At 37.4% G+C, this 288358-nt stretch overlaps 16 protein-coding genes, 2 long non-coding RNA genes and 1 pseudogene across 31 annotated transcripts in view; 13 read left to right on the top strand and 6 right to left on the bottom strand.

The window, feature by feature from the left end:
* LOC127969921 (methylcytosine dioxygenase tet3-A) overlaps positions 1-9494 on the top strand; it is a 48588-nt gene extending 39094 nt beyond the window's left edge. For all 3 annotated transcript variants that reach the window (XM_052572084.1, XM_052572083.1, XM_052572085.1), the window contains 7 exons: positions 530-623; positions 718-926; positions 2404-2554; positions 3182-3271; positions 3445-3582; positions 3684-3996; positions 5081-9494. In XM_052572084.1, coding sequence (XP_052428044.1) covers positions 530-623; positions 718-926; positions 2404-2554; positions 3182-3271; positions 3445-3582; positions 3684-3996; positions 5081-6045 — 1960 coding nt within the window. In that variant the 3' untranslated portion in view covers positions 6046-9494. The remainder of the gene's footprint in view (positions 1-529; positions 624-717; positions 927-2403; positions 2555-3181; positions 3272-3444; positions 3583-3683; positions 3997-5080) is intronic.
* A 2776-nt stretch (positions 9495-12270) lies between these two features.
* Positions 12271-18708, top strand: LOC127969923 (eukaryotic translation initiation factor 4E). 2 transcript variants are annotated; one of them, XM_052572088.1, is made up of 7 exons: positions 12271-12374; positions 13689-13780; positions 15720-15815; positions 15949-16012; positions 16228-16341; positions 16431-16570; positions 17591-18708. In XM_052572088.1, the coding sequence occupies exons 1-7, from the start codon at positions 12357-12359 to the stop codon at positions 17703-17705; spliced, it is 639 nt and encodes a 212-aa protein (XP_052428048.1). In that variant the 5' UTR covers positions 12271-12356; the 3' UTR covers positions 17706-18708. The 2 variants fall into 2 exon arrangements, with proteins under 2 accessions (XP_052428048.1, XP_052428047.1); XM_052572087.1 differs by having other exon boundaries at positions 12342-12425.
* Positions 18709-20768: 2060 nt separating this feature from the next.
* On the bottom strand, positions 20769-26123 carry LOC127969922 (transmembrane protein 150A-like). Its single transcript, XM_052572086.1, has 7 exons — positions 25814-26123; positions 24495-24542; positions 24337-24408; positions 24176-24243; positions 23903-24033; positions 22298-22475; positions 20769-21494 (listed from the first exon to the last, which is right to left on the bottom strand). The coding sequence occupies exons 1-7, from the start codon at positions 25876-25878 to the stop codon at positions 21307-21309; spliced, it is 750 nt and encodes a 249-aa protein (XP_052428046.1). The 5' UTR covers positions 25879-26123; the 3' UTR covers positions 20769-21306.
* An 870-nt stretch (positions 26124-26993) lies between these two features.
* LOC127969766 (NFU1 iron-sulfur cluster scaffold homolog, mitochondrial) lies at positions 26994-30434 on the top strand. Its single transcript, XM_052571858.1, has 8 exons — positions 26994-27217; positions 27583-27671; positions 27829-27964; positions 28050-28116; positions 28210-28321; positions 28426-28489; positions 29476-29650; positions 29761-30434. The coding sequence occupies exons 1-8, from the start codon at positions 27090-27092 to the stop codon at positions 29830-29832; spliced, it is 843 nt and encodes a 280-aa protein (XP_052427818.1). The 5' UTR covers positions 26994-27089; the 3' UTR covers positions 29833-30434.
* Positions 30435-31112: 678 nt separating this feature from the next.
* On the top strand, positions 31113-53809 carry LOC127970261 (cell division cycle and apoptosis regulator protein 1). 4 transcript variants are annotated; one of them, XM_052572667.1, is made up of 26 exons: positions 31113-31248; positions 32199-32356; positions 32605-32768; positions 34010-34132; positions 34854-34886; positions 35175-35371; positions 35448-35574; positions 35691-35804; positions 37334-37526; positions 37612-37753; positions 37844-38005; positions 38285-38510; positions 38623-38736; positions 40530-40696; positions 41330-41540; positions 43604-43687; positions 45730-45918; positions 45992-46183; positions 48407-48625; positions 49763-49898; positions 49992-50080; positions 50170-50316; positions 51282-51405; positions 51510-51695; positions 51812-52017; positions 52468-53809. In XM_052572667.1, exons 2-26 carry the CDS (start codon positions 32245-32247, stop codon positions 52525-52527), a joined length of 3717 nt encoding a protein of 1238 aa, XP_052428627.1. In that variant the 5' UTR covers positions 31113-31248; positions 32199-32244; the 3' UTR covers positions 52528-53809. The 4 variants fall into 4 exon arrangements, with proteins under 4 accessions (XP_052428627.1, XP_052428628.1, XP_052428629.1 ...); XM_052572668.1 differs by lacking the exon at positions 31113-31248 and adding an exon at positions 31367-31387; XM_052572669.1 differs by lacking the exon at positions 31113-31248 and having other exon boundaries at positions 49992-50077; positions 50173-50316.
* Positions 53810-62046: 8237 nt separating this feature from the next.
* LOC127969854 (storkhead-box protein 1) lies at positions 62047-78041 on the top strand. The gene is made up of 4 exons (XM_052571977.1): positions 62047-62541; positions 73412-73564; positions 73689-75978; positions 77703-78041. Exons 1-4 carry the CDS (start codon positions 62229-62231, stop codon positions 77848-77850), a joined length of 2904 nt encoding a protein of 967 aa, XP_052427937.1. The 5' UTR covers positions 62047-62228; the 3' UTR covers positions 77851-78041.
* Positions 78042-79143: 1102 nt separating this feature from the next.
* LOC127969861 (uncharacterized) lies at positions 79144-82717 on the bottom strand. The gene is made up of 3 exons (XR_008156379.1): positions 82580-82717; positions 80761-81708; positions 79144-79842 (listed from the first exon to the last, which is right to left on the bottom strand). It is a non-coding gene; the product is annotated as an uncharacterized LOC127969861 (long non-coding RNA).
* si:ch211-198a12.6 (uncharacterized protein LOC563253 homolog) lies at positions 81698-87130 on the top strand. 4 transcript variants are annotated; one of them, XM_052571979.1, is made up of 2 exons: positions 81698-81859; positions 83654-87130. In XM_052571979.1, the coding sequence occupies exon 2, from the start codon at positions 83798-83800 to the stop codon at positions 85370-85372; it is 1575 nt and encodes a 524-aa protein (XP_052427939.1). In that variant the 5' UTR covers positions 81698-81859; positions 83654-83797; the 3' UTR covers positions 85373-87130. The 4 variants fall into 4 exon arrangements, with proteins under 4 accessions (XP_052427939.1, XP_052427942.1, XP_052427940.1 ...); XM_052571982.1 differs by having other exon boundaries at positions 81700-81859; positions 83658-87130; XM_052571980.1 differs by lacking the exon at positions 81698-81859 and adding an exon at positions 81956-82726.
* A 9212-nt stretch (positions 87131-96342) lies between these two features.
* On the top strand, positions 96343-98785 carry LOC127969860 (toll-like receptor 4). The gene is made up of 2 exons (XM_052571986.1): positions 96343-96503; positions 96574-98785. Exons 1-2 carry the CDS (start codon positions 96364-96366, stop codon positions 98783-98785), a joined length of 2352 nt encoding a protein of 783 aa, XP_052427946.1. The 5' UTR covers positions 96343-96363.
* A 756-nt stretch (positions 98786-99541) lies between these two features.
* On the top strand, positions 99542-102085 carry LOC127969856 (toll-like receptor 4). The gene is made up of 2 exons (XM_052571978.1): positions 99542-99793; positions 99864-102085. Exons 1-2 carry the CDS (start codon positions 99654-99656, stop codon positions 102079-102081), a joined length of 2358 nt encoding a protein of 785 aa, XP_052427938.1. The 5' UTR covers positions 99542-99653; the 3' UTR covers positions 102082-102085.
* A 19160-nt stretch (positions 102086-121245) lies between these two features.
* On the top strand, positions 121246-124852 carry LOC127969859 (toll-like receptor 4). Its single transcript, XM_052571985.1, has 3 exons — positions 121246-121470; positions 121998-122164; positions 122258-124852. The coding sequence occupies exons 1-3, from the start codon at positions 121384-121386 to the stop codon at positions 124443-124445; spliced, it is 2442 nt and encodes an 813-aa protein (XP_052427945.1). The 5' UTR covers positions 121246-121383; the 3' UTR covers positions 124446-124852.
* Positions 124797-128473, top strand: LOC127969858 (tripartite motif-containing protein 16-like). Its single transcript, XM_052571984.1, has 6 exons — positions 124797-125271; positions 125434-125529; positions 126456-126689; positions 126784-126943; positions 127147-127206; positions 127300-128473. The coding sequence occupies exons 1-6, from the start codon at positions 124873-124875 to the stop codon at positions 127818-127820; spliced, it is 1470 nt and encodes a 489-aa protein (XP_052427944.1). The 5' UTR covers positions 124797-124872; the 3' UTR covers positions 127821-128473.
* Positions 128474-130639: 2166 nt separating this feature from the next.
* LOC127970227 (transmembrane protein 150A) lies at positions 130640-160409 on the top strand. Its single transcript, XM_052572605.1, has 8 exons — positions 130640-130871; positions 131296-131496; positions 136636-136683; positions 138096-138182; positions 140383-140450; positions 146102-146229; positions 156337-156514; positions 157927-160409. The coding sequence occupies exons 2-8, from the start codon at positions 131432-131434 to the stop codon at positions 158169-158171; spliced, it is 819 nt and encodes a 272-aa protein (XP_052428565.1). The 5' UTR covers positions 130640-130871; positions 131296-131431; the 3' UTR covers positions 158172-160409.
* Positions 160410-160661: 252 nt separating this feature from the next.
* Positions 160662-168312, bottom strand: LOC127970226 (S-adenosylmethionine synthase). Of its 2 annotated transcripts, XM_052572603.1 has the most exons (10): positions 167968-168309; positions 166642-166719; positions 166252-166374; positions 166033-166145; positions 165803-165946; positions 165181-165399; positions 164415-164597; positions 164150-164283; positions 160931-162656; positions 160662-160900 (listed from the first exon to the last, which is right to left on the bottom strand). In XM_052572603.1, the coding sequence occupies exons 1-9, from the start codon at positions 168041-168043 to the stop codon at positions 162554-162556; spliced, it is 1173 nt and encodes a 390-aa protein (XP_052428563.1). In that variant the 5' UTR covers positions 168044-168309; the 3' UTR covers positions 160662-160900; positions 160931-162553. The 2 variants fall into 2 exon arrangements, with proteins under 2 accessions (XP_052428563.1, XP_052428564.1); XM_052572604.1 differs by lacking the exons at positions 160662-160900; positions 160931-162656 and having other exon boundaries at positions 164146-164283; positions 167968-168312.
* A 7504-nt stretch (positions 168313-175816) lies between these two features.
* LOC127970259 (peroxiredoxin-like 2A) lies at positions 175817-180458 on the top strand (annotated as a pseudogene).
* A 988-nt stretch (positions 180459-181446) lies between these two features.
* LOC127970260 (sideroflexin-1) lies at positions 181447-190426 on the bottom strand. Its single transcript, XM_052572666.1, has 11 exons — positions 190271-190426; positions 189230-189404; positions 187959-188129; positions 187278-187376; positions 186617-186692; positions 186047-186132; positions 184425-184552; positions 184199-184248; positions 184063-184112; positions 183918-183965; positions 181447-183839 (listed from the first exon to the last, which is right to left on the bottom strand). Exons 2-11 carry the CDS (start codon positions 189391-189393, stop codon positions 183743-183745), a joined length of 969 nt encoding a protein of 322 aa, XP_052428626.1. The 5' UTR covers positions 189394-189404; positions 190271-190426; the 3' UTR covers positions 181447-183742.
* A 2908-nt stretch (positions 190427-193334) lies between these two features.
* pdzd7a (PDZ domain containing 7a) lies at positions 193335-212742 on the top strand. The gene is made up of 15 exons (XM_052571970.1): positions 193335-193988; positions 194749-194886; positions 195021-195195; positions 196762-196938; positions 197069-197216; positions 198219-198279; positions 199708-200169; positions 201531-201737; positions 202484-202659; positions 203255-203346; positions 203463-203554; positions 203845-203916; positions 205540-206124; positions 207293-207393; positions 210908-212742. The coding sequence occupies exons 1-15, from the start codon at positions 193805-193807 to the stop codon at positions 211055-211057; spliced, it is 2820 nt and encodes a 939-aa protein (XP_052427930.1). The 5' UTR covers positions 193335-193804; the 3' UTR covers positions 211058-212742.
* Positions 212743-213657: 915 nt separating this feature from the next.
* On the bottom strand, positions 213658-278049 carry LOC127970434 (leucine zipper putative tumor suppressor 2 homolog). 4 transcript variants are annotated; one of them, XM_052573026.1, is made up of 7 exons: positions 277709-278049; positions 261105-261211; positions 249931-250045; positions 219113-219646; positions 217505-218077; positions 217136-217405; positions 213658-217058 (listed from the first exon to the last, which is right to left on the bottom strand). In XM_052573026.1, exons 4-7 carry the CDS (start codon positions 219617-219619, stop codon positions 216279-216281), a joined length of 2130 nt encoding a protein of 709 aa, XP_052428986.1. In that variant the 5' UTR covers positions 219620-219646; positions 249931-250045; positions 261105-261211; positions 277709-278049; the 3' UTR covers positions 213658-216278. The 4 variants fall into 4 exon arrangements, with proteins under 4 accessions (XP_052428986.1, XP_052428988.1, XP_052428985.1 ...); XM_052573028.1 differs by lacking the exon at positions 261105-261211 and having other exon boundaries at positions 249920-250045; XM_052573025.1 differs by lacking the exon at positions 261105-261211.
* Positions 278050-283700: 5651 nt separating this feature from the next.
* Positions 283701-286118, bottom strand: LOC127970487 (uncharacterized). The gene is made up of 3 exons (XR_008156622.1): positions 285903-286118; positions 284764-285151; positions 283701-284470 (listed from the first exon to the last, which is right to left on the bottom strand). It is a non-coding gene; the product is annotated as an uncharacterized LOC127970487 (long non-coding RNA).
* Between the last annotated feature and the right edge of the window lie 2240 nt (positions 286119-288358).

The raw sequence follows: 288358 nt of genomic DNA, 5'->3' as shown, positions 1-288358 counted from the left end.
TAATTTCAGTCTGTTTTTTTAATTGCAAGATTAAAGTTAGAAAATCCTATTAGGGTTGCATTGTTGAAATGCCCACCATTCAAAATGCACCTGATGATGATGATGATGTTGTCATGATATTTACATACTAAATTCTGATTGCCGTTGATTTTTGCATATATTTGCATATTGAATCATGATGGATCTGTTCTTCATTACATTTATACTTAACAGTAAGAAACACAAATCTTAATATAGTTAGAAAAAAAGGGGGGGTCTATTCAGATTTATACATCTGAAATTTGTGTAAAAGTGGGTGGGAATAATGGCTCATTTGGCTTCAATACAGTGACAGTTTAAAAGCCAGTTATTTTAGAAACAGTATACCTATGTAATATAACATAAAAACTTCTTACACAGTTTAATTGTGTCTTTTTATATAAACATATATGTACCTTTATATTTTATGAACGGAGGTCTGTTGCAAAGGGATCGTCATATTTGTGGGTCCTTGGTATAAAAAAAAAATATTGAACTTTTTTCATCACAGATATGGCGAGAAAGGCAACGCAGTCCGTGTGGAGGTTGTGGTGTATACAGGCAAAGAAGGGCGGAGCTCACAAGGTTGCCCAATCGCCAAGTGGGTGAGTGATCTAAGGAAAAAAAATAGCAGTCTGCTAAGAGCTTCAGAACATCTGCTCCTTCATATACTCTGTGCACATGTGTTCAATCCTGCAGATCATACGGCGAAGAAGTGAGGAAGAGAAGTTGTTGTGCCTTGTGCGGCCGCGTGCTGGTCACTGCTGTCAGAACGCAGTGGTAGTCATTCTCATCCTGGCCTGGGAGGGGATCCCACGCAGTATGGCTGACAGGCTGTACCAGGAGCTCACACAGACTCTCTGCAAATATGGCTCGCCCACTAGCCGCCGCTGTGCCCTCAATGAGGAGTGAGTCACAAGTGACATACGGACAGAGTGTGTGGGAATGATTCACGTACTAACTCCCTCACACAAATACAAAAGAACATTTGGAGGTTGTTCTTGATGAAGTGTTTGTGAAGCATGAGTACTTTTCTTGAAACTCCTTCACACCATCATTTTGTAAGTGTACGTTCACTGCTGAAAAGACCAGGCTGGATTAGTCAAAAGCAGGGTCGGAAATTATCTTGGGGCCAAAATGTCACCAAAATGAACACCAAAATTCGAGACACGAGGACACAAAAACTGAACTAAAATAATTTAACTAAACTGCATGATTTAACTAATACAATGTGAAATGTGAACACGAGTATTGACTACTATCAACAATGTGTGTTGAGCATTATAAATAAAACCCCACATGTCTATTGAGCATGTGCATGTGATGGCCAATCAAAGACATTTAGATTATTTTTTTAATTATTATTTAATTTCTCTCACCATAAACTAAGTGAAATCATGATTTTCTAAAACATTAAATAGTAATAAACTAATTTATTATTGATGTTGATTTTTGGCAACAGATTCTGATTGATTTAATTAAATCATTAAATTTACATATTTAAAATAAAAAGACAACAAATATATTTAAATAAGTTTATTATTACAAAATTAGCCTTACAAAGGTAAGATTATGCCCCAGGAAATCACTTCCAGGATCAAATACCGCTCCTTAATGGAAAACTTTATTTCTGTTATGAATGTTCATTAATTTGTGGAAAAACAATTAGTCCACCCAAATGATCATTTAAACTCATTATTGCATTAGATGATAAAAAACATAAACATTAAAAAACGTAGCTCTAGAAAGATTCAGCACTGCAGAAATAATGTTAGTAAATTTGTAAAAATGAGCTTTAAAAATGCGGTTTATTAAGTAACAGAAGACCACTCTGTTGCTCGGAGATGCACAAATGTTCTGCTGCGGTTTAGTTTGAACTATTTTCATTTGCAAATTGATAATACTGAACAATACTGAAATAATAGACAATACTGTATCTAAACTTTAAGGGTTTTGACTTATTGTTTATTGAACTACTGTATAAAATCAGTTTCACATTTTCAATCATAAACATATTTGGCAAGCAAAAAAACTTGCTCATGTGATTTTGCTAAACTATATCATATAATATAAATATAAGACAAAAACCTATACAGGCATTTTTTGCCCTCATATCCTTGAATTTTAGGGGGCATATAACTAGATGGGCTTGATCACACAGTGAGTCATTGCCCTGCATCATCTCTGTCATGCAATACAATTCAAGATGCAATACAGTTGTCGGCCCCTTTTGGGTGCGTTAAATGCATTAATAATTTTAATGCATAATATATAATCCATATTTTCCACACATGTTAAAGCACCAGCACCAAGTTTTATATTATATTATATTATATTATATTAAAGCACTGTAACTTACCTTACCTTCTTCTTCTCTCTTGTTAGTCGCACTTGTGCATGTCAGGGTTTGGATCCAGAGACCTGCGGTGCCTCTTTCTCCTTTGGTTGCTCCTGGAGTATGTACTTCAATGGCTGCAAGTTTGCCCGCAGCAAAACACCCCGAAAGTTCAGACTGCAGGGAGACTGTCCCGAGGAGGTGAGCACTAGATGGGCTCATAGGAAATACATTCTCAGTCCACTAGAAATGTGTGAAGAAATGCTCTGTTATGAAAGAATTACATGCTGGTTTTCAAAATCCTGCCAACAAGCCATAGTGGCTTTAAATGAGATGTGCAACTCTGATAAGAGTATCCTGTGTGAACTAACCTGAATTACCTTGTTTACCTCGTGTACCTGAGCCAGTTTAACCTGTAGCCCTCTAGCACTGTACCATTGAGTACTGAGTCATTATCATTCATTGCAATGCAAACACATTGTAAATTGTCCTCATTATTATACACTTTCAGCCAATTCAAGTGTGATTTACAGTGGTGGAACAATGCTGTGTAAAGTACGGTAGATTGTATACTCTGCTGCCTATTCTTCATACAAGCTAATTAAATTATGTAATAACATTTCACTCCATTACTGTTTTTACTGTATTTTTGAAATCAAGTAAATCCTTGCAGCATCCATGCTAAGCGTAAATTGTTATTCAAAACCATAAAAAAAAAAGATGTAATCATACCAACCCCATTTTTTTTTTGAAAGGTAGAGTATTTATGCTTTATGGTCATTATTTTTTCATCTTCCAAACAACAATGATGTTTGATTTTGTGGTTAGGAAGAGAAGTTGGAGAAAAACTTGCAGAATCTGGCATCAGAGTTGGCCCCCGTGTACGAGAAACTTGCTCCTGTGTCCTTTCAGAACCAGGTAGGAATGACACAATCAAAATGTCACAATGTTAAACCTGCTCTTAAGCAGAGCCCAACAGTAAAAATGTTTGACAAGTTAGTTGATTTCATGGTTTTATTGATATTTCTATAGCAAACTAAGCTCTGTGTACATTTGTAAAGAAAGTATAGTAACGATCTGTAACATGTCAGGTGGAGCAGGAGCAGCAGGGGCAGGCCTGTCGGCTTGGCAGGGCCGAAGGTCGGCCGTTCTCTGGTGTGACTGCATGTGTGGACTTCTGCGCTCATGCCCACAAAGACACACATAACATGACCAATGGAAGCACTGTGGTGAGTCTCAAGTCCACTGTCAATGTCCTTCTAATGCGTTCTTTTTTCCTTTCTGACATCTGAGATGAATGAGATGTGCACTTGCCTCATGTGAACTGCAGGTATGCACTTTAACCAGGGAGGATAACCGTGCAGTGCGGAACATTCCAGAGGACGAGCAGCTGCACGTCCTGCCGCTCTACAAGATCTCTGACACGGATGAGTTTGGCCATGCTGAGGGCCAGTGGGCCAAAATAAAATCTGGGGCACTGCAAGTCCTCTCGGCTTTCCCAAGAGAAGTGAGGATGTTGGCCGAGCCCGTCAAATCAGCACGCAAGAGGAGGATGGAGGCTAAAAGATCCCATGCTGAGAAACTAAGCGGCCTGCGCAGTAAGCAGGGCACTCCTGTGAAAGTGAAGAACGCGCATCTTAAAGGTATATCCAGTTCAGCCTTCCTTCTTAAGAGGCATGCCATTTTCTTGATGTGTACAAGTTGTGTTCAGGCAGGGTTTTTGGTGTGGAGGTGGAGGAACACTGAAAATGTTTAGTGTTGTTGAGGCTCCAGAAACAGTTTTAAAACCCCTGGTTTAGGGGGCATATACACTTCACCATTTTCAACTAAAACAGAACATTTCTAATGGATTTTGGCCATCTGTTTACACAATAAACCTGAAAATGCAAACTTTTGATAAAGGGTATCAAGGTGCAAGTTTTTAAAAACAATACAGTTCCTTCTCTGTGTAAACAGCAAAAATTAATTTGAGAAAACGGCGATGTGCATCCTCGATAGGAATGCGGATGTGTGCAGGCATGTATTGTTTCTTAGCAAAGTGACCTACTACTGGCCGCAAAACTTTTATAAAATGCAAAGAAAAAACTTTTCAGTTTTCCATACATTGTTGTCATGGAAACATACCCTTATGGTGACCTCTGAAGCAGGTTGTCTCAAAGTGTGAGCCAGGAAGCTCCAGTAACAACAGTAACAATCACCTTTCTGTTATCTGCAATATTTCAGTATTATATCTAATTCTAACACTCACTTTAAGATTATATATTTTATAAAGAGTTGAATAGCACAGTTAAATGTTATCTTTAAATTTCAAAATGAATATCCATTGTTTATGCTGTGATGCCTAAATTCACATGTAGCATTTAAAATTAATTTTACCATTTAGATAGTTTGTTTTTCACACTATTCAGTCATAGCATGAAAATATTTATCAGTTTATTTGTATCGGTTTCACTATTTCCAGAAACCAGATATATATTTCAAAACTAAATTACAAGAATAGCTTTCTTTTAGTAGGCAAAAATAACCACTGACATTATAAAATATGGGCATATAATGGATATGTAATAAGAATGATTTAAATTCATATTGTACATTAAATATACATTTCTCTTGAGAATAGATCATTAAATGGGGCAGTTGTGCCACTGATTTATTCCAGGAAATTTTGGGGGACTTCTCTAATCAACATTATTATTATTATTATTATTATTATTATTTTGTCCACAGGTTTCAAACAAACCTCTGTTGAACATTCACCATGTTTGGAAAAGGATACTCGTAATTTAAGTTCCAGCATGCGATCATCTGGTGTTCCAGGCATTGGAGACCAATTCTCAAACTTCCGCTCTACTGTCCCGTACAACCAGAGTAACACCAGCCGCACTCCTCCTGTGGCCTCCAGCTTTGGCATGTCCACACACCCAGAGTCCCCTCGACCGCATGATCCCCCAAGAGGAACGGGCCACACCAATGGCTCTCCTTCTCTTAGACACGGGTTCGAGCCCATCAGGCACATGTCTGAACCGTTCAGACACTCGTATCCGAATGATTCTCTGAGAACCAATTTGAAATACTCTCCCTCGTTCAAATCCGAGCCTGAGGAGATGCGGTGCTTCCAGGGCGGCGCAGCTCCCACCCCGCTCTCCCCGCCCACGGCCGAGGGTCTCCACAGTCGTTTGAACCTGGAGGACCACCGCAACCCTCCAGTTATGGCACGACCCCTGACCCCAGTGGAGGAAGTGTGGTCGGACAGCGAGCACAATTTCCTCGACAGGGACATCGGCGGGGTCGCGGTGGCTCCTTCCCACGGCTCCATCCTGATCGAATGCGCTCGACGGGAACTGCACGCCACCACTCCCATCCTGCGGCCCAACCGCACGCATCCCACCCGCATCTCCCTGGTCTTCTACCAGCACAAGAGCCTGAACGCTCCTGGCCACGGCCTGCAACAGTATGAGGCTAAAATGGCAGAGAAGGCCAGGGAGAAAGAGGAAGCCGAGCGTCTGGGACTCAACAACAGGTCAAAGGAAATGGATTGGGATACGGAGAGCGAAAACGAGACTTATCCAGAAGAGAGACAAAAGCTTCAGGTTCCTACCCGTCAATCGCTAACAGTTCCGCGTGAGGGCGTCGTCATGTCAGCGCCGTACTCCCTTACACACGTCACTGGGCCTTACAACCGCTGGACGTGAAATTCTCCGTGCTTAGCTAATGCCTTACCTCAGCTAGTTCTCATCCTTTCATGCGCGTGCTCTTCATCTCAGCTTTTACGAAGAAATAGACTACCGTTTGTGGGTTTTTAACTGTGAGTTTTGATGTTTATGTCTGTGTTTTTTTTATTGTAAAGAGATGGTGCTCAGAACAGATGTTATAAGACTGGTTTTATACATATAGATGAAATTAGTACATAGAAGATTTGATTATTTATTCTGATCATTTTCAAGACTATTTTGTAATTTAATTTCTGGTCCAAGCCTGTTTACTGCAATAGGAGTATGTCATCCTTAAAATGACGTGTGTAGTAAACACTCCGAATTGACATTGTCAAATGTGAATTCTATATTCTCGTCTTAGCCTTGGGTGCTGTCTTGTCCGACCCTCTGTAGTTGCTATTTTATGATGCCAATGTAGCAGTAAGGTTAATTGACCTATGTGAACCATACATGGGTCATAACAGGAACTATACATCAGTTTTTTGTATTGGTATGAAGGTACATTGTTCCGGCATAAGACATTGTTGGGGGATATGCATCGCAAGTAACACAAGTAACATAATCATGATTCATTTTTTCATGTAACTAGTAAAGTAACAAAATATGTCAGTTACTTTTTTTATATAAATAAACTGACACTTCTCCCGTCCACATGTTGAGATAAACTGGGAGTTCCAGAGGCTTATTAATTTCACTTTGGGTGTGAAATGGCCTTTACAGTTGCCAAAATTTTTAATTTTGAAGTTTTTGTTTTAAAAAACAAATAAGCAAGTCTAGCACAAGAGACATAAAGTAATGCAAAAGTATTGTAATGCATTACTTTCCATAAAAAGTAACGAATGTAAAAGTTATTTAGTTTTTTATGCAGTAATGCAATATTTTGGTTGCACTTTATTTTACAGTACATGTACTAACATGTACTTATAGTGTACTTACAGTGTATTTATCTAAGAAGGTTCTGGTAATAAAGGGTAACTACATGGGGTAGGGTTAGGTTTAGGGGTAGGTTCGGGGTTAGTACCTAGTTATTACATAGTTATTGTAATTACTATAATAAGTACATAGTATGTACATGAGGAACAGGACTGTAAAATAAAGTGCTACCAATATTTTAATGCATTACTTTTAAATGTAACTTCCCCCAACACTGTTGTGAGACATAGACATGGCATCCTTTCAAAAAGCACTTTGTATCTTCAGACCAACTTGACCTTTGCAGTTTCCAATATACACGTTTGGTTGATCATCGAGTAATAGTCATGTTTTTGTTATCATGATTATGAAACTTTGCATATTTAAGCAATAATCATTGAAGGGTTAATGCTGCATTTTGACGACGTGTCCAAACTGGTTAATTTCTGGCACTTATGTAAAATTCTATAATATCTGGTCCCAAATTTTGAGTCTCTCTTTTTTTTTTTACTCCCAAAGAGGTTGAAACATGACTTGAAATAGCTTAAGCCTTTTATACAATTCAAGCGTGTTAAGATATGTTTGAACGAATTTACTGTATGTTTTTCACTGGTGCTTCTAAAGAGATCCCATGACACCTCCTGAGATGTTTTTATTTGAAATCAACATTTTTTGGTGCGAGGGCTGGGGTGGATCAGTGTCTGTGCATTTTTATACACAAGTATGTTTGGTTTTATTTAGGTGCATTGAATGAAAAGATACATTTTATGACTATGTAATTGCATATGTATCCAGAGGCCTAGTCAAGATATTGGCTCAAGCGAAAGGTTTACATTACTCTTACATGAAGTTTAAAGTGAACATACGGCTAAGAAATGTCTTGTTAATTTCATCTTTATGGTGCTAAAGAGTGTACGTCAGTGTTCAGAACCATTGTACACCCAAAATGCTGTGCTTCAGCACTTGAAACAACATCTTGTGAAGTAGGTTGTGAGAAACATTACACATTGTCTCTGAAAATGTGTTTCAACTAGTACTCTAGCTGCGACAAAGATAGAAAAGCTCAACTGTAACCCAATGTGAACCTATGTTTTGGGGAACTTGAAGTCACAGAGTGGCATGGGTATGTTCACGCTACTGTCTCTTCAATTAAATCTATTTTTGCTGAACAATGATACTGTTGTTTTTGGGTAAAACCATCATGTGTAACAAAAAGAAGACGATATTGTAACCCTGAGTTGAGTTTGTATATAGCTCAGGGAAAGTGCTCATCATTGGTGCTTATTCATAGTACCAGAGTCCCCTAGCATTGACGAATCACATGTAGGTGACTCACTAGTTCTGGATCTTTCTTTTTGGCCGGTGCTGAATGTTTTACTCAGCTTGAATATCATTAGATCATGCTATATTATTGAGTGTTTTTCCTCTTGACCTTATGTGGCACAAATAATGCTATGACCTCACAGTCCCCTGATGCTAATTGACTGACATTGAAATGCCAGTACTATGAACATCATATAGCCTAAGGGAATTACCAATGCAATTTGATTCAATGCTCACTGATTTTATGCATTTTTCTAAGCTATTGTTTTCCAAGCTCTTGTTTTGTCAATTATGGGTTGGTTTTTGTGTCGCTGGTTAAAAAATTACATATCTGTGTAAATTACGGTAGATTTATAATACCATTAACTCATTTTGTTAGATTTGGCTCATGTGATCTTATTTGAGTTCAGATGATCTAACATGGCTCTCATTGCAACAGTCTGGTAAAAAAAAATTATGTTGCTAAAGAAAAAAACGTGTTACATTCCTTTTTAAGTTAATATATTCACATTAGGGGTCTCTTGCATGTTTTTCTTCTTTTTTTGTTATATTTTCCCTCTTTTCTCAGGTCTCACATGTAACTTTGGACACAAGCTTCTACAATTTTTGCATTGTCTTCCGATTAAATTCTCCAGAATTTTAATTTACGTTTCCCTTACAACATCTTCATGTATATTATCAGTTTGACAGTTCTCGTTTGTATATGTTGAATGAAAGCTGAAGTGTGTAATTTCTGCTCCACTAGCATCATCAGACAAAATCGCATTAACAGTAATGATTTTTTTCTGGCAGTTTTCTCAGATAGTCAGGTAAATCGATTGATTTTTCAAATGCAATCATTTCAAGTAATGATTTGATTGCAGTTCAGACATGCAGATGTTACATCTTTGGTAATTTAAACCAACCATTGGCTTATTAACTTTATTTTTTTTAATTTTTTTTTTTATCTGAATGTTGAACCAGAGTTATTTTTAACATTGAACAAAAATGACACACTTCGGCTTTAAGTTTGAATGTAAGCCATTATGGGCACTGTTATAATGTGGATTTTTTTTAACCTCCTCTTACCTACAAAACAAAAAAAGAGCATATGATGACTTGAAGACTTGTTCATTTTGTGACTTGAAATGATCTGTCAAGGAAAGAAACACCAGCTTTTGAGAAAATAAAATGCACAGTAGATGTACAGTACATGTGAAGTGTGAGGCTTTTCCATTTGCACATTTTCTGAATGATTTTTGTATATATGCACCCAAATAGCAGTTTTTCACAGCCCAAACACATCACTGTCTAATACGCTCTACACAGGACATAGTAACATAAGAGAAGTCATGTAGTATTATTATTACTCTGCATTTCAACAGTATTTCCATCCAACCTATATTTTATATTGTGTATTTTCAAAAACATCTGATATTGTGAATAGATTTTTGAGTTAGTCAGTTTGGACCATGCTCAAATATGTATTTGGGTCATATCTGCCAATTGTGCTCAGGAATATCAATTCCCAAACTATGGTGTCATAAAGAGTGATTTTCCTGGCAGAAAAATCAAATGACCTGGAATTTGGGAGAACTCATTCTCAGCTATAAAAGATTTTAAACCACCCATACAGTTGCACTTATACAATATTGATTGAAAGATAAATTTATGGCCTGATTGCCTTATATCTATAAGACAGTTCATCATGACATGACAGCAGATTTAGAGCTTTGGCTCTTCAGTTTGGAGTATGTTCTCCAAGAGTGAGCCGTAACTCCAAAAAGAATAGTGCATTTCAAAATCAACAAACAGTTTCTAGTGCCCTCTATGGACAGATTTTGATAAACTGTGGTGTGTATCCTCAGATGACCTCAACGCCCATGTTTTAAGTTTATATGAAATGTAGAATTGAATTTCTATGAATAACTTCTCAGGATTGTCTCCACGTAATATTCACTAAATATAGTGAATGTTGTATGATAACCTTGCAAAAAAGTAGCTTATTCCAGCCCTATTAGTATAGACCACCTTCTTTTAAACAAAAATATTATATACATACTTTCAATCCAACTTGAATGTATTGATTAGAGATAATAAATTTATACTTAGGCTTAGAGTATACTGACATTTACAGAAAAGTCTGAAATTTGCTTGTATACTGTATTTTATTTTTCCAAATATGTGGTAAGTATACTTATTTTAATGCACTACTGTTAATGACACTGTACAAATTGTGAGTAAAAAATGAATGTAATAATTTACAAATCTCATAAAGTTATATTTAATACACAATAGAATATAGATAACATATCAAATGTTGAAAGTGAGACATTTTGAAATGCCATGCCAAATATTGTCTGGTTTTTGGATTTTATGAGATCTACACATTCCAAAAAAGATGGGACAGGTAGCAATAGGAGGCCGAAAAGTTTAATGTACATATAAGGAACAGCTGGAGGACCAATTTGTAACTTATTAGGTCAATTGGCAACATGATTGGGTATAAAAAGAGCCTCTCAGAGTGGCAGTGTCTCTCAGAAGTCAAGATGGGCAGAGGATCACCAATTCCCCCAATGCTGCGGGGAAAAATAGTGGAGCAATATCAGAAAGGAGTTTCTCAGAGAAAAATTGCAAAGAGTTTGAAGTTATCATCATCTACAGTGCATAATATCATCCAAAGATTCAGAGAATCAGGAACAATCTCTGTGTAAGGGTCAAGGCCCTTAGACGGCACTGCATCACATACATGTAATGGAATGGAAATCACAACATGGGCTCAGGAATACTTCCAGAAGACATTCGCTGCTGCCGGCTAAAACTCTTTAGGTCAAAAAAGAAGCCATATCTAAACATGATCCAGAAGCGCAGGCATTTTCTCTGGGCCAAGGCTCATTTAAAATGGACTGTGGCAAAGTGGAAAACTGTTCTGTGGTCAGACGAATCAAAATTTGAGGTTCTTTTTGGAAAACTGGGAAGCCATGTCATCCGGACTAAGGAGAACAAGGACAACCCAAGTCGTTATCAGCGCTCAGTTCAGAAGCCTGCATCTCTGATGGTATGGGGTTACATGAGTGTGTGTGGCATGGGCAGCTTACACATCTGGAAAGGCATCATCAATGCTGAAAGGTATATCCAAGTTCTAGAACAACATATGCTCCCATCCAGACGTCGACTCTTTCAGGGAAGACCTTGCATTTTCCAACATGACAATGGACCACATACTGCATCAATTACAACATCATGGCTGCGTAGAAGAAGGATCCGGGTACTGATATATATATATATATATATATATATATATATATATATATATATATATATATATATATATATATATATATATATATATATATACAATTTCAATACTTCTCTGGAGAAAGATATACTAATTAGTTTATAAAAGTTTACTTTCTATTGTAACAATAGCAAACTTTAAATAAAAAAATAAAAAACTATCATTTATCTTCGTCGTATAATATAGCAGCTACACTGTAAATCAGCTTAAAGATATTGTTAGTTAACAATTTATACTTCAATCCATTTTTTAAGTTCTATGAACTTGAAGTATACTGAAGTGTATATCTTCCCTGACACATTGCCGATCTCTTTTCATCAAGTCATCAGATAATCCACTAATTAAAGCACCAACTACTCAAAATTTAAGTATATAGGCTAGTGGACATCTCTTTCACGATTGGCATTAGTGGTGTTTTTCATTGCTGTAGTACAATGAAAAATTAAAGAAAGTATTTTTTACCATTCAAATATTAGCATTTGTCAGCATCACAATGATATTATTTTGACCTTATTTTTGGTATTTAGTTGAATTTTATTTAGTAATAAATAAATAAAGTCTTTGTTTGTTTTTTTGTTGTCGCATTAACCATCATTACACTCGTTTCCTTACAATTACACAATACGATATTAGGCTTCTCTTGATTTTATATGTATTTTCAAATTAGCGTTTTTGTCTCCCGCGTCCAGCGCGCGGGAGCCCAGCCAGCTTCCGTAGATTCTGAGCGCGTGCGTGACGCAGTAGCGTCCAACGGTCAGAAAAAAATTTCACAGGCAAGATGGCGACTTCGGAGCCGGTAAGAGGGAGAGGGTTTCTTTCATTTAGGGCTTCCCGGCAACCAGAAATGGTAAAGCGGAGTCTGTTGTGTTGTCTGCGAGACATGTTTAAACAGTGAGCAGCGCTGTTAAAAGCTAGGGGTGTCCTTTGTGCATTGAGTGGGATTTCGGGGCGCCACTGCTGCTGGTGACTTTAGAGACAGGGAGGGTCCGAACAACGACATTCATCAACCCTCACAGACGTCAACGGGTCACTTCGGAACGGCGGAACGACACCCAAACGATTTTATGGTGGATAGTGTCGAGTTTTCTCTAGTCTCGACGTGATGAGATCAGATCTCAAGAGATCTGGACACGTGTGTTCACGGCTAACAGTGATCGGCTAGCGCGCGTTGTCGTGGCTACTGCTTAATACGCTTTATATTGAATTATTTCAATGAAATGTGACGTTCCAGTGTGCACGATTGTATTAGCGTGTAGTTTGACTCCGTAAATATCTCGAATGTCATTGATCGTTGAAATAGGTGAGCATGTGTTTAGAGAAGCGTATACCGGGCCGACAGTAGAGGGTGTATGACTCCAAACTGAACTGAAATATTAGACTTAAAGCAACGTTACTAACTCTATAGTGTGTGATCAGACTTACACTGAATGAAGAACACGCTGTGATCGAGTTAGTTGTCTGAAGGTCCAGTCAAGTCTGTCTGATGTCCAGGGCTTTAGGAGCCAATAGTTTAATATTGCGGCAGCTGTTTCCTTTTAGTATCTTTAACTTGCTTCTCCAGAGATCTCAGATGATCCTAGAGCACCTTTAGCATTGAAACCAGGTTGACCGGTGTACAAAATGTGTTTTAGGGCAGTTTAAAGGGTTAGTTCACTCTAAAAGGAAAATTATGTCATTATTGACCCTCATGTCGTTCCAAACCTGTAAGACCTCCACATGGACTACTTTGATGATGTTTTTATTACCTTTCTGGCCATGGACAGTATACCGTACACACGTTTTCAATGGAGGGTCTGCAAGCTCTCGAACTTAATCTAAAATATCTTAAACTATGCTCCGAAGATGAACGGAGGTCTTACGGGTTTGGAACGACATGAGGGTGAGTCATTTATAAGATACATTTTTTTGGGTGCACTAACCCTTTAAGGTGTCTGGGAGGATCAGGTGATTGTTGGAATGACCCTGAACTTCCCTCTGTCATGGAAAAGTTTGGGGTTATCTAGGAATTGTAAAATAGTTGTGGAAATTTCTCTGCTCTGTCGCTTTTTGTGAAGTAAAACTTGCTGAAGTTACTGGAAATGAATTTTTTCTCTGTTTTGCGTTCATGCAGCGAGGAACTGAAAATGAAGAAGGCCGTGCTGACAGTCCTACGGCCGTGGTGACAAGTTCTGAACAGTACATCAAACACCCTTTGCAAAACAGGTACATGAAGTTCTCTTCTTTGTGTAGTTTTATTTGATGTTTCCAGTGCTACACATCTATAACCCGTGCTGTACTGATCACAGATAACTGAATTCAGTCCTAGTGCATTAGGGGTCTATGAGGTCCAGTCGTCCTGGAGCCATGGAGACATCTTTACCAAAATCTAGAAAGCAGCATTGTGGCCAGTATGATGCTGTTTATTAAATGATGGTGAATATGAGGAGCATAAAAAAAAAAATTACCAATTGACTTGGCAATATTTATTAAAAATCACTAAAACGAGAGGGCACATTTTGGCCTATGCCCATCACAGTTTCCACAAAAATTGTATTAAAATTAGCTTAATAGAATGATTTCGGAAAGATCATGTTGCGCTGAAGGATTGGCTGGTGAAAATTCAAAAGATAAGTTAATTTAAAATATGAATAATAATTTACAGTATTATTGTTTTTTTTAATAAAATAAGTGTAGCCTTGGTCAGAATAAGAAACAAATCTGAGGACCTCAAACTTTTAAATAGTAGTGTATATTTCAGTCTGGTTTATCTGTACTTACACTTGCAAGTCACTGTGATTTGTATTTGGTTTAATTTCTTACTTGGGATATATTAAAAAGATGTGACGTTTACCAATCTAGTCTTGTGTGACATGATGCGTAGAGAGTTACATTTTCGGTGGCAGTAGTATTTAGTGTCATTCTGAGCTCAGAAGTCATATGAGCGATGCGGTGGCCGTGCGCCAGCATGCTGCAGGAAGTGCTGAGCTCACATGTTGAGCTGTCTCATTCCAGCCCTTTCTGCCCTTTCACTGCCTGTGGCTTATTCCTGATATTTAGATCTGTGAGGACCTTCGTTCATTATGAAAGCTGTCTCTCAGTGTACTGAAAGAGTATCATTCACATTTCAGCTTGTATGGCAGTCATTTTTTACATTTTCATTCTGCTTCATTTTATAATTTTTTTTTTTCTAGTTTGTAGGCCGATAACCAAAAGTTCCCCACTGGTCAGTACAGTTAACCCTGCTGTATCAGTGACAGATGCCCAGCTCTCTCGGCTGGTTTCATCAGACAGAAAAACAATAGCAGTTTTTGTTTAGTGGAGCTGCATTGTTTCTTTGCCCTTTTTCTTTTATACTTCTGGATACAACGAGACGTTGTTGAAGGTGAAAATCCACTTTTGTTCTTTTATGCACTAGATTTTTTTTGAAAGAAGTTTCTTATGCTCAACAAGCCTGCAATTTAGTTGATCAAAATTAAGTTAAATAAAATTTTATTTTTATGTATTTTTTAATGTGATGTGTTCCTGTGACACAGCTGAATTTTCAGCATCATTACTCCAGTCTTCAGTGTCACATGATCCTTCAGAAATCATCCTTGTATGGTGATTTACTGCTCAAGAAACATTTCTTATTATCATCCATGTTGAAAACAGCTGTGCTGCTTAATATATATAAATGAATAGAAAGCTTAAAAGAACAGCATCTATTTGAAATGGGAATCTTTTGTAACAAATGTAACATCTATTTGCTATTTTTTTAATTTTCTATTACAAATTGTTTTATCAGTAGTTATACCTAGAACAATTAGTTTGAAAAGTTGAATTGAAAAACAAGCATGTATTTGGGAATGACTTGGTATTCGCTTTAGTGACAACTCCATGAGTTTTTGTGAAAACTAATGACCATGTTCATGAACGTGATTCAAGATAAACTAAAGAACTGGAGTTTCGGCATCATCATTTCAGCCGCTTACCATCAGTTCAGAGAATCACATGATCAGTGTGTATACTGCTCTATATAATAATTAATACTCTAACGTGTAATATTTCTAATTCTAGAGCAGCTATGTTAACAGGAGAGTATGAATCATCTTTTTGAGAGCTTCTGCATGAATATGATATGAATGACCTAAAGTGCTCACTGTGCTTCTTTGCGTCCCTGCAGATGGGCTCTCTGGTATTTCAAAAATGACAAGAGCAAAAGCTGGACAGAAAATCTGCGTCTCATCTCCAAATTTGACACAGTGGAAGATTTCTGGGCGTAAGTGTTTTTCCCTTGTCATATATTGAAGTCACATTATCATCCCTTTTTTTAAATCTCTTAACAAAGCTTGAAAATTTGAATGGCAAATTATGATGGATTTGACTTTTGACCATTCCCTTTGACTCCTCAGATTATACAATCACATACAGCAGCCCAGTAAACTTGGATTTGGCTGTGACTACAGTTTATTTAAGGTACGATCAGGAAGTGTGTATATGGCCAAACTGAAATCTGTGGTTGATTATTAACAAAACATTTTATTGGCAAAGCAGGTGCATTTTTTGAGTTTCTGTGTGGAGCATTCTAGTTACGCTTGATTTTAATTATCTGCATGCTGATAAAAAGATGAATGTTAGCAATTTGCAAAAATGACAAAACGCTGATATCCAGATTATTTTGTATGTCTCAGGATGGTATTAAACCCATGTGGGAGGATGACAGGAATAAACTCGGTGGAAGGTGGTTAATGACCCTCAACAAACAGCAACGACACAATGACCTTGACCGCTACTGGATGGAGACCGTAAGACTTTTTTGATCCTGTTTTGACATTGATTAGTGGACCGCTTGGTGTGCGGTCAACTTCATATTGACTGCCTGTGTCATTTGCAGCTGTTGTGTTTAATCGGAGAGTCCTTTGATGAAGCCAGTGAAGACGTGTGTGGGGCTGTGGTCAACGTCAGGCCAAAGGGGGATAAAATATCCATCTGGACCGGCAACTGCCAAAACAGAGACGCTATTATGACGATAGGGTATGTTGCTTACTTTGTACAGTCCACACATTAAGGAATTTAAAGTACAGATAAGAATAGATTGAATGTTTCAACTTGGTGTTTTTGTATAGGATGATTATTTTTATTTTACCTTAATTATATTGACTGAATTTGATTTAAAAATCACCTGCTGTAGCACACTGAAAAAAAGGGTTTCATCCAATTAAAAAAAATGTAGGGTAATGATTCACTTTTTTTTTTTTTTAACTTGAGACAATTGTTATTTATTTTTCATTGGCTCAAGAAAAAAAATATAGATGTGAATCATTACCTTAATTTTTTTTTTTTTTATTATTGGATGAATGTAACACTTTGCATCTTCGTTTTATTCGCACCAACATTATTTTATTTTAAGATTTTGGAATAATGTATTTATATAGCATACTTTTATTTAGTCTCACTGGTAAAGACCTTTGTTTTTTTGTTTTTTTTTACCAAATTTAAAAACTAAAATGCTGATGCTGAATGTGTGTTGTTTTCAATAGCCAAAAGCCAGTTTGGCCTTTTAAATAACAAATAAACATCTTATGCACACTTTCCTTATTATTTGCTTGTTTAAAGAAAAGAAAAAACGGTATCAGAATCGGCCATGAAAAATCATGATCGTGCATCCCTAATATTTTGATGCTTTTGAAAGATAATTCTGTATTTATTTGTAGAAATATTATTTTAATAATTTTAAAATGTAATTTATTCCTGTGATGCAAAGCTGAATGGTCTTCGGTGTCACATGGTCATTTACAAATAATTGCTCCTCAAGAAACATTTCTCAGCAAAGTTTTGTTATTCTTTGATTAATAGAAATTTAGAAAGTTCTTTACTGTCAAGTTAAATGCAATAAAATGCGTCCTTTATTTATTTCTTTCGAAAAAGTGTACTGACTACAAAGTTATTAATTCCAACCTGAAATGCCTGTTTGATGTGAATATGCTGATATCTAGCTGTTTCTGAACTGAAGCCTTCATTGTGACCTTGAAATCTGTTGTTCCTCCCCTGTAGGCAACAATACAAAGAGCGTTTGAGTCTCCCAATCAAAATGCTCATCGGATACCAGTCACATGACGACACTTCTAGCAAAAGTGGCTCTACAACAAAGAACATGTATTCAGTTTGAAGAAAACTCATTTCAACTTCATTGTAGGTTTATAAAATTTCAAATTCGCATCACATTAATACTTTTGAGTTGTCAACTACTGTAGTGTCCTTCCTTTTTAAGAAATGAAAAAAAAAGTCAAATATGTAAATGTAGTGCTCTCCAGCCTGAAATGATCCAGCACTGTTATCGTGTGGATCCGGGTACGTCTGCTTTAGACCTGGGAGAGGACCGCATCCGCTACAGCTATACGAGTTGAGCTAGATGTTACTGTTGTTATCATTTAAAGGACTAATCGAGACTTACCTAGCTGAAGAGGTTCTAAGGCTTAGATAAGAGACATAACATTCTTTGCTTTAACCTTTCTTTCCCCTCACACGTCACACCATGAAGTGTTTCTCACCGTCAGACGAACAAATAAAGCCACCACTAAATCCACACGGACATTTTAAGGGTCCAAACTGTTTTAACATGCTTTCGGTTGGAGGTGTTTGGCATGAGAAGTGATTGCAGAGGCACCTGCAGACTGACTATCTTAAAGGTTTGTAAAGGATTACTTTTGCTCGCGCTCCAAATTTGTAATTTGGAGGAGTGGTCATTTATTGTTTCAGCTATGCTGGAATTGTGGCATCTTGCTTGTAGGCCTGTCTAACAGTTGTGTTTCTCCCCTTCATCTATTTATGATATATGCATTGCAGTTGAACTATGTAGTGAGTGGAATACCATGAATATCAATCTCATGTTTTCTTTCGGTTACTTTTTGAGGTTCTTAGCAATGAGGACTACTGCTTGCTTTTCTTTTTCGTTTTTACAGTGTATTCAGTGAATGCCTGGACATACATGCTTTTTAGGTTTGCTACCACTTTTCCCCTCATTGATACTGTAGACATTTTTGGATCAGTGAAAGAAGAGAAGATATTCATTGTGAATTTATTTTGCTCATAATGTATCTTTATTATCTGTAACTCCAGGATGTATATTACCTTCTTTCAAAGTAAAGGTTATGTGCTTTGCATTAACATTTGATTTTTTTTTTCTCTGTTTCTTTATTCTCTTGTTCAAACCTGAAAGTTAAACAAATGTCATGTGTTGCCATCAGCACGAAAACATTTCCCTGTGTATTTTTGAGCGGGCACTAGAAGCTGCCCCACTTAAAGCAGCACTATGTAAATTCTGGCGCTCTAGCGGTTAATAAACAAAACTGCAAGCGTCCCGCGGAAGAACATTCTAACCGGAGCTACCTTCTTCAAGCTTATGTCAATGGCGATTCACGCAGGTATGTGTTACTCCAACCCGGTCTACAATAGCCCAAAAATAATCCCTTATTATAAATGTGACGTAGTGATTTGGGAAAAGGCAAAAAGTCGGTTTGGTAGATGAATGATGTTCTCTCTCATTATATACATTTTGAAAACAGAAAAATTACAGTGTTGCTTTAAGATAAACTAATAAAGAGTAATCCAAGTATCAGTAGTTTTTTTTTGTAGGCCAAACAAGAGTGTTATACTCGTAAAAGTAATGGTTCTTCACGATGTCTTTGTGGTGAAAGGAGGTTTTTCAGATTATAAAAAGTTAAGCAAGAGCTTGTTCTTTTAAGAAACTTTGACTGAATATTTCTTTGTGGAGCCAAAAGTGGTTATGACATCACTGTGAAGAACCTTTTAAGCACCTTTATTTTTAAGAGTGTGGCATCACCCTTGTTTTCCATTGGCTTTTAGACCGTTACAGAAAATAAGCTCTGATACCAATAAAACATTTCCCTTATCAAGATAAACTTCATAAATGAGCACAGCTTTTATAAATTTAATAGTCTCCAGGAGTAAAGCGCAAAAACATAATGCGTTGCAAAGCTTCAACCTCTCCATCACTAAGCTTAAAACAACTCTTTCAATCTAGATTGCTAGAGCACCATTATAAACACGACTGTAAAAACGGACTAGTGAGTAGATAAGTTTTAATTTTTGGGGTGAAGATGTTCAATGTCCCTGAAAACCCCTTTTGTCCCATTTATCTTCTTGTTAGCAACTGCCTTCAAGATGCTTAAAAATCATTAGTTGTGTTTTGCTGATGAATTTTATGTCATAGAATAAATATCTTGAGCTTGTGTTTGCCACACACCTTACATTTTGGGGGTAGCAGAACCTTGAGTCAAAAATACTAACTAGTTTCCAGGTTTTAGGACTCCTTTCTACACTATAGTATTCTTTAGCACAGGTCCAAGTCCTCCGCTACATCAGTGTCTTTGTCTTATAGCAGTAGAATACATAACCTTTCCAAACAAAGTCACTCCTCTACTGACTTTGAAAGTTTGAGTGGAGTTTAAACAAACTGTATTGTATCTCCCTTCCCTGTTACGGTAATGTCTAAATCATGCAGTAGGCCTATTTGACATTGTATTAGCACACTGTATGACTATTTGTGAAAACAGTTTTGAGTCTTCATGCCCAATATATAGATGACTACATTGCTTAATAATAATAAAAATGTCAGTAAGAAAACTTTAGATGATTTCTCCTGAAAGTGTCAACAAATTGCAAATTAAAAAAAAGTGAATTACTGAATGCAAGAATGATTTTCTTAGTTTAACAAATTGGGTGTGTCAGAATTACACGGAACAGGTGTTTCAAGAGCTTGTGCTCCCTTTGAATTATTGTAAAGCTCTCTTTATATGCCTGTGTGTGTGTGTGTGTGTGTGGTAACATCCTGCAGGCCATTACATTGTGAAACCATTCGCATTCCAGGGAACTTTTCTATAAGGCATTTGGCAAGAGGGGGTGCATGTCTACATTAATTTAAGTAGCATTAAAAAAATACACGATACATTCAAACTAATGCTGTAAAGTCTGTCATAGTAATGCCAACAATTAAGCTGACTCGACTTGTACCTGTACAACTAAACATCAGCAAACTATTATACAGAGGGATTATACAGTTGCTTGCTTTGACACAGCAAATGTTTTTGCATTGTAATTCTCTGTCCTTTCTAACATAGAGGGTCATTTCAGGTAAATTGGACCACTTATCCATAGCATTTCATCTAAATTCACCTCATATCTAGAGTGTTGACGTACAGACACAATAAGAGATAATGGAAATAATTTAATTTGAGATAAACCTGTGACTATGAATGGATTATTCTTATCTTTTTATACATAAACCTTATGACACTTTCATTTCAGACAATTACACATTTCCTGCAAGCAGTTGATTTCCACATTATCAAGGGATTGAGTGATTAGATTAAAAGTGTGAGGTAAACACTGAACAATGATGCACCGGACAAGTTACTGGTGCCAACAGGAAATCTGGGTACGAGTTCAAATATTGCATTTGTAAGGTATTTCCCTACAGTATTCCTAAAGATGGTTAGAAAGAAACCTGTCAAAGTGCCTGTTGCTCCACTCAAAAAAATCAGATGATCCTGCTCTAATATAAATCCAGTGTTTGCTATCTCAAAAGAGTATGTACATTATATTACAACTTCAAAAGTATGTACAAACCCTTTACAAGTCTTCGAACGTCCCCTGAGTAGAGCTGCTGCTTGAATGAGGCTATATTTAAAATTGTTTATAAGATCCATAACAGAAAAAAATTAATGAGTTCTGAAGGATTTAATTTAACATTAAGACAAAATGAGAGGTTTCTCTTCTTCTTTCTTGGCTAAAAGCACTGAAAGCATTGACGAGGAGAAAAAGTAGAACTCCACAGAGTAGCTGAGTTCATAGAGCTCCAGATTGACACACAGAAACCATTCAAAGACAGCGGAGATGTGCTTGAAGAAGTAATCCTCCTGGATGAAGAAGATGCCGTCTGATGAAAGGAGAGTTATGGAGGAAACATAACTGTGATTACTAGCTATAAAGGGATTGTTCTTCAGTGACTCACCCTCACGTAGCTCCACACCTGCCTGTGGATCACAAAAGAACATATTTTGAAGAATGTTGGTAACAATAGCAGGCAGGGACCAGAAAATACAATGGGAGCCCAAACTGCTTATCAACGTTCTCCAAAATATCAAACTTCGTGTGTCATAGAAGAAAGAAATACATGAGGGTGAGTAATATAAATGATAAATAATTTAAAATAATAAATAATTTTGTTTTAATTTATGATTTTGTTATTTATTTTTGAGCAGCAAATCAGCATATTAGACTGATTTCTGAAGGATCATGTGACACTGAAACAATGAAGCATCATGGGAATAAATTCAATTATATTAATGTATGAAATATATTAAAACAGAAGACTTATTTTAAATTGTAATGTTTTTTAACTAATAGTTTTAACTGTATTTTTAAGACTTAGGGTTAGGGTTAGGGTTTACTTTGGCATTACAACTTCCTATTAAAACATCAATCCCACATACCTGAATACTTATTTTTACTTAATGTTTTCCTAAATGAGTCTCTGCTTTATTTCTATGAAATAATATTACTTTATTTCTATAAAATTGTTAGGGCCCGTGTATATCTAAAAAGAGCCCTGCAACTACAACCGCCCTTCCTTCTCACCTGAATGTCATTCTTGATGACCTTAGGATTTTTGGAAGCATAGACATACTGAATCATAATTAATAAAAAAAAATGCTAAATATTTTGAGCGTAAAAGGATACAGAGGATGGTGGCAGTGATCTGGATAAATGAGGAGATGATGCGTAGAGGGTAGAGAACCCGTTCACATCCAGTCAGCATACATTTACTAGTGAGGGAGGTCAGGATGGTCATGTACAGACACACAAACACAAAGCTCACAGCAGCACCCAGGTAATGGAGCAACTCCAGCTCTGCTGGCTGCAAGAAAACGCAACAAACAATGTCAGTTTCACCACACACTCTGGAAATGCTTCACACTGATGCCATTTAAGAACCATTGTGGATTTCTCTAAGTACCTGTAAGTAAACGGTTCTTAAAAGAACCATTTTTGTTGTAATAAATGTGAAAAATATTTGAAAAATGTAACAAACTGTAAAGAACCTTTTGTGTTTTGGAAAGTTTCCAAGAATGTTAAAGGTACGTCAAATACAACAAGGAGAGAGAATGTTTCAGTTCTCTTTTTAACAAGGATACATAATACAGAATTACAAGTGTGTGGTGTGGTTGTATTGTTAAAATGTAATTAAATATATTGTAAAAAAACAAAAACAAAAAACAGGTTCAATTTGTTATTTAAGTGAAAGATCATGCATGTGTAATGTATTAGGCTTGTTTTGTGACTCCACCTATGATTGACTTCACATGAATGTTGTCATACAACTTGTTATCTTATATGCATGGTTAAGGACCTTTATTTTTGAGTGAGGCCACTGAAAGTAAGGAAAGAGTTAGACACTTTTGTTAAGTTCATGTCACCTGAGAGTTGTTTTTTATAAATGAATGGTTTACCCAAATTTGAAAATGTGCTAAAAAAAAAAAATGCTTACCCTTAGGCCACTTAAGATATAGATCTGTTTAATTTCAAGAAAATTAATACCACTTGTTCAGCTTTGGATCCTCTACAGTGAATGGGTGCCGTCAGAATGAGATTCCAAGCAGCTGATGAAAACACCTCAATAATCCAGTCAATTAACATTCTGTGAATTGAAATGTGTGTTTGTAATAAACAAATCCTTTATTAAGGTGTTTTAACTTTAAACTGTGACTTCTGGCCAAAATAAGCGTCCATAATCCATAATAATGCTAATTCTAGTGAAGAGGTTAATTCCCTGTTGTCTTCTCACATCCCAAATCCACAAAAAGAATTGTTTACAACTGTTTTGGATTGTTTTCACTTTGTAAACGGTGCTTGATCTGTGCATATTCCTCTCCAGATTCACGAGACAACTTTTCACCGGAGAAAGCAATATTATGGATAAAGGATTCTAGTATTTTAGAAACACTGTTTTGAAGTTGGATGGATTTATTTCTTACAAACATGCAGCTTTTTGCTTCACAAGATGTTAATTGATGGACTGGAGTCATGGAGATTACTGTGATGTTTTTATCAGCTGTTTGGACTCTCATTCTGACGGCACCCATTCACTGCACTGATCCAATGGTGAGCAAGTGATGCACTAAAATTCTCCAAATCTGATGAAGAAATTCAATGGTCTGGGGGTGTCAAATTTCAGCAAATTTTCATTTTCGAGTGAACTATACCTTTAAGAATTTTTTTAGTGATTTGTCAGCATCTATCCCATAAAAGCAGTAAGATTACTCAAGGGTTTACTACTGTACTTACATTGCAGTTCCCTGCCATGAAAGCACCCACAGACACCACACAGCCTAAAATCACTGCAATCTTACTGAGGAGAGAATGAACACTGTTCCTGTCCAGGATGTGTGCATGATGGAAAATGCAGAAAATCATAACTGTGCAGAAAAAGAGAAGATGTATTACACAGATTGTCTCTTTTTTAACCACAATACAATTCATGAGTGATAAAAATGCTATTTATCTGAATGCGTTTGTTAAGACATAATCACAGACATGAAACATAATCCGAAAACCCACACAAAAATGAACCAGCATTGATTGTCGCTGTGAAAAGTGAGTTTTCTGGAAAGTTTGTTCCACTTGTGCTGCAAAATAAGCAGAACATGTCATTATTTGGGATTATTTATTAAAAAAAAAAAAAAAAACAGGTGTTTTAGAGGTTAATGTGTTTTACAGACCTTATGGTGGGAACATTATCCAGGGTGCAGCAAACACCTGTTTCATTTGGTTGACATGAATTTCTGTATTCCCTGTTACATTAACAAAAAATGTTAGAGTGAAACATGCATAACAGAATGATAACATGAAATACTGCTGGTTGAACTCATCACTTTACCAGTTATTAAGTGAGCAGACATGGTTGAAACTTAATGCAAGGCCGTATCTGTAAAGACAAGAGAACTCTTTACAACACAAGTCCTTTTGAGTCACTCTGATTTGCATATATTACACTGTTCTGCATCATATTTGCTAAATGAAATCCAATACTGGTTTCTTATATGTAATTTTGTTGTTCTTATTCCAAATGCCTGTTTTTGCTGAATCTGTTTGATTCAGATCATTGTGCTTTTGACAACCATTGGTAAGATTGTATTAACCCTAGATCACCAGAAAAACTGCGACAAAGTCATGAATCCTGTCTTTATTTTAGCCAGCTTACTAACTATTTGTCCCAATAACAGCCTATTTATGTACTGTATAAATGATTCTGGAGAATCAAGCATTATTTTAAGCCACTCCTTGCAGACAGTAAGTTAAATGATACTTTGATATTTTGAATGCTTGTTTTTGTAATTAAAACTTTTGAACATTTTGTAATTAAAACATTTGATTGCTTTTGTTATTTATATACTGTATTATGTAATGTTTTATTGATATATTTATTTCGGCACAATCAAATTAAAGGCCTTTTTATTTGCAAATCATTTTTTTTAAGTTGCAGGGCTATGTTATATATATAAATACTGTGAGAATTTTTTTTTTTTAACTAAAATTAGACCCAAAATACTGTGCTTTACTAATTCTATTCCGTGTTCCTGTTCTAGTAGAGATTCGTAAGTATTGTTTAATAAGTAACCCGGAACGTGTTTATACAGCATGACTCAGAAATTGACGAGTGTTTAACAATGTATGTAATAATTTGTCTAAGATCAGACTCCCCTTCCAGAGAGCAGAAAAGACCAGTCTTGACTTGTCATTGAGTTTTTCTGATCCTGACTTCAGTTGTGAGATTAAAATATAATGTGCCTTGACGATTATGACATCAGCACTAAAAACAATTGACTCTTGTTATTGCTTTTGTTGTTTAGCTTGTTATGCAACATTCATTTACACGTCAGCACCAATGTCATAATGTAGATATTAATGAATTATGACTGAAACGTAAATTACAATTAAAACTATGCCTATCTATCTATCTATTTATCTGTCTATCTATCTATCTATCTATCTATCTATCTATCTATCTATCTATCTATCTATATAGTATTCTCATCAACAGTGAAGAGATATAAGAAATAATAATAATAGTAATGCAAAAGTTTTATCAGTAATAAAAGACAGTAAGAAAAATCTCCATCTGAGTTTTAATTGACAATACATTTGTCGATATGTAATTTAAATGGAGAGAAATGGCAAAAAATCTTGTGAACTCACACTGTCCAACACCCGATGAATGAGACGGCACACAGAACAATTGGTAAGATAACCCAAACAGCCATGTTTCTTGGAGAAAGCTGGTTCAAGAATAAAATAAAGTGCCGATATCTCAGAAGTGATTCTTCCACGGAGGTCTTGAAAAGCTGACTGACATATTAGCCCCTCAAAAACACGTTAACACGTCCTTAATCATCTTTCACTTTTCTGCTGGCCTTACCGGTTTACTGTCTACCAGATGAGTTACATTCTTACATAAATAGGCAAAGGAAGCTTTGAGACATGCACCACGTCCAGCCACTCCTCTATATGGTAACCACCTTCTTTAAGAGAAGAGAATATAACAGCCACAAGGCAACTGTAGCTGAGTCAACTCAGCCTTGTCCCAGTGTTTACTTATGATCTTAGTTGTCCTGAGAGCATGTTATTTAAGAGCAGTGGTTCCCAAACTCTTCAGGTCACCTTCCACCTTCAGTGGACATCAGAACATCTGAGCGTCACCTAGTCACAACAAGGGTCCCTTGAAATGTTTAAGCATTAGGCAAATTGAATCTCTTTGAATGCAGATGGACTGAAAAACAGACACATATTACAATATTTTGATTGATATCAGTAAATAAATCATATGCCTGTTGCCATAAAAGCCTATTCAGTCCTTTTTAGTGTGGAAGAGCCCATGAGTAACATCATACCTACTTTAAAATAACATTTAGAATGGCTAGCAATACAATTTAAAAGGTTAATATGCATCATGAATTATATAATTAGGGCCTACATTATATAAATACAGTCTTTCAGTTCAGTGTTTTATCGCTGAATTTTTGAATCTTAATTTGATTGCATATCAGTCAAAATAAAGACATAAGGTCAACAACCCACATCCTGCATACATTATTAGTCAAGAAATAAAAATAAAATGTATGAACACAGCGTGAAATGTAAGGCAGCATGTGAGAAACTGACATCACATAGTTTTTCCCCATATATCATCCGTGTTATGCAAAAGAGAAGGTAGACGTTGTTATAATTAGCCATTGGTGTGAGTAAATTTTCATTTTGGGCTAATTATCATTTTATCATTTTCATTTTGAGGTAACATTTCTGAAAATATCCCTTTAAGAAGAGAAGTGATAGAGTCCACGTGCGCCTCTTTTCATATTGGCATGTCAGGTGCAATGCAGTTGTTTTGTCGCCATTCACTCTTATTTCATGTGCAGTTCTCCACATGGTTTCATAAGCACTATATGTATTTTTAATAACACACTATTAAGTTAACATGCACAAAGTCGTATTTTTCAGCAGGAGAGTTATTGGTCGCTTTGGGGTCCTAAATTTCAAAACAATCGAAATGGCGGCGTCTGTAAGATGGAGTCTACTGCGCTTCATACGGTTACATCAGATGAGGTTGGAAATTAAATACTGCATCTTTTACAGTATTCAAATCGAATATGTGTATTGTTGCATAATATTATGTCAACTGGTAAATGTGCTGGGTTTTCCACAGAAACCGTAGTTTCCAAAATACTGTAGTAACACGATTACTTTGGCATCAACTGTATTTGTAATTAAAGTGCATATATATATATGTATATTTGTTTTTTTTCCATGTCTTTATAGTGAGTGTAGAGACTGCTAACTGAGACTTGTTTTAGGACTTATTATATCATTGCTCTTTTGTTGATTTCGATTGCTTCCATTGTCCTCATTTGTAAGTCGCTTTGGATAAAAGCGTCTGCTAAATGACTAAATGTAAATGTAATTCTCTTTAGATTGCCTGTAACTGACAGAAATGAGTGTTATTCAGTGTTGGCTGCCCATAGAATACAGTCTCAACAGTATGAATGCAAACCATTCTCAGGTGAGGCGTGTTATTATTATTATTTTTAATTTTTTTTACCTGATAACCTCTTTATTACATGACAGATCACTTAGTTTTGATGAATTAAAGCATGTTATGCTGTTGAATTTAATATTGCAATCTTGTAATCTCACTGAGGACTTTTTTTTTATTGCAGTTCGAATGATTTCAATTTTAACTCAAGACACACCAAACCCCCGAAGTCTAAAGTTTCTTCCCGGTAAGCCTGTGCTGGGGACGGGAACTCGAGATTTCCCAACATCAAATTCGGCAGAGAGTTCCCCTTTAGCCAGGTAAGCTTCATTGTCAGAGTCTTTTTGCACATTAATGGCAAAGTCTTGCTGTGTGTTAAATACATTTGTTATAATCATCCAACAGGGATCTTTTCCAAATTGAGGGCATAAAAAGTGTCTTTTATGGCCCAGATTTTATCACATTGACCAAGGTAGTGTTCAGCAAAAAGACAGTCTGTTTGGTTGCTAGCCTTTTTGAATATTGCATTTAACTCAATATGTGAATTTGTTGTTACTAATTAAAGACAGACAATGATGTTGAATGGACAGAGATTAAGCGGCATGCTATTGAGGTCATTACTAAGTTCTTTGAGAGTGGCCAGGCCATCACAACGGGAGCCACACACACTGAGAACAGTGAGCGAAACATGCATATAGGCTAAATACAAGTACAAATTGACTAAAACAGTTTGATACATTGTATTTAAAATGGTTGTATCTTTATTTATTTTGTTCTTTAGGTATTACAGAAGATGATGATGAAATTGTCTTAATGATTAAGGAGCTTTTAGACACACGGATCAGGTATGTTTATATTGTTTTGATTCAACATAGACTATAGTTTTAAAGCCTTTTTAAAAAATATATAAAATTAGTACTTTTTTGAGCAAGGATTCATTAAGCTGATTCAAAGTGATATTAAAGACATTTATAATGTTACAAAAGACTTTTATTTTAAATAAATGCTGTTAACACTTTCATCAAAGAATCCTAAAAAAATTCTTAATTTCCACAAAAATATTAAGCAACGCTACTGGTTTCAACATCGATAATAAGAAGAAATGTTCTTAAACATATTCATTTCTGAAGGATCATGTGACACTGAAGACTGGAGTAATGATGCTGAAAATTCAGTTTTGCATTTCAGGAATAAATTAAATACAGAATATATTAAAATAGAATTTGTTTTTAATATTTTAAATTGTAATACTTTTAAATTGCATCCTCATCACAAATTAAATTTTCATTCCGAAAAATGTTGAAAACATGTTTGATCTTTATTATTTCATGTTGCTGCATTTTATAATTATTCATTAAGAATTTGTTTTGAATGTCAATACTAGTCATAAGCATGAAATGCTTTAAGCACACCACAGTAAAATTACTGTATATATGGACAGGACATGTAAATTAGAAGCTAGTTATGTATTGAAAGACCAGCAGAGTTCGGTGCTTTTAATTGTTTTTCTTCCCATGCTCCAGCATATTATGGTGTACCTCAGGGCTCCATTCTGGGTCCTCTTCTGTTGGCATTATATATATACTTCCACTTTGTCATATAATTCAGAGACACAATTTATCATACCACTTTTATGCCAATGACACTCAGCTCTACTTTCCTATCAAAAATAATAATGGTTCTGTGTCTGGCCCGTTTGACTCCCTTGTGTGACATAAAATGTTGGATGAACATGAACTTCTTACAGCTTAAAGAAACAAAATTATGTTCGCCCCACCAGATATGACATAGTTAATCAGTTTGGTTTTCTGTCTTCAAATGTTATTTTAAGACCCACGGTTCAGGAGGATGGTGGTGATGTCATATTCAAAGGCTTTGAGGATGGCACAGTGAAGCTGAAGCTGGTTGGGTCCTGTACAGGCTGTCCCAGCTCAACAGTTACCCTAAAAAATGGTATCCAGAACATGTTGCAGTTTTATATACCTGAGGTGGACAATGTAGAACAGGTGAGAGATATAAATCCATCAGTTATTCTTGAGAACATTGTTTGCATATTTAACTACAGTGATCATGACTTTCATTATTCATTTTTGCATGGTTTTTCACCATTTTTAAGGTTGAGGATGAAGTGGATGAGATCAACATGAAGGTGTTTGCAGAAGTGGAGAAGAAATTGCAAGACTCTTAGCAAAAGACCCAGCTCTGCTGTCCACATATTTCAATTGGGTATTGTTGTGTCATAAATATAGTGGGATTCCAACACTCCGTAAGGATACTGTATATTTAAGGTGCCGAATATAGTGTTATATTTAACCAAGCTCAAAGTTTTAAGTTGTTAGATTTCTAATATAATAGTGCAATATTGTGATTGAAAGTACAAAACAACTGCACTTTTCCACACCTTTACGTATTCTGTCTGGCACTCATCTGCACTCACTGAGTTACAAGGTTTCTTAATAGGTTTGTTGACTGTTTAACCTGAGAGAAAAGGTTAAATTGAAGACGGTTATGCTTTTAATTACTATGTTTACTGAACATTGCAATTTCACCTGGATATCTGGTGAGTGCAGTAATTAAGTGGGAGTTCTTTTATAGCAGAAATACAAAGCTGTGTTCCTGATACATTCTCAAACCTGAAATGACCACTTGAAGTAATGCAGATCCTTCCACAGCTCTAAGGGTCTTTGAGAATGAGGACAGTTGTGAAAGTCTGTATTCATGATCATCTGCAGCTGTCATCCGGCAGTTCTGGCAGACCTATAATGAAATAAAACAGTTGTGTATAAATTAGTGTTGATCTAGATGTAGTTATTTGTACTGCTGTGTACCTCTTTTTCCCCCGTTGGTTAAAAAAGTTTTGAAACACATTGTTGACCATGTTTTTTGCCGCAATTTGTTCTTTTTAATCTTTTTTTTTCTCAAATTTTTCATTTTAGTGTAAAAATGTCAACATATTTATGAATTAACGTGTTTCACAAATTGCTCCAGAATGATACATTTGAATATCTAATATAAAAATGTCCAGAAGCACTTAACAGCATTAACCAGCTTTCTAGGAAATAAACATTACACATGTATATGGTGGAATTTTGGAACTAAATCTTAAAATGCACTGTTTTTTTTTAAATCATTCATACATTCATTCAGTTAGTGAGTGTGTTTTACTTTACAAAAACACTTGGACTATTGTCCTGTTTCATAATAGAAATTATTTTAGAAACTTAAAACCTGAAAATCAAACTTACAGTGGATATTTAAACAGTCTTGCCTGTTTACTATTACGTCATTGGAAAATCCTAATTATTACTATTTTATTCAACTTTGCAAGCAACACAGCATAATGAGAAATAGTAAAAAAGTGTGTTAATTTCTGAAATCAATGTGCCTAAACAGTCTACAGTTCCAGCTTGTCTAAAAACATTGTTATATTTATGTACTACATATAACATATACATAACATATTGTGTAGGATTGTTTGGATTTGCTTCAGTATGCGCACTGTCAAGTTTTCCCCGATCCTGGAACGGTGTTGCACTGAAGCGAACTGCGCATGCGCTTCATCTCGAGTTCAGTGCGTCTACCGGTGAATGAGAGACGACGGAGGGTAAGCAGAGATAATAACAGTTAGCTTGCATGCTTATATGCTGACTGAAGTGTTGTTATTTTATTCATGCTTTTTCATGCACGCGACTGCGTGTTATTCTGCGCACACCGTACACTCTTGTGAGGTGTAAAGGAGACTAGTAAGTGCGTGGACAGATCACTAGACAGTGTGCTCATGCGAGGGCCCGGATCAGACAGCACTGCTGAAAGACAAAACACTGCAGTCAGCACAGCTGTGCTTTACATACTACCACTGAAACTGCTCTTTAGTTTAAGTTAATACGCTTCGTAGTGGTTGAGAGACATAAAAACAAGGTTTTAAATGGTTTGGTCAGTGTTGCTGCTGCGTTAGCTGCTTAACGCTAGCTTGCTGCATTGAGAATGCGTTAGTGTGCTAAGCTAGACTATAGATAAAAGAATTGTGTGATGAAATTGATTATTTGGGTCTTCCAACAAAAGGTCATAAACAATTTAATGTTTCTTATTCGTTGTTTATCTGGAGTTTTACAGCAGGGAGAGGTTGTAAACAGTCTGCTGGTGTTCTAGAGCTGACAGATGGCATTGGCTGTGTTTCAAAAACTAGTACGCTCCCTAAATAGACAGCATGTATGTTTTTTTTTTTTTACATTAAGTTAACAATCTTGCTCTTAATTAGTCTTTAATGATAACCTTAATGTGTTAACTATATAAAAAAAGTTTGAGTATTTTAATCTATTAACAGCTCAATATTCAGCAGTTGTAGTAATAATATATCATGTAGTTTATATATGGGCCCCTTTTTGTTGTTGTGTATGACAAAGGGGCGTTAAACTTAAAAAGATGAAAACCTCTGACTTTGTATGTCTTGTGATTATCAGTAATGTTTTCTTGGCGAGCATCCACTATATTTCAGTACCTGTTTAAACAGTTTTATGCGAGTAGTTATAGTAAGTTTAATTCCCGACCCCACAGGAAATAATCTTCCACCTGGTCCAGCAGTAAACGTGAACAGGTTTCCATGGCCCAGTTCGGGGGTCAGAAGAACCCTCCGTGGGCGGCCCAGTATGCGGCGACAGCGGTTTCACAGCATGGCCACTCAGGACAGTCACTGGACATGAACAGTTTGCACTGTAAGTCATCATAATTCAACAATATATGTATTATCATTGCCACTGCATTATTTTCACTTTCAGTTACAAATAACTAAATGTTACTATACACATGCATTCATAATTTCGAGCTTTATTGTATTGTGAAGGTCAAAGCTCAAGATGTTTTTGTTTGGGTTTCATTGACTGGTCAAAGTTTGCTAGTGCTTGTTTCAAAGTTGTTGACAGCAGTTGCCATGTCCTTACAATCTCACACATGTCTCCCATAGCGTTAGGAGTACAGCAGCCATCCCTTTTGGGAGCGTCTCCGATGTACACTCAGCAGTCGGCTTTAGCCTCCCTCAACTCTCAGTCTGCTGCCAACTACCAGCTCTCGCAGCAGACCGCAGCGCTCCAGCAGCAGGCCGCCGCAGCCGCCGCTGCGTTACAGCAGGTGAGATCCTGGCTGTGATCCATCACCGTAATACAGCTGGAGTAAATCCACTATAAAGCCTTTGGCTATTTTTGGAACAGCATATTAACATGCTAGATTAGTATATTGTAGGTACACTGTGAATAGTATGCAGTTATCCCAGATTCATACCGAATAACAATCATGTTCGTTTTCAGTGTGATAAATGAATTGAAAGCACTTACAGTGCCTTTCATTATTATTCCCATTTTTATATATATATATATATATATATATATATATATATATATATATATATATATATATATATATATATATATAATTATTTTTTTTTTTTTTTCCTGAAGAAAAAAAATTGTGATTGCAATTTAAAATGAGATTAAAAAAAATTAAAAAGTTTTCTGTGCTTGTTTGTGGGACTACACAATTTGGACATAATAATAACAATAATAAAAACTATATAAATTATTAATATTATGTGTATTATTATGATTATTATTATTATTGTTATTATTATTATTATGAGTGTTATGAGCATTAGTTTTATTATTATTCAATAAAAATATAAACATTACTAAATATAAAACACAATACATTACTGTTGTAATGTTTCACTGTTAAACAACAATAAAAAAAGAGTATTTAGGAAAATAATCCAGTCATACATTTGTTTTTTTAATATTACAACCTTAAAAGTACAATAATATTTTAATTTCTTCATTTTCAAACGGTAAACCATTACACTTCTATTTTGATGGAAAAATACCTTAATGATTCTCTTAGATGAAGCACTTCTCATCACAAACATGGGACGATTATTGCCAAATGTTGAATTCCCAAATGCACGTTAAACCCAAACTCAGACTAGATGCAGAGATGGAATTTGTGCAGCAGCATTGTGAACCAAGCCTCTCACAATATCACGCCTCACTCTGAAACATGCAGAACGTATATTTTTGTAATTAAATCAAAGCCCTTGATATTTGATAAAAGCTATAACGTAATTTTGGTTTTATCTCAGTTAATCATGCATCCCTAGTATAGTACCTATTATCTTCCAAAAATAGCAGTAGTTATGCAAAGCATACTCTGCACCTAGCCCAATCTCATTCTGTTCACTCCAATGCATGAAGTGCTCCCTCCATCATTCTGAATTGTACTCATCTGCATTTCCAGCATGTTCAGTGTTGGAGTGCTGTAACCTGAGCCCTTCCCCCAGCCTGCAGTGAGCAGTCTTGAGACACTAGTGTGTTTTATTTTAGTCGCAGATCAATTCAGCCCTGCAGCAGTATCAGCATCAGCAACAGCAGCAGCAACAACAACAGCAACAGCAGCCACCTCAAGCTCCTCCACCTCAGCAAACTCTTTACAACGTCCCACATCAGGTACATACACTCACTCTCATCCTGCCTCTTAGCTTTTCCAAAGTCCTAGTTTTTTATCATGAAAGATGTCTTTATGTTTCATTGTGACTTCTCGTGCATACCACAAGGTCATGGGTTTGATTCCAAGATAATGTTTGCGCCCTGCAAGTCTCTTTGGATAAAAGAACCTGTTGGGTTTATAAATGAATACATCATGACAGATGAACTAAAAGGGCTGCAGTCAGCACAGAGGTTACTCTAAAGAGGGCAAGTGCTGCAGTGCATGAGTGCCTTTCTGCATTATTTAACTAGCAGGACTGTCTTCCAGTCTTAGTAGATGTGGCTGGTTCTGAAATAGAATTTTTAGAAATGTATTCAAAATTGACTGATCAAACATCAGCATTTTAGAATGATTTCTGAAGGATCATGGCTTCAGAGGAATCAATTACAATTTAAAATATTGTAATAATATTGTTTAAAAACTATAAATACATTGAAATAGAAAACAATATATTATTTTATGAATTTATTATTTTTTATATAAATGCAGCCTTGGTGAGCAAGACATTTAAAAAAATCTATATTGACCCAGCATTTTTGAATGGTGTAATGTGGTATATGGAGCTTATGTTTAAAAAGTTAAAGATTTTGGATTTTAAATAAATGAAATATATTCATGTTAAAGCTTTATGCCTTGTTGTAGTTAGTGTATAATCTTTTGTGTTTTCTTGATTATTAACAGCTTCCACAGCCCCAACAAGCCCTGCTATCACAGGTACACTGTGTTTCCAAAATCTGCATATGCATCATTTTTCACATATTTTTTCTTGCAAAGCACATCTTACTATTTTTAAATGTGTAAAATGATGCAAGAGATCCCTATTAAACCTGTATCAGTGTTTGAATGTTTTTTTTTTCCATGTGATTACGCTTTTTAATTGTGAGTGAACCTGCTGGAACGCGAGACAAATTTCAGACTTTGTTGTATTGTATCATATCATATCTTAAGATTGCCGGCTATGAGCAGTTTATGTTCTAACCCTTGTGCTGTGTGTTTTCGCAGCCCCCTGTTGCCTTGCCCACCAGCCTGAGCCTGTCCAACCCGCAGCAGACGGCACAGATAACCGTATCCTACCCGACCCCGCGCTCCAGCCACCAGCAGCAGACCCAACCCCAAAAGCAGCGTGTTTTCACAGGAGTCGTCAGCAAGCTACATGATACTTTCGGCTTTGTCGATGAAGATGTCTTCTTCCAGCTCAGGTGCATTATATTGTAAATGTACAGTTGTAGTTGAGAGCTACAGGTCAGGTGTGTAACTTCTGTTTGTTTTGTGTAGTGCGGTTAAGGGGAAAACACCCCAAGTCGGCGATCGTGTTCTGGTGGAAGCTGTCTACAATCCCAACATGCCTTTCAAGTGGAATGCCCAGCGCATCCAGACGTTACCTCAGCTGCCCAACCAAACGGTAAGCAAACCCGTGTGGTCTGAGAGGATTCCTGGCAGATACAATCTGATATGGTTCTGCCTCCACAGTGTTTCATGATACTGCTGTTGATTTGTGTGTTCTTAATCTCCATGTAGCACCAGCCGCCTCAGCCCTTACCTCAGGTTTCCCCACAGCTGTCCAGCTTTTACTCTGAAGCAGGAATGCAGCGATACTCTGACATACACTCTGCGGTGGATTCAAGACAGAATGTAACCCATACCACTTGACCCCTGCGCCCCAGATCCCTATTCTCTTCTGCTCCTCCCCTTTGTCTTCTGCTTGACCTGCTCCTCCACTCTCTTTAGTCACATGTCCTTGGGTTTCTTACCTTCCACCCAAGACAAGTATCTCTGTTGATGCCCTTTCACCCAGTATTACAGCTCACAGCTTGCGTGTTATATTTGTAATTAAACATTTTTCTCGCAATCCATAGATTTCATCTTTAGCTAATCAGCACCTGCTGCGTTATTAATGCACTATTTAATTGTATTTCTTTAGAGTTTCATAAAAAAATTTCAGTAGTCCAAAGACCAGAAATTCTTACTTTTATGATGATTCTTAATACTAATAAGAAATAAACTAATTACAAATAAATTAACTTAATTACAGAATTTAAGGTCAAATATTAATGTATATAATTAAACAAATTAAAATAAATATTTTAATCAAGATTTTATAAAGTAAAGAACAATGAAAGTCTGGTCTTGTTACTATTGCTGTTTTTGTGTGTATTATTTTTTTTAAACCTCATAGTGTGAATTACCTGCACTTTTGACATCTGTACACCTGGACACAGATGTCACACTGAGCAGGCGCATGATGATAAACCAAATGCAGACTGCTGTCTGTTTTATTATCATTTTTTTTCTTCTTAAAAGAAAGTGCAATTTGTGAGGGTTGTTTTTTTTTTTTTAAAGCAAGACTTGAAAAATCTATTCTGTCTCTTAACAGGAGCCAAAACCAGCACGTGTTAATAGCAGTGCTTCTGCTTCCTCTGTTTCCAGCTATTTCTAACCATTTACTTTCTTTTCACTGGGTTTAGAGCTCCTTGATTACTCATTTAGGCACATTTTCCACCCATCCTATCAAACAGGTTATCTCAACAATATGTATTGGATTAATGTTATATATTTGAAGTCTTGTTTTTTATAGCCCCTAGCTGAAAGCTGTTGTAATCGTTTTGATGAAATGAATCAATGTGCAGTAATGTGTTTGTGTTTAGACAATAGATCTTGGCTTGGTGTCTGCAGAGCTAGGTGATGTTAATTGAATTTGTCATTTTTATATTGCATTTAGTAAATTTTCATTTTTAAATATATATACGCTACTGTTCAAAGGTTTGTAGTCGGTACAGTTTATAAATGACTTTACAAAGCTGCATTTATTTGAGTAAAATTACAGAAAAGGCAGTAATACAGTTTTGTATTTTAATATATTTTAAATTATAATTTATTTCAGTGATGGAAAAGATGAATTTGTCATATTTGATGAATAGAAAGTTCAAATTAATTCTTTGAAAAGAGCAGAATTTGTGGAACATTATAAATGTCATTTTTGATAAATTGAATGCCTGCTGAAAATAATATTTAATTATTTAAAAAATAGTAGTATAAATTATATATAAAAAAAACAACAACAACAGTGTTAACTATCTTTATTTAACTCTTATCTTTTGGGACTTTTTAGCTTGAACAAATGAATTATGAGATCTTTTGTTCCATCTCTTTTGTTTTTTCAGAGCCAGCCGCCAGGCCCAAACATGATGAAACAAGGTCCCACCATGCTGCAGTCTCTCCCCCCGCCCACCACCTTCAGCATCCCGGCCCAGGGACCTCCTCCTTCTCTTCTGCAGGCCCAGCTCTCCGCTGCCTCTCTGGCCCCACTGCTGCAGAACCCCCCACAGCCCCTGCTACCCCAGCCTCCCCCTAAAGGTTCATCAGACCCCTCCACCTTTCACAGAGTCGCTCCTTTATAGAATCAGATCTGATCTCCCATCTCTCTCTCTGCCATGTGTAGATTCTGTGTTCTCAGGGGGTTTGCTGCAGCCCCCGGTGCGGATGATGCCTCAGCCGCAGCAAGTGAGGCGCGTGGACCCTTCACCCCGCTTCCCCAGCCGCAGTGACCGACCAGAACTCATCCTGAGGAAGGATGACCGCAAGTACAATTGCTTCAGCAGTTTAGTCTGAAAATATTGTCAGTCTTTATTTGCTTTACAAGCTCATGCTTTACTTTGCCTGTTTTTGTGTAGTCGGGAAAGAGAGCGAGAGCGAGAGCGAAGGAGATCAAGAGAACGTTCACCCCCAAGGAAGCGTTCTAGAGACCGATCGCCTCGTAGAGAACGCTCTCCAAGACGGCCACGCAAAGTCGTCCCGAGATATACTGTGCAGTTCTCCAAATTCTCTCTCGATGGGTAAGTTAATTGTTATAAAGGAAGAATCTTGATGTTTGGTTGCAAATTAGTAGACAGACTATTTTTTTTTTTTTTGTATACTTTTATTTTCATTCATCCTAGACGTGGAAGAATCTGAAAAGTAATTAAATCTGACCTTCACGGACACTAGACTTGCATTTAGAGCACCACAGAATCAAAAGACACACAGAGATCTTGGAATCTGCATTTATAATTATTATGATGCACACTTTAGTGTTGTTTAGATGTTTGGTATATGACTGTCTCTATTCTCATCAGTTGCAACTGTGACATGATGGAGTTGCGGCGGAGGTATCAGAGCCTCTACATCCCCAGTGACTTTTTTGACGCTGTATTTACCTGGGTAGATGCCTTCCCCTTAACTCGACCTTTCACCTTTGGAAACTACTGTAACTTCCACATCATGCATAAAGAGGTGGACTCTCTGGTGAAGAACACGGCTGTGCTGGACCCACCTGATGCCAATCACACCTACAGTGCAAAGGTAATGGTCATCTTTTTTGAGTAATTTATTGTCAAATTCATTTCAGAATAATGCTTCTTACCAGATTTGATTAAGTGGTTTTTGGCAGTCATAATTAATATGATTGTTATAGGTAATGCTGCTGGCCAACCCTAGTCTAGATGAGCTGTATCATAAGTCCTGTGCTCTGGCAGAAGATCCATCAGAGCTGAGAGACTCCTTCCAGCACCCTGCCCGCCTCATCAAGGTACAGCTCTCTGAATTACACTACTAACAGCAGCAAACGGACTGGGTTTGTGTAATCAGCTTATGTACTAATTACTAACTTACATGCTATTTAACAAAAATTGTCTTGCACTTAATGCTGTAGTATTTCACAGGGATGGACAACATTAATGTGTCGGGGACTGTAGTTGTTATTAAATATCTTTAAAGTCATTCTTGCTGTATAAAAGTATTAATAAAAAAAAAAAATCTGACTGACCCCATATTTTTTACAAAGGTAATGTTTACCGTAATTTACCCACTATTAAAATTTCAAACGTTGAATGGGATTTAACTTAAAGGTGCCATAGAATGCATTGATAAAATGTTTTAAATTGTTCTCTGATGTCTGATTCTCTGAGTGTGTATATGAAGTTTTATCTCAAAATACCCCACAGTTAATTTTTTTATAGCTTGTTGAAATTGCCATTTTTAGGGCATGAGCCAAAATGCGCTGTTGTTTGTGTTTGTTTCCTTTAAATGAAAATGAGCAGGAGCTCCCGAGTCCAATTCTGCGGTTTTCCCGTGTGTTTAAGCGACCCCAATAACGTGATATTTAGCCCCTAAAATCTGAATTTTACCAGGGGAATCCTACCAAAAACCAAGTATTTTACCCCACCAGAATACAGTTTTTACTGGGGCATCCCCCTCAAAACGTGCAATTGGGTGGGTTTTGTTGTGAAAACCTGGCAACCCTGGGGAGCTTCAAGAGTTCATTCTTGCGGGCATACCACCGGTGAAATGGTTTAACTGGTGATGACCCTGTTACTGACCTCACATTTCTTCCAAATGCAATTTTTAACTACCACATTCCTAATCACGATCTTTCTGGTAGCACATAGACAGCATTAGTGAAAACAGGCAGAGGCAATGAAAGCTTTAGCAACATTAGCCTTACAGAGAGCCAAGAATCTCTTTTGGAAAACAAAATATGATGCCTGATGCTTACTTTGTTTGGAGTCTGGACATTTGCACATAGCATTGGTATTGATCTCTCTTTCAGAAGCAATCATTGCACAACTCCAGGGCTGATCTGTCCCTCATTTGTGAGGCAGTCCTGTGTAAAATATTAGCACAAATGAATAGGACTTTTCCTTTTTTTCCAGGACATTTCCTTCGAAAATAAAAGTTAACCACATGTCCTCAGCGGTCTATGGAGACTCCTATGTTTGTTGGTGCATCCCAACACACAACACTTTTAATCGTTCTTTGGTGCTGACATTGTACCTACAGTAACAGCAAAAGAACAGTAATGGCGGGCCGCTGATTCTCACTCAGGGCTGTGTATATGCTAATAGAGCAGAGAGCGTCACAAATGGGTGGGACTTTCCCCGACTACGTCGTCATAGTAGTGAGAAACCTTGAACTGCTCATGTGGAGAGAATTATTGGGATTATAAAACAATGAGTGGGTGGGTTTTTACCATTATTGGTTTGTTGTTTTCACACACTGCGGCCACACAACTGTGTTCAAACACCTTATAAAAGTGATTTTTGCATTCTATGGCACCTTTAATATAATGTACACTGAAACTAGTTTCCTTATTCCCCTGAACACTGATGTTTGTCCACTCCTGTGTTTGATGTTGGAGAGTTTCTGTTGGTGTTGGGGAGCTGACTGTGATGTGTATCTGTCCTATTCCATTGCTGAACGCTTTGCTGTGTGGAATAAGCGCGTCTGATGTTGTCTCTCCCTGTGTCCGCCACATACGCCTCCTTCAGAGCGCTCAGTGGCTTCCCAGCATCTCGTAACCCATTTGAACTCCTCTGTTTTCAGTTCCTGGTGGGGATGCGGGGCAAGGACGAGGCCATGGCCATCGGGGGTCACTGGTCTCCCTCTTTGGATGGGGCCGACCCGGAAAACGATGCCTCTGTCCTTATAAAGACAGCCATACGTTGTTGTAAGGCTCTGACAGGCATTGATCTGAGTTTATGCACGCAGTGGTAAGTACATCTCCTTTCTTGGTCTGTGCCGATGCATTTCCTTGTAATCTCCATGTGTGCATCTTTTACAATTAAAAAAATGGAAATAAAAGGCAGACAACATCTTAAAGTCTGTGACCCACCGCATGGTTTTGACACAGCAGTGTATCTCCTGACATGTTCGATGCTTTTGTGTTCATAATTTTGTTTTGCAATGTTTACGCTAATGTGTGTGGCAGTCCTGCCTTTATATCTATGTGGTGAATGCATTGATTCTTTTGCTCCGAGAGCAGAGCCAGAGGAGTTGCCGCCATCGTTACTTTCTGTTCTCTCTGACCTTTGCCTTGTGTTAAATATCTTACATATTTAACTTGCTTTCACTGTGTCTGAATCTGTCCCGGTTCAGATTGACGGGTGCAGGGGGCGGGGTCTTCGTCGTTTTTGATATTGTGTGTCGACCTCCCTGATGCGTGGCTGCCGTTCATCCTGAGAAACCCCTCGTGGAGTTCCGCAGACTGTATTTTCTCATACGTGTCTCGTTCGGGGGGTCGAGGGGATCTGAGCTTTGTGTTTGTGTGTGTATGTGTGTGTTGGGGGAAATGGGTGATGTCTCACAGAATGTTTCTTTCCAACGCGCTTCTTCCTTTGCGACAGGTATCGTTTTGCAGAGATACGCTATCACCGCCCTGAGGAGACTCACAAAGGGCGGACAGTCCCCGCACATGTGGAGACAGTGGTTTTATTTCTCCCGGATGTTTGGCATTGTCTTCCTACCCGCTCAGAGTGGGAGGGCCTGTCCCGTGGACTCAAGGAGCAGCTGGCAGAGAAACTCTTGGCTGAACGGAAGGAGGCTGATGGAGAACAGGCACTGAACGCTAATCCCTCTCTTCTCATTTCCGCTTCTCACAGGCACAGGAATAGACAAACAAAACACTCAGAAAACACTGAAAGAAACAGACAAGTATCACAGGCATCATACAGAACCCACTTTTACCATTTCTTCCTCTCATCCCTGTCTCATCCCTGACCCTCCACCCCATTTCCTGCTGCTCTCCCTCTGTCACGCAGTCTCACACACAGCCGGAAGAAATTAGGTCCTACTTTATGACACCTGTCAACTGGTAAAACAGCTTCCAGCTCAGTCAAATGCACGATTGCCAGCCGTGATTGAGATAACTCTAAACTTTCTGTTTAATTTCAACACATCCTAACTTTAAAGGGGGGGTGAAATGCTATTTCATGCATACTGAGTTAAAAAAAAACTGAGTTCATACACTGTTAAAGAGTTGGATTCCCATGCTAAACATGGACAAAGTTTCAAAAATTAAGTTGTACGTTTGAAGGAGTATTTTTTTTCCCAAAATACTCCTTCCGGTTTGTCACAAGTTTCAGAGAGTTTTTTTCGAGTATGGGTCTGTGTGACGTTAGATGGAGCGAAATTCCTTATATGGGTCCTAGGGCACTTCTGCCGGAAGAGCGCGCGCTCCCTTATAGCGAGGCTGAGCACAACAGATCACTGATCAGAGCGAGAGCGTCGCGAAAAGTCACAAAAGAAGTGTGTTTTTGGTTGCCAGGGCAAGACAACCCTGCACAGATTACCAAAAAAAAAACAGCATTAAGGGACCAGTGGATGGAGTTTAATTTTACAGAGCATCAACGGAGTTGTGCAAGTGTTTTTGTTTGTTCCCTGCATTTCGAAGATGCTTGTTTTACAAACAAGGCCCAGTTTGACGACGGATTTGCGCATCGTTTATTTCTTAAGGATAATGCAGTCCCAATGAAAAAGGGTCACGATCGTGTGTTGGAACTGCAGGCGGTGAGTAAAACTGCTTCAAATATCTCTGCCTCCTTGTTAGTGCGCCCCCTCCCATGCCGGAGACCCGGGTTCGAGCCCCGCTCGGAGCGAGTCGTTGCTGCTGCTGCTCTCGTTCAGTTTCAGCCTCGGGATCTGATTCTGGATCATAAATAAACGGCTGAATCTGACTGTAAGCCATGGTTTGTTTTGGTTGGTTTTTTCCTCACGGTAATGTCACAGCTTCCAAACGCTCTCAACGCAAAAGCCTACTGGCGCTCGTGATTCTTTAGCTCCGCCCACATGCCACGCCTCCAGCCGCTCGTGTTTTTCCGGGAAAAATCGGTACAGACTATCTTTCTCTTATGAATATAATAAAACTACAGACTTTTTGGAGTTATGAAGGATTCAGTACTACTCTATAGGTACTCAAGATTAACAGGATATTGAGTGAAAACCAGCATTTCACCCCCCCCCTTTAAAATCTGACACATGGACCAATGAGACCAATTTAGAAAATGACTGCTGGAATCTGAAGAGCCAGTTGTGTTTATGATGTTTGTGTGTGTTTTGTTTTCCTGTTCAGTATCTGCCGAACTCTCTCCGAGTTCTGTCTCTTGTATGTCTCTTTTTTTTTATTTTATTTTTCTATTTATTTTTTACGCTGTTTTCTGATTGGACTGTGCCTAGACCCTTTGTGGATGTGATTTTTCCAGGGAGGACAGTTCTGGCTAGGTTTTAAAGAAAACGAGCTAAAAAGAGTATACGTGGGCCCAAAAAAGGCAGCAGTAAACATAGATGTAGGGTTTGGGGACCTTCTCAGAGTGCATCTGTCCCATGTCCATCTTTTGAACCATTGATTATCTTTTTGTATTCCACAGAACTGTTGATTGGCTGATGAGTGGGATATGGATCTGTTTCTGAAAGCTAGAGAGCTTCCGTGTATCCTAGCAGTGGATTTTTTTTTTTTTTACCCAGTCAGGAGCTCAGTAGGAGGAGACAATGAGAGACAGTTGTGACCTTGCTTCTTGCACGGATCAACTTTTGTTTCAGAAAACATCTTTCTGTCTGAGAGTGGTGTGTTAACATGTCGTTTTCTTTTTTCTCTTCCTCTCTCTTTCAAATAATGTGCATAGGAGGAGGAGGATAAGGACGAAGATGATTCAAAGGAAGTCACGACACCGACTCACTGGTCTAAGCTTGATCCGAAATCCATGAAGGTGAGATTCCCACAAGCAAACTGAACTGTTTTGATGGGGTCTTTACATTCTTTATGAACCTATTATATGGTTAGGCATATAATAACCAATAGTTTTTTAGTTTAGTCACAATCTCTCAAAACTTTATTTTGGACAATTGTTTTTATAGACACTTCATGGTTAAACTAATTTTTTGGACATAAATATATACCACCTTAAAATACATCACCATCCAGTAGTCATATTTGGAATTCAAATATTATTTATTACCAATCAAGAATACATTAACTTTATCAAATGGGACTTTTACATTATTACAACTAAGTAAACTAAATGCTGCTTCTTTTAAACTCAGCAAAGAATCCTAAAAAAAAGAATCACAGTTAAAGGTGCCATCTGTCATGTCTGGCAAAAAAATCAAGTCATACTCCACATTCCATACCAGATGGGGGCAGTATGAATTGGTCTACTTTAGAGTAACAAACGAGAAACGGCATAGTCTCTATGCTCCGCCCCTACCTTCACAACAACCCTACAGCCATAGCCGAAGCCTAAGAGGACGTTTTGCCTCCAGAGGAATGTTGGGTGATGTCAAGTGATTCTGAAACATGACATCTTCAAGCTACTCCCCTTCACCTTTACCAGTGAATATGTTCCTATTCGTTTTGTTCATATTACATTTTGAGTTGTATATACACATTATTTGAATTAAATTAATTTGACAGACAGCATTCTGTCAACATCATTGGTCAACATCAGACAGCTGATGTTGACCAAGCTAGCGCCAACCAACGTAACCAGAGCTGCCAACTCTCAAGCATTCACCGTGAGACACACGCAATTGACTCTTTTCACACACTTTCACGCCACACATCAATTTTCTCACGCACAGAAAAACCACGAAGCAAAGAGGACACGGAGACTAACAGACTAGACAGAGCAGGTTAGTTATGATATGAAAAAATGGGTAAGTTATAGCTAGCTAATTATCAAACGCAGCTACGGTTAGCCATCGCTAACATTAGCAGGTTTATCGAACAGCCTTCTATACATTTCTATGTTATAACTTCACGAAAACAAATACACAAAAATATAAAACAAACTTCTAGCGAAATATTAACAGCATCTAACTTACCAATCCAAAAGAAATGTTGCAAGTTCGGAGACAAACCTCATTTCTTTCAGGTCCATCAGTTGTCTCCAGTGATTGAAAGCAGTGCTGATGTTTACTCTGGTTCGGCTCCTTTTCTTATCGGATTTTATTTGTGATTCCGAGCGCGGTGGTGGTCTCTTGCCAAGGGCTTGAGCCATCCTTTCTTTCTCTTCCCTGAACTGAAATGATGTAGTGGGCTGTACTTTCCACATGATTGACATCAGGTTCAGGTACACCCACAAGCCGTGCGAGTTATTCGTGTATTGCAGGTTGGCTGGTGGTCATGTTGCCCGCATACCGCCTCCCATGGCCGAAACTGGTATTACGACACCTGTCGGGCCGGGGCTAGTAATGCTAATGCTAATTAAGGTTGATATCTCTGCAGCACTATAACTTGAAATTTTTTTAATGACATCATCGCCCTTATTTCTACTCATTCTTTTGATGCGTGTAGGTAATTTTTTGGATATTTTTACCTCAATTTTTGCATATGGCACCTTTAACACAAAAGTGTTAAGAAGCACAACTGTTTTTGACATTGATGATAGGCAATATTGTGTGCATTAAATCATCATTTTGGAATGATTTCTGAAATATCATGTGACACTAAAAACAATTGTTTAATTGTGATTAATATTTCACAGTTTTTAGTTCATTAAACATTGCAAATTTGTAAAAGTTTTCTCCTCTTTTAATTGCTTGCAGAACAGTGTTTACATCATCAATCTGTCCATTAATAGTTGTTTAGGACATTTGTGCACTGTTACGTTTAATCATAGTTTCAAAGAGTTGAGTACATAGCATATCTGTATAAAATTGTTTTAAAAAAAACACTGGAGTAGTCATAGAAATGCACTGGAGAACAAAGCATGGAGCGATCAAAGGGCTGATGAAATGAATTTGCACACAGGTCAATGACTTGCGTAAGGAGTTGGAGAGCCGTTCACTTAGCTCTAAAGGGCTGAAGTCTCAGCTGATTGCTCGCCTCACCAAACAGCTGAAGGTGGAGGAGCAGGTGGAGGAGTCAAAGGAGCCGGAGAAGCCTGAACCTCCGAGTGTGGAGGAGGATGAGTGCTGCAGACCGGAGGATGACCGAGAGGTGAGGAAAGATCAGAGGATCCTGATCTGTCTGATAAATTGCATACTAACATGGAAAAAAATCTTCCCTTAAGGAAGAGGAACGAAAGCGGCACGAGGAGCAGGAACGCCAGCGCAGGGAGAGACGTTATGTTCTGCCAGATGAGCCCACCATTATTGTCCATCCCAACTGGGCTGCCAAGAACGGCAAATTCGACTGCAGCATCATGTCCTTGAGTGTGCTGCTGGACTACAGACTGGAGGATAATAAAGAGCACTCCTTTGAGGTGAGCATTACTGCAGAGAGGTAATTAAAATTAATAATTCACCTATAATTTACAAAGTTTTGGGACACTTTGCTTGACTTCACCTGATATAATTACAATATTCTGGTGTCAGATACTCTTTTGTAAATGGTTTCCTATTGGAATGAAAGGAGGGACTTGACATTCAAATAATATTAATTGTTCAAAAAATATTCAAATAATATTCATTCACAAAACATTAAATACTTTAAAAAATATATTAAAGAAAAACAGTTGCTATGTCAGTATTTCTCGTTTTCATTTAGTTTAACTATACAGGTGCTGGTCATACAATTAGAATATCATCAAAAAGTTGATTTCACTAATTCCATTCAAAAAATTAAACTTGTATATTATATTCATTCATCACACACAGACTGATATATTTCAAATGTTTATTTCTTTTAATTTTTATGATTTTAACTGACAACTAAGGAAAATCCAAAGTTCAGTATCTCAGAAAATTAGAATATAACTTAAGACCAATACAAAGAAAGGATTTTTAGAAATCTTGGCCTACTAAAAAAGTATGAACATGAAAAGTATGAGCATGTACATCACTCAATGCTTAGTTGGTACTCCTTTTGGCTGAATTACTGCAGCAAATTTACGGTCAGGCAAGTTTGCTGGCCAGTTAAGAACAGGGATACCATGGACCTTAAACCAGGTACTGGAAGCTTTGGCACTGTGTGCAGGGGACAAGTCCTGTTGGAAAATTAAATCTGCATCTCCATAATGTTGGTCAGCAGCAGGAAGCATGAAGTGCTCTAAAACTTCCTGGTATACGGCTGAGTTGACCTTTGACCTCAGAAAACACAGTGGACCAACATCAGCAGATGACATTGCACCCCAAACCATCACTGACTGTGGAAACTTTACACTGGACCTCAAGCAACGTGGATTGTGTGAGTCCCCTCTCCTCCTCCAGACTCTAGGACCCTGATTTCCAAAGGAAATGCAAAATGTACTTTCATCAGAGAACATAACTTTGGACCACTCAGCAGCAGTCCAGTCCTTTTTGAAGCGAGACGCTTCTGACGCTGTCTGTTGTTCAAGAGTGGCTTGACACAAGGAATGCGACAGCTGAAACCCATGTCTTGCATACGTCTGTGCACAATGGTTTATGAAGCACTGACTCCAGCTGCAGTCCACTCTGGAGTCTCCCCCACATTTTTTTATGGGTTTTGTTTCACAGTCCTCTCCGGGGTGTGGTTATCCCTATTGCTTATACACTTTTTTTCGACCACATCTTTTCCTTCCCTTCGCTTCTCTATTAATGTGCTTGGACACAGAGCTCTGTGAACAGCCGGCCACTTTTGCAATGACCTTTTGTGTCTTATCCTTCTTGTGCAAGGTGTCAATGGGCGTCTTTTGGACAACTGTCAAGTCAGCAGTCTTCCCCATGATTGATTAGCTGCAGAACAAGACTGAGAGTCCATTTAAAGGCATTTGCAGGTGCTTTGAGTTAATTAATGAGTGTGGCAACAGGTGTCTTCAATATTATTGAATCTTTTCACAATATTCTAATTTTCTGAGATACTGAATTTCGGATTTTCCTTAGTTTTCAGTTATAAACATCAAAATTAAAAGAAATAAACATTTGAAATATATCAGTCTGTGTGTAATGAATGAACATAATATATACGTTTCATGTTTTGAATGGAATTAGTGAAATAAATAAACTTTTTGATTATATTCTAATTATATGACCAGCACCTGTATGTAGTAAAATAACTAATAAAGAAAACTGAAATAAAAATGGGTAAAAAAAAAAAAAACACACCCACAAAATTACTAAACCTTTAACTTGAAGATTAAAATAAACAAATATTAAACCTGTAGTCCGTAACTTTTGGTGCTCTAGCAGTTAATAAACAGAACTGCGTGTGTCTTGTGGAAGAGCATTGCAGCTACTTCTCTCTGTTTATGTAAATAATGAATCACAGAAGTGCTGAAATAGTCTGAATATAGACGCTTCTTATTGGTGTACCGTAGTGATTCAGGACAAGCTAAAAACACGGTTTGGAAAATGAATTCATGATGTACTTGCTTATTCTATTAATTTTGGAAATTTTGAGCCCTGAAAAAGTTACGGAGTGTAGCTTTAAGTACAAAAACAAAATTCAATACTAAATCAGAAATTCAATAAATATTAATAAAACCTATAGCATTTTTCCAGTGATGATAAATTGGTGTCTGTTTCAGGTGTCTTTGTTTGCTGAATTATTCAATGAGATGCTTCAACGAGACTTCGGCTACAGGATCTACAAAGCACTGGCTTCTCTTCCCAGCAAGGATGAGAGGAAAGATAAGAGAGAGAAAGCTAAAAAAGAGGCAGAAAGGAGGGACGTAAAGAAGGAGAAAGAAGGAGAAAATGGAGAGCCAGCCATAAAGAGAATGAGAGAGGAGGATGAGAAGAGGAAGGTGGGGGAAATACTTCAAAAGAGTTTCACTCAATATGGTGCTGTCAGTCGAATAAATAAGTCACTAATTGATAGCATATTTTTTCTTAAATGAATCGCGATGAATTCCACCTAACGTCCAGAATTTTATAATTGTTTTAATTGCAATAATTTCACATTCAGTCCTCAATGTAGAAACAGTGTAAAGATAGTATATTTTTAATATTTGTTTAATCATTTGTGCATCATTTTTATGACTGAAGGTTCGTATCACGGATACCAATACTACTGATGTCTCTAGGAAATCGTTTTTTCTCCTGATATTTACACATCGACTATAGCCATTTAACATTACAGTTTAATTGACAGTTATCAAAGTTATCAAATACAACATTTTGAATTAAATATACTGTAGATGAAATCTTAAAGCTAAAAAAAGTGATTGATCTCCTCTTTTCTTTTTTTCCGTTGATTAACGGACATCACAGCAGCTTGGTTATTAGGTTTTTTATTACTCTTAAGAGCTGCCACTGCTGAACGTGATGCAGATCTGACACGCATCTTATTTTCTCATTAACTTTTTACATTTTCTGACCCACTCAGGTCTGAAAATCTCAGTTATGAGTTGAACTGGGTGTGTTTGATGAGGGAGACTGGGGCTGCCCCAAGACAGTTTGGAAAACTACTGCATTTCAAAGACATGTTCTTAAATGACTTAAACACACATTTTTGTCAGGAAAACTGAGACCGAATCAGCAGTTGTGAGTGGGGTTGTCATCCCTAGTCCTGTCCCTGTGTTAACGGTGTAAAATATTTTTAACACATTAAATATAAATGGCCAAAAATGTATTGCCTGCATCAACACACTAATTATGTGCCCTGGAAGAGTAATGGAAATTATTAAAAGCTTAAAAAGTTATGGACATTTCCATAGCAAATATTGATCTTTTTTTTCGTTTTTTCATTAAAACATTTATTTGGCATCATGAAAACCTGGAAAAGAATCTCACTGATTGGTCAGAAAGTGTGGGCACCATGTTTGGATTGATTCTTTGATTTATGTCTGGTTAAATGCATTAAAAGCATTGTGATTTGTTCAAATGTATGCATTTTTAAAGCTTTTTTTAAATATGGATATTTCATATATTCCTGGGTAAAGGATGAGGAGAAGGAGAGGGGTATTAAGAGAGAAGAATCCAAAGATGATGATGATAATGAAGACGGCAGCAGCTACAACAATGCAGATGAATATGACCCACTGGAGGCAGAAGACGCAGACGACTATGAAGATGATGGTAGGGGTCACACTGTTTGCACCTGGATCCTCCAGCTCACCTCTGATCAGTTTTGATTCTTTGGTCCAGAAACTGATCCTTTGTGCTCCTCAGATAAAGATGATGAAGACTCAAATGGCAGAGACAGAAGAGACGACCGACGAGATGAACGCAAGTCCAAAGAGAGGTCATCTAAAGATAAAGTGAGTCAACAACAGATCTCCTTTGACAACACAAAAGGATTCTGATAGTGAGAGGAATGACATGCTTTATTTTTTCCATCTGTCTGTAGGATGAGAAGAAAAAGCAGATGGTGACGTTTAACAAGGATCTGCTGATGGCCTTTGTGTACTTCGACCAGAGTCACTGTAGCTACCTGCTGGAGAAGGACTTGGAGGAGATCATGTACACGCTGGGCTTGCATCTCTCCAGAGCTCAGGTGCTGCTTCTGTGCAGTGCTGTGTGTTTAGTTCTTTCTTGGGAAGGTTTAAGTACCATGGATTCACATTTAGGCATTTAGCAGACACTTTTATCCAAAGCAACTTACAAATGAGGACAATGGAAGCAATCAAAATCAACAAAAGAGCAATGATACACAAGTGCTATAACAAGTCTCAGTTAAAAACGCAGTATATGTAGCAAGGTTTTTTATTATTATTGTATAATAAAAATAAAATAAATAGAATTCAAAAAGAATAGAGAAGCTAGTGTTAGTGTTTTTTTGTTGTTGTTGAATGCTTTATTTTCTCTTTGTTATAAAAAAAAATATATTTAACTATTATATACTACAATGATAATATAAATGTGTTATAGTAATTATAATAATTATTATAATTATTTTTTACATTTATTATCTGATTTAATTTTAATATTAGTTAATAATGCATTTAAAGTTGTACGAATTTGATAAAATACCAGTTATGTAAATAATAAAATTAATAATAATAAATATTAATGTTTATTATCACCATACTAATATTAATAATGATGATTATTATATAAATGTTCAAAGTTGACTAAAGTACTACTACTACTAATTATTATTTTGAACGTAACTATTTAATAATTGTATTTGTTAAAAATAAAATAAATATGAATGTTTTTGTGATGATGATGATGAGATTTATTTGCTATTATTGTTTAAATATTTAAGTCTGTAATTATATGTATTATTGTTAATATATATATATATATATATTAATATTTAATTTATTACATTTAAAGATATATACTTAATTGGTCAATAATAGTTATAAATAATGAGAAAATATAAGCAATGATATTTGTTGCTTGACCTTTTAGTTGCATCTTGCTCGATCGGGACACAATGTGTTAACTGTAATTTCTTAGTTGCAAGCTGTATAGCATATTTCTAACAGACTGACATATCTTGTTTGTTTTCAGGTGAAGAAATTGTTAAACAAACCATTGATTAGAGAGTCCTTCCATTATCGAAAGCTAACGGACAGACCCAAGGACGAGCCTAGCCCCACGCTGCCCTCTGATGCTCTGATAGACAACCTTTTAGGTGTGCAAAGAGAGTGATGGCTGGATCTGAGAGGCTTGTTCATAACACTAGAGTACAGTCTGTGACGTTACAGTGGACTGAATCACTCTGTGTGTACCCTACAGGTAACCAAAGCCTGCTTCCCAGTCTGAAGATCAAGCGGGAATCAGAGGACAGCGGAGAGTCGTCTAGCCTGATCGTCTACAGGGGAGCCATGGTGGATGTGGAAAGCATGATGCAGAAGCTGGAGAAGAGCGGGAAAACCCGAGAGGAAATTGAGCAGAAGCTCATGCAGCAGGACATTAAAATGGGTAACAACCTCGTTTGTCTCTCAGTGATTTTTGTTTTTGAAAGTCACAATTCATCAGCATACATTTTTCTACCCTCAATAAAATTCAATCGCTAATCAAAACTATCTGTTTTGTAGAGGAGGACTCAAAGCATATAGTCGAGCTAGAAGCAACAAACCACAGTCTTCAGAGAGAGCTGGAGGAGGTGAAGAACAATCTCAGAGAGACGGAGAACAACCTGAGAGCTTCAGCCCAGCAGAAAGGCTGCTACGAACAACAGCTCCACAGCACAGTGTCCAGCCTGGACACCCTCATGAAGGAGCTGCAAGGAGTTTTATCACACGTATGAGACTTTATTTGTTTTATCACTGTGTGACCAGGGCTCAAGAAGCTGTTAGAATATGGTTTACCGTATTTTTCTGGACTATAAGTCGCACCTAGGTATAAGTCGCATCAGTCCAAAAATACGTCATGATGAGGAAAAAAACATATATAAGTCGCGCTGGACTATAAGTTGAATTTATTTAGAACCAAGAGAAAACATTACCGTCTCCAGCTGCGAGGGGGAGCTCTGTGCTGCTCAGTGTAGACTACAGGAGAACTGAGCAGCATAGAGCGCCCTCTGGTGGCTGTAGACGGTAATGTTTTCTTTTGGTTCATGTCAAATTAATTTTGATAAGTCGTACCTTACTATAAGTCGCAGGACCAGCCAAACTATGAAAAAAAAGTGTGACTTATAGTCAGGAAATTATGGTAAATAAAGTGTATAACAAGTGTATTGTTTTTAATGCAGGGTGATCCTTCAGATGACGTCAGTGAGCAAAAACCTCAAGCTAATGGCTCAGATGAGTGAACATCCCTCTCCTGCTTATCCACGTCAAATATCTCTTCAAATGTGTAAATAAACTTAAAACTAACACAATTCTAAGACTAATTTAATTTTGATCTTTTGGGGTTTCTGTGTACAGTTTTAATGACCGTGGAGGTAAACTTACTTTTCCTCATAATTCTATATTTGAAACTAATTCTTTGATTTTGAAAAATAAGTCTTCAGAATCAAATTAATACACTTAACAAGTTCAAGTTTAAATGTTTTGTTTGATTTTTGTAAACGTTTTGGTTAATAATCCATTTAAGCTTTTTTATTTTCAGAAGTTGCTAGTAATTTTAACGTGTGTTGCTATATCAGCATATTTCATTGTTGAAATAATACATGACTTGTGCCAGTGCGTGACTTATTAGCAGAGTTTATTTAGCAATAAAAGTGTTATTTATGTTAAATCAAATGTTAGAAACAGCTATTAGGATTTTATTAGGACCTATGTGAAGCTGCTTTCTGATATCTTTCATTGTTCCATGACAAACAGTGATCAAAAACCATGTTTTGTTCTATTCTTTTGTTTGTTTTGGTCACATCTGAGCATGCATCTAAATTAGCGCATGCATATCAGCTTGATTCCTGAATGATATTCTTGCAGACTTATTTTTTGTATTTGATGTTTTGTTCTGTGATTTCTGTATACTCCTACCAGGGTAGCTTTGTGTGGCTGGGGCCGTGTTCTTTGTCATTTCAAACAAAACCAAGGCAGTGGCCCTGTTAAAGATGCACAGGCGTGATCTGACTGAGGTCATGTCTATTCAGAGTCCTGGGTACTTCATATCAGACTGATTGTAATGTGTGAGTCGAATACTGTGTGTTTCAGTAGTTTGTTTTGCTTGAAGTTAGCTGGAATTGTTTGGAAGGGAGTGAATTCCTTTTTTTTATTATGTTTTTCCTGTTGTTGGCCCACTAAAGATGAGAATGATTACAGTGGGTGGTTTCTTCTGAGTGGAAAAGAGCCAAACCTGATAAAAATGAGGCCAAGGAAGGCAGCCAAGTGCATATTATTTTTCTATTCTGGATGTACTGTGGTTGTCCTGGTAAAAGTAAATAAATAAAAGTGCATCATTTTAATCATTTCATTTAGTTAAATTTAGAATTGTCCCAATTGTTTTGAATTGACAGGGGTTTTGGGAACTTTGCAATGCCATGTTTTCCCAGAAGATGGCAATATTAGTTTGATCCGGAGGGATTGTGCATGCACTTTTTATGGAGAAAAACAAGCAATGGATTTAATAAACAAATTTTCCTCTTGTCACCGACTTTCTTGAATTTCTTGTAACAGTGTAAACTGTTTCAATGATTTTAGTCTGAATGCAGGATGATTTTCTCTGAATAGGGTGAATTTATGTATTTCTGTATCAGCACTGTAGTAGCAGCGGGTGAAGACATGAAATGGATCAGCGTTATGCTGATTTACAAGACTGACAATCTGTATTTCTTAAAGGACAGATGTTAAAAGATCTATTTTAGTGTAAAAATGTTTGTAAAAGGCTGTTTCTTCTTGTTGCTGCATTGCTCATCCTAAAAATGTAAAAGGTGATGAATGTATAGTAAGCAAATATAAAAAGTCTGAAAGAGGTCACAGGAGATGAGTTTTGACATTGTAGGTAACATAACAATGAATGCTTTATATTCAGATTAAATACTACCTACATGCATACTTTTATAGAACAAACTTTTGTCAAACAGTTGCAAAATAATTACTTATTCAAAAGACTTATTTGGAGTATGTGATTTCAGAAGCAACCTTAGTTTATTATGTTTTATATCTATTTAGACATAAAACACTTTTCACACAGAATGTATTTTTTTTGCATTTAAAAATGAATAGGAGTGTCATGAAAAAAAAAAGTAGACTCGTTTTGGTCAAGACCTAAGCGCAAACCTAAACAGTGGACTACAACCGAACAGTCTAAGGGGCAGGAGTCGGTGCTCTATAAAAAACTCTGTATAGAACTTGATGACCACAATGAGCTATTGAATGGGAATGATAAGATCCAGCAAATCAAAACATGTCCATTTAGGTCAACAGTGTAAAGGGTGGTCACATTAGCAACATTTTGGAGAAAATTTGTTGGCAAAAAGGTCCATTGTCTATTGTCAGTCATGTAGAAATATTTGAAACACTGCCCACGCAGAAGTCACTTTCAAACCAAGTAGTTTCTGTTGGTCATTGTTGGAAATTTGTGTGACCAACTTGGTCGTTTTGCAAAATCTGCTGGGGAAATTCTTTGCCCCTTGCATAAAGTTCCAGATTGCAAAGATTCTGATTAAAATGACTGTATTTTGCCCATGAAAATTCACAGAACAACAGTAAATGTAACTGTACATTAATTCGATAGTTCATGGGGAAAATAAATGAAAAATTTTTGAATATAGCATTACATCACTTGTTCGCCAACTGATTCTCTGCAGTGAATGGGTGCCGTCAGAATATGAGTCCAAACTAACACTTACTTCTGTGAAGTCCCTGTTGTGCTCTCACATCAAAATCCTCCAACATATTTGTTTAGAACAGTTTTGGTCTGTTTTTGCTTGTTAATGATGCTTGGTCTGTGCATATTTCTCTCAGGTTTCAGACGAGATTTGTCACCAGAGAAAGCAATATTATTGAAACCGGAAGCGATGGTTTGAGGTTAAAAACATCTAAACAGACCATCTGTTTAGACCCTCATTCTGACGGCACCCATTCACTGCAGAAGATCCGTTGGGTGAGCAAGTGATGTAATGCTAAATTTCTCCAAATCTGTTCAAGTGGAGAAACAAACTCATCTTGAGGATGAGTGAATTTTCAGCCCATTTTTGGGGGGTGAATTTTATTTGACAAAATACCATTTTTGTGAATAACTCTACAGAGGGCCTCTCTACCAACACTTTAACAACAAACATGATCTAAAACCTCACACTGCATGACATGCGATTTCAAAAACCATTAGAACATGAGGACTAGTCACACAGGTTAATAGTCCATCTCTTATGAGCTCCACACTGCACTGCAACACTGAAAAGATGGTGTATCTGACCCGATGTCACTCGGCAGGCCAGCTGTGGTGTTGTGAAGTCAAGAGCCGGTGCAGGTAAACCCACTCCTTCCCTGAGACAGAGGGCCTTTGTGCCCCTACCTTCCCCCTGCAGTAACACTCACACACTAGAGAGTCCTGGGACAATCAGCTTCTCTTTCCTTCAGAAGGCTGGCCAACTCTCTCACACCAGACCCACGAACAATCAGCTTATTTGAATTCAAGCTGCAGTGCTTTTTCTTTTCTGGGTGGAGAGTTTGGTTGCATCTGCTATAGCAGAATTTGAGGAGAGATTGTGTTACGACTCTCCCCTCATCTAACAACCGCCTCTTAACAGAGAGGTCTTCTGATTTTCCTCTTTTCAGGACATAACAGCGACTTTCTTAACAAATGTTGTCCTGTGTATTTAAATGATCAGGGAAGGTGTTGATCGTCCGATGTTTCACTATTTCTCCTTTTGTTTCTGGAAGGTTCCTGTTGTCTGCAGTCCCTGGGTGGCATATAGAGGCTAACGGTTCGCCTTTGTCTGGGGTCAGACCCATTATCCCCTCATCTCTGTCTGAGCTGTGTGGGTCTGTGCTGACATTCGCCTTCCCCTCCCCCTGTTTTCACACATAGCTTTGTTTCAGAAGACCCCACACTTTGTACGAGCCCCTCTGCTCCTCCTCCTCCTCACACTCTTTTCATTGCTCCTGCTGCTCAGAGTCTCACCACCTTCAACAAGTCACTTGTGCTAAGGTGTAATTATCAATGGAATGTGGTCTCTGGAGACTTGTGATAGCTTTTCATAACATGTCGTGCTTCTCTGTTTTTGTTATTATTTGCTTGCCTTAAAATAGAATTGACTTTGTGGCCTTAGAAATTCCAAAGGAGGAAGTCTACGAATAGCATTTGCTGACATGTACAATACTTTTCAGGAAATAAATGAGTACTTTTATTCAGCACAGAGGCATTTACTTGATCAAAGTGACACTAACGACTTAAATAATTTCTATTTCAAATAAATGTTGCTCTTCTGAACTGTCTATTTTTCCAGGAATCATGAAGAATATTGTATCATGGTTTCCATGAACAATATTAAGCTGCACAACATTTTTTTTTACATTGATAATAATAAGAAATGTTTTTTGAACAGCTAAGCAGCATATTAAAATGATTTCTGAAGGATCATGTGACACTGAAGACTGGAGTAATGCATCACATGAATAAATCAATGCATAAAATAAATTTAAAAATACAAAATGGTTATTTTTAATTGTAGTAATATTTGACAATATTATTATTATTATTATTATTTTTTTTTTTTTACTGTATTTGCTTTGTAACAAATGCAGTCTTGGTGAACATAAAATAATTTTTGGAAAACATTTTTTAAGTTTTGCTAGCCCCAATTTTTTAAACAGTGTTTATTCTGTAGCTTAAATATCCTTTTAAACCTAAAATGAGCAAAGTGACTAATATAGTCTAATAGTTCTGTCTACATCTTTATCTTTCAAAATTAAAAACAAGATTTTTTTTTTTATTACGTTTTCTGTCATCATAATTTTACATTCGGTATGCCTGCTTATCAATATCATTGCATGTTTATTCATAAGGGTAAAAAAAAATACACGAAAGACCATGCAGTCTAATGGCTATATTGAAATAATAATTCAGAGATATAATTTTTGGATTCAGTAGCCAACTCTGTGAATTCCTTCAGTGATATATTTGTTCGCACCTTTTTGAATGATTCACTTAAAAATGACTTGTGAAGCCATTAATTCATAAATGGACATGACCATTAAAAAGGACAAAAGTGCTGCAGGGAATGCTGATGCAATTTATGAATACAACGGACTTGTGCTGCGTCACGTGAGAGATATGTAAATACAAGTTATAATACTGTTTCTTAATATTTCTGTCGTGGTGAATACAATATTATCATACCTTGTGCAACCCACCTTTGACTACCGCTGATAGGAATCGTCTTCTCCTCAATTCCTTCACATGACCTTCCACATAACTGTAAAAGAAACATGAAACCTGCTCTCTTCCATGATGCTTTAACTCTTTTGACCATTGAAGGCATCTATGCCCGTGGCATTATATCAGTTGCCAGGCTCTCCAGTGTTTGTGCGCAGTTCTTGGTCAGCTGGTCTACCCCTGGGACAAGCAAAGTGGAGCAGTTGTTGAGGAAATTATCCTTTTTCCTGGCTCTAAGACAAGGGAATACTGGGTTACAGTACGAGAAGCCTGTGCGTTTGTGTTTGACGGGCTCTTTGGCATCTCCCAGAGGGAACACCACACCTCTGTGTTGTCTACATGGCTGACATGGACTTTAAGGTACCTTGATTTCTTGTCCTTGTAACAGTATTTCATTTCATTATTTTAAGTACTATGTTTTATATGAAACATTATGGTCTGATGCCTTAATATGGTGAGGAGTTACAGTATATTGGATAAAACATACTTTGTGGAACCAACTGCCATGTTATTTACAATAACTTTTCCACCATGTATGTTTCAGTTTATACACCAGGCAATAATGGAAACAAACACAGGAACACAACATAAACACAAATCCTTTCCTGCTATAGTCGCTAGGCCAGTTTTGAGCGTCACTGACCATTTGTCCGTCTAAACAGTCCAAAGGAAGCCATTTTGTACAATAAAAACCCAATATCAACAATGAAGATTCACCCTCAGATATACATTACCAAAAGTCTCTTGTGATCACCAAGGCTGCAGTTGTTTTCAAAATACACTAAAAACAATAATACTGTGAAATATTATAACAATTTAGAATAAACTTTTCTATTTGAATATATTTTAAAATGCAATTTATTCATTACTCCAGCATTCAGTGTCACATGATCCTTCAAAAAAAAAATATTCTAATATGCTGATTTGATGCTCAAGAAACACTTTTATTATCAATGTTGAAAAAAGCTGGTTAATACTTTTGGGCAGACTCTGCTGCATTGTTTTCCAGATTATTAGTTAAAAAGAAATAGATAACTTATTTTTAAACATTATAAATGTCTTAGTTTGCTGGGTTCACATTGAATAGACATATTACTTTTAATAAAAATGTCTGATTTGAAACTTTTAAATGTATTACTGTATGATTTGTCAGCTATCAATGTTGTCATCAATGTTATCAATGTTGAAAAAAGCTGGTTAATACTTTTGGGCAGACTCTGCTGCATTGTTTTCCAGATTATTAGTTAAAAAGAAATAGATAACTTATTTTTAAACATTATAAATGTCTTAGTTTGCTGGGTTCACATTGAATAGACATATTACTTTTAATAAAAATGTCTGATTTGAAACTTTTAAATGTATTACTGTATGATTTGTCAGCTATCAATGTTGTCATCAATGTTATCAATGTTGAAAAAAGCTGGTTAATACTTTTGGGCAGACTCTGCTGCATTGTTTTCCAGATTATTAGTTAAAAAGAAATAGATAACTTATTTTTAAACATTATAAATGTCTTAGTTTGCTGTGTTCACATTGAATAGACATATTACTTTTAATAAAAATGTCTGATTTGAAACTTTTAAATGTATTACTGTATGATTTGTCAGCTTAAAATGCAGTGAAGATTTGAAACAAAGCCCTGTATATATTTTTATATACCTCATCTAACAGAATTAAAACATGTCTGCAGTCTCTCATAATGTTTACATAAGACGTCTGTGCATTTTAGTGTAATCCTACACTGCACTGACCCGGATATCTCCCTCATCAATGTGTAAAGCACTATCACAGAACAGGAAGTCCAAGGGAGGCAGTTCCTGCATGGATGGAGTCACCCTGGTTCAGGGTCAATGGAAGCAGCAGGAATCCTTTAACATCCCTGCAATCACCTAAGAAACCTCTAATGCATGCTACCTTTGAAGTTGGATTTTACAAGGCATTTGGAAGGCTGAAGTTCCTTGCAGCAGTTATATTTTAAAACAATTCTTCATTAAAGCAAATGGAAGTCAATGACCGGACGCTAGTTATGAGGTGACAGATGACACGGCACAGAAATCTGAGGCTTACATGATACGAGATATACCTTTTTCATCATCGCAAACATTCAATACATTGTGTACGCCCCTAATAACAGATATTATTAGATCCACCTGCAGTGGAGCCTGTGTGTGTTCCTGTCTTGTTGTACACTCTACAATTACTCTAGCGCTTGGCTTCAAACTCTCACTGTACTGTGAACTTCACCATGTTCGGGAATATGTTTGGATAACCCACAGCCCCAAGAGTTGGGAAGAGTTTTGTGCAGCACTTTACTACGGTCTGTATCAGAAAAACACATACATCTGTGGAGTCTCTGAGCTGAATAAATTTTGCATAATTACATGCTGGTAACCCTAAGACAAACCCTAATCCTAACTCTAACCATATATAGTAAGTAGATGCAGTTAACTAATATTACTCGGTACTTAAGTGTATAATAAAACTGTGAAACATTAAAAATAAAGTGTTACCATATAATGTAATAAAATCACAATAGAATTGGCATATTGATTTATATTGTATAATTTGTCAGTGTCTTACGTGTCACATAAAATGTCTTTTTTATTACTAAAATAACTGACCTACAGCGATAATAAGATGTACTTTGAAAATGCTTATTCAGCCCCAGATCCTGTAGACTAGGCTGTTTACTGTCAATTACAAACAACAGAGTAAACATAACATCAGCGGGGTTTTTTTTCATAACAGAAAATCACACACACACGTGCAAAATACAATTTGCTCAGTTAAAACCTATAATTTTAATGAAACACTCTACATTGATTTTTCTCTGACGTCTAATGGAATTCTTGACTGCCTTTTATACATCGGCTTGCACCATAAAGTTTTAACAGGGAGCAGTGAAGAGTGTCTTTGATCCGGTTTACTGCAGGAGGGTATATGTGCTCTCATAATGAAAGAGTAATGAAGGACTCATATTTCAGTCTGAAAAAGGAAAATCCCTGTCAAAGCCAAATAAATGGACAAAATATGGCTCTAAGAACTTTTTTTGCCATTTGTAAATTTTATAACATTGCACTAAAGGCTATACTAAGAGTTTCAAGTGTGTGTGTGTTTTAAATAATAGACCAACAATACTAAACATACCATTAGCTCCAGTGGTGGCAGTTTACTCCATTTCACCCCACTGTGGACATCTAAACTTAACTAAAACCTAAAATCCTTCTGAAAAGATAATGAGAAAATCTGTGAAGACAGAATTTGAAAACTTCTGGTGTTTGGAATATACGAAGAGTTAATTTGCAAAAACAGATTGCTCTGTTTTTAACTATTTTATCTGTTTATCTGTAAAACCCTTTATATGTTGAATACACATATATACACACTCAAATCCCAACTGCATTATAAAATATATGCTTTCTCTAAAAACAGTATGTTGATTATGGTTCTGCTTTGTCGGAGCATAAACGCTTTGCATCAAACTGACCTTGGAGAAACTGGATATATACAAAGAGAATGAGCAATCCTGATGTGGTTGTGGTCAGAACAGATGCTTTGACTCATGTTAAAACACAGATGCATGAAGACACAAAGTCTTATTCATTGAACATGAGGACTGGCAGGGGTCTTTAAATCAGTTGTATGGCAAACTTCCAAAGAGTGTGCGGTCATGTACGTCTACCTATAACATGATTTATGGTGGGAAGAGGGGATGTATTCTTTACATACACCAAGGAAACACTATATCCAGTTCCACTGGTAGACCTTCACTCTTCATACATACATTTCAGCCACCTTTGATCCGTCTGTCAAATGTTAGTCCTTCAGGTTTGATTTCAACCATGTAATATGAAATTCACATGTGGAAATTATTTATTGAATTTGTACAGGTTTCAAAATAACAGTCTGTTTATAGGAAATTGTTACATAATTCATTATATTTCAGTCTTAGTATTCAGAATTCATGGTTACAAATGACTATCTATGTTGATAAGATCAATGCATCGGGTTGATATTCTATGTCATCTTTTACATTTTTGCTATTTCATGAATTATTTAGTTGTTTTGTGTTTATATTTTAATCACTAATCTATAATTGTGTGTTTAATGGCAGGTTTCGCCATAACTTTCTCCATATAAGCCTACTCTGCCATTTTTGGCCAATAATTGTGGAAATATTTAAGTCTTTTGTGTAAATATATAGCTGTAAAATATATCCAATATAAAATGTAAGGAAGGTGAATAGAATAATATATTGCTCGTTTGTAGCTGAAACTGAAGCAAAAATTGTTTGATCTTCCCACTTAGGCTACTTGATGCTGTGGTGTAAACTGTCTATGGGTGTAAAGACAAAAAATCTCTGCATAAAGCGCAACATTAACCACCTAGTTTCCCTGCACTGTTTGTTTACTGTAGACTCTTTTCAATGGCAGTCCAGACGCGAACACGCCCATATGATTAAAGAAGCGTTTTGATTGGTGCGCTTCTGCGCGCCTCCCCTGCGTCAGTTCGTCAGCAGCGGCGGTTGCCTTGGGAGCGTAGACACCAAAGTACACACATGTAACTTAGTCGAGGTGTCCTGCTCTCCAGGAATGTGACACGCTACAGTCGTTGGATTAAGCAGATAGGACAATGAGACCATATTTCTGAGACTACAAGTATAATTAGATTAATTTAAAGGCAGAAATGTCTGTGCAGCACCGCGTGGTCCAGCTGTCAGGCGCGTCGCTCGCTGTTGTTCTCTGTTGGGACGAGGACCGCAAACACGGCGCGAGCAGCAGCAGCGGACAGGATGTGTTTGCGGACTTTAAATCGCAAAATTCGCGAAGCTTCTGGAATAAAAGACTCGTGAAAGCAGTGTCGGAAGTTTCCTTCCAGGGATGGCTGGAGAACTCCGTGCTTCTCGTCCAGGGCAATGCTAATAACCTGGAGGTGTTGAGGGAAGCGTGGATGCGCAGGGCGCTGAGGTCGCCCCGAGGATTCAGCATCAGATCAGTCGGTGAGTGATCAACATCTGGCTGTTTACAGGGTCGGTATGAGATGGGGATCCTCTAGGCTCTGTCTACAGCCCATGCTCACTCTGTAGATTTAACTAAACTTGATCAGAACCACTGCATTACAGAAGTGAGTCCCACGAGAGCGAAATCTAAGGAAGGATTGGGGTTTTACATTTGTAGACGAGTGACATGGTAAAATTGGTAAAGAACACTTTGGACCATGCTGGATAAGGAGACATGCACGGTTGACACTTTTTTTTCTGATCCTGACAATTATTGTGACACTTTTTTTTTTCTTGTGTCCGGATCTACTACGTTGTTATCTTTTAAGGCATGATCTTTAGTTATAAAAAAAATATAACTAAAATATGAACATTTGTATTTGTATGAATACATATATTCATTAAAAAAAACTACATAAATAAAAATATTTAAATAGATAGACAGACAGGACCCCATAGACCCTTATTACTCTGTATCAAGGTCATGTGTAAAAAACAAACAAAAAAATAATAATAATAATAATTCCCCTATTTTGTGAAAAGGCACATTTTGTTCAAGTAAAATGGAGTAACCCTAAAGTTTATTCATATGGCTTCATCAAAAAAAAATGTATCTGTTTGAAAACCTTTTTTGAAGTTAATGATTAATTTGCATTCAAAAATACAGAAAATATGTGAGTACATTTTACATGAAGGTTACACCATATGACAGTTTTTGAGTCAAAGTACAAAATGACATAAATGTTGTCAGAAATGAAACCAACATCCATTTCTTAGAACTTAGCATGTGTTTTAAACTAGATCTGTAAATGATTTCTCATTTTTTATCATCTCATAGATCCTTACTAATGTTGACAGATTTCAAAAATCAAATCAAAATATAACCTTCAGTGGTGTACTTCATGGACATTTCCCCAGCGGATCTCTATAGGAGATCCACATACTTCACTGTCCTTATGAATGCCTCTTCCTCATCTGTCTTTCTAAAAAGGTCCCCAGATTGTTTTTCCCAAGCTACAATAGAAAACCCACATAATTTCCGTTCACTCTAGAAGGTAGCCTCTTAACCTAACCTGACCAACAATTCCCTTTGAGACCTCAACATGCTTTAGGCGTAACTGTGTGCATGCAACATAAGTGCATTATTTCCAGATGACAGGAAATATGATTTCTGTGGAGCTGTGTAACCCCACTCTCTCCCTCTGACTCAATTCTCACTGCTCAGTTTCAGCCGAAGTGGTTAACTACCAATAAAATGGGGCATCTTGATTTGGTGTGGCATGTTGGTTATTATTGTGTTTTGATTGGGGATGAAATTGTTTTCGTTGGTCACGTGTTGGGGTGACAGACCTTTTGTGACAGTGTGGACTTGTGTTGCCTCAGGTGTTGCTACTTCTTGGAGGCATCTGGTTTGCCTACTGCAAACACGAAGCAGATCGTAAGAACCGCCATTTGCTCTTGCTGTCACAAGCGATGAAGGTGCATGTTAACACATTGGGTATAGTTTAACTAGGGCATTTTTGAGCTAGGACCACACAGTTGTGGGACTGGGAGAAGAGGGAGCTAAAGCCCACAGTTTTTTTTTTTCATTTGTTTCATTTTCAGTCGGAAATTGGAAGTACACTCTCACACATATATATATATAAAAAAAAAAAAATGTTAAGACCTCAGGTCAGGTTGGCCGGTGTGGTGACGTGAGCCAAGATGCAGTGTCTTTTGCAATTTATTATCCATTCACTGATGCCCATGGTGCTGAGTTATGTCCTGTCCAGTTTGTCCACCAGCCGGGTTAATAGCTTGGCCACTGGAGCCGATGTCCCTTGTTTCATTGTCAGGGTGGTACCATAGAGTTGTTTTATTGTTGTCTGGAGACGGCGCCTGGTTTTTCTGTTGGCAATGATTTAGGTATGGTTTGATAAAAGTATTGGAAAGATATATAACTGTAAATAAGTTCATAAGGTCATTGGTACTTAGCACCTCCAAGAGCTTTTTTTTAAACATCACTCTATATGTACTTTCAGTACTTTGAATCCTTTCAGTGTTTTTCTAGGCCTGTGTTTAGTCAGCAGGAACGGGTTAGTGGCTGTGATTAGCCATCAGCAGATGGGATGATGAATGAGCCTGCCTCCCTCTCTGTCCTCCTGATTATCAGTATACATTAAGTGAAAAGACGGATTGTTCATGGGTCTGCTGTGCTTTTTTAACCTCTTGCTCATGATACTCATTGACCTTTTCATCTTAGGCTTGTGTCTTTTGTGTGCTCTTTATAATATAATAAATACATTTATATCGATTTAGACCACTATTTTCATGACTTATTCATTAAAAAAAAAGATAAATCTGTCGTCATTTGCCCACCTGAAGTCTTTCCAAACCCACATGCCCTTATTGTATAATTTTAAATGCAGCAAAAATATTCACCTCCAAAGTTTTTATGTAGCCTGCATCTGTGTCTAGATCCAAAAATGGCATGTTGTTTAAGCCAAAACGGCAATAGAAAGTAAAAAGTTTCTGGATGCAGATATGTTTAATTTGTTATGTCATAGCTATTTTATAACTAAAACATTTTTGGAGTATAGTGTACAGGTCAAATGAACGTCTATTATGATGTTTTAATTAATACTTTTATGAATTAGCATTTTATTTTTGATGTTTGTGTCTTTTTTGACATTCTCTGATTACTATGAACTGACTTTTTTTGGGAAGAAGAGCGTAAAGATGGCATGTTCCATGGAATTATTAACAAAATGTGGTTCGGTTGGGAATGGCAAAAGGATGAGGATACAGAGAATTCTTCATGCATCATTGATCAGTGAAGCTAATTAGAATTGGAGGTGCAGAAATAATATGCACTGAACTACAGAAATTTAGGATGATGACTGTAAAAATCATTTGCAGAAACAAGAAATGCAAGGCTGCTTTACCCTTGTCTGCTGAAATCTGAGTTGCTCACAATGGCTGACTGAAGTCTCTGCATTATTGAGGAGCTGTGGATCATGCCGTCATACTCAGACGTGTATAACATCTAAGTTCTAATGAGGTGTTCAGTGATGTTGAGCACAATTAACCTCACTTATTTTTACAAAAACTTACCATGCCATCTGGTTTAACTTAAGTTTTTATCAGCTGGACCATGTTTGTTGGTGCATATTTATGCTATCTTCATACCTAACTGTGAAAATATACATGTGCCTCTACCGAAGTCGCCTGATTTGTTGGAGATTTATGCAATGTCTACTACATCTCTCAGATCTCTGTTCATTAGCCGTGACATGGCGTCGTGCTGGACTCTTTTATCCTGAGGTCAACACCCCGTGGTTCTCATGCATTGAAAGCTGCCCTCTTGGTTAACAAGACACCAGAGGTCATTGCTCCCTAGCGCTTTTCTCAAAGATGTCATTGCTGACCACAGCACTTCCAGGTGCGCAACGTAAACAGAGGCGGCACAGTTCAGTTCACATTCATGAGTTTGTAAAAGAACAAAAGCTTTCTTATTCACATGAAAGCAAATCTTTCTTCAAATTAAAGAAAAACCTAATAAAAGGGAGAAAGAAATTTGCTTACACAAATATATTGTAAGATTTGCATATGATATCATCACATGCAGATACTCAAGGATAAATGATGAGTAATAGGATAATCCATGTGTATTCACACAGAAAACTATTATAATGTAATAAATGATATTAAAAAACGGCATGCAGTATCATCACAAGCAGAGAATACAAGATAAACGTGTTTTTTTTTTAATAGACAAAGAGCAACTGTAATTTTGAACTTTAATTCATCATGGCCAGAGATTCCAGGATAAACATGTCAGGTATATTTATTTATTTAAAAGCTTTTTTAAAGCGATTTATCTAATCCTATTTGCCAGAATAAATGAGAGACATATGCTGTGTACATATCCGGTTCTGGAAGATAAAGGTGGAGCTGGATCAGGTTTCTAAGAAAGCAACCAATGGAATGTTTTCCAAGATAAACCAAACACCCAAACCAAAGTCTGTCATGAGCAGCCATGTGTATTTCTTTCAGATTTCTCCATTTTTCACCCGTTGAAATTGTGTATCTTTTATCCATCAGTGTAGTTAAACAGCCCTGACATGACATTCTTGTCTTAAAACATTCTCTCATAAAGCTCTTCTCTGTCCTTCTGTCTGCTTAAGCTAATTTCACTTTGAAAAAATGCATCTCTTCCTTTGACTCCAATTATCTCAACATCCAAAAATTCAAGCTGTCCAATGTCCATCCAAATGCTCTCTAAACACCACACAAGACTTTTCAGCTTGAGAACTCACTGTTTGTTTTGGGCACATGTGAGTGTGTGTCGGCATGTATATGTAACTGTCTGTGGGTTTTTTCTATGAGTGGTCTGGAGATATTTCATCATGTCACCTTGAACATATCTGGGCTGGATGACATATTTATGTAGTTCACAGCCAGGTGGTGATCTAGGCCAGTATAAACAAATGAAAAGGTTATCCTTCTCTCCTATCATTAAGCATTGCAGCTAATGTGTTGGCAGTTAGAGGACAGGTCTTCCCTCCTTTGTCCATTCAATGCATTTCCTTTCCAAAAACGATGTAAATGGTGTATTCTAGAGTAGACCTGACCTGACTAATCCATTTCCATGCTCCTACTTAATTGAAATCAAGATATTGTAACAAAGCTTTTGGCAATAAAGTTGCTGCAGCTAAGATTACGTTTCACTATATGCAGGGCCTACAAATGTAAGGTTAACAAAACCAAAATCTGATGAATCTTAGCCATGGTCAGAGGAAATAGTTCTCATCTGGTGTAAATTACAAGCGTGGAGCTTGATTAGCGGTGTACAAATGCACTAAATTGTGGCTCCTTTAACTTCTAGTAGGACTAGACTAGTATTAAACACCCTATCTCTTTAATGTAATAATGAAACTGAATCCTGGACAATCCTTGAGGAATAACAAATAGTTTGGCATTAGATTTAGCATTTAATTTTACTTGATTATGTATAATATATTATTATGTGTAATTATACTTATGTATTTTAATTAATCACACATTTGCATGCTTTCGAGGGAATATACACTTATGTTTAAAAGTTTGAGGTCAGATAGGTTTTTGAAACCTTTTAAGCTCACCAAGGCTGCTTTTATTTAATCAAAATACAGTAATACTGAGTAATATTATTACAATTTAAAATTAATGTTTTCTATTTTTATGTATTTTAAATTTAATTTATTCCTGTAATGGAAAGCTGAATGTTTTATTTTTTATTCTAATATCATGATTTGACAAAATTATTTATTATTAACAGTAGAGTTTTTGTGGAAACCGTAATACAGTTTTTCTGGATTCTCTGAAGAATAGAAAGTTCAAAAGAACAAGCTTTATTTCAAATATAAATCTTTTGTTTTGTAATATTCAAACACTTTTGTAACACAAACTTTACTGCCACTTTTGTTTGGCTAATCCTTGCTCAGTAAAAATATTGTTCAAAAACAAAATCATACTGACCTTCAAACTTTTGATTGGTAGTGTAGACATTGTTATTCTGAACACATCACGTTTCATGCAATATGATTTGTTAATCTTGCTCTATAGACCAAAGGTCTAAGAGCATTTGCTTGTCCTGTGGAAGGTAACATGGCCTATTTTTGTATGAACTTCAAAAGGATCCCTAGTCTTTTGGCTTGAAACCTGATGCTGGCAATTGAGAATGAGCTCCTTTCAGGAGACCTGATACAACATGCTATGTACAAAACATTATTCTCTTCAATACAGGACAGCAAGCTGGTGGGGCTTTTTAGAACATATTTATCTGAGGGACTTTTTAACTTCTCACAAAGTCAAAATAGTGGTTTAATCACTCAATTTCGTTGTACATTGTGAGTTTGTCAGTGTCCATCACTGAAACAGCTGTAAGATGATAAAGTACCTACTAATCACATACCATTTGTTCAAAATGACAGCATAGTCACAGAGACATATTTTGTCAGCATCGTATCAGCGTGAAGCAGTTTCTTCTGCTTCTGTAAAGGAGTACACAAGTCCACAGAGTATCATGAAGAATGTAAACATTGTAAATGGATTTTTAATCAGTCTAACAAACCAGCAACCATCCATCATGCCTGTGTGGGAGGATTAGGAGAACTTCATTTTCCCCTTGGAACATTTGACATGGTTAACATTTAAGCCAAGTGTTTCATTTCAAAACTACACCAGACACATTCTGTGAGAGGTGTGTTAACTATCAAGAATGTTTGTGAGTGGCTGAAAGGGATAAATATCAATGGCCTTTTTGGATTTATGGGCCTTTTTAACTTTTGACATGGCAGACAAAGCATTGTAAAACCTTCATAGTAAAAGGTGTGACCAGGAACCCTACAGCTACTAATGAAAGCACAAAAACATTTTCATTAATCCACCAACAACAACATGCAAAACTGAAAAAGCAAAAGCTGAAATTTAAGTGTGCAACAAATGACTCCGCTTACTTCATTGTGTTCTGTTTTAATAGAGCATCTCAGCATTAGGGAAAGTGATTTGCATGATCTGAAGGCATGAACGCTTATTGGTATTAATGTTTCAGTTCCCAGTGGAAGAACTCAACCATCTCCACAGAAGCTTTAACTGTTATGTATTTAAGGCATAGATGCATCGTCTTGTTTTTGACCTCTGTGTGAAAATGTAATCATGCATGCATAATTTTTTGGCGGTAAAAGAGCTGTGATGTCCTGATAGTGTATCATGTTTCAGGCCCGTTTTAAGAGGGCATTTTAGGAGGTTGGGGCTTGGTCTTTTAAAGTACCTCATAACTTTCAGGTGGCTGTGGTGCATGTCTGGAGATCTGAAGGACAGCGTGGGGGACGGATGCACATTTTTCTCTTTGCAAAATGCTTTTAAGATTCAAAGTTTTAATGTGAAGAACTTGTATATTTTTTTGTATATCAGACATTTCTTTTTCAGGTTAACCATAGATAACCCATTTATCATGCAGGACTTTCTTTATTCTTGAGATGGCTTTGTAAAAGGTATGTTTTATAGTAAACTAGTTAAAAAAATCGAATCAGAATCAGTTAAATCTTTCAGTTGAATTTGTCAGTAAGTCATGTGGGGTCAAAATGTTTAAAACCTAATCAAATCTTCAGTGTACTTTTAATGTATGACACCTAGAAAAGCATATGATTTCAGCCACCCATGAAGCACAGAATTCCTCAGAGGCAGGAAGTTGCCTATAGGGGGTGAAACAACATGTGTGGCATTATCAAGTTACCTTTAATTCTTTTTCTTTTTCCCGCCTTCTTTCATTTCAGTCCACTGTGTATTTTTGTTGTTTCAGTCACTTAAGGTGGTTCAGATAGGATAATGTAAGCAGTGGTTAGAGCTGTGACAAGGAATGAACCTTACCACTTTCAAATCTTGTATTTATTAGTACAAGCACATGGGCACTGAACAGCACCTTACATGTGGTGTATATGTGTGTTTCTTGAATCAACAGAGCACTTACATGTTAATTACCTCTGTGGTTTCGTTCTGTGAAGTTTGACACCCATAGCTGATCATATTCTTTTAACATAATCTCAAACAATATTTAAGTTGTTTTGGTTAACCTTTCTGTTTCTTGACATGAAAAGGCTCACTTTTATTTATTTCCTTTTTTTTGTATGTAAAATTTGTAAATACAAACCAGTTATCAAAACTGAAATAAAAATATAAAAATGCACTTATTGTTATTTTACTAAGAGTTTATAAACTGACCAACTTTGATAATCAGCATTTAAATTGATTATTAAATATCTGTGTGGATAGATTACGGTATATAGATTTTCACATTAAACAACAATACAATATTATAAAATATAGCAATAAAGGATGAAGATATTGCAGTATTTTGTATATGTTGTAGATCACATGACTGTAGAAATTGTAATGTCTAAAGATATTTAATGATATATTTTTATTTGAAATATGTTTTGTTTTCCATATCTTATGTTTAATTTATGATTGTCTTTATTTACTATTTATTTTTTGTGTGGTCAAGTGATCTGATGGCCTTATTTGTCATTTCAGTATCATGAAAGTGGCCTGCTATGACCTGTGTGAGAAGCGGCAAGAGCTGTAGTGTAATGTGATAAAGACAAAATGGGTATTTGAGCAGCCATGCACAAGACATTCACATGTGATTTTCAAATCTGGTTTTCTCTAATTAATTTATGCTTAAATGTCAACCACTGGTTATTTTTTTTATATTCATTTGTAATTTGTAAATTAAGAAACTTGTCCCACTCCCTTTCTACATCTTCCTTTCCGCTGTCTGCAGTGTGACATGGCTGCCATGGTACCTGGTGAGGTATTCCTGTGAAAAAAGTCTTAATGTTTTCAGAACAGCTTCATGATACAATGAGCCCGGAGTGTTTACTAGGAGAGAGGAATTAAGGGTACATGTGTCCTTAGTAACAACATCATGCCAGCTCAATTGATTCTCTCTCAGTTGTTGTGCAAAACGTTTCCCGCTTTCTGTCTGAAAAGAATATTGGAACCCACTTACTCCTAAAAAGTTGTTTTTGTAAAATTCAAGACGTTTTCTAGAATTGTTTCTCCAGTTAAAGCATCTGAACAATTATATACATCCAAAGGACAACCTAAGGATGTTCACTTCCCTGAAAATTAAGGAAGACAAGGATTGATTTATTAAGTGCATGCATCAATCTTTCCTCTTTTTACATGTCTCAAACTACATGTGGTCAGAGACCTTAGGATGTTTCCTGTTTAGCCCCTTTCACACTGCCATTCCGGCAAATACGGGGTAAAGTGTTCCTGTAATTGTTCCCTGGTCGCTAGATTTGGCACTTTCACACTGCCAGTGATGACCCGGTATATGTGCGTGCTTTCACACACAACCCTTGTAGATCCCGTAAGGACACGTGACATCAGCGCGTGACGTGTAATGTACGAGTCGACAACGCTTGGCACATTATACTTTAACTGAAGCAAGCAAACAATCTCTGCGTCAGCGCGGAAAGTGAGGAACTAACTGATCTCTGCTTCATTACAGTTTGCACATATGTTTTCGTTGCGAATGTTGATCTTCCTTCAAAACAGCCGGTAAAAAAGTCGCGCGATAACGCGCGTCATCACTTCGATACGGAATTAGATCTGGCTTTTGTTCACACAGCGCTCGTTCCGGATCGATTACCGCAATGTTACTATGTCCCCGACCCGGGTTCGATTCGGTAATCAATTCCGGGACGTGGTTGCTTTCACACAGAAGGCGACCAGGCAATGTTACGGGAATATTGCGGGTCCGACGTGCAGTGTGAAAGGGGCTTTTGAGACCTTGGACAGGATGTTTTTCCCATGGAAAACAGTGTCAAAAGTGGAAGGCGTTGTTTCAGCTTACTATTATGACTGGGCTTCCTTACAACAAAGGAAAATGGATTAGTTGATAAGCACGCAGAAAGTCAGAAATTGAATGTGAACTAGCAGATGAATGAAGCTAAAAGTGCAGATCAGTAATAGGAGTGGCTACTTGTAAAACTGACAATGCCTTTCCCATTTACTTTTGCATAAATAAAACTAGTAATGCAGTAACAAATATAAATATATATATATATATTTTTTTTTTTTTTTTTTTTTTATTGTGTAAATAGGAATCATATAGCCAATAGACACTAGCAATAACAAGTTATACAGGTATGTGAGGGTCACAATTGTTTACAATAGTTCCTAGTGCCTGTAGAAAATTAAAAAAAGGCACACAAAAAAGGCCACTGGAAGTAGATATATGGCAAAAGATAATAATATTAATAATATGAACATGAACTCACCATATGTGTTTTTTCACCTATATGTTATATATGTTTTGACAAAATAAGATAAGCTGCATTGGAATCAACCAATAAAATGTCCAGGTTTGAGTGAGTTTGGCCCTTTAGTTACTGATGAACTCTATGGTGGTAGTATGTTGTACCTGAGCTTTGGTTGATTAATCAACAACAGAATGGAAAGTCAGTGCTGGGCAAGTGTTCCGCATTTAATGTAGTCATCCCTAGTTAATAATCCATACTTTGGCTCTATCTGTGTTCACAAAAAAATGAAGAATTTACTTCTGATCAGTGGTCAAAACAGAAAAGTTTGAAAATGCATTAGATGTTGACAGTGACAGCTTTCACATACATACTTGACCACTTATATGTTGTTTGTTCCAAAATATTTCCACAATCAGTATTAATGTCTAATCAGTACTTGCCTAATTGGGGAAATACCATGAAGCAAGAAACCTATGCTTTACGACACACAAGCGTGAGTTCTTAATTTCTTTTATATCTCACACTTTATTTGATTGTAAATGTAAAAAAAAATCAGGCTTTGGGAGAATCAAGTAAAACTATTTACAGGTAATTTAGTTTTTTAAGGATTAGTTTAGTGATTTATTCATTGTGTGTTGGTCTAAATACTCCACCTGTAATTATTCCATTTCATTTGTGATTAAACTTAAGTCCTTTGTGGATTTTAGGATTTGTTGTTTTCTATCAATCAATCTCATGGTGTATTTAAGAGCCGCTTTATCAATCAAAGAATATTTGGTAGCACTTTATTTTACAGTATTATTCCTCATGTACTTACTATGTACTTATTATTGTAATTACAATAACTATGTAATAACTAGGTACTAACCCTGAACCTAACCCTACCCCATGTAGTTACCTTGTATTACCAGAACTTTCTTAGATAAATACACTGTAAGTAAGTACATGTTAGTACACGTACTGTAAAATAAAGTGCAACCGACTATTTTATAATCTATTATGTGTAAAAATTTATTTAAAATACATCTTTTAAATTGACTTCAACTGACTATGTTCTATTTTTCATTTTTTCACAGGTGATCTGTCCCCTGTGCAGATGTCACCAATTTCCCAGTCTCAGTATATTCCACTGTCTGAAATACTGTGCTCTGTCATATCGGACATGAATGCCGCCAATGTGGTTGTTAATCAGGAAGCATTGATCAATCACATGATGAAAGCACACCCAGGTAACACAATATTACGCTGTGTTTCAATTTGCTGTGCTTCCTTGTACACTACCTTCTTACATTTTTATTTTAATTCATATACATTATGAAAGCTCTATATTCACACAAATAAAATCTGTTTAAGGAATGACCATTCCCACTCAAGATATCCTGTACAGTGCTCTGGGAGCTCTTATCAAAGAGAGGAAGATCTATCACACTGGTGAGGGCTACTTTGTAGTCACCCCTCAAACATACTTCATTACCAACAACATGGTGAAAGAGAGGAATTGGTGGAGTGCTGGCGACAATGACCTGCCATCACCTCCTCCCATCACGTACCTGGTGAGTAATGAGAGCTGCATGGACACCTCTACTGAGGTTCCTGTCATGGCCCACTGTAAGTCCTGTAGCTGCTTCACCTCTCCGTCCATTGTACTGCCGTCTGTCCAAGATCACCAATCCATCAACATCAGTGAGTGTGCTGGTAAAAGCCTCAAGTGGCCCAAAGAACAAAAACCTTCGATTCAGCACCAGTCCACGTCTACTGCAGATTACCAGCCCAGTGAGATTAGTAAATCCACCAACACAAGCCGCAAGGACAAGGAGAAAGCTGGACGCAAATTTGGACTTAACCTCTTCCGGCGAAACACGGGGAAAAAGGAGAACAAGTCGAAGAAAGAATATGCCACATTCTCTGGACAATTCCCACCGGAGGAATGGCCTGTCAGGGATGAGGATGACTTAAACAACCTCCCCAGAGATCTAGAACATGCCATCATCAAACGGATCAACCCAGATCTGACAGTAGACAATCTAGTGAAACATACGGTTCTTATGAAGAAGCTTGAGGAGAAACCTGAGAGAGCAATGGAGAAAGCTGTGGACAAGGGCATTTCCACCGAAGCTCTTCTGTCTATCCAGAGGCATCATACCTCAAAGCCTGTGGGGAAGAAATCAGCCCCTAGAGCTACTCGCAGCAGGAGAAGAGTACCTACATCCAAAGAGAAACAAAGGGCAAAGTGTAGAACCTTGCAATGTGCTGAAGATTTAGAGGCAGATGATCAAATTCTATCTCACCACAGACCAGAGTTGGCTTTGGATGAACCTGACAATCAGGAAGAAAGTACCAATCTGAATCCCAAATGTGTTTACAAGAAACGGATAGATAACCCGTTTCTGGGATTGCCAGGAAGAGATGTGGAAACAAACATCAGCCATAAAGAACAAAAGAGGAGGGAAGCCAAGATTCCAACCTCCGGACGAAGGGAAAGACCAGGTCACAGGTCAAAGTCCTGGGATCCTCACCGGCCCAAAGCAATGGCTGACAGTGTGGAGAAATCTCACACACTGAAGGACGCAGTCTGTGAACAGCTCCATGAACGTGCACCGACTGTAGACTCCACGCTGGATGTTCAACAAGTTCAAGAGCTTTGTGAGGATTACAGCTTGGCGTACCCTGAGAGCAGCACTTTGAGGATAGAGGACAAAATTAGGTTGAGAGAGAATAAAGTCCGAAGCAGGGAGTTCAGACATGGCAAAGTAAAAGAAATTAAACATCAGGGTGGAGACTTGAGAAATGTTCCTGACCAAAAGAACATTGACGATCATGCAACACATTGTGGTACAACAGAAGTACCCCTCTTGTGGCCTAAACCTACAAACCAACGTAGACTTTCCCTACATCTACTTAACAGTAAAGAAGAGTCTCATCACCGTCCTGATCTGCTGTCCTCACACCAGAAAATTGTCAATATTACTAGCCTTCAGCTCTCAGATGGTCAGACACTGGCCAGAAACACAAGCCAGACTGAGAGTGAAGTTTATACAGATGATGAATATCGCATCTATCAAAAGACGGTGGAGGATGAAGATGGATGTAGCTCTGTGTGCCTGCATGAGGAATGCGTTGACTGTGAGATATCACAGACCGGCAAAGCTCGTTGCCATGAGCCTGTCTGTGCAGATGGTGGTTGGGATAAACATTTCATAGAGGAACATGCTCATCGAAAACCCACCAGAGCCACATACAAGTCGAATGAGTACAGTTGGCAGTCTTCTAATCACCAGATCCTTGAGAAAGGTGCTAACTCCAAACAAGAAATCCAGGGTCTGAGCAAAAGACCACAAGAATTCAGTTTGGCAGTTGATGAACATACCGAAGCCCTGGAAAGCAGCATTTTTGACTACTGTCAAACAAGTGAAGTGGAGTCCAATTCTGAGACCATACATAAATCTGCAGATGAAGCAGATGCTGGCAAATCTGACCACTGGATCTGTCACCCAGAATTAAAAGACTGCCATCAGAGAACAAATGAGACATCTGAGGATGCTGGCAACATCATTGCAAGCATAAATGACCCTACAGGGGCTTGTGCAGGAGAAACCACAGAGAGTCAAAGCTACACAGCTGATAGTGGGATTGACTCTCCAAGGTTAGTCTGAGATTACTCGTGCATTTGATACATAAATGTAATCACTTAAAGGGATAGTTCACCCAAAAATGGAGATTGTCAGTAATTACTCACTCTCATGCCATTCCAAACCCGTAAGATCTTCATTTATTTTCGGAACACAAACATCGGCTCCAGTGTCAGCAGCACCAAATGCATGCATCATTTACTTTTGTAAACGAGTGTCAAAGATCTACACAGAAAAAAATAATATTTTGAATTATTTTCTTTGCGCACAAAAAGTATTCTCAAAGTTTCATAACATTACAGTTTAACCACTGATGACACATAGACTGTTTTATCAATGTCCTTACTGCATTTCTGGGCCTTTAACATTTTAGTTGCATTGCGGTCTGTGTAGGGTGATAAAGCTCTCAAAATTAATAAAAAATGTCTTAATTTGTGTACTAGCATAAACAAAGGTTTTACAGGTTTGGAACAACATAAAGGTGAGTAATTAATTACAGAATTAAAATTTTTGGGTAAACTATCCCTTTAATGATTGTTACAATTGAAAGTTCTACTTAAAGCTGCGGTAAATTTTGCCTCTTTGTCGCCATCTCTGTTTGAAAACCTGAAATTGCAGCTGTTTGCGGAATTATCTTTCTTGCATGGGTCGTGCACCGGCACGGCTCCAGCATGGATGAATCTAATGTTTTGAGGAGTTATGTGTGCCAGTCCTTCGCAATCAAAGATTCTAGCTTACGTCTTGGAAGTATGTCAAAAATAAGAATTTTCACCATATATTGTCATCTGAACAAGTAACAAGTCTTCTACGTTTGTTCTGACCAACAAAGGAAAGAAGCATATAAAGCAATAGATTGCGCTACCAGTGTTGATTTTATATAAATATCAGTTACCTCATATCACATCAAACCATGCAAATTATTATTATTGTTATACTTTATTCTCAAATTATTAATGTTAACAACATCAGCATTGCATGACTGAGTATAGTGTGTTTTAGTGTGTAGATTCAAATTTCTTTACAGTCTAATCTCTAATTTTCATACCATTCAAATTTCATATTAAGATTTTTTTTTTTTTTTCAAAAAGCAAACAATGCTCCCTTCAAACTGGTTGTCTTTAAAATACAAATCTTGTATAATCCCAGACTATCTGTAATCAGAAGCATATTTAAAACTATAATTATAATTTGATTATAATTTACTCTTAAATACACTTGGTTCAAATTTTATTTAATTCACATGTGTTTCATGAACACATAATCCTTTCTGGTTTACAATCTGCTATAAAATTGATACATTTAATTATTTTGCTGTGAGAAAAGCCTATAAACGATCCGCCACCTGCAGGATCCTCACATGCAATAGCCTAGTAGCCATAAAGTAGTTAACTTCATGTTTACAGACATGATGCAATGAAAAATTTCAAATTTCCAATGAAAACCTACCCAAATTAGTTTAGTCATCATTGAGTTATAATTATTATAAATGATCCGTTTTGAACACTGGCTGGTTACGTACTTGCACAAATATTGATTTCGGGTAATTTTTAACCCCAAAAGTTACAGATTGCAGCTTTAAATATTTATACTGCAATCAAAACCAAGCTCTAAGTATATCTCAAGGGTTCATGGTTGCCAGTAACACTTGCCATTTATTTATATTTGGAGATACATATCTGAACGTTTTATGGATTTCATCCCAGATTTAATATTTTGCTTTTTCATTGATTATTTGCAGGACACATATGAGTGTAACCTCCAGTAACTCAGCAATACTTAAAGGACTGAAGGATCGTGGTTTCCTTCAGAACCTTGAAAAGCTCCAATCCAACGGCATTCACCCTCAGAGTTCACTCCTCAAACTTACACCTGTCATGAATGTTTAAACGAATTAAAATGTAGCTCAGCATCGGGGTATAGTTATATGATGTAAAAAATGTATATAACCCAACAAATGTAAATATAACATCCCACCCCCTCATGAAAAAAAACATGAACTGAATGTAGGTAGTGCATGTATGTACTTAATTTGTTACAGTTTTACATTTATATTAACATATTAAAAATGTTAATGTTTTTTTCCTGAAAAATTTTTTGTACATGGATTCTTTGTAGTTTAGAAAGAAAGTCTGAATGTTATGGGGAACAATCAATCCTCTTTGATCAATACAGTGCTTGAAGTGGAGAAAAAGAAGTTCCGGTATACCCCACCCCCCAAAAAATACTTAAATACATTTTCCTAATTCCCAATGTATTGTATATAATGCCAAAAGAAAGAAAGAAAACTGTTTAGAGCATTTTAAATAAAAATAAGCCACAGTTAATTTGCGATACCAAACAGGACCAGAGGGAGATGCCAAAAGACCACTAAACCTGCTGCCTTAAAGGGATATGCCACCCCAAAATGAAAATTTTGTCATTCACCCCATGTCGTTCCAAACCCATAAAAGCTTAGTTCGTCTTTGGAACACAATTTAAGATATTCTGGATGAAAACCAAGAGGCTTGTGTAAAATAGACTGTCATGGTCCAGAAAAGGATGAAAAGCATCGTCAGAATAGTCCATCTGCCATCAGTGGTTCAACTGTATCCGCCACAAGGATGCACTGTTTTCTTTCAAATCAAATCGTCAGTACATGTAGAAAGCATATCCTTGTGGTGCAGCTGACACAGAAGAGCATATGCTGCCTGTGCTCAGTTCATATTCTCCGAAATGGCGCTACGGTAATGTAGAGAGACACAGAGGAGAATAATTGTTGAATAAAGTCATTATTTTTGGTTTATTTGCTTACAAAAAGTATTCTTGTCGCTTCATAACATTACGGTTGATCCACTGATGGGAAATGAACTATTCTGATGATGCTTTTCATACTTCTCTGGACCGTGACACTGTTTTTAACTTGGCAGTCTATGGGATAGTCACAAGGCTCCCAGTTTTCATCCAAAATATCATTGTGTTCCAGACACTGATGCTTTAACTTAGTACTGGCAACATGTCAGAAATGTACGACAGTGCGACTAAAATATTTGAGTGCTGGTACTGCGTACCGGTGCATAGCGGCCCACTTCAAGCACTGCATCTATGTACAAATGGTAGATAATTTGAAGAATTAAAATGATGATAAATGTTCAAAGCTCTTTTTATTTCATGCTGTTAGATATTCTTCTGGCCTCAAATAAATAATGTACACAAATGAGTCAAGCCTAACTTACATTTTGCAGGGGAACAGACATGGCCTCGAAAATGAACAAGTCTGTTAGCATGAAAAATAAGGTATACGTTTTTGTATTAACATGAAAATAACATTCCTTCAACTGCTTAAAGGGATAGTTCACCCCAAAATTAGAATTTATGTTTATGTTTATTTACATCTATTTCTTTACATTACATTTTTCATCTGTACCTCTATGAATAAGCAGATTGGCATCCAGTACTGTTGAATTTTGGTAAAAACACTGCATTCATAAAAATGTTGCTTGTGGTCTTTGTTGACTAATTTAAACAAAGCTTACATTTACAATGGCACTGCCATTGATGGTCATTAAAAATTCACGTATTAAAAATTCAGTTAATCCAACATTCACACTGACAAAGGCAAGCAGAGGTAGCCGTTACAAGCTGTTGTAAGATGTGTTAAGCACAGACATTATATTGCACTGAAAAGAAAAGGGGATGGGACATTGCACCCATCTATTTTAGATTCACTTCAAAGCCAAACATTTTGATTCCAGCACTTTTAACGGGGGGCTGAGGTGAGAGGCTCTACAGGTTCAGGCAGGAGCCCAGCAGATGGGGTTGCTGAATGACAGGTGTTGAATGATGGCTGACTGTGTCGTTTCATTCAGCCTCTCTGGCAGAGAACAAAGGGTAAATCCTTCCTGTGTTCATAAAAGACAGCACAAGCATACTGTAGGCTAAAAAACACTGTTATTTACGAGGTCAGTGACATTAATTCTGCATAATGTAGCCAGGTTCTTAGCACTCTAGATTTCTATATTGACAAATAATAGCTTATGGAGTCAATATACAGCTTTGACATATATATATATATATATATATATATATATATATATATATATATATATATATATATATACGCGAAAAAGAAAAAAAATAGTTTTGCAAAAGAAAATACAGTTTTGCAAATGAAAATTAAAGTATTAAGGAATTTTGCTTTTTGCAAACAAAAATAAAGAATTGCAAAAGAAAACAGAGTATTGAGAGCAGAAAAATTTAAGTGTTGCAAACAGCGCAAAAGCAATGATTTTGCAACACATATGTTCCATGGCCATATCTATTAATTTATTTGCAACCCTGCTTTTATTTTGCGTGTCAGTTTAGTTTGAGCTTGTTTGAGTAGTTTGAGTTTTTCCTTGCGCTCCACACCCCACCCCCACGTCTAAACAGTACCACAAAGCGAGACGTGCAGAAAAATGAAGCGCAAAGCGAAAACGGTATTGCAAGTTTAAACTAAACTGACATGCAAAATAAAAGCAGCGTTGCAAATAAATGAATAGATATGGCCATGGAAAATATGTATTGCACAGTCATTGCTTTTGCCCTGTTTCATTTATGTTTTGCAAATCTTTATTTTTGTTTGCAACACTTCATTTTTTTCTTTTGCAATTCTTTATTTTTGTTTGCAAAAAGCGAAATTATTTTCCTCAATACTTTAATTTTCGTTTGTAAAACTTTATTTTTTTTGCGTATATATATACGGCATTATTTTGACTCCATAATAGCGTTAATACACAAGCTAGTTTTAAGGTGTTGTGTTTCTCTTTGAAATAACATACCAACACTGTTTTTGTCTTTACCCTTTCCCTCAGAAATGGTCAACAATCTTCTTGTGTTTCTAAAACGTTTGAAAGGAAAGGGCGCACCCTAGTGCAGCACTTTCTGATCACAGGGAACGCAGTCTGTGTTGTAAGAAGCCATGTTTGCTCATGCCCACAGCACATCCACTCATCCTTTTAATGTTAGGGTTCATGTTTACTCATCCCTCACATATCAGCCATGGCGGCAACACATCCTGATAGTTATTTCTAGCATGACAAGATCACATAAAAAATAAAAAATGTTGTTTTACACATGTTTTTGTATTTCTTTTTCTGTCAGATTAGTTTATGCATGAAAGAGATTACAGTTTAAAATGTTGATAGCTCATTTTGGGAATGCAGGTCAGATCAAGAAGACTGACCTTTATGGCTGACCTATGCTGTGTTTTGTCAATTTCTTATTCATTTTGAGTTGGTGAATTTAGGCCACAGTATACTTTTATACGGAATCATTTAAGTATCAGCCGAAGTTGATTTAGAATTAGGTGAGCAATGCATTGCCACTTTGGTAATGCTTTAAAAAAGATTCAATTAAGGAGTAATAATGCATTAGATATAAACAAACAATTAGCATCTGGACTTACGTATTGTTTAGGTCAGTTCATAATTGCATTCATGTTCAAATGTTTAAAAAAGAAGTAGATATTAACAAAGTTTAATAAACGTCTTATAAGTATTATTAATTGTTTGCACGTGATTGGTCATGCAATAACAAACCGAGCCCAACTGTAAAGTGTTGTCCTGTTTTTCACTGTTTTATCATATTGTTGGGTCTGACGGCGAATGCGCCTTCCGCCAGGACGATAGGGGCGGTCGAGCGCTTGTTTCTTCACCGCTTTGTTTTTTTTTGCTCATGCGCTCCAGCACAGTTGGCGCTAGATGATCCGCGGCGCCATCCCGCAACGTCTGTACAGAAGGGAGGGAGAGAGAAAGAGTGACAAGAGAGCAAACCGAGGCAGTACAGACGCAACAGAACGAAGATCTTCAGGCCGTAAACTAACGTACACCGCGACGACCAGCAGCGCATCTCGCAATAGAGCCTCTAAAGGGCAAAGAGGTCGGAAATGTTTACAAAAATACGTTAACATATGAATGTTTAATGTGTATGTGCGACAGGGGTTTTAGATTACATTTGCTGGTTAATTTAGCTGGCTAACTAGCGTGCTATATTTGATATAGTGTTGTTATTTAATTAATGTGATGTCACTCGTCGTGGCGAATGCTGTATCTTCACAAATTCTATGAGCTTGATGTGATTAGTGGCGCTCGGTGGGCGCTACCGGTTTTACCGTTTGAGGACGTCACAGAGTTCGGATGTGTTGTGTAGCAATGGCGGCGGAGTAGCTAGTGTTCCGCTAGCAAGGCAGCTTAGCAGGAAGACAGGCCATGTTTGTTTGGCGCAGCTAAAAATGGGCTAGGACTATAGCATGATACGCGCAGCTTATAACAACACTGTGCTCGTGTCAAACGATTTAGGCGATTTCTGAATAGCGTACAGACACAAAAGACGTTATGAACATGGTAATTTGTTTTTAATTCTACGCCACAAAACAAAAATGCGTTATGTAAGAAGGGGGGCGCCTTTCCCGGGCTTTCGCGAATAGCGTACATCTGTGATTAGCCATTTACTCGAGCTGTCTGCCTTGTTTGTGTCCCCATATCTTTAATTTTTAGAACCATGACAGCACAGCTTCCTATCGAGCAATAAAACTAGTAAACTAACGTGACCTAGTTTATTTGCATTTGCTCACGTCGTGTGTTGTCTCTGCGTACTTACATGAGGGGCGGAAGCTAGTCGCGGCGGCCATTTTACCGCTAGTTAGCTGTTCAGAGCTCTGCGCACAAGATGCCTTCCGATAAACCACTTGTGTTTCCTCGAAGCTGTCCTATCAGTCTCTACGCGACTTGAACGCAGAGAAGACGTGTATGTATGACTGAGAAATGATGAGTAAACGTTAGAGTTTAAGGCGGTCCGTCAGCTTATCAATTCAATATTTATGTGATCTAGCTTTAGTGCTAGTTAGCCAGCTAGTTAGCTGATGATACTTGCTCAAGGAAGCTAACTAGCAGCTATTTAGCCAGCTAACCTAGCCAACAGTGACAAACCAGCTATGTGAAAGTTGTAAACATGGGTTTAAGTGTATTCTAAATTGATGGCATGTTTAAAAGTTTTCTTTATGAATCAGTGTTAATTTGGCTTGAGGCATTTGAATATCTGAGCTGTAGATTCATATATTCATAGTCTGTTGAGGTAGCCAAATATAAACCTCACATAGGCTAACTTTAGCCAATTTGTAGCCAAAGATATTTATGCTAACTAGCTTTTATGATTTTCTAAATCAGCCTCATATTTAGTTTACATTTTCTTATAAAATGGTTTTACAAGCTGTGGTGCGTATAGCCCAGGTCCCAGTTCTTTTCGTCTATGCAGCCCTCTTTTGTACCTAAAATGATATTGAGTGTTTGTTTGTCAGCCTCATAACTTCAGTAGATTTCAAGCTTATGTCTGCATGTGTAATTTGCCCATTGTTCATTGACAGCGGTGTCAGACTCGGTTCCTGGAGGGCCGGAGCCCTGCAGAGTTTACTTCCAACTCTGCTCCAACGCACATACCATGTACTTTTCAAATAAGCCCGAAAAACATTTAAGTTGAATCTAAACTCTGAGGAACTGAGTTTGACACCCCTGATTTATTTAAAGCTGTATGTTGTTTGCCACATGAAATGGATGAAATTCACTTAATTTTCTTTCCTTCATTTTCTCAAGCAGTAAAATCTATAGTTGGATGTTTTGAGATGAGATATTTAATTGATTATGCAGTTGATTTTAAATAATTGCTATCTTCTGACAGGCAGGGCTGATCCTGACTCGAGAACTGACTGAGCCTGCAGCGGGCAGCCTTTCAAGTTTCTTTGCGGGAAAGCGGGGCTCGTAGAGCAACGCTAAGTTTCACTTAACCGGGAAAACGGAAGTCGTCAGGCTGGAGTGCGTCCTAATGGCCGAGTCAGAGACTGACTGTGACACACCAGGTCTCGATACATTGGGATCTGAGTGTGTCATAGCCCATACGCAAGTCGGCGACTTGCATTATGGAGCGGAGACTGAGATTATGACTCAAGAGGACAAAAGACTTGACTTGGAGGCTATTCATGGTGATTTAGGGGCAGTGACATGCGTGGATGTGGTAACGGAGACAGACCATGACTATATTAAATCTGAAATCCACCACGATCATCATCATTACTTCAGCAGTGCAGAAATCAAAGGCAATGAGCATTTGCTCGGTGAAGTGCTGTTAAAGACGGAGATCGGTGGTGGAGAACATATTGTAAAGGTGGAGTCTGACCATGGAGGGGAGCTTACAGTAGAGTCCGAGAATGGCATTATCATCCATGAAGCTCATGGCCTGCAATGCAGTGAGTGTGGTGAGATTTTTGGATGTATGTCTGATCTGCACGAACACTTTGAAATCCACAAAGCCACTCATCCCTACATTTGCATCCACTGTGGTGAAAGCTTCGCTGTTGAAGCCAGCCTAAGAAGTCACATGAGGATTCACATGAAAGAGAAAAGTTATACCACTGGTCTTGAGATGGTTGGTAAAGGAGTGATTGATGCATTCAACTTGAAACCCCATCAGATGATGCACTCTCCCGAAAAGCCGCACAGATGTTCAGAGTGTGGCAAAAGCTTCGCTGCTGCCATCACTCTCCGGGAACACATGAAAATGCATTCGGATGACAAACCCTACAAATGCACCCAATGTCGAAAAAGCTTTGTGCGCAGACGCCATCTGAAAAAACATCAAGAGCTGCATGCCCATGACAAGCCGTTCACCTGTCTTCAGTGTGGCAAAGGCTTTACGACGGCTTCCAATCTCAAACAGCACCAGAAAACTCATGCTGGTGAAAAGCCGCACAGATGCACCCAGTGTGGAAAGTGTTTTGCGGCAGCAGCCACGCTTAGAGAGCATCAGAGAATCCACTCAGGGGAGAAGCCCTACAAGTGCACCCAGTGTCGGAAGAGCTTTGTCAGGAAACGCCACCTCAAGAAGCATCAGCTGGTCCATCAAGGTGGAAAGCCCTACCGCTGCTCTCAGTGCGACAAGGGATTCAACCATTCCTCTTCCTTGTCACGACACCACAAGGTTCACCTTGAGGCCAAGATGTTTGCCCAGGCGGATAAGGATTTCCCCTTCGATACTACGCTAAAGAGGGGAATGCACACAGGTGAAAAGCCATACAGCTGCAACCATTGTGAGAAGAGCTTCAATCACTCGTCATCACTATCCAGGCATCAGAGGACTCATTCTGATGGAAAGTCCTACACCTGTGCTCAGTGTGGGAAAAGGTTCAATCATCCCTCTTCTCTCGCAAGGCACCAGCGGGTTCATTTGGAGGATAAGTCAACTTACAGTGCTATTGCAACAGGAAAGGGATTCCCCCACACTACCATCTTGAAACAGAGAATCCTTCAGAGTGAGAAACCATATAGGTGCGCTCAGTGTGGAAAGGGTTTCAATCATTCGTCTTCTCTGTCTAGGCATCACAGAACTCATATTGATCAGTAAGCCTGCTTTCCTCTCCCTCAAGTGGTGTGCTACCATTCATCCCATGATTCAGGCCAGCTTGTAAAAGAGTTTGGCAAAAGATGCAAGAAAATCCAGAAAGTCGGCGTGGACCTGCTCTGAGGGAACTTACAAAATCAAGCCCTTTGACACTTTAAGAGCAAATAATTTAAATTTGGTATGATTGACACTGAAATCCCCTGTGTAATGTGCACATGACTAGATGCATACATGTCATTCTGGAACATGGCGTGTGATTAAAACTTAAAACGTAGACAAAACTTCCATTATCACTGACTTTTGCTTTAAGATGGAAGTTTATTGAAGCCTGGCACAATCTTGAACTAGAATTAGGTCAAGTTGGTTTTGAATGGTAGATAATTAAGCAAATAGGTCTAGACACAACTTTTCACTCCCCTAGTTTGTATCTTTTACCCATCTCTGTATCATTCATTGATTGAGAAACTCATATCACGTGTAAATATTTGTTGATTTCCTTTTATATAGATGTATAGGTGAGTAGTGTGCTGTTCTTTTCTGGGAAAAAAAAGAGAATTTTTGATGTATGATCCAGTTAGGCTTATCCATCTCTTGTAGGTGCAGTGGAATGGTGATTTTAGGGGATGACACTAGTTTTGAAAAAGCTGTTCTTAAAGGCTATATTAATTATCATAAACCCTTCATGATACAAACCTACAAAATCCTACAACCTAAAACAACTTGTTAACTTGACTAACTCTTGGAAATTTGCTCGAGAGCAGTACAAAAAGTGAGGGGCGTGAAATGTTTTAACATCAAGTTGATCATTAAAAGGTCAACCCAACAAAATCAGATAATGTATGCATTCTGTTGGGAGGTTCGGTTCACTTTTCATGTTGCTAGTTTCCAACACAACTGAGTTGTACAGCTGATTTTGTTATATTATACAGACCTGGTACAGCCTAAGCATTCCCCTAAATGTCTTCAGTGGTTCTCCCAGCTATCCACCTGCTACCATGACTGACTGTGCATTGAAGATTTTCCCAGTCATCTCTCCAGTGAGATAGCAAAGTAAAGCATTTAGTTGTATTCTGGATACATTTAGCAGAGTATCAACATTTATTAATAATAATAATTATAGATTGTGTATACTTTAATGCGAATACAAAATATAGCTTGCTTTTTTGAAATTTGATTTGTCCCCCCCTCCCCTTAATTCCATGGGTTTGTTTTCTATTTACAGTTCTGTGTGTGGAGAAAATCTTTTACAAACGGATGTATTTTTTAAATAAGGTTTGGTTAATTTAAAGGGAAATGAAAGGAATACTGATTTTATGGGAGTGAACGTTGTATCAGAACTATTCTCTTTCTTTTCCATTGGATAACAATTGTGCTTTATTACGTAGCATAGGTTTATTCATCGTGTTAGTTAGGTGCCTTATTGCATGCCATGTAGAAATGTATGCTGAGCTGTAATAGAAAAAATAAGGTTTTGGCTCCTGCTCCCTGTTTGTTTCTTCACATACTAATCAATGTTTTAATTTGACTTTTTTTTTTTTTTTTGCTTCTCTGTAAATGGACGATTACACTTCTGTCTTTTAATTTACTTGTCAGTCAACAAGCCTCTTTGTAGAATAGAGGTTAAAGATAGTTACAATACCATTGATCCATATGTTGCTTGCCCTCTATAGTGGTCAATTCTGGTCCTATTTGTCTATTCCCCCATCTTTGAGTGGCTCACATATATGGATAAATAAAGGTTGTTGACTATCAACAAGCTCATACAGTGTTCTTATAGTACCTTCCTGCTTTTGTCAAGGTTTGTTGTGTGTAGTGTATTTAAACCTTGTAAAAAAAATTATTTATCATGTTGAAGAAGACCCATTATTGGTGATTTAATTTTACATTTAATCTGCGGGATTGTTAAAATTTGAAGGTCGGATTATATTAAAAAGAGTAATCACTGAGGTTATCTTTGTTGCAAAGTGAACAGGAAATCAAAGTTTCTGACAGAAGTGACCTTCCGTTAGATGTGTGTGCAGGGCCATCTGCCGGTAGCTCATATTTATGGTTCTGTGTGCCCTTCTTCTAGGTTTAAAAATGTTTTGTTTCCAGTGGTTTATTGGAAGATTACATGTGTACATATTTTCTTAACTGCTACAGTAAGACTTGTTTTCAACATGAGTTTTTTTTTGTTTCAGTTACACGTTTACTATGTTGTTGGTAATTATATTATAATGTTTACTGTAGATTTTGTAATGTAAATGTCAGTTTAAACAATTCATGGTAGATTATGAATTGCATAGGAAGTTATTTTCTTTATGAATTAATTTATTTTTAAACTGTTAATTTTAAATGTTTCTTATTTTTTTTCTATTTAATTTGGATGTTTAGGAAATGAATGATTAATCGTTACTTATCTATGTATTTTCAGCCAAAATTCCTCATTGTTTAAAACCCACAGTGTTAGTTCCTCGTATTCAATGACCTCAAACAAGGCGGTCAAGATTATTTTTTTTCACTATTAATTCTTTTTATATTGGGGCTAGACAATAGTGCACAAAAGTAAGTTTTCTGAATTTACATTTCTTAGTTACTGTTAAATATCTATTTTTTTATTTTATTTTTTTTTAACTGAAGATTAATGAACATCTGCACTACACCTGCATGGGAAGAAAACTCTGCTACATACCATCCAGTATTCCTACCTTGGAACTATGGATATAAGTTTACATTTTTTTTGAATGCTTGAAGACCGTTTTCTCTTTTTATGCAAGCCATTGATCTGTCAAGGTAAGAAATGTTATCATCTAAATATGTTGTATAATGTGTTGATAAATTATATTAAATGTATGTATTTGCTTTCAGATGCCACATCAAGCGCATCACTTTTTACAATGAAGAATTTGACTACTTTGGTTCTTTCTGGAAACCCTATTACATATTTTGGACCTGAATGCTTGAATTCTTTATATAATCTTCAAAGACTAGTTCTTGTGGATGTTGGTCTCTCATCATTACAGCTTCAAATAAATAACCTAACCAAGCTGCAGGAGCTTAGAGTTGGGACAAATAACATCCAGTTCGTGTCTCTCCCTTCATTCATGGGCACCTCCCAAAGAGTTCAGTTTAAGGAACAGTTCACGAAACTGGCCACACTGCTGTTTTGCGAGAGACTGGCAGAAACGTGACTTTGATTCTCTAGAGATCCTCTGTGTGTGCTCTGTTTATTTCAGGAAGTATATTATAACATTATGGAGAAGCCTAGTGAGCCAGTTTCTCTTTCGCTGTGTGATTAATGGCACAAATGTAGCTGTAATTGATGAAGTCTGGGTCTTGATGGAATTAATGGAAAATCTGGAGAACAGTGTTAACACCAATTTGGCATGTTATATTTCATAGCAGCTTTTAGTAACAGTTTTAATATAATTGTTTTCCTTCTGATTAAATAAAGTGGGGCCTCATTTTTTAACCATGGATTTAAAGAATTAATGCATTTTATTCAACCATTTTTGGCAAAGATGCCGTTGTTTTTTGTATAGTAGATACTGCAAAAAATAGGTTTTCTGCTCTTCCTAAATACATTACAGAAATTAATGTTACTTTTTTTTTTTTAAATGTATATTTCTTTTGTGCAGGAAAAGCACAACAATAGTGAAAACATATTTGTCAAATGCTGTTTGTGTTACAATCTTAAGAAAAATGGTTCTGAGCAGCACCAGAAAAGGGTTCTTCGAGATATATATAGGACCTTAATGGTGTTACAATCTTTTAATTATAGTTTATTTTCATTGATATTAACATATATTATTATTTGAATATATTATCTATTAATATTTTTGTTTACTCTGTCACTGCCTATTCTGCAGTGTCTGTCAGGGTTTTACATAACAAATTGTCAATTGGGAACGTGTAGCAAAAATGACTGTTCTGACAACAGTTAATTTGCAGAATGCATTAATAAATGACAACGAACATTGAACATGAATACTTGAAGTAAAATGAAATAGAAAATGGAAATGAACAAGTTTCAGTAAAATACTGTATTTTCACAATCCTGTGTTGCCTGTAAGTCCATCATTATGTGTATTTTGGTGTGACTGAGTGTCCGTTTCTCTCTGCAGATGATGTGGTTGTTGGAATACACAATTGGGCACAGAGCTACAATTCGACTCCTTCCATTTATTTTTGTAAAAACACACAAAAAAAGGACCATAAATAAAAAAAATTTGCATATGGATGGTAAATGGACTGCATTTATATAGCGCTTTCAACAGACCACATGGCCATCCAAAGCGCTTTACAATTTTGCCTCACATTCTCCCATCCACTCACTCATTTACACACCGACTGCGGTGTCAGCCATTCAAGGCGCCATCCAGCTCGTCGGGAGCAGCTGGGGTTAAGGTGTCTTGCTCAAGGACACCTAGACACTTGGTCAGGTGGAGCCGGGGATCGAACCACCAACCTTCCGGTTTTTAGACAACCTACATGAACCACTGAGCCACTGCCACCGCATACTTGGTGAAGAGAAGAGAAGTATCCTTTAGCCCCAACTAAACTGCAAACCATAGTTTAAAGTTTGTTTTCATTGAATTTAAAAATGAATCTGACATTTACATTCACATCTGTTTAAATGTCTCTGGGCTAAGTGAATTAGCAGTTCAGAGCTCACCAAATAGAACCTTATCTCCTATTATGGTACTTCTTAGGCCTAGATTTGTCATAGAACTAGAGTAGGCAATTGTTGCCATCTTGCTTTTCACATTGAAAAAATACAGACGACCCTCAGAAGAACTTCGGTAGGCCTAAAGTAATTGCTTGATGACAGATATAATTAAAAGAAAATACATCATTTTAATATTTCGACAGAAGCTTAAGATTCTCTAGTTAAAGCAAAGAAAGAAAAAAACTGGTCAGATAATTGAGAATCTGGTAAGAAAGCAATACACAAAAACTAAATGAGAACTTGTAGCAACTACAGGAGAGCCTATAGAGGAAGAAAAGTATAGCTTAAATTGCAATCTCTTGTATATTAATATACAAGAAGTAGGCTAATAAAATATAAGTTCATATTCTGATATAATTGCAATGTTTATCTTGTTTTAATATATATATATATATATATATATATATATATATATATATATATATATATATATATATTGTAATAGCAAAATCTTTTAGGTAATCTACAAAAACAACTGAAATCAGTGTGTCAGGGTACTTGTTTTTGGTGTGCTACCATTCATCTATGATTCAGGCCAGCTTGGAAAGAGTTTGGCAAAATATGCAAGAAAATCCTGTAAGTAATGTGGACCTGTTTTAAGGGAACTTCTTGTAAAATTAGGGCTTTTAACGTTTTGAGAGCGATGAACTTCAATTTGTTATGACTGACACTGAGCTGTACACATGACTAGATGTACATAAATGTCATGCCATTTTGACGTAGTATTAGAAATGTCTGTTTATGAATGGGTAATTATTTTCTTTACTAAATATTTTCAGTTGGGTTCAGTAGCTTTGAAACATTGTTTATTATTGTCAATTCATTGTTTTCTGAAAATAAATGACTCATTCTATATTTACCGGAATAAGCACAAGGCTATGAACTTTTGATTATATCGTTTTCACCAAAATTTCCCATTGTTTAAAACCACAGCGTTAGTTCCACATGTTCAATTACCTCAAACAAGGCTGGCTTATTTTATGACAGGTTGAGAACATCCTGATTAAAAGAGTCAAGATGAATTTTTTCACTATTAGCTCTTTCATAATATATATTTTCTATTGGGGCTGGACAATCGTGCACAAAAAAAAAATTCTTCTTAATTACTGTTAAATAAATAAATATATATATGAATATATATATATATATATATATATATATATATATATATATATATATATATATATATATATATATATATATATATATATATGATGTGAAATTTAAGGATTTGTAATTTTTTTAAATGGAAGATTACTGAGAATCTGGACTACATGGGAAGAAACCTCAGCTACATACCATCCAGTTTTCCATATGTATCGTGTGAGGTTCTGGAGCAGTTTTTAACGCAGCAGTAACTTCCAGGCATGGTAAAACAGTGCAAAATTGCGAGAACCTCCTCTACTTCTGAGTTAACAACACATGTAAACAATCCTGTTTCGCCGTCGGTATCCTGCCAACATGGCGGAGACTGTGGTATCAAGGGAGGGGCTTTGTGCTATGACGACAACTCCTCATTCTCATATTTAGGATACATTTTATTCTTTCCAACATTAAAGAATTGAAATATGAAAAGCTTGTAAGAACAACTTTACAATTGGGAAATTGGAAAATTCCGATAGCACATGAAGGCAGCATTAAAACTGTGAAGACCATGCGCCTCAATCAATGAGCCATACAGGTGTGCTCAGTGACATGACACAACAATTCCATTGGGTGTTTCTTGCCTTTGGAGATGTACACAAACATTACGAGCAAACATAAAAAAAAAAAACTAAACCCGTCACACATGACTAATTTATCCAGTGAGTATAATGACCAGTGCTTCTGTATATACTGTAGCCAACTGAACCAAACATAGTAATGGTCTGGAAATAAAAAAATGAACGATACCCATTTATTAATATTTTATACCTCAGGTCTCTGAGTCCCAAAATATAAGTACGTTTTCATGGAGGATGTTAGTGCCATGCTATCAATTTAAAGTTAAGTTTTAAAATGGTGAAAAAATGATATGACAATAATAAATATGATAATGCTGTGGACATTTGCTGGTCAAAATCACGTTAATGCATTGGCAAAACTCAAGCAGCTACAATAATACTTTCGACAACATAACAATATTATTTGTTACAAATAAAGTCTATGTTCAAACTAATACAGGTCCTTCTAAAAAAATTAGCATATTGTGATAAATGTTCATTATTTTCCATAATGTAATGATAAAAATTAAACTTTCATATATTTTAGATTCATTGCACACCAGCTGAAATATTTCAGGTCTTTTACTGTTTTAATACTGATGATTTAGGCATGCAGCTTATGAAAACCCAAAATTCCTATCTAAAAAAATTAGCATATTTCATCCGACCAATAAAAGAAAAGTGTTTTTAACACAAAAAAAAGTCAACCTTCAAATAATTATGTTCAGTTATGCACTTAATACTTGGTCGGGAATCCTTTTGCAGAAATGACTGCTTCAATGCGGCGTGGAGGCAACCGGCCTGTGGCACTGCTGAGGTGTTATGGAGGCCCAGGATGCTTTGATAGCGGCCTTAAAGGCCATGTTGCAAGGTTAATTTTTTAACAAATTTGTGCAATTTGCTTGTTGGTAATACACATTTAAACTGTTATCCATTGTATTTTATGTTGTTGGGTATCACAAAACGGAATATAATACGCAAAAGTAGGTACTATCTTGCAGCGGTCTCCTTTCCCCCACAATGCATTGCATCACGTCACGTTGAGGAGAGAATTTACTAAAGCCCGCATTGAGAGCATTGAGAGTGACTAGAAAGAGACGAGTAGTAGACGAGAGTATTCAGATAGCGCAGATTTTAGATAAATAGATAAATATATAGATATATATAGATAGATAGACTACATATATAGATAGGTAGACAGACAGATAGATAGATAGATATCGACCAACAGCGACCCAAACGCACTCACTTCCCCACAGCAGAAGCTTTCCAGCGCAGTTTCAATGGGACAGCACTGCCCACACAAGCACCTGCCAAACACAGCAACCGACACGCGGCTACGTTTGCAAAAACATTTTTACAGGAGGAAGAGATAAACGCTTAGAAACGTCCATATAGCTAGCATGATTCCTTCTATTTCTAGATGACAAAGACAAAGTTTACCAGTACTATGACACTAGGACAAAGGTTACCGCTACTTATCTGAACTAATGTCATGATCACTGCCACTAGATATAAAGAAAACATTGTTTTTTTTTCACTCGGTGCTACTCAATGACAGTAAAAAAATAAATAAAATTATATATATAGCGCAATATATATAATTTTTTGCGCTCCTTTCTGAGCGCAAGGAATTGTAACTAGATTATTTATTTTATTGCTACTTCCATAAACACTGCATCAGCAGGCAGTATTATTCGTAGGGGCTGTCATCGTTGTTTCGCATGCTGTGTGACCTCGGAATTCGGAGTACATCGATCTAGTACGAGACACGAGTTCACGGGTGGGAAGTCACGGGTTTGATTGCCGTTCCAGTGCACTTTCACGGGTTTAAGGTTAGAAAAACACGGGTTACGGGTTGCCTGGAACGCGGCATCATACTAGGCTGTGGCTACCTTTCCTCGACCTCTCCCCGACATGACGTCATCACAGAGTTGCGTAAAAAAACCGTTAATTCCAAAAACTTAAAAAAATAGGTTTTTAAGCCCATTTTTGAGACATTTTAAAAATGATATACATATCTTGAGTGATTTATGTACCCATTAATCGAAAGTGGTGGTTAACCTGCAAAATGGCCTTTAAGCTCATCCAGTGTGTTGGGTCTTGCGTCTCTCAACTTCCTCTTAACAATATCCCACAGATTCTCTATGGGGTTCAGGTCAGGAGATTTGGCAGGCCAATTGAGCACAGTAATACCATGGTCAGTAAACCATTTACCAGTGGTTTTGGCACTGTGAGCAGGTGCCAGGTCGTGCTGAAAAACGAAATCTTCATCTTCATAAAGCTTTTCAGCAGATGGAAGCATGAAGTGCTCCAAAATCTCCTGATAGCTAGCTGCATTGACCCTGCCCTTGATAAAACACAGTGGACCAACACCAGCAGCTGAAATGGCACCCCAGACCATCACTGACTGTGGGTACTTGACACTGGACTTCAGGCATTTTGGCATTTCCTTCTCCCCAGTCTTCCTCCAGACTCTGGCACCTTGATTTCCGAATGACATGCAAAATTTGCTTTCATCCGAAAAAAGTTCTTTGGACCATTGAGCAACAGTTCAGTGCTGCTTCTCTGTAGCCCAGGTCAGGCGCTTCTGCCGCTGTTTCTGGTTTAAAAGTGGCTTGACCTGGGCAATGCGGCACCTGTAGCCCATTTCCTTCACACGCCTGTGCACGGTGGCTCTGGATGTTTCTACTCCAGACTCAGTCCACTGCTTCCGCAGGTCCCCCAAGGTCTGGAATCGGGTCCGGTCACCTCTTCTCATTGTGCAGCATTTTTTGCCACACTTTTTCCTTCCCAAAGACTTCCCACTGAGGTGCCTTGATACAGCACTCTGGGAAAAGCCTATTCGTTCAGAAATTCCTTTCTGTGTCTTACCCTCTCGCTTGAGTGTGTCAATGATGGCCTTCTGGACAGCAGTCAGGTCGGCAGTCTTACCCATGATTGCGGTTTTGAGTAATGAACCAGGCTGGGAATTTTTAAAAGCCTCAAGAAACTTTTGCAGGTGTTTAGAGTTATTTAGTTGATTCAGATGATTAGGTTAATAGCTCGTTTAGAGAACCTTTTCATGATATGCAAATTTTTTGAGATAGGCATTTTGGGTTTTCATGAGCTGTATGCCATTATCATCAGTATTAAAACAATAAAAGACATGAAATATTTCAGTTGGTGTGCAATGAATCTAAAATATATGAAAGTTTAATTTTTATCATTACATTATGGAAAATAATGAACTTTTATCACAATATACTAATTTTTTGAGAAGGATCTGTACAATAAGGGGTGTACAATGGTGTTTTTTGTATTCAGAGTTGTTTCACATTGTAAAAGAGATGGATTCTCATGTTAAACCTGGCCAAAGTTGTAAAAAATAATTTGGAAGAATGTCAGAGAATTTTTGTGCCGAAAATCTTACTTCCGGGTTGTTACAAATTTTGACCAGAGGAGAGCGAGACCGTGCACATCAATGCACGGCATCGGGAAATCGTCGGCATCGCTGCATAGGATTTGTTCGAGATTTTGGATGTGAGGGAAAGTCATATTCAGCTTTCTAAAGAACCCAGCGTTACACAGGGGATGCAGTTTGCTTTTTCCAGGGCAGCAACGGAGTGTATCAAGTGCATTTGTGTGTTCTCATCATTTCAGCGATTAATTTTTTATAAACAAGGCCCAGGTCAATACTGGATTTGCAAATCATTTGCTATTAAAAAATTGAGTGGTCCCAGTGATAAAAAAAACCCATTCATGTAAGTACAACTGCATCAGATTTCTGTCTTTTGTTGGAAATCAGCACATAAGAATATATGTTAATGTATTATAGCTCTGCCCACGGTATGCCTCCAGGAGCTCAGCTTTTTCAGAAGAGAATCGGAAAGCTGTATCTTTCTTTTATAAATATGATAAAACTAAAGACTTTTTGGAGATATGAAGGTAGTACTACTCTATAAGTACTCAAGATTAACTTGAGATTAAGTGAAACTGTATATGTTACGACCCTTTAAGTTTTATCTGTATAGTCACAAAATATTTTATGTGTTTATGTTATAGCATCCATGAAAAAGCATTAGTGTAGAATTGGTGCAAATTCAATTAGGCTCAACTAGCTGTACTGTTAAAAAAACATCAGTTTGGGAAGGTATGAGTGCAGCAAGTCCATTTCAGAACAAAGTAAAGGATCTACAGGTCTAGAAAAAATCACACCAACTAAACATTAATATTACAATTGAACTATTCAGAAAGGCACTTCTTCATTCAAGATTTACGAAATTACGAAAAGCCTACTTCCCTTTGACATAATTTCACACATAGTTTGCCATTGTTGAAAACCATGGCATTTGTTCCTCATAACTGATGACATCTACCAAGGCTGGCTCACATTTTTATGACTGGTTGAGATCACTCAAGATGACTTTCTTTACTGTAAGTGCTTTCATTATATATTTTTCCATAAGTGCTGGAGAATCATGCACAAAAGTAAGTTTTTCCCATTTAAATCTTCTATTTATTGATTTATTTTTACTGTTGTGAAATGTATTAATTTTATTTATTTATTTATTTAGATTACTGAGAATCGGTACTACTCTTGCATGGGAAGAAACCTCAGCTACATACCATATAGTATACCTTCTTCTGTTCAAACTCTGGATTTCAGTTTTAATATTTTGAAACACTTGAAGAAGACTATTTTCCCTGTTTTGTCTTTCCTGGAAGTTCTTGATTTGTCAAGGTAAGTAATATTGTAACCAACTAAATATGTATGTGTTGTAAAAAATATTAATTGATGTATTTTCTTTCAGATGCAAAATCCAGCACATTGAAAATGATACTTTCTACAATGTGAAGAATTTGACTACTTTGATTCTTACTGGAAACCCTATTACATATTTTGGACCTGGATGTTTAAATTCTTTACACAATCTACAAAGACTAGTTCTTGTGGATGTTGGTCTCTCATCATTACAGCTTCAAATAAATAACCTAACCAAGCTGCAGGAGCTTAGAGTCGGGACAAATAACATCCAGTCCATGTCACTCCCTGCATTCATGAGCACGTTCAAAGACTTCAGTTTACTTGATCTACACGCCAATAATATATCCGTCATCACAACTGATCACACTGCTGTGTTGCGAGAGATCGGCAGAAACATGACTTTGATTCTTTCTAGCAATCCGTTATTATACATTGAACCAGGAGCTTTCAAAGACATTTATCTCAGAGAACTGAACATCCGATCTGCCTTTGTTTCACCTGCTGCTCAGAAAGCTGGTCTAAATGCTCTGTACGGTCTTAATGTAAAAAGGCTCATGTTTGGAAAGTACAGAAGTGATTACAAGATTGTTTCATCAGATGCAAACTATTTAGATGGTCTTTGCTTTATTAATTTTCATGAGGTATATTATTATATGAAAGAAAAACATGTTGTTCCAGTTAATATCTTTCACTGTATGATTAATGCAACAATTGTAGCTGTGAAAGGTGGTATAATTCGTGAAATAGCAAATGTGCCATTTCTTAAAATCAAGGAGCTTTATTTGATTTCCAATCAGTTAGATACTGTTCCAGGCAAAAAACTTGCACATCTCCACACTTTAGAAAAACTAGTGTTTACAGACAACGTTGCAATCCAAATTCCAGACTTCATAGACATGCGCAGTCTTCAGTATGTGGATCTGAGTTCAAACCAAATTACATTAACATCATGCTGCTCATTTTTTTCTAGAACCCCTCAGTTGAGGTATTTAAATTTGAGTCTAAATCCACAAATCGGTTTTTCTATAGGACCATTTGATGGACTTGATTCCCTTGAGATTCTAGATTTCCATCATACAAGGGTTGTGGGTATGGGACCTTTTTTTTCTAACATAAAGTATTTGAGGTATCTAGATATTTCTTATTCAAGTATCACCTTTATTAACATATATTGCTTCTATGGACTGAAGAATCTAAATGTTCTAAAGATGGCCGGCAGTCATTTTCAAGGTGATGTAGCAAGATATTTGTTTAATAATCTCACTTTTCTAGAGCATCTTGACATGTCATATTGCCGTGTGGTAGAGTTGCATCCAAATTCATTCAAAAATCTTCAAAGGCTTAAGCTTTTAAATTTGAGAGGAAACTATTTAATGACTATAGATTTTCTGGCCCTCACAAACCTGAAACAATTAATTTCACTTTATGTTGATAAAAACAGCATTACTAGCATCCCACTTCATGTTCTCCATTCGTTGCCCACAAACCTTTCAGAGTTGGATTCATCCTATAACCCCATTGATTGCTCCTGTTCCCAGACAGATTTTATTTTGTGGATAATGGAAAATCAGAATGTTTTGAAGAAACCAGACAATATTTTCTGTAAAACCTTTTCACCAAGTTCTGATTTTAGAGCAAAAGACTTTGATATTGACAGCTGTGTGCACAAGAAAAGACTCACAATCGTTTTATCGCTAAGTTTTGTTACAGTAGTAGTTCTTTTGTCATTCTTGGTTTACAGGTTTCAGTTTTATCTTCAGTATTGCTGTATTCTACTGAGAGGCTATAGATCACCTGGACAGCAAGAATGTTCCTATGACGCATTTGTGATTTTCTCCAGCTATGATGAAGATTGGGTCATGAATGAACTGATGGAGAATCTGGAGAACAGTGTTCCACCGATTCAGCTTTGTCTTCATATGCGGGACTTTCAGGCAGGGAAGTCCATCGCCTCCAACATTATCGATGAAGGTATAATGGGCAGTCGTAAAGTCATTGTGGTCGTGTCTCAACACTTCATTGATAGTGCCTGGTGTCGCTTTGAGTTTGAATTAGCTCAGTCTCGCTTTATGATGGAACACAATGCCAACATCATCATCATCATTCTGGAAGATGTGGAACAGACGAAGACTAAGAAAGTGTTTGGACTTCATAAGCATCTGAAAAAGAACACGTACCTAAAGTGGAGCAGAGATCCTTTGAGTAACATGAGATTCTGGATACGCCTCAGGAAAGCTATTATTGCCACAAACCAATAATATTTTTTAACTTTTAATTCTTGAATGTATACGTCAAGATAGTTTGTCAGAACAGTTTTCAATTATTTCACAACAGTTTTGACCTGATAGTTGTGTGTGTAGTGGCTTTCCTACGAGTCAGGACAGGGTGCTAAGTTGATTTTTACTCATAGGTTGCAATAAACAATGTCCACACAGTCAGTATCTTTACTCGTTAATTTATTAAATAATACAACATAAACAAGAAAAAACACATACACTAAAAACATGTGGAGCTATGATAAGAACCATATATTTCCATCAGCCATAACTGTTTAATACAACTTTAACTGAATGCTAATATCGCTTGATGTGAACAGGTGACCTCTAGCCTTCTAGTGGTGAAAAAAATCATTACATTTTGGGTCCCACAGTGTGCATTTTGATTAAATAAACAGGTGATTCATTTTTAAACTATGTAGTTAAAGAAAAATGTAATAGCTTTTTTTGCCTTTTAATTTAATAGGAGATTTGGTTTTAATATTAAAATGCAACTTTTCAGAAAGGTACTTCTTCATTCAAGATTTACAAAATTAAGCACAAGCCTACTTCCCTTTGACATAATTTCACACATAGTTCCCCATTGTTGAAAACCATGGCATTTGTTCCTCATAACTGATGACATCTACCAAGGCTGGCTCACATTTTTATGACTGGTTGAGATCACTCAAGATGACTTTCTTTACTGTAAGTGTTTTCATTATATATTTTTCCATAAGTGTTGGAGAATCATGCACAAAAGTAAGTTTTTCCCATTTAAATCTTCTATTTATTTATTTTTACTGTTGTGAAATGTATAAATTTTATTTATTTATTTATTTAGATTACTGAGAATCGGTACTACTCTTGCATGGGAAGAAACCTAAGCTACATACCATATAGCATATCTTCTTCTGTTCAAACTTTGGATTTCAGTTTTAATATTTTGAAACACTTGAAGAAGACTGTTTTCCCTGTTTTGTCTTTCCTGGAAGTTCTTGATTTGTCAAGGTAAGTAATATTGTTACAATCTAAATATGTATGTGTTGTAAAAAATATTAATTGATGTATTTTCTTTTAGATGCCAAATCCAGCACATTGAAAATGATACTTTCTACAATGTGAAGAATTTGACTACTTTGATTCTTACTGGAAACCCTATTACATATTTTGGACCTGGATGCTTTAATTCTTTACATAATCTACAAAGACTAGTTCTTGTGGATGTTGGTCTCTCATCATTAGAGCTTCAAATAAATAACCTAACCAAGCTGCAGGAGCTTAGAGTCGGGACAAATAACATCCAGTCCATGTCACTCCCTGCATTCATGAGCACGTTCAAAGACTTCAGTTTACTTGATCTACATGCCAATAATATATCCGTCATCACAACTGATCACACTGCTGTGTTGCGAGAGATCGGCAGAAACATGACTTTGATTCTTTCTTGCAATCCGTTATTATACATTGAACCAGGAGCTTTCAAAGACATTTATCTCAGAGAACTGAACATCCGATCTGCCTTTGTTTCACCTGCTGCTCAGAAAGCTGGTCTAAATGCTCTGTACGGTCTTAATGTAAAAAGGCTCATGTTTGGAAAGTACAGAAATGATTACAAAATTTTGTCATCAGATGCAAACTATTTAGATGGTCTTTGCTTTATTAATTTTCATGAGGTATATTATTATATGAAAGAAAAACATACTGTTCCAGTTAATATCTTTCGCTGTATGATTAATGCAACAATTGTAGCTGTGAAAGGTGGTATAATTCGTGAAATAGCAAGTGTGCCATTTCTTAAAATCAAGGAGCTTTATTTGATTTCCAATCAGTTAGATACTGTTCCAGGCAAAAAACTTGCACATCTCCACACTTTAGAAAAACTAGTGTTTACAGACAACGTTGCAATCCAAATTCCAGACTTCATAAACATGCGCAGTCTTCAGTATGTGGATCTGAGTTCAAACCAAATTACATTAACATCATGCTGCTCATTTTTTTCTAGAACCCCTCAGTTGAGGTATTTAAATTTGAGTCTAAATCCACAAATCGGTCTTTCTGTAGGACCATTTGATGGACTTGATTCCCTTGAGATTCTAGATTTCCATCATACAAGGGTTGTGGGTATGGGATATCTTTCTCTTTTCTCTAACTTAAAGTATTTGAGGTATCTAGATATTTCTTATTCAAGTATCACCTTTATTAACATATATTGCTTCTATGGACTGAAGAATCTAAATGTTCTAAAGATGGCCGGCAGTCATTTTCAAGGTGATGTAGCAAGATATTTGTTTAATAATCTCACTTTTCTAGAGCATCTTGACATGTCATATTGCCGTGTGGTAGAGTTGCATCCAAATTCATTCAAAAATCTTCAAAGGCTTAAGCTTTTAAATTTGAGAGGAAACTATTTAATGACTATAGATTTTCTGGCCCTCACAAACCTGAAACAATTAATTTCACTTTATGTTGATAAAAACAGCATTACTAGCATCCCACTTCATGTTCTCCATTCGTTGCCCACAAACCTTTCAGAGTTGGATTTATCCTATAACCCCATTGATTGCTCCTGTTCCCAGACAGATTTTATTTTGTGGATAATGGAAAATCAGAATGTTTTGAAGAAACCAGACAATATTTTCTGTAAAACCTTTTCACCAAGTTCTGATTTTAGAGCAACAGACTTTGATATTGACAGCTGTGTGCACAAGAAAAGACTCACAATCGTTTTATCGCTAAGTTTTGTTACAGTAGTAGTTCTTTTGTCATTCTTGGTTTACAGGTTTCAGTTTTATCTTCAGTATTGCTGTATTCTACTGAGAGGCTATAGATCACCTGGACTGCAAGAATGTTCCTATGACGCATTTGTGATTTTCTCCAGCTATGATGAAGATTGGGTCATGAATGAACTGATGGAGAATCTGGAGAACAGTGTTCCACCGATTCAGCTTTGTCTTCATATGCGGGACTTTCAGGCAGGGAAGTCCATCGCCTCCAACATTATCGATGAAGGTATAATGGGCAGTCGTAAAGTCATTGTGGTCGTGTCTCAACACTTCATTGATAGTGCCTGGTGTCGCTTTGAGTTTGAATTAGCTCAGTCTCGCTTTATGATGGAACGCAATGCCAACATCATCATCATCATTCTGGAAGATGTGGAAGAGACGAAGACTAAGAAAGTGTTTGGACTTCATAAGCATCTGAAAAAGAACACGTACCTAAAGTGGAGCAGAGATCCTCTGAGTAACATGAGATTTTGGATACGCCTCAGAAAAGCTATTTTTGCCACAAACCAATAATATTACATAGGCTGTATATATGTTGCATAAATGTTTTAAATAAATTAACTTTTGCCTCATTTCAACCACAAAGTTAAGGAAGGGTTATTGCATTTTTTGCACTGCAAAGCTTAATTTAAAATGCCAAGTAAAGGCCTTTCAATGGACAATAGTATGTATGTATGTTGGAAATTAATAACTTCCTCTTTGAAACAAAGAGGAGAAGTGAGAGTTGCTTGCACACATGCAATAATAAGACAATAGAATATAAACATATTTGTCAAATCTGCTTTAAATCGAAACTGATTGCAACTTTACACCAGCTGATGTGTGAATTTGTTACATTTCAGATTTATTGACAGAAAAGCGCCTAGTTTGTTGTTTGATCTAGAATCTCCTGAAGGACAGTGTGTGATTTTTCTCACACCAAATTTTTTCTATAGATCTCATGCAAGATCATTATTAACAATGATTATGTCTTATGGGGAATTAATGATTTTCCTAGGCTCAGTCTTATTTATAGTTCTGGACAAGGACAGGAATATACCACAGAAAGAACAAGACAATATAATTAATAAATTTCATATTTATGTTTAAAAGCTAGGTTCTCAGAAAATACTGATTATGTGACGGTGGATTAAGGAAAGTCTGGAAGCAGATGCGAGTTAACAGTTTTAATGTGATGAGATGAGTATGAATATACAAACAAACAAAGATGCTGAGAAGATGACACTCCGTTGTGGTGGTGAGGAGGTGAGGAATCCTGATGATGGCGGAGAGAAGGTGAGTAATCCGGATGATGACGGCATGTAGGCAGAAGGAGAAGATGGCACAGGAACTGCCGGGAATAGACCCGAAAGGGAAGTGTCCGTGGCTGAGTGAACGGGCGGAGAGTGGAAAGAGGTTCAAGGGAAAACACAGACATCCAAGCACATACAACACTAAAGCCAAACGAACAGGGTAACCACATTAAACAAATAACAACGATCTCACAAACACAAGATGCTAGACAAGCCAATATATAGTGGATGAGTAATGAGTGGCAGCTGTTGCTGATGACAGTTAATGGAGACGCCCATAAGCTAATCAGTGCAGACGCGAAACACACAGATTTCACCACAAAGTGCAAACACCCCCGAGATCACGGTTTACTAACCGTGACAGTATCCCCCCCTCTAAAAACTCCTCCTGGAGTTCCCAGAATGGCCTACCTGCTGATTGTAGTCATCGATAAGGGAGTGATCCAATATGTCCCTAGCAGGTACCCAACTCCTCTCCTCCGGACCGTAACCTTCCCAGTCTACCAGATATTGGAATCCTCGTCCCCTCCGTCTCGAGTCCAGAATACGATTAACCGAATATGTCGGTTCCCCATCTACAAGACGCAGTGGCGGGGGAACCGGAGTAGGCGGATTAATATGTGCATAAAACACGGGTTTAATTTTGGACACATGAAAGGCGGGGTGTATCCTCTTGTACGCAGGAGGTACTTTGAGGCGGACTGTCACCGGACTAATGATTTTGGTGATAGTGAATGGGCCGATAAATTTGGGAGCTAATTTATTAGATACGGATCGCAGAGGAATGTTACTGGTAGAAAGCCACAGTTTTTGACTCACGACGTAGACGGGAGGCTTTGACCGGTGGCGATCGGCCTTGGCCTTAGTGCGCTCCCTCACCCGGAGCAGAGTCTCGCGGGCTCTGGTCCAGGTGCGGTGACACCTTTGGACAAACGTGTGAGCGGAGGGGACCGCGACTTCAGATTCCAGACTGGGAAACGCTGGTGTCTGGTACCCTACACTACACTGAAATGGAGAGAGGCCCGTAGCTGACACTGGCAGCGAATTGTGGGCGTACTCCACCATAGAGAGTTGTTGACTCCAGGAAGAAGGATTCTTGGAGACCAAACATCGCAACGTCCTCTCTAAATCTTGGTTGTCTCGCTCAGATTGTCCGTTGCTTTGGGGATGATAACCCGAAGACAAGCTAACTGACGCTCCTAACAATTTGCAAAACTCTTTCCAAAATTTGGATATAAACTGAGATCCCCTATCTGAAACCATGTCTACCGGGAGGCCATGAAGCCGAAAGACGTGATCTAGAACAGTGACCGCTGTCTCCTTGGCTGTCGGTAATTTGGGCAAGGGAATGAAATGTGCCGCCTTCAAGAACCGGTCCACTACAGTCAAAACGACCGTCATGCCATTAGAGGGCAGGAGGGTGGTAACAAAATCTAGAGCGATGTGGGACCAGGGTCTCGAAGGGACAGACAGCGGTTGAAGAAGCCAATCAGGAGGTCGGTTAGATCAGTAGTTCCCAAAGTGGAGTGGGGAGCGGGGGGTCGCGAGATGATTTACAGAAACTTTTTTTTTTTAATATATATATGTTAATTCAAGATGGTGAAAAATAAGTCCGAAATACACATTTAGGTCTTTATTTTATTACACTTTGTCTGTTTGCGTCTGTAGATTTCTCTCTTCACTGTACAATGCTGTCAGATCCAAATATGGTCATTTCCTTTTTATCAGCAACCAATCGCGAAAGTAAAAGGGATGAATGCGCAATCTCATTGGCTGATGATAAATCTTTAAAGCCTGTTTTCTCAAAATGACCTTTCTCTCATACTCCAAGTACGAAATCTCCACTTTAGTAGCACCTATATACACCAAACTTTCCAGTCTTGTACCTAGTTATATTATGAAGACATTTACAGAGGGATTTGTAAATATATTATTCCTAGCCTGATTTATATAACATTTTATTACAAAAAAAATAGCGAAAATCATTTTTTAAGGCTATTGATTGATAGTATATTCTGATTTACAGGATAACATAAGTAGATATCCATAAATCCCTCTGTAATTTTTTCACCATCTAATATGTGAGCACAATGAAAAAATAATTTTTTATCTGGATTTATCCAGATCACTTTCATAAGTATTTCCCTGAAGGAGACGCTCCCGATATGACTGGATAAGGTCACCATTTAATGTAACCACGGCAAATCATCTGGCGTCAGATATGGAAGATGCGCTGATAGAACTTTCAACCGATCGAACCCTGAGGACTGCATTTGATGGCAAGATGCTGGATGAGTTCTGGGTTTCTGTCGCGCTGGAATATCCACAGTTGTCGAAAGCCGCGTTGGATGTCCTCATGCAATTTGGCTCAACGTATTTATGTGAAAAGACAATCTCCGCGCTGACTTACATTAAGAATAAACACAGGTCACGGCTTAACGTGGAAGATGATCTGCGCTGATCGGGCTGGCTCTTTTACCGAGCATGAGTAGGTGTTATGAGCAGAGCCTCCACAGTACAAACACAGTCCTTGGGACCTCCGCCGTTCCCTCTCCCTCCGGGACAGCTGAGCTCTACCCACCTTCATGGGCTCGTGGTCGTCGACAGAACCGACCAACCTTCATCACTTGAAGGCCCAGGTCTGAGCCTTCTAGAGATAATGGACTTAAAGGCAGCTGAGCATGAGTCAAAAAGAAAGAGACAAAACTTGAGGGAGGTGATCCAGACAAGGTGCTCTCAATGCTCTGATAAGTCTCCTTTGCTGTACCGATGATGTTTTTGGCTGTTTTTATCTACATAGAGCTGCCTGTTGATAGTTTGAATCTAGGTTGACTTCAACAGTGATTCCTTCAACCATGTCTCCAGAAGATATCTGCAAGCCTTAAGAGCTGTACTTTGGAGTTATCGTGGGCGTGTAAGCTCCATTTCATTACCTAAGGTTAATAGCCTCCCCTTGAGGCATTCTCATCTCTGTTACTGCTAGTATTCTTGCATCTCTTGTTTGTATGCAATGCGTACATCTTGTAGCACACCTGGGGACTTCATTCAGTGCCACTGACTATCAGTCCTGTGTTATGTGGCCCTCCATGGGCCTCCCTTGTCAAAAGTCAACTGTCACATTTTTAGAGTTAAACTCTGCTCACATGGAAGAGCTGCGGAATCTCGATCTGCTCTGGTGGCCTACACCATAACTGATCCCCACTACTGCTTGTCGCCCACAGCGGAGATGCCACAAGTGGCGTGTTCATTTTGTGTTCATGGAAACATGGCTCAGCAACAGTGTTCCAGACTGCGAGGGAGGTAAGGCCCACGGTGGCGGGCTTTGTGTTTACACCAATGATGCAAGGTGCCGCGATGCTGTTGTTATCTGCAAACTGTATTTTTTTAAATATTTTACTGTATTTGTCAGGGCAGTAGTTTGGGTGGCTCGCCAATGTACTAGATCTCTCTAATACATAAAATAAGTAAGCTTGACCAAAGTTCTTGTGGGGAGAAGAATTTATTGAAGGTAGCAGTGTAGCAGTTCTTCAGTAGTGTTGTTAGCATGTCATCCTTCAAACAATCTTAACCCAAAGTACTGTCTGTGAGAACAGACCTTTATACCTGTTAACAAATGTGCTACAAACAATACAATAAGACCCCATGGAGAGCTAATGATAGTGTAACCTTTTGATGACTTGAAAGGATCTTTCCCACGGAGAGGCCATTCATTGACCTCATGTTGACCTAAGAGGCTGATTATATGGGCCAGGTGTTTTGTGAACAAAGTACAGCTGGCTACAGTTGATTGCAAATACATTCAACTAAAGTTAAGTAAAAACAAATAATCTTTCAAAACACTGTTCATCCCTTGTGGAGTTTATGATTATTAAGTGCTGTCTGTTCTATCTACCAAGAGAATACACAGTCATACTGCTCGTTGCTATATACATCCCTCCCAGCTCCAACAACAGCAACAGGAGTGAGGCACTAAAAGAACTGTACCAGCACATCAGTCCGCAGCAGACAACCCACCCTTTTCTGGCTTTTCTCATCTTAGCTGGAGATTTCAACCACGCAGACTTACAGAGTGCGTGCTCAAAAATACACCAACACATAGACTTTCCAACACGGGGTAACAACACTCTGGACTTTGTTTACACCACCCAGAGAGGAGCTTACAAGACCCTCCCCTTCCCCACCTTGGTGCCTCAGACAAAATCACTGTCATACTATTTGCTGCATACAGACCTCTTGTTAAAGTCACCAAACCAGTTTAAAAACAAATACAAAATGATAAAGCTGTCCCGAGACAGCATGAGGAGATCCCTCAGCAGGATCAACACACGCAAAGCTTCAGGTCCTGACAACATTTCTGGGTGTTTCATTTTTGACTTGACTCTCTCCCTTCACTCTGGTGCTCTACTAGGCCTCCCCAGTTAGGTTTTCCTTAGTCAAAGTAGTGTAGTTTGCCGCTTGAACATTTTTAATGCATTCGCGCGTCTAGAGCGAAATAGACACACGTAGAAAGCAAAAGTTTGAAGCAAAATTGACGTGCGTCCGAGGCGAAATCCGCTTCTTGTGGGAGGGGCAAGTGCTAGGCAGTTGTCTGTTTGCAAGATGGCTGATGTTGATCGAGCACTCGGGGTTTTTCCACTTTTTCCTGCACACGTCCTCTGAATAAACACATTATCTTGTTAGTGAAAAGTAGCTGTAGGCTATATTAGGGGGAAAATAGTTGTACTAAGTGACTCCTGAGCATGCTCCTGATTGGTTAACGCGGTGCGAATCGACGGCAAAGTTCAAATTTTTCTACTCAGGCGGCAGACACAAATTTGCGTCAAACACATAAATGGGACTAAGGCTGACCGAGAGGGCCCATGAAGTCTCCGACTGGAGATTTGAGACTCAGGACAACGGACGTCTGGGTCCTCTCGGTTTGAGAGAGGAGGACTCTGGTGACATCCGAAGGGATATCCCGACTCACGGCATCAGATGGATGAGCCTAAAACAGACCTTCCCGAAAAGTCTCCTCCAGATTCACAAATGATTTGTAAACATCAGATTTGATTGTTAAATGTGTCTGTAACTAGGTAACAGGGACGAGAGATGAGCTAATCCATTTGCAAAGCTTTATTCATAGAGTGGTCAGAAACAGGCAAGGGTCATACAATAGCAACATGTATACTGAGGGCAAGACACCAATGTAAACCGACAAACAGGCATAGGTCAATCAACGGCAAACATAATCCAAAGGGTTTGATGAAGGATAATCCAATAACATGAGCAACGTTTCAGGTGAAGTGCAAACAGAGTCTGAAACAGCAAAGCAAAGGGTAAATCCAAGATACACAAGCAAAAGATCAAGAAACAGGCAATGGAAGACTTTGTCTAGACTATGGAAACTAGAACTACAACTAGAACTTAAACAAGGACAGGGAACTGGCTCCGTAAAGAAGGTAGGCTAAACTTTTTTGCTGACCAAAGCAGAAGACCATCAGAGCCAGACAGCAGACCACCACAGCGGAGCAGATGGAACAGGAGGAGCAGAAGACAACCACAGCAAAGCAGACCCATAAACAGGCTCAATGACTGAAACTGAATAGGTTGACCATTCATAATCCGGTCCCTTAATGGTAGTTAGACAAAGAGATGTTCAGAACTGTATATATTGACTGAAACTAGAATGGTTGACATGTTAGACTCAGGCTCATTAATCAACATAGGACAAAAAGGTGATTCAAAACCAGACTCAATGAAAGTTGCTGGATTAACACAATGTTCGCAATCAGACTTATAGCTAACAGAAACCAGATAGTTAGACATCTCAGTGAGTGAAATTAGGTCTAGTAACTAGGCAGACAAATCACAGTCAGACTCATTAATGCGAAATGGACCAACAAAAGATTCAACAGACTCATTGACCAGAACAGGACTGGCAGAAAGTGCTGACATGTTACTTGAGATTGGAAAGACAGATGGCTGAAACTCAGACATAATCTGGGAAACAGAACGGGCATATAGTTCATAGTTCGGCTCCTAACTGTAACTGACAATATAGATGGGTCATAATCAGGCACACTGATTCTTCTGAAATCTTCTGAAGCACAGAGCATCGAAACCCCAAACTGCTCCCCGGGCGCCACAGCATAAATGGCTGTCCACTGCTCCGGGTGTGTGTTCACAGTGTGTGTGTGTGTGTTCACTGCTCTGTGTGTGTGCACTTCGGGTGGGTTAAATGCAGAGCACGAATTCTGAGTATGAGTCACCATACTTGGCTAAATGTCACTTTCACTTCACTTCACTTCATATATATATATATATATATATATATATATATATATATATATATATATATATATATATATATATATATATATATATTTTTTTTTTTATTAGGGGTGTAACGATACGCGTATTTGTATTGAACCGTTCGGTACGAGGCTTTCGGTTCGGTACGCGGTACGCATTATGTACCGAACGGTTCGTTGGACTAATTAATTATATTTTAAAAAAAAAAAAAATTGTGAAATATAATTATATGCGTTCAACAAGGTAGCCCAATAACCCAAACGACGTAACAAGCAACACCCCTGACACTCCCGAAGAAGAAAAATACACCAACTTATATGTTTATGTTAGGCTACTCAGTCAGGCGCTCGCTCACTCAGTACGCGCTGAAGGCTCGTTGCTAAATGGCCAATGCGTTTAACAGACCAGAAATAGAAGATCCTCCAGTAACCAACAGGTCTGGTGTTTGGGTGCACTTTACCAATCGATCAGGGCATCCAAACAAGCACGGAAATCAAAATGGACCAGTACTGTACTGTGTCGGAATTTACTGAGCAGTACGATACAATTAACAGGCCTGCACGTTAGTAGATAGAAGAACTGTTATAAATAGAACGGGCAGTTTTGAAAACTCCCTTACTTTGCTCTTGGCATAGTGCAGCGCAAATCGCGTTGTATCTGAAGGGCAACGCTGAGCCCAGGGTCCAGCGCAGCGCATTCCGCGTCCTGTGTGAAAGACCCTTTAGTCATTTTGCAACGAGCCTTCAGCGCGTACTGAGTGAGCGAGCGCCTTACTCTGTAGTGGAAAATGCAGGTTTTAAGAACATGCTTAATGTGATTGAGCCCCGTTACAATATTCCTTCACAAGCCCATTTCAGCCAGACCGTAATTCCTGCTTTGTTCCAAAAAACATAAGCCCTATAGAGAACCAATTGAGTAAAAACACACTCAATATAAAGAGTTATAGAGTTCCATATAAAAAGTTACATCTTTGTATTTGTTCATAACTACTACAACAATATAACATTTTAATTTTTTTTATAAGGAGCTGTTTTTGTTTTATACAGTATGCTGCTAAGAAAACACCATAGAAGATGGGTAAAGAATAGCTCCATCATTGTTCAATGTAAAAAAACAAAACAAAAAACAAAAAGTTTGGATGGATTGTCAACGCTCAAACACCTGCTGAATTCAACTGGTGCTAATTTTCCTGTCAAATAACTGGATTTGCTTTATCAGATTTTTTTCTACAAATATGGGGTAATAAAAATGTTTTTAATTAAAAAAAAATAAATCACAGCTATGACCTAGTCTAGATATGGCTCTTTGATGTCATGAAGATTTAGCAGTTAAATACATAATTAAAATCCACTTATATAAACACATAAACAGCAGTGTGTTGAAAGGGTAACTAAAACAGGGTCACCGTACCTATATCTATTTACCTTTGATTATGGACACTTTTACCAGATATGAAATTATGTTGGTCCGTGCCTCTTGAAGAAAACATGAACCTGGCAATCTGTACATCCTACAGTCCTTGGTCTCCCTTGACCCTGCTTTAAAGAAAATTTAAATGCTTTTTTCTTTACTGTACTTGCCTTGACAGTATGGCAAATTTCTGGACTGCTTCTGATAATAATTGTTAGGATGTCAAGGCCCAGTTATTTGCCGAATTCATTCAATTACACAACCTGCAATTACAAAGGGAAAAAAATAATGCAACGAAAAGAACATAAGTACATACGTGTGTGTGTGTGCATCACTACAGTCTGTAAAATATGTGTATCTCTTATTACAAGACTGCAATCACTAGCAATCAGAAGAATTCCAGTTAATTAAGAATCTAGAAATGATCTACTCTATAAACAATGCATTAAATTACATTTAAAGACAAAAATAAATTAAACAAGCAAATGAAATGATAACTCACATGTATTTGGTCCACTGATGAAGTCATGTGTCAAGTCAAATGAATTATTAATCATTTTCCAACAGGCGTCCAATACTGACTTCAGGAAAAGGGGAATAACCAATGACATTTGAGATAAAAACTGAAACAGCAACCCCACCCCACGACTGACAAAAATAAAATTGTTCGCGTGAGCAGAGGTGAGATGTTCGAGCGTGAGGATGTGGGGAATGACCATGTGCGCGTGAGGGCTCTTAATGCGCACGAGGGCACATATTGCACGCACAGTAAATGTCACGCGCCAGCATCAGTGGTGCGCTCGGATAATATTGTACTTATTTGACGCCATACAGTGTAATCAAATAATACCTTTGAGGACTGTTGTATCATTTGGTAGAACGATTATATGAAAATCATGGATATTTAGTGTGCGTATAAAGCACTTATTAATAAAATTTATATTACACTCTGACACTTTAATTTTTTTACACTGGCGTTTTGTTAATCACATTCAATCAGTCCCAAACCGCTTGTCACGGTTCATGAATGCACCGTCTCCTGCGGTGTTCATGTTACGTCATGTTGATTATTTCATGTGGGTGGCTCTTGTTTGTCAGATCGTTGTTTGAGGTCCTCTGTGTAGATGTCTGTTTGTTCTCCGTGTTCCTGCCCTTGCTCTGTTTCCTGTTCGGTCATCTCTGGATTATCACAGCCACTCACAGATTATCACCTATCACCACCGCTTCTCAATATCATTAACTCGTCGTTATCTTTAGGTCATGTCCCAAAACCATTCAAGCTGGCGGTTATCAAGCCTCTTATTAAAAAACCAAAACTAGATCCTAGTGTACTGGCAAATTATAGGCCTATTTCAAATCTTCCATTTATGTCTAAAATTTTTGTGTCTGCTCAATTGAGCACCTTCCTGCATACAAATGATCTGTATGAAGAATTTCAGTCAGGTTTTAGGCCCCACCATAGCACAGAAACCGCACTTGTTAAAATTACAAATGACTTGCTCCTTGCGTCAGATCAAGGCTGCATCTCATTTCTAGTCTTACTTGATCTTTGTGCTGCGTTCGACACCATAGATCATGACATACTCATAGATAGATTACAAAACTATACAGGTATTCAAGGGCAGGCTCTAAGATGGTTTAGATCCTACCTGTCCAATCGCTACCATTTTGTTTACTTAAATGGGGTGTCATCTCATTTATCATCAGTAAAATATGGATTGCCACAAGGATCCGTCCTAGGTCCCCTTCTATTTTCAATATACATGTTGCCCCTTGGTAATATTATTAGAAAATAAGGAATTAGCTTCCACTGTTATGCTGATGATACTCAGCTATATATATCAACAAGACTAGATGAAACTTCCCAATTATCTAAGCTAACAGAGTGTGTTAAAAGATTGGATGACAAATAATTTTCTCCAATTAAATTTGGATAAGACAGAGATATTAATTATTGGACCTAAAAACACTACACAGAATCTTGTAGATTACAGTCTGCAACTAGACGGATGTACTGTTACTTCCTCTACAGTCAGAAATCTGGGTGTTATATTAGACAGCAATTTGTTTTTTGAAAACCATATTTCCAATGTTACAAAAACTGCATTCTTCCATCTTAGAAACATTGCCAAGCTACGAAACATGTTATCTGTTTCTGATGCAGAAATGCAACAGCTAGAGTCCTTACGAGGTCAAGAAAATATGATCATATTACCCCAATTTTACAGTCTCTGCACTGGCTACCTATTAAGTTCAGTATCAGTTACAAATTATCATTACTTACCTATAAGGCCCTAAATGGTTTAGCTCCTGCGTACCTAACTAGCCTTCTACCACTTTACAATCCATCACGCTCCCTAAGGTCACAAAACGCTGGACTTTTAGTAGTTCCTAGGATAGCAAAGTCCACTAAAGGAGGTAGAGCTTTTTCACATTTGGCTCCCAAACTCTGGAAGAGCCTTCCTGTTAATGTTCGGCTTCAGACACACTCTCTCTGTTTAAATCTAGATTAAAAACACATCTCTTTCGCCAAGCATACGAATAAGGTATCTTTTAAATTGTGAGTGTAGTTGCATCTGATCAAATGTGCATTCTTATTCATTGGCTTGGGTTAAACTAATTTTACTTTGTTGGATCAGCAGCTATGCTAATGATGTCTCTATTTTGTTTCTATGTTTTGCCACGGGATGTAAATTATTGCTACATGTGTGACTGCATCATATAATAACTATTAATTAATAATATTGATAGTTCATCATCTAGCTGACTACGTCTTGTATTATTATTTTTTATTTTTTCTAAAATCCTGTCAAATGTGCACAAACTACTAGCTACTACTAAATATTGTAGAAACATAATTTTCTGTAAAGTTGCTTTGTAATGATTTGTATTGTAAAAAGCGCTATACAAATAAACCTGAATTGAAAAACCTCTCACGGATCTACCACCACCATCATCTCTACCAATGCACTCAAGTCACCTACTCACCTGTCTGTGCTGCCGTCGAGGTCCCTGCGTCACTCTCCAGCATTCATTCATCACACCTCCTTGCAATAAACTTTATTTACTTGCATTTGCCTCCTGTCCTCCATTGAAAGCGTTACACCGCTTCACTTATAAAAAACAAAACCACACTTAGTCCATTATTGGTTAAAAACTATCAATATGTCTTTATGCTTCCTTTCCTTCCAAAACACACTAGTCATCAGTTTTTCTTTCACAAAAAAAAAACTTTCTAGATTCCAGCTATTTTGGCTTCAAAAGTGCATGTTTCATTAAGAAAATGTACAAGAATTAACTTAAGATTGTCTGTGTCCAACCCTCTGATGTAACAACAAGTTATCACATTCTTTTCTGGGCATAATCTGTACTGCTTATTCCTAATTTTAATCAGTATGGGCAGTATGGGCAGTTATATATTATATTCAATAGATGTCTGAGTCACACCAACTAACTACTTGGATACCACAAGGATCAGTGCTGGGCTCCCTACTTTTTTTGACTGGATGAAAGACCATTAGCTCCTGCTCAAATTGACGAAGAACTCTTTGTCATTTTGGATCACTTTATCAACTGAGCACAACATCACCTTAATCCCTTCACAGCCTCCTCAATAATAAGGCCATGTGTCCACAAAAGCCTTATTTCCTGAGGTCAGCGTATTTTTTCAGTTGTTTCAATTGCAGGGACAGGAATTTAAGTTACCCAGCAGTGTGACTAATTACTGAGCATTCATTTCATGCTGAGCGCTGTAAATCTGACATCCCTGGACTACCACAATATTAATGAAAAATAATGCTTGAAGGAACATCTACTGTACATGCACAGATACATTTTTTTTATTTATTACAGTTCCTCTATTCAGAAATGTACTTCTTCATTCAATATTTATGAAATTAAGCACATTCTTTTGCCCTTAGTTCCCCATCGTTGAAACCCATGACATTTGTTATTCATAATTAATTACATCTAAGGCTGATTCACATTTTTATGAGCGGCTGAGATCACCTAAGATTAATTTCTTCACCAAGATGTTTTCATGTAAGTGCTTTCATGATTTCTTTTTCATAAGTGTTGGAGAATATAGAGCAAAAAAAAAAAATACTGTTGTGAAATTTGAGAATTCATTCATTCATTCGTTCATTCACTCATTCATTCATTCAGACTACAGAGAATCTGGACTACTCATGCATGGGAAGAAACTTCAGATACATAACATCCAGTATTCCTTCCTCCATTCAAACTCTGGATTTCAGTTTTAATGTTTTAAAACTGTCATGGTGTGGTGCGGGAGAGAAGCACGTAAACGAGGAAGATGATGATACAAAGTCTTTAATAATCCACATGGGGTAGTCCATAAAGAGAAGGCAGAAACACATGTACTAATGTACATGATGGTATTAAATTGGGAATTCTATTATATGCGGATGATATAGTCTTGTTGGCTGAGTCTGAGTCTGAATTACAGAAAATGTTAAATGTGGTTAATCTGTGGTGTTTTAAATGGCGATTAGCTATAAATCAAAGCAAAACACACATAATGCATTTTAGAAAGAAATGCATTGAAAGAAGTACATATATATTTAGCTATGGCTCAGTCAATTTGGACTATGTTAGTTCATATAAATATTTGGGTTTTGTTCTTGATGATTTTTTGACTTGCGAAGTTGGTATTAAGTCACTGGTTGATTCGGGAGGGAGAGCTTTAGGATCAGTTATTAACAAACTAAAAGTATGTAAAGATCTTGGATATTCTACATATACACGACTTTATGATGCATGTGTTTCTCCTATACTAAATTATGCAGCAGGGGTGTGGGGCTTGAAAGAGATCAAAACGGTAGATACTATACAGAAAAGAGCCATACAATGTTTTTTGGGGGTTCATACATTTGCTCCGATTCTAGCAATTCAGGGAGATATGGGCTGGGTACCAGTAGTTGTACAGAGAAAATGTGAAATGATACGATTGTGGAATCGACTAATCAGAATGGCAGAGTAAATAAGAGAGTATTTAGCTGGGGTAAAGCTCACAGGTCTCCATGGGTAAAGGAGATTTATTCTATTTTTGAGGAGGTGGATATGTTGTATATCTACAGAAATAATTTAAGTTGTAATGTCAATTCGCTTAAACATAAGCTGTTAATGAAATATGAAGAAAAATGGTTTGAAAATGTTTTATTAAAGCCAAAATTAAGAACATATATGCATATCAAACAGAATTTTAGTCCAGAATTATATGTTACATCTCGTTTACCTAGAAGCCAAAGATCTTTGGTTGCACAGCTGAGATGTGGGATTTTGCCTTAAGCGATTGAGGTTGGTCGATTCAAAAATACTCCAGAGGAAAACAGATTGTGTGTGCTATGTGATCTTGGTGAAGTGGAAAATGAATCTCATTTCCTTTTGTATTGTACACATTATGATGATCTAAGGGAATCTTTGTTTCTGGAAGTTACACAACAAATTTCTGAAATATTTTGGTATGCTGATGATCAAAAATTATTGTGCTTGTTTAACTATGATGTGTTTAAGTTTGCAAACTTTGTTTCAAAGGCTTGGAAAAGAAGGCAAGCCAGTTTATTTAATTAGATTTAATTTTGTTCTGTGTAGGATTATGGGTTTTTATGGGTGATTATGTGAATAAATGAGAATACATGTGTATAGGATTACATACATGCATGAATTTGAACACATATGTACTATTATTATTATTAATTCTATTACTATTATTTGGGGAGCAATGTATTCTATGTACTTTGGATCTGTCTATCTGGTACATCTATCTTGTATATTAATCCTCTTACTTATGATTATTAATGTTGGTGTCTTGTAAGTCCATGCGGGCTGGGCGTAATTATACGCATGACACAATTATAAAACTTCATTCATTCATTCATTCATTCATTCATTCATTCATTCATGTACTCATCAATGAGACAGGACAACCAAACACTGAACTGAATATAACTTATAAGGGGAATGTTAATTAGGGTAATGACAAGACACACCTGAACATAATGACACAATCAGCATGAGACAGAAACTAGGTAACCCAGAGAACATGAGAAATGAAAACACAAGACGGAGGGGGACTTAAGTGGAGGACAAAGGAGTGGATGTGGGATGGTGACAGGGGAAAGAAAAAGGGCTGGCAGGCTGACATGACAGGTGGAGGTTCCAGTGGAGGATGGAATCCCAGGAAGAGGATGACTAACAGATTCCAGGGAGTTGACGATGGAGGGATGAGCCAGGGAGATGACAGTAGGGAACTGGAGCAGGGGCCAGGTGGGACCCAGGACACAGCCATGATGGCGGCCCACAGTGGAGCCAATGGAGAGAGGTGCCATGGTGGAGGAAGGGCTAACAACTCCAGGGGGCCGACCGACTGATGGCAGTGGAGCAGGTGGTGGAGGACCCTGAGGCAGAGACAGAGAGCCGTTGAACCAGAATGACATAGAGGATCTGGAGGGCCAAGTTGGAGCCTGACAGAGCCAGAGGGACAGAGGGAAGAGGTAAAGCGAGAGGAGTTCCGATACAGCAGATGGTCGACAACAGACCAAGGCGGAGCCGAAGGAATGAGGGAGCCCAGCAGAGGATTGACGGGCCATGGTGGAGAGGAGGGAGCTGGGGCCATGGTGGAGCTGCTTGGTCAAAGTTGAAGTGGTAGGGCTGTAGGAGGAGGAGGAGGCAGGAGAGGGAGGTTGGGTGGGTGGGAAATCCAGGCATGCAACAGTTCAGATTAGATAGAGAGCACGGATGAAGGTGGAGTAAGAACAGGCATGTCTGCATCTATATCCTAAGTAATAAGATCCTCATTGCGGTCCATAGAGTGCTGCCCACCCTCAGCCATGATGCAGTGGATTTAGCTGCCCTCCGCGTTCTCGCTGTTCATAGCGTTCTCCACCATGGCGATCTCTGTTGCCGGTTCTCACACCTGGTCTGATGGGTCAAGCTTAAAGGAGTCATATAATGCTACGTGCCCTTTTACAACTTATTTGAACTGAAATGTGTGTTAGCAGTGTGTGTACACAACCACCCTATAATGATAAAAATCCACGTTTGTAATCTCACTAAATGTTTTCCCCTTTTCTCAAATCGAGCTGTCAGACCATTTGATGTCACACAGCCAGAGGCACCTCCAAACCATTTTTTGACTGAGAGCAGCGTTTCAGCACAGACTGGACTTGTGTCTTACCTCAGGCCCGCCCTGAGTGAGCTGTCATCAGTCCGAGATGCAGACAAGCATGACTTGTCAAGTGATTGAGGTGTTTCGTTGTTCGATGTAATAATGATCATAGCAGTAGTAATTTACTCCCGACATCTGAGCGAATGAAATTGCAGAGTATTAACTTTCGTTTGGATCTTAAGGGAATGTGCCCTTGATCTACTTAAATGCGTTTATGTTCACGCGAATCATTCATGATCCAGCCTCCAGCATTAAGTTAAATGTATTTAAATGAATCATTGCAAACGGCCTTACCTTATAATGTGCTAATTAGCAAGTTTCACTATGAATGTAAACAGTCTCTCAGAGAGCAGATGGAAGAGAGGGGCGGGTTCAGAAGAGCTTATTAGCATTAAAAGGAGAATTCCACAAACCAGCATGTTTTGAAAAGAGCTGTTTTTACAGGGTAAAACGTTTTTTACACTCTCATTGGGAAATTTTAAACAAACTATGTTACAGACGTTTCATTAAGACTATAAAGAATCATATAAACTTGTGGAAAATGGGCATTATATGACCCCTTTAAGCTCTGAGGCAATTTAGAGATCTGTTACTCTCCATGGCAATGGCTTGTTCAGTTTAAATAGTATCTGTGCAATCAAGTCAACCATATCACAGTAATTGAAGTGTCCCAAACAAAGACATGGTCTTTACAGGGGATCTGTATCTGGGGCTCATCTAGTTGTCCTGGTCTCTGCTGTCTTTCAGGGCTGTAGAGGTCCTTTCCAGGTGCTGATCCACCATCTGGGCTGGATACATACTGGATCTGACCACCACAATTGAGCAGAGAACCGACACATTGTGACATGCAGAGCTTCTGACCATCACAGTGGAGCAGAAGACCATGGCTAAGCATAAACAGCCTCCTTGGCAGTGACATGATGCACAATGAGTTTGTGGACTGCCTCTGTGCCCATGGCATTGGCGCAGTTTATGAACAACCTCATTGCATGACAGAAAAAGGGTTCTAGGGCAACCGCCGTGGTCATAGCATGGCAATGTGAGTTCAGAAACGGCCTCCGTGACCATGACAAGACAGTCCATGAGTTAAAGTATGGCCTTGTTTGCCGTGACAGGGCAGACTGCAAGTTCATGAGTGGGCACCAATGCCTTTGGAGGTTCTGCATTGGAAGCCACCACTTCTGGAGGCACTGAAGCAGACACAAGGACTTGAGCAGGCTCTGGAGCAGATTTTTGGACAGGAGAGGCCTCGGGGACAGACCTGTGGACAGTAGAGTCCTCAGAAGAGCAGTGTGCCCACATACTCAAAATGGTGACTGCAGTCATGGGCAGCACAGTAGATTGTTGCATGCTTGCTGGGCTTGAGTGTCTTGAGGCACCCAGTGGTCTCTTGAAAGCATAGAGACCACTGGGATGCCACCGCTCGCACTGACATCAAAGTTGGATCCAACACACTAGCAATCAGTCTTATTAGTCCTGGCCCAAACTCTACATCCACAAGAGCTATTGAAGAGCTGTGAAGAGGCACTTGAGTGGCGGCCCCGTTGGCAGGAATGACGTGAGCAAGGTCTGGAGTGGTATGCATAATGTGAGCAGGCTTTGGCTTGGAAAGCATGACGCAAGCAGATTTTGATGTACTTTGCATGATGTGAGCAGACTCTGGTGTTGCAGGCATGATGTTAGCAGGCCCTGGTGTAGGGGCCATGATGTGAGCAGGCCCTGAAGTAGCAGGCATGACATGAGCAGGCCCTGGAGTTTTTGGATTTGGCTTGGCAAGCATGACGTGAGCAGATCCTGGTGTAGCAGGTATGACATGATCAACTCAAGACCTAAAGATTGGGATGTGAAATTTCTCCAGTGTGGAGGGTATTGCAAAATTACAAAGCTACTCATCCACAACTCCCTGAGTAAAAGGTGAACCTGCCATCAAACGAGCATTGTCAAAATATTCCTCAAGAAACCAATTTATTTCCCTTCCAGGTAGCTGGGAACAAATGGATTCATTAAGACCAACCCGAAAGATGTCTTTAAGGACCACGTCATTAATATCTACTTGGTTGCAGAGTCCTCAAAAATCCTGAACATAATCCTCAATTGCCTGATCACCTTGACAAAGACAGAGGAGACAAAAAAAATCCTGGATTCATTACTGGTGGTCTAATATTCTGTAATGAGTCCACTGAAGCCGAGTTGAAGAACCCAAGTGCAGTTTATTTGTAACAAAGCAGAAAACATAATCCAAACAGTCTTGGCTTGGCTTGGCTTGGCTCAACTTAACTTAACTTAACTTAACTTAACTTAACTTAACTTAACTTAACTCACAGACTACAGGGTTACAACATCACAGTTAGACAAGAAACAATGGCAACATTAGGGTTTAATATATACACAAGACTTAATGAGGTAACGAGGAAACAAGGGGAGGTGCCAATCACTGACTATTGCAACACATGAGGGTAACTATAGCAAAAACAGGTTAAACAGGGCAAACACAGGGGAACACCTGACTAATCTAACCAACCAGGACATGACACATACAAGATAACATGAGGGGAAGGGAAGCATGACACCAACAGCATGAATAAAATGACAAAATAAAAGACATGAAAACAAGAATATGAAAAAGAACCCCAAACAGACATGACACTTAATTTCACCTGCTGCTCAGAAAGTTGATCTAAAAGTTCTAAATGGTCTTAATGTCAAAAGGCTAATGTTTGGAAAGTACAGATGTGATTACAATATTTTGTCAGCAGATGCAGACTATTTAGATGGTCTTGTTTTATTAATTTTCATTAAGTATATTATTACATAAAAGAAAGTCATGATGTGCAGTTAGTATCTTTCACTGTATGAATAATGCCACAATTGTAGCTGTGAAGGGTGGTATAATTTGTAAAATAGTGAATTTGCCATTTCATAAAATCAAGGAGCTTTATTTGATTCCCAGTCAATAAGCCACTGTGCCAGGCAAACAACTTAGTACATATCCATTCTTTTGAAAACAAGCATTTACAGACAACATTGCAACCCAAATTCCAGACTTCATAGACATGCCTTTAGTATGTGGATCTGAGTTCAAATCCTCAAATTGGTATTTCTATAGGAACATTTGATGGATTTGATTCCCTTGAGATTATAAAGTGGAGGCTGCACCTAAAGTGGAGCATAGACCCTTTGAGTAACATGAGATTATCGCTATGTGTCAAGAAAGCTGTTATTGCCACAAACCAATAATATTTAATATGTTTGTTGCATTTATGTTACTGCATTTTATGTTGTTAAACCATCAGGCAAAGCCCCTTTTGAAAGCTGAAAATTAAAGTCTTTCTATGCATCATGGGAATGTTCGTTGGAAACAAATAACTTCTCTTTTAAAACAAAAAGGAGAAGTAACCAATGTTTGCACATGCAATACTAAGATAGCAGAGAACACTCAGATTTATGTCAAATGTGGTTTAAATTGAAACAGATTACAGCTTCACACTCACTGATGTGTGAATTTAAGTAGCATTCTTGATCTAGTGAGAGAAAAGTTCCTAGTTTGCTGTCGGATCTAGAACCTACTGTATAACAATTTGTTCTTTGTCACATCAAGTTTTTCATAGATCTCATGCAAGATCATTTCTAACAATGATCATGTCATATGGAGAATGGATGATTTTCCTAGGTCCAGTTTTATTTTTGGTGAATTCGGGACAAGGACAGGAATGTACCATGGTAAGAACAACAAAATATTGTTCATATTGCTCATATATATGTTTTAAAACTATGTTCTCAGAGAATATTGTTTGTTTATGCATCCCGAATAATTAGTATAGTTGCATCTTGTAGTAGTGTTATTATTATTATTATTGGTATATTAAGATATAGTATTATAAACATGCAGGGTTTTTTAAATTAATTAATTTGAATCATATACTGTTGAGATTTTGTCTCAGAAACCAAAATATTACTAATATAATGAATAGCTACTAATATATGAAAATTATTATATTATATTATATTGTTGTCTATCTATCTATCTATCTATCTATCTATCTATCTATCTATCTATCTATCTATCTATCTATCTATCTATCTATCTATCTATCTATCTATCTATCTATCTATGTGTCTATCTGTTCTCTCAGCGAGAACATAAAGGTTAATAAAAAATCTAAAATACCAAAAGTAAGTTGATGAAAAATGTAAGTTAATAAAAATAAAAAAAATGGGCTATTCCTTTGTCATTCTTTCATTTCTAGATAATCAAGAATATTGAGTACTCATGTTCTGGAAGAAATCTGACCCATATTCCCCGCAGTCTTCCTGTCACTGTGAAGTCTCTGGATTTCAGTTTCAATTTCTTGAGCTCTTTACACAGGTGTGCGTTTCCTGTATTGGTCAATTTGCAAGTCTTGGATCTCACGAGGTAAATTAACAATCATGAATCATTATGTGTTAAAATTTAAACATGTTAGCAATTTTTTTTAATGTACTAATTTTGAATCTTTTTGCCTTTCAGATGCCACATCAAGCACATTGAAAATAATACTTTCTACAATGTGAAGAATTTGACTACTCTGATTCTCACCGGAAACCCTATTACATATTTTGGACCTGGATGCTTTAATTCTTTACATAATCTTCAAAGACTAGTTCTTGTGGATGTTGGTCTCTCATCATTACAGATTCAAATAAATAACCTAACCAAGCTGCAGGAGCTTAGAGTCGGGACAAATAACATCCAGTCCGTGTCTCTCCCTTCATTCATGAGCGCCTTCAAAGACTTCAGTTTACTTGATCTACACGCCAATAATATATCCATCATAAAAACCGATGACACAGTTGTGTTGCGAGAGATCGGCAGAAACATGACATTGATTCTTTCTAGGAATAAATTATTACACATTGAACCAGAAGCTTTCAAAGACATTTATCTCAAAGAGTTTCACATACAATCTGCCTTTGTTTCATTAAATGCACAAAAGGAGTGTCTAGAAGCTCTCACTGGTCTCAGTGTGGATAAGTTGTTCATAGGAAGCTACAGAATGCAATCGAAAGTCAAGGTGTCAAATGAAAGTTATCTTGATGGTCTTTGCTCAGTTCATTTCAATGAAATATATTATGTTCAGAAAGAATTTTCTGAATCTGAAATGCACTTGTTCCGCTGTATGATCAATGCGACAAAAATCACAGTGAAAAGGGGATATATTAAAAGAATGGAATATATTCCATTTCATCATCTTAAAGAACTGTATTTAGGCCCCACTTTATTATCAACTGTACCGCGTATTTCACACATACCTACCTTAGAAAAACTAGTGGTGAGGAATAATATACCCATGACCTTTTATGGTATTAGTGATTTGCCTCTTCTTCAGTTTGTAGATTTGAGTGGAAACTTTTTGATTTTGAAGGACTGCTGTTCCCAATTTTTTCAGAGGACACCAAATATTCATTACATGAACTTTAGTCTAAATTCAGAAATAAGGATTGAGGATAAGCCGTTTTCTGGATTAGACTTGCTTGAAGTGTTGGACTTCCACCGTACAAAACTAGTCCTAGTTTTTTACTTTGGATTTTTACATGGTCTGAAAAATTTAAAGTATTTGGATATATCTTACACAACTATTACTTTCACACGACAAATTATTTTTCAGGACCTGAACAATTTGACTGTGCTTAAAATGGCAGGAAACAGTTTTCTTGGGGATGCATTGAGTTACCTCTTGCAAAATTTAACAGGTTTAGAGGTTCTTGACATCTCACACTGTGGCATTGAAGAAATCCCCAGCATATCTTTTATTGGCACCCAGAAAATACAGTATTTATATTTAAGTCAAAACAAGTTGATGATTTTGGATTTTTTGGGCCTCCCAAACCTTAAAGAATTATCATCACTTTATGTTGATAAAAACAGTATTACTAGCCTTCCCCTTCATGTTCTTCAAAAGTTGCCCACAAATCTTTCGCAGTTTGATTTATCCTCTAACCCCATCGATTGCACCTGCTCCCAGACAGATTTTATTTGGTGGATTATCCAAAATCAGAACATTTTGAAGCAGCCGGAAAATATTTTCTGTAAAACCACAGATTTTAGAGCAACAGACTTTGACATTGACAGCTGTGTGCACAAGAAAAGACTCACAATTGTTTTATCTGTAAGTTTTGTTACAGTAGTAGTTCTTTTGTCATTCTTGGCTTATAGGTTTCAGTTTTATCTTCAGTATTGCTGTATTCTACTGATACGCTATAGATCACCTAGACAGCAAGAATGTTCCTATGACGCATTTGTGATTTTCTCCAGCTATGATGAAGATTGGGTCATGAATGAACTGATGGAGAATCTGGAGAACAGTGTTCCACCGATTCAGCTTTGCCTTCATATCCGGGACTTTCAGGCAGGGAAGTCCATCGCCTCCAACATTATCGATGAAGGTATAATGGGCAGTCGTAAAGTCATTGTGGTCGTGTCTCAACACTTCATTGATAGTGCCTGGTGTCGCTTTGAGTTTGAATTAGCTCAGTCTCGCTTTATGATGGAACGCAATGCCAACATCATCATCATCATTCTGGAAGATGTGGAAGAGACGAAGACTAAGAAAGTGTTTGGACTTCATAAGCATCTGAAAAAGAACACGTACCTAAAGTGGAGCACGAGTAACACGAGATTCTGGAAACGCCTCAGGAAAGCTATTTTGGATAATTAATCTATGCTTGTGAATTTTTGCAATTTAAAATCAAATAAATTGATGATTCAGTTGCATGTGGAAGTGAATTGAAGTGTTCAATCAAGTTTTCATTGTTTATTACGTTTTCACTAGAGGAAACTTACACGGCTGATATAAAATATTTACAGCTGAAACTGCAGTCTTTTACTCCTCATCATGGATAACCAACACAATGGCCTTCTGTGTCTAAAATATGTTTACAATGTTTATGTTACAAAATACACATATTTGCCTTTCTCTGTGTTCTGACATCAGCTGTCACACCTATCCAGGTGGTGTCACCCTAACCTGGTAAACTGGTTTGACGCACACGCTTCACATTCCTCTATATAATGATGTGTCTGTGCAGTTTCATTGAAACTGCATTTTACCCCTTGTCTTTGGATGATGCTGAGAGAGTTTAAACATGTCTCGGAGAAGTACAGCAAATCAAAGCCGTTACAGCACTCTGGAAAAACCCGGGCGGTCTGGAAGATACAGCAGCTCCAGCAGCCGGAACAGCTTCAGAGAAGTGCTGTGTGATTTTTGTCTGGCTAAGAAGAACAGAGCAGTGAAGTCATGTCTGACGTGCTTGACCTCATTTTGCGAGACACATCTCCAAACTCATTATGAGTATCCAGCTCTCATGAAGCACAAACTGGTGGCTGCAACAGGGCAACTGCGTGAGAAGATCTGCGCAGAACATGATAAACTTTTGGAGGTTTTCTGCCGTTCTGACCAAGCATGTGTTTGTGTTTTGTGTGTCATGGAGGAACACAAAAAACATGATATTGTTTCAGCAGCTGCTGAAAGGACAGAAAAGCAGGTGAGCTCATCATGCTGAGACAACATTTACTGTCATGAAGAAGTATATAGTAGAGAAGTTACTCAATGCAAATGAATCATGATCGTTAATAAATTCAGCGCTTTCTCATGAGACTATCAACCAGTCAATGCCTCACAAATGTGCTTTTTTTTAAAAAAACAGAAACAGCTTGGGGCTAAACTGATGGCTTCACAGCAGAAAATTGAAGAAAGGATAAAGAAATGGCAAGATCTCAGGCAGGCAGTGGCATCCCTAAAAGTGAGGAATTTAGAAAACCATTGGGAAGACATTTCTGTTCATATATATTATGTTATTTTATTGTTTATGTTAAATAAACTGCTGCTGCAGTGAGGTTTAATTTGTTGTAATTTGATAATGCATTATGCCAGGGTGTCACAGTGTCCGGTCTGTGTTTCCCTGGGTGTCCACTAGTGGTCTCACTTCCCCATAGTCACCCCACTGCAGGCACTACATTTCCCACAAAGCCTTGTCCCTTCATCACTGTTAATTGCACACCTGTTAATTGCACTCAGCTGTCCCTACTTTCATCGTTTTCACCTGTCTATATAAACCGGTCTGTTTCTAGCTGTTTCATGGAGTCCTTGTTTTCCGTCACCTGGCTTTCTCGTGGTCCCTTGTGGTTGTTCATGGTTCTTGTTTTTGGACTGATTTTGTTGTTATGACCTCTTGCCTGTTTTTGGATGTGATTTTTGGATACCCCATTAAAAAGCTATGATTGGATCTCGTTTCCTGTGTGCATTCATAACACAGGGCTTCCCAAAGGGGGGTTTGTGAGTTAATTAAAAGCTAATAATTAAATGAATTCTAAAAATGTCATAAAAATAAATCAATCAATCAAAATAGAATATTTACAAAAAACAAAACCTCATTTGACCATTAACTGAACTGGAGAACTGTGAACAAATGTGTTGATGCAAATGTGTTATTAATTCTACAAAAGGTTCTTTATCAAGGAAATAGGTTCTTTAGATTATTAAAATGCTCTTTACAGTAAATATGTGGCTCTTTTAAGAACTGTTCACTAAAAGGTTTTTTAGGGAACCCCAAAAGGTCTTCTGTTGTTTCCCCTGTTCCATGTCTTTAATGTGAGGAAACATTTGACTGGTAAAGGAGAAATGTGAATAACAGTCCCTGTATCATTCATGTTGTTTTTCTCATTCTAGCATTCATCTCAGAGTGTATTAGATGAAAATGAGCGTATTTTTGCGGAACTGCTACGGGCGCTGGAGCGGAGGCATGGAGAAGTGAAGGAGATGATCCGAGCCCAGGAAACCTTTCTGCTGACGCATGCAGAGGGACACCTGGCCAGGCTGGAGGAGGAGATAACATTACTGAAAAAGAAGCATAATGATCTGGAGCAGCTGTCCCAATCTGATGATCATATTCATTTCCTACAGGTATTGTTGAAAACCATTGTGGCCCACAAGGCATTTGCAGTTTAACAAAAAAGTTCTGTAAATTAAAATAACGTATCTGCTTATTTTCTCCTAGAGCTGGCAGTCTCTTTCTGCTCCTAGTGGATATGAAGACTTGTCCAAGGTGAAATTAGACCCTCATCACACTTTTGACAATGCAAAGAAAGCCATCTTTGACCTGAAGGTGCAATTAGAAGACATAAGCAAAGAAGAACTGAACAAAATCTCATCAGCAGGTGTTTAAAACCCTCTATTACAAACGTACAAATAAACGGTTTTCTATTTCAATATATTTTGAAATGGCATTTATTCCTGTGATGGCAACGCTGAATTTTAAGCAGTCATTATTCCAGTCTTCAGTGGCACAGGATCCTTCAGAAATCATTCTAATATGATGTATGAATATGATCTAATATGCGTACATGCTTTTTATTTCCAGTGAAGGAAGTTAGAATTCTCCAGACTCTGGACCCTGCAAAAAGGGAGGAGTTTTTAGAATGTAAGTTTAAAATCAATATAATCAATCGTCAATGTGCTACATAAACACATGCGTTTATGTTGATTGATTTAACAACACTCGTTCTCGAACTAGATTCCTGTCAGCTCTCAATGGATCCTTCAACAGCCCATCCAAACCTGCACCTGTCAGACAGAAACACAGTTGTGCGGATGAGCAACGAGCCGAAGTCGTACCCGGAGCATCCCGATCGCTTCGAATACTGGCAGCAGGTGCTGTGTAAGGAAGGGCTGGCCGGCGGTCGCTACTACTGGGAAGTGGAGTGGAGTGGCACAGAAATAGACATCGCTGTGACTTACAGGGGGATTCAGAGGAAAGGAAATGACAACGCTGGCAGCTTTGGGGGGAATGACAAGTCTTGGAGTTTGTACTGCTCTGAATCCAAGTACTCTTTTGTACATAACAGCAAAAGCACAACCATACCTGTTCCCAATTCCTCCAGGATAGGGGTGTATGTAGATTACGAAGCTGGAACAGTGGCGTTTTACAGTGTGTATGACAACATGAAGCTGTTGCACAAGGTTCAAGCTCAATTCACTGAGCCTCTGTACCATGGCCTTGGAGTCTGGGGATATGGGAGTACAGTACGGCTGTAATTATAGAGTAAAGTGTTCATCAGAATGTGGTTCTCCCATATGCATTGTATCTTGTTTATCATTTTAGTAAATTCAGTGAGAACAGGAAGTGAGCTACATTCCTTCCCTGGGCATTTAAAATATGAATCACTGACAGTCATTCTCAGTAGCTACTGTATATACGCATCAGTTTTCACTATCAGCAGTGGGCAATCCAAAAAAAACTACCTTTTTTTTTTTTATACGTTTAATGCATAAATTAGCTTATTGATTTATTTTAAAATACTTTACCAGCACTCTGATCCTCAAGAGAAACACAGAGACTGGGTATATTTTGTGTAATATGTTACACAGAAAAGTAAGAAGTCCAGATATAAGATCATTATATATGACAAATGAAGAAACATGTTGACTGTGAATCGTTTTGTATGCTGTGTTGTTATTGCGATTCCATTACAAGTTACAATACAAGACAATACTGTATATTTATATTTTAATACAGCGGAAAATACAGTACTTCATTACATAACTGAAAAGATTCTAACAAATAAAAATGCAAATAAAATACTCTTTGTAATGGCCTTCTTTTGTTGTTTAAAACAAATCCACTAGATGGAGCCACTCCAAACGTTTTTAAAGTGAGATTTGTCAGGCTTTTTTCTGAAATAAAAGCAACTCTTGTGTTTTGTATTTTTGTTTTGTGTTTTATTCGACACATTAACACATTTTCAAATGTATTACACTAATCGTAATGACTAAGTCATCACTGCCAGGCTTAAGAAATATTTATATGGTCAAATGAGACAACCTTTTCACAATCAATATCTACATTCACAAGCCTGTTTTTATGACTCATACGTCACTCATTCTTCTGACCACGTTCTTATCCATGAATATCATTTGCACATAGCGTCAGCTTGTTACGTCAGAGCATCCAAAGAACAAAGGAAAGATGGTGAAGGAACACAGAGCAATGTAAACACTGATTAGGAATGCTTATCATGGAGCAGTACGTCTCAGCAATAATAGGCTATACAGCTGTGAAATCGTGTTTTCTTCAGATTGGTTGTTGTTATGGCAATTTATAGAGAAAGTGTGTTTAATTACAGACCATATTTATTATTGAGGACTGTTCATAGTTGGCTATTTTGTGGACAGAATACGTTTGGTAACAGCTATTCTGAAAATTTGACCATCCCTGCAACATGATAATAGTGTCAGCTGTGATGCTTGTCTGATAAAAAGTGCTTTTTAGACGAGATGAGTAATGCATTGAACATTACAACACCAGTAGCACATCTAATAGGAGGGGAACTATCAGTACTAAAACCTAATGTAAGTGTTTAGATCATGCATTGCATATCTTGTCTAGCAGAACATAACATTGCTGTACAACTACTTTATTAGTTTATGTCACTTTTAATGGTTTACTTCAGAAGTAGCTCAGCTTTTGATGCAATGCTGTCTGAGGTCTAAAAAAAGCATTGCCCTCATTGCACATTTTTTCAGGACATCAGCCAGTCAGGTCAGCAAAGTTCATCTAAATAGAAACTTAAGTGTTTAAAAAGTTTGAAAGGAAAATAAGCAGAGATTCTAACTTGAAGATAACAAGCAACTGATCAAAGTCTGTGACCACTGACCACTAGTAAAAACACTAGCATTTCTTCCTATGATTTTGTTTATATTTTTTATACAAATTATATTATCAGCATAACAATTTGGGTGGAAAGTTTAATTTTAGTTCAAATTAAGTAACATTTGAAGATGGCTGAAAGTGTTGGGGACATGTCAAAGATAATATTTAAGAACAGCATCTCAGTAACTTAATTACATAATTCTCAGCAAGTAATTCATGATATCACATCAAATGATCACTTCTAAGCTACCTATCTCACATAATGTAAAATGGCTTCTCCATCAAACAAAGACTAATGGTACATAGACTGCTTCAACAACTAAAGTATGTGTAATGTTATTAGATTAGGCTTTTTATAAACCATGATTAAAATGAGAAATTTGAATTATAATATCTATAATAGCCTATATAATATTTACAGTATGTATAGGTATATATAATGTAATTCAACATAAAAGGAAGATTTTAACACCTCTTTTAACTAAGATCGTTTCTGAGGTTAAATACAGATTTAAAATCATAAGAAATAGATTCATATGAAACTGTTTTAGAAATCTTTAGCTATAATAGGAAATTGGCATATAACAATGCCTTGGTAAAAACAGTTCTCCCTAAAAAATAAAGTATATACATAAACCAAAATTGGAAGTAAAACAGTTATTGAATAAGCATTATGTGTCTAAACTCCTGAAACAGTATTTCATATTTTAAGAGCAGTCAATGTAGGAAAGAAATACGTTAAATTTGTATATGGGTGTGTGTGAAATACAGTATTCAGATGCAACCCTCTTTCTAATAATTAACATTTTGTTTCTTAGTAACTGTAACCAATTACAGTTACATTTATTTTTGTGATAAAACGTAACGCCGTTACATGTAACTAGTTACTCCCCAACACTGAATACAAGTCTACACATAACTAAACTTCACAATAAAAACACGTTGAATGTAATATAGATGTTCACTGTAAATTAAATGCTTTTTAAATCTATTTTTTTTTCACTGTAGGTTATATGATAACGTACAGTACGTAAACACTTTTTGTTTTTCTCTGTAGCGGTTTCTGTACGTCGTTCACTTCAAAATGTCAAACATTTTGTACATTGTATCAGGATGCTCTAGTCAAGTGTGTGTGTGTGTGTGTGTGTGTGGGTGTGTGTCGGGAGGCGGAGCAGTGCGAAGCGAACAGCTGGACTGTTTTAAGTGCTCCTTCGGTCCACACGGCGGGACACGAGAGAGACGGAGGAGCGACGCACCGCGAATCTGCCGAAAAACACCGAGAGCGAAGGGACTTTACACAGCCGCCGTCATTTGGACGCTCGAGGAATAACGATAAACCTGTAGCGGTCCCTGGCGACTGATGCAGTCCGTTTCTGAACAGTCTGAGCTCTGTCTGAGGGGTTTAAACAAAGGTGGTCCCCTGTCACGGGGGGAAGGTGAGACACACTGTCCACACATACACCACACACGGATGTTACAGTTAGGTTAAACTGCAACTTCAATCAGCCATTTTGCCTTGTTACCAAAAGGATGTATTTAAAACTCACTGTTTCCAATTTTAGTCAAGTTTATTCATTCATATGTACACCAGCTATGCATGCAGCGGTAATTACAGGCAACGAAATACTGTGTTGTTTCTACAGGTCCATAGAAGAGCATAGACAGAACAACAGATATAAACTACCAGTTAAGAATGTTAACAGAATAAACAAAAGTGTAAAAATGTGTGTAGAATAATGCAAATTTCACAGCTTGCAAACAGGTAGAATATCATCCCTGCAAAATGGCAGATAAAAGTCTAGGGACTCTGTTTATCATGTTTTTGTTATCATTGTAAAGATGATTTATTTTATATTGCAGATATGATCTTTAAGATAAGACGGTTTGGTGTCATGCAACAAGTATAAATGCACATTGATGAGCAGAGGGAGACAGGCTGGCGAAGGCGAAAGAAGTGGATTTTTTGAGGGGAGCAGTAGAGGATCGTGTGCAGGAGATGTCTCTGTGGATGATATTACCCGTCAGCCTCCCAGCTCTGACCATCACTGGAATATGGGTCGTGTAAGTCAATTTTATGTCATATGAAACGATCATGCTTTGGATATTGATATGTAGAAATCTTCTGGATCCATACCTATTATGGATAACGTGCAGGTTTCATGCATGCTTTGATAGATTACATAACTTTCAACCTGGTTTGATTTTTAACTGGATGCACACCAATTCAGCAGTGTTTATTTTACAGTCTTGGTCAATTTGCAACTTTATGGTCTGGAAGAATAAACTATGTTGCATTTATAAGTTACAAATTTAATAGTGTGATGTAACCAGTGCCCAGCTAACGAAAAAGGATGTTTTGCTAGCATTTCCATTAAGTTCCCATTATGTTATCCGAATGTTCAAAACCTCTTGGTTTTGCAAAGAAAATGGTTATATATAAAATTAAATAATTGTGCAAATATTATGGAAATGTTACTTGTAAATGTTTTCTGAACAAACTAAAGCAAGTAGTAGAATTAAAAAAAAAACATTAGAAGATCATCCACATAAAACGTTTCCAAAAAAAAAGCATTCCATGATCAATGCATAAATAATGTTTTTGTTGTAATGTTTTGAGAACATTATTTTTAATATGCATTGTGTTGATGTATACTGGAAGACAAACTGTTCAGAAATTTGAGAGAACCTTGTCAGAACAAATTCTGTTCTGTTCAGCATTTACTGATGCATGTAGAATAAGTTGAAACCAGTTTTATGCAAATATATTACAGTTTTATGTTTGTGGTGCATTATTTTTGTTGTAGTATACAGAGATTGCCTTCTATCTCTCCCAAAATTATGTCTCTTGTTTTGTTTTTTTTTCCACCTCAAAGTTGCTTCTGAATCATGCAGTATTCAATGTAACATAATGTGTTGTGGAAAGGTGTATTATTACTGCAAGTATTAAATCATGAGCCAAAATATCTGAAATGCAGCCACTTTCGGTAGAATTTATAGTCAAATTCCTGAACCTACTCTATGAGGAGTGGGCTATAAATAAATCTGCAAAGTTGCCCATGACTGACTCGCCTGAACTTGCCTGAAAAATGTTGACTTTGAGGTCATTCTTTGTAAAGAGAGAAAACCCATGATGTTCAGGAAGAGGGCTGTGCGTGAACCGACATGTGTTTGACTGAAGAGTCATTTTAAAGGAAATCATTTTTTTTTTAATCCATGTGTGATCTCAGTTGTTGGGAGTGGATGTGGAATACCTTTTATGCGTTTTTACTTTGCTTGAAGGTGCAGAGCTGTGCTGGCGTCTCATTGCTTGTCCTTCCTTCCTTCCTGTGGAATGCTTGCAGGCGCCCTTTTTCTAAAGCGAGTTCAAGATCCCCTTCCTCTCCTGTAGAGCCTTGAGTTTGAAGTCTCTGAGGTGGTTGGTTACATAAAGCCTGTGTGAGTAAAACAGAGGAGGGCAACTTAGAGCAGCATCAGCGGTTTCTCATTTACTATGCCAGAGAGAGAATGTTTGCTTTATTCTTTCCATGACTCCTGTAGTGACGGTCTAGGAGAAGTTCCCAATACAACATGGACTAAACGTGTCCCGTTCTAGAGACTTTTTCTTCCATTATCTGTGCAAGAAGGGGCATGTTTTCATAGCTGAAAATGAAACCTCTAATTATGACCTATAAAAGACACAGAGTTACGGTTTCCTAAAATAACAACAACTAACAGTTCAAAGCACAACTGAAACTGTTTGCTGAATAGTCAGACTGTATTGTATCGAAATGTAAGTTTTCTTGAATTCAACTTTATAGTACATAGCCCCCAGTTACACCCCAGTGAAACGGTTGTTTAAATTATTCAGGCTACATTGTAAAAAAAAATAGTTTCCATGTATGCGAGGGTAAGTTTCCAAGTCAGTTTTCCACTTGGACGTTATTACTATACGTTGAGGCTGTTGTTTATGGTAACGTCACAAAGGCTTAAATAGTCCCACAAATATGTGCCATGCCCTGCAACGTTGAACACATTGTTTATGCAAACAACACTGAGAATATTTATTCATAACAAAGGCTTTATATTTTAAAGCTTGTGCAATATTAACAGCTGAAACTGTCAGTGATACATCTGTGTCCTCTGTGTTTGTGTGAAAGGTTTGGAAATATTAGCATTGTGCATCCCTGGATTGGGATATTTTCCAATCAGATCAGGTTTGGTTTGATTGGACCTAAAGCTCTTGCTGATTAATTTCTCACACATACATATACCTGCTGTTGATGCGCAGCATTATATGTCTTTGTGAATGACCGTAGTAAATTATGTTTAAAGGAGAGGGTATGGATACTGGTGGAGCCTGCCATCTGTTTAGGAGGTTGTTCATAAAAAGAGATAAAAGGAAAGGAAAAGCCAAGTATGGTGTCCCATACTCTGAATTTGTGCTCTGCATCTTACTTATCCAAGTGCACACACACTGCAGTGAGTAGTAAACAAACACACACACACACACACACACGGAGCAATAAGCAAAGCAATTAGAAGAGGGTTCATTAATTAAAACATGTTTCTAACATTATGAAGAATTAAACCTAGTCTTTTTCAGATAGGCGTCTTAGTATACTCCAGACTAATATGCTGCTTTGCTGCTCAAGAAACATTTCTTATTATTATCAATCCTGAAAACAGTTTTGCTGCTGAATATGTTTGTGGAAACTGTGATACATTTGATTATTTATTTTTGTACAATATAATTATTATTTTAAAAACACAATATACAATTTTAAAACATTAAAAATATATCGAATGTAAAAAAGAAATGCATTTTGAATTGAATGCAAATTTTTTGAATCATGTGGTTGCATATCAGTTTGCAGCACTTTTTGTAGACATTACACATTTTAGTTGTGCTCTTAAATCTGTCACTGTTTTTGCACCTGACTTAATAGTAAATAAAACTGATTTCCTTACACAAATCAGTTTGATGTTGAAAAATGCAACTCCTTTGCTTTTAAAATTTTGTTTAAATAATTTTTGGACATTGGACATTCCTATTTCAAGCTTTAGTATTTCCATTCTAGTTTTGACTTGGAAATGAGCAAATTCCTTCATCAGGGCTTAACGTAAGTCTTTATTTAAAGTGATCTAAAAATGAAAATTCTGTCATTTACTCGCCCTCTTTTGTAAGACTTTTCTCCTGCAGAACATAAAAAGATATTTTGAGAAATGTCACAACGATTTTAGTTTATACAATGGAACTCAATAATCACCAAATCTGTTTGACGTTATTTAAATTACATCTTATGTTCCACAGAGGAAAGAAAGTCATACAGGATTAGAATGACATGATTTTGAGTAAGTGATGATGGAAATATGATTTTTGTATGAACTACCCTTTTGAAAGCACCAGTTTGAAAGAACAAAAATGAAGTATCGTTTAGCCCAAAAAGTCACGATTGACTCCTGTCATGAGTTATTTTAGAGAGCAAATCCAAATCTTATGGTGAGCAGATGGACTGTGGAATCTAAGTATCCAGACTGTTTTCTGACGAAGGCCTGTGTGACTCTCTGTGATGTTGAGAGTGACCTGGTAACAGCCTGCATGATTATTCACAACACCAGCCAGGGCAGATGGCAGAATGTTTGTTTACCAAATGTAATTTCTTTCAGTGTCGTCCTAAGTGTAGTGCAAGGCTCAGGTGATCTGTCATTTGTGGACACACACACACACACACACACACACACACACAACACGTCTGGTCTGCTATTCTTGTGGGGACTCTCCATAGCTGTAATGCTTTTTCTACTGTATAGACCGTATTTTCTATCGCCCTACACCAAACCTACACCAAACCTACCCCTCACAGGAAACTTTCAGCATTTTTTGATTTTCAAAAAACCCTACTGTGACAGTCCCCATGAGTCTGTGTGTATTCATGTTTAAGTCCCCACCAGAATAGAAAAACAGGTACACACACACACACATTCACTTGAGATGAAAACAAACCTAATTGCTCCTTAGCCCACTCCTGACCCTGCGTGCTGTCAGATGGAGTTATGCTGGACAAATGCAAATGTGTTTGTGTGTGTATGTCAACAGTGAGATGGGAGAAAGACGGACAGAGATGGTATCCAGCAGCAGGTGCCGTGTGTGTTCACTTTCCACAGAGCACTTAGTAGCTTTTCTTGTCTCATTGTTCACTCGCAAGTAACTTTAGCTTTGCTTGGAAATGCTCTTTCATCAGATTCTGTTAAAATCTGTAGGCAAACGTTTGCTTTGACCGTTATCTGATGGTCCTGTGTTCATTGACATCTCTTGAGGGTCGATGTGACTGGATCAGGAGGGTGTTGACCTTGTCGCATCAACGTGAGTAAAGAATCACACATAATGCCGGTGTAAGCTGAAGATGTACAGGTCATATGGACTATTGGTTTTTGGTGCAGAAAACATGTCAAAGGGTCATAAAACTCTGGTTTTATCAGTGAATACTCAGGCTGCTGCCGTTGTGTAGGACACCAAAGCATATTTTTGATAGTGGTAATATGTGAACTAAGTGAACTTGCTGGATTTTATATGTTTCAAACCTCTAAGCCTTAGGCCTGTACTGTGTTTCTTTGTGTAATCTCAGACATGAGTGGTTTAAATTGTTTTGTGGTCAGCTTGATTTGAAACATTGATTTGAAACAGTTTTCAATTTGACAGAATTGTGGTTGCATTCAAAGACAGACTGTTTTCAGGCATTAGGTCTTTATTTGGATTTGTTTATGTCCATTCTGTTTGTATGATGTTTATTATGTACAGATGCAATGAGAAACATGAGCTAACAATTAATAATACTTCTAAAGCAAACCTTTTTTAATCTTTTTGTTAATCTCAACATTTACTAATACTTTTTTAAGATCACAAGTTGCATCTGTTAACATCAGATAATTAACTGTGAACTGACATCAACATAAATGTTTTTATTAAATACAATAAATGCATTAAAATATATATTGTTTACTGTTAGTTCATGTAAAAAAATTAACTAATGTTATCGAATAAGACCTAATTGTAAAGTATCACCAATGCAACAATAAAGGTTCACAAATTAACTTTTGAGACAAATTTGTCCTTGCAAATAGTAATGACAATACAATTTTGAATCCTTCTTTTAAAACTTTTATTTTGGTTTTCACTGATTTATTGTGTGGCTAATGTATCATTAATTTCTATTTTTCCAGGTATGCCATGGCCTTGTATAACCAACATGTCTGTCCTGTGGACAACTGGTAAGACGTTTACTAAAGATTATTGTGTTTTCTTTTAATTATTTTATTACATTTATTTATTTATTACATGTATTTATTATTCATACCACAAAAGCAGTCTTAATCTGCTGGGGTATATTTGTGGCAATAGTCAAAAAAAAAAAAAAAAAAAAAACATTGTATGTGTCAAAATTATTGATTTTTCTTGTATGCCAAAAATCATTAGGATATTAAGTAAAGATCATGTTCCATGAAGATATTTTGTAAATTTCCTACCGTAAATATATATATATATATATATATAAATATTTTTGATTAGTAATATGTATTGCTAAGAACTAAATTTAGACAACTTTAAAGGTGATTTTTTAAAGGTTATTTTTGCATGTTTATTATTGCTGCATGTTTCTAACTGATGTGCATTTAATCATATTTTTTAAGAAAACAGCTTATTTCGGTGCATGTGCTTTAAGGCTATTAATCATTTACTGATAACATCTTTTTAAAATGCACACATCAGAGAGCGACCTCCTGACTTTGTATCTCCTACACTTCTTCATGCGTCATCTTCTCTAATGAGTAATGTATTCGACATGAGATGTTGAACGAGTGTCTGAATCCTTTCTCATTAACTTCATTTGGCTCAAGGACGTGTTAGCCAGTGAGGAATTGAATCCTGTTTATTTTCATTGTTAATCGCAGGTTAACTTGTGCTTCATACAATGAGAGCTTTAGTCAAACATTAGCATATGGAGCATAGCGGTGACTAGGTAACATTAGTGTTAGCGCTGCTCTTGGGCTTTGGGAGGTGGCACATTGTGCTTGAATTATTTAAAGCAGTAATAATGCCGTCTGTGTGTGGGTCCATGAGCAGAGGTGGTCGCAGAGGATTATTCATCCTTAATATGAGTGATGAATAAAACCAACTGTCCCAGAATATCAGTGAAAACTGTGCACTTTCTGACTAGGTGTCATATGTAGAGCTGAAGCTGAACAAACGAGATCAGATTTGGTCTGTTTAATGAAACATGGCCCACAGGCTGCCTTAACTTTTTAAAGTCCTTTGCATTCCTGGGTAATTTTTTACACTCTGGAAACAAAAGTGGTCTTTCATTTCCTTTTTTCACTTAGAGGGAGGAGCATTAGTCCTGTAGTGCGGGATGTGCTTGCTTTAGTAATGAAGTGTAGCCACGTTATGTTTGCATTGAGTTCTGCATGGTGTAGTATGAACTGAAGTTATGGCAATTGTCAAAACAGGTTTATACTGGAAGTGAGTTGTAACTGTGGTCATGTCATCCAGCGTGCAGTAGGAATGCAGCGGTGTGTAACTTAGACAGATGTAGCTGTCTGATTGATTATTATTTATGCACAGTGTGTTTTAACTCCATATGTGTGATAATTACATGGTTGTCTGTGTATTTGTTTACTTACAGGATGTATAACCAGTCATGTGACGTGGATCTGCCAATGCAGAGGGGACCAACCATGTGCTGTACTCTGGACAATGTTCCTCTCATAAGGTCTGTATGATATAACAGCGAGAACAAAACTACACAAATGGATATCACCGTTATAGGTTTAGCATAAATAAAGCTAGGAAAGCCATAAGGCCTAGCTAGTTTGGTACTAAAAGTTAATAATAAATTTATGTTTCACATTAATTATTTGTGTATTTTGTTTCATGCTGTGACAGGGTTGAATGCTTGAGGTTTACAAATGCAGACAACACTACAATTTGATGCTATTTTACTTAACAAAATGTTTTGATTAATTTCAATTTTTAAAATGTCTGTTTTCATTTTAATTTCAGTTGTAAGTTTTCCTGTATTTTTTTTAAATAATAAAAAAAAATTATGAAAGTATTTTTTTTTAATTCGGTCTGAAATGAACGAAAGTGTCGTTCTCAGCCCTCCTCTCTATCTGAAGCAGTGGTCTTCTTTCCACGACCCCTTCTCTTCTTCTGCATGCATGTCATTTCTGTTTTCCTCAATCTGAAGACCGAGATAGGGTCAAGGGGAGAAACGGGGATCTACATGGCACCCTTACGAAACAAGATATTTCACCAGTACAAGATATTTTTACTGCTGGGAGAAAAACACTTAGAGGAGCTGCAACTTGTTCACCACACAAAGGAATTTCCCAAATTACTGAGGAAAAACTGAAACCAAACTGGCAAAAAGGGCAAGAGCATCAAGATAGTTTTAGCCTAAGCATGTTGTTCATTTATTTGGCTCTTCTAGGCATTTTACCACCAAAGGGAAATCTGACAATGCATATATATTGTGAATTCTGGAATAACTTGTGGGATCTTTGACCCGAGCTGTTCAATAGACCATCTGTCTCCTTTGCCTTCAGAGCTGTGTGGTTTATGGAGTATGAACTTAAGTTATAAGCCTTATTTATGTGTGCCTTTGGGTGTGTCCATGATCTGCATTTCTACTACCAGCATTTGTGTGTGTGTGTGTGTGTGTGTGTGTGGGTTTATTTTGACTGCTACCCACTATATAGTCTGCGGTTCTCAGCCCAGAGCTGCTCTGAAGTGGGTGAAAGGTCAGAACTACACACACACACACACACACACACACACTCACACTCAGAACAGCATACACATTTCTAGCTTATCATTATAGAGCTTAACACCTCAGTGGTTTATTTATAGAAAGCATAGCTATGTAATATGTAATGTATATGTAATCCAGCAGAGGCTCATTTAGCGGGAACTTATTACATGGTTTAGGAAAGCTGAGTTAGGTTCAGAGAATTTTTATTACGAAAATATGGCCTTACTATTTATTAACAGTTATCCTGTCATAATTCATTAACTCTCATATTGTCCCAAAAGACTTACTTACTTACTTTATTCTGTGTAACTAAATGTTCATTTAGGTCTTTATCCATAAAATTAAAGGTTGAATGTAATTTTCAATGAATAATGATTGGGTTTCAAGTGTGTCCCTCACATAAGACTATCATACAGTTTTCAAAAGTCATATTTGATCACATTCATGAGACTATTATGAAGCTTTTTGTCATTGTTTTAAATCTTAACAGCACTTAAACACTTGTTTAATGTGAATATACAGTGCTCATAAACGGCTGCTGAGGTTGTATTCTCAATTTGCGCGAGTTGAGGCATGGACCCGGAGACAGCGATTCTTATGTCACCACTTAACAACCGAACAGGTTTAGAAAGACATGAGTGTGATTTAATGATGACAGAATTTACTAATTTGGTTGGGGGGTGGCCTGTTCCCTTTTCAGCCGATTGCCTGTAAGTTTACGTTTGTTTACTGCATTTATTTGCAGCTTCATCTCCTTTTTAAGGCTTCATACCACAGTGACATGTTACATAAAACTGAAATGGTCTTCAGTAATGATGTGTGTTTATAAGGACAATTTCCTTTCATGGTGAGGTGCTGGCCCAGTCTTTCATCAGTTAAGGCCCTATCTTTGCTTATCTTTTGACTTGTTCCCATACAGAGTGAAAGCTGTGTGAGAAAAGCTAAGGGCTTCCTCTTCTAGCTTTATCCTTCTTTTTTCCCAATAACCCACAGCTGCCAGTGTGCCCCCGAGAGCCGAACAGGCCTATTTTAGTCAGCTGCCAGTGAAAGTTCATCCCTCAGGACCCTTTGCTTTGGAATGTGCATCTATGTATGTTTGTCTATTCATTTAATGAGAACCCTGGGCATCTAACCTCTGTTATGATGTTCTGATCTGCAGTAAATGTGGCACACTTCCTCCAGAGAGCTGCTTCTTCAGTCTCATCTGCAGCACTGGATCCTTTATGGGTGAGTTTACAATGCACACCTCCCACTTACAGTGCACTTTAGAAGTCAGTAAGTTGTTTTAGAAATATCTATGCTCACCATGGCTGCATTTGTTTGAAAATACAGTAAAAAAAAACGTAATATTGTGAAATATTATTGCAATATGAAATATACGTTTTCTATTTTAATATTTTTTTAAAGCTGCCGCCATAAGTTTTTTGGTTAAAAATGATACAAAATCCATTTTTGAGCAAGTACATAACTGGACAGTGTTCAAAACCACCTACTTATCTAAGCCTTAGCTTATAATAATGTTTTCTAATTTGAGTGGTACTGGTAGGAATTTGTGGGAAAGTTGAGCATGCTGCCGCATCATTACATCAAAAGAACAGCATTTATTTGAAATATAAATGTTTTGCAGCATCATAAATATGTCACTTTTTATCACTTTAATGCATCCTTGCAGAATAAAGGTATACTTTTCTTAAGAATAAACACAAATATATTGGCCAGAAACTTTTAAACAGCAGTGTACATTCTAATCATTCTAGATTTGTTTGCATTTAATTTCACATAGTGGCAATGAAAAATCTTTAGCCACAAAAAAATCACATTAACAGAAAGTGCCATCCTTAAACTTGTGTCAAGATAATTATGATTCTTAAACATAGAGCTCAGTGTTTACACTTTTTGGGGAAATCGTCAAATAGCCTTCTTATATATTTATTGCATGTTAACCTGGGATAGGAGAAAATATTTAGAAATTTGTAGATTGCACACTTTACCTTTAAGTGTTAACTTCCGTTTCCCTCTCATTTATAGCATTCCTGAACTTTATTTGGATTTTGGAATTTCAGATCAATCTGTAGTTCAATCCCCAGTAAATGATTCCCATCTGTAGCACAATGATTCAGTGTCTGGGCAGCAATCAGCTCAGGAAACCACAGGCTTAGTGTGTTTGCATTTGTGCAATATCACCACCACTGGTTGACGAACGATACAAGGCCAACTGTCTTCAAAATTATGGCTGTATTTATGTTCACTCATGGCACATTTTTAGGAGAAGACATTATCATCTAAAAGCTAACTATACACACTGCTCATTCTCTAAACTTGCCTAGAAAAGCAATTGTTTACATGCCACTTTGGTATTTCACAACTCAAAAAAGCTGAGTGGATATGTGCGTTCAAGCATTTATAAAACTGAGCCCTCGATGCAGTCACTGCACATTACCGAACATTGTCATCAGACGCCAAGTGAGTTGCTGTTCTGGAAGGATGAATCATCTTCAGAAATGGTCTGAATTGAATTTGAATCACATCACAGCAAAAACAAGCAGAGGCCAAGCAGAAAAACAAGAACAGAAATCCCCTTAACATACAAATGTTAATAGCTAACATTTAAATGCTTAAGCTAAATCAATTTTTTTTTTAAATTATATATTTTTAAAAGAACCGGTGAGTCATAGCCACAAAACTTGGCTCATGGAGCTCCCTGAACATAAATTCAGCGGAACCCTGTGTTAGCAGAGCTATACTTCACAAAGATACTGTCGGTTACAGCTGAGTGCAAACTATAAAGCAGGTCTCTGAGAGGAGAGACTTGTAAAGAATGACTGGTTCAGTGTGACCTCTGACCCGAGCGCCTGGGCCTGGTGGCAGTGTTCATGCTGTGAGCTGAAGAGCTGTATTGTTGTGTTCAGTCCCGCACCCTGTGTAACGATAAGTGAGAGTGTTCTCCTGCTGGGAGATTCGGACTCTGCCTGTTTGCACAAGGAAATTACCGTTGTTCCTCCAACAATACAAGAAAGTTGGGTATTGAATTCTTTTTCAAAGTGTTTAATATAACACGACTATCAAACAAAACCTCCTCGAATGCATCAACGTTCCAGAACAATAGGACTGTAATACAGTTGTTTACACTAAAAAAGTTTAGAAAATGCATAGCACGGCCCGATAAAGAGGCATGCCGACTTTTCGATCAAGGGTGACCAGCGGTTACCCAGGGCTGCATTGTTTTCATGTGGCTTATATAATGCTCAGTGTTCCCAAATCTGAGATTTCAAGAGCTTTTTAGATGTCAGCACGGCACTAGAGGAAACATCTCAGCACTGTAGCGCTCTAACAGTAGGGAAACAGGGTGGAGAGAGTTCGCAGCAAGAACTAACTGAAGCTAGTTTAGGCAGCCATAGAACTTGTGACTGGGCTGTTGTTTACTTTTATCTCTTGTTTTTTGTTCTCTTGAGGGAATGCTGCACCAAGGTGAAAACCTGTGATCCATAAATACACAGGTGTCGTCTCGCTAATGTGTTTGGGCTGTGGTATTTCCGCCACATTTCACCCTTTACTTACTGGAACCTTCTCGGAGCAGAGATACACAGAAATTAGAGGAGATTACATGACTGAAATTCTTTATGAGCGCTGATTTAGAGTCATAGTGTCATCCTCATATAATATTCCTCACAAGCTATAATTTTCACATCCCATTGCCCGTTAAAGGGTTTTCCATGGATGGTTGTTGGAGTCTCTGTCCTGTGATTTAAAGCACTCTCATCCACATTAACCATAGAATATCTCATCGGTTTTATAGGATTTTTTTCACCTAAGGGAAATTAAATTGTAATTAAAACTATTACAAAATTATGGTCCGTTATGGAAATAATACGAAAATAAATTTAAAACCATAACCATAAAAAAACCATAAAAACCTTTGCGACTAACTGAAATAAAATAACTAATTTAAAGTCCTGAAATTACTAAAATGACTAACTAGAGGAACTGAAATTACTGATTAAAAATAAAATAGAACTAAAAATCAATCTAAAGGTTTTGTCAGGCCAACATTCGGAATTTGACTTTAAAAAGATTAATGAAATATGTGTGAAAAGTGTAAAAAGTGTTTTTTTAATTAATTTCAAATCTACTTCATTTTCAAATGAATTTCCAATTCTGCATCCCTCAACTGAAATTCAGTTCAGTTCTGAATAATGCACAATCGTAGTTTGCAATCATTCTGTCTGGCAATATTAGTGTTCTCTCACGCTGTCATATTGTGCCAAGCCAATGACACACTCAAGGCATATCGCCTTGACCTTTCAAAATCTGAAACATCTAGCTCAAGAGAGGCACATTTTCAGGCTAAACGTTGCCTTTAATGTAGAGTGAGTTTGATTGGAGTTGAACATAGCCTTGTTTGTCTGTGAAGAGTGGTGGTAGTTACACAGCAGAAATAATAATAGCCCTTGTCCAATGGGTACCATGTGTTTCTGAGTCCCCAGTCTTGTGTCCTGCGGAACTTATTTCCAGGAAACCGTGCTTACAAACACACCTACACACAAACATATACACAGACAGGCAGTTGGAAAGACTGTGACCTTTTTTGACCTTTCGTTACACCCATTCAGAAGAATGGGATTCTGGGGTTGTTCGGAGCACAAGAAGATAAAGTTTAAAGTTAGTCCGCGGTAAGCAGATATATTTAGCCATTTGCAGATTGCTGTCTATGCTGAATTCCCATTGTTTCCTGTGCCCATATCCACTGAAATCCCATTCATGAGGGAAACATCAACCGTAGATGCTTGGGAAGGAAGACTGCAGCGGACAGTGTAGTCCAATGCAGTAAACAACCATTACTCACCACAATTTCTGTTGCTGTTGTGCCGTTTCAGCTGGATTTTATTAAACAGAGTTAATTATCTTCGCCTGCAGACTTTTTCCATGCTTGTTACTTCTCCTACATGTTGTAACAAACATCCTAAATGCATTACTACCACAAAAGTTACATATCTTATAGGTAGTTACATCCTAGCCTTCTCCAAAAAAGACCAGAATAAATGGTCACCAGCATGTTTTGTTTTGGATGCTGGTCCTCAGTGAGCTCTTGATCGAGCTTAACCAGCAGGACTTTCTTGATCATCCAGCTTCACCATGCTGGTTGACTTGAATCGTACTGGTTAGAAACATGGCTATAGTGGTCCGTAAGCAAGAACAGCAATAGCCAGCAAGTAAATTCATGCTGGTCCTTCATGCAGTGTCTCAATACTATAATTAATGTTGTCATGACAGCTTTTAATGTTGACTAGGAGTGTTCTGGGAGGATTGGGCTGAGAAAGGAGGAGGGGTTTATTCACCCCTCCACGCACACACTTTGCCACTATAACAGGCCACATCTGCCAGTTTTTATTAAGCATTAACCCAGCAGTAAAACAGTTGAGCAGATTGCAGCAGCTTGATTTACTTTAGAGATCTCACCATGAAGTCCCTCTTTTATCCACTCTCTCCTCATCTTTCCACATTGCCAGGCTTTTTTTTTTTGATTTTCCAGGAAAACAATGAGTAATTTCTTGTCCAAAGAATACTAGAAATCATGTTTTATTATGAGTAAGTCTGATTCATTGAGTCTAAGGACAGCTGGTTTGGAAATAAGATAAAAGACTATCGTTCTTCTGTCTAATTTTTTGGGCCACGCTTACCTAGCAAGATAACACACTGCATGCATTCACGACTTATTTGTTAGACATCTGATAAAACAACTTAAGCAGAGCGAATTAACTTGTTCCTGTAATTTAAATTATAACTTTAATCTGTTTCTTGAAAAGTTGTGGTGCGCTACTTTTGGAAATTGGAAGCATTTTTTATTTTAATTTACTGTATTAAACAAAATGCATCCTTTGTGAGCATAATAGACTTTTAAAATGTCAAATATATATGAAAAGTTATATTATTATAAAGTAAACAGGCCATATAGGCTCTAGCATCTCTGTGACAGTACAGAGGAAAAGTGGTTTGGATAATGGATAGGTTGATATAGGCTATATTATGATAACTGGTCTATTTAGCTGTTTTTGTTTATTAAAAAAAAAATCATTTTGGCAAATGGATATTTGATATAAGTGTCACTACTTCTGGTGAACAACAATTAGATATATATCATCTTGTGTACGTCAGTGGAAGATTTCCCAATGAGAAGTTGAAATCATTAGAAGATGAGGGCGCATGTCACAACAGATTTGTCCGATTGTTATGGATAACATACAGTACATCACTTACTCTCATGTTTATACTCACCAAAGCCAATTTGTACTTTCATTTGGCACTTATTGAGTGTTACTTTTTGAAACCTGTTTATACAGATAACACTGTATACCTTGAATGAACTTTGGTTTACAGTATCTTGCCAAATATGACTGCAATATGAACTCACATACTTAAGAAATCTAAATGTAGCCAAACTTCAAAATGTTGTTTTTGACATGGTACGTCTTAGTGACTGCTGGAGATTGTCCAGATGATATGCACAAACTGTTTTATATTTCAATGTCACATTGTGGCTGCTTTTCTTCAGGAGTTTTGCTTAGATTTTTATGTCATTTTTGTTTAAATGTTTAGTTCACCCAAAAATGACAATTTTGTCATTAATTGTGTATCGTTCCAAAGCTGTGAGACTATAAAAAATATCTTAATTTGTGCTCCAAAGATGAACGAATGTCTTACAGGTTTGGAATGATATAAGGGTGAGTAAATAATTACAGAATTTTTATTTAAGATCAACTATCACTTTAAAAACTCACATTCAGTGTTTTTTCAATGTGTGCTTATCAGTTGTTTGTAAAGCAACTGTTTAATTATTGTGTTTCTTTATAAAATCTTTTTTGTCCTCTTCCCACTCTCAGTGATGGTGATAGTGTTGCTCCACTATGCCCATGTGATAGAGAAGCACCAGAACTGTGTGTTAAACACAGCAAGTCTCTCCACCGGCTGGATCTGTGCTGCAGGACTCATCATGGTCGGCAACTTCCAGGTACAGTTTGCATAAACCTTACTTACTGTGTCCAAAAACTGCTCCACATCAGCACAGGACGATTTCTCCACGGTCTTCAGGTTGAACATTTGACAACAGGAGAGGAAATGCACTCTCATAGGCTTCATGCTTTTATTAATGCGTAGTGGTTTCCTGCAAAATCACTGTTATGACCTGTTGTAGAGCTGGTGATTTATAAGATTAGTCAAATGTTTGGAGACACACCTAGCCATTGTTTGTTAGCACTATTTGTATTTTTTCCCCATATGTATATATATATATATATATATATATATATATATATATATATATATATATATATATATATATATATAGTCACTGAAATATTATAATTTAATAAATGAATTAATTAAATATGTATATATATATATATATATATATATACACACACACACACACACATACATTTTGTATTTTTAATGCTTATTTTTTGTCTTTTTTAGCATCAACATATTTTAACATAATGTTAAGGCACATATTAAGTCCTGTGTTTCCAAATATTTGGCTCCCAGGTCTTTATGCATGCTTATGTTTGTGAGTGTATGTTAGTGAGCAGTTGTGTGCATGTGTATATATCGGTGTTTGGGTTAGAGTTTAACTAAGATATATCTTGAGAACACCTTTGTCATCCATGCTTGAGTTATACTTTACTCCCGTTCTACCCTGGATCCTCCTCCAGAGTGTTTAGATGAACAATAAACAGCAGACTCCATAAAGCCCCTCATGCAGACCCACAAGCTCCTTCAAGTCCTTTGAAAACAACATCCTTTACCTTTATTCATGAATTAGCGTGAGCCCTTGGCGACAGTGTCTTTGCAGGTTGAAATGTTTGGACGTTTGGCTGAGTGCCTAGACCGCTAGTGATATGGCGAGGTCGGCCAACAGGGGCAACGCAGGTTTTTATGGGCTGGTTGTCATAGAGACAGAAGGGGAGAGACAAACCTTTCTCCTGATAATATAAGCACCCGCATTCTAACTGTGTTCTGAATCAAAAGTATTGCATAACCTTGTGTGTAGGAGCACAGGTTCAGACTTGTTTGTCCATCCCTCACTGAAGCAAGTTATATTAATGTCTTATTAACTTTCATAGGCAGGTGTTAAAAAAGAGGCCTGAACCTTCATCCATGCAGCATAATGAACTTAATTCATCTCATCAGCAATTTTGTTGTTGACTTAAGAGTTGTTATGGTTCTGCTCGCCTGCATATTTGAAATGTTTTGAAATCAAGCAAAGCTACTCCCTTGCATTTCTTTAAGCTCAGTCCAATTAGTTTGTTATGTCCTGGCGTGGTTTCAGTAACCGCAGTTAAGTGATGAAACATCCATGTCAGAGAGATGCTGTCTGTATCTAGGAGAAAACAAAAGCGCTTTATTATGGCCTTCTGAAAGTAGATGCATTTAGGAATCTTTAAGATCACTTAGAAAGGAAAAGCAATGCATTTTATGGATGACTGTTGGACAGGAGGTAATTCTGACTCAACAACAATTTGGCATTTCTGAATCAGCTTCTGTAAGTATGTTTTGTTATTTGCAAACACATGAGCTTCATCACTGTGTCTGTCACACGACTCTGTTCCCCTTTTGGTCTTGGACTGATGGTAAAACTAAGGACATTATTAACATTTATTTTTAAAGATGAAGCTTGCGATTATGGAAAGGGGCGTTACATTTCCAACGAGTGCTTCGGTGTTCGGCCAATCACATCGCACTGGGTCAGTTGGCCAATCAGAGCAGACTGCGCTTGTCAGAAGGACTTTGTAGAAAACAGTGCGTTTGAGAGAGGCGGGGCATAGAGGACCTACAATAATGTACAGTATTTGAAAAATAATGTTTTTTTTTAACATTAAAGCTTGTCACCAAATACACAAAATAATAAAGTATTTAAAGAAGCATCATATGACCCCTTTAAGACATTTTTAATTAAACCTTAGAAAAAGTTCATGAGATCATAAAAGACATCCACACTATTTGAGTGGAATTTAATTGTACTTAAGAAACATGATTGTTGTTTATGATAAACTGTTGTAGTTTGGGCTTTGATTCACATACTGTATAAGCGTTCATTACTGCACAAATCGAGCACATCCAGTATGGTAAATGAAAGCTCAACCGTACTTTCTTGATGTGCAAGAACCTAACTGATTCGTGCTTAAACATATGGGTTACTTTAAGATCTCTTTATGACCTTTTTTAAACTTCAACATTTAGGTTGCGTAGACTTTGAATAGATGCACAAGTTTTTTTTTATAATTATTTGCATTTGTTTTTGGAGGATGATGGAAAGACTTGGAACAACATGAGGTTGAGTGATAGAATAAATTTTTTTTGGGGTGAGCTAACCTTTAACCACCTTTACCAACTTTACCAGAAAGATCATGATATCTGAGCAGCATCTCCAGCATGAAACAAATCATGGAAAGTCATGCTGGTTTAACCCAGACTTTGCAGCAGGAAACATAGCTTTAATGCCTCACGTTAGGTCATTATGATGATATGGGACCACCCGTGCTGTGTTGAGTGCAACAGTGTATACTGAGCAGAGAGATCCATGTTTGGGTCGCACATGTGAAGACTGCAGTCCATTAGGTCACATTTGCCAGCCCACTTTTTTCATTCCGCTCTACTGTTTTCCTCCATCTGTAGTCTGGAGCTGTTAAAAAAGCTGTCTGCTCTTGAAGTCCCTCCCCCTCCTCTGTTTGTGCAAGGAAAACGTGTACAGTACGTCCCTGCCCACTGCCTGCCACATTGTGATCCAGTCAGGCTTTCATTTAAATGAGCTGAAAAGCAACAGGGATGCTGTTTGCCAAATAAAACTCCCTTGACTTCAGAGTAAAAAGCTTTTGCAGTGGATTGTAGAGAAAACATGTTAAAGGTGCAGTTAACTGCCTTTTTAATTATTTTGTACTCTTCTCTGAGGTCCCGTTATAATGTTATCAAGATTTTTACATTAACAAACATCAAAATGTATTAGTATTAGAGTATTTTCTGTCCTGTTTTGACCCCCTCATCAGAACGCTCAGTTTGAATATGTGTGGTGGATTGTAGACTCGGAAGTAAACGCACATTGCTGTGATTGGCTAATTGTGGTGTATGTTTGACAGCCTACATCATTCATAGATGGATGCTGGTGTGATTTAGGTTAAAAACACATAAATACTCAGTACATATCTAACGATCTGTAATAACGAAGCAATAGTGACCACTAGGGGTGTAACGGTTCACAAAATTCACGGTTCGGTTCGATACGATTCACTGGTGTCACGGTTCGGTTCGGTACGGTTCGGTACGTTTTAGATACAGCAAAAAAAAAATTGGCAGATAAATTTCCTTGATTTTTAAAAAATGTTTTATTTATTAAAACTAACAAAGTATGTTTTTTTCTACATTGAACAATGATGGAGCTATTCTTTACCCATCGTCTATGGTGTTTTCTTAGCAGCATACTGTATAAAACAAAAACAAAACTGCCCGTTCTATTTATAACAGTTCTTCTATCTACTAACGTGCAGGCCTGTTAATTGTATCGTACTGCTCAGGAAATTCCGACACAGTACAGTACTAGTCCATTTTGATTTCCATGCTTGTTTGGATGCCCCGATCGATTGGTAAAGTGCACCCAAACACCAGACCTGTTGGTTACTGGAGGATCTTCTATTTCTGGTCTGTTAAACGCATTGGCCATTTAGCAACGAGCCTTCAGCGCGTACTGAGTGAGCGAGCGCCTGTAGCATAACATAAACATATAAGTTGGTTTTTTTTTTTCTTCTTTGGGGGCGTTGCCTGTTACGTCGTTTGGGTTATTTGGCTACCTTGTTGAATGCATATCATTATATTTCACAATTTTTTATTTATTTTCCAAATATAATTAATTAGTCCAACGAACCGTTCGGTACATAATGCGTACCGCGTACCGAACCGAAAGCCTCGTACTGAACGGTTCAATACGAATACACGTATCGTTACACCCCTAGTGACCACGTAATAGAAACAGTTAGTCACACTTGTGTGTTGTGACATTACTGTCTAATCCAATGTAGTCGGCAAAGCATCGTCTTTTTATAAAAATCCTGCATTGAATTGTGCCTGGTTTGTAAACAAATTTGCAGTAAAATAAAGTGAATAAAGAACCAAGTTCTTACTGACGCATCTGGCATTTAATAAAAAATAAAATGAATTTTCCTAGTATTGCGATCAGAAGGAAGGCAGTGCAAAGCCTGTGTTTCTACAGCTTGGCACTGCACAGTGTCTAAACAGGCAGTGATGATGAAGCAGGTGTTGATCTTCTTCTGTGGTGGCGGTGTTTAGCCACACTTTTACATCATAAAATAGTACATTTCCACAACCTTTTGTTTTGAACCTTAATTTTCAGTATCATTACTCTTTAGTGACACATGATCCATCACAAATCATAATTATATACTGATTTGCTCAAGAAATATTTCTTATTATTAAAAAACAGAACAAAAATATTGATAACTCATCCTGCGTGCCACAGATGTTTGTTAGATCAGATGGTCTCTAGCAAACCATGGTTCATAGTTGTGATGTAACTTATGTATGTTATTATTTTTAGTAACAAACCCAAAATGGCCTGCTTCTATTTTCAAGTATAGGTCTCTGCAGGAAAGTAATGGGAGTTACCAGATCAGGGTGTTTCTACACCATGATACCTGATTGGTTGATGTCATAGTGACGTTAGGTTTAGGGGTGGGGTTGGGTAAGGGGGATCATTTAGATTGCATGATTTAGAAACACCCAGCAGTTTGAAAACACCCACAAGGTGATAAACGCCCACTTTTGCACTGCAGAGACCCAAGTCTCTCTATTTTCACTAAATATGTCAACATAGGAGAGAATTCTGCTCTCGTAAAGTAACTTTGTGAGGTCTTAAAAGTCTTGAAATGGTATTATTTACTTCCTAAATGTGACATTTCCAGGTGAATGGAATATTTAATAAGACAAATGTGTAGTATGGGTCTTGATTCTATCCATCGGGAATTGATTGAGAAGTTCAAATGGATTCAGAGGCTTGGAGGGAAGATGTTGAAAGCCAAGATGGCATGGTGATTGTGCCCAAAAAGAATAATTGTTTTAGAGAGTATCGTATTTTTACAAACAGGTTTTCTTTAGAATATCATGCAGACGTGCACCAATGAATCGTGTTCATGACTTTAACTCCAGATGATTGAATTGTCTTGATTACAGTACAGTCCAGCCTTTCAGTAATTAGTTTTTAACTACTTTATTTAAGACAACTGAAAATTTAGACTTAGTTATCCCATTCCCATCACCAACGTTCAATCCCGAAATATCTTTTGGATAGATTACACCATCCTTCCTGTTTTCTTTGAAATGGAGGGAAGTTAACTGGAAGTGTGGGTGAATGAGTCACGACGCACCATGTGCTGTATGTATGGAGTACAGAGCCACCATGATCTGACAGGCAGGAGAGGCGGGAACGAGCACGTGGCCCGAACGCCACATCTGCACCTCCTCAGCAGGCCTGCCTGCCCTTCTGGAGCATTCCACCGCTGCGGTGTAGGATGACAAGGGCGCAGGCAGACTCTCATTATTACCATCAGGAAAAAGAGAAGTCACGTTATGTAACTCTGGCTGTGCTGTTGAAGTATCCGAAATTTGATATAACTTGATAGTCCTGATGTTCTTGGAATTCAAGTTTTGGTTTTAGAATGGTGTGGTGCAGTTCCACAGAACAATTCTTGCAAGAACAAAACTTTTTGGAGTGTATCCCATTCAGATAGGTACAGGTGTGTGGCCCCTCAGTTCCAGCAGACCTGTTTTAGCTTGCCTGGCATTTCCTAATAAGCTAAAGCTCTATTCAAATGAGACTAGTTTTTTTTTTTTTTTTTTTTTTTGCAGATGTACTTTTAGGCCCATCCAAATGTAATAGTGTTTTACTTACATAACCTTAGAGAAATTTACTGTGCAAATTATCTTTTTTTTTTTTTTTTTGGCAGGTTTCACATTTCTTATGAGATATCATGTCTGTGATTCACTTCCCCTTATTTGTTTTGAACGTTTGTTGAATTCTGATACTAAAACAAAATTTATTTTGTTGCGCTGCCTGGTATACCTGATGTAGGACACAATGCGGAAGAAAGGATTACTCACTACTTATATCGCAACTTTAAACCTGAACAATCTGGTGCAAGAACTGATCAGAAAATTGAATCAGAATAGCTTCATTGGCAGGTGTGTTTACTGGTGGTCGACCGATATATCGCCAAGGCCGATATATAGGCCGACATTTGGCATTTTTCAAATATCGGCATTGGCTGATAAGTTTTTCCGCTTGGCCGATGTGTTATTCTGACACTGCCTCTGACTTTTATTTATCTCTCTGTCTTGTTCGTCGTCATCATTAACAGTTCTGTCTAATACAGATAGAAGTCTGTTTAATAATCAGAAAGAATGGTTGAACAAAAAAATTAATGTATACAGAAAGTACTATAATGATTGCTTTTATATTAGGCCTATTAGTTACCCTGGCTTTATTTGAAAAATATGATTCACAGTGCACACAAACTCAGAATACTGAGTGACCTGTTTGTTACAGTGTTTACTTTCTTTTTAATTATATTTATATTAAATATTTATTTCTTTAGTCATCTAAAGTATAAGCATGTTTCTTTTACACATTTACTTTTTAATCCATTGTCAAATTATTTAAAATTTCTTAAATATTAATAATAATTTTAAAAAATCATATCGGCTTCATATCGGCTATCGGCTCCCCTGCTTTCCAAGATATCGGCGTCCGCTGTCAAAAAACACATATTGGTCGACCACTAGTGTTTACATGTGCGAGGCATTTGTTTTTGTGACAGAAGCTTCCACAGTTTAACATAATGACGGTAGCAAGACAAAAAACTCAAAATAAAACAAATAAATAAATAGGGATAACAATATACAAACTGACAATTAGTATGTACAGGTATTACAATCGACAATTTAGTATGTTCGGGTATATTACTGTATGTGCAAATTCAAAATATAAACTATGTTTGTTAGAAAAATAAATATATAATTGTATAAATAGTGTTGTGTGTTCCAAAATTATTGTCAAGTGTTCAAAAGATGGATTGTCTGAGGAAAGAAACTGTGAGCAAGTGTGCATGTTTTATACTTGAGTGTGAATGTTTATGCTTATGTGCGTGCTTGTGTGGTCCGCTATAAACATTTAACTACAGCCAAACGCGTGTTCCTTCGTCAGAATTGCACTGGATGAATCATCCTGAATAAATGAAGCATGGGGCTCTTCCTGTGCTTGGCTGTTTAAGTGTGTGTAGTTGTGTCTTCTGTGCACAGAGTTTCTCACTTGGTCTTGGTCCTGATGGTCTGACAGCTACTGGCTGCCAAAGCAAACTGTAGATTCCTTCTGCCAGCTCGTGAAGGTCTTTTTTTTCTGCATTCCCAGAGTACAGGAAAATATACACATGGACATGATAAATAAAATACCTATTGCAAATCCCATAACTAAATTTTTAGGCCACTCAATTGAACTCAAAAAAGTTTTTAAAAATGTATGCAGTTAATCATGGCCATTGACTCTTTTTTGGTGCTGTCAGAGCAAACCAAGCTTAAAATACCACTTTTATGCTTTTGCGAAGTCTACTTTTACTGCTACTACAGGCAACATGCCTTGCCAAACCACACTCACTGAAAGCAGACAGCACAGAATGAGTGGAGCTGTTCACAGAGGACATGTCCATGTATCGAAAACAGCTGGATAGAGCCCAGCAAAACAAAAAGTTCAAAGTTTAACTACTTTTAACTTCACAGCGTCTTAAAGACAAGCTTGAAAAGCTGAAAAACAGCAAGACCTGACTTGAATTTAATTAGTCTGATATAATGTAATTCGATGACGATTTGGTTTTGACAGCCTTACTTATTGAATGCTGTCAAACTCTTGAAGATGTTTTTATTGTACTTAAAACTGTCTGCACAAAAAGAGAGACAGAGAAACAGATCTACAAGTTTTTTGTATTCAACCACATGTTAAAGCAAGTCCATGTGAAAGCTCCTCTCCTCTCTCTTGCTAATTTAGAAAATAACTTGTTCTTAAATATCTGTTACTGTGGTTAGTTTAATGTCAAAGTGTTTGCCTGGATTTCTTACTTGGACATGCTATGTAGTGCTCTATCTTAAAGGAATAGTTCACCCCAAAATACAAATTTGTTGAAAATGTGCTCACTCTCAGGCCATCTAAGAGGTAGATGTTGTTTGTTTCTTCATCTGAAAAGATTTAGAGAAATGTTGCATTGCATCTGCAGTGAATGGGTGCCATCAGAATGAGAGTCCAAACAGCTGATAAAAGCATCACAATAATCCACAAGTGATCCACATGACTTCAAACGGTTGCTCCTGGGTAATACATTAGTCCTCCGTTCATAAAATTATCTAAAATTGATCAAGTACTGTTTGCAATCAAATATTGTTCTAAAACAGCTGTAGACACATATGCTGGTGGTTTTTGATGTGAGTGGACAACAAGGGATGAACTGAATGGGGGGGGGGGGCATTATTGTTTATGGATTTGCATTGTGGCGACAGTTTAAAGTTACAACACATTGGTGAAAGATGGATTTGTTTTTTACAAACAAAAGTTTGTGGTCAGCATTTTCTCCTGGACGATTAATGCATCAAGTGTATTTCCATGACAGGTCACATTACCACAGTCTCATCCCTTGTGCTTGTTTCCCACAAGACTAGGAAGCTTTCGAGAGCTTTAACTGTTGTCCTTCAACCTGAGATGCACATTACACACCTTACACATTACAGAGCTGAGAGCATGTCCTTGTCATAATGACAGTGCAAGTAAGCAACGGCAACAGCAGCTCAATATTTAGACACTGAAGTGAAGGGGAAGTGTTAGCCTTAGGGGAACATACAGGATATCATTTGCTGAGATAATCAGTGGTTCGCTGACAAAGCCTGGAGTTGATTTATGGTTCCCTAATTTCCTCCTGCAACACTTGATACTTGGCTTTTGTTTGTGTGTCAAAAAAAAAGAAGTAAAATAAATACAGGGGAAGTTATTGAAAGGGATAGATTGAGGGACAGTGACATATATTGTATGCAGCTAAACTATGCAATACTAGAAGAAATTTTGGAAGAAATTAATACTTATAACTAGCTAAGAGCCTTTAAATTGTCAAAATTTTCATTGTCAACACTGCACACACAATCAGCATGTTAGCATGATTTCTGAAGGATCATGTGAAATTGAAGACTGGTGTAATGATGCTGAAAATTCAGCTTTGCAACACAGGAATAAATTACATTTGAAAGTGTATTACAATAAAAATGGTTATTTTAAATTACGCTAATATTTCACTGTGTTTACCATCATTTTGATTAAATAAATGAAGTCTTGGTGGAGACTTAGCATAGGAGACTTCTTTTTAAAGTGTTGCATATTCCTTATATTATAGTACTTTTTATTGCATGATATTGACTTTAAAGCATGATATGGATTTATTTTAACTGACATTTTCCAGGTATTAGAGACCTTGTTTTGTGTGGTTTCTAGTGGAGTTAATGGGGCTCATTGTAGTTGTGGGTGTTCTGCTGCCCTCTGCTGCTGATGTGTGATGTGGCATTGTGAACTCCTCTTTCTCTGCCTTCAGCATTCAGACCACACAGTCATGTGTTAGCAAGCACAGCATAGCTTGCAGCAATAGAAATGGAAATCCTGCATAAACAGCAATTTTCTTGTGTAACCCAGTATGTTCCATGACAATTTCGGGACTGTTGATTTATAACTGACCAGATCCACCTAGACTTACTGTATACAGTTTTAACCCAGTTTTCATTGTTTCAAGTCAATTTTGATTTTTTTTTTAAATCCAAGAGATGTGGCTATTTTTATAAAGGAAAAAGCACTCCAGAAAGTTTGGTTGTGGTTTTTCCTCTTCGAATATAGGGAAATGTTTCTTCATGGTAACCATGGATTCCCTCCACACCAGCTAAACTACACCCTCAGTATGTGAGATGTTTTTAATGCTGTCTGTAGTTTGATTGGTGAATCTGTGCTCACTGTTTTCTGTCACTGTGTTCCTCACAGGTGGATAACGCTAAGGTTCTTCACTATGTTGGAGCAGGGGTAGCCTTCCCCACCAGTATGCTGTTTGTGTGTCTGCAGTCTGCGCTGACCTACCGCCTGGCGAAGACTCAGGGAGAATATAATTTGGGTCATTTGCGCCTCTTTATGACCCTGCTGGCCTTTGTGGCCCTGGTGCTTAGTATCCTTTACACTATCACTCATTCTCATGTTATTATATTGTATATTTGTATTAGGATTGTGAACCAGTTTAGATTAGGGCTGTCATAACATCAGATTTTCACTACATGATTAACATTGACACAATAATTAACAATAATTATATGAATGCAAGAGCGTGCATAAAGTCTGAGCTTTTTTTTCTTCAAATCAATATAAAATTCTGTCCTGCTCTCCCACCATTTCTCAAACCAACATTAAAACAATTAATTGTTTTTGTATGTGTTAATGTCATTTGTAAATACTTATGTAAAAATATTAAATATGACAAGTGTAGTGGTAAATGTAAAGGTAAATTCAGTTTTAAAATATCGATAACACTTTATTTTAAGGACCAATTGTCCCTCTTAACTAGTTGTTGATTATCTTTTTCTAGCTTATTGGCTGTTTATTAGTACAGTTACTAATTTATTAGTTTAGATTTATTAGTTTGTTAGTAGTATTAATAGTATTAGTAATTAATAATATTGTATTAATAGTATTATTTATTGTTATTTATTAGTATTTTATAACATTTTAGAACCCATACCTAAACTATCTTACTATTAATAAGCAGCAAATTAAGAGTTTATTGAGGGAAAAGTCGTAGTACTGTTAGTAATTAAGTGTGAACTGTTCCTTAAACTAAAGTGTGACAAAAATATCAAACACTGATTTTAGATTTTATACGCATTATGTGCATTAAATATGTACAAAGCCCCACACATGATATGCAAGAAAAAAATAAATAAATAGTTCCCTCGATGTACAAAAATGTGCACACGATTACTATTTCGTTCCCTCGATTTATAAATTGTGATTTACTAATTTGTTTCCTTGATTTGCTAAATTGTGTGCACAATTTACAAATTCTTTCTCTCGATTTGTAAATCATGTGCACAATTTATAAATCGAGGGAATTAAACAGTAAATCATGCACATAATTTAGCCTACTATTTTTTTTCTTGCATGTCATGTGAGGGGCTTCATCAATATGCGTTAAAATGCACAGAAACTGTGGCATAAAATAGTTAAATAATGTAATAATTTTGTCCCACTTTACATAACATAAGCGAATTTGTCGAGTGGCCTGAACTTTGTAGCGAAAACATTTTCTATGATGTCAAAAAAGCACTAACAGCATTTAAAAAATTATTAATTCTGACAGCTGTATTCTGTAGCTGTTATTTTTTTCATTGGTCAGGGTTAGTGTTGCAATATACTCAGATAACATATTCCCACAATGGTCGAATATCCTGTTGTATTCAGCTTTCAAGTATTGCAATGCTTTTCTTTCTCAGTCACTGAGTTCATGCATGCTCTTCCTGTAATGCAAACGGGCCTGAGCATGAGTTTACAGTGTTCACTATGATTCCTTAATGAAACTTTCCTCAGGCGGGGTGTTTTTCGTCCAGGAGAGTTTTGTTCTGCAACATGCATCAGCTATTTTTGAGTGGGTCTTCTGTGTCATTATTATGCTTTTCTACGGCACCTTCGCTTTTGAATTCGCCGGGATATCTAGTGACACAATGATGGTGCTGGCCCGAGGGCAATCTCTACAGTCCGTAAGCCGAGACCACAAAATGGAGTCTCTTGCTGGGGCCAGTCAGCACCAGTGTGAGAGCCTGTCCATACTGTAACCTCAGTGTCCTGTATCTCTCTCAACACTAGAAAAAAACACTACAACTGCAGAGTGAAAGTAACAGAAACTGGACATGGCTCTCATATACCTTTGCCAAAGAATCCAGCTCAGATTTTGCACATTTTCGAGAGACTTCTTCACTCTCCAGGGACCTTTTGAATCGCACAGCTTCCATGCTGGGAAAAACAAAGATCATTGCCTGGATGTGTTGGAGTTTCAATTAGATCTCATTGTGATTTTTAAGTATCTGCATTACTTGGATAAAAGAACTACAGACTACATGCGTCCATTGGTGAAACCAGAGGACCACTACACCAATGGTGTAGTAAACTAAACCGAAGCCTTTTGAAACCATCAACACTCAAGCATTTTAAGATAGTGCCTCGAAACAGATGCTATTGTGCCAATTCCAGACAATGGATCCCAAAATGCTGATGTTTTCTGTGCCTTTAGGTTTTTTTCAAAGGCGGAGATGGCTAAATAACATTTTATTGTCACATATCTCTGCTGTCTGTTAATTGATCAAGGTTTTTAATTTTGCCTTAATCACTGTATGCTGTCTGAAATTTTTTCAGATGATTGTCATTAACAATGTGCCTTAAACCAAAAACCAAATAGCGATATTTAATAGAAATGTACTGTATGTCCATAGTCAAGCTGCCTTGAATACATAAGGCATGTTTTTTGTGTGTTTTTTTTTATATGCAGCAAATATTATGCTGGTTGTAAACAACTAAGCTGAACGAGATCAGCAAAAACCTCTCGTGAAACAGGCGCATAAGCTTATCACATTAAGTCGCCAGTAATTGGTGCCATTCCAGATGTCATGTTAGAGTCTATGAGTATTGCTGTGCATTGTGACCAAATGTAACTGAGAAGAGAGTTTGTCTTGAGGTCAGTGTGTTCATAGCTTTCCCTCTTTCTGACGCTGTAGGAATTGTTGTTGTGTGTGTGTGTGTGTGTGTGTGTTGGGGTTTTATGGGAGTTGGTTACAAGGAAGCGTCTTGAAATGAAAGACTGAGTTTTCTCAGAAGCTGCCCTTTAATGTAAAGGGTGACTAGTTTAGGTGTTCTTAGATGTACAGTAGGTCTCTGTGAGCTGTTTTTTTTTTTGCAGACAAAATTACTTGCAGCAGGACTGCAAGTTCAGAATTGATTTTGTTTTGAAAAACAGATGCAATTTGGTTTACATCGGTCAAATGTTTTCACATTACCAGCGTGACAAAAAAAAAAATCATATTGTTCCTCAATTACTATCAAGGGAGTTTTGTCATTTAATTTGTCTGGATAATAGCCATATTTATAATTGATCCTACCCGTTGCGTCCTGAAAACATATTTCATGTCGTTTCAGTTTACTAATTCACTTCGCTCAGGAATTTCAGACCTGTCTTTTGCTTTCACATATCTTCTCTCTGCATTGAAGACTGCGTCGATCCACCAGATATAAGTAAAAGTTTGACCATTTCCGTTACTTGTGTAGAATAGTTCCTTCATAGAGAGCTTTATTTTGCTTCAGTTGCATCTTGTAATACTGTTAACCTCATAATTTGATTTGCTTTGTGGTTTAAACCATTGTCTCGGATATATTTCTGATATTGTTTAAAGAAATCGTTAGTCCAAAAATAAAAAAATCACTATATAGCCACTTTCATTTGGTTTCAAATTCAAATGCTGTTACGTTTCCCGTGGAAGTAAAAAGAAGATATTTGAAGAATTGTTGTGCAGCTCTGTTCCTCACTGGACAATTCACACCAATGACCACCATAAAAGTAGCTCATTTTGTGTATTTCAATTGTTCAGTTGTTCCAAACAACCAGCATCTTCCAAAGTTTGCAAAAATTCAGATTTTGTGTTCCACAGAGACAAATAAATAAAGATGTCAATGAGGGTGAAAATTTCATTTTTGACTAGTCCTTTAAAAAACAGTTAAAAGTCATTTTTTTCTGCATTACCTTTTGCCTAGACCTGTGTTCCTTCATGCATTATCTATTTGTTTGCTTAATCTTGGACTCTGACAGTCAATAGCTATACTGCTGCAAACCTGCTGTCATCATTCAACAAGACTCTGCCACACATCAGCATTTAATGACATACCAGATAGCAAAAATAACGTGCCTTTGTTTCAACCAGAGATTGGAGAAATGTTTTGGAGTTTTAATGGCAGGATGTGTTTGATTGTGCTGTAATTTTACCTTAAAATGTATGGAAATAAAGCAGAATCAGACATTACACTCATTAACCTTTTCTGTGAATGAACTTTGCTAAAGTCATGTAGACTGTGTCACACAATTCCTGTTAGTAGTCACCATGGCCTTCGAGTTTGTTTGACTTATCAAGTGTTTCGCTTCAGCTTTTGCTGACCTATTGCAAAACTGTGTAGTAGACATATTATTTGCACATAATGCAACATAATGGAATGATTGGATGGCATATTAACTCACAAGCGAGTCATTCATTGTTTAAAGACATCCATACTGACACCATACATATATGAAGAATTTTCTTCAACTTTAATTATTCACAATTATTTACATGTCAAATTCTTAATTCAATCTTAAAGACAAAAGTCGAAAATCTGAAAGAAAACAGTAAGAAGTTGGTTTACAGTGTTTGTAAGGGTTAATGCCTCTGTTGAACTCCCAGAAGTCTAAAGAAAATAAATGAGTGGCTTTCACACACATTTCAAGTGTGCAACATAATCTGGCTTTGTTCATGACTGAAGTAGGCTACACACACACACACACACACACACACACACACACACACACACACACACATATGCTCACTCTCCAGGGGTGACAATTAATGTAAGACCAGCACAGGATCTGTACACGTAAACAACAATATTCTCATAGTATCCCTCTGCTATTATCAAACATTATTGAGATAATGCAGTCAAAAAATGAAGCATAATAAGATAATGTTCTTATGATGCAAGAAAGAGGCACACAAATTAGACCCTTTTAAGACTGTAAATATATGATGCAAGGAATATGTTTCTCAGATTGTATAACTTATAAAACCTAAAGCTCCCAAATGGTCCACAATATGCTTAAAACTCTTCGCAAAACACACTGCTGTAACAGCCACAATGAGAAACTGACTAAATAGTTAATTTGGCTCATAAAAAATTAACAGAAATTACAGTGTAGTAAAAACTGAATAATTATGATTTAAATAATTTTAAGTAAGATGAAATGTGTTTTTGTGAGGCACTAGTGGCACCAAACAGAATTGCACTGCAGTTTTCCCAAGCTCTCTTCCATTGATCAGAAAAACAGATATTCCCGCCCAAAACTCTCGCCAGTGTTGCTGCTGACAGAGTAATGTTTTGATAGCACCACAGACTCACAGTACTTACACTTTTTAAGGTAATCAAACTATGAGCTGATTACTTAAGGTTTTCTCCCTATTCTAAGCTGGTATATAGGCTAGAACGCACTTTAGCTTTAAGGAATGCAGTGTTGCCAATTTAGTAATTTTGTTGGTAGAGATTTAGTAACTTTTCAGACAACCCAGCAACAAAATTTGCTATTTAAAAAAAAACGTTTTTGGCAACTTTTAGCAACTTTTGTAAAGTGACTCTGATAAAAAAAGGCACATATTTTCATCTAAATGACATAAAAACATGAAACCATTGAACAGCCAGCCAGTCAAGCAGCACATCAGCCTGGAGAGAGCTGGAGAGAGATGCCTAACAGTACAAACATCAACTGTGCATTAAGTTGCTAGTTCCAATTGGTCAATAATAAATGCACATTTATCATTTGCTTCTACAGCATGTCATTAGCTTGTATATATAACTGTTGTCCAGTTAGGTACACTGTAAGAAAATTTGCTCAGAATGTGCAATTTTACTAATTTTACTAATTAGAAAATACATAAAATGTGTAGGCTAACTGTTCAATAATTTTATGTTGTAAAAAAAAAATCTGATCATAAAGATATTACTTGTGACTTTTAAAAATTACAATACTTTATGTTTATGATACTTCTATGAACAAATAACATTTTTTGTTGAGATTTGAATAATGTCGTTGTGTGTTTTGTGTCGTGGTTATGCAGTGACATCATCGTGCAATGACGTCACAACGTCATTTTACAACTTTTAGCTACAAATCGATCTACCTTTAGCAACTCCCCCTGAAAATCAGTTGGCAACACGGAAGGAATGATAGATTGTCATGAGTGTCACGGTATCCTTTCACGACAGGCTTCTAAATAAAAGACCGGATTTAATTGATCAATCTTGACATTTAGCCTACAGTATATATATATATTCGTCTAATCTGAAATGTAGCATATGCGGGAAGAGAACTAAGATCAGCTGAGAGAGGAACGCCTGAATGACTGAAGGTAAGACTCGCGCGCCTCTCGGTTTAAACCTTGAGATTCTTGGCCATCTCCCAGGGGAACTCGGATCGGCCAAAGTGACCGTAGCACGCGGTGCTCTGGTAGATCGGTCTCTTCAGGTTCAGGTCCCTGTCAAGTAGAAATTGAGCTTGTTAGATTTTCACCAAACAGCCATTGCTTCAATCCTACTTACACCAAAACTGTAATTAATTAAAAAAAATTAAGTGCATCGTTACTTTTTGAAAGACGCTTAATGCATTATAGAACCACTTTTTAGCAAGTATAGGTCTCTGCAGGAAAGTAATGGGAGCTACAAGATCAAGGTGTTTTTACACCATGATACCTGATTGGTTGATGTAATAGTGACGTTAGGTTGAGGGGTGGGGTTGGGTAAGGGGGATCATTTAGATTGCATGATTCAGAAACACCCAGCAGTTTGAAACCACCCACATGGTGATAAATGGCCACTTTTGCTCTGCAGAGACCTAAGGCTCCTTTTTAGGCGTTATTGGTGGTTGCGATACTCCCCCTGGAGGAAATATCTGGAAATGTCATGTTTACATATTAGCCTACTATGAGATTGACCAGGATTGTAATCAGTGTATTTTTGAGTTTTTTGTTTCATGCACATATTTTTAAGAAGAAAAAGTTCATGTTTTAAGGGGAATTCCAATGGGTGTAATAGTTTTTATAGTTTTTATACCAATGGGTGTAGTATAATTTTTATATATATTTGTCTATATATATATATATATATATATATATATATATAGACAAATATATAAAAATTATATACTATACTATACTATATAGTATGGTTTATAAGCTATTTTCCTCATTGGGAGCAATAATAATAATAAAATAATATAAAATTACTGGTATTACTTTCCTTGTGGGGATATTTGGAAGGGAATACCAGGCGCGCGCACACACACACACATTTGTAATATTATATCTTTGAATCTGTCCAAAATAGTGCAAACATGTGAACTTGAACTAAGTTACATGCTCAAGTGAAAATAATTCACAATATTGTATTACAATAGTGTCCTCATTTTTCCATTATTTCACCTAACCCTGATCGTAAGCCTAAAACATATATTTCCTGAAAAGTTATCCCTCAGTTCTGATTGGTTGATTGTAATGTTGTTCCAGGATCAACAAGGATGTTGATCCAGGAACATGTTGTACTTGGTGAAATCACGGTCACTATAACATAGTGTTCATGTAGCTCAAGTAGTAGAGCATTGCGTTACCAAGCGCAAGGTTGGTGGATCAATTCCCCGGGAGCACATGATAAGTAAAAATTGATAGCCTGCATGCACTGTAAGTCGCTTTGGATAAAAGCATCTGCTAAATGCATACATTAAATTTTTAATTTAATAACATTACATGGCACTTTTAAAAACAATGTTATAGCATTTAAAAATAATCCTTAATTACCCCTTATTTTAGTGTACTAAATTCCACATAAATATTGCTTCCCTCCCTCCATTTTAACTCACCTGCATAAATTACTGAACTCAACCATTGTGTTTTAAGGCTGAAAAACATAACATTTTGTTTTCCTTCCCTAAAGTAGAAGAACATAATAAGAACGTATTATCTTATTGATTGCTTACCTAACAATGACACCTGGTCGGAGGTCAAAGTTCTTGTTGACAATCTGTAGCAACTCCTTCTCAGTTTTTTCGGATGAGTCGTAAGTGAAAAGGGAGATTGAGAGAGGATAGGCGACTCCAATGGCATAAGACACCTACAGAACACATTAAATATTCATGAACCTGCTCCAGACACCAGCTGACCCCATTAGATTAAGGATCCAGATCAAATTGGTAAATAATGTGGATCAGTTTTTTTGCCTAGATGTCAACACTTTTGTCTTACCTGAACCAACACTCTTCTGCACAGTTTGGCCTTGACCAGAGACTTAGCCACCCAGCGTGCAGCATAGGCAGCAGAGCGGTCCACCTTGGTGTAGTCCTTTCCAGAAAATGCTCCACCACCATGAGCCCCCCATCCACCATATGTGTCCACAATAATCTTCCTACCTGTGACACCAGCATCTCCCTGAAAAGCAAAGATTTTATAAGGTTTAAAAAAAAGTTCTACATCCTGATGTAATTCCTAACTAGTTATGTTTTTCTGTGAAAAAAAAACAAAGGGAGAATTTTGTGAAGAATTATGAAACAGCTTTTCCCCTCATAGAAGTTTGTCTAGTCTGTGTTAGTGCAGATTGGAAATGGCTCACTATGTTCTGCTACAATGAACATGAGAACCAGTGTTGTGGTGTCAATGAAATTGGCGCGATAGCTTTGATATGCAGTACAGTAGGTGAAGATTTTCACTGAAAAATTATTTAATTTTTGCGTGTTCCTCTCACAAGGAATAGTATTCTTTGTATTGCTTAAGAAGACTTGGAATATAGTAGTGCACAAATTCTACTATGCTTGTTGTTGTTTTTTTTGATAAAGCTGCACAAAGATTCTTCAAAAACTTTCATTCTGTAGAAAAAAAAACTGCATAAAGGTTTAAAACAACATAAGGGTGGAAATGTAATCACAGATTTTTAAAAAAAAAAAAGAATGAAACCTTTAAAATTCTTTATACAACAGTGTTTCACAAAACCGTTTGAACCATAGAAAGTGCTCACCTGAGGCCCTCCGATGACAAAGCGTCCACTTGGCTGCAGATGGTAGACAGTCTTATCGTCGAGATATTTCGCTGGCACCACAGCTTTGATGACCTTCTCCTTCAGAATGCGCTGCTGCTCCTCCAGTGAAATGCAGTCGTCATGTTGGACGGAGATGACCACTGTGTGGACACGCAAAGGAATCACAGCGCCGTTCTCCTGCTTGTAGTGCACAGTGACCTGAAGTTGTGGAAAACATCTGAAGTCATCATTTCAATTGACATAGGGAATGCGAAGGACGTTTCCTGCTGTATGATCTGAAAATGGCAGAACTTTAAAATAGACCAGAGGTTTCAGCTTCCTGAGAGCTGCCCAGCTTGAGTTGCTGGCATGCTCCTGAGATTGACGGGTGCACAGCCGTGTCCTCTGTTCCACTGGGAAACGCAAGGCCCACCTATTGGCCAATGTGTTGGTTCAATGAACACTCAGCTGATAAGATAGCATGGTCAGTGTCAGTCAGGGGGCTTTGAACCTGCACATTGTGGCTCTGAAGACTCAATTATATTTTATATATGCAAAAATAATCACTTTTTTTTTTTACTCTACATATAATATTTAGGTTTTTCAGTCTTATTTTGCTGACCTGAGTTTTTGAGTCTGGGCGGAGCCATGGGATGGTGCCATCCCGCCGCAGCTCAGCCATTTTGGCATTGAGTTTGTGAGCGAGGACAATAGTGAGTGGCATGCACTCCTCCGTCTCATCAGTGGCGTAACCAAACATGAGCCCCTAAGACACAGCGGAAATGCAATATGAGGATGTTTGTCTCAAACGATGTGCTCAAACACATTTCTGCACATCCGTTGTGTTCGGACCTGGTCTCCAGCTCCAATATCTTCCTCATGTCTGTCAACGTGGACACCCTGCGCTATATCAGGAGACTGCTGCTCGAGAGCCACCAGCACATTGCAGGTTTTATAGTCAAATCCTAAACAGATGGAAGAGCAAAGAGTGGACATGTATGGTGGATGAGTTAGTAAAGATTTGAAGTACTAAGCGGTGTACTGAAAATCTTAATTTGTATTGATCCTGACCTTTTTCAGAGTTGTCGTAACCAATGTGTTTAATGGTGTCTCGCACAACCTTCTGGTAGTCAACGTTGGCCCGAGATGTGATCTCACCACAGAGAAGTACCATGCCAGTCTTACAAACAGTTTCTGATGATTAAAACAACCTTAATCAGTCCAATGACCCCCGACAAAGGAAAGTTGTCATTTTATAATCCATGGCTAGGTTAGAAATGGAGATGTTATCCATTTAAATGCCCTTGAAACTGAAAGAGTACAAGAAATGGTAACTCTATAACTGCACGAGAGTTATGATAAGTGACCAGCTGTTGGAATATAAACTTTCAAACAATATATTGACAGACATGTTTAAACAGAAAGCCTTTATTTTGTTTGTGATTAAAAATGTTCACTCACCACAGGCCACTTTGGCATCTGGGTCCTGCTTCAAGTGTGCATCAAGAACTGCATCACTGATTTGGTCACAGATTTTATCTATTAACGAAATCACATCATTATGAAACAAAGTTATGTAAAGGCTCAGATGAAGGTTCAAGTGTGGGGTTAGTGTTATAACACCAAAAAGTTTCAGTTTAATGCCTCTCTTGTAGAAAGTTTGTAGGACACAGGAATCCCAACAAAAAGCAAAACCTCAGCTGAGCAGCTGGAGGACAATACCAGTGGTCCTCTCCTTTCAGAATCGTTCACTCAGTCTATATTTGGGCTGCTAGCTTAGGCAACCATTTAGGTGAGTTACATCAGAAAATACACTGTCCAAAACAACATCTCAGGTGATAATATGAGAAAAACAAGTCGAATCTATGATATCGCTTCAGTCTGGAGCATTATGGAATAGATTTTTTTTGTGCATCTTGCACATGCACACCTATTGATTGATCTGCTGAAATATGTGCTGATGGGAGATGTTTAGCAAGACTCTCATTTTGTTCATGTGAACCAGACAGGTTAGTTTGCACTGTTGCAAAACTTGTCTAGGAGGAACCAGACCGGATTAGATTAAAAGTCATTAAAACTTATTAAGAGTCATTAAGTTTGAAAGAAGCTTTGAAATATGTATTGTGAAATGCACTGTGCCAGTCAAACTGACTTAGCATTTTTCAGGAGTGCAGCATTTGAAAATGTCTACAGCACTTTGGCCTTGCAGCATGGCATGAGAGAACCGCAATATGGTTGATAAGAAATGTGAGGTCTGGCAAGTTCCCACATGAAATAGAAGGAACTACCGAAACAAAACCTGTTGGCAAGCAGGTGCACCTAAAATTGACTCACTATATAGCCATGGGACGCTGTCATAATCAAACCATTCACTGTATCAGTAAGTTCAAAACTGCATAGTAAATATAACTGAGAAAAGCCTCCAAATGATATGCAGTAATTTAACACCTACTGTATGTAAAAGTCATGACCCCTAATTGACTATTTTTGTCTACTACATTTTCACTGCTAAATACCAGATAAGCACATGGTACTGTGGAAGTTTTTCTACTGAAAGTGTGAATGAACCCCATTGAACTGCTGCTTAAGCAGCTTACTTCTGTACGAACTGCTGCTAAACCAGCTCACCACTTCTATATCCGCCAATGATTTGTCGAGGCAGGTGAATTAGTCCAGTACATGTTTTTTTAGGGTTGTTCTCCATGCAAGCACCCCGGTCCAGAATGCAAATCTGTATTAGTGCATACTACAAACTTTAAATGTATAAGTTCAGATTAAAAAAATCACCTGGATGCCCTTCTCCCACAGACTCTGAGGTGAACATGAAGGATCCGTCATCATGAACATCATTCATTCCTTCCATGTTTGCCAGCAACTGAACAGATCTTCGAAATCAACAGGACAAAATAATCGATCAAGTACTCAGAAATTTTCCTCCAGCTTTGGCTAAAGCAGGCCAAGTATGCAGAGCTCCTTATAGTCCTGGGGGTATAGAAGAAAGAATGATAGAAAGAAAGAGAGGTTTGCAGATCGATCACAGACTATGTAACACACAACCTCGTCTCGAAGCAAGTTTGCCCCTATATATGGCAGAAAGAAAACACACACACTAAACTTTACTCACTCTCTCACTCACAAACATACACACATACACACACGTGTCATGTGAACAAGTGGGGCAGACCATTCCAGGGGGTGTTGGTTAGGGGGAGGAGATTCAAACTTTCAGAAACTCTCTTTTAACCCCTTCTGTGCTCAGCTCTGTCATAGGAAGGTTTCCTAGGGGTGGGATGGCTGCTGCTCTCAGTGGACACTTGTGGGCTAGAAATCATCCTCAAAACATCTATACACACACACACACACACACACACACACATACATACATACATATATATATATATATATATATATATATATATATATATATATATATATATATATATATATATATCTATATATCAGGGCAGGAGTGCTTACAAACAGACCTGAAGGTGATTAATGATAAATTTGTGGAAAAGTTATGTCCAGTAATATCAAATCTAAAGTGTGGCGTGGTGAAGTTAACTGCAGATGTGATTGGATAATACAGCACTCCTCTCGTTTGAAAAAGTGTGTGCTTGGCTAAAATTTATTCTTTGTGGATGTGTAATAAATGCATTGCAAAACCCTTTAAAAACATAATGGTTTTATATATAACAATCGGGGTCTGTTCCAAGACATGCCGTTGTGATCTTTGTTAAATTTTTAACTGTCTTGAGTCTGCTTATTATAATTTTTTTTTTTTGTCTGCATTCTGCAGTCAATTGTAGATTGAAGATTTCCACATTCTCAATTAAAAGTTCATTTTCAAAGCTTCAAAACTGCAATATTGGTCAAGCCAGGATTTTACCAAATGTTAAAAAGTCAAATAAGGAAGACCTAGTGGATCAAAACTTTGCAAAATTAATGTAATAATTGTTACAGTGTACAGAATTTATTTGTATACATTTTATTTTGCTGCTTCATTCTATAATTTCATTTATTTGATTGATTTGCCCACCACTACATTTCTCTTAAAATCTTAAAATATTTCAAGAGCTTTAATACATGATTTTGAGAATTGTGGGCAGGATTGTGATCTTAGTTACTCTCCAGTTCTTTAGGTGACCACGCATGGGATTAAACCTTCAACCTTTATGCTTGAGCAGAAAGACAAACAAAATCTATAGGAACCTATGTGAATGACCTAAATAACTACTGAACTGGCTGACCTGTGATGGTGGACGGCACAGATGCTGAATAAATGTATAGATGCGTATCTGTGAACAGATGTGTTTAACTTAAGCATTATAATATTATAATTTTTCAGTTGGTGTTAAATGAACAATTTTTTTTTTCTCATGGCAATGAACAAATGAGTCAATGAAGTGAGATGGCAAGACAAAGGTCAGTTTCTTGTTGAACTCAATATGTAGCATAAAAGATTAACTCTGAAAAAACAATAACAACAAAAACATAATTAGGTCCTCTGACATTTTTCCACTGAACAACTGAAGACAATTATTTCAATAATCATTACAATATAAATTAATTAACTAAACATAAAAAAGACTGAAAATGAGCATTGATTCTTTTTTTTTTTCATGTAAACTACACGCTGACAAACAGGTGAGCACATGAGACCTTATATTTTGGACTATGATCCTTTAGCTATGAGTAGATATGTGGTAGCTGTTCAGAGATGGCCCAACAATCTGGTCAGAAACAAACTCAACCAAACAAGATGAGAGAACAAATGCAAGTAGGGAACAAATGCAAATCCTGTGTATTGTGTGTATGATTGATCCACTCTTGAATACACACATGACAGAACTATTCATGTCCATAAAATTTCCTAGAAATATAGACCTATCCATTATCCTGACTCCAAGATCTGTTCTTGTTGGAGTTATAGTTTCATCTTCAAATGAATTTGGTTTGACTCAGAAATTAAAGACTTATGCTTTCCTTACTTAAATGAGCCTAAATAGTGTTTAATTGTAATTGTATATTAAATGTTTGGTCACACTTTAGTCTGGGGATCGGTTCTCACTATTAACAACAACTTTCGCCACAATAAACTCTGATATTGTTGCAAAGTTAGTATAGGTAGTAATTTAGGAGTGGGGTTAAGGGAACTAAAAAATGGTCATGCAGAATATGTGCTTTATAAGTAGTAATAAACAGCTGATATGCTAGTAATATGCAACTAGTTAATAGTGAGAATTGGTCTGTAAACAAAATAGTTACCAAATGTTTATTGTGTATATATGATATTCAGTATTCTAGTTCTCTCATTGAGCCTAAAATTCATGTACAATAATATATTAGGTACTGAAACTCAAAATTAATTAATCCCTAAATGATACTAATTTGTGACAACAGCTATATCTTTTGGCATAAGGATGTGACAGGCTTTCTAGATATGACTTTGACCCATTCGTCCGAACAGAGTTTACTGGGATGGCCTAAGTCAGTTTTTTTTTTTTAAACGCCACAATTTCTCAACTGGACAGTGATGGGGTCAGCTGTAGGACATTCACCTTTTTTCATGTGTCACCCGAGTGTTCAGTTGTCCTTGTGTTCGAGATCATTGTCCAGCTAAAAGATTAACTTTCTCCCACGCTATAGTTTCAAAAGACTGTGGGACATTCTCCAGTGGTATTTCCATAGATTCTTGCTTGATTTCAACAAGACATATAGTCGTTCTACTAAGGAATGTCATCATTATATTGTAATTTGGATATTTTATAGTCTGGTCATTGTTTGGATTTTATTTTTATTTTAATTTTTTTAAAGAAAAGCTTGTTTTGTGGTTATCTGACCACAAGAGCTTGCTAATGGGCTTTTTGGCAAACTTCAAATTTGGCTTCTTCTGTATCACTCACCCACATAGGCCTGTTACGCAGAGCTTTGTCGACTGGTGCAGCTTTCCAGCAACATCAGTTTCTGAACTCTGTAGCTTGTTCAAAAGAATTACTGACTTGTTTGTGGCTTTGCTTACAGGTGTTATTTTTGTGGGCATTTATGAGTGTTTTATTCTTTTTATTCATACTTTTCAACCAGGTTCATTCATTGAAAATGGTAATTTAATCATCATCCCTTTATTTAGAATATGATTCCAGTTGGTGTGGATGAGGTGCATCATTTCAGTTTGCTCGGGAGATATTGTTGCTTCTGCTGCATGCAAGAGAGAGAATTAATACTTTTACATAATAATAACATAATGTGTAATGCATAACATAATATGTTGAGAGATAGAATATATTGTATATAAAAACTGGATAGATGCATTTGCTTTAAATCTGTTTGTTAGTCTTTGTATCAAAATGATGTAATTATGGGAGAAATACACAGGTTGAAAGGTTGAGGTTAGTTGAGGTGACAAGCATCTGTTTATATTTTGTTACCGCTCTCTTGGTATAAAATGTACGTGGGTGCTGCTGGTTGGTGTACGGTGATAAACACAAGTTGTCACCTGCCCTGCCCTGCCCCATTTTTTTTTTTAAAGGTAAACTCTTTTGATAAGCACGAAGGAGTGAAATGCATCAGCCAATGGCTAACTGAGACAAGGATGTTTAGGAGGTGGGGTATGTATGCTTTCAGCTGATTGGCCTGCAACCCAGAAACTCTTGAAAGTGCTCCAGTGAGGTGGACCTAGGTGAACTTTACAGCTGGTTCTGGGTGTGAAACCTAAACTGCTTCTTGGATTTGAAACGGCGCCATCTATTTATGACCTTTCATTATGCATAACACAATAGATCAACTAACTCATGCATTCTCCACCCCGACAACCACTGCCATCTCATTGGTGCTTTAGAGCCTTCAAACTTAATCAAGTCACTGTGCATGAAGCATTGGAACACAGATTAATTATTTTACAGTTATTTTCATTCAAAAACACAAGCACTCTGTTACTGCTTCATTGCCATTACTGTAATAATCAACTAGAAATACTGCAACCGCAGTTGCTACTATAACAAGTGAAGGAGGTTTCCCACGTTGGCTCGGCGGTCGGCTGGAATGCAACAGCTGCAGAAGAGGGTGGGATGTTGGGACAACTTTCATTTCAGCATATTCCAGCCTACAGCAGCAACTGCCCTCTTTCCCTCTCCCCTAAAAATAACTATTACCAGCAAAATAGAGCTGGCCCAGATTCACTAACCTAACTGTATCATCTTACATAATCAAGTTCCTGACACATGTAAGAAACACACCTGGGACTGTGCTAATGTAGTGGAAATAGCTCTGGAACTCATGAAGGACAAACTTACAAATTTACAGAAAGGCGTGACTCACTTTTAACAATATATAACTTTATGGCTAAGTTTAGCGTGAAAACCTCTATACATGTACACAAATGTAATGTATACAAACTAGAGCCCGACCGATATGGATTTTTGGGGGCCGATGCCGATATTAACTCGAAAAGAGCCGATTTATAAGCCGATATTTTGATTTTGAAAATAAACTGGATATTAGACCCATTTCCTATAAGCTGCACTTACATAACATTCAATGGCAAAATATCTGCCTGTTCTATGTATGTGGGCTGTATAAACCATTTTCCAGAAGGGATTTATGTAAAAAAAAAGCCTTAGATTACGGTCTCAATCACTAAACAATTGCACATCAAAAGTATATATTTTTTAACGATCAAAAAACAGTCTGATTTTAAACATTTAACACTTTTACTTTCTTCCAGTTGAAGCTGATTTTAACAGTCTGTGTGTGTACTGTAAATAAATTATAATACTAAAGTTAAAGTTAAAGTATTTGCAGAAGTAGTCCCACACTTTTGCTGCTACATCATTCACCTTTTTCAGCCATCTGTAGGGCAGAAAGAGAGACATAGAAAGAATAAGCATGTGTATTAATAATATCACCATGTATCATTACTCATGTCATCATTAGAATTATAATAATAATAAACAGGGATCTCCTACATAGGCAAAAATGAGAAATATATATATTTTTTTTTATTTGTCAAGCAATAGGTATTAACCTCCTTATATTTAACAATATTATTTCAACATTTTCCTGTTATGTCTGTAAAGCTGCTTTGAAACAATATGTAAGAAAAAAAAAGAAAAGAAAAAAGCGCTTGTTCAGCTCACATTTATTTACATGTCCCCTCTGATTTAATCATTTCTGACGCACCTAGTTACTGTAACTACACTATATTTGCTCTCACAGACACATTCACAACGGACCCGTATATCTTCTCCTCTTCTCTTTGTGCAGTCTGAATCAAAATGGTTAACGTTAGTGCCATGAACACACCGCTGTCAATTTTGAGAAGAACCACCTTCAAACAAGTTAATAGCAAGCATTTAAGGGGCCTGCTAAAAAGGAAGCTATATTAGCGTTAGAGTAACGTAACCAGCCTGAATTCACCAAATTGTTCCCTGGGCCTGAGGGTAGCCTCTTCTTCCTTGCTTCTCTCTTAATTCTCATCAGCAGGACTAGCGCTATCGCTCGCTTCTTACAACGGGACAGATACATGTTTGCTGCTGACCGAAAAGAGGAACAACAGACTATGAAAGAGCTCCCGCTAAAAGTTTTTAAAACTCCGCCTACGCCATAGCGCAGAGCAGGGCAAATCGCGTTGTATCTGAAGGGCAACGCTAAACCCAGCGGCCAAGCGCTGTGCATACCGCGTCCTGTGTGAAAGGCCCATTACGCGGTCATTATGTGGGAAACACACCGCAATAGAATAAGCACTAAACGCTAACTTTATAGTTTGACCTCTTATTAACGTTCGCGCTCTTCCACTGATAAACATGGTATTAGCTTTGTGGCTAATCTAATATAGCAATGCATTAGCGGCTGTAAGTGATGTTACAGAATATTTAGAAGTGATAATGATAGGACCGTTAACTAGAACTACCACACCGTTTTTATATACAGTGTATGAACTAAATCTACAATCATTTCACATGACGAACGACAGACTCACCTGGGTGGCTTGGCTGATCGCTTTCTTCTTTGTGGATTTCTGGCGCTGTTGCAACTCTGGAGCTGCAGACCGCCCTCTGGTGGGCAAACTATGCAACACTCATAACATGAGTGAAGAATATGAGACTGTTTCTCATGTTTCATCGGCCGTTATAAACGCCGATGCCGATTTAAATGCAATTAGCTCATATCGGCCGATAATATCGGCCGGCCGATATATCGGTCGGGCTCTAATACAAACATACTTTGTATATGTCTTTGTTGTTACAGAAATCATTGTGCAGTCGTGTATGCCGGACTTTCGTGGTTATAATAATGTCCTGAAAACATCAAAGACATCTTCTCTTTTTTAACTTCTGTGTCTCATTTAGTCAGCTTTAATGTGGTCTAAAGAGTTTTTGCCATTCTTTTGGTCATAATACAAAGTATGGTACAGTAGCATGAAGTCCTTAGATCTACGGTAATCCATAAAATAGGGTAATTGTGTGACTGGCATCTATTTGATTTTCTTGCAATGTTATCCCTGTAATTGACACAAGTGCAGGACCAGAGTGACAAATCTTCATATATGTAAAGCAATAACTGGTGCATGTCATAAGCATTATATTTTAAATCATACAAACATTGTTCATCTTGTTATAGGGCAGAGTATAAAATACAGAATCTAATTTTTATTAGTTGTAAGTGCGTTTTTTTAATCTCATTAATATAGTTAAAATTTTTAGGTAATTGAAACATTCTGAGTCATAAATAATTTGATGGAACAAATACACAGTGTACAGTCTTTTAAAATGCTTTCATCTAAATCTAATTCTCATCATTGTCACAAATTAATTGTCAGGTGTTTCATATGATTTACAGAAAAAAAATGTCTAAATCCAAACCCTTTGTACAAAAGTAGTTCTTGTAAAAGCAGCGGAACTAAACTTTCTGTATGTGTGTATGAAAGAATGGATTTTAACTTTGACACAGGTGCTTTGCGCGGTATAGACCCATTATTTGACACTCTTTGTGCTCCTATTCAGAGTAGTTCTTTAAAAGCCTTTATGGGATACCGGTTTTGCAGATATTGAATGGCAGCATTACAGAGTTTCTTTTTTTTTCTTCTTTTTTTTTTGCTATGTATGTTTGCTTTGTTCTACAAAAAAAAAAAAAAACACAGTGGTGTCAAACTCGGTTTCTTGAGGGCCAGAGCCCTACAGGGTTTAGTTCCAGCCCTGCTGCAACACACAGTTTTCAAATAAAGCTGAACGACTTGATTAGTTTGATCAGGTGTGTTTAATTAGGGTTGAATCTAAAATCTGTAGGAAAGTTTGACATCCCTGGTCTTCTATAGATCAATGCCTTTATCCGAAGTCTCTGTGGTCGGAAAGATTATTTAATGTTTCTGAAAAACATTTTGCAGCTATGTCTCAGTGGTTGAAGGTGTGTTTATGAGTGAGGGCTTGTTTACTCGAGCACTCATTCAGAAAAACAGGCCTAATGCTAACACCTTTTATAAGCCTGTGTCAATAAGAATATCTCACAATAAAGAATTTTTATTTAATCACTGTCACAGCCGGTGCCTTTAAGTTTGTGTATTAAACTACATTAACTACAATAAAGGATTTGTCAAAGTTTTGCGCAGAATATATTTGGGTGTTGCCTGTCTCTTTAAGAGGTTAGACGGGCTAGTGCTCCTCCAACAGAACGCTTCTGTCACACACACACACACACACACACACACACACACACGCGCACAGCAGCTTAACAGCAGCTTAACAGCCAACTACACACATACGTTGAACCGTAAGCTGTGAGTATTAATCGTTTTGTTGTGTTTTTAACTTTTTGGCACTACAGCAGATAATAATGCATATTATATTCTTATTGTAAACGCTCGTATCTGGCATTTGCAACAATCAAACGTTAACTCTCTAGCTAGTCAAACAAGCTAGCCAGCAGGTGTTAGCCATGCTGACTCGCCTACAGCATGACTTTAGTATCATTTTAGTATCCTTACGTATAATTAACACAAATATCTTTGTCAATTCTGCTTGGAGTCAGTAAGCGATTAAGTTATAACTTTATTGATTTTTATTTTTAATTCTTTACACTTGCACGCCAAATGTAAACATTTTAGGCTCGACTGTGTTACTCTGTAACACTTATGTTTGGTAACGCGTTTGATAGTTCTAGAATTCAGTAACGTTACATCACATGAATGACAGAAAGTGCCCAGGGGTTTACGTTATTGGCAGTATTATCATATTAGCCTAAGCATCAGTTTAATGTGTGATTATGTAAACATTTCCTTTGCAGTTTAGTTGTTTTTCCATTTCGTGAGGTAGAGGACAGTTTTTATTTTTTTTATTTTGTATGCATTCTGGGAGGAGGATAAATATATAATTTTTTTCAGTGCAGACCTTTAATTAAGTTAATCATACCTGTTGAGATGTACAGCATGCCCTTTTGAAAAAATAAATGCACTAATTAAATGTGCACAAGTAGTTTTTTGCCATTTAAGTGCACTAGACGAGTACACTTGTAAAGAGTACACTTATTCTTGTATTTTATTTCTGTAATAAGTACTTTTTAAAAGTGTACCTCTTTTTCACACGTTGTACATCCAGAGATTCTTTATTTTTGTTTAATTTTTACCTACATTGAGGGGTAAAGCTCTGTTTTCCTTTCCTCTCCAGAGCTTTCCACTGAAATGCACTTTTACCCGATTGGGGAAAGGTTGGCTAAACTCACCTTGGATGTTAGCAATGGCCCTCATGCGACTTCGACCCATGCATTTGACCCTTTTGTCACCAAGAGGAAGATTTTCTCTTTGTGTGAATAGTGATGTCAAGTACATAGTCTCTGTGTCCCAGTCCCCACAGCTTTTAGCCTTTGATAAGACGGTTGTAACTCATAACTTCCCTCCAAATTATGGCCCGCTGCCCATCATTGCATGCCGACCGGCATTCAAGACATTAGTGGACCCCACTTCTGTCAACTCTATATGTTTACGTGCTTTTTCGACAAACCGGCACTTCTCAAGAAAAAGCCAGAACAGCCAGTCTCCCTTTAGAAAGACAAAAGGTACTGCTCCTGCCCCAACATGTCTTGAGTTGTTATAGCAATTACATGCTTTCCTTTAGTACAAATATGTGAGGTAAAAAAAAAAAAATGATTCTTTGGGTGAAATGGTATTCTTTGTTTACATGGGTGGATCGTGAAAAGGAAATTACAACATAGCTTTCACAAATTACCCAGTGTTATTGTTGTGTATGTACGAAAAACTAATTGATCCTTCTGTGTTGCTATACACCCTCCTATGTTACATGAGTACGTAAACACCGTAGTTTTTGGAGTAGTGTCTTTAGGAGAAAATAAATGGCAAGAATTAGTTGAACCCTTACTCTCATCTCATGTGTGTTTCTTAGAAAATACAAAGTCATCTATAACAATTATTGAAACAATGTTTCATGTAACCTACCATACATATATTTTACCTGCAGTGTCAACATCTGTGCTGGAGGGAGAGACGCTTGCTATGGGCATGTGGTCACTCGGCCTCGGCGCTGTGGGGGCCGCCATCACCAGCTTAATACTGGCAAACACTGAATTCTTGCTGACTAAACCAGCTCCTGCTTCTGTAGAATATCTAGGGAATGCTGACCTCAAAACCATCAACAGTGGTAAGAAATTAATTGAAATGCACATGAAGTGATAAGGATTTTTTTTTATAAAATTTTGGCCAGTTGCTCTCATAGCAAAGAAGAAGCACAGTATTTATTGAATGTTTTTTTTTTCATCTGTATCTATTCAGATGAGAAGGCTTTAAAAGCAAAAACTCTCTGGGATAAATCTGGTGCGGTGATCATGGCTGTCCGGCGACCTGGATGATTTTTGTGCAGAGAGGTAAAGTGATCATGTTCCTAATAACAAAGATCAGTTGCTCTAATTTTTTTTTTTTTTTTTTTTTTGCCCAGGCAAAATCTGAGCACTCTTTGCATTTTTCTGCACTGATTTGAGAGAAAATCTATGTTAAAGGAATATTTCACCCACCCAAAAATGAAATGTACTTATCTTCAGGCTAAGATATAATTGATTTTGTTTCTTCATCATATTAGACTTTAGCATTACATAACTTGCTCACCAATGGATCCTCTGCAGTGAATGGGTGCCATCAGTATGAGAGTCCAAACAGCTGATAAAAACATCACAATAATCCACATGACTCCAGTTCAGTCTATCAGTTAACATCTTGTGAAGCGATAAGTTGATGTTTGTAGGAAACATCCATCAAGGCATTTGCAAAACAATTGCTTCTGACCAAATTCAGGTCCACAATCCATAACAATGTTTCCTTCAGTGAAAAAAAAAAAAAAGAAAAAGTCCATCCCTTTTTGTCCTCTCTCTCATCAAAATCCAATGACACCTTTGTTTAGAACTGTTTGGCTTTATAAATGGAGATTGATCGTTGTTAGGGTTAGGTATATCGTTTACATTTTGTATTTGTATTTTTTTTGCCAGAAATAACTGATTTATTTAACATAAGCTGTTAACAAACAGCTTCTCACTTCACAAGACATTAATTGAAGGACTGGATCACTTGTGGATTATTTTTGTTTTCTCTCATTCTGACGGCACCCATTCACTGCAGAGGATCCATTGGTGAGCAAGTGATGTAATGTTGAATTTTTTCCCTAATCTGTTCAACTGAAGAAACAAACTGGCCTGGGGTTTAGTACATTTTCAGCAAATTTTCATGATGGCAAACTATTTCTTTAAAAGATGCTAAGAATATTACACTATTAGTTGCTAAAAGCACAAACCCATGAGTCTAAATAATGAATACATTATTAACACGTGGGGCTGCTGATGACATGATTGTGTATCTGCAGGAAGCCTCTGAGCTGTCCTCTCTGAAGCCCCAGCTGGATGAGCTCGGCGTCCCTCTGTATGCTGTTGTGAAGGAGAATGTAGGTACAGAGATTCAGGACTTCAGGCCTTACTTTGCAGGGGAGATCTTCCTGGATGAAAAGGTTAGTAAACATTTAAAGGCATAGTTCATCCAAAAATTGAAATTCTGTCGTCATTAACTGTAATTCAAAACCCATAAGACTTCAGTATATCTCCGAAACAAAAGTTTTTGTGCCTCCTTTCATTTTAAGTCCATGAAACCAAAACTTTGACACTTCAAAAAGTTCATAAAGGGATCATAAAAATCCATATGAATTAAGCCCTTTAATCAAAGTCTTCTGAAAGACACTCACACATTTAGTACATGAAGCAAATCACATGTGTTAACAGAAGCTCAGTCATGCTTGCATGATTTATTACCAAATGTATTAAATAATAGAGCATAAAGCCACCAATAATTGTATATTCATTCATTATTCATTCTGCTTGGGTGTCTTAATTGTGCACAGCAAGCTTTTTATGGGCCACAGCAGAGGAAGATGGGTTTGCTTGGTTTGATTCGCTTGGGAGTCTGGCAAAACTTTATTAGGGGCTGGAGGTCAGGTCACCAAGGCAACATGAATGGAGAAGGTTTCATCCTGGGAGGGGTGTTTGTCATCGGATCAGGTGAACAGGTAATCTATTAGATATTTCATAGCACCTTTACAAAGCAAGAATGTGCTTTCACAGTGCATTTCCAAGCCTCTTCAACCACTTTCTTGTCCACACATCCTGTTTTTTGTTGTTTTCAGGGGGTTCTTCTAGAGCACAGAGAAAAGGAGTTTGGAGATAAAGTCAGCATTCAGTCGGTTTTGGAAGCCGCTAAGAAAATTGTGATAGAGAAGTAGACGTTGTTTAAGGTTGTCAGGTGCAGTAAAGCTGCCAAGATTGATTAAAATAGATTCGGGAGAGTTCTCCCTTGATACAGTCACAACCCACCTCATCACACTTCATCTCTCCTACTAATGCTGTGAATAGAGAAAAGCTCAGGTCGTTGAATTGTTAGAACTGACTGGTACATTTAAGAGCCAAGTAACAATGCCACAGAATTGCATGTGGCCTTATTTTAATTCTGGTGCTTTAGTATGTACAAATGGGACTAATGTTGTGTAAGTAATATGGTTTTGCACTTTAGAAATTGCTTGACATTAATCATTGTATTGTTGTTTTTCCTTTGGCTGCCTGCTGCCACACTGGTGGCTTTCTGTGGTATGTGTATTAATGAAAATCTGTTTCCAAACTCCATGTTGAAAGAGCAGATTTGATGCGAACACATGCGTACATACCTGCTGGTTTCTGGTCAGTGAGCAGCCAAAGGTTCAGCTAGGGGTGGACACAATGAACAATAAACATGTCATCTCCAATAATTCAGTTAGTCTTCATTTGAGATTCTTTTGTGTATTATCCATGTAAATTGCAGTCATTTACATAGTATTCCTTAACCAAACCACTTGGTACTGAGCCATTTGTATATTTGCAAGTGCAACAAATGCATTTCTCCATCCACCTACTGGTATGCTTTCATTTTAAAGGCAGGGGACTTTGAAATGGCCCTGATGATAGATATCACTTTGCTTGTTGTTTAATTAGAAATCTGTTCCATCTGGGGAAGCCAAGCCATCTGGTTCAGAATATGTCTTCTTAAAGGAATAGTTCACCCTAAAAATAACATTTACTCCCCTACAATGAATTGTTCACCTATGGATCCCCTGTAGGGAATGGGAAGAGTGAGAATGAGAATTTAAGCATCTGATAAAAGCATCACAATAATCCATATGACTTCAGTCAAACAATTAACATCTTAATCAAATGAAAAGCTGTGTGTTTGTAAGAATCAACTTCACCAAGGCATATTTTAAAGCATTGCTTCTGGCTAACATGAATCAATAATCCATAACTTTTTCTCCAATGGAAAAGTTCATCCTTTTTTGTCCTCTCACATCAAAATCTGACTGTTCCACTGATGTTTAAAACTGTTATCGTTTTTAAATACTGCTTGATTTGTGCTTCTTTCTCTCCTGATTAGAAAAGGCTTGTATTTTAGTTGGAAGATTTTAAGTACAAAAATGTATATGAATTTGTTCTAAAAACACATAGCTTCTCACTTCACAAGACATTAACTGATGGACAAGAGTAGGGTGGATTATTTCTGATTTAGCAGCTGTTTGGACTCAACGTTCTGACGACACCCATTCACTTCTGAGGATCTATTGGTGAGCAAGATTTAATGCAAAGTTTCTCCAAATTCATCAACATCTCATTTTACTTTTTGTTTGAACTATTCCTTTGTCAACTGTTTTCTTGGTTCTTAGTATGATGTCCTCGTAGCAAATGCTGACAAAGTATGGTCTCAGACATAATTTAATAGCTTTATTACATTGTTCCAGATAAAATACAGACAAGGATTCAACAAAACAATATAAAATGCTGGAAAAATAAATCAATAAGCACCAACAATAATAATATAGAATAACTGTCCTTTACATGCAAGTAACATCAACCCAATTATTGCACTTTTCACACTAAAGTAGACCGATCATTAAATTGTGCTCTTAAGCATCAAACACGTGCAGTGAATCAATTTTCTGTTGGTGAGGTCTAGTTTGGTGTGACAGTCTGTATTTTGTTTTGACATAAGACAATTTAATGGACAACCATAATGTTATAACTGCATATAGAAAATAACATGATCACTGTAAGCTAATTAACATGATATTAAATCTGTACAATTACAACATTATGGTTTAACATCCTATAAACATTGTCAGGGGTCTAGTGCAATTTACAATCATGGAATATTTTGAAACCCCACTTTTGTTAATAATCTGGTGTATTGCTGATATTACAGACAGTAAGCTGGTTCAGGATACCATGACAGTACTGAGAGTGTAACGTCTTGTCAGTTTAAGTTTAGAATTCTGTGTTATGTTGATCATAAAGCATTGTGACACTTGTGAGCATTACACGACTAATCAAACTTTATATGCTGGTACTCTGCATATTTTGAAAGGAAGAACAGGTCTTGACACTAGGTGGGGCTGAAGTAGTCTGTGATATTAGGTGTAACAGGACATCCCGGGAAGAAATCTGACAGATTTGTATAAATCTCATTTAAATACGTCATGTTTGCGTAACAGATCCAACATGTCTCTATATCAAAGCTAGACATGTTTTTTTTGTTTACTTTCATCATAGTAAGGAGGAATTTGCAAGCATCAAACCTTGACTGCTTCAACTGGGCTACCTTTTTCAACAGCGTACTTGTGTAACATTTAATGTGCTTAGATATTAGGCGAAATTATATGCCTACAATGGAGTGCCTAGGTCAAAAACAACAGATCTCTACTGAGGATATGATGACGAGCCTAAGTGCCATTGCACCCAAAAAGCAGAGTTGTTAAGAGTCTGATGGCAAAAAAAAAACAAAAAAACAACAACACTGTGAAGGTTTGTTAACTTCAGGAACCAGACAACAAAAACTACACACTGCAACATTACCACAACACATCAGGGAAAACAAGTTTGATCATCTGTGCTCAAGTTACAGGACCAGAGGTTAGTGAACTAACTAATGCTTATATCAAATACTACAGACACCATAACTGACATCATTATATATATTAATAAAACACACAATAGATTCCCCCATGACAACAATAAAGAAATCTGATTGTTGTTCCCATAACTGTACATGTCTGAGATGTAATACATGATCAAGCAGAGCATATGAAGCATCTTTTTCTTTATACTCCAACCGAGCAGATTTCGATCGAACATGAGCAAACTTTGTTCTTATCATTTGCTCTTGCTGCTTGAGATATTTAGTGCTTATCTTTAAGCCCAGACACATTCTCTTTGGGGAAATTATTCCTACAGTCACAAATACTAATAAGTATTAAATATTCCAATAAATATGATTTTGACCTTTCTTCAGTACACAAACTACAATCTACACAACCAAATGTCTTGAAGACATTTGCAATGACTTCAAACCACGCAGGTATATAAGGCTTAAACAGAAATAATGAAGTATGGTATACAGGAAATGATATCAGTGATAGTCACCTGATAGTTGTTGATGTGCTCATGAAGGAGTGTTTGCACATTTCAGGGTTTCTTTTGTAGTACATAGTAAAGCACACTGCGTTCACTGTGTAAGTGCACTTAAAGGGCACAGTAGAGCATGAAAGGTGGAAATAAGTGGCAGAATAAAGATGAAAACCCAATTTCCTTAACTGTCTTTAGTAACAACGCAAACAGGAGAGTTTTGAATGACATTTGAGCCACAAACCTAGAAATCTTAGAAAGTTCCTAGCCAAAGATCAAGAAGTGAAAAAAAAAATTAAATAATCATACAACATGCCTATGATAATCTAATATAAATCAAAGTAATGTATATATTGGTAAATAAGTCTACGTGTGTGTGGTCATCCCAAGATGGAGGTGTAAAGCAATGCAGCAGTTAACATTCAAGCATCTTTAACTAAATCCAGCAGCAAGTTCTAACCTTCATTTTGGATAGTTCAATAACATGGGTAAAATATTAAAAAAAAATATATAACAGCAAAACAAAAATAAATATATTCTAAGTTGTGCCCACCAACATCCAGTGCAGTGGAGGACATCAACATGGGCTGCAACCTAGACCTCTCTACAGACCCTTGTTAAAATAAACCGTAGTGATGTTCGGATTGCTTTGTCGAATATTCTCTTGAAGCTCCGGCTCCAGGCTGCTCACCTTCATAGAACTTCAGAGACAGAAAACAACCCAAATCAGCATGTTAATCAAACCATGGCTAAAGCGTTTCTAAATTAGACACGCTCACCTCTTCTGTGGGAACAGAGCACAGCACAGCGGAGTGGCAAACACCAGACTGTTGAGATGGATATGTAAAAGAAGACATTCATTCATTCATTGTTTTAAACCATGATTGCAGTGTATAGCAAACAAGCAGTGCCGTAAAAACTCACCAGAGTCCAACAAGTCCAACTTGTACAGGGGCATTGAGAACCGGGAACCGCTGAGAAATGAACACATTTTTAAGAAGCAGTTTAAGAAAAGTCCTCTCAGACAGACTCAGATAGAGGCTTGAAATGAGTTCCTTACCTTCATGAAAGCTTTCTTCTCCAAGGCATTCATGATGACTGGAGGAATAGCTGTTTGAGGAAAAATTCACAATAAATAAATAAATGTAACTAATTTATTTGCCTGTGAATAAGAGGTGAATAGAATACATTTAGTGACTGAATACATTTAATAAAAATAAATAAATAAATAAAATTTAGATAGATGAGTGCCACAATATTTATGTGAAACATCTACAAAGACTTACCCATGGCTGGCACTGCCATGCCGATACGAGACACCACCACCTGTACGATGGCTTGCTGAGCCGCTTTAGTTGATTCTCCAAGACGTTTTCCCTCAGCATCGGAAACAGGAATGCCATACTTCAGCTCTCTGTGAAAGAATTAAGAAAAGATAAAAATTTGTTAACACTTTTCTTAAAGCTTTATGTATAATGCATTATAAAAGTAGTTTTAATGCATTCATTATGCCTTTTAATTAGAGTTGTTCCGATTCCGATACTAGTATCGGAAATATCTCCGATACCACAACAAATTCTGGCATCGGCATCGGCGAGTACATGAACCCATATACCGATCCGATACCATTTTCTTAAAAAAGACCTAGTTATGACCGCAAGCTTTGCCTAACCGCTGCACGGTTCTTCTTCGCTGCTCAAAATGCATTGAAAACACAGGAAGTTGTGCTGTGTTGCCACAAGCTACCCCTGTTTAGAGCAGCGAAGAAGAAATGAAAACGCGTTAGCAGCCCTTATCTATATATGACTGGATCACTCATCACATTCTAAACTGCCAAAAGACAGTGAAGCCGCTACTATATTATAGATCAGTGGTTAGCAGTATGTCTCTGTAGTACCGGTAGTTACAGACTCTCGAGTATATTCAGTACCGGCAACTGCGTTCAGTCGCTTCCGTGTAAGTCAAAACGCAGGGCTCCAGACAGTAGCCGAATATATACTAGTGTCTGTGAATATTAAACTGCAAAATACTATTTAAATATTACTCCCGCAAAATCTACATCTCTGTGGGTGACTGGCACAGATGCGCGAGAGCTCGCTGTTTTGTAGTCTCTGCTGTGTGTCATGAGGACACGAACGCATAAACCGTCACTTCATGAGAATTTACCGTTTCATTTGAGAATACTGTCATATCATAAACACAGACACTCAAAGATCTTCATGGCAGCCCATTAAAATAAATGTTTGGTTTACATGAGTAAATTGACAATATATAAAGCTACTGTTGTAGCCTACAGTAATAATAATACATCTCTATAATAATAATAATTATGCCTAGATGGTTGCTTGTTTTTTACTTGTTTTTTACTTGTTAGAGATTATCTGATTAATAGATCTTTTTTTATATTCCTAGACTTATTTGTTGCAGTTTTTTTATACAGTTATATTGTAAAACTTAAATACCTTTTTTAGTTTGCGGTGTTAGATTTTTGGCTGCATTTGAAGTTCTTTTTTGCATAAGAAAATAAATAATACTGTCAAATTCATGTTAGATAATAAAAATACTGTAATAAATACAGTAGTTCACCATGTATTTGTTCATGTTTTATTGAGGGATCTGTCTGAAGCACACCATAAAAAAATTCTAGCAATTTACACAGGGCTAGTAGTATATACAGCTGTATATACAGATATACACCCAGGTATCGGATCAGTACTCGGTATCGGCCGATACCCTGAGCCCAGGTATCGGAATCGGTATCGGGAAGAGAAAAAGGGTATCGGAACATCTCTACTTTTAATGCATTACAATCTCATGAATAATTGTAATGACAGTTACATTACGTCATAAATACAATGACATTAAAATATGTCCTTTTTGTAATAAAAAAAACAGTTTTCTGACTTACCTTTGTCTCATGAAGGGTATGTTGATACAGTTTGCTGCTGCCACTGCAGCAAATGGAACAAAACGCCCCATAATAGGTGGCAAGTGCTGAGAAAAGATAAGATATTTCAAGTCACTGCTGTCATATATTGTCTAGATGTAAAAACAACAGTCAACAATTAAAGGAATAATTCACATTTTCATCATTTTAGGGTGAACATATCTTTAACCCAAGAAAGAGGTGAATCAAAGTTCTGCACAGGGTAATATAGATAAAATATTTAACCACTGTCTTAATTTTTTAAAACATATTTTACTGTTTGCTGACTGGAGTAAAAGTTGCTGAAAATATATTAATTAAAACAATATTTAAAAAAAATATTTTCTTTAAAATGATAAACAAACACACCCTTGGAGGGCAAAAAGAGTTCAAATAAATAAATTATTTTAATGTTAAAATATTAAATCAAATAAAATTTCATGAAATTGCGCTCTAATGCTAATTCTGGCCCTCAATGTTAAAATAATTTATTTGCTTAAAGTCACCCTGTAATTAACTATAAATACTGAGTAGTTTAGTGAAAGGACAGACCTTGGTCAGAGACTTCAGTCCAAGGGCTGTTACTACAGCTCCAGTTGTAGCACTAACGTAGGCTGCTCCAAGCTGACTGCAAAAGTTACAAAAGTATTACTGAACACATCAGAACCGTTAACATTTTTCATGGAGCTCAAAATTACTTACATTAGACAATGGACAACTCTCCATTGGTTTAGAAAATTGATGATGTTGTTGAGTAGTGTGTTCATTTCTAAAGCATGTGTCAAACAATTTTAAAGCAATTCAAGCTTCACTGCATAGCTTGTAAATCCAGCAACTGATGCTTAGTGAAAAAATTATACAGGCAATTATGTTGTTAGATAATAAACTGCCAATAAACACATGATCAGAATGGAAACATGAATAAATGAGCATGCTGTCTGAATCTGCCTGTATTCAGAGTGTGTAGTGTTCATGAAATACTGGCATCTCTGCTCCATGAAAGTTCATGGAGTACAAGTGCAACAGATTCCACCATTTGAATCATCATGGCAGTCTGGCTCATGCAACAGCTTTCAGGAAACTAAACTGTGCAATATACCAACATAGTGTGGGCGAAACACATCACACCATCGAGAGAGAGAGAGCTGCCATGAGGCCTCCATATAGAAACCTGCATCTAGATTGTTTCTAGTAGCGATCTTAGCCTTCATACTTCATGGAGATTGCCGCGTCTCCACTGCGGTTAGTGTAGTTGACGATGGCGTTGAAGGACTGGTTTACCCACTGCCAGAACACCACTGCTGGGGTTGTCCTGATAACACACACACACACACACACACACAGAGAGACTTAAGTTAAAAGAAAACTGCATATTAAATATATATATATATATATATTATTATTATTATATGACTATTTATATTTCAAAACCCTTTCATTGACAATGTTGCAGTCCTAAGAATCTCCCACACATGGCTGTAATTTGAGCCACATGTTGGTCTTGCTCAAAATGACTCATCTGCAGATGACTCACTGATCCAAGTAAAAAAAAAAAAAAAAAAGTAAAATAAAAGTCACTTTTACCCCCTCAATCTTAGTAAAGTATTCTTTTACTTTTATTAATGTTTTAAGAGAACAAAATGCCCCTATAAAACAATCAACCTTCTAACCCTGATTCAAACCACCAAACAAAGCTATTTCAGTAAGAGTGCTGTCTTTTCCATGATGACTCATTTAGGAAGTATTCACAAAACAGAGCGGGGATATTTATCCCAGGCCATGGAAAGATTTACTCTGTTTCCTTTTCTGACTTTAATGTATATCATTTTCAGGTCTATATACACACTTTCTGCCTATATGGTGTCCAGAACAAAGAGTGTAACAGTGTGCTTACCTGTAAAAGGTAAGCATGCAACCCGTAATGGTCATGTTCATGGGCACTTGTGCAGACATGCGTCCAACTAGCAGCATTTTCTCTCCTGTGTCTGGGTGGAAAGCAGAGTCGTAGATGTATTTGGCCCTCCATAGTTCATCTTCTGTTAGCCCAGGCTTTATGATTCCCAACCTGTAAAAGAGGGCACAGCAGTACAGTAACAGTAATACATGAAAACCGTAAAAGACTGATCCTATGATAAACTGACAACAGGATGGAGAGATAAAACAGTATTTAAAGGTGATGTGTGTAGTTTTTGGATTTTAAAATAGTCTCTCTTATTCAAGGGACATAGGTAAGCCGTTCATAGGTTGATTCCTCTGAAAAGCTCTGTGCCACTGTCAAAACATTGCTATTTTTATTTGAGTATCTTAACCAGCAACACTGACCAACGGCTTTTGGGGTGGGACTGGCATCTGTTTGTCTGACCAATGGAAGATGGGGGAGTGTTTGAAAACAGCCATTAATAAGTCTTCACAGGATATCAGAGGAGGTAAAACACACACACACACACACACACACACACATACACTACTTCAAAATATTGACTTCAAATAACATTTAGTATTTTCATAAATTTTTTATATTAAATCCTGAATTTCCTAAAAAGTCTTCAGTGTCACATGATCTTAAAGAAGAAAAAAAAATGCTGATTTGGTGCGTTAAGACACATTTTGTATTATCAATGCTGGAAACAGATGTGCTGCTATTTTTGTGGAAATTGTTATTTTTTGAGGATTCTATTATGATGAATAGAAAGTTTAAAAGAACAATTTATTTGAAATAGAAATTTCTTATAACATTTTTATCAATGTAATGCATCCTTGCTAAATAAATGCATTAATTTCTTACAAAAACATTCTTACAACCAGTTCAGAAGAATACTAATAGTTCATTATATATAAAAAAGTCTCTTATTATTTGAACAGTCTTTCATTTCACTATAGCTCCTCTGTCAACAAAGTGAAACCATACTGCAATTTATGAAAACTAGACAAACAAGAGGTTGCACAGATGTAATCAGCAGGGCCTAGTTTCAAACAACAAATCTATGCTTCAATGTTTTAAGAGTCTGCTGAGAAAGGAAAATGAACATTATATATATTGCACTTTAAAACCTCTCCAGTAATGTTGTGATTGGTAATTCTAAAGTTCCTACATTGTTAAAGCACAGGATTTCACCCCTGGAGTTCATAGATACAGTATTAAAACAGACCAGGGGGATCACAGACCTGTAGTTCTCCACAGTAACTCTGGCATCCTCTAAAACCTCACTGGATAGCAGCACATTTCTGGGGTCCGTCACCATGAAGAAGTGCTGGGCTCGGCCCATAAACGTGCCCTGGTCCCATCGTGGTTCCTTAATGTTGATATTCAGAGGCAAATCTCCAGACATCCTGTCAGTTTCTGTGAAAAACACCAAAAAAAAATCTAGATTATAACGACCAATTAGACAGAGAAACAAAAGGTTTTGAAGTTTGTTTAAACCTGATTTGTGGGTAACAAGGTAATTTTTAGACTTGGGAACAAATGATTGCGTTCTCGGTCACGAAGAATGTTGAAGCTGCAGCTTTGACAACATAGTTGTGTTGGGTGAATTAAAATAGTTTCAAAAGCGAAAGTAAAACCAAGAAAATGAATGACTGGGGACATTAAAGTAACAGTTTTTACACCATATTTACTCATGAACAGGACGGACCCTGTCTATTTATATTCATGCTTATTAATACGCCTTTTTGCCATGCACGCCTGTAAACAACAATGTCTGACAGTTGAACATGTGAGATTAGCAATACATATAGAAAGAAGAAGGACTGTCCGGGGCTGTTGAACTTGCACAGCTTTTTACCGCAGAAAGTATGTAACTAAACCGTTTATTAACTAAAGGAATGTGAATTGTTTATATACCATAGATAGGCGAGCGATATAAAGCGCATATTTACATCTAACTTACTGTAGCTAATGCTAGCTGCTCAGCTGGTGTGAACTAACAAAGACATGCAAAATACCGACATTTCCTCTTAAATTAGTTTAATTTAATTTGACCCAAGCTGTCACTTTGTCAAGCTGCTCTGTATGTGCAATAGTTTTTACTTGACTTATGAAGTAATTTAATGATGAACAAACTCATATCTCCTTCAACTGGCTAAAATACCGTTACGTTAGGTAGCTTCAACATAATCTCACGTTAACATGAGCACAACAACCATAACAGAACAGACAAACGAGCATTTTTGTTTAAAGAGTCAGTTAATAAAATATCTGACACAGACCTTGCTAAATCACCACAGGTAAGGTTCAGGTTCATGTACAGCTTGAAGCAGATGACCTCAGTGCTTTCCTCTGCGTGATTAGAGTACACTGAACACACTTCCGGTCTCGCCTTGAGAATCCGCCTGAAGAGGGCTGAGATGTTGGACTTTTTGTGTGAAAAGGAGGTGTTTAGAGAAGAGATTGGCTCGTGAGACTGGGCGTGGAAGAGAGCTGCGCTGTGATTGGTAGTTGGTTCCGAAGGCGGGTGTGGATGAGAGCTGTATTATGATTGGTTAGTTGATTCGTGATATCTTTTCTGATAGGTCCAAAGACTATAGGTCTGATTGGTAGCGCTATACTCCACGGACGTGTGGTTGCTCTAGGCCAGGGTTTTTGGCTTTTTAAAGGAGCTCCAAGCGATTTAAGCGTTTTTGATAAGCTTCAGAAAGATGTAATCATAATTATTCCTTCAGCCACACAGTCCGCAATGAAGGTCACTTGTTCAATAATTCAGCCTATCCAGTGAACAAAATGAGCATATGACTGGCAAAGAACGTTTCTAATTGGCTTGGTTTTTAATCACAGACAGGTGTAATATCTAAAAGCATATATTTCTGTCATATGGCATTAAATACGTAGCCTACCTATGGTATGCAGTTTGTGATGTTGCATTTTGTACTTCTGTTCATTGGTAATATGAATATGGTGATGCAGAAATGTATGTATAGGCCTACAATAAATAGACCAACATTAAAGGTTGTGTGAAACATTGTTTTGTGGTCGGTCGTGGGATAATAGCCTGTTGTATACTGAATTAACAAAAGCCTTTTTCTGCAATATTTTTTTTATATCTTTATTTTTAATATTTATATTTTTAAACTGTATGATCACATCATAGGGTTACTATTATGTATAAAAACAACGCTGATAGGAATGCAGTGCAGATAAAAGACAAAAAAATACAAATAAATAAAATAAATACAACCGTCAATGTATATTTAAAAAAAAAATTGTCATTGTAATTGTTATAACCTCATTGTAAAATATCATATTTTTTTTTATTTTAGTGCAACCAGTATTACAGCATCAATATTGTTATTTTAACTTATTTGTAACATTTCAACTTTTAACTTGATATATATATATATATATATATATATATATATATATATATATATATATATATATATATATATATATATATATATATATTTTATTGCAACATTTTAGTGCAACCTTCACTAACAACTGCAACTGGATTTATATATATACCTAAATGTACTGTTAACCCACCGGCCATTATTGTGACCCACAACATGTTTACTACTTCTATGACAACACTCAACAAATCCGAATATATGTGAATAAATATATTAATAGCCTACTAGACACCTTAAAGACAATGTGGACCAAAAATCTTTGTCAGATCTTTATGTGAACATACTTTACTAGCCTTTTGTTTTGGAGATTTGGTGTAACCATCATCTTCTCAAGGTGCAATCAGGAATTAAACTGCTCTGGTCATGTGGCAACTGGCACTCACGATTTGACACCGTCCTACACGTTTAATCGAGACCCTTTATTTTTTTTCCATATTTCCAGGAAATGCACTAAATCAGTCAGTAAGGTTTTTAGAGCTTTATCAAGAGCTTTACAGTCACTGTTGTGACCGCTGGGATTAACTGGGTTAAAACCCAAATTCACAGAAATGTCCACTACATGGCAGTATAGTGTCATGAAAGATGTTCTTATCTCCTTGATGCTTCAAAGGGGATCGATTACGGTTTATCCTAAACACGGAAACCACCTTCATCATTTGTTCAAAAGAAATTCTCAAGATCAAACAGTAGCCTACTAATTGGAAACATTTAATCACGATAGATAATTTAACCACCAAAGAAAAGAGAAGCATAGCCTACATCTTGTTGAAATTCGCTTCATTTAGCGCCTGATGATGGCAACGGACGCTTACTGTCAGACCAACGTGAGACTTAATTGGATCTGTTCAACAAGACCACTGTTCATATAATACTCTTATGCTATGAGTGACGATTGTCAACCACTGGACCAAATGAGTTTGTGCACTGTCCTTCTGAGCTGTTCCACATAATCCAATCACATGCTCTGAGAGGCGGGCTTTAAGGAGGCTAATATTGTCGTTGTCTCAGGTGAGGTCATGCGGCACAACATGGAGACAGGTAATGTCATTTGACTTTATCCAACTTAGTTTTTCTTGCATTTATGTATCACATTAAAATCAGCCTAAGTGGGATAAGTAAATAGATAAATCTTACTGGTAATGCAAGTTATTCCTACTAACTTGTTGACTGCATCTGTGCCTTAAGGATCTAATAGAGGATTATCTTTGTATAGTTTTGAGATCCTCTCTCCCTGATTCATTTAAATTAGGCTGTTTATTTTGAAGAAGCGAGACTTGACAATGTTGTCTTAAAGCGTTTCGATGAGCTTTACGCAACCTGTTGCTTGAGCGCTGTCCGAGGTGCTGATGATGAGACAGTCAGTCGACAGCGCCAACTTCCTGTTTAGATTAACAAAATGACAACGCCAGCCCAGCTTCTTTTCTTGCCTGACCCAAAAACCTACACGATCGCATAAGGGGTTGAGGCGCATTGGATACAGTGGGTTTCTTTAAGGAAAATGGATCATGTTTTATCGCTACTCTAAGGGTAAATGAATAATTTAAAAATATGATTATACACGTTGCGTTTTTTTTTTGTATATAGGTTTATTAATTTGCTTACTTTACACGTACAAATACAGTAAAAAAACATTATATTGATAACTATAACGTGTGTGTTTACAATAGATTAACCCATTAATAAAACGTTTTTTTCCTTCTGAACCAGTAACCAAATATATGTAAATGACATTGCTGAGGCAACACCCTTTATGCATTCAAGTTTAAAAAGTATATGTTAACAGATTAGTGTTCCACACTGGCTCAGTATCTCTTGCTGTGGAAACAGTGCTACCCTTAGCTTTCCAGAATGCAATAATTGCTGATATCACTTTACCTCCCATGGGAAATTAGTCATTGCGCCACTGGGTTCTCACAGATCTTTCTCTGTCGTCTTGGATCACTGGCAGGTAAAGGTGAGACACCGAGGCCTGGGAGGACCAGATGACTGACTTCTCCACTGGCAGTGAGGAGGGACTCCTGCCCAATGCTCCAGTCTAACCCACAGCCATTTTTTGTGGGACTCTCTTCCGAACAATGCACATAAGGATAAACTTTGCTCTGCCACTTCTTGGATTATAGAATTTGTTTCATGAAATTATTATAATTATGTCAAGAGTCCTTTGGATCAATTCACTCTGTGAAGACCAGTCACAATATGGCTTGTAATCTAAAACGAACAATACTGGATTCATAGCAGCTTCTTCCTGCACCACTGCAGTGGAGTTTCCTTTTGTGGATCTAATTCTCGTGACTAGTATTGACCCATTGAACCTCAAGTTTTCCCCATCCACCCTCTTTCCCTTTAGTAGCTCAGGCCCTGGATGAGGGTTAGAGAGGAGGTCGGCACTTTGCCATGGCTCATTCGTCTGACACGGCACGTAAAGACATGACGAATGGGGCTCAGACCAGTGCCCAGCCAGGTCCCTCGGGCACTTCTACTCTACCACGCTACCTGCACAAGAAGCAGCATCGCCAGAGAGGAGTGAGATCTTCTTCTCCTATGGGGAGGGTCATCCTCATCAATTCACCTGTCGATGGTAAGTCAACTATAAGAGCTTGATCTAGATGCAGGTAACCAACACATTCTCATAGCAATTCACTGTGGTTTTATTTTTTGGTGAATTGGTAGATCTCGTTTGTACGTTTTCGCAAAAGCAATTTGTCAAAGAATCAGATAATGCAAATTGAAACAAATCACCAATTTGAAAAATACTGTTTATATAAAATTTCCCAAATATATTTTCAAATATAATATAAATATATTGGTTATTGGCTAATATTAGAGATATATTTTTTTATTAATTAGTATCAGTCGATATATTTTAAAATGGTTCATCTTTTTTTTATTGTTTTTTAGATTATAATCTGCATAGTTTACAATTTTGATATCTGTCATTTATCTGTTAACCTAAACATGTTCATCTGCTTGGGTATCAGCCAGATCCATATCTATAAATCGGGACATCATACATTTCTAGGACAATAACAGTAGTGTCATCAAACTACAAAAAATACCACAAACAGGATTCTGTGATTGAAGGAGTTGCTGAATGCAATAAAATTGTTGGCTGCCTTTTTTGTCTTTAAGAACATGTAATAAAGCTTAAAAATTGCTAAGTTTTTTTTAAAGCAAGTCTTACATTGAAAATTCTTACATATATTATGAAATATTATATTACACGAGAAAGAATCTTTAGCTAAGGAGCAAAAACTTTGACGAAACCCAAAACAATACTTGTGAGTTATATTTATTTTCAGAGGAACTTTCTATTTGTGTTTGATGTTGGTGCACTGTAGGTGGGGATGAAAGTGAAGACATCCACACAATTACTGTGGACAAAAGTGAGGATGGCAGGCTGGGCTTCAGTGTGCGGGGAGGCTCTGAACACGGCCTGGGGATCTTTGTCAGCAAAGTCGAGGATGAGAGCTCTGCAGGTACACAGAGGGGGTTACAACTGATGAGGACACTGGACTGACATTTGCATTTGAGATTTCTTACATCAAAGCATTTATGTATAAGCTATTGATGAGTTTCATATTAATGTGATTTTGTTTCCTCCACACTGCAGAGCTGGCAGGCCTGTGTGTCGGGGATAAGCTGGTCGAGGTGAATGGAATAAGTCTGGAGAGCATTACTATGAGCAGTGCTGTGAAAGTCCTGACAGGAAATAATCGTCTGCGCATGGTGGTAAGACGTGTGGGGAAGGTGCCAGGTATCCGCTATTCAAAAGAGAAGACTACATGGTAAGTTATGCTTTTGTGACTTCACTTGATGTACTGTACTATTTTGTATGTTTTATATTAGGCTAAGCACACTCTATCAGGCTTAACGTCATTTATAATGTTTCTGCACCATTTTTTGAATCCCATATATTGACTAAGATATTTTCTTTACTATTTCTGTTATAATCATGATAACCTTGCTTGTTTTTAAACTTTTTCTTACCAGAAGCTAGGGTGATGTTGAGTGTTGATAAATTAATTAATCACGATTTATTTTGTTATTCCAGAATATTAAAGATTCTTATTCTGTATGTTCTTCTATAAAAACAATAGTTATTAAAAGGTAAAATACTATTTTTAGTATTCCTACTACTCCTACTACTTTTTTCTTGAAGTTGCCAGATATAGTTTTTCAGATACTACAGTATATTTTGCATGATATATTGTGTATCTATGCATTTAAACATTTTAAAAATGCAATTATTTTTATTTTCATAGTTTTACGAAATAATTAATGAAATGCATCAATATGTCCTTTAGTATTATGCAAGAAAAGTAGCTGTTTGTATGGCAGCTTGACTTGTCTCCCACAAGCCTGCCTCCTGGAGGCTGTCCAAATACCCTTTGACAACTCATAACAGAAGAGTGTGTTTTGCCCTTGAACATTTAGAGGCTCTTTTAGTGTTTGAAAGCCTGTATTTTTAGGCAGTTTTCTGTTGCATATTTGCTGAATGGTGGGGTTTAATTAGACTAACTGAACTGAGAAGATAAGCAGAGCGTAGTGATGGGCTCTTTCTCCCCCTGCCTTGACTAACGGGGCGGAAACCCTGTGACTCTTGGCCTTTACTTGTTATCTTTTACTTCAGCTTCTGTTTCAGCATACAGCAGTGGTAGAGTTACCTTAGTGGTCTTCTCAGCCATTTCATTAACTGATAGTAGAGTGAGCAAGTTTTTACAGAAGCGTATGTGTGTTCACCTGAAGATTCATTAAAACACTTTTTCCTATCTTAACTTAATATGAAAATACCACTATAAGTAAACCACTTGTAGATGATTTCCTAAAGGTTTAAATGCTGTAACCATTCAAAAATGGTTCTGCTTTTTTTTGAGCACCCTGACCAGCTCAATACTTCAACATGGAACCAGTGGCTTAAATTTAGTCATTAATTACTAACCCTCATGTCGTTCCAAACCCCCTAAGAACTTCATTAATGTTCAGGACACAACTTAAGAACTGACATGTTCTAGGCCCAGAAAGGTAGCAAAGACATCATTAAAATAGTCAATGTGCCATCATTAGTTCAACCGTAATTTTAGGAAGCTGTCCTTACTACCTTTCTGGGCCTTGAAGACCTTGTCAGTAGCATTGCTGTCCATGGAGGGTCAGAAAGCTCTCCGATTTCATCAAAACCTGAAGACCTTCCGACATGAGGGTAATTAATGGCAGAATTTAGATTTTGGATGAACCCTTATTTTATAAAATAATTTTAAGGACCCCAAACCTTTTTTTTTTCTGTAGAATGTTTTAAATGATTGAGTCACTTATTAGTTTATTGCATGTAAACTCATATGAATGTATGTGTGCAGGGTAGATCTAATTCACCGAAGAATGGTAGTGGAAGAAAGTGGTCGCACACCTTCAGAGGCCAGTTCAGATGGAGCCCTGCGCAGAATAGTGCACCTTTACACAACCTCAGATGACTACTGCCTGGGCTTCAACATCCGCGGTGGCAAAGAGTTTGGCCTGGGCATCTACGTCTCAAAGTAAGACAGAATGCACAAGGTTTAAGTGATGCATTTCAGTGTCTAGCAACTTCATGACAACTGTTGCCTAGATGCTATGGTTAATTGTTGAACTTTATTAATGGGATGATTTGTTTAATTTTGTGATGAGGCTGGACCCTGGTGGCCTGGCGGAGCAAAATGGAATTAAAATGGGGGATCAGATTCTGGCAGCCAATGGAGTGAGTTTTGAGGACATCACACACAGCAATGCAGTAGAAGTGCTAAAGAGTCACACTCACGTGATGCTGACCATTAAGGTGAGAATAACCAAAACTTTAGCAATAGACCTGATATCTGATCATTTGAGATTATCAGAATTATCAACAGTCTTATTTATGGAAATAACACCCACACAGTTTTACAAATAAATAATAGAGAGACTCCATTTTTAATGACTGTATACATCTTAGTTTATCAGGGAAATTGTAGTTTTTAGTTTAGCAAGACAGATGATTTCCAAAGTGCTTTGGCATATTAATTGCCACCACAGCATGTTAAACAACACTGCCTCTTATTGCGTCTGGGAGTGAGAAAGCATAGCAAAGCAGACAGCTGGCATTTAGCCGTCACATTCCTGGTTGCTTGCTTTACTCAGGCAGGGTTCAGGTTCCTCCTGTGAAAAACAGCCAGCAGGTGTGCATTATTCACCAGGCCTTAGGGATCAAGTTATAATCAGCAGAAAGCCTCGTTTTATGGCCTTTTCTCATTGCCCCCATGGCAAGGCTCTGTCAAACCTGCAGTGGTGCTATAAGTATATAGAGCTGCTAAATGCCTGACTTGTTAGCTATTGATGCCACTTCGTGGTGGTAAGTACGAGCTCTACTGCTGATAAGTGAAGTGACAGTGTGAGAAAATGTCAGACAAGGGTCAAAACAAAAGGAGAAAGGGATTATTTTTGAACTTTGCTGCAGTCTGTTCGAATTTAGCTCCTGCATGACATCACTGTCCTCACAGAAACTTGCACTCCTGCAAGGCAGATCAAACTGCCTCCTACCATCATCTTAATGATGTTCAAGTTTGTTTTATGTTTATGGAGTAACAAACTAACAGTGAGCCTGTAGTGAGGTCAGCCTACACCTGGGGCATCAGAAATGAGGTCATATCCTTCTGACTTCACTGGTGGAAGTCATTTTTAGGCTGTTTGGACTTAATTTGCACAATGAACTATACCCAAGGACTTTTGAACTTGCATGCAATGTGGCAAGGCTGTAGCTCTCTTTCTCACTTGTGATTATGTCTTGTGTAATATCCTGTCCTAGGAGGCTGGCCGATATCCTGCTTACAAGGAGATGGTGGCAGAGTACAGCTGGCTTAATAAATGTACGTAACCGTTACCTGCAAACATCACTGTTTAACATCTTATTTGTTAATAGCACATATATTAATGGGTAGGTTGCGTGCCTTGTGCGACCCACTCATTTGCATCTGTATCTTATAGAAATGCAATTTTCATAATTAATTGATGGTGTGCACTGGGACGGTTCATCTCCAGATTAAAGCTGAACGCCAACTGGCCACATGTCAAGCCAGATTTTTTCATTGCCCTCTGATTTTCTGTTTTCCATTTTAATATGGATGGCAGTGTCTGAAAATAGCCACGGATTAGATCGTAATGTTCACATTCAGATAAGTCGTCCAGGATTGTGCATGTTTGTAACATCAGGGTGATTCAGGGTATTTAGGTTGCAGGACAGAAGCTCTTGTAATTCTGCTCCATATTTAACACAAGTGATATTGATATATTGTTCATTCAGATGTTAAAGTACATCAGAACTTTAATATTTATGAGGCTTTTAGACACCATGTCTGTTGATTTATTTGTTAAGCTTTCTTATTTTATTATTTTGTTTTATTGGTAACATTTTACTTAAAGCCTTTGTGCATTATAAATGGTTATTAAAGGGTGTAATCCATTATAATTATTCATAATGTACGTTGTAATACATTATCTCTTAACTTAAATAATTATAACCAAATTTGCATAGTGTAACAATGAATTGATAAGTGTTGTAATGTATTAACTGTGGTAACAATTATTCATGAGACTGTACTACACATTACAAGATGAAATTATTGCTTTAAAAATATTTAGTAATGCATTATACATAAAGGCTTCATGTGTTATCATTTTATTTTATTTTACAACTCACAGTTGTTACCCAAAAAAGCTATTTATATCTGATGTAATGCATAAACTTTAATTTTGTTTGTATAAATGAATGTATTGATGTGGACCCAGTGATAGATAGATGAATAAATAAATTAATTAATTAATAAATAGTATAATATATAAAATAAATCTATTAAAATATGTAATATATATGTAAATAAATAAGTTAAATCATAAATTAAAGTTATTTTGGCCTGGAGTAAAATCTGTTAATTGACAGATTAATACACTTTTACTTTATTTTTACATTACCTTTTTTTATTTTTATTTTTTTTATTGTAGAGCGAAATAACACTTGACCTAAAAAATAAATAAATAAAGCTTATCATCTAAATGGTTCTTTGATATATGGCAGATGATAATTATAATGATTTCTACCACAGCATTTTAGGCAGACAGATTTTTTTCCCCTTGAAATTGTGTGAATTAATTGTCAAATATTCAAATAATTTTATTTATATTAAATTACTGTAAGTTTAATGAAATGGATGACAGATCTCCAGTGCACTTAGTGCACCAGTTATCCAACTTTTTATCTTTAAAAATAATGAATGAAAATCTCTACTTTTTCCCCTTAGTGGCTAATGGAGGCCAGCCCGCTTCCTCCCAGGGTTCAGACTCCTACTCCTCCACTTCCTCTCTCTCCTCCGGGACGCCGGTCAGCTCTCTCAGTGGTCTCTCGCAGGTCATGTTTCCTCCTGTGTTTGGCTCAGAGATGGTGGATGTCTGTATCTCCACTGAGGACCGCTCACGCCGGCCCAGCTCTGAACGGATAGAGGCCGCCATGCAGACGGACCCGCCGGAGCCCGATGCCTCATCAAGATCTAGTAGGGTCTTAACCACAGAAACCAGCCGAACGGTTGGCGAAACTGTCGTGTTGAAAGACACAGTAATACGCAGCGGGACTGCCAAAACTCGGACAAGGACCTTCTCTGCTGGGGATAAAGAGACTTTGGACTCTCCTAAAACGGCAGTCCTAATGGCTCTCAGCAAGCCTCGCAAACCCATCCGCCGATCCCAGAGTCACATCACTGTGTCAGGTACAGTAGGGTACAGGGCTGGTTTGAAGAGATAAAACAGTCTGTCAGAAGGCTGTGAATCAAAATGAGTTGAGCTGCACAGGGCCGTTGTGTGTTTTTGTCACTGATGTAACTCATATCTCAGTTGTAGTGATGAGGCTCAAGGTCACAACCAGATCAGTGATGAGGATCTTGGGTTATCTGATACACACACACGCTGTGGAAGCTCTGCTCAGAATAGAAAATGTGTTGTTGAAAACCAGCAATTGACCTTCAGAGCCACACTGCTACGTGACGTCTGTTTGTCAAATATATAGCAGTGTACAGCCATTGTATCACTGCATTTAAATGAACTTGGTTGAATGCATAATACATCAGCATTACTGCACGGGATCTTGCTGTGAAAGATTAACGGCTCAGACTAGAGAATCTGATACCTTGAGAAATGTATGCTCAAAATCCACACAGCAAAGTGTATATCATCCTGTTTTATTTGCCAGGCTTAATACCTCACACTGTGGAGATAAATGACTGGACGTTTTGTGGCCTTTAACAAATACTTTCCATCACAACTTAACATAACAAGCTCTTCTTCGATAAATCTCACAGAAACATGTCCAGGTCATATTTCAACCCAAATCAAAAATAGAAAGACAAGACACCTATTTTAGGAACTTTTTCGCATTTTTATATTATTAACATGAAGAAGAAAAAATGGACACAAATTAATAATTATTTCCCATATTAATTCTTGACCAATTATTATTAAAATGCTCTCTCATTGTAGTTAAATATTGTTAATGTCGAGCTAATGTTTTCTTGTTTTAATTTAATGAAATTGTCGAAAACACAGTTTATGAATAACCATTTAACAAATTGTGGGAACAAATTGGCCACCATATCTTGATTTTTTTCCCCCAGCATGTCCTCTGTGGGTCTCGGTACAGTTACTTATTTTATATTTTTTGCTTGTTTGTTTTATCATAATATTTTACAGTTATTAAAGTAAATAAACTTTATGAATTCCAAAAACTTTCCATGAACAAGTAGGTGATAATACGAAAAATTACTCCATTATATCCATGACAGTCATTGTGAGAATTCAAAGTAGCTGTTTTTAACCAAAAAGATGTCCTCATCCTGCAGTGACCTGGGGTTAAATGACTTTCTCGAGGACACAGTAGTGATGAAACAGGATTGTGATCTCAGTGACTCTCCAGTTTCTGGGTCACCATTGTTCAGGGCTGAATTTGGAACCTGTGCCACCTATAATACATTTTAACACCTGAGCATGTTCAAGTTTTCCTTGTGAACATTTATTAATTCAGTATTTTTTGCCTGGAGATCACTCTTTGACCTATTTCTGCTTGAATGTTGATCAGAGGACAAGCAGAAGAAAAGCAAGCATCAAAAGGTCAAGGTAGAGGCGGAGAGAAGCACCCTGCAGCGCTCCAAAACCTTTGTCAGCTTGCTCTTTAAAAGTGGACGCAGGCGGGAAAGGTCGTCCTCTAGAGACAGGAAGGACAAAGGGTCAGGGGACGGTCACAGAGGGAGATCCAAATCCCCGAAACATTTAGATAATGAACCTGGTGAGTACACATGTGGCTGAACATATTTTGATGAGGATCACTTTCTGTGGATACCAGGGAATAGCTGAGGAGGATATTTGCATTTGAAAAGCCAGAAAGCAGCATAATGAGTTTTTAAAGAGGCTAAATCAGAGAGCTGCTTTTCTGTACACTGTTCTGCTGTAATTCCCTTGGAGTGGCCTTGACTCCCAACCCCTGTGGTTTTGCTCAGCTAATGATGAATTGCTCAGTTTCCTTCTCAACAGTGCACACTGCAGCAAAACTTAGAAACACATTGAAAACTCCAAGCTAATCAGAGCTTGTCAGCCAGTCAGATTTGCCAGTCTGTACATAATTGCAATTAGTTTACTTTTTAAAATGTTTTTTTTTTTGCTGTGATGCCATAGAACAGGGGTGTCCAAACCTGTTCCTGGAGGGCCACTGTCCTGCAAAGTTTAGCTTTAACTTTAGTAAAAGACACCTGAACCAGCTAATCATGGTCTTCAGTCTCACTAGAAACTTAGAGGCAAGTGTGTTGGGAATCTGCAGGATGTTGGCCAACCAGGAGCAGGACTGGACACCCCTACTGTATAGAACTATTTTTGGCCCCCTAAATAACCTTACAATTAACAGTAATGGAAATTTTTTGTGCAGTGGAAAGCTTCAATAGATTCTTCATTGGACCAAAGATGCCAAATCCATAGATCTTTAAATGCGAATTGCTGTCATCAGCGCTCGTAGACAGACTCTAGCATTTGTGTCCTCAGGTAAAGAGCGGGGTCGACCCATAATTAACCTGTTGAGTTCTCCCAGAGAGACTCGAGCTGGAATGAGGGAGCACAGCCCCATCCCCAGCCCGGAGACCATGGCCATGTTGGAGGATATGGCCCGGAAACTGCTCACCGAGGATGAGGTGGTGGCTGTCATGAGACACTGTAAAAGGGTGAGTCTAAAAGTCTGCTAGGTTGAAATATTGTCTTATTTATGACTTTATACGGGTTAACAGGTATGAGGCTCTATTGTCTTGCTATGCATATTTCTCACTAATCAATGTGCATGCTGGTTATGCTTACAGAAGAAGGATTTGCCTTGTCATTTATGATTGAGATCAAGTTATCAATTGTACATGTATCGTACAGAGCTCTACTGAGTGTTACATTTTAGTTAAAAACAAAACTGAAGCATGTTTTACAGGAGAACACCGCAGTCTTACTATTTAAAAATAAATTCACATTTAATGCATTAACTCTAGATTCTTTCTAATTATTTGTGAAACTACTAGTAGTTTCTACACCTTACTTTATTTTTTTTTACAGTTATCCGGTTAGTGCTTGTGAAATTGTAGCAGACCATGTTACTTCATTACCTACAAAATTGTGTAGTACTTTATTGACAGATTGTGAACCCCAAATTGCAAGAATGTTTCGTCCTTTGTGTGAATTTGGTCAGATTAAGACTCTAAATCTAGTGCTTGTGACTATTTCACATTATCAGGAGTAAATAGTTATAGAGCTAGGGCATCTCCTTCTGTTCTTTAGTTTCTAGTAGAGCGTGTGGTTGAGGATCTGGTGCGCCCCCTGCTGGCCATCTTGGACAAGCCTGAGAAGCTTCTGCTGCTGAGGGAGGTTAGGTAAGGAGCGTTTCAGTGTCAGCTTCTCAAATGCATATATTTATATATCTCCTGCCTGTGTTTGCACTATTCATGTGTGGAATGTTTTAATTTAACATTCACTTTCTTTTATATAGAATGATCATCCCTCCCACAGATCTGGGCCGTTTTGACAGTATGGTGTTGCCCTTTGAGCTTGAAGCCTATGACATACTCAAAAACCGCTCTGGTAAGAAAAAGTTTCAGATTTTTACATTTTAGCTTCCATGTTTGAGAAGTACTTACATATTAATAGTCAAAAGTTTTGGTAACTACTAATTTTGTATTATTAATGTTTTCCATAAATGGGGCCAAGCAAACCCCAAATCAAAACAACACTTTAGCTGAGCTTTGTCTTTGGATAATTTAACAGTACTGAATAAGTTCATATATGTTGAGCACTTGATAGTGAACAATCTGGATTTTAATTTGAATTCAATTCATGTAAACCATCCATTGTGTTTTTTTGTGGTTCCCCAGTAAGGTCTCCTGTCCTGCATTCTCCTCGTCATGGAGGAACACCCCGTCGCCATTTAATAACCCCCATCCCAGGTGACCTATTTTTGGTGTGAACTGGAATGTTGTATTCTATTCTATTCTATTCTATTCTATTCTATTCTATTCTATTCTATTCTATTCTAAATTTACTCATCCATTTACAGTGTACAATGTCCTCCAAGTGATCCCTGTAGGAAAAGACACAAACTCTTTTCTGCACCAGGCATTTCATATCCTGAAATGAATGTCTAACCGTATACACACACAAACATAAACTACAAATGTCCTGTTGCTGATATTTAATCCACACACACAATTCCTCCCATTCTCAAACCTTTGTTACTGTACACACTACCATCACTTTTTAATAACATGCAGTTTTCTTCATTGTAAGCTGCCATTTAGGACACACATGCATCATTTGCAGGATGCCCAACATGCATCACTGCCAAAAGAAGATAATATGTCTCTTATTGCCAGAAAGCCTGCCTGTTTCTTACTGCTGCTGACACTGCACGACCTCCTAACCTCTAACTCTGGAGTGCACAGTGACCGCTGTCATTGTCCACAGTGTCGTGCTGTAATGTGCCTCTGACTTTTGAATGGAAATCGTTTCTGAAATGCAAGTAAGGCGCCTTGCATTGTTTAACCTTCAAGTGTCCACCCACGCAGGTCTGAGACTTAATGCAGCTCCTTTGTGATGTCCACAGAAGAGTAATTCAAAACTCTCTGTGCTAGAGGCCCCTGAAATCTGAGCGAGATGTGCATGTATGCTACGCCACACCGCTGCTTACTCAATGGATATGAATGTGTGATTGTCGCTCACATTTCTGGATGAAAGGGAAAGTGCGTGTGTGAGGTTTCGTAACATCTGCACTGATTTAAGGAGATGTAAATTAATTCAGCTTTTATACCATAATTATGTATATTTTATGTAGAATTATGTATATTCGTGGGAACTCTTTGATTCTGAATTCTCAGTAGTGTTTCTAAACCTATAATTTTACCTATATGGTATGATGGCAATACCTTGACATCCAGTAGCCCCAAAATATTTGTACAAAAAGGGCTTTTGAAAACACTTGAAAATAGTTGACCCTGGGTCATTCTAAACCCTGGGTAAACAGAAGCCTATATATTTCTCTGAAATTGAGTTTTCAGACTAAAATGGGGATGCGATTGGATGCCTATTGTTAAGCATCTAATATTTAAATGGTGCAAAAGTGGTGCTAACCCTTCACAAGAGACGGGTTTCATAATTTCTGGTAAAAGTGGAGCTAACACCACTACACAGTGCTGGGTAGTAAGTGATTACATGTAATCTTTATTATGTAATCTAATTTAAAAAATCAAGGACTTGTAAAGAGAGAATATTACATTTTATAATGCTCATAATCAGATTACAGTTACTTTTTCATGGATTACATGTTATTCACACAATTGCAGTAAATTATCAATAATTTATTGATTCTCCCTAATTGTTCTTTTTCTTTTTTTCTTGTTACATTTTACTTTCTAAAAATCTGTTTGTTGTGCTATTTAGCTCTGACTATATTCACAATTTTGAATAGGTAAAGTCTCTAATGTTCCCTTTAAAACTGGGGTTTTGATTGATGATAACCTGGGATTAAGTTTAGAATGTGTGAGAAATGGTTTTAATATCCTCTTGTATGACAGATTACCGGGGTGGATTCCACCTTCAGCCGGTACAGGATCTGGAGAGAGAACGGCAGCTCATTGAAGGACTGGAACGGCTGCGTTTGGCAGGTTTACCGACTGGACGTCTTCCTCCTCCTCGAGCTTTCACGCCACTCTTGGATGTACCAGTGGACACTTACATCACAGACTCGCTCCGTAATCGTTCACTGAGTCCTGCTCGGCCCAGCTGGACACACTCAGAGTCTCCTCACAGCGCCGAACGCATCGGACGCTCCCCCCAGAGAAGAGACAACGGTTTCCCCAGGACCTCACACCATGACTCTTTATCCAGCAGGGGTGATTCTGTCCCAGAGCGAGGGAGATCCCCTTATAGGAATGGACATCAAATGAAATCAGACAAATCCCAGAATGGTAAAGAGGTAAAGCATACCGTCATGAGTGCACAGCGCCGGAGTAGGACACCATTGACCCAGGTTTTTGCGCCCAGCTCGGATCAGGGCTGGAAAGAACCAGTGAATGGACACTCAGACAGCCAAGAAACCCCACCAGAGCAGGAGTATGAACTAACCACAGTTACTATCTCTAAGACCAAACAGTCCCTTGGTGAGTTATTCTGAGCTACTGTATTCTGGCTGTGTTGCAACGCTTCTCAAATGTCAAACATCCCATTTCTCTCTCACTAAAATAAATTGATTATATATTTATGCTTGGCTATGCAAAAGTTGCCCCCACATATCTAGGGTCTTTTGGGTGGTTGCCAGGTTGCTCTGCATTTTTTTTTTTAATCATGTTGCTATGTGGATTATAGAATGCTCTGGACGGTTTCCAAATTCCCACACTCAAGCCTCTATTATATTTTGATCCATAGACATGGTTTAGGCCCCTCCTTCATTGTGAATCATGACATTTGTATCATTCACCAGTGAAATATGATCACTTAGAAAAGTAATCTCTTCTCAAAAGGCCAGTTATTGCTGGTAATAGAAACAGTTCTTGATGAGTTACACTCCAAAGTTTTATACTTAGGGTTAGAGTTTGTTCAGATCTCTGTTTGTGAGTATGAGTAATATTATGACTAAAGCCTATTAATACAGTAGATTTGCGGAGCATGTGATTCATTCTGGACTCACAATAAAAAAAAATGCACAAAAGCTGTCTTTAAATGTACACTCTTGGTACTTGTTCAGTATGCACATTTACGGTACTAATATGCAGGTAAAGGTAAAGGTTTAGAGGTAAATAAGTTACAAAAGTGTACCTTTTGAAAAGGTACTACCCCAGTAATGGCTTTTGTACCTTTTTTCTGAGTATGTAGCATACACTTACAAAATACGAAATAAGAACTTTGTGGAAAAAAGGCCATATAATAACTGATAGATTAGTATTAAAGAAGAGATTCTCCTACAGTTATTCTTCTCACCTCACCAGAAGATGGCAGTGAATTGCCCAGTGCAACCAGTAACCCACCAGTAATAGAGTTCACAAGAAGGTTTATGACGGTCCTGGAGAAAGCTCAACATTATTATTTCTGTTCATCTTAATGACAGTTGCGCAGCTGGTTGACATCTGCTGGCATCTGCATCTGTCACGTTTATGGCACAATTAAAATCTCAGTTTTCCACATACATCCAAATAAAAGGCCTAAAATATAAGAATATAAATAGTGTAGATGAATTGGTTATGCAGTGTTTGTTTCATGCATATATATAGAGAGAGAGTTGAAGTCATCATTAAAATGTGGATGGCTAGATGATTCTTATTCTTTTTGCAGGAATAAGCATCTCAGGTGGGATTGAGTCAAAGGTGCAACCAATGGTGAAGATAGAGAAGATCTTTCCAGGGGGAGCGGCATCTACTAGTAATGTTCTGAAGGTAACTGATCCTCGTATAGACTCATCTACAGTAGACTAAGCAGTGTTGCAATCTAGACAAGCTTATTTGAAACAGAATAGAACAGAAGTGTGACTAGGTTGAGTCCAACTCTAGGCCAAGATCAGAAGAGAGTCAAGTTCTGACAATATGGCCTTTGACTTTGACTCTGCCCCTGCCCTTTTCTGCTCTTGGTCTCAGACTTGAATGAGCTGGTTTGATCTATTGATGCAAATTATAAGTGACCAACCATATTTTGATTTTCTCACACAAACTCCTTTATCAAATTCTGTACCATTGCTTGCTAATAATGTATAAGTATACTGCTAGAAGGATTCATCCTAGTATTATTAGTTGATGAATAGTGTGTTTATCACTCGATCATTATTAGGAAGGTCTGGGAATGATCAACGGCTGCAGGCCTTGTGATTTCTGTTTTGGTTACAACTAGAACTCAGTTACGTTAGCTGAGCGCAGAGGCATTTTTATATGCTTAAGTGGTGCAACTCATTCATCATTGATGAATTACATCAACCAGACCATAAAACACAGTATTTGAGTCAGCTGCTTCTTTTTAAGGAAGCTTTTGGCACATAAGAACACGTGCTGTACATCTCTATTGGAAAGACCTGCTTGGACCAGGCCGGTTTACTCTGGTTCGCTTTAGTTTGCTGCTGGTCTTGCTGGTAGACCATGATGGAGCTGGTAGATCAAGCATGAAGATAGATGTCACGCTAGTCATTCCAGATGGTGTACAGACATTTTATGTACCACCGTGTCTACACAACATCCTGGTCTTTGCATCTGAAATGAGGCCGAATGAGGGCAAAAGGTCACAGAGGTTAAGCACATGATACCAACAGCACCTCTGTTACCCAGCATAAAAGGTTAAAACCCTGGAATCCCATATATGTATGTGCGCTTGTGTGTGTGTTTGTCAAGAGAAGCCGCATCCTTGTCGATTACAGCCTATCAGGTGACAGCATTTCCCTGGCCTGCTCTGAAAGGCTTGTATTGCCACACTCAGGAGATCTGGTGTCAGGCTCAAAACCCCTCAGTTGCCAAGAACATCCACTCATCTCTGGCCTCCTCCTGGACTTGGTGTGAAAGACTAGTGGGTATTTCCATTCATACCAAAGGGAGACTAATTTACATTCCACCCAATTCACTTGTTGTCTCACCCTGAAGCCGTGAGAGGCTCTTCAGGGCAGCTATCTTCACTGAGCTCTGCAGATTAACAAGCCTGCAGAGGGAAAGTGTGGAGCGCCCTGTTGACATGCTTCCTGTTCCTGATAACTGTATTATCTGAGCGGCGAGTATGCTCTGGCAGCATGGAGGTCAGGTTTCTGTCACACATTGTCTGCAGTCACATCCCTCTTATCAAAAGTTGTTGACACGCATGGCAGACGGAGGTCAGGTGTTGTGTATGTGTTGGGGCTCCACAGAGTCTGCTCTTTCGGTTCGTGTGTAATTAGTCCAGCACTCTCTTTTTCATCTTGATTATAGTCTGTTGTCTTGTTCTTGACAGTCATTCTTCAGCTTATAAATACAGAGGGCTCCATTTTACTAACAGATTTAACTATATTTGGGCATTTTCTGGAGAAAGTTTCAAGGGAGTTTTGTCTGTGCAAAACTTGCCACCACAAGGGGGCTTGATAACTTTCACAGTATTTGCTAAGCCATTACTAGGGTGTACTGAGTGGTTGCTAGAGTGATGACATGATGGTTAATGACGTGTATATATAATTGCAATTAACTTCTAACCAGCACTGTTTGGCCCAAATCTGTGAATACAAAAGCCATGCAATCTGAAAATATTTGAAAATATGTTTCTATTCCGTTGTATGTGCACCAAACACATTGATTTCTATTCTTCCGTGAGTCATCTTCTTTCGCTCTCTCCATGCACACGGTGATGTTCTCTGCTATCCACTGATAAATGACTCCACTTGTCCACTGAAACCATAGAATGCTTTGGTGATTTGTTTTTAGTCAAAAAGGCAGATGGCATACAAAAAAAGACTGATGATGTCCCTGCGGTCTCCTTAATGTAAGTGCTGTTTGAAGAGAATGTCAGCTTAAATAAATCTTAGGCCCCTAAATGTCCATAAAGGGACACAAACAGAGTGTGTTGCAATACGTTTTAATAATGCTCTTTAGTAGTTCTTGTGTTCTACTTTTGGGTTCACTTTCAATGACTGGAATAGTCTTAGCCATGCATTGCTCATCTATAAGGGGAGGTGGGGCCAAAAGTATTCACCCAAAACATAGACCTCTATGTAAACTGAATAAATAATAAACTATAAATGTGTTCAGTATTCTGCAACAAATATTTTCACAAGGTTCACAAGGGAGCGTATACATGTTCAGTTCAAAGTGCACTAGAAATGGCATAGGGAATAAGGGCACATCGATACATCACTTCACAGGAAGTAGAGAGGGAATATCATCATATGCATTTGAAAGTAAAATATATTACAATATTTATCTTATATCATAATCTGCGTGACCCTGTCATTGCCTTTCATTGAGGACATCCCAAGGCATTCCATATGAGCGATTATTGTCAGAGAAGTCTACTTCAACAGATATCACGTTTAGGGAGTAGGAGCATACATTGGAAGTCAGTGGTTAACAACATTCTTCAAAATATCTTCTTTTTTGTTTTTCACAGTAGAAATTACACTCTTAGCTGAAAATGATGAGCCCAAATAAAATGTTTTCCAGTTCTATTTAAGTGAGAATGAACGGAGAAATATACTGTCTCTATAAGAAGACAGTTTTTTATGTTTGTTCTGACCAATAAAGGGCACGAAAACAGACCCTGACCGCTAAGGATGGGTGTAGAGAGTTCATTAAACAGGTGCATCCTGGTAAGAGATCGTGACTGAGGAAATGTGCCTACTTTGAACTAAAGTTCGTTTGTGAGCGCAGCTGTACTTTGTACTTTTTTTCCTGGCAGGAAAGACATAATTCCAAAGACACGCTCCTGCATCGGTGTAAGTGTTGAACTTTTGGGTTATGCTCTCCTAGAGACTGGTGTACATAATTTGGTTCTGCTCACTCTGTTTCACTCTTTAACTTAGTTTTATGCTGTTAGTGGTGTCAGAGATGAGTTTAGATGAGAGCTGATGGATATGCCATGTGTTTTTGACCTGCAAGACTCAAACATCTGTGCTTCTGGTCTGCCAGTGGTTACAATCACAGAGAAAAACATCCATTTCTGAAGTATAATAAGCTGATGTCATCCACTGGCAGAGCCTTGACACACACACACACACACACAGTCTGAAACAGGCCAGATGAGATCACTCACAGGTATTAACGAAGGAGAACAAAGGAAACGAGTGGCTTCCTGTGCCTGCAGCATCTGCTTTTTCCTGCCATTCAGACAGCGCGCGCCTGTCTGCGCTCTGCCAGAAATACTCAGGGATGTGTCGGGAAAACAGACATCTGCATTAATGATCAAGTCCTACACCTGAACTTTTCTAGAAATCTCTTATTTGTGTGTGTGTAGGCTGGATTCGAGCTGGTGTCGGTAGACGGAGAGTCCCTCCAAGGTGTTACACATCAGCATGCGGTGGATGCCATTCGAAGGGCTTTCAGCAACAAGGCCAAAGACCCCATGGAGTTTATCGTCAAAGTTCCCAAGAACCCGAAAGACTGACCTAAAGCAGCCTGAAACTCAATGAGTTTGTAGTAAAGGCCTCGATATTACCAGGGCAAAGCTCTCTTTCATTCTCCACCTGAGTTAAAATAAATTTGAAATACATGAGCAGCGGTAAACTGTTTGTAAACATCATGATGCCGCCCACACTGGTGAGAGCAGCAATTAGACGGATATGTAAATATGTGCAGCACACTCTTCTCTCAAAATGACAGTGGCGAGAAAACAGCAGTTTAAGGAATAGTTCACCCAAAAGTGAAAATTTGCTCAGGATTTACTAATTTAGCTTCAGATTTACCCTCAGGCCATCTAAGATGTAGATGAGTTGGTTTCGTAATTGAAACAGATTTGGAGAAATAACGTCATTTGCTTATCAGTGGATCAGTGAATGGGTGCCATCAGAATGAGAGTCCAAAGCTGATAAAAACATCACAGTAATCCTCAAGTAATCTACATGACTTCAGTCTGGATATTCTGAGGGTTGGTAAATTATCAGCAAATTTTCTGCATTTTGGGGTGAACCATTGCTTTAAGAAAGCTGCTGATCATAACGAAGTGGATATGTTTGCACAAGCTCTGCAATTTGGCACTCCAGTCAATTCATGTCATATTTATATAGCAGATTTACAGTACTAAACATGGAATAAACAGTATCAGTGTCACTTATAAATTGGAATTGCAGCTTTAGCTTTCCAGTGTGTTCATGTGTTTACTCTTGACAGCCTGAAGAGAAGAAATGAACAGAAGATTTCACCATCAAAGAAGGCAGAGCCCCAGAGCACACTTATCTACTGTATTACATAATCGCCATGGACCAATGGTTGTTTGAAGGTGTTTACAGCTGAAGCAAACTTTTCTGTCAAGCTACTTTAAATTCCTGAAACAAAGTCTAACTAACATTATGCCTGATTTTGTTCAAAATGACATCACACCAGTTCTTGAATTTAGCTTGAAGTATACCAGGGCCTTGGTGCTGCAGGGTATAAAAGGTGGACACTTGCGAAACTGGTGGGGGTCAAGGCTAACCCCTGAGCAAGAATCCAAAAATGGGCTTCCAGAGAGTGCTATTGGCCATTCACAGATGGTGACTTTTCCCCTTCCCGTTGAAAGTTATTTGTTTTTGAATGTATTCCTTTTCTATTTTCAGTTCATTCTATAAAATCTAATAAAACAGTCATAACTCATCCTTTCCACCACTAAAGGATCCTGTTTAAACACGAGATATCTATTTTTGGTTGCAGTTTAAGCCTGGAGCTAGATAAGAGCACACTGGCATGACATAATCATAACACTACCCATCCATCCGGGTTACAGTTATGCCTGAGAGAGATTACACACAGCCACAGTATGGATTGAGATTGAGATTAGGTCTCAATTTGCTGGTTTGGTTTAGTGAATGTCTGGGGGATTATTACAAACGAGGATCCATGTCTCAGTTCACATCCTGTGCTCTAAGAGAATTTCTATTTTTGGGAACTTGTGCTTATGCTTAGTATTTTTTTTATATTTGTGCCTTAAAGCTGCACATATGGACTGTGCAATTAAGATCTAAACGTTCTGATGATTTTAGGATCAGTGTTATATACTGGATGTTTTTCTCTGTACGCATCTGGTCTGCATTTTTGCAATTCGTTTTATTACAAAAGTCATTGTGTGATTATAAATAAAAAGGTTAAATATTGCCAGTTTCCAGCGTGTATGCTCTTTCGACTCTAATTTGATTCTAAATGAAAAAGTACAAATGATTAAATATTCGCTATTGTAACCTCTAGTGGTTGAAGCATAGAACTACAAGTTACTGAGGAGGAACATTTTTTGATTACGCGAGTTGTGCTTTGGCTATTCTACGCGGAAGAATCTGACTGTTTGAAGCACACGGGTGTGCCTGAGCGAATCAAAAAACTATGAAAAACGGATATATGACAAATTTGTAAAATATATAATTGTTGTAAAATAACATTACAAATGCATGCCAGTGTGCTGACATTAAAATTAAACATTGAGATTTCGTATCAGTTCAGGAAAAAGGGTGTAAAGTGTTTTAACTCAGCTAGTAGGCTATTTATAGACAAATTAGTACTACTAGTAAAAAGTACTAGTAATAACTGGTTTGGAGTTTGGTATTGTTACCAGCATTTACCAATGTTGTTTTGTGAACCCAGTCAATACTAGGCAAATGTAAAGCTTTGTAAACTAAAATCAAAGTGTTGATTCATGTATTATTACACACACTGTCATTTTCTCTTTCTGTTTGCAAACTTTTTTCCGTTAAAGGTTCATTTGTTGTAGTTTTAAGCTACACCTTACAACAATAGTTTATACTTTTATTTGATGCAAACATGCAGTTTCCTGCGAAATCTGTTTTGACAGTTCTAAAATTAATAAGGGTAGGACATAAAAAAGTTCGGAAGACGTATTTATGGTGTACTTGCTCACAATTTCTAAAAACAGTTACTTGTATTATTATACAGTAATTCTTCAACATGCATTTCTAAATATTTTATAATTAGGATATGAATATAATAGGTTTAAAGAAAGCTCTTAAAATTTAAAGTAAAATTGTTGACTAGGTAAATTTTTTTAAAACACCAGACTCAAAATGAGGCAACTTTCTTTAATTAAAAACACATTTTTACAAGAAATCTTTACAGTAGGAAAATATACATACATGACTACAAAGACTACAGATTGACAAAGGAAACATACACAAGCACATACATGAGGGCAAAAGGATTAAACGTTAATTTGCTTTGGTCTATTCACAGTGGTTACACCTTCAAGATATTTTGTGTGTGTAAAAACAAATATATAGAATATGTCATTAATACTATAGTAGGAGGAATATTTAGACATATATTTTTCAAGGGGAGTGATTGACATGTCAGGAAGAAATGCACAGGAGATTGTCCAGGGGTAAGAGAGCTCTTTTCATACACTAATAACATGTCTGTGCTACAGAGATGAACCTGATAATCATGGTTTCTAATAATCTGATAATCTTAGCAGACTGAGAAAAATATGGCATCATTATCTTCTGTTTCTCAGATAGTCAATGCTGAATTTAGATAAAAATGCTAATAATAAAAATAAACAGTGAACCAGTCGTATATAAGTATATAAGAAATAAACTTTCTGTTTTACTGTAAGATCATTGAGAGTCTTGTAAAAAAAGAAAAAAGCAAGCACTGAGTGAAAAATATGTATATGTAACTATAAGCTGATAAAGATATTATGGAAAATACATAACGGATTATCTTTGGTTGCAATGGATAAAAATGTGATTTTGCAGTGAGAGCTCCTCATTTCATTTTTGCCATTACGTCTCATCTGCCTTCCCTGATTTCAAAAGGCTAACATCTCAAGCATGGCCTTGTTGTCAGGAAATGTTCTTGACACTTTTCTACAACATGCTCAAAGAGAATATGAAAGCACTAACTACTGTATGAAATACTGTCAGAGCTCCCCATGAACATGCTATGGCAAATGACCCCTCTCTGGACAAAAAGGTGTGAAATATGCAATTCATATTTATTAAACCCACAAAGTTACCTGTGTTACCACAAAATACCTTGAGGTGCTATATATAAAAATATACATCATATATATGTTGAATTGTTCCTCTCTTTCTTTAAAGATTTATATAGTGTATATATAGTTTATATAGTGTATATATCCCTTTAACAAAATGACCACAAACATTTGATTAGTATTTCTTAGATTGTATGCAAATCTAATAATCATAATATCTATGTATTCATCAACTATGTCATTACAGAGCAGAACTGGTTGGGAAAAACCTACCAGGTGACCTGTGTGATGCCATAATGTGACTCTCTGGCCACACAAATGCTACGGTGTCATGCACACATGCTATTGACTCTGTACAGTGTGCATGGCAATACTCGCAAAGAAAAGAAAATATATATCTGCCTCTATATTTGCTAGTCATATCTGCTAATATACTGTATCATCTAATTATAAAAATAACACTTCTACATCAGTGATTAGTATCAAATGTAGTGTAAGCAGCTGGGCTGTGAGATGAGAAGTGCCGGTTCTTGCTGCATAGTGCCGTAAATAGCTGATTAGATATGACACAATGTTATTGAGGATTTAACACCAGCACAACTAGAACACCAAGAATGCAACAAAACTGCAGATTCTGTGACTTAACATGAGATGCTCAGTAGAGTGCCTCCAAGTCTCTTCCCATCAGTGTTAATGCTGGTACAATGGGCGAGGCAAGTAGTGTGCTCTGTACTACATATGATATACTATATATGATATGAGAAACTCCATGAAACCCTTAGTATACATGCTGGATTTCTTCCTATTGGTTCTTTAATCTCAGCCATTTCAGTATATTTTGTTGCAGGGACAGTCTTTTCTGATTGTGTGTAAGGTATTGGATTAAACTAATTGACACTGCCAATTAAGTACCTGAAGTAATCAAATTAATCATCGATATTTGTTGAGGAAAAAAAATCCAAATATGATTACATTCGTATTTTTTTATTTATTTTGATATCATTAAACATAAGCCCATCATTGGTCTGTAGTTCACATCAAACCATTTATAAATTGGATTTGTCAGTCTGCCCAAGATTGCGCACAAAGGACACATTCTAGCATTCGCTCTATGCTACAAATGTCTTTGGCCATTATGTTGCATTTTGCTGTTTATATCAACATCGTACACTTCAAAGTAGTTGAACTTTAAAAATAACTTGAGAGCCCTGCACATCTGCACCATTGCGTAGATGCTTTTGAATGGAAAAACAGTTTTAATCTTCTGTTAAAAAAATTCACTTTCAGGTCAACGATCTGATCTCGATGTGTGAAATGCGATTCTTGCATGACTTTTTTTCAAAATTAAGCTAAATTACAGCCCTAGTTGCACTATAGGGGTTTGTCAGGAACAAAGCACCACCTTTGAGGACATCCTTCCCTTCACCAGTGGCATCAATTAACTGCTGTTCACAGTCATTGTACATTCATCTGAAGTCTCTCACAGGTTTCCGAGGCAGGAAATGATCATAAAGATGCCTAAATACAAACGTTCCATGTTTTATTGGCCTCTGCAGACATTACAACAATAACTTGCCTTGAGCATAAGTCTTTCTGAAATATTGTGGAGAAGCATGCCAAATGACACTGCAGTGAAGGCCAGTGCTCCTCACACAGTGGAAATTCATTTTGCGATGGCAGAGTGATAAGTGGGTTAGATTTCAGTAGCAGTGATCTCCTCGAAATGGATCTCATTGCTACGCATGTCAAACTCCTCCATGTCCCTGTTCTCCAGCTCAAGACTAAGTTCCCTCATCACACGTTCTAGGTCTCGGTTTCTGCGGTACATCTGGATGTAGTTCTGCTGCAGCTGCTTCTGGTAACGGATCACCTTGTCTTTCTCCTCCTGCCACACCCTGCGTTCATCCTCAAAGGCCTCCAGCTGGTCCTCACTCCGCCTTCTCTCATACATCAGCTCAGCCCTCAGGCGGTCCACCTGCTGACGTAGACCGTGAAGCACATCCACGCTCTGACGCTGCACCTTCGCTTCATCGCTCTCGTATGCTAGAAACTGCTCTTCACTGCCATTGTCCCGAAAAGCAGGGCTAATTCCGTGTGCAATTCCTCCACGGCTTTGGGGAAGAGGCAAGCTCATGCACTGAACCTTAGAAGGAAGAGTTTGGGACGGATGCACTGCCAAGGCCTCTTTAAGACGGAGGGACTCTTTCTCCAAACGGCCCACCTTCTCCCGCAGGAGCTCTGCTTCGCTTTTACGACGTTGCAGCTCATTCTCGCAAACTTCAAGTTCGAGTGTACGAGTGCGGGCTGTGGCATGGGCTTCCTGTGAGTGAGCCTGGCTAGCCTGAAGCTCCGAACGAGCCTCTCTCAACTGGGCCTTCAAAGCAATAATCTCGCTGGCCTTCTGGCCAAGATCAGCCTGTACGTCCTTCAGCTGCTGCTTCAGCAGAGAGATCTCACCTGACTTCTGACAGACCTGCAATACAGAAGCATTCAAGTTCACTGAATGTAATTATTGGTCATTGCTAGATCTAAATGGCTATGTGGACTCACCTCCCACTTTGTCTCTTCTAGACGAGGACCTAGCTGAGTCTGCTCCTTCTCAAATGAGGCACATCTCTTCTCCAATGCCTCCCGTTCCTGCAGCAGTTGGGAGAAGTCCTCTTGCAGTTTCTTCTTCTCCTGCTGCAGCTGAAACACCTGCAACTGCATGACCTGTTGTGCCCGCTGGGCCTTCAGTTGCACCTGCTTCATTTTTGATGCACAGCTCTGACGAAGGTCCTCCAACTCTTGCTCGCAACGTTTCTGTTTCTCCTCATACACCTGCATGGAAAATACACATTTTTTTATTTATGTTGTATCCACTATATAACAATTCCCTGCAAAATGGAAAAATAGCTGGTAGAAAACTATGAATGTCACCTGACAGATGGCTGCCTCGTTCTCATCCAGGTTGTCCCTGAGTTGCTGCAGCTCCAGGTCTCTTTCCCTCAGCTTCTCCTCAAGGTCCCGCATGACGCCTTCATACCCTTCTCCTGGAGCTGGGGATCGGCCACACGATCCGTTGTCTGAGAGGGGCTGGCCACGGCCACTTAAAGATCCCGTGCTCTTACTGGATGATGACCGACCACTGTCGGAGTTAGAGTGTCCGTGACCACCGCCGGAGCGTGTGGTTTCCATGTGCCCGGTGGGTACCTCACTCTGTGCCAGGCTGTACCCTGTGCTGCTGTAGGTGGGTAAGCTGGAAAGTGAGTTGCGGCCTGAGTCAGACATAGTGCAGGACTGGCTACTCCGTGCATTGCGCCCCCCACTGTAAGAGTTACGCTTCTCCGTACAGCCCAACCCTGCTCCAGTGCCAGGGAGTAAGAGGTTGAGGCTTGCTTGGCTTTCAGACAGACTGCCCCCTGATCGTGGAGACAGGTATTGCACAGAGTTGCGATTCTTGGGCACGACAGGCTTAAAGGCAGTGGGGCGGATCAGTATCTTCTCCATACTCTGTGAACAAACGTAAATGGTATTTTAACTAAACACACATGTATTTCAACTAAAACACTAACTACTCTGCAGTTCAAAACTTTGGGGTTGGTAAGATTTTTTTTATTTTTTTTAAGGATATGCTTATTAAGACTGCATTTGTTTGTCAAAAATACAGTAAAACAGCAATACTGTGAGATATATATGTTATATCCTGTGTTAGCAGCACAAAAGGTTGTGGGTCCTGTTCCCAGGAAACACACATACCGCTAAAGAAAAATGTATATCCTGAATAATGTAATAATAATAATTAATTAATAATTATAATAATAAATAATGTAAGTCGCTTTGGATAAAAGCGTCTGATAAATGTAAATATTATATAAAGTGAGTATTTTGTATTTTAATATATTTTTTAATAAAAGCTGCATTTTAGTATTCATCACTAAATTGTAAGTCACATGATCCTTCAGAAATCATTCTAAGAGGATGATCTGATGCTCAAGGAACATTTCTAATTATCAATGTCATTATCAATATCTTTGCAGAAACCATGATTTTAATTTTAAAAACTCGTGTTGAATAAAAAGTTAAAATAACTTTTTTTGTAACATCATAAATATCTTTACTGTCCTTATTGTGTCTTTGCTGAATGATAATGTTTTCAATAAAAAGTCTTGCTGACCCCAAACTTTTGAATGGTAATGTGAAGCCAACAACAGCAACCACTATTTTGGTTAAAGATGTAATTGAGATGTAATAAAGAGGTGTAATTGATTAAATGTGTACAGTAAGTGATGGCATATTGGCATTTTGCAATGATTAAAGGCTCTCTTCGATCAATAAAAATAAATAGCAAATTTTTACAGTAAAACAAATGAATGAAACCATGACAATATAACCATGGGCAAATTTGAATTAGTTACTAAAATAAATGGTCTCATTAAAAACAACAAATTTGTAGCTTGTACTACTTTTAAACCACTTGTGCTTATTCTTGTTAGAGCTATAATGATTTTTATTTTATGTGTACCTCCCAAACAACCCCAGACTCACCTTTTCCAGCCTGCCTGACACTGGGACGAGTTTGGGAGGAGGGCCACCAATGTTACCATTCATGCCTCTGTTATCAGGAGGCTCTTCGGTATCACTGGACGGGCTGCATGTGGTCACATGATTATCATTCCAGTCACCCACTGGCTCGTCATTCAAATAGCCATAGTTGCCATTGCCAGCAGAGATGAGGGCAGAGGACCTGGTCTTAGCAGGTAGAGGAGGCTGGCTGGTGAGAAGCTGCTCCTGTGAGCTGGTGCTGCGCAGCGTGCCCTCTTGCTGTCTGAAGCAGCTCGTAGCTGGGGTGGGTTTGCGATACTTGGCTCCAAAGTCGCTGGCAGCTCGGCAATGACGCTCCTGATAGGTACGTCCAGAGATGAGGCTGCTGACAGAACCCATGGTGCCAGCCGCAGCTACAGTGGGGGAGTGAGACACTGAGCAGCACTGCTGGACGTCAGCGCTGGGTTTGGGATGATCAGTGGGCACAGGCAGTGCCTGAACTAGAGCCATGGTGAACACACACCCAGGACACACACTCTGTGGAGAGAAAAAGAGGAAGACAAGGAATATTAAGATTACAGTCCATATGGGCTGATTGTCATGTAACTTTTAAAATGGATCATATAATTTGAGGTCATATGATTGCACAGTTTCTGATTTCAAACACAAAAGAAACATGAATCTTTAGACATGGCCACTTGACCAAAGTGGTGCAATTTCTCCCTGTAACTTTACACAATATTTCCACATGATGAGACTGTGGTCTTATCACAGGTTATTGAGGTTAAGAGTCTTGAGTTATTACAGTAATCTGTGGTTGAAGACCACATGAGATCAAAATTCAACTTCCGTAGCCTTTAGTCAATGCCGGTTTTCTTTGAGACCATCTATATGGTACATTGTAAAAAAAAAAAATTCATCAATGTCATCTAATATATTATTAGTATATAATTACTAATTATTTAGCTATTTTATATATATTCTATATAGCTAAATGAAAGGCTATTGGTTATTTAAATAAAAGGATTATATGTCTCACCCCAGTTTTCTGTTTACATAGAAATATGCTAATTACAGGTCCTAGGGCTGTTCATGTATTATTATTATGTAATTATGATGCAAATATAATCAATTTAAAAAAAATGCTTACAAGGGCAAAATGGTAACGGTGCCCTTTGCAGGGATTGAACAGCATCCTTTAAGTTTGGAACTAGTGGGCACTAAATAAAATACTTGTCCATCTCCCCAAAGACACTTTTCCTTAATAACGTTCTACTATTACATGCCATAACTGTACAGCCCTTAGTTAGCACAACATAGAATGAATAAGCAATGTAACAGCTCAATTAAAAACAGATAAGCAAGCATTAGAAGTGAGTTATGTGTTTGTGAATCAGTGTTAGAGTTTAATTCTCGGATGGGTATTGAGGGGTATATATTTAGCCTGCTGCAGCGTACTAAGAGCAGTCTGACCCTGTGGAGTAATCTGCAAAAAGCCTGCCAGTCCAATCAATTACACACACCCTCTATGCACTTCAGAACACACTCCCAATGCACTTCAAAGAGCCACATGCAAGAGGAACACACAGTCTTGAGTCACCAGGAGAGATCAGACCACCCCACTGCACTCCCATCCCAGTGAACTCTCTCCCACTGGGACAGACAGGCAAAGAGAAAGCCAGTACCAGTCTGACTCAAACTTCTCATAAGACATTCCTTGTTCTGTTCACTCATCCACACGCAGCCCCCCACATGCCATTTTAGCTGAGGTTTGAATTCTGATGAAGTCAAAGTAGCAGATTTAAGCATGGGAGGAAAATGTTTCTGCTGTCTCATCCTTCCCTTCCTGGCCATCATACCATTGTACCATGTACCATTACCATCCGTTGGGAAGATTTCATATTTAGGTGTATATTACCTATTGACTTATGGCCTTAATAAACCAATATGGACCTATTTAACCCTTATTATTAATATTTTTCTAACTACTAGAAATGTACATCCCTAACTTAAGTCAGTGGCTACTCTCTCCTGCCAGCAACTTAATAAGATATACCTTGTTGTTCCTTCCCACCGGAGCACAAAGTCAGATCAGATAAAACATTAAATACATTTCAATCTAGACTCAAAACTAATTTGTTTAGCTGTGAATGAGCACTGTGCAACGTCCGAACTGATTGCACTGTATTTTATATATAATAATTTCCTTTTCCCCTGGAGAACTTTGAATGCTCTAGAGCAGTGGTTCTCAATTCCAGTCCTCGCAACCCCCTGATCTGCACATTTTGTATGTTTCTCATTGTTAACACACCTGATTCAGATAATCAGCTCGTTAGAAGTAAGTTCCGTACATGAACTATGTTCTGATCATAGACTGATTTCGATTGACATGGTCTCTGCAGTGTTCATTGCTCCCTACTCCTTGAGCAGGGGAAATCTGTTCAAGTTACCTAATGTTGGAACATTCATTCACAGATTTGCGCTGCGCAACATCTACACACATGGACAAGTGTGACATCATATACATCAGTAAATAAATACTATTAAAGTCACGTCTCGCACACTTCAGTGCACTTTGAATGGAACTTATATGTTCACTTCAAACTGGAATCATGGTGTAATATCCTGTGTTGTCCATTTCGCAGGGCACTTACGTTCGGATAGAACAAACGTCTGAAGCGATAAGAGAAACATACAAAATGTGCAGAGCAAGGGAGCATGAGCACTGGGATTGAAAACTGCTGCTCTAGAGGATAGACACTTGTCTAAAAGGTTGGAGGGTAGATTCTGCTCTGTTCCTCTAAATAAATCCAGGTGCATTCTGACATGGCAACAGGAATTCCTCTGTCAAAGCTGAGAATGTGGATATTAATATTAATAGCAGAGTACTTGGATAAAACAGTGCCGTGAATGAGATTACACAGAAAGTTTGAGAAAGAGGAGAAAGAGGGATGGCGTGACTCCCTTAGAGTAACAGTTTCCAGGGCGGCTCTCTGTGAGTGCTTACGCACATGGTTCTACTAACGGCTATCAGGTATTTCTGCTTCAGCGCTTCTTATAAAGTATGTTCCTGCAGCCAGTCCAGATCTCTAACTGTAATGTGGCTCTGCTGCAGGGCACAAGAATCAGTCCTTAATGCAAACAAACACCAACTATGACAAAAAAACAACAAGCAACTATTTGTACACAAGTTTTTATACTGGTCAAGTGTTTGTGGACATTCAGGCTCAACTTACTCTGAGAGGCATTGTGCACAATTATAATTACCTGCTCACATCTGAATTTCTTGTGTCTGTGGTTTTTATCAATTATGTTGTTTCATATCTAAATTACATTAAAATGGGGTAATTTCAACCTGACTCTTCAAACTGAAGTCAAATTGCTCATATCCATTTTAAGAATTTAAAAATGTCAAATTCAGAGTGATTTTAGCTGTTCACTCAACAATAAATCTGTCACTTGAGGGGAAAACGATTTGGGCTGGAAACTTCCAGTGTGTCCAAGAGCAGAAAAATACAAGGTCACATCGTGCTGGAATCATCATTGATCACTTCACTCATTTTAAACTCTCTTCAACTTAATTCCACCCCCTCCTCAAAGCCAGACCTTCCCCTTTCTTTAAACCCAACCTACACCATTTCAGCCCAGATTCCATCTGTTACCCTAAAGCTACCCCAAAATGAGTTGCGTGGTCTCCAAACCACTCACGGAGCCTCAGTATATCCTGCACCTCATACAAACACACTAACCCAAACAGAACCCTGGACATTCTCCCAAAGCTATAAGATATAATGAGAAGATCCCCTCGGGTCAGCCCCTTTCAACCCTGTGAACTTCAAACCAGCTGGTCAGTGACCTGTCCCCTGCTGAATGACCCCCAGATATTTCTCTTCAGTTCCTCCTCATTGCAGTCGGAGATCTCAAAGGCTAATTATATTGTGCTCCTCCATCTCTGCTAAGGTTAGTGAAATTACTCTTCCATATAAACTCCCTCCAACCCCTAACCAGCCATGTGTGAAAACTATTCACTTTGGTTTTGTTTTGTTATATAATGTCTAATCTTTTGAAACTTAAAGGGGTCATCGGAAGCAAAATTCACTTGTTGTCTGAACATAAATGTGTGTTGGCAGTGTTTGTACACATCAACCAAATAATGATAAAAATCCATTCTGTATTTGTTTTTAATTCCCTATCAATAATAGTACCTTTCTTAAATCAATTATCAGCTTCTTGGCTGTGTTACGTCACACAGACCCAAGCCCCTCCCATGATTGTTGATTGACAGTGGTGTTTTACCTTAGACCCGCCCTGAGTGAGCTGTCATCAGTCCACTATTCTTTCGGCACTGGACCAGATATAGATAAGAATGGCTCCTAAGTAATTGAGGTGTTTTGTTGTTGGATGTAATAATGTAGATAGGAGTCGTCATTTACTTCTGACATTGGTGCCGGCGTGCCGCTGAAGAAACAGTAGATTACCTTTGTTTTTAGAGGGAATGCAACCCTCTAATCTACCTCAATGTGTCTATGTTTGCGCAAATCATTCATGATACAGCCTCACCTACAGAAGAAGTGAGTGTCGGGTTTTTCTAATAATGTGCTAGTTAGCAAGTTCTGTGGCTAAAGTAAACAGTCTTTCAGAGCACAGCTCGTCACTCCATAGAAGAGAGGGGCGGGATGAGCAGAGCTCATTAGCATTTAAAGACACATGCACTAAAACAGGTGCAGAGCTGATTTTGACTTTTAATTAAGACCCTAGAGAATCATATCAGCTTATAGAAAATGGTCACCAATTACCCCTTCAAACATCACTTTGTGAAATAATTTCTTTAAAAAGTATGTTAATACTGCTCGTCTTTTAAAAAATGCCAATTTGATTTTGATCTAATTCAATGAAAGATATAATTCAAATATCACCCTTCTAATAAATAAATAAATAAATAAATACAACTCTCTCTCTCTCTCTCTCTCTCTCTCTCTCTCTATGTATATATATATATATATTTTTTGTTATTATTATTTTTTTCTGGACAATATTTATTTTAAACATTTTTTCTTCACACAATTAGAATAGTTAGAAACATAAAACTGGCTGTTAACAAAATTAAATAACTGTGATTGATATTGGTATTTCTCACTAGCCTTTAGAGAGCTGCACAACACTGTCAAATCTGTAAATACCTATTTTATATTATGTATTTAATTATATTATTTATACATCATATTGCATTATGCATTTTTTATTATGTTTTTCATGTATTATTTAAATAAATGTATTATTTACCAGAAACAGGCAGTGCTATTTTAGTATTATTGATATACAGTAATATTACAGCGTTTATGAATGGACTTTTTATATTTTCAGTTTTTATTTTAGTTTTAGTAATTTTATGAAGTGCCTCTTAAAAAAAGCATTTCTATGAATTAAAAAAAAAAAAAATCAGTTTTAATTTGAGTCATTGTAGTACTTTAAATTAAACTTATTTCAGCCAAGATTTCAGATTTTTGTTTGTTTTTAAATGATAAAATAATGAAAATTAAATTAAAATCAAATTATTAATATACTGACATTAAAATAAAATAATATAATATAATATAATATAATATAATATAATATAATATAATATAATATAATATAATATAATATAATATAATATAATATAATATAATATAATATAATATAATATATACAAAAGCAACCTTCTCACTCCTGCTCAGTCTTTGATCTCTCCTGTCTCGACAGTGAGAGAATAGTGCATCTCTCTTCTGCAGGTGTTTCTAATCAAATTCCACAGTGAGGTGGCTGGTGGCTGAAATCTCATTATGATAAGTCTTAATAGTGCCTCTGCCACCGGAAAGGATTAGCGGCGAGGTGCGAATCCCCTGGGAATCACGGAGCTTCTCTGCGGAGTCTGAAGCAGAATAGGATGGAATGCCAGCATTGAGCCTGGAACCCAGCAGAGCTCCAAATCTCTGGGCAGAAATCCCTAAACCCCTTAATCACATTTGGTTCAAGTGTAGTTGCAGGGGTAGGATATTTGATGTGTGTGAAGATCCCGATCAAAGCCTCTTCCCATGGAGACGTTAGACATGACATTGTGGTATCCAACACCAAAGCCTTTGTTCTGATAACGGCAGGCTTTTCCCTTAACTGTGCAAGTATCCTCCTCACTTCACCAGAAGAGGCCAAGTGAGTTTTCTAATTTAAGATTTTTTTTATGTCATGCAAATCTGTCAAGCCCATTTTCAAAGTACCCCAGACAAAACGTAATAAACATTACATTACATAACCCTCACAGGCACATGAACATTCAGAGAAAGGCAGGAAACTAAAGAAAAGTAGAAGCAGCACAAAGGAAATGCTGACCTCGTCTACCTCATCTGACTGTTGCAAATGCAACAACACATGCTCATTAACTCTGTGTGTGTGCTCCCCAAAAATAGAGAGGACACAAGTACATGCTTGGATAAATACAGCCCATGAAAAGATAGACAATTAATCCACAAGAATGCGTCCTTGTATCCTAAATAGGGAAAAGTGAAAGCTGCATAGTCTCTGTGCACTCAAGTGATAACCATAAAATGATCAGTGAAACTTATATTGTGTTTACTGATTATGAGGCCTCCGGCGGAACAGGAACATCTGAGAACTGAAGCAGTCAACTGTGTTTATTTACATCATTAAGGGATCTCTGTGCCCTGATGACCTTCTAGTCTTTCTCATTAGTCACTCTATCCTTTCCTTTAGTTTCTTTTAATTATTCTTCTACCTTCCTGCTCTCCTTTGAGTCGCTCATTTTCATTCCGCAAAGGAATGTCCAGGGTTCATTACAACTTGTACAGCATTTGTTACATAATGTTGCCTGTAAACCTGGTACATTTTGCACAATGGATATTAAAAAGGAAGGTATGTCATTTTCTTGTTTGAATGGAACTGTAGGTAGTTTGTTTGTCTTGAATTAGGTGAATGTAAACCTTTTGTTTCCTTTGTGAATGTCTGCACACTTTCTTGATGTTCAACAACAACAGCCATTTGCTACATGTTTATCAGATATCTGGCAGTGATATTTTAGCATTATTTATATACTATTACATATATAGCATTTGTAATATATATTTTATAGCATTTTAATATTTGGAATTAACTGTTGTTTTTCATATTTTCAGTTTTCATTTTTGTTAAAGTAGTTGGAAATTATTTTGTTATATGATTTTTTTGTTTTGTTTTGTTTTTTAAATAAATGCAATCCTTTTTTTCAGTTTTAGCTATTTTAGTACTCCAACTTATTTAATTTTTTTTTACTTTTTTTTTTTTTTTTTTTACATTTGCTTTTCCTCCGTTATTTAAGTTTTATTTGATTTCTAGTTTATTTCATTCACTGAAAACAAATTTTCAGATATTTTTAGTTAATAATAACAACACTAATGTCGGAAAAGGTTTGTGTGCCCATAGTAGTAGTCCCACCACAAAAAAAATGGAGATTTAGACTTTAAATCAGTGAATTAATGAAAGTGCCTTTACACTGTTTACTAGTTCTTTTGATTTTACTCCTCAGTTGTTCCTGTCACAATTGTGTCCTCTAATCATCTACACTCGATCCCATTTCTCCCACATTTAAACGTTACATGTATACGAGTTATAGATATGCATCAGTGTCGTGTTCTAGTCACACGTTCAGAACCCCAGAGAGCTCTGACCGGCCGCTCTGCAGCCTGTGGCCCTGCTCCTAGACTTCCTGCCAGCTGCACTGCTTTTGTCCCCTCTATCAGATAACACACACAATGATACATTCACAAACATGCTGAAAAAAGTCAACAATCACGTGATGGCAGCAGAAAACTAAACACACTGTTAGTGAACTGAAGGACCTACTTTGAAAAACATTAGGTTGCTGCACTTACAAGGTGTGCGTGTGCTCATTAATTATTCATATTTGCAGTGGAGAGTAATTGTAGCAGTAATTAGGCTTAATTAACAGCTTCTTTGTTATTTAGGATGAGAAAATTAGCAAGTTCGTTTTTTTAACTATTTGAATGCACTTCACAGAAGTGTTGGACGGTACTTTGCCTCGACGTCATGCATTCAAATCGTTTAATGCACATTTAGCCATTGATTATCCCTTAAATAAACACCATGGCCCTGCATGCTAGTATTGCAATGTTAATAATAATAAGATAAGCTACTGGTCCCATTTCAGGCAGTTCACATTATATCCATCCTATATGGTTTACAGGATTAGGATTAGTTTCCCAAATTATAGTAAAAAAAAAACACAGTATGTCAAAGGAGCCTGAATAGCATGTCTTTTCCAGTGGATTTTTGAAGCGTGCATTCATGCTATTAAGACTAATGCAATCCACAACCCCACTGAAGTGTTTGTGACAGATCTCTTTACATGCATTTACAGCTGTAGAAATAATTTAGCTAAGTTTACACTTACATATAGGGCTGCACGATTATGCTAAAAATCATAATTGTTGAATATTCGCATGAAACTGCAATTACGATTATTAATAACGATTAAACCAATTTACATTGAATGGTGTTCATACCATTGTTTGATGGAACTGCATACTATATTTTTATATGAAAATAAGCTGAAAACACTAACTGAAAAAACTTTTCTATAGTATTAAGCCTCAAATGTCAACTAAACATTGGATTGGTTTCTGCTTCAAATGATAAAAACGTACAAATATTAATGGTATTATAATGTTATACTGAAACTAAAAAGGAAAATAATGGGAAAAACATTTAAAAGAACATGTCGAAAGAAAATAACACATCTCAAGCACACAGAATAACATAAGTGGACTTTGAACGATTAATTGCCGCTTTGAACGATTACGCAATTGTGGAATTCATAATTGTAATCGAGATTAAAAATTATATTAATTGTGCAGCCATACTTCCATACACACACTTGAGTACACAGTATTAGTGTACAGTGTTTCTGCATACTAGAAAGCATGCACTTTCCCCATCCTCAGCAAAGTACATACTTTTACTGCATAGTAAAAGTAGGATTCAGCTTCAGCTTTTTACATACATCCTCCTTTGTCCTTATTAGCTAATGTGCAAGACCGGCTCAAATAAATCAGTTAAAGACTTGATAAATTGAATTACAATGTTATCCAGTCTGAAAAGTCCACTGGCGCCCAAATCTGGAGAAACAGAATTTAGTCATGAATGACGCATTTCCAATAATAGAGTCAATGGAGCAAGAGAGAGGGAGTCATTGTCGTCATGGACTCAAATATCCTCCTTGGTGTGTGCTAAAATGCTCTGATGGACTGAAATAAATAGATGCAGTCTCCTCTTTCATCCCTTCATTTCTCATTCAGGAGTTTCATTCCTAATGATGACAGTGAGTCACTGATCACACTTTCACAGACATGCTGTCTGGGAATGAGGATTATTCTTTCTGGCACACCTACAAAAACACTAAGTGTGTTGTCATTAATTATGTGTGTAAAATTCTCTGTCAGGAAAACAAGGTAGAATGAGATCACAGGGAGTGTGTGTATGATTTATTGATAAGGTAGATGAGTCTTCTTAACCTCGATTTGATGTCTTAGGTAATGTCTCAACCTAAGTTTACAAAACTTATTTGGATGTGTCATGGTTCTCATGCTCAAGGATATAAAAAAAATAGAAGTCAAGTGACAATTTCTATAGTAAATACAGATTTTTGCAGATATGCACAGCACTAAAATGTTTCATGGACGAAATATTGATTTGTGAGTGCAATATCTAATAAATGTTTTTTCGAAAGCCTTTCCGCAACAACTGTGAAGCATTGTAATGGTATTTTAATCATTTTAAGACCCCGAAATACTTCAAATGAAATCGAAGAATTAATTGATATGTTGTCATTTCGAACAAAATCAGGTTCAAAACAAACCAAAATCACTAAATACATTTCCAACAAAATAATTTAGAAACAGCTGATCAACCGAACTTTCTGGGAGAGTTTGTTTTGGCTCCTAACAACTTTGAGCTTCCATTAGTCTGTGGCAACTACGCAATCAGTGGTGGGTTCGGGAACTCCCCTCGATTCGTTTCTCATTCCACGGAGGTCAGACAGGAGAACAACATCTAGAACAACACCAACACTAAGTTACTAGCAATAGGAATACACTGGAGTTTCGAATAGCTGAGATGGTACAAAAATATTTGCACCTGTATGATCGCTTACAGAGAGACTTTAAAGATTTGGAGAACTAAAATTCTAAAACAAAATTGCAATGAAGCATGAGTTAAGCAAAGCAACGTGGAGAAACGTCTGATGCAAGTTTTCCAAAGCCATTAAAAAGGATGAAAGGAAAGAATGGAGATAAGGTGGCGAGTAGCAAATACACGTGTTTCAAATAAATGTTGTTACACCATACTGCTGCTGCTTGAATTTTTTATGTAAGTGAATTTAAAAAGTATTCAATAAATAAAATGCCAAATGTTGAAAACAGTTCAGCTGCTTCATATTTTTGTGGGACGTGTAATACTTTTTCAGGATTTTCAGAAGATTTAATTTTGATCTGTTAATGTATCCTGATTAAAACTAAAGTTTTTTCATAAATCATAAGACTATGTGGAAATGTTAATTTAAAAATCATTTTGTCATACTGCAAACTAAAGTGAACTAAAAAAGCAAAATTAAAGTAAAAATTGTATATATTTATATCAAATTTATACAAAAATATTGATAAAGATGAATACAATGGTCCATGCACAAGTTATTTGTAAACTTCCCAAACACAAACTTTTATTTTCATAGAGGAAATAGCAAAAAAGTAATGAAATCGATTGAAATCTATTTTATGCGGGGGTTTTTTATATAATGGGATGAGAGTTCTGAAACAGTTTCAAAGTCTGCAAATCATTTTGGCCCTAAGTAATTCACTTGAATTTTAAATGTCTCATACAACAGACCACATGGCCGCTATTAATCTCTCCATGTAAAGCGACTAAGTTTTCATGGTAAATCCCTGTAGCTGTCCTCCTCAACTCAATTAATTGTATGTTTCTTTGTTGAAATGCTGGATCGAATTAAAAGCGACAGGGAAACACTGCCTGTAGAACAAGCATTATTGGCCCTGCTAGTTTCACTGCCAACCTGTTGCTGTTGCAGGCTTTTGGCTCTGTTTGGAGCTGTTGCCATGACACTTGAGGCCTACATGTGCACTGCCTGGGGTGAAAGAAAAGAGGGGGAGGGAGCCAGAGTTTGCTACAAAAACAGAGGGAGAACTCCACAGAGTAGAGAGGGAAAAGAACGATAGAGCATAAGAGAAAGGCAAATTCAAACCTGAGCAGGTGGAGTGTTAGTGAACATGCATAAATCAATCGCAGGCAGGCGAACAACAGAGTGAAGTAGAGGAACCCATAAAAGAATGAGTGAGAGAGGGAAACTCAACTCAAAGTTTAGGGAAGACAGGGGGCTGGTCAGCTTTTTAGCATCTCAAAGCATATGGGCTCTATTAAAGGCCCCCTTGAACAGGGGCCCGAGCCGCCTCACAAACCTCCCGAAGACAATCTCTCCTGTCTCACTGTCTGAGCCTCCCTGGGCATCCCATCCAGTGAGCCTTTCAGAAAGGAGTCGGCTGGCTCAAACTCCAGAATGAGATGCAGCGGGTGACGTTATTCGCACAATACTACACAGGAGCTGCTGCCATCTGGACTGACACTACCTGCCAATCAACCGCGGACATTTTGTTTCACCCAGTGTGCAGCTCTGAGTCCGCTGGCACAGGCCCAGACGCCAGCCGTGGTGCCCATTACTGAGCATCTGCCAGCGGGAACAACCTCCCTTGGCCTCACTGCTATGAAGTACATTGAGTGTAAGCATCTCAGGAGCTGTGTGATCTAAACAAAGTGGGTTTTTTTGGTCAAAATCACCTTCATTTTTACATCAAGTTCACACAGAATAGTGGCATGCATATGCATGTTTTGGAAGTCCATAAATAGCTAGAGTACCAAATACAGTATAACCGCATCTTTAATTATTATTAAAGAAATAAGTCACATTAAATAATGATTTTACGCAGCAATGCTATATTTGTTGTTTATTATATATTTGCATATGTTTAATTTAAAATAACTTATGAGCTAACGGTTTTGAGTAAAGACCACTTGATTTGCCGATTGCACCCAATGTAGATTCTATGTTACTACAACATGTTTGGTAAACTTCAGTTAAGGTAGTTTATAGTAAAGAGAACTAATCTAGGTTAGAATTGAGCGTTTATAAGGAAGAACTATTCACTGGACTTCAGTTTGACCCATTGCAATTTTGGGCATTTGCGAAAAAAAGAAAAAAAAGAAAAGCTTTCAGCAGAGCCAGTTGCTTCTGAGTCAGCTGCTCTTTGCCACGGTAGGAATTTCCAACCACTAATGATTATTCAATTCAATCCAGTGGTCAGAAACAGACACTTGGAATAACAGCAGAACGGAGAGGAGCTGTGAGTCCACCGCACTGTTATTACTGTGAGAGTGGCCATTTTTGAAGAGATGCCACTGATAGGATGGTAATAAAGAATCTCAAATCCAGACTCTCAGTTATGAATGGATGAGAGGACAGACAGATGGGTTACTGATGATGAGCATATAAGGACAAGCTACTGTCCAGCAGAAATCACTGTTAGCCAATGTTTTTTTCAAATTCAAAAGGTTTTGAAATAAAAAAAGATGATCTCAAATACTTATCCAGACTTAGCTGAATAAATCACAGTACATAATGTAGCCTGATTGTGTTTTACAAAGGCTCAAAATAAAATGCTTAGTATAAAATGCTTTAGTGTCATATTCTTTACATGGTACTATCAGATAATCAATGTAAAAAAAATACCACTTTTTGGAAATACCACTTAACTTTTAACTAGGATGTGGAAAACACAACCTATTATTTTTATATTTTATTATTAAAATAATAATAATTATTATTATTATTCATTTTTAAAGGGAAAAAAATTAATTAACTGTAACCTTAACAGTAAAAAAAAATTAAACGATTTAACATCATATTATAAGGAATTTTACCATCAGATTTATGGGTTTTGGAAGAAAAACTTTTGCTGCACAGGAAAAAGTGAAATACAGCCAAGTATGGTGATCCATACTCAGAATTCATGCTCTGCATTTAACCCATCCAAAGCGCACACACACAGCAGTGAACACACACCCGGAGCAGTGGGCAGCCATTTAAGCTGCGGCGCCCGGGGAGCAGTTGGGGGTTCGATGCGTTCTCAAGGGCACCTCAGTCGTGGTATTGCTGGCTCAAGACTCTAACCCACTACCCTAGGGTTAGGAGTCAAACTCTCTTACCACTAGGCCACAACTCCTCACAAAAAAAAGCCTGTGTGACATCACATAATTATTCTTTATTTAAATAGTTTTGTATCTTTATTTAGGGTGTTTGTGTTACATTTAATAATGTTTATTGGACTATTTTGGTGTAGTGTGTTAAGCCCCTTTTACACTGCGATTTTGGAAAATACATGGGTAATGTGTTCGGCAATTGTTCTCGGGTCTCTAGATTTTGCACCTTTCACACTGTCAGTGATTACCTGGAGTATGTCTGTGCATTCATAAAAAAAACCCGTAAAGGTCCTGTAATGACACGGTAACTTTCACTTAAGCTGGCGAACGATCTCAGCTTCAGTGCAGATAGTGAGGAACTACCCGATCTCTGTTTCATTACAGTTTGCCCTTTTTATTTTCATTGCGAACGTTGATCTGCCTTCAAAACACCCAGTAAAACAGTCGCACTATAACGTGGACCATCACTACGACACACTCTTTACGGCATTGGTTCTGTCTTTTGTTCACACAGAGCTCATTCTGGGACTGAACCCGACAATGTCACTAGGTCCCCAACCTGGTTCACACAGAAGGCGACCCAGCAATTTTCTGCCAATTTTCCGGGACCAACGTGCAGTGTGAAAGGGGCTCTAAATGATATTTTGTCTGTGTGTGTATGAGCCTGCACCATCTACACAATATTATTGCCCATGTTTTATCAACAGACCTCTTTGATGAACTCTGGTTCTCTGGGTATCCATTTAAAAAACATGATTTTGGTAGATCAATTAAATTAAAATCAATAGGGATCAATGTTTTTTTTTTACACTGTCAATGAAGGTGGTCAAAGTTAGAGACAGAAAGATGTGTTTTTCTACTATCTCATGAGGGAATGATTGGTGCTCTGGTCTCTCTTTAAATAGACCGCAGATAACTTTTATGTGCAGCCTCTCTGAGTCTTTCATGTTAAAGTATTTCTTTACTGGCTGTGGCCATTGATCTTCTCAAAATGGCTTCTCTGCCTCCTCTCGAAGCTTTCTGAACCAAGCATCAGCAGAAAGAGACAAATAAATAACCTTGCAGTGTTTCTGACAAGTCATAATCATCAGTCTCATGATCAAACTGAAATCACAGCGCAGAAATGCACTGCAGTCGGGGAGAAAAGTGGCACAGCGCACATACCAGTAAATTAATTCCACACCAGCGCTTACATAACCAACGTGGCCTCAGACAAACTATGCCAGCATGAATATGTAATTCATCTTAAAAGTGCAGTGATGGTGAACCACGCAGGAACCGCAAACAGAAAAAAGACAACCTTGGAGCTGGTCATGAAAAGTTGCAGACACGCAGTGGGACCAGCCGCAAGAGGATGTGGATGTACAGACACTGTCCCAACAGATTCCAGCCGAGCTCAGACGGAGAGGAAAAGAGTGGCATGGAAAGTTGTGATTCAGTGCAGTCAGCTGAGACTGAGTCGACGTTAATGAGCTCTCCCTCTGTATATACGTCTGCAGGAAGCTACAGCCTTACATAAAAACTTGGCACATAAAAACCATCTCATAAATGGAAACAGTAAAGCAAGGAGAGGAGATGGAATGAGGTGTTTTGGAGAACCTAAACCTGTGAGACAAAGTGAGACACAGCCAGTCAGTGAAGCACAAACTGTCCTTACAGAGACAGTGAGCTGACCGCACTTACCAAGGCTGTGTTTCAGAGCCCTGTAACATATGAGAGTGATTTAACTCATCTATTATTTTCCGACTCACTGACGCAAGCACCTTTCCACCCCCTTAGGTGATCTCATCTGGAGCGGAGTCTGGACGCTGCTGACACGCAGTAACAGGCCGCTCTATTTCAGGCTTTTACTGTATAAGAATGTGCCATGAGCTGAGTCACATCTACTTTAAACACAAATGGGACTCTCAGTATACTCGGGGGCGTTTCAATCTAAACTTCATCCCCTTCGAGACCGAAATGTCAATAGATCAGGCCACATGCTGGGCAAGAAGCTTAGTGGTGTTTGACTAGTTTGAAGAAGCTTTGTGTAAGCACTGGGTGAGGAGTGATTGGAGTGTGTGCTGGACGTCGGACGTTCCAATCCAAGCCAGTTGTTCATACGCCAACTTTTAGCTTCATATTCACCATTAAAATAAAGATTCCATAAGGGGGGGGTTTCACTATAATTCTATAGAAGAACCATTTACAGTGAAATTATCTTAAAATGACAATTTTCTCAGTGTGAAGGACATTTTAATAATCTAAAAGACTTTTTTCCATTATAAATAATGTTCTGTGCAATGGAAAGTTTTTATTGATGGTTCTTCATGGAGCTGTAGATGCTAATAAAGAACCTTTATGTTTAAGAGTGTACTTTAAAAACAGTCTCCACAAAACAAAAAAATCAAGTCCTGTAAATCAATTCATTAACAAGGCCCTGTCCCACAAAAACAAACCAGTGACAAAAAACTAAGAGCTCAACAAACACTCTTTACAACAGATATAAATTCCTACACACTCTTAAAAATGAAGGTTTCAAAGGAGGTTTTTACAGTGATGTCATAAAAGAAACATTTTGGGTTCTCCAAAGAACTATCAGTGAACATTTCCTAAAGTAAACCAATTAAAAAAAATCTAAAAGAACCTTTTTCTATTATAAAGAACTTTTGTGAAATGGAAAGGTTACATGAATCTACAAGGAACCATAGATTTCAAACAAGAACTTTATCTTTAAGAGTGTAGGAAACAAAAACTACAAAAGATATCAGAGGACTTTTATCTGAAGACTTTTTTGTTTAAGATTCATGCATCTTAGTTTCTTCTGTGGGAAAAACCCCAGTAATCTCACATGTGCCTCCTCCTGAGTTCCAGAAAAGATTTCAGTTTCAAACTATGCTCAGATTTGACAAGATACCAAAAGTCAGAGATCTCAGTTTAAACTCAAACATTTCTCATCAACTTCTTCTAAGATTAAATGATCTGAGCTTTCACATTCATTTGATAGATCTTTGCTCTTACTGTATTTCAACAATCATTTCATGTTGCTTATTTTTATTTCTCCAGGAATTTCAGAAGAGACATCTGAGACAAAGTTTATTCTTAAATGAAGCATAAATTAGATCTTTGTTAGGTCTTTTGAGACATATTGTTCTTTGTCAGGACAATAAAAAGCCTCTGAGTAGTCATTAAATTTGCTTTATCAACAAAATTATCATTAACTTTGTGCCTTGCAATCGTTCTCCCACAACAGAAAGCACTAACAGTGCTGCTAAACTTCAAAGAGCTTCTTCTCACCCCAGTGATATCAGCTTTGAGAAGTTAATCATTCATTTCACATCACTTCAAAGCTCTGCAGTGGTAATCTGAACTCTCGTGCAATCGGAGGGTGTATTAAATAGAGTCATGCTGCTGACATACCCATAATGCTCTGCATGGCTGCCTCCTCGCTTCTCCCCAGTCTGTCCTGGAGATACAATCCCAGTCTGCTCACTGTACTCCTCTCTCAGTCTTATACACACTCCTTCTATCTCTTTCCTTCTCTCTCACACGCTCATTCTTTCTGCTCCTCCTCCTCATGCCAAAGTTTGCTCTCTTTTCTCTGGTAGAAACCCCCTTCCTTTCTGTCCTGTCCTCTCCTCTCTTTCCCTGCTGTTTGCCGTCACAGCACCGCCCCCTTCTCCTTCTACCCTCCTCCCTCTCTCACTTTTCTATGGCCCCTTGCTCCTCCACCACCCCCATCCTCACTCACATTTAATCCCTCCTCATGCTCACTCCCTCTCTTTTCCCTTGTCTTTCTTCTACCTTTTTGTTTTCTTCATCTCTGTCCATTTCAATGCGAGTGGAAAATAGAAAGGCTGCGTCCTGTTTTTAAGATTGACCCTCAGCCACTGCTTTAATACTATAATGCCTACTGTTGTACTGTCATGTAAGGCCTCTAAATTATAGACATGATCAAAACTTTGCTGTCATTTTACTGATAGTTTATACTTTATTAGCAAGTAAAAGAGTTTTTAGTTTAAGTGTTACTGGTCATGGCACACGTTATTTTGCTCAAGAATCTTTGGTGGTTTTTATTAAGTAAACATAAGAATACTATTTATATTTCAAGGTGAACACTTACTAGATTGAGTCAGCTTAGGTTTATGTGATTATCCATACATAATTTTTAGAAACAAAAATACTAGGAGATATTGACAACTTTTATGTAAGAAATCTGTCACACTGTTGTTAAAAATAACATTACTTACCATTTTGCCATATAAATATTATTATCTGCAGTAAACTGCATATTTTTTCCTCTCTTTGCACCCCTGAATAAAACTGAGGAGCCTTTTTCTTTAGTATTAGCTCCATACTCACCTATATCATACTCTAAGAATAAAATAATAATAATAAATATAATATAGAACACATATGCAAACTTTTTTTAATTTTCTTATTATTATATCAGATATCTAATATCTAATATCACTATCAGATAGGTCCTTTAAAGTATCTTGGAGAGGTGAGGTGTCCAAGTCTCAACATCTAGCTACTGGGGTCCCTCAGGGCTCAGTTCTTGGACCACTTCTCTTCTCTGTCTACATGGCATCATTAGGTTCTGTCATTCAGAAACATGTCTTTTCATACCACTGCTATGCTGATGAAACTCAACTCTACCTCTAATTTCATCCTGATGATCCGACGGTAGCTAATCGTATCTCAGCTTGTCTAAAAGACATTTCTTCCTGGATGATGGACCATCACCTTCAACTTCAACTTCAACCTTGCCAAGACAGAACTGCTTGTGATTCCAGCAAACCCATCGTTTCATCACAATTTCACCATCAAGTTAGGCACTTCAACCATAACTCCTTCAAAAACAGCTAGAAGCCTTGGAGTTATGATTGATGATCAGCTGACTTTCTCAGACCACAATGCTAAAACTGTCAGATCCTGCAGATTTGCTTTATTCAACATCAAGAAGATCAAGCCCTTTCTTTCGGAACATGCTGCACAATTCCTTGTTCAAGCTCTTGTTCTGTCCAGGCTGAACTATTGCAATGCCCTCTTGGCAGGTCTTCCAGCCAATTCTATCAAACCTTTACAATTAATTCAGAACGCGGCAGCAAGATTAATTTTTAATGAGCCAAAAAGAATACACGTCACACCTCTGTTTATCAATTTGCACTGGCTTCTAATAGCTGCTCGCAAATCAAGGCATTGATGTTTACCTACAAAACTACCACTGGCTCTGCACCCATCTACCTAAATTTGTTACTTCAGACTTATGTGCCCTCTAGAAGCTTGCGTTCTGCAAGTGAACGTCGCTTGATTGTGCCATCCCAAAGAAGCACAAAGTCACTTTTACAGACTTTTAAATTAAATGTTCCCTCCTGGTGGAAATGACCTCCCCAACTCAATCCGAGCAGTTAAGTCCTAAGCCATCTTCAAGAATTGGCTTAAAACACATCTCTTCACTCAACTTTATCACTCATTCTAATTCTATTCTTAAAAAATCAAGCTACCTTTCTAATCTTTTTGTATTCTATTTTCTTTTCATTTATTATGCAATTGTATATGTGTGTATATGTGTAAAGACCTCTAACTAGCTTGCTCTATTCTTTTTTTATTATTCTATCTGTTTTCTTTTAATTTATTATTTTATTTAAAATCCCATGCTACGTGTACTGTGTTAACCTAACTGAGACTTGTTCTAGCATTTATATATCATTGCTCTTTTTGTTGTTTTTGATTGCTTCCACTGTCTTCATCTGTAAGTCGCTTTGGATAAAAGTGTCTGCTAAATGAATAAATGTAATTATTATTTGTTCAATAAACCATTTTTTACTACTATTTTATATGTCAGGCTTTACAGTGTAATGTGACTCACATTACACACACACACACACACACACACACACAGGTAAACACTGAAAGTTGTGACATTTGCCACGTATGGTAACCCATACGCAGAATTTAGTGCTCTGCATTTAATCCATCCAAGTGCACATATACAGCAGTAAGAAGTGAACACACCCCCAGATCATTGGGCAGCTATATATCCAGTGCCCGGGGAGCAACTGGGGGCTCAGTGCCTTGCTCAAGGGCATTTCAGACATGGGTATTGAGGGTGGAAGATTCACTCCCCCACACCTACAACTCCTGTCAGCACCGAGACTCGAACCAGCAACCTTCCGGTTACAAGTCCAAGTTTCTAAACATTAGGCCACAGCTGCACTTCCAAAGCCCTCTGGATGCACTTTACATTTTTATTTTACATTAATCTTAGTTTAATAACAATTTCTATTAGTGTACAGATTAGTGCTGTCAAAATTAGCGCGTTAACGCATTCGATTAATTTGAAATATTTAACGCGTTAAAAAAAAATAACGCAATTAACGCGGATGCAGTTTTTTTTATTTCCAGTTGTGGCCTTGTGTGTTCAACGTGCAAAGAAATATGGATAAGACCAAGGAAGGACTTTTAGACGGAAAGTTTCAGTATAAAACTCTGCCGGATTACTCTTCAGTCTGCCACAAGAAACATTACTCTTCATTTAGTCTGCCACAAGAAACAGCAACATTAAAATCATGAATGTCATGACAAATGACAAATGTCATTGTTTTAAAAAAACGTTAATAAGCTTAAACGAAAATAACGAAATAATTGTGTAGCGGAGTATTTTTTGTACACAGTGCCGCGAACTGTCAATCACTCCTGTACGCGTGCATCACTGTCCTCCTCAGCTGCAGCAACTTGCGCTCTCTCTCTTCATCAAGCTTTAAAACAAAAAGGGGACAAAAAGATCATATTGTCTTTGTGCATAGGCTATAGATTAATTAGATAAATGAATATCTAAATTTGTGCCTTGCCGTCTACGGTATTTTTTTAGAACTTAGAAAAAAGATGCTGCAGCCAATGAACAGCCAGCGGGGGCTGCAGGACGACTCAACCTCCGCAGACAGTTTTTAATGTTTATCAGACAATAAATACTCAAGATTTTGCTTTAGTATAACTCACAACGAGTTTCACACACCTTCTCCGGCCACGTTGAGTTGTTGACACTTAACAGTGGGAAAAGCGACACATGCGCTATTCACTTGTATAACTTAAGGGTGAATGGGTAATGTAGTTTCTGCTCTGGGTGGGATGAATTAGGAAGCTTGCATTGTGAAGGGCGCTCTGAAAATCGGCAGTGCAGGTAAAAGATTAAAACTTCTATTAAAACAGATGTCCAAATGAGCGTACCAGTACGCTACAAGCACGTTCTGGGCGCACGGAGAGGTGGCGGTACGCTCAAGAGCTATATTTGGAAGTGGCGGTACTGAGTGCATACCGGCCCACTTAAAGCACTGGCAATGACTATACTTTGGAATTTTTTTGCAGTCCACTTAGAATTCAACATGGAAATCATTTTTGTTTTTTATTGGCATTGATTGTTTTGAAATTCAAATGGTACTTACATGCCTGTGTTTTTATTTCTGTAATAAATAAGGCTTTCAAGCCAACAGTTAATTTGGAGGATATTGATGGTTTATTGCAGGTATGTTGTTTACATGAGAAAATCTGTGTTACAAGTTAAACAAAAATTCCAATAAACAATCATATTTTGCATTTAAATAGTTTCTTTTTCTTGAGTTTAGATTAATTTTTTACATTTTACATTTACATATCCAAAAAGTTTCAGTCTTCTAATTGCGATTAATTAGTTAATTTTTTTTAATCGATTGACAGCACTAGTACAGATCCATGCATCACAGGAGAATTCAGACATTTTTTTTTATTTTTATTAACTTTTTTTTATGAATTAACAAATTTGATGGAAATAATGGTGATGGTAATGGCATAACTGTGTAAAGAGTAGGTTGTCCACTAAGTAAGAGTAAAACCCCTCCAATCAAGTCAAACTCTTCATCTATTTAGTAGACTTTCCTGGGATATACAGTAATCTCAAGGCATGCTGGGACATAAACGCATGACTTACTCTAAACACTGACTCATCACATGTCCACATGCCCTGTTAATGTAAACACATGCCTTCACCACAAATGTGCAGATAAAGAGCATCACAAAGGGTCTGTTATCCTGTATGACATCACACTGAAAGTTACATTCTTTTACTTCTTTGTATGGGGACAAGGACTGAAAAACAACAGGGTGTTTGGGCATTTCTTTCAAATTTGACCCCTCTGGAATTTTATTTGAATGTACTTAACATTTTTATGTTTAATAACAATGTCTATTAGTGTACAGAATATCCATGCATCTGTTGCTTACGCACCTTTTCCTACCCAATTTCTTCCTTCCAGTCAACCTTGCATTTAATATGCTTTGATACAGCACTCTGAGAATTCACAGGAGGACATGGACTTAAAAACAACAGGGTGTTGGGTCATTTCTTTCAAATTTGGCCCTCAGTGATCATCAGTGATCGTCTTCTGGACCATTGTCAATTCAGATGTCTTCCCAATTTTGTGGTTTCAAAGAACAGATACCCGGAATTTATACTGAAGGGATGGTCATTTAATGAAACTCAAATGTAAATATTCAAAAATTCTGAGATACTGGATTTTTTAATTTCATGAGATTTAAGCTTTAAAATATGCTTTTTAAATTTTTTTACTGGCCATTCCCAGATAAAAGCAAGGAAGCATGACGTGTTATGTTCCTAATCTACATTCATAAGGATCAGTAAATAGAGGGATCCTGAGTGATGTGGGACTCTCAAGTGAAGTGAAAAAGTGGAACGAGAGGGGTAGAGAAAGACAGACAGAGAAAGAGTGAGAGACAGAGGAAAAAGAGCTAATGAAGCATTAGGAACAGATGAACATCCCAGTGATTAATGGACACTTGCCCTACAGGGAAATTATCATATGAACAAACACTCCACATATACTTACTGGGGGGACTTAACATGATATTCTCAACCACAGTGCACACACATATCTCAAAGTAAATCCGGCCAACTGCACTCTCCACATATGCACCAATGCTTAAGGCCCGGACACACCAAGATGACTTCAAAGAATGAGCAGCAAAGAAAGCTGATGGTATTGTTGCCTCGCGTCGACAACATCGGACCAAAAAGCTGCACTGAAACACACAGCACAGACTACATCCAATGGCAAACTAACATGTGCCTTCTGCGCATGCCTGACAGGAATGAGCTTTTCATATCAGCAGCTATTATATATTCGTCAATCAAAAGGAGAAACCGAAACAAAGATATATGAGAAACGCTGATATATGAAATGTAAACAAAGCAGCGCTTACCATCTTAAATTTCATGTTGATAACTTAAATGAGTTCAAGCGTTTCATGTTGTTATGAAAACATTCACGTATTAGAATGACTGGGAAAGATCATGTAACATGTAAACAGCCTTCTGTCTGTACCGCCTTCATTCGCATGCTTGTTTTCATCCCTTTCGCTTTAATTTTCGGGCACTGACTCGGGCTAAACTGAACATCCAATCAGAGCTCTCACTCTCGCCAACGGCCCCGACGAGGGCAAAATGTGTAATGTAATAGAAAATGTTATTAACTACAATTTTCATAATGTAATCTGTATTCAGCTGAATTACTAGTAATGGACAGCAAGTTGTAGTAATATGCAAAGAACTGCTTTCAGAACACTATGGACATGCAAACTTTGTTTCTTCCAGTACTGTACTGGTTAAAGCTGTTGTTAGCGGGGTAATAAACAGCTTGATTAAGTATGAATGGAGGAAGGGGAATTCTCAGTCCCCTTAAACTTCCCAGTCCCGCTTTCTCTATTCAATTCAGATGGGAAGAAATGGAACGGAATAGAGTTGGTTAGGAAAGAGAGGAAATTAATGATAGTGAAGGACAAAAGACTGAACAAGAACCTAATCCCCCTTTCACTCCCCACACCCATCCATCCAACCCCCCCACCCACACACACACACACTGATTTGATCAAGCATGTACACACACATGCAGATGGACACACACAAAATGAGAGGTCCTCAAAACTTCCAACAATACACTTGACCCCTCATCTACTGAGAGAGAGAGAAAGAAAAAAAGATGGAGCAAAAATGCAAAACAATTGTTGAGTGGCAGACTGGGGTAAAGCTGGGGGCTCTGAGAGTTTCATTGCTAAAATGAGCACAACTCGGCTGAAATCTACAGATTCAGATTCATATCACCAGAAAATCTGACAAATTCCACACCCTTTGCATTTTAATTTAATAAATATTTAGTTCAATTTGATTATGTTTTTAGTTGCCAATAAGACAGCTCAGTTTTAACACACTTTATGATGTTTTAAAGTCAACATGAAACTGTTTATTTTCTAACAGCACTCATTGGACATGATTCATCAGTGCATTTAATACCTAAAAAACTCTGTCTTTCTAATCTTTGATAAGAATGTATTAACATGCTTGGTCTCAAACCTTGGCGTCACTTTTTCGTCCCATCCCCACCACTCCACTTGACACACTTAAATCACTCTTTACAAGCCAATCAAATTGTCAAAGTCTAAAAACCTGCCGAGCTTTTTTTTCTTGCTGTATAATATAAAATATCTCACAAAATTGGTTCTTTTAGGGTATGAGCCAAAACGCATGATTTCTGTGTCTTCCCCTTTAAATGCAAATGAGCTGGTCCGGGGAAGAGGGCGGAGCTTCAAGAGCTCAAGCTCTAGCAATATCACGCTAGCCTTTGCAAATAAACACTCCACTATTAGTACAAGCCTGTTATCATTACAGAAAACGCACTTAGTTTAAAAGTCTCATCTGACTGTACTGTACTTTATGAATTACATAGACGGCAGCACTGTGGGATAAAAAATAACTCATGGTACCATCGCATGCTATTACAATCTTTATAAGCCCCACTTGTGATTATAAGCTCGACTAATTCCAGCGGTCGATTTCACATTGCTTTCATATGCAATTTTAATTCCCACTTTCCTCTTCACAATCATTCTGGTAGCACGTAAAGGCAGCATCAGTTAAAACAGACATACAGTGGTAGCTTTATTAGCCTTTCAGAGTGCCAAGAAGGTCTTTCAGAAAGGCAATTTGGAAAAATGATTGCGTGATACTTACTTCTTCTGGAAATGTAGCTGGATTGCGAAAAGTTGGCACTGCTCTATCATTCAGGAGAAACTTTTGTGCAAAAACTGTTTTATTCTGATCCTCATTCACAAAGCAGTCTGGTGTAAATGACAGACTTAAATGAATTTCAGTAAAGTTGAGGGAGCATCTTCTTCAAAAACAAGATTATGTTGTGAATATTAATTCATCCAAAAAATAAAACGTCTTATCACTTTGCTTTATTTTGTTTCTTATCCATATGACTTAAAAAAAAGATATTTTAGGTAATTAAATAATTAAATGGTGAATAAGAGAGTTTCTCTGCCATCTCATTTTGTGTGCCAAATATTTTTATTGGTTTAAAATTATTGTACAACTGTAATTATATAATATGACTTTCAAAAGCTGAATTGATTACGTATAGCTCAATATTTTAACTAATTGCAAAAGCTGAATAATCAAATTTCTACTGATTTTAATCAGCAAAATAATCAGTGATTAGTCGATTAGTCGTTCTAATAATCGTTAGATTAATTGATTATCAAAATCATAGTTTGTTGCAGCCCTAGAATATACTAATTTAAATATAATAAAATAAATTAGTACATTTAGCAAGAATGCATTAAATGAAATAAAACTGACAGTTATAAAATTTATGTTACAAAAGATTTCTATTTCAAATAAACGCTGTTCTTTCTAAATAAAATTAAATACAATTTCCATCTGAAAATACTTACTTTTTCCACACAAACATTAATGCATACCAACTGTTTTCCACATTGACAATAAGAAGAAATGTTTCTTGAGCAGCAAAGTAGCATGTTAGAATAATTTCTGAAGGACCATGTGACACTAAAGACAGGAGTAATGATGCTGAACATTTAGCTTTGCCATCCCAGAAAATTATTACATTTTTAAAATAATATTACAATAGAAAACAGTCACTTTAAATGGTAATAATATTTCACGATATTACTGTTGTTAATGTATTTTAGATTTTTTTTTAAATGCAGCCTCTGTGAGTGACTTCTTTCAAAAATATTAAGTTTCATGTTCCCTTTCTACATACTGTACAGTAATCCTATTGATTTTGCCATTTAAAAAGAACCCTAAAAATGTTTTTAAAAATCGGCATTGAATTTTGTGCCTCCTAATGAGGAACAGATCACAAAATGTATGTTGGATCAATGCATGATGCCCATGAATCTTTCCTCTTCATCCCCGAGTGCATGAGAGGGCATGATTTTGTCAGCATGAGAGGAGCATGCCGACAAAAGTAACTCCTAGCAGAAGGAAAACATGTTTTGCCATCTACATGATCAAAGATTGCAGTGTGGTATGCAGACTAATCTTCAATTAACTTTCTACTAGAGGCAGATTACATAACAAAATCATGGATTCATAAAAGGACATCAAATATGGGACTGTGTGTAATACACCTCTAGCCCTGAGCTCAGACCCCCCAGGATCACAGACCTTCATCACAAAGCACTGAACTTATGCCAAACACATCTGCTGTCATAATACACATCCCACACACTCTCCACACTCTACATCACTGACAGAAACACACATTCATACAGTACATCAACATTTACAGTGCCAGAAATGTCACATAGACACACAAGTAGACTTCATAAACATATACAGAGCCCTGGTCTGAGCTGCTGTAATGAATAGCGTGTAATGTAACTGTATGTGTGAAGCTGCCAGCAGGTCTGAGCACTGCAAGCCAATCTACTTTTACTGCTCTGCTCTCCGCCATGGAAAAGTAATAAGACCACTGAGGTGATGTGGAGAGAAGGATGAGAGGGAGTTATGTGTCCTTTTTGTGCTTTGTTGAGTGGGTGTGCATATAACTTAATGTAAAAAATATAATAATAAAAAACACTTGGGCGTAGAGTGGAGGACATATGGGCATAACGTACAGCTACACTTCTACTCAGTGTGCAGAAAATGAAAAATGCACAGAGTTTAAAGTGTATTTGGAAAGAGAGTTTTCAGAGAGTTTATATTCTTAGAATCCGCCATGAGTGGACATCAGCTCTACAAAGCATGTGGAAAGACAACAAGCAAGGCTTAGGACTAAAACCAAAGAATTGTGTAATACCTGGTATCCATCATCACAACACTCACTGACTGATAGCACTCCAATAATAGGGGAAAAAAACTTACAAAATGACACATATGAATTTCTGAATATCTCAATGATGTTTCCTGGGATTAAACAAAAAATGTGATTAAAAACTGAGCAAGCAGAGATTATTTTCAGCTCATTAATCATGTAGAGCTCTCAAAACATGTTCAGATTTTTCAAAATCCAGTCAAAATTAAAAGATTTTGATATGAACTCAAATATTTAAAAATATATATATAATTATTATTATTGTTGCTGTATAGATTATATTAATATTAAAATAATATTAAACTTTATTATAAATGTTATTATTATTATTATTATCCCTAAATCACATTTGTAAAATATGAACTAAAACATTTTTTCATTAAAATCTAAAAGAAAATAATACTAATAATAATAATAATAAGTAGTAGTAGTAACAGTTGTTATATTAGTAGTGTTTTTGTTGTTAGTAATAAGTACATTACTTTTTATTTTATAAGAATAATAGTCTATGCATAATTATCAACCTTATAATTATGTTTTATTACTACACAAAGTTGATATTTAAATGATACATGACTAAGAACTCTATTAAGCTTCGTTAGCAATGAAACAGTATATTTTATTTTGGACACTGCTGTCAAAGAAAATGAAATAAGGGGATGAATATCAAGACAGTTGTCAGAAACCCACCTGTTCCTGACACCGGCTGAAACACCCAGGAGCTGCCCATGCTGTTTTATGGGCGTAAAGGGTCAAGTGAGGTCAAAGGTCGAAAGACCAGGGTTTTAAAATACTTCATGAGTCTGTGGTCTCAGTCGCGACATGACCTCAGGTGGAAACACCAAACATAGCATCAGGTCTCACTGACAAATGAGATAATGTCTTTGAATCATGAAAACATTTTTGCAGACAGAGTCAGAGGCTTTCATCCGCTGTTCATGCCCCTGCACGATAATAGATTTCTTCAAAATAATATAACAGCTACATATTGCTACAGTATATAGCAGTGTTAGTCATCTTTGCTATGGGAGAGCTGCTATGATGTTTTACACAGACAGTTATTTCCCATAACTAAACAAAAGTGATTCATCAATCTATGGACAGAGAGAGAGTGAGAGAGAAAGCAGGGGGAGTCAGAGGGCAGTTAGACATCTGAAGCCTCTTGTGTCATTCAGGAAAAAGGTTGCAAATCACTGATGGGCACAATATCACTGCTCTGGTTTTATAGGACAAGAAAAGGGGGTAACATATGGCATCTTTTAATCTGTACACACACAGATCTCAGTCCTGCCCTGTACTCTCTCAGTAAACCTAAGCAGGAGAGAGATGGGAGCAGGCAACGTGTCAGAGACTCTTTGGTCTGCCTGTCTTTTTATTCATTTCCCATTAACTCCCAGCATGCTCGCTGTTTATGTTCCACTGGCATGTAGGGAGGATCAGAACAGCACTGCCAACACAGCAGCAGCTCCCAGTGTAAAATGCGATGAGAATGACATGGTTTGATGAAACACACATTGATTGAATGAAAATATCTCTGGTGAACATATCCATGTAACACCACCCAAAAATTACATGAAACAAATTTTGCATGATTTTACATGAAAAATTACATGAAACAAACCTTTTTTTTTTTTTTTAAACAAAATATAGACAATAGTTTGAAAGAAAGTATTACTATAATATTACTCAAAAATAAATGCTGTCTATTTACCAAAGTATCATGGTTTCAAGAAGAATATTACACAGATGAAAACATTTCAACAATGATATGAATAAGAAAAAATGATTCTTGATCAGAAAATTAGCATATCATAATGATTCCTGAAGGATCATGTGACACTAAAGCCTGGAGCAATGACTGCTGAAAATTCAGAAAACATGTCAAATATATTCAACTGTATTATAAATTAGTCATTGTATTTTAAAGTTTCAAATAAATGCAGCCTTGGTGTGCTTCTTTAAAAAACAAACGTGTCACAGTAATAATGTACAATAATACAAAAACTCTTATTGGCTAGAGGTTTCATAAGCTAAATAAATAACTATTCTTTATACTGTATATTCTTAGAATTTTTTTCTCCCTCTGTACCAATGAGAAACCATTTGTGTATCTCTGGAAATATTCTTAGAAAATATAATCAATTAAAAACACAAAGGCTGGTCAGTAACTAAGCCTCTGATGCCATTTCTACCACAGAGAGGAAGAGAGAGAGGTCGGTCTCCTGAAGGAAACAGACAGCTGCTAAGATGAGTGTGAGCATAGATTGAGAGCTGCAGGGGCAGAGCAGCTGCTTAGACCACACACACAAAATACTGAAGAACTGCCAGTCATGTGCTCAAACTGCATACTAACCAGATGAGTGGAGCCAATGGGGCCAAATCTGTGATCTGAAAAGGGGCACTCTTCTGGTTGTGATTTCACGACAACCATGGTAGTGCATTAAAAACATGGTATTACTATAGTGCATGTTCAAAAATCTATTGTCAATAATAAATCCCATCCTCCAAACCCTGCCCTCTGACCCTTACAGCCCCTCCCATCTAGACTCCGCTCGGCCAGTATCCATGCCACAGTCACACTCGGCACTGGTCATCCATCATGAACCTGACCCACGTACAAAATACACTTCAAAGTGCTGGATTGGACCTTTATTCAAATTTCCCTGTGGGGTAAAAACTCAGCCAGACACATATTCATGCCATTAATCAATGTCCAGACTCCAACAGAAGCGATAATCAGCTGTGGAAATGCTTGTTCCCACTGAGTACAACTCTGCTAATGCCTGTAAAATTGACATCAACACAATTTTTGCAGATTATTATGTTTATCCTAGTCAGTTGCGTTCCAACAGATTTAAAGCAGTCGCTCACTTTATCATACAGTGTTTCCTAAGCAGGTGTCACCTGGTAAGATTTTAACATGTAATTTATCTGTATACATTGAAAAGCTGTGCAACAAGAACCATGAACCACAACACTAGTGACAGCTGTGTTGGAAACACTGCTTAGCGAAGCTTCAATATGTTTACGAATCACTTGTTTCAGAGCACCCAAAAATAAAAATTCTGTCATTAATTAATCACCCTCATGTTGTTCCAAAGCTGTAAGGCCTTTGTTCATCTAAGGAACACAAATTAAGATATTTTTGATGAAATCCGAGAGCTCTCTGACCATGCATAGACAGAAAAGTAGTAAGGACATCGATAAAACAGTAGAGAATCATTGTTGTGCACTAAGAAAAGAAAAAAACACCATTGTTTACGTTCAGGGGAAAGCACATGAATGCGTTGTGGTTCTCTTCAAAATGTCAGAAGAATTGTTAAATTATGTTATTTTTTGTTTTCTTTGCACACAAAAATAATTATCGTAGCTTCGCAAAATTTAAGTTGAGCCACTGATGTCACATGGACTGTTTTACTGATGTCCTTACTAAGTTTCTGTCTGGTCAGAGAGGCCTCGGATTTCATCAAAGATATCTTAATTTGCCTTACAGGTCTGGAACGACATGACGGTGAGTGATTAATGACAGAATTTTCATTTTGGGTTTAACTATCCCTTGAACTCGTACATCATTTCAGCAAACAAGGCTTCTTAAGACACCATTTCAAAGTGCCTAAATATTTGCTAATATCATAGATTAGTAAATGAGATGTAATTTACTAATATCATAGATTACATTGGAATACACTTAAATGTAACCACTTTCAATAGTTTTAAAGAACATGTCATTAAACACTGTAAAAACATCTTTAATGGGCATTCATACTTGCTTAACATATACATTGTATTTTACATAAATACATAGTTTTTTTTTTTGGAGAGGTGACAACTTTCTTAACACCTCTCAAAATGACATGCTTTTTATGGTTTTCATTGTGGAATCTGTCAAAATATGTTTCTTACCTTCCATAATCAGTCCTCATCCATGCTTGATGTTTAATAAACATGAATATATTGAACATAGAAAAAAGACCAGAACTTTGTTCCATGAAGATGTAAGAATGGGCGGGGCAACTACTGTCAAATGTTACATCACCTAATTAATATTCATGAGAAGGGTGATAAGATTTATAATGCATTACCTTACCTTTTCAGATCCTTTGCACTGATATAAGTCAACTCTGAGTGTATTTTCATCATGCGTTACAGATCATTAGCTTTTAGTGTATTTAATTAACTGAGCCTAATTAAAACGAACACTGTGAGAGGTAAAAGTTATGACATTGATGCCAGGGTCCATTAAAGCCTGCTTGTTCTGTATGGCTGGGCTAAACGAATGATGGAAATCATTTCCATATGTCATGTCTGTTTCTCCAGAACTGACAGCAAGGATAGAGAGACATACTTTTGTTTTACCTTGCACAAAGGCCCAGAGAGCTGCTCCTAAAATGCTGCAGAGACCCAGGACGGATGGAGACTTTACACATCCCCAGAGTCCCACAGCAGTGTCCACCTCGGCTCACACACACTCCTGCAGGGATACACACACATACACAGGTTCAGGTGAAGTTCTGGAGCATGCAAAACACATTCACCAGAGGAAAGCTGAGGGAAAATTCATAATCACTATTAAAAAGTTCCATACGCCTAGTAAAAACAATAGTAAAGTATAAGAGAGCATCTAAAGAGCCTCCACCATCTGTTCATCTCTACAAGCGATACGACTGAGTTCAAGTATGCATACTGTATGTCACACACCTGCTATGGAGTATTAGTTGCATGGTGTCAAGGTGAAAAGCCTGTTATTATGTTACCATGAAAGCATGATAAGGTCATGGCTTTCTGAGGGGCCAGCGGTTTTTCTTTCTTTGTATTTGGCCGTCAGACAGTGAGTTCACATGGGTCTCAGTGGACATAAAGCCAAGAGAGATTGCATTTTGTCAGGTACAGTATAATCTGTGAATATTTCTCCTCCATACATGTTATATCTGAGTGGAGTGGAAGAGTACACTGCCCCCCACTGGATACCTACCAACACTACCTCTGTGTTAGAAACCATAATAACTAAGATTAAACTAAACATTGCCACTTTGACTCAGGACTTTTTAGAAATCCTGAATTTTGGAAGTAAATGAATTTGGAAGAAATGAGTTTCAGCGTGTTGTATCATATGTGACAAACAGACTAACAGTGTGTTCCTGCTCTGCTATGTCCATACTGTAAGTGTACTGTATGAATGAAACAAAAAGTCTAATGTAATGTTTGTTTTTTAAGTGTGCAAAATATGAAAGACTACGGTACACTACAGTTACTTTACAGATCTATTTGTTTTTCTTGTTGCTGTTTTTGAAAGAAATCAGTACCTATTTTCAGTAAGCATTAGATTTATTAAAAGTGTTCTAGTAAAGACACATTTACAATGTGAAAATAATAATGAAATTTAAAAAAAAAATGCTGGTTTTGTCCTTTTTTGAAAAAAATATCATGGTTCACCAAATGTTTCTTCAGCAGCAGATCAGAATATATTTGAATATTTCTGGAAGATCATATGACACTGAGGATTGGAGAAATCTTTTTTGGAGAAAAAAAAAAATCAGCTTTGCATCACAAGAATAAATTACATTTTAAAATATATTAAAATATAAAGTAGTTATTTTTATTTGAGATTATATTTCACAATATTAATGCTTTTACTCTATTTTTATCAAATAAATACAGCCTTGGTAAAATTTCTTTCATGATACAATTTTTTTCCTGAACCCAAACTTTTGAATGGTATACCATATCCATATAGTACACCACACCATACTCATATAGTATGGATTCAATGTACAAACTCAACACACTGGAGTAAAAAGTGCTTCAAACCTGCTGCACACTCATTTACAAAATAAATAAAAAACTACAACCACAATACCTGCTCATAATTGTACAGAGGGATATGAGATGTCACCGCTGGGTTTACACATAGTCCTCTATGATTGAATCTGCAGGGACTGTCCTCTCTCTACCCTTATACACTTATGCAGGAATGCTAGTTACTGTTTACTCTGGTTTTAATAAAACCAGTGAAGAAAGAAGTGGAGATTAGAGAGGAATGTGTCTGTGGTTATCTCTTGTCTTCAGTTATCGACAGTCTCATCTAGTGTGTGCTACCCCTTCTAAAGTGGGTCACATCTACATGGGCTGCCAGCCATGCACAAACACACACTAACCCACACATACATTCAACTTCGTGACACACGTGGATCGGAGAGGGGAAACGGTGGATCACACGTGCCTGAGCCTGCCTGCTTCACAGAAAGGGGGAGTGACTGGGAAAATAAAGGGGGTGAATGGAGGTCTAAGACAGTTCAATATAAAACACAAAGAACACTGGTGTGGAAACTATTTTTAAACCGCAGCTTTCCAAGTGACATGAAAGTTGTTAGCTACAGTACAAGCTACTAACATAAGTAGCTAACTATATTGAAGGGGCAATATTATAATAAATATATGAAACAACTGTGGATTCGTGGCTATGGCCAAATTACAGCTGTACTAGTAATCAAGACTCTTGCTATATAGTCTAAATACTGTATATAACTATTGGATGATTATTTACAAATTAAGTTTCATACAAGTCTCTTATGCTAACTATAGTGGCATTATAAAAAAAAAAAAAAAAAAAACATAAAATATATATATATATAAAAATAGTAAACATATGTTCCTGTGTTGGTAAAGCTGAATTTTCATCTTTGTGGAAACAATGATAAATTTTTTCAGGAATCAATTTAAAATTGAAAATTAAAAATAACAGTATTTCTTTGCAATAGAGAAAGAGATCTTAAGTAACATTTTAAATATATTTAATGTTTCATTTAATCAATTTAATGCAACCTTGCCGACTAAAAGTAAGAAAAAAAAAAAATTGTTTGTTTTTTTTTACAAACTTGACTGACTAAATATTATTCTAAAAAGTAAGACCTCAACACATCAGGAGAGAGAATAGTAGAGGAGAGTGTGTTTGATTATTTGTGTGCCCAACACAATGAGACTTTTGAAAACAGCTGAACCACTGTCATGCTACTGAAATTTTTCTGTACAAAACACTATTATGTATAATGGATTCTTAAATAACTTTCATTCTGACTCATATGCTCCTGCTCTCTCTTATCGGCCACACAGAAACATAAACACATTGTGCAATAATTAATCACAGAGCCACTGTCTGCAAACTGATACAATATGGCCCATTGATTTTGCCATGACCTCAACTGGCCTGTCGGAGATAAATGTATGCCTGTTAATTGGACCAGCTCTTTGGTGTCAAGTTACTCTACTATCGTTCAAGCAGATTCATTTCCGTCTGAAAAACAGGCTCTGGTTCTTGACAGTATAAAAGCACAATAAAATTACTTCCTGGACTGATACAAGATACAGAGGATGTTACTGACAGGAGACAGTTTAACAAAAGTCAGCTGTCAATGGTGGCATTGTGCATTGGTGCTCAATGTGATCATATCTTAAAAGCATATTTTTCTAAACCTGTACTTGAAAATAATACAATACTAATACAGTAAGTGTACTTAAAGTAAATGGAGACACTTTAATGTTTCTTAACACTTTATACAGTGTACTTTGTATTAATATCAGATTAAAAGTACATTTTAAATCATTGTTTTATTACTTTTTTATTGTCCTTTAAAGAAATCACATGTAAAGTGCTTGATTATAATTTAAAACCTTAATTTTTAAAGTATTTCAGTTTTACATAAATGCTTCTCAGTACATTCAGCAGTACACTATAACCCTATTTCAAAGAAAATAGAAGAATTAAATTACATGTAAAGTTGTCCTTAAGTCTGACTTAAGTTAAAGTTTAAAATTAAAGTTAAAATTGTTTTCATTTCATTCCATTTCCATTAATATACAATTAAGTGTCCAAAAACATTACATTAAGTTCACACTTAAATACATTGTATTCTTTTAAAGTATATTATTTCCATAAGTTCTCTAATAAATATGCTATAATGTTTTCATCTTTAAAGCTGTCAAGCTCCAAAAAGGACAAAAACATTACAGTTAAACAACTTGTGCACTAAATTCCAACTCATCTAAACCCACATAATGTATTATAGACTTTCCTATGCAAAGAAAAAGAATGAAATCTAAAATAATATTTACTAAATATCTTTCCTTCTGCACTAGTTTCCAAGATACAGATCTTCTTTACTTAATATTAAAGTAAATTAAATACTGTTTACGTATTGCAAATAGCAGATGGTACATTTGAATGGTGGGTTTATTTAATTATTTTTCGTCCTTTTTGGAGCTTGACAGCTCCTGGTCACTGTCCGTGTTTATTATATGTAAAAGAGTGAAAATTGTACTACTATAATGAAAGCCATTATGAGTTCTATGCAAAGAAAAATATAATGTGTTTCACTAAGCGCTCTTTAAATGATGACAGTTTTAATTTGTGGGAGAACTATCCTCTTTACCTTCTCCCCATTAACCTTACAGTGTCTGGCTGTTCCTCACCTGCTCCCGTAGGCAAATGTCCTGTTAGATGAGGTAAATGTGTTTCTGACCCATTCTGGACCCAGCGAGAAAGAGAGAGAGCCTGCAGGGTGACAGATGGTGAGGGCCAAGCGTCTGGGACTCGAGGACGGAGCGGCATCAGTCCACTTCTCTCCTCCACCCCCACCTCCTCTCTGACCCCTTTATCACTCCTTCCAGACTAGGACACATCTCCATTTCTACCATAATTTTCCCATCCCTGAGAACCATGCATAAGGATACACAGCAGGACAATACAAGGCCAGCCGTGCACCACAACAAAGACGCTGACTGACTCACTTGACCTCTTAATTCATGTACTGGGAGCTGAGAGGGGTTATGGGGCACCTCCACATGGAGAGAAGCAGCCTGGGGTCACAGACTGGCCTCAATTAATGCTGATCTGAGGATTATGAACTCTAATGAGTCCAGACTGCCAGTAGTTATAAAACTTTCTTCAGTTACTGGATAAAAAAAGCAGTTGAATCCAGTAAAAAGTACAGTATACTGTAATATTGTTATTAAAATAACATTTTTCTATTTTTAAATATGTAATTTGTTCATGTGATGTAAAGCTGAATTTTCAGCATCATAACTCCATTACTTCAGTGTCACATGATCCTTCAGAAATTAGTTAATATGTCAATTTGCCTTTCAATAAACTATTGTGCTAGTTAATATTTCTGTGGATTTTTTTTTCATCCTTGCTAAACGAGATATTCATTTCTTTACCATAAGCAAAAATAAATAAATAAATAAATAAATAAAACTACAAACATACATACTGACCCTATACTTTTGAATGACAGGATAGGAAAATACGACATACAGCAGGGTTCCAAAAGATAATTCTTAATTTATTATAAAAATATAATATATTATTAAAGCAAGTTTAAGCAAGGTATGGGAGTGGAAAATGTTTATATTCCCTAATAAGAGAAAGCCCGAACAGAACCTATTTCAGGTATGAGGAAAAACTGTGGATTTGTGCTGTTTTTTATTTCTGTCATGGAGAATCGGATTACTGTCCAACTTGCACTGCCTCTGAGCTTTGGGATGGTATTAGCGTTTTAATTTTCATAAAACTAACCACTGAGCCACATTTGCTGACCTCTGACTGCAGCCTTGCAATTTGGTTCAGGGACAGGATGCTCTCATAGGCTTAAACGTGTCTAAACTCATTCCAATTTACCTGCTTTGCCTCCTGACTGTATCCTCCTATATTTTCTAATCAAGACCTCTTTTCAAAGTCCTTTCACAAGAACCCTCTTCCGAAAACAGCTTTGGGTGGCCCGAGTTCAATGCTTCCTTTCAGTACTCTTTACTGTCTTGTCCCATATATGTTTCCCATTTATGTGGTTTCCACTTAAATATTAAGTAACTGTTTTTAACCTTAATAATAATAATTAATATAACTGCAAGTAACAATAATGGGCCAAGCACTACAGATCCAAGCATCAGACCAACTACTGCGATGAGAAATTGAAACCATTTTAAGATGATTTTAATCAAAATGGCTGAGAAATCCAAAATACAACCACCAGTAATATCATTTATTGGCTTATAACTTTTGACCAATAGGTGGCGCTGTTTAAAATGTCATTTAATTACTTAATTACTAATGGTTAAAGATTGGTTCAGCACTTTTGACCAATAGGTGGCACTGTTACCAAATTGATGTGGTATGGTCAGTCCGAGGTGACGATGGCACATACAAAGTTGGTGTAAATATGTCAAAGCATTGCAGAGATACAGTCTCAGATGCAGTTTGGCACGTTTTCCAGCAAATTCGTTGATGTAATGAATGAAAACAGTTTCATATATCGACAAGAAATTCAAAACCTTTGTTTTGCTTTATCAACCAGATTTGATAATCCTCAAAAATATTAAAAGTTATACACTGAAGTGCCTTTAAATTTTTTTTACCACATTGAATCCCTGCAACCATTTTTCTGAGACTATGTCTACACACCCCATGCCCCCAAATATAAAATAAATATTTACAAACTGTATTGAATTGTATTGGTGCCGTGACCCGGATGGGAGTGAGGTTTATGGGGGTGAGTGTGACGGAGACCAGCGAGTAGGTGCTGTGCAGGTAAATCTCACTCCCCCATCTCAAGAGTCGCACTGGCAACAGACTCTAGTGGCTGCAGTCATTTAGCCTCCTTGTTAGTGCGTCCACCTCCCATGCCGAAGACCCACTCGGAGCGAGTGTGAGGTGTGGCAGCGAGGATCCGGAAGAATGGGGTTACATTTGGACAAGTGGTGGCACTAGATAGTTCTATATAGAGACTCCAAATTTGCTATACTTAATGTTTGAACTGTCCTCTATCAGTGTGCCAAATTTCACAACTTTCTCGCAAGCGGTTAAATGGGCTGCCATAGACTCAAGAGTGGAAGAAGAAGAATGACAAGAACACCAACAGTTACAATAGGTTCCTATGCACCTATGCAAGTTTCTGAAAGCTTCAGAGGGGCATGTGTACCGGAAGATGGTGCTCACAGAGCATAGGAGTATGGAGTTAATTTTTTGCTTTATAGGCCTTGAATGGTCAAATACACACACTGTATAAGTCAAAATGACCATCAAGTGTTAAAGGTACAATTTGTAAGATATTTGCCGTAAATGATCCAAAAACCACTAGGCTAGTGTTATATATTTTGTCAAGCTGATTACTAACAATATCTCAAATGTTTTCAACTACTTGTAAATCATGAGAAAATTCCCATTCTAAACAGTGACACGGGGCAGTGCAGTCACCTGTCAGTGACATTAGTTTTTCTTCTTCTTAGTTTTATGGCAGATTGCAACCATGGCTTCATGGCATCAGATGCATACCACCACCTACTGTATCGGACGTAGAAACCAAATGACCACAGTGTTGTGGACAAATGCGGAAGTAGCTTCATGACAAACTTCAACTAGAAAGAGATGCCGATCTCGCTCGTGTATTACTCGACATGTGAATTGTTTTGATCTTTACAGAAAACGTATGCTATTATAATGATCAACAAGATTAGTATAATGGGGCATAGACGCCGAACGCGGGGGATCGCGTCTCTAGACCCGTGCGAGGACGCGTCTGATCCATAGTCTGATTGCGTCTTTGCATTGACTTTGTAATCTATTCGCGCAAATCGTTGAACTTGCGTTAAATCCATAATTTACGTTTCTGTTTGATTTGATGGCCGTCAGCGGTTGGGTAGAAGACAACAAATCCCATCATTCCACGCTCCTTCTTAGCCATAAAAACAACACGATTGTTATTGTTTTGATAGTGCACCCTCTAGTGGCAGGTCCTACAAACTGTACCTTTAAGTGAACGCAAACATCTGAGAAAGAAAAAGTGTAACACTATATTACAGCCGGGCAGCTCTTAAAGTGACAGCAGTCTAATATCCCTGCTGTCTATAATTCATGTTAATCAAACAACAAAAGAGAGAAAATCTCTCGCTGCTATTAAATAAATCATTTTAGTAACTAAAATAAGAAGATATATATATATATATATTTAATTTAGACAGTGAAGAATAAGCTGTTTTTATACATTTGATTACTTACAATGTATGTAGTAAATCTTATTTATTTGTTCTACTTTAGTAGTTTTTTTTTTTGTCCTATTGCTTGTAATTAGATTGCTTGTCTTCGTTGAGCTTGAGTTTTTTATTATTATTATTATTTAGACTAGTAGTTTTTTGTGATACTGACACTGGGAAAAAAGTATTATGAAATTTCTATGGTATAGTAAATAGATATCATAAGGCCCTTATTTAAAGCAAAAATATCTATATCGTGATATATATCATTATCTTGAAATAAAATTACTCATATTGTGATATAAGACTTTGGTCATATCCCCCAACCAATGGAAACGGCAGTAATTATGCAAAAAATTCAGCTTTGATATCACAGGAATGATATATACTGATGTATACAGTATACAGTATTTTCTTCTCAAAAAAAAAAAAAACAGAAACACATTCAAAGGCTTACATTTCTCAGCTGAAACTCTGGATTATGACAGCAGCAAGCTGTACTATTTTCTACAGACGTGCTTTAGATTGTCAGTGTCAGAAACCGAACGGCCCACAGCAGTTGATTAATGCCGTTAATCTCCGCGGCTGTCTCATTAAGCGGCTGTAATGGGTCTAACAGCAGCACAGTGGTGTCAAAGTCATGCAGCGTCTTCAATCATCTCAGAGACGACTCAAGGACACACAAGAGCTCAGCTCTGATGTGGATTGATGCTCAGCACTCAAGCACACATCTGCCATTTCTTTGTTTAAAATTCCTTCAAACCTCTAATATGACTCTCAGTGTCAGTGTCCTGACAACTTCAAATGCTGTTTCTAACTGCTGTACATCTGCAGCTATACTTGAGTTCCTAAGGGACTGCATGTGACCACGATAGCACTTTTCTGTCTTCTGTCTCTGTCTTTTCATTTTTAACATGATCACTGCAGAAACACCTCACATTAAGTCCCAAGACAGCCACGATTTAAACATGAAGGACACAGCTGCCTGAGAAAGTGTTACATAACAGTCTTAGTACACCAACTGAGAGATTTCTCATCTCTTCTTTGTTCTGCTCACTCAGGACTATTTGTAGTCTCAAAACAAGAATGAATAAAAATATCTTAGTAATTCATAATGAAATTGTAACCCTATATCCTGCATGATAAGTAAAAAGCAGTAAATCTCAGCTTTTCTATATTGTTTTCCAGGAAAGTAAAAGCAGCTTTGTTGTCCTAATGCTCTGTTGTCTGTCCTAGTTTCAGCTGTGTTCATTGTGCAAGCACACATACATAAAAGATGGTTTGCTGCTTCAATTTTCAGAAATTTTCAGTTTGATTTAGTGGCAGACAACACTTGAGCCCACAAAGCTCACGTTCTACCTGTGAGAGAAAAATGTGTTTTAAAACACACTGTGAATGGATCAAATATGTAACAGTAAGAAAAAACACTAAGTGATTTTATTTTATGCATCTTGCATAAAGTGCTGTCTTTCACAAAAAACATGGCAAGTTCACACAAGACAAATATTTACACTGGATTAACAGGACACAAGAGAAAAGAAAACATTAATATGACAAATTAAATAGTGTTGACAATATATTACATAATCATCATGACATACTATGGAGTATAAAATATGCTTGTGTTTTATTAGTACCAGAATTTTAATTAATTACATATAAATTTGTCCTGAAATCAGGTATTTTATAATAACTGAGATAGTATAACATTTCAATACTTTTAATATGTTTTTGTATTTCCATTTTTATTTTGTTGTTTTAGTTATTTCGTTGTGTGTTTTGATTGTTTTACTTCTAGTTTCTTTTTTGTCTGTTTGCTTATTTGTTTTTTAAAGTATGTCTATATTTACGTTTTTTATATTTTATTTTATTTCAGGTGAAGTTTATTTTATTTTAAGTTAAAAAAAAAATGTGTGTGGCTTCAGTTTTCAGATAATAATACCTTTGCCTGAAACAAAATTTTCACATTTAATTGTACTCAAGAATGAAAAAGTAGCTTGAGAGCATAAAGAAATCAAGAAGAGACTTTTTCTCATTCAAAGTATCTTTGCTGCACAAACCCTGCAAATCATTTATTTAATCCCAATAAGTTTCTTAACAATCTAAGGATCTAAGACTCACAGACACTATTTTTCCTTTGAAATTTAATAGCTTAGGAATATAAATATTCAGTAGAAATTCCCATAAATAGTACTTTTAGATTAACTCAGCACCTCTCTCCATTCATTAGTGCTCCAAAGGGATTCAGGTTCGTAAATACTAGCAAAAATAGCAGTTCAGTCTTAGACCACAAGAGGGAAGATAACTGAGAATGAGAGACTAGAACTTCAGAGGTAAAGTTCAGTGGTAAGGTTTTTATTAGTGGTAAAATTGATAAATAAAGACCACACAATTCCATTGTAAAAAAAAAATATTGACTGTTCTTAAGGATGGATTATGAGGGCATATCAAATGTTATAATAATTCTGTGGAAAAATAATTTACAATTTAGGAGGATTTTTCCTCTAAGCAGCTCCAGAAATTCCAAAAACATCATTCTTAATGAGGGAATGGAACTCAAAATGTTAAAAAAGAGCAGCTTCTCTTAACATCTCTGTCTGTCAAATAACCCTAAGATTATTTTCTCACAAATTCCATCTGCCTCTCCATTCTCACTCTCTCCATCCAGCTCTCTCAAATTCCTTCATTCTCTTACTCATTTTGCTGAAAGGCAGAGGGAGTGAGAAAAAACAGGGCCAAGGACCAGTTACACAGATCCTAGATTTGATATTCATTCAGCCATTCAATAGTTTGTTGGAAATGAAGAATTTGTTGATGAAGATGAGAGCAGTCTTTGCAGTACAGTATTTCAGTATGTAATGATAAAATACGTTTATTCATTTTCTCATTCTTAATCACCCCTGTTTGCTTTGAAATCACATCAGAGAGGACACTGAATGCAGGTATTGGCCACTGACTCAGCCCATACATCTGTTTTGACTTCTCATCTGGAGCAGAAAATGAGCAGTATTTGTCTGGGCACAAAGTAAAAAGAACAGACAGGACAGCACTGCTGAACTGGGCTCTGAGTTGTTTGGGCTTTTATTTTAACTTTGCCTTCCAAACTGAACAATCAGAGCCTTGTATATTCCACTTTCACTGTACTGAGTCTTCCAAGACTTCATAACCTCCCAGATGACTCAATTTACAATATTAATGGACATTTAATTGGAATAGCCACAATTTGGCAGCCAAGTATCTTATAATTAGACATTTTATTTGAAAAGCAGTCTGTCAGACCTCTCACTTAGTGACCTTAGTCTTCGTTTAAATAGCACAGTCAAGATCTAAGTGCCTCCAAAAGCCAAATAAGCATCACATCCTCGTATCAGAAAGTGGAACTGTACATCAGCCAAGACTGAAACAAGATTACAGTACATTACACAGACTTTATCCCACAAATTCAATGGGGAGGCAAGAGATGAGCTTTTTTTAAATAACTGTAAAAGCAATATATAATGCGTAACCTCAGTAAATCCTTGACTTTGTCCCAGTGGGTGTACTCCTGAAAAATGACTGCCATTGGACCATGATGAAACACACTGGGCGGACTATGCAGAAACACAGTGGAATCCTAACATTCAGTCAACACAAACACAAACAAAAGACTGCATGAGTGCGTGTTATTAACATTAGATGTTTTCATCAAAACATATATTATTTTTAACCGAAAGCATGCTGTGAATATTCAAAACAACGCATTCATGCATTCAAAGCTATTCTGGAAATAAAACACTGCAAATGAAACTATTTTCTTCTAGTGAGCAAAACTCAGTAAGAACCAATATGTTACAGAACCTCAGTTTTCATCATTCTCAATATCATCAGATAACATCTTGAATTAACTAACTGACAATAATAACAAATTCAAGAACTACTATAAGCACATACGGGCTCCCCTTCCAGAGTTAAGCCGAGGAAGAGCTCCTGATCCCCAGTTAAGCCTAGGAAAGACTCCAGCCCCAGAGCTCGCTCCAGTGTTGGCTCCAGCCATAGAGCTCCCTCCAGTGCCTGCTCCTAGAAGGTACCCTCCTGTAGCCGCTCTTCTGAAATAACCACCCTCCCACCAGCTCCTGCCTCCTCCACCGCTGTCATCTGGCAGCCCCTTCGCTCGCCCTCAGCCCACCAACATTACGGTGCAAGCTTCGCGGGACTGCCATCGTCCAGCCCCGCCTTGGTTGGAGTCTCCCTCAACTCCGCCTTCAGCCATAGAGGCCTGGACTCTGCCTTGGCCCACTGACACGTCGGCTCCACCATGGCTCCTAGCTCCCTCCTCTCCGCTGTGGCCAGGCAGTCAACAAGCTCCACCTGTCTTCCTCGTCCCTCCGGCTCTGCCTTGGTCTGGCGTCGTCCATCCTACGCCTCGGGACTCCACTCCTCTGGCTTTGCCTCATCCATCCGTCTCTCCAGCTCCATCAGGCTCCTTCATCCCCTCGGCTCCACCTCAGTCCTCTGTCGCTCTGGCTCCACTGTGGCCTTCTGGATCCACATCTCTTTATCGGTTGCCAGAGCCATCTGTTCCGCCTAGGACCTCCGGATCCTCCTCGTCACCCTGACTCTTCGGCTCTCCGTCTCCGCCTTGGGCTCCTCCTCCACCTGCTCTGTTGCCGTGGGTCGGTCCCCTGGAATTGGCAGTCATTCCTCCTCCATGGCTCCCCCCCCTGTCGGCTCCACCTTCCTCCATAGTCTCCTCCCTGACTCCTTCCTCCATGGTCCTTGTCTGCTGGACAACTCTCAAGAGTCCGTGCTCCATCGGAACCTCCTCCCAAGTTCCCACCCATTCTCCCTCTCCTATGTTATTTCTACGGTGCGAGGATGCACCTACTGGGAGGGGGGAGTAATGTCACACCCATGGACTCTTTATGTTTGTTTGTGCCCCTGTGACCCAGTTTCTGTCTCCCGTGTTTGATTTGATTAGTTCCCAGGTTTGTCTAGTTTCTTTCCCATGTGCTCCATGTCCCTGGTAATTTAGTTATTCAATGCACCTGTGTTTCCCCAATTATCAAGTCTTTATAAGCCTTGTCCTTTTTAGTTCTGTTTTGTCAGGTCTACAAACCACATACGTGTGTCTTCCTCCATGTTCTGTGTTGGATATACCCTGTGTTGGATTTTTAAAGTCTTATTTCGCTTATCCACGGCTCCGTGCTCCATCCAGGCAGAGTAACATGACCGATAGCTTATTTTGTCGAAAATGTACTATGGTACATTATCGCTCCGCTCTAATCTAATAAATGTGACATCATGATTTTTCTGTAAAGCTGCTTGTGAAATTTGCTACATAAAACTGACTTGACATTCAGATAAATCCTTGCATTAAAGCATGCAAATGACTTTTCATTTATTTGTCAAAATTCTTTGGTTATTCAAAAACTGTCACATAAAGGAGGCATCTACATTACCAGTGTTATAGTGGCACAGAGGATGATTGTAGTTTACACACATGAAACCAGATGTTTGTAAAGGCACACAGCAGAGGAATGCCGCTTTCAGCATCTGTTTCCAGCCCGGACTAGACTGTTTCCTGTGCTGGAGTGTCAGGATGAGGTGGCCTTCTCTCTCTCTCCTCTCCTCCAGCCCCAAGGGCAGAAAACAAACAAGGCCAATGAAGTCATCTGCCCGAGCGCCCTAAGGGAGGCCTTCAGTTACCCTGACAGAGCAAGGCGAGAGGAAAACGTGCATCTTTCTGTATGTGTGTTTGAGAGTGAGCCACTCAAAGGCTAAGGGTTAAAACAGACTGCTCTAGTAAGCATTAAAGGACAGAAGTCCGTGTGTCTCAACTAGATGCATGTAGAAGCGATGCTGATTAAACCTCAGAGAGATACAGGATGCATTGTGCAGCTCGGGTGAATGCATGAAACATTGATGTCAGCTTTGTCTCTCTCAGTACATAATCTCAGTAACAGATGGGGAGCTCTGCGAGATCAAAGCTATGATGACATTGCTACGTTACTGCTGTCAAACACAGGATCTGACACATGCATAAACATGCAACGATGTGCAGCTATCCGAAATAGTCACATAATCAAGACTAATGACTTCATGACTTGCATATGAGGTGAGCCTAAGAAAAAACAGCATGGTACAACAGAAATAAAGTGAATGCACTTAGTTGAACTCAACAGAAAGCTTAAAAAAAGGGTGAGAAAGACAATGAGAAATAGATGGGCCAAGGAGCATATATTGCTATCTTTTTCCTCTGGTTTCATGGATTCCCTCAGGATATACAAGGCTGCATGTTTAGTGCTTTTATTGAATAATGAGTTAGTGATAAAGAGCATTTGTTTTGTGTTTTTATCCACATTAATAAAACAAGGGAGCTTAATGTTTTAAATAAGGAAGCCTGTGCATGTGTGTATGAATACAAGGCAACAACATTTTTTGGCATTTACATTTCTGTAGATTTGTTTTCTAATGCTGTTTCAAGTCATATAATTGTCAGTGCAGCGTCTGAAAGCGAGTGTTCAGAGAGTGTTTTGCATGTCATTTCACATTAAATATCAAATCATTTGAAATGATTCAAAGTACTGTATTTAAGACAAACTACTGTATTTTTTTTTTTCGTATAAGGATTTTTCTTTAAATATTACCCTAAAATATTCAGTGTATAATGTACATGACCAAGCAAAATGCCTTGTTTTCCAGTAAAAATCCAACTTGAGAAAAATATTGCTATTGGTATTGTTGAATAAAACAATGTTTTTTTTCCATAAAATGTAAAAATAAAATGAAATAAAATAAAACTTATAATAAAAAAGTACAAAAAAAATACTGAAACTGAAATAAAAATAAATTCTAAATAAAAAAAATAAAAAAAGTATTACAAAAATTTAAACTAACAAAAATGGCAAAATCACACAGCAAAATTACTAAAAACTTAAACTATAAAAAAGAGAATGAAAGCTATATTTTTAGATCAAAGTTAATTTAAAATATATAATCAAAACAATACTAAAATAATATATAAATATTAATTAAAGAGATATAAAATACATATCAGGTTCATGAATTAATAAAATGAAGTAAATACATAATATACAATAAATGAATAAATCGGTAACACTTTATTATAAGAACCAATTCTCATGATTAACTAGCTGCATATTAGCATGCCTATTATTAACATATTGGCTGTTTATTAGTACTTACTTATAAAGCACATATTCTTCATGACCATATTCTACATCAATAATCCCACCCAATACCTGAACTTAATAACTTACTTACTTATTATTAATAAGTTACAAATTAGGAGTTTATTGAGGGTAAACTCTTAGTTTATAGTGAATATCTGTTCCCTAATCTAAAGTGTTACCAATAAATAATTTTTAATGTTTGTAAATTATATTATTCAATATTACATGCTGAATGCTTTATGTCCATTTACAGTAGTTTTTTTTAATACAGTTATATCTCACAGTTGTATACAGTTCTATCTTCTTAAAAATAAAATAACAGTAAAGCATGTTTTTAACTAAAAATGCTGATTGTCTTAATAGGAATGATGTAGTGCTCTGTGTGTATTTGAGAGAGTTAGAGTCCATATGGAGATCTGATGGGGTCTGACAGAACGCAATGCTTCACTGAAACAGACCGGCCAGCCCCACAGCAGGATACTCTATAAATACCCCATCACTACCTCTTTCTCTTCTCCCCTCTCTCATTTTAGCTCATCAAACACGAAAAGAAGGCAGATGCATTAATAAACCAAAAGGGACTGTGCAAATTAAGCATAAATAAACCCCAAAATCATTATTTAGATATATCCAGACGGCCATGCGTGTGGAGAGGCTCTGGGGGGAGTTACGTAACCGACTCTAATCATTTTTTTCTATGCAGCACAAAAACAGGAGAAATGGCTTCACCATTAAAAGAGTCAGGACAGCTTCTATCCATCTCAAATTACTGCTTCTTGGAAACTGCATTTTTAACAGTGTAATTAATACAGAAAAAATGTTAATGACTGGTAGCTTAATATTTTATAGACAAAACTGCTTCAATATTTTCCCTCAAATTTGTGACAATATGAGTCTTATTTTCCACATAGATCATGAAGAATCAGGAACATACCTGACATGAGATTAAAATGTCAAGCAAATCAGCTGATCTCAGTACTGAGATATTGAAATCCTGTATGTACTTTGGTTCTGTAGGGAAACGCTGAGTCACCAAATAATCCGAAGTCCTTTCAGATCAATACTGACACACAACTTCAGTATTCTGCACTAACTTGGCAGCAGTACACATAGTGGCCTTTAGTGGCCGGTGAACACCAACAAAACTCCCACTGGCTGGTCTCCAAGATGTGCCGTCCTGCTTTTGTTCACCTCTCAGTGCTACTCCCTCAAAGACAAGCAATGTGAGGCCCAATTAAACCCGACTCATTTTTTCATGCTCTCCTCCGAGAGATTCAAACAGGTTAAAGTTCTCACAATCAGGCCAGACTCCTGCTTTAGGCATCTGACTTGCATCAAGAGGAGGTCATACTACATGACAAAGGTCAAACTAATTATCCCTCTGATTATGATTAGGTTTTAAAAACCAATTTTGCAATAAATGCTGATAAGCTCATCAACAGCAGGTCAATGTTCAAATCAATTACTCACCCTAATGTTTTTCAAATCCCAAAATACTTTCATTCATATTCAAAACCCAAACCCAAAGATATTTGTATTGAAACCTGAGAGATTTCTCTCCAGGTTTTAGTCTATTACACTAAAGTAGTCACTAAGGCAGACTATTTAGGATAGTCCACTCTATCTGTCTGACTTGAAACACGAAAGTTGCGGGTTCTAGTCTCAGGTCAAGCAGGAATTGTCTGAAAAACCTTGTTAAAGGTTAAACCCAATAACATGACTGAGGTTGAGACCCTTGAGCAAGGCTATGAACCCCCAACTGCTCCCCGGGCACTGCAGCATTGGGTGCCCACTGCTGTGTGTGTGTTCACTTGTGTGGGTTAAACGCAGAGCACAAATTCTGATTATGGGTCACCATACTTGGTCACACGTCACTTAACTCTCACTTAAAAATGTGCCACTTTGAAAAGTTCAGTATAATGGTTTAATCCTTTTCTCAAGTCTTCTAAAAACGTAATAGATTTATATGATGAACAGGTATTATCTCAACTTTGTGGGTTTTTGTTTATTAGGTGTCGCTACCAAAGTGAGAAAGAAAAAGCCTTGCATTTATCTACTCAATGTGATCATGACATTGATAAACAGTTGCAGTGCAATACTAAAGTTTTAGCTGAGCGTTGAGAAAATTAAGTGTCTCTAAAATATTTATGTATGTTATCCGTCTGTGCTTTTTTATTAAAATAGACTCCTATTTCTTTGTATGCGGGCCACAGGAAATCCATTACTGCTCTCTTAGGATAAATGAAATACTGCTGAATTTGAAATAAGGCTGTATTGTCTTAATCAGATAGTAGCTTACAGGTGTTGTTTTAAAATAGTAGATACATTATTACTTTTATTCAGCAAGGATGGTGTAAATTAATCAAAAGTGACAGTAAAGACATTTATAATGTGACAAAAAAAAATCAATTTCTTCAAATTATCTTCTACTGAACTTCCTATTCATCACTTAATTTTTAAATATATATCACAGTTTTTACAAAATATACTGAACAGCACAACTGTTTTCTAACATTAATATTAATAAGAGGGGTTTCTTGAGCAGCAAATCAGCATATTAAAATGATCTCTGAAGGTTCATGAGACACTGAAGACTGGAGTATGATGCTGAAGATTCAGGAATAAATTACAGGAATAAATTACATTTCAATATATATATATATATATATATATATATATATATATATATATATATATATATATATATATATATATATATATATATATATATACTTTTTTATTGTAATAATATTTCACAATATTACTGTTATACTGTATTTTTATATAAAAGCAGCCCTGGTAAGAATAAGACATTTTAAAAGCATTTAAAAGTTTCTAATGACTTCAAATATGGAACGGCAGTGTATGATTTTTTAAATAATAAAAACAAACTAATTATAATTATTGGCCAATGACTTGCTTGATATTACTACTCCAATAATAGTTTTCTTGTGGATTTGAGTTACTAAATGAGAGACTATTTGGCTCAAACAAACATGCACACATTACTGACCTGTCCCTAAAAATAAGTTAAGAAGACAGAGCGCCCAAACAGAATGAGTCAACCATACATGTAAATCAAAAAAGTATTCAGTGGAAATATGTCTGCCCGGTCTCAGCCGTGAATGCTGTGATTCAGAAAGTCTCCTGGAAATGTCAGGGAAGTTTTCAGACAAGGTGGCTGTAATGACATAAATAGGGTTATGGGTTGGGAGTAGAGGTTTGTGTTTGTGTTGTTGAGGAGAGGGGTGATAAAATTACAGTGGGGCTCAAACTGAACCCCAGATCTCACAGGCGAACAACAGCAGCCAAAGAGACTGTTCTTCATCTACTGGCTCCAGAAAAGGGGTGGAGGAGAGAGAGCCAGAGGGTGGACACCACACCACAGAGACAGAGAAAACAACTATTTCTCTTCATTTTCCAACTGTCTGCAATTATGGTAAAATGTGAATAATCTGCACAGCGGTAACATTCATACAGGCAATTTATGGTACACCCCTATTTTCTTTTCATTTTGGAATGGGAAAAGACATGAGAGAGAGGGAGAGTGGAGGAGAGTCAGCTGATGGAGTGGGCTGAAGAGGGAACAACACCACAGGCGATCTGGCAGAGTCATTCACTAAACTCTATCCACTGGAGCTCACAGTAACCCCACTTCCCACAATTACACTAAGTGCAAACTTTCACAAATGCACATACACATAAATCCTTTATATGTGACCCTGGACCACAAAACCCAGTCATAAGGGTCAATTTTTTTTTTTTATAATAATAATTTCATTATCTGAAAGCTGAATAAATAGGTTTTGCATTGATGTATGGTTTGTTAGGATAGGACAATAATTGGCCGAGAAAATATGGAATCTGAGGGTGCAAAAAAATCTAAATATTGAGATAATTGCCTTTAAAGTTGTCTAAACGAAGTCCTTAGCAATGCATATTACTAATCAAAAATAAAGTTTTGATATATATTTATGGTAGGAAATTTACTAAATATTTTCTTGGAACATGATATTTACTTAATATCCTAATGATTTTTTTCATAAAAGAAAAATCTATAATTTTGACTCATACAATGTATTTTGGCTAATGCTACAAATATACCCCATTGATTTAAGGCTGGTCTTGTCACATAAGGTGATGCTGTTAAAGTTTATTTGATTTGAACTTAACTTTTTAGGAAACTTTACCTCTGGAAAATGTATCCTTTGAACCACATTGTACTGAATGTGCTTTCTATAGAATTTAAGAGTTCAAATAAGTAAATTTGGAAGTTACCAAGCCATAGGCCAAACTTTAAGTTAGCACCACCTAGTTTCATTGATAAAAAGCCAAATGGAGCCTTCCATTGACTTTTTGAGAAATGCCGAAAATAAGTTTGACAATGACCAACAAAATATTTTATTCATATTTTCATCATGAAAATCTTCACAAATTAACATATAATATTAAGAATTTTAAAGCGTACATGCAAACCACAGAAGCAAAAAAGAACAAGCCTTGAGCATGACTTCAATCACTAAGCTTCTGACAACTTTATCGATCTTTATATAAAATCTACAAGGTGGAAAGTCTGAGTTATAATAGTTTGCAAGAGCATGAGTATAAACACAAAGAGACTGTAAAAGCTGAATAATAAGTACTTGAGTTTTCCTGTTTAACATGATTTTTTTAACATACTGAACATAATTTTTTGGAGCTTGTGTTAACCACAGACCTTATTTCAGGCATTTAAACAATAACTCACTCAGAAAATTCCATTCATGTTGGAAAGATGGAACTGGCAGTTAGAAAAGCTCTAACTAATTTCTTTGTTTTATTGCAGCAATCTAATGCAAGCACAGAAACACTGCACAAAAATGAAAGTTTTGTCAGCATCTACTCACCAATATTCAATAATCATAGTGTCAATGTCGGGTTTATAAGAAAACTAGATAAGGAAATCATTTAGGGCATAGGAGAAATATGAATAAGGGGATTAGAGCTAATGCTTCTGTTAACCGAGCCATTTTAAAAAGCCAAATTTTAGCCAATTAATCAGTTTGACCAATAAATTCATTACTGAAAATGAGTTTAGCTAGTAGTTGAGCAACAGTGGATTAGCATGCATATATGGATTTATAAAGTGATAGCAATTGCAGAGTATGATACATGCTAATGTACTGTAAATGTACAGCTCCATCCAGATTCATATGTCAGCCTGCAGGATCTCATATAGTCGAATTCCACTTAAAAATGGAACAACGAGCAGGCTTTGTTTGTGTGGCAGTTTAGTACTTCCCAGAAAATTCTTTATTTCTCAACACAATGCTTCAGTGCAAGCCAATGGAATGTCAGAAAAATGTGTACTTCATTTAATGGGCTCTCGGCATTCAGATCTGCTCTTAAACAATGCCATCCTGCCAATTGCTTGCTCCATTGGACATTCCAGGAATACTGGCTTGTTATGGATGCTACCCGTTTACTGTCATAATGGACAGCACTGAAATAGTATTGTGTCTTCTGGACCATTTCTTGACACTCTGACCTCATCCCATTACCTTTACAGATGCCTCTCAACATGGGAATAGCAGAGAGGTTAACAAGGCCATTGAGAGAGGTCAACAACCTTGCTGCAGTCACTCCAGGCTTTTGGAGATTAAGTGTGAACACGGTGCACTACAAAGCTGCAACTTCCAGACTCAGATCTCTATATTCTAGACGGCTAATAAGTCTGTCTGATGGCCTGCATGTGGGATGGGGGTGATCAAGGACACAAAACGAGAGCAGTTTAGATTGCTGTGCTAGGCTGTGTGGATGGTAATCCCCTCACAAGACGGGGCAATCAAAGCCTACACGGCTCTTTAGACATGCCTGAATGACTGCCGTCATGGTTCAGCATGACTGGACTGAGCATAAACCCTCTGGTTTATGCAGCCCGCTGCGTCAAAGATGGAGACACAGAATTTCAAACTATAGATCTGCAATCTTTTAACCAGAGGTTCTCATGCAGCCATCAATTACACAAGCGACAAATTCCACTAAAGATTGATTTCTGGATTATTTTACATAGCCAGTTAAAACCTTCAGAGGGGACGTCAATATAGGATTTCATCAGCTCTATAATTGAATTGCTATCTACACGGCATTTCTACTTTACGGAATCTCATGAACTTTATGTGAACTTTATGTTCTGAAGAAGCAATTTGCACATGGGTTTTTATTAAAAAGAGCTTGGTAACATTTTAGATTAAAGAGAAGTTCCCACTATTAACTAGTTTCTTATTAGCATGCAAATTACTAGTATATTGGCTGTTTATACTTATAAAGCACATATTAATTCCTTATTCTGCATGACCATATTTTAGATCCCTTGATCTTATCCCAAACCTAAACTTAACAACTATCTAACTATTAATAAATTAGGAGTTTATGAATGGAAAAGTCCACTAGTGAGACTTGGTCCCCAAACTAAAGTGTGACCAGAGTCTTTAATTGAATAATTTTTATACTATTTTCAAAACAATTTATGATAATGACTAAAAAATGGCTTTAATACTTCTTTTGATATGAAGGAGTTCAAAAACAAAACAATTAACAAATAACAATAGAATTAAATTTGAATCTAATTTCTTCTATATTTATTAATTTATATGTTTGTTTAAATTATGTTTACTAACAATATGTTCATATAAAAACGTTTCAGTCTAGGACCACATACTGAAATCAGTTTAATAGTATAGTATAGAGAATAGTATAGAGAACACAAAAATTTGCATCACATTACTGATTCACCCATCAAATCAGTTTTACTACAGTTTTGTTAATGAACTCTATTAAGCAGTATTACTACAGAGACAGAAAAACATGTATCTACAAAATACATGTCTAAAATAAATTGACAAAGTGACAACTGTTGATCAATTGTGACTACAAATGAGAACTAAAATGCTGACAATTATATTCCTTCCCTGTTGGATTGGTCTTGTGTGAGGTCTGTAGACTAGATGTGGGTGTTGACCACACACATACAACTGAGGCATTAAAGAGCCGCTCTGTATAAATGGTGATGACATACTGGTTAAACAGCTTCAGTGACTCCAAGCATAAATCTGATTCTCCAAAAGCAGACTGCAAACTTGGCATTCCTTTACCATCGTCCGCTCTTGAACTAATGTTTACACACGTAATTACAGATCAGAGGTTAAAATGCAGACACGGTCAGCAGCAGTAAAGCAGGAAACTGTGGCATGTTGCACGGTTTGCTTGTTTGTAGTCAGTGGGAGATGCACTGGACCAAGCCAGAAGCACAGCAGAAAGAGGTGAGTGTCAGAGCAAGCCTCAGGCAGAAGCGAGCGGCTTGTCTCTTATCATAACTCACATCACCATGGGACGCACTGTGCAGTGGAAACAGTTGTGAGCCGAGGACCCCTGCGTTGCATCAGCTTGGAGACAGAGATGGAGAGAAAGTGCAGCATGCTTTACATCTCTCGCAGGCCAAAGATCATAAATCAGGGGACGTACAAAAAGGACAGTGTTTTCATAATGTTTCATTCTCAGTGTGGGGGTGTGCAGATTTGCAGAGCCCTTTGACAGGGCAGATTCCTGGCTAATAGAAAGCAGGCCAAGCACAAGACGTGAAGCTAGTTCAGAGTATGCTTCCCTCACGATACTGTATATCAGAGGTCAAAATATTATTCTTTGATAACTAGAAACATTTTTAACGTTGGTAATGAAATTATAGCCATTAATTTGTCTTGTTCATTAATAACAGGCGTTAATTAGGTCTCATTCACTAATAATTTATATGCACAGAAAAATGTTTTGCATAATTCAGAACAACTGCACATGCACATGAATTTGTTCTTAACTCGTTCTAAAGTTAATGAATCTGGATTATTTTAAATGAGCGACCAAGTGCCTAAGGTTAGCAATTTGCATAAAACATGTATAAACCATCTTATGTTCATCTTCACAGTGTGTGAGTTTTCTGGTTTCATTTGTTCCTATATGTTTTTTTGTTGTTGTACACTTTTAATACATTTTAGTGTGACAGTTGTTTGGTTTTCATGATTTGTTTCTGAAAATGTTTATAGAATGCATGAACAAATTCATAAATTTCACGAACAGATAGATTTTATGCACAAAAAGTGCATATGAATGAGACTCGTCCTTTTTTGTATATTCTTTTTTTTTTTTTTTTTTAAATAAGCCTCTTTATAGCTTATATGTAGACATTAAATTTGAAACAGTTGAAACACAAAAAGCACAATTATTACTACAATTATTAAAAGCACTATTTATCTTCCACAAAAGCTTCTGATTATTGGATCATTATTGGCTCTAAAATTGCATCACATTTTAAAATATTATTTAAAAAAAACATTAATCGCATTATTGCATTGCAATTTTTGTAATTATTTCAATGTATTTTCAAGGTAAATACATATAAATACATAAATCAAAATGCTGCTTCAGATGCAGCTTCTGTGTCACTTTTGCTGTGCAAAAATGGATTTTATTGATAAATGAATTTATTAATTATATGTACGAATTTCACATAAAAAGAGACCCTATAACATCATAATGCAAACTGCCAAAGTATGCAACACACCTCATAGTACTTATCACTGGAAATCACGTCTTGCTGCTCCAAAGACCACCACAGAAAACTGAAAGTGACGTGACATTCAGCCAAGTATGGTGACCCATACTCAGAATTCATGCTCTGCATTTAACCCATCCAAAGTGCGCACATACACAAAGCAGTGGACACACACCCAGAGCAGTGGACAGCCATTTAAGCTGCGGCGCCCGGGGAGCACTTGGGTGTTCAGTGCCTCGATCAAGGGCACCTCAGTCATGGTATTGCCGGCTCAAACCCACACTCGAACCCACAACCCTAGGGTTAGGAGTCAAACTCTCTAACCACTAGGCCACGACATCTCAAGTGGAAGTGGATGGGCATCTTCGTGGGAGGAGCTTACAGCCTATCACTATCAGTTTGCTGACTTTACTCTCTGAGGTCAGTCGGGAGGCTTGGGTTTGCTTGTCCTCAACATCACAGCTGTAAGCATTACACTGACACCTTGACTATATAGATTTAGCAGAATAATGGCTCCTCACAGTTCTCATTATCACAACATTCAAGCACTGCCTTTTATTAATTTATTCTGTGCAATTCTTCCTGAACTAAAATTACCCTGTGCTTTGTGATTGATTGAGATTGAGGGGTCCAACTGAGAGCAACAGAGAGGCCTGTAATCGAGCCGAGAGATGCAGATTGTTCTGTTCCAATTTGTAAATCCGTCAAGAAACTTATTCCATGTGATATATTAGCAGAAAGTGAAAGACAAAACCAAGAAAACAGTGTGGCGCACATTGATTTTCTCTCAGGGATATTAATGGATGGCTTTTCCCCCAACATGATACAGATCAACTGCTTCCATATACAGAGCCATAAATACACACATATGCATATCACAGCAAATCAGCCTCAAGACCGCTAGATCTACTGTCAGGACTCCAGTCACGTAAAAATGCCATTATTCTTTTAAAATTCAGACAGCAAAGTCTTGGTGAATTTAATAAATGGCTACGTTAGAGCCACTCCAGCAACTAAATCAAAGATTTACGGTATTCTCTGTGTCAGCGCTGAATTTTTCCCACACCAACCATATCAGAGATAACCTCATAAATTTAGTGCCCTGGACTGTCGGTATACTGACGTGCACTTCCAATCAAGACAAAAATGGCAGGCAGGTTTACAAAGCAACGCCTGCCAAAAGCCATCCAACACCCTATGAAATTACAAACTCTATCTTCATTCATGCAGCAGATGCCAAATTCATTCTGAAACAGATGCTTTGTTCATTTTATCAGTCTCTATATCCGTCAATTAAACACTAAAGACCTTCACATGCCTGGTTTAGTAAGGCTGTCACTGCAGTTGGTTTAAAGTTATATGAGCTACATGGAATGTATGTCACATGACCTAGTGGTCATTGAGCGCTTACCTCTGATTCCTATTTCCCACACACTGTTAGCAACAGCTGGGCTTTCACAGTGTGACCAGCCTTCCAGCACATTGACTTGCCTCTCTTAACTCTATAAACACACTGACAGCTCATGTGAGTGATTCCCTTCGGCTGGACTCATAAAAGCAGTCTGTTGATATTAAACGGCCTGCACTTGTGAAATTATAAAAGTGGGTGCAATGCAAGTCCAGGAATATACAGCGTGCAAAACAGTTTTCTCTTGGGAGGAGAAAAAATGGTTCCTGGGGGATTAAGGACATCTCAAATATTAATAATTTATGTTTATACATTTCATCTTTCTCTTTGGAAACCCTTCAAAAATAACTTTTAAACTGACTCCCAAAGCTGTATGTTCCATACTTCAAAGATTCAAGGCCTTGAAATTAAATACAGCTGCCAGGATAATTCGTCAATTCTCATTCATACTGTTATGCAGTATATCAACTGTAAGAGGATAAACACAATCAATAAATGGTTTCCTGTGCAGAAACTGATTGAAACAGCATGCATTTTCATTCAAACACAAGGCATAGAGAGTATATATAAAATATTAAATATCACTTTCATCCACCTACAGTCCTACTTCTGTCCTAAATACTTCCAATGGGATGCCTGAAAGCAGCTGGGTATGGCGGGCCATGTGCAGTGCCAGAAAGCAGTGTCAGTGCATAGCCATTGGATCCTCCCAATTTTAAAGTTGGCTACAAGCACAAGTAACAGTGGTGCATGAATGCTGCATATCCTGTTACACATACTGTAGCTTTAAAAGCCCTCAAAAATACAAATAAACATACTGGTACTGCTAAACATATCTCATAATAAGAATGGAATTCCAAAGAGGGCCGTTTTTGACAGTGTGAAGAATGTCTTTATAACAGCAGAATCAAATCTAGTCTAATATTTCATCTTCTACTGATGGGAACCACAAGTGGGCTCCTAGAGTCTGGTGATAAGGGACTTTGTGTTTTCAGTTCATAAGATCTTCATCTACGTTGATAGATGAAACAAAACTGTTTTGAACACGACAGGTGAACTGGTCAAAATTAAGCATGATTCTTTTAAAGAGGAGGAGGAAAATACAATTTGCATTGTATTTAAGCACTGCAGTGTCCTCCAGCATGACAAACACTTGAATCATAACATTAAAATGACTGGGTGTTTAATGCATTTTTCTTTACTTTTAAGTTGTTCCAATGCAATATGAAATTTATGATTTGACAGTCACTAAAACACTGTCTTAAATTAGCACATCATGTACCATAACTCTTGTCATATAGCGCATAAAACAAATGCTGTTTTAAACAACAACAGCTGGCTGAAGAAGGCTGTACAGTAGTACTGAAGTAACATTACGGTAAATGGGTGAATAACACAAAGCATTACTGGAATATCACTGAGAATCAAATCTAACTGAGAATAACAGGAATTTCCAAAAAAAACTCCAGTATTTGCATGTAAATCTAGTAAATAGACTTAACTTTGGGGGAAGGGTGTCGGTTGAGGGGGGGGGGTAGAGATGTAAAATGTGACAGATGAAGACACTTAACCCCAACAAAACCTTTGAAAGCAAACTGTTTTGTGAATCACACACACACAAACACACACACATTTCTGTTTTTGTGAAAAGTGGGGGACATCCCATAGGCGTAATGGTTTTTATACTGTACAAACTATATATTCTATCGGCCTTCACCAACCCTACACCTAACCGGAAACTTTGTGCAATTTTAATTTCTCCAAAAAACTCATTCTGTTTGGTTTACAAGCGTTTTGAAAAATGGGGACATGGGTAATGTCCTCAAAAGTCACCTTCTCCTTGTAATACCTGTGTCATACCCATGTCATTATACAAAGTTGTGTCCTCATATGTCACAAAAACAAGAGCACACACACACACACACACACAGAGACTGCATTCATTCTCAGATAACATCATTAAAGACAATAAACAAGTCATAATTATTACCGAGTACATAAAACTAGTCAAAGGTGAGATCTGAATCTACTGAGAATGGATCATGGGGATTTGTGAGAATGTGTTAAATACACACAGAGAACGAATACAAAGATGTGTCTCCAGGAGGGACGCTCCATGTGCTGTAATTAAAAAAGACACTGGGATGCAGTAATTACTGTTGCTGGGATAAATTGGTGTCTGCCTACATTCAACAAAATTATGACCTTTGTAAGATAAAGTACTCAGTCACTTCACTCTCACAGCCAAAATAACAGCAAAAACAACGCACATAAGCACAAACGAAAGCAAACTAAGATGAACTTTATATTTTTAAAAAAAGTAAAAAGGCAAATTACATTGTTACTAGTACAAATGTTGATGAAATGCAACATTTTACACATGAGGTAAGGAAATTAAAATAATTAAATGTAACTTAATCTTACTAGTATGATTTTTTTAACACATTTTACACATACTGAGATGCTATTTAATAGTAACAACTGATAACAAAATGTTACTGGTCAACAATGAAAGTTACTTGTATCTCTCATACTGGTATCATTTTAAAACTGGAAAAGGTACTAGTGACAATAATACAATTCTAATGCAAAAACTAATTTGTCACCATTAATGCAACAGTCTCTTGTTGGATAGAGCCTATTAGTAAAGGAACAAGTTGGCTACTATTGAGTACTGATTAATGAAAATTCTAGTCAATTTTAACTTATCTAATGAAAGAGTACCAGCGTCTAGTGAATAGTTAGTAGTGAGGTCATAAATACGCATACTGTCACTATACTGTACGATTAATTAGCCTACTAAATAAAAATAAATAAATACTACAAAAATAGCTTTTTGTAAGCATGTTAAAACGACTTTCGATAAACAAAACATAAAAAATACACATGAAACATCTGTAACGCTGTGTGCTTAACTCAGTTTTCAAGCATGGTTCAGTCACTCACCGTTGACTGCGTGAAGAGCGCTTGAGCTATCGTCCATAAAGAATCAACGCGTCTGAAGAAAGCGTCCTGGTATTTTCACGGCTTCTAAAGACTGGTGAAGTTCACGCAGATCTGAGCCGCCTTCTCTCTCTCTCTCTCTCTCTCTCTCTCTCTCTCTCTCTCTCTCTCTCTCTCTCTCTCTCTCTCTCCCTCTCTCTCTCTCTCTACTCCTCTCTAAAGTAGGACAAACTCCCTTTGCTGAAGGTTAATACACGCACTCTGCGTCCATCTTTCTGGAAGCGACTGCTGTAAACTGCCTTGAATCCCTATGTAGAGTGTCTCTGCCCCCCGCTCCGGCTCCGCGCTGGCCACAGAGAGCCCCGCTGATCTGGAGCGACAAGCAGCCCGGCTGTGGGAGGGTGCCCACGCGCAGGGGCTCGCGACGGCCGACACGCTCAGGTTCAGCAAGCAACTTGAACTCTATTGTAATTAATGTCTCACCGACAGTAAACAGGCACTGCAGAGTCTGTTTATTTGACGCGTTTAATGCTGACGTTAGAATATGGGGACTAGAAACATTTCGTATTAATAAAAACAAGAGTTATGATAAAAAGCTGAATTGCTGAATCTCCACAGCTATATGGTTCTGACAAGGTTTTAAGTTCACATAAGGCAATATGTTACCTTCTTTTTGGGGGATGTTGTCACATAACTAGGCCAAGCCTATTATTTATTTTATAATGTAGTAACAGTATTTGATCAATCACCTTTATTTATATAGTGCTTTAAACAAAATACATTGCGCCAAAGCACTGAACAACATTCATTTGGAAAACAGTGTCTCAATAATGCAAAATGATAGTTAAAGGCAGTTCATCATTGAATTCATTGATGTCATCTCTGTTCAGTTGAAATAGTGTCTGTTTTAATTTGCAATCAAGTCAACGATATCGCTGTAGATGAAGTGACCCCAACTAAGCAAGCCAGAGGCGACAGCGGCAAGGAACCGAAACTCCATCGGTGACAGAATGGAGAAAAAAACCTTGGGAGAAACCAGGCTCAGTTGGGGGGCCAGTTCTCCTCTGACCAGACGAAACCAGTAGTTCAATTCCAGGCTGCAGCAAAGTCAGATTGTGCAGAAGAATCATCTGTTTCCTGTGGTCTTGTCCTGGTGCTCCTCTGAGACAAGGTCTTTACAGGGGATCTGTATCTGGGGCTCTAGTTGTCCTGGTCTCCGCTGTCTTTCAGGGCAGTAGAGGTCCTTTCTAGGTGCTGATCCACCATCTGGTCTGGATACGTACTGGATCCGGGTGACTGCAGTGACCCTCTGATCTGGACACAGACTGGATCTGGTGGCCACGGTGACCTCGGAACAAGAGAGAAACAGACAAATATTAGCGTAGATGCCATTCTTCTAATGATGTAGAAAGTACGGTGTTATGTGAAGTGTTCCGGTTCCAGTTTACCTAATTAATGCAGCCTAAAAATCCTTTAACGGATTTGGATATTAAAAGCATATTAGTATGTTATGTGTATGCCAGGTTAAAGAGATGGGTCTTTAATCTAGATTTAAACTGCAAGAGTGTGTCTGCCTCCCGAACAATGTTAGGTAGGTTATTCCAGAGTTTAGGCGCCAAATAGGAAAAGGATCTGCCGCCCGCAGTTGATTTTGATATTCTAGGTATTATCAAATTGCCTGAGTTTTGAGAACGTAGCGGACGTAGAGGAGTATAATGTAAAAGGAGCTCATTCAAATACTGAGGTGCTAAACCATTCAGGGCTTTATAAGTAATAAGCAATATTTTAAAATCTATACGATGTTTGATAGGGAGCCAGTGCAGTGAGGACAGGACCGGGCTAATATGGTCATACTTCCTGGTTCTAGTAAGAACTCTTGCTGCTGCATTTTGGACTAGCTGTAGTTTGTTTACCAAGCGTGCAGAACAACCACCCAATAAAGCATTACAGTAGTCTAACCTTGAAGTCATAAATGCATGGATTAACATTTCTGCATTTGACATTGAGAGCATAGGCCGTAATTTAGATATATTTTTGAGATGGAAAAATGCAGTTTTACAAATGCTAGAAACGTGGCTTTCTAAGGAAAGATTGCGATCAAGTAGCACACCTAGGTTCCTAACTGATGACGAAGAATTGACAGAGCAACCATCAAGTCTTAGACAGTGTTCTAGGTTATTACAAGTAGAGTTTTTAGGCCCTATGATTAACACCTCTGTTTTTTCTGAATTTAGCAGTAAGAAATTACTCGTCATCCAATTTTTTATATCGACTATGCATTCCATTAGTTTTTCAAATTGGTGTGTTTCACCGGGCTGCGAGGAAATATAGAGCTGCGTATCATCAGCATAACAGTGAAAGCTAACACCATGTTTCCTGATGATATCTCCCAAGGGTAACATATAAAGCGTGAAGAGTAGCGGCCCTAGAACTGAGCCTTGAGGTACTCCATACTGCACTTGTGATCGATATGATACATCTTCATTCACTGCTACGAACTGATGGCGGTCATATAAGTACGATTTAAACCATGCTAATGCACTTCCACTGATGCCAACAAAGTGTTCAAGTCTATGCAAAAGAATGTTGTGGTCAATTGTGTCAAACGCAGCACTAAGATCCAATAAAACTAATAGAGAGATACACCCACAATCAGATGATAAGAGCAGATCATTTGTAACTCTAAGGAGAGCAGTTTCAGTACTATGATACGGTCTAAATCCTGACTGGAAATCCTCACATATACCATTTTTCTCTAAGAAGGAATATAATTGTGAGGATACCACCTTTTCTAGTATCTTGGACAGAAAAGGGAGATTCGAGATTGGTCTATAATTAACTAGTTCTCTGGGGTCAAGTTGTGGCTTTTTTATGAGAGGCTTAATAACAGCCAGTTTGAAGGTTTTGGGGACATGTCCTAATAACAATGAGGAATTAATAATAGTCAGAAGAGGACCTATGACTTCTGGAAGCACCTCTTTTAAGAGCTTAGATGGTATAGGGTCTAACATACATGTTGTAAGTTTAGATGATTTAACAAGTTTATACAATTCTTCCTCTCCTATAGTAGAGAATGAGTGGAACTGTTCCTCAGGGGGTCTATAGTGCACTGTCTGATGCGAAACTGTAGCTGACGGCTGAATGGTTGCAATTTTATCTCTAATAGTATCGATTTTAGAAGTAAAGTAGTTCATAAAGTCATTACTGCTGTGGTGTTGGGAAATGTCAACACCTGTTGAGGCTTTATTTTTCGTTAATTTAGCCACTGTATTGAATAAATACCTGGGGTTATGTTTGTTTTCTTCTAAAAGAGAAGAAAAATAATCAGATCTAGCAGTTTTTAATGCTTTTCGGTAGGATATGCTACTTTCCCGCCAAGCAATACGAAATACCTCTAGTTTTGTTTTCCTCCAGCTGCGCTCCATTTTTCGGGCTGCTCTCTTTAGGGTGCGAGTATGCTCATTATACCATGGTGTCAAACTGTTTTCCTTAACCTTTCTTAAGCGTAAAGGAGCAACTGTATTTAAAGTGCTAGAAAAGAGAGAGTCCATAGTTTCTGTTACATCATCAAGTTGTTCTGAGGTTTTGGATATGCTAAGGAATTCGGATACATCAGGAAGATAACTTAAAAAGCTGTCTTTTGTGGTAGAAGTGATGGTTCTTCGATACTTGTAACAAGAAGTAGAATTTACAATTTTGGCTATATGAAGTTTACACAGAACTAAATAATGATCTGAGATATCATCACTTGGCTGAATAATTTCAACACTATCAACATCAATTCCATGTGACAGTATTAAATCTAGAGTATGATTTCGACAATGAGTAGGTCCTGAAACATGTTGTCTAACACCAATAGAGTTCAGAATATCTATAAATGCTGATCCCAATACATCTTTTTCATTATCGACATGGATATTAAAATCACCAACTATTAAGACTTTATCTGCAGCCAGAACTAACTCGGATGTAAAATCACCAAACTCTTTAATAAAGTCTGTATGGTGCCCTGGTGGCCTGTATACAGTAGCCAGTACAAACATAACAGGGGATTTATCATTAACATTGGTTTCTCTGGATAATGTTATATGAAGCACCATTACTTCAAACGAGTTATACTTGAAGCCTGCCCTCTGAGAAATCCTGAAAACGTTATTATAAATTGAAGCAACACCTCCCCCTTTGCCTTTTAGACGCGGCTCGTGTTTATAACAATAATCTTGGGGGGTGGACTCATTTAAAATAATGTAATCATCAGGTTTTAGCCAGGTTTCTGTCAAGCAGAGCACATCTATATTATGATCAGTTATCATATTATTAACAAAAAGTGTTTTCGTAGAAATGGATCTGATATTCAATAAGCCAATCTTTATCATTTGTTTATCCATATTGCATTTGTTTTTTATTTGTTGAACCTCAATTAAATTGTTAACCTTAACTTGGTTTGGACGTTTTTTGTATTTTCTAGTTCGTGGAACAGACACAGTCTCTATAGTGTGATATCTAGGTGAAAGAGTCTCTATGTGCTGAGAATTAACTGACCTCTGTGACGGGAGGCAGCTAGCAGACGGTCGGTTTAGCCAGTCTGTCTGCTTCCTGACCTGGGCCCCAGTTAGTCAAGTATAAACACTAAGACTATTTGCCATATTTCTAGACAGAAGAGTGGCGCCACCCCAGGAGGGATGAAGACCATCTCTTTTAAACAGGTCAGGTCTGCCCCAAAAGCTCGTCCAATTGTCTATATAACCTATGTTATTCTGTGGGCACCACTTAGACATCCAGCCATTGAGTGATGACAATCTGCTATGCATCTCATCACCACGGTAAGCAGGGAGGGGACCAGAGCATATTACAGTGTCTGACATCGTGCTTGCAAGTTCACACACCTCTTTAAAGTTATTTTTAGTGATCTCCGACTGGCGAAGTCGAACATCATTAGCACCGGCATGAATAACAATCTTACTGTATTTACGTTTAGCATTAGCCAGCACTTTTAAATTTGCCAAGATGTCAGGCGCTCTGGCTCCCGGTAAACATTTGACTATGGTGGCTGGTGTCTCTATATTCACGTTCCGTACAATAGAATCGCCAATAACTAGAGCACTTTCATCAGGTTTCTCAGTGGGTGCATCACTGAGTGGGGAGAACCTGTTTAATGTTTTGATCGGAACAGAAGAGCGGTGTTTTGACCCACGACTACGCTGCCTCACCGTCACCCAGTTGCCCTGCTGCAGGAGCTCTGCTGGAACCGGACAATGTACAGGAATCCCTGAGCTAGACGCATCCAAAGCCATATCTAGAGCCCTAACATTCTTACTGTCCTCAATTAAAGTTTGGATGCGTGTCTCTAATTCTGAAATCTTCTCTGTCAGCCTAACTGTTTCCCTGCATTTATCACATGTGAATCCCTCATCAGCGACAGAGATAGATAAACTGTACATGTGGCAAGAGGTGCAAATAACAATTGTAGGAGAAGCCATTACTCACCGTGCTTGATGAAATATTCTTACTGCGGTTGTTTGATGAACTTGTGGAAAACTGAGAGGGGGTTCAGCGAAAAATCGGCAGCTGTCAGCAGGAAGTGGCTGTCACTGGAAGCAGGAAGTGGCTGCCAATAAAACCGGATGGCAGCTGTCGCTAATACCCGGAAATTGGAGGAGGCTGCCGGCGGCAACAAGACAAATAAATAATTATATACACTTATGATTATGTTTAATACTTTTTTAAAAAGTATAAAGGTCAGTATTGCATATTATTTGATTTAAAGTATTGATCAAATATAAAACAAAGAAATAAGATCATTTTGCTAAACGTTAATTTCCAGCTGAATGTTTATGCATGCATGTATCATCGTTTGTGTGAAATAAAACAATTTATATTTATTTATATACGAGAGTGGCACTTAGGGCTACTGGGTGTATGTTGTATATTTATTATAGGCTATATACACAAATGACTGAAAAGAGAGAAGTCTCAGAGACCTTTATTTAAAATCATAATTTGCGGTTATATTTGTAGTATTTCAAGAAACAACTATATATATAGTATAAAGTAGCGGTTAAATTTGTAACTGGGTTAGTAAGTTGTCAAAGTCAGTGCTTTACAATGTAAACAGTATAAAATATATCCAGTAAGCAAGCAGACTAAAATATCAATCAGAATCACTAACAACAATCCGGAGGTATTTTCGAGACTATTAGATCAGAACTGATGAGGTATACGGAGTTACTTCTCCAGCATCTTGCACCAATCACTGTAAAACCCAGGGTGGATATGCATCTCTCCTCATTTTCCTCTTGCAACATGGTCAAGTCAAGCATCGTTTATTTATATAGTGCTTTTAATAATACAGATCAAAGCAAAGCAACTTTACAGTATTAAATAGGAAAATAGTGTGTCAGTCAATAATGCAGAAGGACATTAGTAAACGCAGTTTGTAGTCAGTTTAAAAGGCAGTTTATCATTCAATTCAGTGATGTCATCCTTCAGCTCGGTTCAGTTTAAATAGTATCTGTGGAATCGTTTGCAATCATGTCAATGATATCACTGTAAATGAAGTGACCACAACGAAGCAAGCCAGAGGCGACAAGGAACCAAAACTCCACCGGTGACAAAATGGAGACAAAACAAGGTCTTTACAGGGGATCTGTATCTGGGGCTCTAGTTGTCCTGGTCTCCTCTGTCTTTCAGGGCTGTAGAGGTCCTTTCTAGGTGCGATCCACCATCTGGTCTGGATACGTACTCGATCTGGGTGACTGCAGTGACCTTTGAATAAGAAAGAAACAGATTAATATAATTGAAGATGTTAATCTCTATACGATGTTTGATAGGGAGCTAGTACAGGGTTTACAGAACTGGGCTAATCCGGTCATACTTCCTGATTCTAGGAAGAACTCTAGCTGCTGCATTTTATTATTCATAAGAAAATGGTGACTTTAATACCTAAATTGCTTTATTAACAGTAGACATGCATGCACAGCCATATTAATGATTATTCCCATTGCATCTTGTCATCATGTACAGAGCAGGGATTACATTTTCATGCATAATTTGCACACCTGGTAAGCAGTTGTTGTAAACCTCGTCGCAGTGTCTGCAGGGTGTACATTTTGTTGAATTCCTGACATGGCTTAGACTTGTTCTCCATTTTGTTCCACCTGTATATTGAGATGAGGAGCATGAAAACAGCATTATTACGAAGATAAACATTCAGACATGGCAACTGAGAAATGTAAGGTTATGGCACCTTTTTAAACCTCTAATCAAATATGTAAAAGAAAATACTCCGTCAAGCCAGCTGGATTGTGCCCTCTTTCGAAAGGAGTCTGTATACAGTACAGCAGACTTCTGAATTTGGAACAAACCAAAGACAGACTTAGTAATGTAGCATCACCCCTCCTCCAGGATCACGTAAAGAAGAATTTCCAACAGGACAGCATCTGGCAACTATTGGGTATTACAAAAAAAAAAAAAAAAGGTGTCAGTGCCATGGTTTTGTCTCAAGATGCACATCAGTAGTGTTTTTTTTTTTGTTTTTTTTTCTAAATGCATGTTTACAAAAGCTACTTCAATGTTCTAAATTTAACTACAGCCTAATCCTGGCTTAATCCAAGCCCTGTCTGTGAAACTAGACCTAAAAGTTATAAGGAATTATGAACCGGTCCATTATATTTTGTATAGAAAAAAAAATAAAAATAAAAAAAAAAATTGTTTTGCATTCACATGCTTACAACTTCAACTGGTACACAGAACAGTTCTGCACATGCATAGTATTAGAGAAAACACACCTCAATAGTGCAAAAAAAAAAAAAAAACTTATTTTAAGAACTCTTAAGTTAATGTATATCACACAATCTCCTGAAAGACTTAACATGCAAAAATATATGGTTAGTGTTGCACATTTATCTTCTATCATTCCAGTCAAACAACATTCTTTTATATTATTCAATAGACTGTTAACACGCTAACAAACGTTAATATTTAAATGGTACGTCAAACGTAATTTGAAGTTAATGGTAGGCCCCTAACGAGGTACACAAACAACGTTGCTACCACTAATTAGATTTCATTGAACCATTAAATTAAAGTAGGCACCAAGTCTACCAAGTCGTTCACCAAGATAACAATTAAAATCAAACTTATAACGCAAAAAAAAAAAAAAACATGAATTACTCCGATGACCAATTTCTGAACTTACCGTTTGATCAATCGCAACCATTACTGAAGCGTTTGGGTGCAGTTATATCTGATTGGTTGCGCCCACGTTGGTCGATACTGATTGGCTCCCACAGAATGGCAGGTCCCGCCTACCATCCGGCTGCCAGTTACTGCCTTCCGGCTGTCAGTTACTGCCTTCCGGCTGTCAATGGCAGCCACTTCCTGCTGCCAGCTGCCGATTTTTTATCTGAACCCCTGCTGGGAAAACTGCAGCGTGAGAGAGGAGAGGAGAGGAGAAAAGAAAACGCTAATGACAAGCTAACGAGTGCTAACGCTTTGCAGGTGTGCTGCAGTCACGGAAGAGTGAACGATCAAAGTTAATCTGATAAGATTGATCGGTAATATCAGAAATATGGTGTGAATTAAGTTATATTTTACAATTAAAAAAACAAACAAACAGACAGTGATAGTAAGAAAGATTATAGAGAAAAAATATAAAATAAAAACAGCTACATGGAGCTATGATTAGCTACAGAAGGCCAACAGGAAGTAGAGAAAACACTGTCCAACCATTTGATGCAGTATTTGTGTCACAATTTGCTGTTAATTAATTATTTTATGCTTCATATTTTTTTTAGCTACTATGTAGGCCTACTTCTGAAATAGGTTTAATTGTGACAACATACCCCTATGCCCTGTAAACATATGTCCAATAAATGTATTTTTTTTCCCAGAGCAATAAAAAATAAAATAGGTACAGACCTGTCAGGGATCCTTTCAAAAGGTACTAATACGTACACTTTATGTACTAATATTTTAAAGTAATAATATGTACCTTTAGGGTACTAATATAGGGGTTAACAAAGTACAAAGATCTATCTTTTAGCTTTTGTGCCTGGGGTTACTGCCCCATTGACAGCTTTGCACCCTTTTTGCTGCATCCAAAAACCAGCAAAAACAGTTGCTGTTAGCCACTGACTTACATAGTATTTTTCCATATAAAGAAGTCAGTGGCTACCATCAACTCTTTGGTTATACCAACATTATTCAAAATATGTGGGTGAGTAAATAATAATAGAATTTTCATTTTGGGATGAGCTATCCCTTTAAGGTATGTGTCTTGGTTTCATTAACAAATACAACCTGAGAAACACTAAAAAGTGTGACAACTAGCCCTTGTCCTCCCCATTCATCGAGACATATAACCATCTCCACCCATATTGACAATCCCACATATTGTTTATTGATTTCTGTAACAGTCTATTATAGAGTCCTCTGGCCTGGAATAGTCTTTGAAATATGACACAGTACTGTTTAAGTTAAAGAACTACAAAGGTTGAGGCACAAAGAGCAAAGGAGTGGTATTTGTTATATCATGGAGGTACAACATGTTCTCGTCCAGTGACTCTAGGCTTTTCGTGGCAAAACAGATTTTTGATTATAATTCTTGTTTTATTTTTTGCCCGATCCTATACATATTCCCAAAAGGTCACATCTGACAGCACATCATTAGAGAAATACTTCGATGAGTATGCATGTCACATCCCTGTCTGTTAATAAAAAATATACTTTATATGTAAATGTCTTTATGATTTACAGCAGTGTTGGGTAAGTTATTATAAAAAGGTAATTAATTACTAGTTACAGATTACATCTTCAGCAACTTACTGTACAAATAACTCTCTCCAAATAGTATTTAATTACTTATTACTAATTACTTTCTAAATCCTATATCAACCTCGACAAGTAAATGATACAAGAATAGACATGAAATATGGTGCAATCTGCAAAAGAGACACACCATCAGCCCACAGATAAGCACACCAGAAACCTTCATTCCTCACCTGCATTCATTTCGACAAGTTCATCCATCTGCAATACCTGTTAATAAACCTTCCTGTTTACCCTTACCTGATTTGGGACAGTTCTACAGCATACAAGTTCAATTACATAAGAAGTAACTATAATTAAATTATAGTGAAATAAATACATAAGAGTAATCCCTTATACTTTACTTTTTCTAGGGAAAGGTAATTTCGGTAATACGTTTATACCTATGCAACATATTAGTGTTCTTAGAAACTTTAGTAGTTTGTACATCAACACCTAATCGAGTTCCATATGCAAATTACCATGTCCTCACACAGAGGGTCGTAAAACTCACCCGTATTTCCAACCTCCCGCTTGATAATTCAGCCTTTCTCATTGGACAAGCCCATCCTGAGAGGCGTGAACCTTCTCAGAACTTAAAGGCCTCACATCAGTGACCCGCCTTTAGGCTGCGGTTCTTTTAGATACTAAGAGGATGAGGAGGATGAGCTAGAACTCTCTTGTACCTCTAAGCATGTGCCAGGCCTTGACTTTCAGCCTTGACTTTCCATTCACCAAAGATCCTAGGATCTCAGATGATGTCTCTCTTAGCTCTTTTTCACTTTCCACTGGGAAGAAACTCCCAATCACCATTGAGTCAAGACATCTTTGGAATTCATCACTCTT

This window comes from Carassius gibelio, chromosome B13 (assembly GCF_023724105.1).
Source record: "Carassius gibelio isolate Cgi1373 ecotype wild population from Czech Republic chromosome B13, carGib1.2-hapl.c, whole genome shotgun sequence".
Classification (NCBI taxonomy): domain Eukaryota; kingdom Metazoa; phylum Chordata; class Actinopteri; order Cypriniformes; family Cyprinidae; genus Carassius; species Carassius gibelio.
The sequence above is the reverse complement of the archived record's forward strand: the minus strand, read 5'-3'. Positions and strand labels throughout refer to the sequence as shown.

Bases quoted from the DNA above. Each gene is read 5' to 3' on its own strand.
- LOC127969923 (XM_052572087.1), top strand. From the start codon at position 12,357: ATGGCGACTTCGGAGCCGGTAAGAGGGAGAGGGTTTCTTTCATTTAGG. The intron at 15,816-15,948 runs GTAAGTGTTTTT...TTGACTCCTCAG, and splicing joins ACAGTGGAAGATTTCTGGGC to ATTATACAATCACATACAGC. The intron at 16,013-16,227 runs GTACGATCAGGA...TGTATGTCTCAG, and splicing joins GTGACTACAGTTTATTTAAG to GATGGTATTAAACCCATGTG.
- LOC127969922 (XM_052572086.1), bottom strand. From the start codon at position 25,878: ATGGCTGTTTGGGTTATCTTACCAATTGTTCTGTGTGCCGTCTCATTC. The intron at 24,244-24,336 runs GTCTGTAAAACA...CTTATTTTGCAG, and splicing joins GATAATGTTCCCACCATAAG to CACAAGTGGAACAAACTTTC. The intron at 22,476-23,902 runs GTAAGTACAGTA...GTTTTCTTGCAG, and splicing joins TCATGGCAGGGAACTGCAAT to CCAGCAGAGCTGGAGTTGCT.
- LOC127969766 (XM_052571858.1), top strand. From the start codon at position 27,090: ATGCACAAAGTCGTATTTTTCAGCAGGAGAGTTATTGGTCGCTTTGGG. The intron at 27,218-27,582 runs GTTGGAAATTAA...AATTCTCTTTAG, and splicing joins ATACGGTTACATCAGATGAG to ATTGCCTGTAACTGACAGAA. The intron at 28,322-28,425 runs GTGAGCGAAACA...TTTGTTCTTTAG, and splicing joins AGCCACACACACTGAGAACA to GTATTACAGAAGATGATGAT.
- LOC127970261 (XM_052572667.1), top strand. From the start codon at position 32,245: ATGGCCCAGTTCGGGGGTCAGAAGAACCCTCCGTGGGCGGCCCAGTAT. The intron at 37,754-37,843 runs GTACAATTGCTT...GTTTTTGTGTAG, and splicing joins CTGAGGAAGGATGACCGCAA to TCGGGAAAGAGAGCGAGAGC. The intron at 50,081-50,169 runs GTGAGTCAACAA...ATCTGTCTGTAG, and splicing joins AGAGGTCATCTAAAGATAAA to GATGAGAAGAAAAAGCAGAT.
- LOC127969854 (XM_052571977.1), top strand. From the start codon at position 62,229: ATGTCTGTGCAGCACCGCGTGGTCCAGCTGTCAGGCGCGTCGCTCGCT. The intron at 62,542-73,411 runs GTGAGTGATCAA...ATTTTTTCACAG, and splicing joins ATTCAGCATCAGATCAGTCG to GTGATCTGTCCCCTGTGCAG. The intron at 75,979-77,702 runs GTTAGTCTGAGA...GATTATTTGCAG, and splicing joins AGTGGGATTGACTCTCCAAG to GACACATATGAGTGTAACCT.
- si:ch211-198a12.6 (XM_052571979.1), top strand. From the start codon at position 83,798: ATGGCCGAGTCAGAGACTGACTGTGACACACCAGGTCTCGATACATTG.
- LOC127969860 (XM_052571986.1), top strand. From the start codon at position 96,364: ATGGGAAGAAACCTCAGCTACATACCATATAGTATACCTTCTTCTGTT. The intron at 96,504-96,573 runs GTAAGTAATATT...ATTTTCTTTCAG, and splicing joins GAAGTTCTTGATTTGTCAAG to ATGCAAAATCCAGCACATTG.
- LOC127969856 (XM_052571978.1), top strand. From the start codon at position 99,654: ATGGGAAGAAACCTAAGCTACATACCATATAGCATATCTTCTTCTGTT. The intron at 99,794-99,863 runs GTAAGTAATATT...ATTTTCTTTTAG, and splicing joins GAAGTTCTTGATTTGTCAAG to ATGCCAAATCCAGCACATTG.
- LOC127969859 (XM_052571985.1), top strand. From the start codon at position 121,384: ATGATCATGTCATATGGAGAATGGATGATTTTCCTAGGTCCAGTTTTA. The intron at 121,471-121,997 runs GTAAGAACAACA...TTTCATTTCTAG, and splicing joins AAGGACAGGAATGTACCATG to ATAATCAAGAATATTGAGTA. The intron at 122,165-122,257 runs GTAAATTAACAA...TTTGCCTTTCAG, and splicing joins CAAGTCTTGGATCTCACGAG to ATGCCACATCAAGCACATTG.
- LOC127969858 (XM_052571984.1), top strand. From the start codon at position 124,873: ATGTCTCGGAGAAGTACAGCAAATCAAAGCCGTTACAGCACTCTGGAA. The intron at 125,530-126,455 runs GTGAGGAATTTA...TTCTCATTCTAG, and splicing joins AGGCAGTGGCATCCCTAAAA to CATTCATCTCAGAGTGTATT. The intron at 126,944-127,146 runs GTGTTTAAAACC...TTTTATTTCCAG, and splicing joins GAACAAAATCTCATCAGCAG to TGAAGGAAGTTAGAATTCTC.
- LOC127970227 (XM_052572605.1), top strand. From the start codon at position 131,432: ATGTCTCTGTGGATGATATTACCCGTCAGCCTCCCAGCTCTGACCATC. The intron at 131,497-136,635 runs GTAAGTCAATTT...CTATTTTTCCAG, and splicing joins ATCACTGGAATATGGGTCGT to GTATGCCATGGCCTTGTATA. The intron at 146,230-156,336 runs GTACAGTTTGCA...TGTTCCTCACAG, and splicing joins TCATGGTCGGCAACTTCCAG to GTGGATAACGCTAAGGTTCT.
- LOC127970226 (XM_052572603.1), bottom strand. From the start codon at position 168,043: ATGGAAGGAATGAATGATGTTCATGATGACGGATCCTTCATGTTCACC. The intron at 165,947-166,032 runs GTCCGAACACAA...GCTGTGTCTTAG, and splicing joins ATATTGGAGCTGGAGACCAG to GGGCTCATGTTTGGTTACGC. The intron at 164,284-164,414 runs GTAAGACAAAAG...TGTGTTCTGTAG, and splicing joins GCAGAAGAGTGTTGGTTCAG to GTGTCTTATGCCATTGGAGT.
- LOC127970260 (XM_052572666.1), bottom strand. From the start codon at position 189,393: ATGTCTGGAGATTTGCCTCTGAATATCAACATTAAGGAACCACGATGG. The intron at 186,693-187,277 runs GTATGAAGGCTA...TAACTTTTGCAG, and splicing joins GACGCGGCAATCTCCATGAA to TCAGCTTGGAGCAGCCTACG. The intron at 184,249-184,424 runs GTAAGTCTTTGT...TTCCTCAAACAG, and splicing joins CATGGCAGTGCCAGCCATGG to CTATTCCTCCAGTCATCATG.
- pdzd7a (XM_052571970.1), top strand. From the start codon at position 193,805: ATGGCTCATTCGTCTGACACGGCACGTAAAGACATGACGAATGGGGCT. The intron at 193,989-194,748 runs GTAAGTCAACTA...GGTGCACTGTAG, and splicing joins CATCAATTCACCTGTCGATG to GTGGGGATGAAAGTGAAGAC. The intron at 203,347-203,462 runs GTAAGGAGCGTT...TCTTTTATATAG, and splicing joins CTGCTGCTGAGGGAGGTTAG to AATGATCATCCCTCCCACAG.
- LOC127970434 (XM_052573026.1), bottom strand. From the start codon at position 219,619: ATGGCTCTAGTTCAGGCACTGCCTGTGCCCACTGATCATCCCAAACCC. The intron at 218,078-219,112 runs GTGAGTCTGGGG...GTTTGTTCACAG, and splicing joins TGTCAGGCAGGCTGGAAAAG to AGTATGGAGAAGATACTGAT. The intron at 217,406-217,504 runs GTGACATTCATA...TTTTCCATGCAG, and splicing joins ACGAGGCAGCCATCTGTCAG to GTGTATGAGGAGAAACAGAA.